The sequence below is a fragment of the Bos taurus genome, chromosome 19, assembly GCF_002263795.3.
Source record: "Bos taurus isolate L1 Dominette 01449 registration number 42190680 breed Hereford chromosome 19, ARS-UCD2.0, whole genome shotgun sequence".
Classification (NCBI taxonomy): domain Eukaryota; kingdom Metazoa; phylum Chordata; class Mammalia; order Artiodactyla; family Bovidae; genus Bos; species Bos taurus.
The window spans coordinates 47,037,641-47,295,676 of NC_037346.1; the positions used below are offsets into that span (position 1 = coordinate 47,037,641).

The window sequence follows — 258,036 nt, forward strand, 5'->3', positions numbered from 1 at the left end:
ACAGAGGGAAGGGGCTCTCTTCTGCTTGGTAGAGAAGTTCCTCAGCCGTGTGGCTTCCCGGCCTAGGGTGGGCAAGGTAGAAGCATCTCGCTAATTTTGTGTATGAGGAAACCAAAGCCCAGATAGATTTGGTGACAGCTAGGAAGTAGAGGGAGCTTCCCAGGTGGCTCAGTGGTGAAGAACCCACCTGCCAGTGCTGAAGATGCAGGAGACACGGGTTTGATCCCTGAGTCAGAAAAATCCCCTAGAGGAGGGCACGCCTGGTGAGCTACAGTCCATGGCATCGCAAAGAGTTGGGCAAGATTGAGTGCTGAGCCATAGGTAGAGGACTGAAGGGGAGGGACTGCCGGCTTGAAAATTTTAAGAGGCAGTTTCTCTGAGTGCCGTCCTTGGGCAGAGTGCACCAGAGGTGAAGGCTGCACCCGGGCTCCCAGCCAGAGGCATATGTTGCTCTAATCTGGGGCTCCCCACACCCCGCCTGCTGCCTGCTTTACTGGGTCCTCCTGGTCCCTCAGGACCGGCCCTTAGAATGGAGACTCAGATGGCCTGGGCAGCAGCCCTGCCCTCTGCCGTCCTGAGCTAGAACTGAAGTTAGGTGGGAAGATGGGGCCATGGTTTCACAGAAGATTCCTGCCTCAGGTTCCCAAGCCCTCTCCTCATGTCATCTCGCTTTATAGATGAAGGAGTGAAAAATCCTGTCTCACTCCACCTCAGCCTTTGCTTGCTTGCACGCGTGCTTGTGTATGTGTGTGTGTGTCAGATGCAGGTCTTTTGTCCGGGAGTGAGCAGGACTGGGCAGGGACAGCCAGGGAGCCTGTGTAGCTGGTTCCAGGTCTTCAACAGCAGTGTTTTCCAAAATTTTTTCATGGCAGCATCTCAGCCCAATGCACATTTCAGAGACTAGAATTGTTAGCTTATGTGCAGTGCACTGATATTTACTCTTTTACTTCATCTTAAAAATGTTGGTCACTGGGACTTCCCTGCTGGTCCAGTGATTGAGACTCCGTGCTTCCAACCCAGGGGCACGGGTTCAATCCCTAGCTGGGGCACTGAAATCCCACATGCCCCCATGGTGCAGTTAAAAAAAAAGTGTTGGTCATCGGCCACTGGTGCCCCCGTCCACTTCTTGCTGCATCAGTGGAAGGTCTGGTGAGCCTCTGGAAGCTGGAATGCAGACAGTGAGTCAGCTGGATGCAGCCGCCTGCATCTGGGGCTCGATTCCACCAGGGGAGGGTCTGTCTCCGGCCAGGGTCCTTGAGGATCACACACGACTGTGGGCAGGACCCTGGACTCAGAGGGTCAAGTTCTGAGACTAGAGAAAGCCTAATGCTGCCTGTCCTTCGTGAGTTAGGAATTGGGAGTCGGGACCTCCCTCTTGAAATTTCAAGTGACTTCTTGAACAGAGGGATGCAGAAGCTGCCAGCCCAGCCAGAGCTATGGACCAGAACAGGCCTCGACTCCTGGCTTGCCCAGCCCTCAGTGCGAGGACAGGCTAAGAGGTCCCTGTAGAGCAGACAGGGTGAGGCGACATCATTCCCTGCCTGCCCTGGCCCCAGCTGGGTGGGCGGCAGAAGGAAGGTTCTGGGAGCTGCATCCCACCCAATTGCAGCTGGTTCTGCCCCTCAGCTCTGTTGCCCTCTTTGCCTCGGGTCAGCCTCTGCCCCTCTCTCAACTGCCATTGGCCAACTTGTTTCTGACCTGCTGAAGCCCAAGTAGAAATAGGAGCCAGTGAAGATCCCCCTACTCTGAGCTTGCTCTGGGGCCCTGCTGATAGCTGTGGGCATCGCTCTGGTGACTGCTCCAACTGGGAGGCCACATCCAAACTCTGGATGCACGCTGGACACACAGGGAGAAGGTCTGCACATCCTGCTTCCTGATAGGAAGAGTCCTGAAGTAACTATCTCCTGTTCCCTGGGGACGACAAAGCTTCCCTTCAAAGGAAGTCTTCTTATCCCCTCCTTGGGCTGAAAGTGAGTGGATACAAACCCATCGGTCCTTCTGGGAGTGGGGAGCCCTGCTGGGTTTCCTCCAACAAGAAGACAGTAAGGGAGAGAACCTGGGGAAGGTGGGCAGACTTGTTTTTGGTTATATTTTTGGCCCTGATGGGTAGACCAGTCAGGAGAAGACAGCCAGCCATCAGATTCCCCAGTAATGTGGATGTGGGAGAAATAGTTATCTCAGGTTAACTGTTGCAAGATCACACAACCTGGAAGAGGTGGAGCCAACCCTTGAAACTTGGGTCCATCTGAACCCCAAGCCTGCCTCTTCTTTCCGTCGCAGGTCCTCAGTGCTGCGGACAAGTGGGGGACTGCAAGGGCAGACTGCCTGAGTGGAGAGTCAAGGGCAGGAGTCCAGAGGGAGGGCGGAGGGGATGGGATCCACCCAGACCAGCCCACGCTTGGCCAGACTTTTCTCCTGGCTAAGAAACGTGCGGGTGCCCCTTGGGTTTCATACCCTCTTGTCTAGTTGCCACAGGTAAGGACTGACCTCGTCTTTCCCTTACTTAACCTTCTCCTGTCCTACCTGGCCATCCAGTTGCACTCTCCCTGCCTTGTGTTCCTCTTCCCTAAGCTTTCGTTGTAGGCCCGGCTGCCAGAGCGTCCACAGGCTCTGCTCCCCTGGGCACCCTCTGGCTGGAGAGGCTACTGAGCTCCAGAGCCAGGGAGGAGGAGACTGATGCAAGAGGAGCCCTAAGCACGGTGAGTAATGATACAAAAACTTGTACATCAAGGGGCCCCCGAGACTCAGAAGGGAAGTGACCTGCTGGAGGGCACATGGATAGTGGATGGCTGAGCTGGAATTCCAGTTCAACTCTGTCCCCTATCCCATCTTCCACTTCTTATGGACATGAGTTCATTAGTCAGCAGAAGTAAGCAGAGAGCTGCTTCTACCTGGCTTACTTTACACTTCAGAACACCATTTTTGTGTACAGTTAAACATGGAGATGTTGAGAGCAGGAGGGGAGGTTGTATTGTTCCCTCAGGCAAAGGAAAACACCCAGTGTTGCAGTCCTGATGAAACTGACCTGTGCAGACCTTATGGTCGGTAGGGTGGGGTGGAGAGGCCGGCAGAGCGCAGGGTAGGAAGTCTGGGAGACACCTGATGTCCACATGACAAAGGATGATGAGAAGCAGGGAGGGAACACAAGATAGGAATTGTTGCCCTGTTTACCAATAGGAATTGTAACCTCAGTGAGAGCTTCAGTAACTCACTGCATGTCACAAACGGGGGTATGGGAAGTCAAGATTCTAACTCGGGTCTCTCTGGAGTCTGTGCATCTTCCTCTAAACTGGTTCTGATGAAATCAGCAGACCCACAGCTCCTTTGCTGGCTCACAATGTCAGAGCCACTTCTCAGTATAGACTCCATTACAGTGAATATCTTGGCAAAAATCCCCTGGACTGGCTAAGTCCCCAGCACCTAGCCTGATGTCTGACACATAGTAGGCCCTCAATAAATGGCTGTTTGAGCTTTAACAGGAATGGAGGAGGCAGCAGGCACAGAGGACACTGACCCTTCTTTGGAAGTAGATGAGGTTCTGATGAGGGGCTCCCCAGGAAAGCCCCAACCTCCTCGCAGCACCCAGTACTCCTGCAGACTGTGACCACCTTCCACTGACAACTGACCCTGCACATGATCTTTAAGCCGCAGGGGACTGGGCTGGACTCTCCACAGGGAGAATCGCCCAGATGTCACCGGCTCCCTGCCCTGCGAGCTCAAGATCTAAGACAGATGGTGGCCGCAGATGTGACCTGGACATTCCGCAGAATACAACGCGTTACCCCTGGCCCACTGGATAGAGCGGGAGGCCTCACCCTTGGCAGAGACTACGGCTTTAGACACTGAAACAAACAGCTGTCCCTGCTAGCGGAGCACACTTCCGTGCTCCTTAGCCCTTTCGTGGCAGCTTCTCTGCCTGGAATGTGGCAAAAATTGTGTCATCTTCCCCACTGAACAAAACCTCCTCTAGGATCGTGACTCTGCTCCTCTTTGTTCCCCCAGCGCTAGCCACTAGGGCTTTTGAAAGCCTGAAGGAAGAAACGAGAGCATCTCCTGTGGACGGGGTGCTCAGGGCACTGTGCTGGCCAGTGGTGGACTTTCTGGACTCAAATGACTCACTGTCAGCTTGTCACTTTCTGCCCTGCTGATGGGAGGAATGCCCAAACCACTTGGGCTGGTGGGGAAGGGATATCCAACCCTGTTTCAGAACCTGGAGGGCGCCTTGGGAGCCCTGCCTGAGTTCCCTTCCAGAAGCCAGGGGGCTCCCTGGAGAACTGTGGCTGGCACATCTAGAGATAGGCAAGCAGATAAGAAGCCTGTGAGACGACTTTGAGAAGAAGCATCCTGTGTTTTGACTGCTCAGACAGGAACAGAGAGAGGGCAGCTTAGCTGAAGCTGGCTGATTCTGAACCTCCTTGAAAATGAAGTGAGAAAGGGGAGGTCACACGAATGATCTCTGAGGCAGCTCAGTGTGGTCAGAACTCTGGGATCCCAGTGAAGAAAGTCACCAGCAGGGACTTAGCTCTGTCAAGCAGCTAGCTGTGGGGTGCCGAGGACTTTGCTAGCTTGACTGCTAACCATTTTTTAGGGCCAAAGGGTGGATAGTGGACTCATTCTAGGGGACTCTAGGGGATTTTATGGGGGCTCACTTTGGGGTCCTGCAGCCTCTGGATTGATACTTGGTAAGAATCTCAGCCCAGCAGAGATGGAAAGCACCAAGTGAGCAGCTCTGGCCCCATACCCTCCTTTCAGCGATGGGGAAAGATTTACCCAAGGCAAGGGTAGTAAAAAAGGAGAAAACAACATTGAATTTGTTATTTCCAAAAACAGCACTGAGGTGGACAGCACAGGAAACAATAAAATTTATATTACCGTTTCATAGTGTTTTTATTTGATCACTCGTGGTGGCAGAACGTGAATCTTCTTTGCATTAGGATCTAAATGTCTCCGTCCAGCTCTGAGCCCAGACGTCCCAAGTAACTTTTCTAAGGTCGCTCAGGAAAGGAGAGATGGACGTGGTCCTGGACTCTCTAACACCCTCTCAGTCCAGTGTTGTGCGCTGCGGTGACCTGTTGCATAATACGGAATAACTGTGGTTTGTCTTCTCTTTTATGAAATTTCCATTTGATCCTCTGAGATCCGCCAGCAGTCCGGTTGCTGGTGAGAGCGATGCTGTCTTCTGGGACGTCCAGGGACAGATTTCCCCTGGCTTTCTGGATACAGCCCCCATCTAGCAAAATCATGACACCCCTTTGCGACAGGGACGCTGACATGGGGTTCACACAAATGCTAAAACAAGACTTGCAAATGTTGGCGCTCCGCACCAGGCACGGGGGCCCTGCCTTCCCCTCCCCCATCTTTGCCCGGGTGGCTGAGCCCTGGGCTCCGCCCCTTCCCAACCCGGCCGGAGGAGGGGTGGGTCCTGCTCCGCGTGGAGGTAGCGGCCGCTGGAGACGCTGGCAGAAAGAGGCGGGACGCAGGGGGCGCCAGTGGCCCGGGTCTGGCCGCCTGGGTCAGCCGCGCGCCCCCGCCCCGCCACGCGGTGAAGTTTGCGGAAAGTTTTGCACAGCCAGCCGGGGAGTTGTGACGCAGCGTCTGGGGCTCCAAGCCCGGACCGAGAAGCGAGGGAAGGCGAGGCTGGGAGAGAGGGAAGCGGAGAGCGAGAGGAAAAGAGTGCACGCCGGGGTCCTCCTCGACCCCCCGGATCCTCCTCTCCCGCTTCCCCCTCTCCCTCCCGGGCCCCGCGCCCGCCCGCTCTTCCTCCCCTTCCCCTCCCACGCTGCCCGCTTCCCTTCCCCGCTGCCCCTCCAGCCCTCCTCCCCGGGTCTGCGCTCCTCCCTCCGCCCTCCCTCCTCCCGGCCTGCCTCCTTCCCTCCTCCTCCTCCCCTCCTCTCCCCGGGAGGCATCACTTCGTCCCGGCCCGGAGGAAGACGCGAGCCCCTCGCGGGCGGTCACCACAGCCCAGCACCCCTGCAGCCACCGCGCGCCGCGCCCGCGCTCCCTCGGTCCCCGCATCCCCCGCGCGCCACGCCGCGGGCATGGGGCCCGGCCGGCCGGCCCTCGCGCCCTGGCCTCATCACCTGCTGCGCTGCGCCTTGCTCTTCGGGGGTCTGCACTTCGGCCGCCCGGCCGCCGCCGCCGCCGCCGCCCTCCCGGGTAAGGCGCTTCCAACTTGGTCAACTTCGGGGGCCGGGCGCGGGGAGCGCCGGGGAGCGGGTCTCTCTCGACTTTTTCCTCCTTTCCCCCCGCCCCCCGCCTTTGCAGGACGTGTGTGTGTGTGTATGTGTGTGGCTGGGTTTTAAAAAATCGTCTCCGCTTTTCTGAAAGCGGGGCAGAGGGTGGCGGGGAGGACAGGGGTGAGGAAGGAGGAGCGCGCCTGGAGGTGGGGGAGGACCTGAGTGGAACCAGATGTGGCGGGCGGCGGGGGAGGGGAGCCCGGGGGTCTCGAGCTGCCTCGGAGGAAGAGGGCGGGCCCCGGGAGGACCCCCGCGCCCGCCCTCTAGGACCACCCGGCGCCTGCCCTGCGCTGGGCCCAGGGACCTGCAGGGCGCGTCTGGGGAAACCAGCGGAGACTCCAGGCCGGGCTCCTTGCTTTGCTTCGGGACCAAAGCGTTATTGTTGTTTTTGAATTATTCGTTAGGGCTTGGTTGCCCTTCCTGGCACCTCGGGGGTGTTGGTATTTTCTTTTCCACACTTGGTCTTCAAAGGACAGCCCGTGGCGGGCGGCATCCGCATCAATTGAACGGAGCTCTGTGGGGCAGTTTTGTGTCATCAGAAGGATGTAGCAGGCTTCGGCAAGGGTGTGTGTGTTTGTGTGTGTGTAGTGAAGAGAGTGTTGTGTGGGCGGCTCTGACCCAACTGGCACCCCTCCAGAGTGGACAGATCTTGGACGGCCAAAGAGCTGCTAACGATGCACAAACCCGACCAGCAGAAAACAAAAACCCAAAGCTGTGTCTTCTCTTCCTGCTGCTCTTTCAAAGGGTGACAGTGAAGTGTGGGGACAGACAGACCCACTCAGCGGTAATCCCAGGGGGAAAGGGGAAGATCTGCTTGCGGGGGTGGAGGGGGGGGCGGTGGCGGGGGGTACGCAGGAGTCAGAGCTGGAACTACCCGGGAGTGTGGTTATTACAGCCCAGGTGCTGGGCCTATGGAAAAGGCTTGGTCTTGTTTTATGTTTAATTTAGGGATGAGGCTGAGTGAAAGGGGACAGTCAGTGCAACGTGTGTAGTTTTGTGCAAAGCCCAGACAGCCCCCTGGAGGATCCGGGACCTCTAGCCATGGCCAGTGCTTGCTGAGTTTGCCTGCCCGCCCGTAGGGGACCGAGACACTTATCTGCCCAGATTGTGCCCAGCCACTGCGTGAGGTGGGGGCTGGGGTGACGCATATTCATGCCGAGCAGACCCCGCCTGCTGAATTCCAGACCCACCTGGAACTGAATATCAGACAAACAGAATCCAAGCAGTAACTCCCCACCCGCTGCAGGTCAAGGCACCCAGGCTGCCCCCTGCCTTGCCTTGCTGCTCTCCTGCATGCAGTTTCGCCCCCTGTGAAGGCAGGCCCGGTGGGAGGGGTGGAGGAGCCATTCCCAGAGCCCCAGAGCACATTGTAAAGCCAGGCAGGCCCTGGGAGGGTTGTGGCCAGAGTGCTGACTCAGCCTTTTCCCCTGTGGCGCCTTTGACAGAGTGAGCTGGAAATGCCTGGGTAGAGGCTGGGTCTGGGGAACCGCCTGGAGTGGCCCTCTGCCTCTGGGTCTCCTCCTGGCCCCACTTTGCCCTTCCTCAGGCTGTGTCCGTGGGTTTGAAGCCCCCATAGCCGTGGAGGGGCCTGTCCCTAGTGGCACTGCATTGGTCACTCTCGAAGAAGCTTAGGTGTGAGCAGGGGTGGATGGAGGGGACATGGGGTGGGGATGGCCTGGTCCCCAAAGCAGCAGTTGAGCAAGACGTTGCAGGTCCTTCCCTGCTGTGTTCCCTCGGCCTAGAATACTCCTCTTTCAGCAAATTCCTTCTTCATCCCCCTCTACCTGACGAATTAGGTGGTCCCTGGGAAGAATTTACCAGCACCAGGATCCGAATGGCCCCAGGAAATGCTTGTGGGAGATAGGATTTGGTTTGGCAGGCCAGCCCTGCTGGGTGAAACTTACCCTGGGGGCAGGGTGCTTCCTGACCACCAGGAGAGGAGAGGATGGGACACCGCAGAGCCCCTTGGTGTGGGATGGCAGAATCCATCTTTTCTCCACCATCCCCTGTGGAGTACCCAGAGGAGTACCCACACAGCTTGTGGCTGGAAGACTCTCTGTTAATTGCAGTACTGATGCATTTTTGTAGCTTTTACTGCTCAGTGCTGAGCCAAATACTTGGGGAGGAAGGAAGGTACAGAGGAGTCTAAGTTGCATCCTCAGAGAAAGAAAATTTTGTTGGTGGCACAAGAAACTGTGAGGCAAGGGGTCACCAAGGCCCCCAGGAGGGAGGCAGGGAGGAGAGCAGAGCAGGGAGACCGGGAAGGCAAGCTGGGCTGTGCTGGAGAGGCTGTGGAAGCTGGCCTGGCTGGGGTGGAGAGATCCTGAGTAGGGTGGGGGAGAAGCTCGACTGAAGAGGAAACTGGCCAGGTTTCCAAGAGGCCAGAGTGGGGGAACGACTTGCTGGCTGGCGGTGGGGAGCCCTGGAGAACCCCTGGGAGTTTCTGAGCAGAGGAATGAGGTGCGGATTAGAAAGAGGGCTGCTGGGAGCCCCGGGGATCAGGTATCCAGGTGCAGGAGCCAGGATACCTTGGGAAATCTTTCCATGGGGACAGACTCTGCTGTCTAAAGGACAGGGAGGGAGGCATTCCTTTGGAAAGGCATCAGGTACTTGCTGCTACTGCCGGAGTCAGCCAGACAGATCGCCTGCACTTCCGGCCCAGGTCCTGGTGAGTCATGGAGTTCAGAGCCTTCTTACTGCCCCCATCCGCCCATCCGCCTACAGAAGTCAGTCTTCCTTGCTCCCCCGACCTTCTGTGAGCTGCCAGGGCTGAGACAGTGCCCAGCTGAGCTGTGGTTAGTGCTGAGATCTGGCCCTCCCCTGGGGTGACGTGAACAAGGTGAGGGCGTAGGCAGAGGCGGCCAGGGTCTTGGTCCCCATCGCACACAGGAGAGAAATCTCAGCTTTCTGAGGCCTGCAGGGTGTGGTTGATTTGGGCCGATGAGAGGATTTCAGAAGCCCCATGAAGTTCTCAGAAGAGCATTCACTTGCATTCACCACTAATTTCAGCATTGAATAGGAGCCCCATTGCCCCTTCAGCAGGGTTAAGTGGTTTCGCAGTGGCTACCATTCTTCAAGCGCGGGGCGCGGGGCTGCACGCGTGCTGTCCGGGCAAGGGCTCTTCCAAGTCTCATAACCTCTCACATGTTGGCTGTCAACAGCTGAAAGATGTTAGGTTGTTTGCACAAGACCCTACCTCCTCGCCGCTAGAAGGTGGTCAAAGTGAGATTCAAACCCAGGTGTGGCTACTCAGCCTCGGCACTTCAGTACCAGACCTCGCTGAGAATCTGTTAAGATTAACACTGTGAAATAGGTATGTTAGGAAAGGCTGGAAAATTCTGTGGTAGAGGGTACCCCCCCACCCAGAGCTCCAAGTCCTCTGGAACGTGCTCTGCACATGTCCTCCAGAGGGGAGTCCCCGGAAGGGGTGGCGGGCATCCTCTGTTCTCCCCCAGCTGTCTGGTGTCTCCCCCCGTCCCCTGGACCCCAGACGCAGGGCTGGGCCCCCCTTGGTGTCCTCAGGGGGTCTGAGGTGCCTGCTCCCAAGGGACTGAAGGGGTCCGGTGGAGCAAGAGCCCCACTACCCCGAGGTCAGGGGTTCATGTTCATTCAGCCAGTCTGTCAAAGGATGTTTACTGAGCCTGGGCGGTGCTGCAAGCAGGAATGACCTCCGCCTTTTCTTGTGAGCCCACCTTCCCTGCACCCCCAGTGGGGGTCCCTGGGCTTGGAGGGCCTGGGCATTGCCAACAGGAAGTGTCCTTCCTGTTTAGTCCGTTATGAGAGGGGGGTGGGGGGCCACCAGTTTCCCATAACTGGATCCTATAAAGCTGGGTGGGGTGGGCCATTGAGCGGTGACGCAGCTCTTGGACCTCACCCTGGGCCCTGCAGATCCCAGTTACTCCTCAGCAGGAGCTGTGTCGTCAACAGGCAGGATGAAGGCTGCACAGTGGCCTCAGCCAGCTCCAGCTCCTCAGAGGACAGGCTGGGCTGGGACCCCACCCTCGGCCCCACATGGAACTCCGGTGGCCAGTTAGGTGCCTTCCTGCCCTTCCCCCTCTTTGGATCCTCTGTCCCCTCTTCTGAGCCCCTTGACCATGTATACCCCTCCCATCCTGCCTGCCTGGCTGGGCCCATGCTCTCTGTCTCTCCTCAGCCCTGCCCTCCCCCAACTTGAGTTCCCCACCCCTAAAAAAGCCCTGATTGTGTTGCTAGATGGTGGCTAGGAACCCTCAGCTTCTTCTCAGGCCCCCACGCATTACCCCTGCTCTCCTCCTGCCTCCTTGAACCTTTGCCCCCCAACCTTATCCCCTGCCATCTTCAGGCCTTTGCACATACCCTTCCCTCTGCCTGGCATGCCCTCCCCTTCTTCTGGCCTGACTGCCACTGCCCTTCCTTCAAGACTCAGGAGTCTCAGAAGGACCCAAAGGGGTCCTGGTCACTGCTTCTTGGGCTCGCCTGGGCTAAGGAGACAAGCTCACAGAGGGTAAACACAGGGATAAACACCAGAATGGAGGGGTGGCCTTTTTTCCTTGGAGGTCATCTCTAGAAGGACACGGTGAGAAGCTGCTGTAGTGGGCTTGGAGCTCCTACAGGGAAAAACAGGAAGCCCATTGCCCAGACTCTCCCGACATCCTCAGAAAGTGTGTGGAATGGAGGGCAGACACAGCTCACCACAAGGTAGACTGAGGCAGGAGATGGGTGGCTGGGAGCACCCCGCCCTGCTTCCTCTTAGAGGTAAATCAGCACAGCTGTGTGAACTCGGGCAGAGGCTCCCGTTTCTTCATCTGTAAAAATAAAATAATAGTCCCTCATAGGGGTGTCATAAGACATGACATAATAGATGTATGAAATACATGAAACAATGCTGGACAGTCACGTCTCAGCAAATAATATTAAATTAGTGCTGTTTTTTATTATGGGGAGAGAAAACATGAAAAAATACAATCCTCAACAAAGTTCTAAATACCTGCAGCCACTTTTTTAATCAAAGTAGCTCTTTGATTATCCATTATTGCTTGGTGACACTTTGCTAACTACCGTTAAGTGCCTAAAAGTAACCATACTTTTTATGAAAGTAAATTTAAATCCTAAAGAAAAAAAAAATACCCATCCTCAGTTGTCTTTACCCCTTAAGCCACTCAATTTACTCCCCTCCTGCTGCTTCTCTTTATAATGAAACTTCTTCAGCTAAAATTACCTTGGAGCCAAGTTCCTGGGACTCTGCCCTTTCAGCTAATGGTCATTCCCCCTCATCTAGCCTTCCCCCTAAGAAGCTGCCTCCCAGGGGTTCTAGTAATTAGGCTTCCTAATTACTAAATCCCTGCCCCTGCTCTGGCCTCACCTTGTAGCATGCGTGCTGCCGATAGCCTGTTTTATAATACATGCTGTGTGGAAAATGGTCAGCCCTACAGGGGTAAAGTTTTAAAGATTTGAGGTCCTCACTTCCCTTGACCCGCAGCCTAACAGTAGTCACTGTCGGTAGTTGAGGTGACCCTCCCTTTTTTCTGCGTACACACAGACAAATACTCTTTTTACACAAACAGGACCATGTTTTATGCTGTACAATACATTAAATTGTATTTTGTAATATTCGTGGCCTTTCCATGACAGGCTTCAGAGCTGTGTCATTCTTAACGGTGCTCAGTAGTCCATTGGAAGGATGTACTGTCTTTTTTGGGTTTTTTGCTGCTTCCCTGTTGATGGACACTGTTTGGAAGTTCTCTCTCGCTCTGACCTCTGCGATGTGGTTTGCATCCGGGGTCTCCGCCTCCAGCCTCAGTCCAGAGTCCCCATCGTTGCCAGACTTATGATCAAAAGGGCCGCTTTTATCGCCAGTCTCAACTTTCTGAACTGAGAATTTGAGGCCTTCCACGGTCAGGGTCTAGCCTGTCTCTTCAAACCCTTGAGCAAGTCGCGTTCAGATGCCCTGAGTCCTGCCTGTGAAGCCCCTGCTTCTCTCTCCGCCGCCAGGAGGGCGTGGCTCCGCAGGTGTGGCTCCGAGTCTCCGCTCTGACCTGCAGCTTTAGCCTTCTAAAAGGAGCGTTTCTCCCGTCTCCTTTCGCAATTCATCGCTGCCGCCGGCCAGGTGGAGACTCTTCCCTCTTCTTCGCCGACTGGAAGAACCTCCAGAGCAAGGCTTTGTCAACCCGGCACAGCCTCCCACCTTGGACACAGTTGCTGCTGCTAAGTCACTTCAGTCGTGTCCGACTCTGTGCGACCCCCATAGACGGCAGCCCACCAGGCTCCCCCATCCCTGGGAGTCTCCAGGCAAGAACACTGGAGTGGGTTGCCATTTCCTTCTCCAATGCATGAAAGTGAAAAGTGAAAGTGAAGTCGCTCAGTCGTGCCAGACCCTCAGCAACCCCATGGACTGCAGCCTTCCAGGCTCCTGTGTCCATGGGATTTTCCAGGCAAGAGTACTGGAGTGGGGTGCCATTGCCTTCTCCTTGGACACGGTATCCTTTAGTAAATATTAATTGAATCAAACAAAGCGGACAGGTGTTCCAAAGAGCTCCCCTCACAGGTTTTATTTAGTGTAATTGGCGTATAAGATTGTATTAAATTTAAGGTGTACACATAATGATTTGATGTTTGTGTATATTGCAAAATGGGGCTTCCCAGGTCGTGTGGTGATAAAGAATCCACCTGCTAATACAAGAGACTCCGAGATGTGGGTTCCATCCCTGGGTGGAGAAGATCTCCTGGAGTAGGAAATGGCAACCCCCTCTGGTATTCTTGCGGAAAATTTCGTGGACAGAGGAGCCTGGCTGGGCTACAGTCCATGGGATTGCAGAGAGTCAAACTCACTGAGCAACTCAGTACACACATTGGAAAATGATCTCCACATACGTTTAGTTATCATACTGTCCATCCCCTCACATGATGGTAAATTTATTCCTGTGATGAGACTTGTGTTTGTAGTAGTAGAAAGGCAATGAAGAGAGTTGCCCTTCCAGAGTTACAATCGTGAAAAACATATGGCATTGAATTAAACAGAAAAAGAGTCCAGTAGACTGGAGTAAATTTCAAACATAGATCTAGACTGTTACAAGAACTAACGTGGGACATGCCAGAAACAACACACTGATATGAAAAGGAATCCGTGCTTGTAAATGGTATGGGACAACTGGATTATAATTTTAAAATTTTAGTTTCAATTTCTAGCTGATTGCAGCTGAGACAATTCAGCTGGCGAGTTTGTCATGTAGAAAGTGCAAAGATCACTAGAAATTAACTTTCAAAAATACATAATTAAGCTAGTGAAAACAGAAAACCTAATCATGGCACATCTGTGAGGAAACTTATCTGTATGACTGGGGCATGTAAATTAGTTCAGTTTTTCTGGATTCAGTCTTTCAGACAAGATGTAAGAAACTAGATAAGTAACACTTCATATCCTTTGACCTCGTAATTCCGCTTGGGGATTTGTAAGTCATTAACCGCAAAAAGGAAAAAAAAAATGTTCATAGAAAGACTGTTTGTAGTAGCAAACCAAATTGGAAACCATCTAGAAGCCCAATAGCAAAAGCGTAGCTAATCAAACCAAGATATCTTAACACAATGGACAACTTATGTAGTTCTAAACAACAAATACAGAACTAATGCCAGTATGTGGAAATATATCTAAGAAGGAAACTTCTCATGACCACAAAACAAGCTTACAAAATAATTTGTAATTACTCTGGTAGTAATTAAGTGAAGATACATGGCTGATCCCTGACAAGCAGTTTCTCATTCATTCGGTTAGCTGTTGTTTTTGTTTTCTGAGCGCTGATAATGTGCTACGTGTAGTATTTGATGCTGAGGACACCGAGGCAGGCATGGCTCCTGCCTTCCTGAAGCTTACATTTTAAGAGCAGCACCCCACCCCCAGCGGAGAGCAATGTTCCAGAAGCAAATTGCACTGATTTCATTTTAGGTGCAATTTTAAGTTTGTTAGAAGAAAGATGGAAGCAATAGACTGCTCAGAAATATCAGACACAGGGTCAGGAACCTGTCTGACCACAAAGAGAACAGCCCTGAGTCAGAGCAGCCTGGTCAAGTAGGAATTCAACAGGAAATGGCCTTGTAGTCAGTCTTGGTCCCCAAGGAAAGGGTTTGCTAACTTCACAGATGCTTAACCTCATTTCTGAGGATCTGAGGAGATAAGTAAGAGTGGTTTAGAAGCACTGTTTTACAGTAGCCAAAACAAAAATGCACCTTGAAAGAAATATGGATAATTATAGAGTAGAAACACACAATGAAATATAATGCAGTAGTAAACTGGCAGACCTCAATGCATGCATCAACGTGAGTGATTCTTAGAGACAAAATGTTGAGTGGGAAAAAAAACCTCAGAGGACTACATTGGTATTACACTCGGTCTCAAACGACTAGAAGAGTTGCGGGGAAAATGCAGTGAGCATTCGTATACTCTCCACCTGGAAGCACCAATGGTTAACGTTTGGCCACATTTGCTTTATCTCACTCTGTGTGTGTGTGTGTGTGTGTGTGTGTGTGTGTGTGTGTGTGTGTGTGTGTGTGTGTGTGTGTGTGTGTGTGCGTGCTCTGAAGCTTTGCGTTACTGATGGCATTTCACATCAGTATTTCATCATGTATCAACTAAAAACAAAGACATTCTATAAAACCGTAATCACATCGAAGAAAGATAACAGATGCAACAGTTCTTTTTTTCTAATATGCAGTTTGTGTTTGAATTTCTCCAGTTGTCCCCACGATATCAGCTGTTGTTTAAGTCTAGGACTTAACTTGATGTCGTGTCTCTCAGTCTCTTTTAATCTAAAATGGTTGGTCTTTTTTTCTTTTATGACATTGCATATTTATTTATTTGGCTGTGCCAAGTCTTCATTGTGGCATGTGGGATCTAGTTCCTCAACCAGGGATCGAACCCAGGCCAGCTTCATTGGGAGCTTGGAGTCTTAGCCACTGGACCGCTAGGGAAGTCCCTATGACATTCCATTTTTGATGACTTCAGGTCAGTCGTTTGATAGAATGTTAGCAGTCATTTTATCTGATTGTCGAATCGTTAAATTCATGCTAAACATTTTTGGGAGGAAAAGCGCAGGTGTGGGACACAAATGAGTTCTTTCCATTGTGTCACATTACGTTAGTTTGTTCCCTTATTGGTGTTGCTGACTTTGATCGCTTGGTTCAGATGGTGTCTACCAGATTTGTCCACTAAAAAGGTACCTTTTCTCCTTTTATTTGGTAGATAATTTAAGACACTAAACGATATTCTTTAAAAAGCAAAGTTGCTCCTAGCAGCGCTATTCATAATAGCCCCAAACTGAAAACTCCCCAGACGCCCATCAACAATGGAATGGTTCAGGTGTGGTGGCTCCACACAGTTCTAGCATACAGCACTGAGAATACAACACGTGTGACAGTGTGGAGGAAGCGCACAAAACTACTGAACCAGAAGCAAGGCATCCATGCCGAATGATCCCTTGTATATGAAGTGCAAAGAAGAGGGTAACACTGCCTGCAGTCAGACAGCGGTTACCCCTAGTGGAAGAAGCTGTAACCAGAAGGTGTCGCAGATAACATTTAGAAGAAAAACGGGAGATATCTGGAACATTTGTGGCAAGAAGCTCATATAAACCAATGAGAAAAATGCAGGAACCTCCACTAGTTTTTTTCTAATTATCATTGAATTTATTTGTTTTGGCTATACTGCGTCTTCATTGCGGAGCATGGGCTCTAGAGTGATGCAAGGGCTTAGTTGCCCTTTAGTATGTGGGATCTTAGTTCCTGGACCAGGGATTGAACCCATGTCCCCTGCATTGCCAAGTGGATTCTTAGCTACTGCACCACCAGGGATGTTCCTCCACTAGTTTTAAGGCATTTAAGATGAGCCAATAAAGGCTGCGAACAGAGTTCACAAAGAAGAAATACTGATGTCCAATATGCTTTGGAAAATGTTTTAAATCACTAGCAATAAAAAAAAAAGATACCCTTCTCAGAGCACCATCAAAGTACCAACAAAGAGTGATGTAACAATACATTCAATATAATATTATTTATAATTGAGGAGAATCTGCTTACAAATTGAAGACTAGTAATAGCTAGAGAATGAGTAAATGAAATGTATGCTGTCATGGAATAGCATACAGCCGTTAAAATGGTTTTTACAAAATTAAAAGACACATTACAGTCCTTTTTCTAAAATGTTAAGTGCAAAACAAGACTCAGAAGCATTTGTTTGGGAGTGTAGTATATATCAATAAATGAACATAACTTGTATTTGAAGTAAGTAGGCAACATAAAATTGGTAAAGATCACACCAAAATTTAGCGGAAGTCATATGTATCAGAAAACTAAGATCATGGCATCTGTTCCCATCACTTCATGGGAAATAGATGGGGAAACAGTGTCAGACTTTATTTTTGGGGGCTCCAAAATCACTGCAGATGGTGACTGAAGCCATAAAATTAAAAGACACTTACTCCTTGGAAGGAAAGTTATGACCAACTTTACTTTGCCAACACAGGTCCGTCTAGTCAAGCCTATGGTTTTTCTAGTGGTCATGTATGGATGTGAGAGTTGGACTGTGAAGAAAGCTGAGCACCGAATTGATGCTTTTGAACTGTGGTGTTGGAGAAGACTCCTGAGAGTCCCTTGGACTGTAAGGAGATCCAACCAGTCCATTCTAAAGGAGATCAGTCCTGGGTGTTCTTTGGAAGGACTGATGCTAAAGCTGAAACTCCAGTACTTTGGCCACCTCATGCGAAGAGTTGACTCTTTGGAAAAGACCCTGATGCTGGGATGGATTGGGGGCAGGAGGAGAAGGGAACGACAGAGGATGAGATGGTTGGATGGCATCACTGACTCAATGGACATGAGTTTGAGTGAACTCCGGGAGTTGGTGATGGACAGGGAGGCCTGGTGTGCTGCGATTCATGGGGTCACAAAGAGTCGGAGGCAATTGAGCAACTGAACTGAACTGAAGGGAGCCTTGTCAGGTGGGTCCAGCACAGCGGGGCCCGCCTGGCTGCAGAAGGGAAGAGTGGACACTGGGTGGGGGGTGGGTGGCCCCCAGGACTGAGACCCAGCTGGCTGGGACCTTGCTTAGTTTCCCAAGCCACTCCCCGCCTGCCCCTCTTGGTTTTTTGTTTTTTTTTTTAATGACGAGTTGGAGCTGGGCTTCACCTGCTGGCTGGCAAGAAGGCTGGTGTAGGAGGGTCACCCTCTGAGATGGGTTCCTGAAGGTGCACTCAGGATGCTCAGTAGCAAGAGCTGGACAATGGATGAGGCACCAGACTCGAGCTCTTTGCATTAACAGACCCTCAAATGCAAACCCCTTGTTCTTGGTGCTCATCAACCAAGTGTTTACTCAAGGGACAGCCGGAGAGAAGGCAAACTCAATAATACATCTACTAAGTGGTGGTCCTTACGGACAAGATTGGAGTGCATATCAGATAAGTGCCAGTCAAGGGACAGGCTTTTGGAAGGCTTCCTCCTTTTTGAAATCTTTATGTGTAACAAATGAGAGAAATGGAAACCAGGTTAATACTCACTGAGCAGGTCTAATCTGCCAGGGTCAGTATTAGGCAATTGTACATGCCCCATATTTTTAATCCTCACATTGCTCCATTTCATGGATAAGGGAATTGAGCCAGCAAGGCTGTGAGCCAGATCACGCATCTCGTGAGTGGCAGAGTCCCCGTCTGTTTGGTTTCCTGCGTGGTCTTGTTTTATTTTTGTAAACAAGTAAGTATGCGTTATAATATAATGGACATTAGGCAAGACAGAGAGAGAACTTTGCAATACTTACATTTACTCATGAACTTCTTTCTCTCACCCTGTTCCTCCCACCCAATTTCTTATTTTGTATTTTCCATGCTTTGCTCTTAAAGTTTTTCATTCTTGGTGTACTATATAAATACAGGAAAGTGAACACCGTAAATGTTCAGCTCAATGAATTTTCACAAGTTTACAAAACCCTTGGGGGTCAGACTGGGTTCCCTTCACCGGAAGGCTTCACCCTCTTAGGCACCCACACTTTTCTGTTGCCCTCTCACTTCCTCAACAGCCAAGGATTGGATCCAGCAAATAAATAACATTGCCAGTATTACCAGTGCTTTCAATGCGTTTACACATTTTTCTATAACTTCATTAGATATGTATATTTCTTCTTGATGAACTGCCTGTTCAGACATATTCTTTATCATCTCATCTCTTCAGGTCTTAGGGGCTTAAAATTACTGGGTCTCTATATTTTTTCTCATTGGCTTATATGAACTTCTTGCTGTGTTTGTTAGAAATATCTTTCCCCTGTTGGTTGTTCATTTAAGTTTTTTATTTTGGGGGGAATTCTCTGATGGTTCAGTGGTTAGGGCTCCAGGCTTTCGCTGCCAAGGGCCTGAGTTTAACCCCTGGTCTGGTAAATAGAGTCCCATAAGCCATGTAGTACATACAGTGTGTGTATATGTATGTGTGTGTGTGTGCGTGTATGTGTGTGTCTGTGTATCTTTTTTAACCTCCCCCCCCCACACACACACTTGTTTTTTTTTTTCAGTAAAGTTTACAAAACCCTTGGGGGTCAGACTGGGTTCCCTTCACCGGAAGGCTTCACCCTCTTAGGCACCCACACTTTTCTGTTGCCCTCTCACTTCCTCAGGACCCTCAGCAGCTCATCTGAACTTGTGGGCAGCTTCAGTTAGCAAACTTGAATAAAGCTGCAGAAGGACAATGTTATGTATATATTTTTTCAGGATCAGAATACATTTTGGTGATTATAAACAAATAGTACACAATTCAAAAGTTGAAAAAGTTTCAAAAAAAGGTTACGTAAAATTTCACAGCTAGGAAACAGCCACTATGCTGTCGAACTGTCTCCTCGCCTCTCCTCTCCTCTCTCTGTATAAAACTTGACATAAAGGTTTCAGTGTTGGCTTGTAACATTTTTTGGCTTGTAACATTTTTTCATAGGCCAATGTGTCATCAGTGTGTTTCCACCCAGTGCTTCCATTGACTGTGTAAGATTCCATTATACAGATGTACCATAACTAGCCCATGTTAGACATTCAGGTCATATCTCTTTTTATTTGGAAAATACAAAGAGAAGAAAATAAAAATCACCAGCTGTCCCGTATGTCAGTAATAACCACTGTTAACACTTAGGCATGTACAGTGGTTCTGAGATTCTGGTGAGCCTCAGAATCACCTGGGAGTCTTATTTACAATGCAGATATTCCTTCTTTCTGAGCTTCTAATTCAGCAGGCCGGCTGTAGGGCTGGGGCTTTCCAGGTGGTGCTAGTGGTAAAGAACCTGCCTGCCAAAGCAGAAGAACTTGGGTTCGGTCCCTGGGTCCAGAAGGTCCCCTGGAGGACGGCACAGCAATCCACTTTAGTATTCTTGCCTGGAGAATCCCATGGGCAGAGGAGCCTGGCGGGCTACAATCCATAGGATCGCAGAGAGTCAGGAGTGAAGTGACTTAGCATGCGCGCACACCTTAGGGCTGGGCATTTGCTCTGTAAACAAGCATGCCTGGAGATTTGGACTCCCACGTTTAATAAAAAGCATGCACAAAGGTCTTTTCAGACTTTACTTGATTTAAAAGTAAATAGAAACAAGGTCATATTATACATTGAATTTTTAAAAATCGGTTCCAGTGTGAACGTCTGTACGTGTCAGAATACTCCTGCAAGTTGATTAGTGTTGTCTGCGTAGTTTCGCATTGCATGAATGTATTTCATTTGGCTGTGTCAACGCCATGTTGTTGGACATTAATTTCCACCCAGTCATTGTTATCGGTAATGCTATGTAGCAAAATCTTTGCATAGATTCTTTTTTAAAATGTATTTCTTTTTAATTGGAGGATAATTGCTTTAGAGTGTAGTGCTGATTCATACCTCACCATGAATAAACTGCAAGCATACCTATGTCCCCTCCCTCTGTGCCCCTACCCTCTCCCACCGTCTAGGTGCTCGCAGAGCACTGGGCTGAGCTCCCTGCATCATACGGCAGATTCCCACCGACTATCTAATTTACATATGCTAATGTGTATGTTTCAGTGCTACTGGTCTCTCACTTCATCCCACCCTCTCCTTGCCCTGCTGTGTCCACAAGTCTGTTCTGTGTCTGCATCTCGATTCCTGTCCTGCAGATGGATTCATCAGTACATTTTTCTAGATTACATGTATATGCATTAGTATACAGTATTTGTTTTCCTCCTTCTGACTTACTTCATTTTGTTTAAGATCCTCTATTTTTATTTATTTAATTTTTTAATAAAAAATAATAAATTTTTTATTTAATTTATGTATTTAATACGCTCTATCCACCTCACTAGAACGGGCTCAAATTCACTTTTTATGGCTGAGTAATATTCCACTGTATATAGGTACCACAGTTTCTTTATCCATTCATCTGCTGATGGACATCTAGGTGACTTTCAAGTCCTTGCTGTTGTAGATAGTGCTTCTGTGAACATGGGGCACGTGTTGTCTTTTTGAATTGTGATTTTCTCAGGATGTATACCCAGTAGTGGCACTGTTGGGTCATATGGTAGTTTTTTCCCCTAGTTTTTAAATAAATTTCCATACTGTTCTCCATAGTGGTTGTATCAGTGTACAGTCCCACCAGTGGTGCCCGAGGGTTCACTTTTCTTCACATCCCCTCCAGCATTTATAGTTTGTAGATTTTTTGATGATGGCCATTCTCACAAGTGCAGATGACACCACCCTTACGGCAGAAAACAAAGAGGAACTAAAGAGCTTCTTGATGAAAATGCAAAAGCTGGCTTAAAACTCAGCGTTCAAAAAGCTAAGACCATGGCATCCAGTTCCATCACTTCATGGCAAATAGATGGGGAAACAATGGAAACAGTGACAGACTTTATTTTCTTGGGCTCCAAAATCACTGCAGATGGGGACTGCAGCCACGAAATTAAAAGATGCTTACTCCTTGGAAGAAAAGCTATGGTAAACCTAGACAGCATATTGAAAAGCAGAGACATTACTTTGCCAACAAAGGTCCGTTTAGTCAAAGCTGTGGTTTTTCCAGTAGTCATGTGTGGATGTGAGTGTGGACCATAAAGAAGGCTGAGCGCCGAAGAATTAATGCTTTCAAACTGTGGTGTTTGAGAAGACTCTTGAGAATCCCTTGGACTGCAAGGAGATTAAACCAGTCAGTCCTAAAGGAAATCAATCTTGAATATTCATTGGAAGGACTGATGCTGAAGCTGAAGCTAGAATACTTTGGCCACTTGGTTCGAAGAGCTGACTCATTGGGGGAAAACCGTCTGATGCTGGGAAGGATTGAGGGCAGGAGAAGGGACCGCCAGGATGAGATGGTTGGATGGCGTCACTGACTCAATGGACATGGGTTTGAGCAAGTTCTGTGAGATGGTGAAGGGCAGGGATGCCTGGTGTGCTGCAGTCCATGAAGTTGCAGAGTCGGACATGATTGAGCGACTGAACAACAATAATTCTGACTAGTATGAGGTGATACTTCATTGTAATTTTGATTTGCATTTTCATAATAACAAATGCTGTTGAACATTTTTTCATGTGTTTATTAGCCATCCGTATTTGCATAGATTCTTAATTATTTCTTTAAGTTGAATTCCTAAGAAGTGAACTCTGGGTCAAGTGTCTGTATTTTTGAAGACTGGACCGTCTTCTCCAGAAGTGTTTGCCTCCAGGGCTACTGCCACCATGAGTTCACTTGTGTGGGACAGTGAGGTGAGTCAGTTACTCTGCCCCTCGTCTCAGCGAGTCCTGCCAGCCGTCCAGTGGGCAGCACCAGCATAGCTCCTGGCACATTCCAGGTGCTCAGTACTTGGTCTGTGCAGTAAACAGGAGTATGGGCACTGAAGGATGAAGAGGTCGAATGACTAGTTCAGGAGCAGGAATTCAAACCCAGTGATGACCCCAGAGGCTGAGCTGTCTTAACCATGCTGTTGATTTTTCATTAATATCAGAGAGGGAGGGAATGTGATGGTTGTGGGAGGAGTACTCTTAAAACTATGCTCCTAAAATTACACTGACAGAATCAGAAAAAGGGAGCGAAAGGGTGGGGAGGGAGACGGATTTGGAGGGCCCTCACAGACATTCCTCTGTTGGTCAAGTCTGTTCTGCCATTGGAGGTCTGGGTGCTGTCACGGTGGTCACGTGTGTACATATGGTGGTCTTGTGTACATATATGACCCTTCGTAGCTTCCAGGGCAAAGCAAGTCAAATCCCCAAACACTGAGCACCGAGTTGAGTTCTGTGGGAAGTGCAGAGAGGTTCGGTTCCTTCAAAGATCTTAAGAAGATCTCCACTGTGTCTCTCTTCCCTCAGTTTTATTTACTTTAGAAACATTATAATAATAGAAAGTTATGCATAATTCCAACCTCCTGGCAACGTAGAAAAATACTTCTTTTGCCATCAGGCCCCAATTCCAAAGTTCACAAGAACATGTTTCTTTGCACTTTCAGGGCTGTGTAAAGACACTCGTAGGACACTTATGTGCCTTTCCATGAGAAAAAAGAGGTCGGGGAATGTGTTCCGTGAGTGTTGACTGCCATACGTGTTGTTCCCCTGATTAGCTGAAATGGTACTGTCACACAACAGATAATTTCATGTTTCCCTTATTGTCTTCTATTCATTGTCCACACGTGATCTTTTAAAATTATTATTACTTACTTATTTTGGCTGCCCTGGGTCTCCATTGCTGCACTCCGGCTTCTCTAGGTGCGGGGCACAGGCTTCTCACTGCAGCGGCTTCTCTTTTCGTGGTGCACAGGTTCTAGGGCACGTGGGCATCAGTAGTTGTGGCACATGGGCTTAGTTGCCCTGCAGCATGTGGGATCTTCCTGGACCAGGGATCAAACTGGTGTCCCCTGCGTTGGCAGGTGGATTCTTAACCACTGGACCACTAGAGAAGTCCAAGATCTTCTGTTAAAGGAGGATGTAAATTCAGAGGATGTTAAACCTTTGCCTGTGGGACACAGGGCAGCTTGCCTTTCTACTTCCCCTGGTCCAGCTCATTCAACATACATGTATTGAGCATCTGTTGTATGCCCTGAACAAATGGGATGGATGGATAAGACACAGCTCCTGCTCTGCAGGAGCCATTTAGTGGGAAATAGAGACCCTGAAAGAATCATGTCAATATCTGCATATATCTCTCCCTGGAGGTCTCCCCAGAAGCCTATGGAGAGGCAGGGAAGGTGTTTTTGAATTCAATCCACAGGTAAGAAAACCGAATCCCCTCAGGTCATTTACATTGTAATAGCAGAATCAGAGCCAGAACTCCTAGATTCTCAGCCTGTGCTGCCCCAACCTTTTCCTCTCATTCTTTTTTTAAAAATTATTTATTTATTCATTCATTTATGTGTCTGTGCTGGGTCTTAGTTACCACATGGGGGATCTTTAGTTGAGGCATGTGGGATCTAGTTCCCTAACCAGGAATGGAACCTGGGCCCCCCTGCATTGGGAGCTCAGAGTCTTAGCCACTGGACCACCAGGGAAGTCCCTCTCCTCCCATCCTTGGAGCCCCACCGCCATATGAGTGCCTGAGTCCCAGTGAGAGTCCCATGCAGACTCTGTCCACTGCCACGCCAAGTAGTGGGGGCCCTGCACCACCTCCTTCCACACTCCCTTCCAGCTGCGTTTTGTGACCTCATTTTCCCTTTACGGCTGCATGTGGATTCGATTTCTGCAGCACCAGAATGAGGTGGGGAGAGCAGCCCGCCCCACGCTGCCCCGACCTCCCCAGAAATCCCCCCTCTTCTCCCATCGCATTGTTCAGTCTCTTCTCCTTGCATCTCCCTTGCAGGCGCACCTGAGGAGGGTCCCCCAAACTCAGAGGTCAGAAATGAACAATAGTTGCCAGGGACCCACCCATGGGAACTTGGGGAGGATTCTGCATCTGGACTGTGGATTTATTTTTCTTTTAATTCTTCTGAAGAGCAGCTTAAGCACTCGAGTCCTTGGCTTTATTTATTCTTATCATTTCCTCTTATCCAGATTGCAGCATCTGCTGAGGCCTGGTTCCCAGGCTCTCTGCTGTGAAACAGATTCTGGAGCTCACGGCCCCCACCCGGGCAGAGGCTCCTCAATGTCAAAAAACAGTAATGGCCTTCCATTACCAAGGGCTAAAGGTACCGAACATCTTTATGCATCCTCTTGCTTAATCTTCCCCGAAACTCATGGGTTGGGTGATATTGGTGTCTTCCCTACAGTGAGGCTTGCAGCTGGCCCCAGAAGGGATTGGGACCTGGGTGGGTCCAGATTCCAGAGCCACCCTCCTAAGCCCTTCTCCGGGCTTCTGGAGGCAGTGTGGGGGAAGGAAGCTTCCATGGGTCTGTCACTGCAGAAGTCAGCGAGTGTTTACTCTTTGGGATACAGTTTTAGGGAGATCCTGAATGTTCCCGAGCAAAAAGATTCTGAGTTCATTTAACTTCTGTGTTGAGAAGCTGGAACTGGTATGTTTGTTAAGGATATGCGGGTTAGAGCAGGCACAAGCCACCCACGTGGATTGGGGTCCGTTGGCAGGTATTTCCACATCCACTGAACTCCCACTGTGGGGAAGTGAAAACCCTGGGGTTGCTGAGGTTGAAGGGACCAACACAGAGGAAGAAAAAACCAACTGCTGCTGCTAAGTCACTTCAGCCGTGTCCGACTCTGTGCAACCCCATAGACGGCAGCCCACCAGGCTCCCCTGTCCCTGGGATTCTCCAGGCAAGAACGCTGGAGTGGGTTGCCATTTCCTTCTCCAATGCATAAAAGTGAAAAGTGAAAGTGAAGTCATTCAGTTGTGTCCGACTCTTTGCAACCCCACGGATTGCAGCCCACCAGGCTCCTCCGCCCATGGGATTTTCCAGGCAAGAGTACTGGAGTGGGGTGCCATTGCCTTCTCCGAAAAAACCAACACAGAGGAGGAAAAAACCAACAATTTGTTGGTTTTTGATCTCAGAAACAGGGTGAGGGGCAGGGGGTTGGTGGCGCAGTGGACCAAGGGAAGGGCATCCCTCAGACACAGGGAGCCGAGATGGAGAGCAGGTAGGAGGCACCTGGTACTTACAAGGTGGTGTGGGTGGAGGTCACAGTTTTTTCAAGGGCTCAACTCTAAGTGGTTATTTTAAAAACAGCCCCCTGGAACTTCCCTGGTGGTCCAGTGGTTAAGACTCCGCGCTGCCAATGCAAGGGGCACAGGTTTGATCCCTGGTCAGGGAACTAGATCCCACATGCTTCGTGGTGTGGCACAGCCACAAGATAAATAAAAAATAAAAGGTACCCCTCAAAAGCAAAGCAGGAACTTACGGTGGGAATCCCAAATACAGGCCCTTATCTAAATGTCCAGACTCTGGGTGTGAGCAGGCTTGTCATGCTGTAAAAGGCCAAGGCAGCTTCTCAAAAGGGTTGTTTTTCTCATCACAGCTTTTTAAAACAGAGTGCCATGGCTTGCTCTGAGAACCAAACAAGTCCTCCTTGAATACTGCCATGTCAGAAAGTCACGGGACTGCCAGTGAGTAGAGCAAAAGCTTGTCATGAAACGTGTCACGATTTCTCAGAATCATATCGTGGTGTGTTTCAGACACATCTTGGTAAAGGAATGCTGCCTGTCGCAGGGACATTGTGGTTGCGGGGCAGTGGAGCCTAATTTACCCCTTCCCAACACATTTCTTTTTTTTTCCAGTTTTGAACTAGGTACAGCCCTCTGGTCATTTTTAATAGAGACCAGAATATTGAAGAATGTTTCTCCACTCTCCTTAAAACAGTAGTTCAAAAGTGATCACATGTGGCCATTCCCATTCCACTTCAGTGTTGGGGTAGGGGTGCACATGGGGGTGATGTGGCAAACCGGTGAGCCCCGTCTCAGATGGGCAGGAGCCCCAGAATCTGTAACTGGCTTCCTGCAGGTACACTGACTCAACATGGACAGGCCTCCCAATGTTTCTGAGAGATGCTGAAGATTCAGATTTTTATGTGAAATCTCTCCCGTTTTCAATGTTGGCTCACTTTGCTTTCACATATGGTGAAGGCTGTGTGTGATTTGCCTGTGGGGAGAAGGAAATGGCAACCCACTCCAGTATTCTTGCCTGGAAAATCCCATGGATGGTGGAACCTGGTAGGCTACAGTCCATGGGGTCTCAGAGTCAGACACAACTGAGCAACTTCACTTTCACTTATCAATTTAAAGTACTTGGAGTAGTGGTTTGGTGCTCAGCTCTGGAACTGACCAGTCTCCCTGGTCTCTCATCTCTGGTCTGCCCCTTACTAGCTGTGTTATCAAGAGGGTTGATCTCTGAGGTCTTTAATACCTCAGTTTTCTTATCTGTCAAATGGAGATAAGAATTTTACCTGCTTCTGAGCAGTGCTGTGAGGATTAAGGAGAAAGCCTGGGAAGCCAGTGCCTGGTACCTAGCAAGCTCATGGTAAACAGTCACTTATATCATTATTTGTGGTCTCTTTCCGTAAGGGCTGGGCGACCATGTGTCGCTTGCCTGGGACAGCCATGACTCAAGCTTGTGGTCGTGCTATAATGATTACTGCCTCCCCTTTTCATTCTCAATATGAGACAGTAAACTCTATGGTCAACTTATATAAGCAAATACTGGCTGATACTCTTCAAGGCTTGCATAAAGTTTTATCTCAATGGAAATGTCATGGTTCCAATTGTTTGAATGTTGGACAAATCACTTAACCTTTCTGTGTTTCTGTTTCCACATTCTAAGGGATTGACACGATGATTACTAAGACTTTCTGGTTCATATTCATTCTATCATTTGGCAAACATTTACCATGAGGCCAGACTATGCCAGGCAAATGCCCAGGACATGGAGAGGCCAGGATACAGCTGGGCCCCCAAGGGGCACTTAGCCAATGACAAAGTTATTGTGTTGTGTGAATGGGGGTGGGGATCCTACCCCTTTTTTCTATATTTGAAAAACTTAGCTAGAAATGATTCATAAAATATTTCTTGTGAATCCAAAGTTTATATTTGAAATCTCAATTTCTCGCGAACAAATAATTACATTTCAGCTTAATTCTACAGACGTTTCTTTTATTGTTGTTTGAAAAAAATTTTCACCATGGGAAATGCAGAAAGGCCTAAAGGAGATTCTTTCTTTCTTTCTGCGGACTCTGCAGCAAGCGGATACTGTGCCTGCATGGGCAGTCCTCCCACTCTTTGGGACCCCATGGACTGTAGCCCACCAGGCTCCTCTGTTCATGGAATTTTCCAGACAAGAATACTGGAGTGGGTTGCCCTTTCCTTCTTCAGGGACTCTTCTCTGGCCCCCCCACCCCCCCACCCCAGGTACATGCCTGTATCTCCTGCATTCATTGGCAGGGGGCAGGTGGATTCTTAACCACTGCACTGCCCTGCGGTGGGTGGGGGGGTTCTAATATTTTACCCTTAAGTTACTGCCCGCACCCCCACACTTCTGCAGCCACTTTGTTGACAGTTAAAACAATTTTTCTTGGTTTTTTTTTGTTTGTTTTTTTTTCTGGCCAGCTGTGGCTTGAGGGATCTTAGTTTGCAGACCAGGGATTGATTTCACCCTAACACCGGCCCTAACCCTGCTATATTAGCTCGGAGTCCTGACCACTGGACTGCCAGGGAATTCCCAAAACGAAGTTTTCAAAAAGTTGCTCTCTCTCAGTCTGTCAGGATATCTGTTCATAACTCCTCTCCTTATTAGCCTACTCCTCCTCAGTCAACCAGGTAGGAAGCGTCTGATCTGGTCCTGCCGCTGGGGCTCACGCTCCTGTCCGTGATTTTATAAAATAATCTGCTGACGACTCCCACAGATAAATAAGCCAAGTGTGGCCCCTCATGGGCCTTCGGGCCCGCGTCCACAAGTAGGTGGGCACTGCTGTCCGGGCTGTGATCGCGGAGAGGGGCCGGAGATTGCTGGGCCTCGGCTGGAGACGCCCTCGCCCACGCGCGCTCCGTCCAGGCGCAAATGCGCAGCTGGGCCCGGCTCCAACCCCGGGTCCTGAATCCTGCCCTTCGCTGGCCAGTCAGTGAGGTTGGATTGTGCTGGCCCAGAAAGCCACTTCCTGCCGCGACCGGAGCCGGCCGTTGTTGTGAAAGTTGCCCCCCGGGGGAGGAAGTGGCTTTGGGCTGTTTATTTTGGCTGCGGTCAAGCAGACGGCGCCGCCGGGGGCCGCGGACCCGGGGTTCGCAGAGCTGGGCTGGGGAGCCGGGCGGACCTCGGAGCCGTGGCGGGGTGGGGGTGCGTGTTGGGGAGGTCAGCGCCCAAACGTCCGGGACGCGCGGCGGGGATGGGGACGCGGGCATGGGTCGGGGCTGCATCACGGAGGGAGGGCGCCTGGCCTTGGTGGGGGTGCACTGCGGGGGCCGGAGGGCGCCTCGTAGAGCCCGGGTTTAGGGAAGGAGGGGTTCAGCGGCCGGAGATCCGGAACTCCGAGGGCGGGCGGGTCCCAGCATCTCAGGTCCTGGAGGCGGGTGTGAGGGAAGACGGGGTCAGGTGGCCCACCCCTGGGATGCTCTGGTGAGGAAGAGACGTGGGGACCGGGCACGGGAGCCAGGCCCCGGGAGCTGCCCGTGAGCAGAGGGTGCCCGGTCCTCCCAAGAGGTTATGGGCGAAATTAGGCTCGGCAACCCCCGCCCCTCCTAGCCTTCCTACAAGACGGGGCCTGGGAAGGGATAAGCCGAAGAGATCCTGATGCTTCAGTCGGAGAAGACAAAACCCCAGCAGGGAATGAAATCAAACATCTCTAAATCGCCGGGGAGTGGGGGTGGAGGTGGGGTAGGGGGTGGGGAGGTTAGGGCGGGTGAGGATTTGCGTCCCAGAGAACCCCGGGGGGGCGGGGGAGGGGGGCAGCCCCACTCAGCCGGCGCCGCGGGCGGGGGTGGGGGGCACCCAGGCAGAGCCATGGGAGGGTGAAAGTTGCCTTTACGAAATTTACCTGAATTCCCATTCCCTCTTCACTGTGTACCTTTGTGGTGCATTTATTAGGTGACAAACCCATCTATTAACCCATCCTCTGCCAGAGTGCTTTAACATCTTGGTAGAACCCAGCGTGGCCCTTCGGAGTGGCTCAGCTGTAAGGAATCCGCCTGCAGTGCAGGAACCGTGGGTGCTGGGGGTTCAATCCCTGGGTGGGGAGGATCCCCTGGAGGAGGAAATGGCAACCCACTGCAGTATTCTTGCCTGGAGAATCCCACGGACAGAGGAGCTTGGTGGACTACAGTCCATGGGGTGGCAGAGAGTTGGACACAACTGAAGTGACCTAGCGCACATGCAAAGCAGTGTATCACATTGTGGAACACAGACATTTTAAGGGAAGAGAAGAGTGTGTCTAGAAATGAATGCTAGTTCCCCCTTGGGTGGGGGAACTGAGAGACATTGCATGACACTGCGCTCATGCACACTCACACACAAACACATGTGCGCGTGTCAGCAGAGCCTGGGGTGGTGGGAGTGCTGCTGTATGTGTTTAGCTTTGTCACAGGCTCTGTAGCAGTGGAAGGCCAGCACTTTGGCCTGGCTGGAGTGGAGGAGCTGGGCGGGAGGACAGAGAGTGTGAAAAGCCTGGAGGGTAGATGGTGCGTGGGGAGAAGTCCACACTAATCCCAGGATTTGGGTGGGGCTGTTGCACTGTTGGGCCGGGTAGTGGGCCTCAAAGTCACATGACTCTCCTGCTCTCCATGGAAGGAATGCATTGCCTCCCGCCACCCTCAGGTCCAGTGTGTGAGCCGGGACATGGACATGGCCTCTAGTAGAGGGTGGTGCAGGGTGGGGTGCTGGGGTCCTCAGGGCTAGCCCCTCAGCAGGGCGGGGCGGGCAGCTTGTGCTGATTCAGACATTTCCAGGCCTGGCCTCAGGGCCCAGCGGCTCATTGAAACCAGCTGCTCCTTCTGGCGGGCGGCCCTGCGGGCGGGCGGCCCCTGGCTCTCCCTGGGATGACCCCTGGCCTTTGCGTGGCCTGGGGAGGGGTGCCGATGGGGGAGAAAGGGGTGCCGACGGGCGAGAGAGGGGTGAGGCTCAGTGGCTGGAAGCGCCCCCTGCTGTGTCCTCTGGAACCAAATCTGGTCAGCTTCCCCCGGCCCGCTGCCTGGTCCCTGGTCCCCAGCTCTCTAGGAGCTGAGCCAGGCTGGTCGCTGGGTCCCCAGTCTTTACTCCTCCATGCCCCAACTTGGAACCTTCTCCGTGTCCTTGTCTCTGCTTGTGCCATTCAGGGTTTTGTTTGACATAACCTCTCATTCAGTAGATATTTCTGGAGAGCCTGCTGCGTGCCAGGCCTTGTGCTAGAATGAACTTCCCCTCCGCTTCCTTCAGCATGATGTCTTCAGCTTGTAATGGGGAGCAGCCGTCTTATCCGAGGTCAGACCTCTGGCTGCCTCCACTGCTGGGCTGAGTCCCGGAGGCTGTCGGGACAGCTGGGAGGCTAGCTCCTGAGAGAGAGACAGTGTGAGCCTCTGTGCTTGGCCTCAGGACCAGCCCATTGTGTAAACTTTGCAGCAGACGGGAAAGGAAAGGAGGCCACGGTGACCCTCACCCAGGAGGGAGGAGATGGAGTTACTCAGTGTAGGGCAAGTAGCTTTGAAACCCAGTTACCTCTGAGCACAGGAGTAAACTTCCAGGGTGATGCCCTGGATGTCTGAGAAGCAGAGACTCCACACCAGAAAGATTCCATCAGTTACCTGGAAAATCATTTCTATCCACTTTAATTGATGCTTTTGAACTGTGGTGCTGGAGAAGACTCTTGAGTGTCCCCTGGACAGCATGGAGATCAAACCAGTCAATCCTAAAGGAAATCAACCGTGGATATTCATTGGAAGGACTTATCCTGAAGCTCCAATACTTTGGCCAGCTAATGCGAAGAGCTGACTCATTGGAAAAGACCCTGATGCTGGGAAGGATTGAAGGCAGGAGGAGAAGGGGATAACAGAGGATGAGATGGTTGGATGGCATCACTAACTCAATGGACAAGAGTTTGAACTCCGGGAGATAGTGAAGGACAGGGAAGATTGGCCTGCTGTAGTCATGGGGTTGCAGAGAGTCAAACACGACTTAGCAACCGAACAACAAGAACCACCCAAACCATGCAGTATGAATTAGACCTGATGGTTTTGCACACGTTGTTATATTGCCTGTAACTTTTTCATGACTAGGTTTGTGAGTTCTGCCTTTCCAGGTTCACTGTAAACATCTTGAGGGCAGAAACCATATCCTTAATTTCCCTGTAGTACCTTGTTCAGTGCTTCACAAAAACTTGTCATTGTCACAAATGAGAAAACCTCTGGAGGAGCAGCCAGAAAGGTGGTCAGGAGAATGGGGTGGGTCCAGCCTCCAAGCACCTCCTGTGACGTGGCCCATGCAGCCACCGGCCCAAACAACCCATCACTGGTCGGACGATCAGAGGGGACCCAGGCACCAGGCCTCCAGGGAAGTCAGGAGCATGGACTGGTGTTCCAGACTGGGAGAAAGGCTCTGTCTCCAGGACCTAGGGCTGTGTGTTTATCAGAATTCTTTGGTTACAAGGACAAAATCCTGATGCAAACCAGCTCAGCGAAAAAAGAAAAGAGAGAGAAATGTAGCTGCAAATGATCCTGAATGATGCATGGAACAGAGGAAGAGCTGTAAGAACTCAGGGACGGGCTGGACATTCTGCACCCTGAGCACTCGCTCCCCCTCCTTCCATCTCTCAGCTTTGTATCTCTTCCCATAGTATCCCTTCCTTGCCTACAGCAGAAAGCTCTTTTCCTCGTGGTAGGAAACGTGGCAGCCCCAGTTTAGAGAGGGGACTTCAGTGTTCTGAGAGGGGCTCTGGTTGGCCCTGTTTAAGTGCCAGTCACTGTGGCCTGGGAATGGACATGATTATTGGCCAGTAGTGAGCCTCATGGGCTTCCCTGGTAAATCAGCTGGTAAAGAATCCGCCTGCAACGCAGGAGACCCCGGTTTGACTCCCGGGTCAGGAAGATCCCCTGGAGAAGGGATAGGCTGCCCACTCCAGTATTCTTAGGCTTCCCTGATGGTTCAGACAGTAAAGAATCCTCCTGCTATGCAAGAAACTTGGGTTCAATCTCTGGGTCAGGAAGATCCCCTAAAGGAGGTCATGGCAACTCACTCCAGTATTTTTGCCTTGGAAAATCCCCATGGACAGGGGAGCCCAGCAGACTACAGTCCATGAGGTCACAAAGAGTCGGACACGACTGAAGCGACTTAGCATAGCACAGCACAATGAGCCTGGTGCCCACTCAGCCAGAGATACAGGAAAATTCTTTATAAATAAGAAGGGGAAGAGGACGGGAAGTTTGCTGGGCAGACAAAACAAAGACCAGAGACTGTGGGTGGCTCCACAAAGTCAGGGATTCTGTTACCCTCTCCATATCTTCCGCACAGAGCCTGGCCCCTACCAGCCCATATGGCGACAGAGGCTGGGTTGTATCTGTGTGACTCAGTCCTGGACCCTCAGTGCCTGGCACCCTGCCCGGCACCCGTGAGATTCTCAGGGAATACTTGTTGAACAAATAAATGCATGATGTACAGATGGCCGTCAATGCATGGTTACCTGCCTGGCTTCATTCATTTGTTCACTCCCTGAACAAGTGCACTGTGACCCACACCTGGGTGCCTGGTGTGGTGGTGTTGGTGTGACCATCCAGATACGGGGGGTCATCCTTGTCCTCACTGAGGACCCTACAAGGTCCCAGTGAGGGCCACTTCCACTCCCTGCACAGCCACCCGAGGCTCCCAGGTGAGTGGAGCAGGGCTAGAGGGCTGGGTAAGGGTGGAGGGGACCTTCTTGGGTGGGAGAGCCTTCTCATGATGAGGGGCATCAGGTCTTCGCTTTGAGCTCCTCCTGCCACCTCCCGTGTGCCTGCAGAGAGCAGAGCTCGAATGACGGTACAGAGTCAGTTTCCAAAATGCCTGGTTTCCTTCCCATCCCTTGAGCATCTTTAACTTGGCCAAGCCTGGGCCTCATCTCTGCTTCCATTGACCCCTGGAGAAACAGCTTTCTTTCTGGGGGGACCCAGACCCACCCCTCAACTCTGGGTGGAAAATGCTCTCCCCAGAGGCCCCCAGCCCCCTCCTTAGCAAAGCCCCAGGGTTCCACTGCTGAGAATTCCCCTCGGCCTCCCTGCTGCTCCCAAATTCCTTTTCCTTTTCTCATTTGCTGCCAAGGCAGTTCTGTGACCTGCATCCCTCACCCTCTGTCTCCTCCAGATCCTCAGTGACTTCAGAGTCCGAAGGCCCAGCTCCCTCTGCTGCTCCCAGACACCTGGACTTGAAGGGCTTGTTTGCCCTTGTCTCCTGCTGTGTCCAGACCCACTGTCTCTAGCTGGGACAGTACGGTGTGTCTCCTCGTGTTCCTGGCATTGCCTGGGATATATGCAGAGAGAGATGGGTCATTGAACCCAGGACCTTGGACGGCAGAGGGAGGAGGGACTTGCAGCAGGGAACCGGGTGACAAAGGAGGACGCTGAGGCCTTGACAGGTGCTGTGCTTGGGCGTCCTGCTCTCTCCCCCTCTGGGCCTCAGTTTCCTCATCCAGTGCTGGGAAGGTGGCGTCTCCTGACCACGTGGGCCTCTTTTGGAGCCTTCACTTGCCCTTGTTACCACTGCACGCCTGCGAAGTTGATGTACCGTGCCTGGGTTTTCTGGCTGGGGAGGAAGGGAAGACACTGGTCCCCGGGCTGCTATAGGCTCCTGTGATGTTTTGGGCTGTGTGTCCAGCCCCGTCTCTAAGGTCACCTACGAAAGCAAGTACTACTTTCTCCCTTTTCCGGCCCCGGACCCTTTCCCTCCTCCTGCCGAGGGTTACTTTCTGTTGCTGATGGTCCTCGCTGGAGTGGAGTTTCTGAGAAACAAATGCCCAATTCAGTCAAACGCTCGGGCAGGCCTGGATGGAGTCCTGGGCCAGTTTATGGTTCCTGGAGAGGAGCTGGAAGGGAAGGAGCAGGTTAGGGCGGGGGGCAACAGGGACGTCTTTGCTGTGGTGGTCATGCTTGTTGGCCCCTCAGGAAGTCACCTGTGTCTTGTCTAAAGAGGACCCCATCCCGGTGTCATCAAAGAATAGAGTGACCGGTGTCCCTCCCCACCAGCCTTCCCACTTTGGAGTTCCTTTATTTCTTAATTCTAACAAATCTTTTAAAAAAATGTTTTATTATTTATTTATTTGGCTGTACCAGGTCTTAGTTGCATCTCGCAGGATCTTTGATCTTCATTACAGCATGAGAACTCTTAGTTACAGCATGTGGGGTCTAGTTCCCTGACCAGGGATCAAACCTGGGCCCCTTGCAATGGGAACGTGGAGTTTTAGCCACTAGACCACCAGGGAAGCTGCCCACTGTGGAGTTTCAGCATGCAGTGACAGGAGCTGTGGTGCTCTGTTTTAGTGAAATTGATTTGGCAGCTGGGACGAGGAGCAGAAAGTTAGGTTGGTTGTGATTGTTATCTGCTGCTGCTGCTAGGTCGCTTCAGTCATGTATGACTCTGTGCGACCCCATAGACAGCAGCCCACCAGGCTTCTCCGTCCATGGGATTTTCCAGGCAAGAGTACTGGAGTGGGGTGCCATTGCCTTCTCTGGATTGTTATCTAGGCATGGAATCCATTCATTCATTCTTCATTTGTTCATTTGTTATTTTATTAAGCAGTACCATCTGTTGAGTGGAGTTACAGGTACTGAGGATACAGTGTGAAGAGGAAGTCTTGGAAATTTCTGAACAAGAGGGGAGACAGAAAGTAAACAAAACCATGTTAGTTCATGAGCTCTGGTTCTGGAAATGGAAGGTTAGCTTTTATCAGTCTGGTTCTCTGGCTAAAAGCCCTTATCGGTTAATGATAAAACATAAAATACAGTGGTTCACGAGCAGTCAAAACCAGGCAGAGCCAAGGAGGAAACAGTCCTTGAGAGAAAAGATGAAGTGAGTGGTTCATTTAAGCAGCTTTTTGGCTTCCCTGGTGGCTCAGACGGTAAGGAATTTGCCTGCAATGCAGAAGACCAGGGTTCAGTCCCTGGGTGTGTAAGATCCCCTGGAGAAGAGAATGGGGGCCCGCTCCAGTATTCTTGCCTGGAGAATTCCATGGAGAGAGGAGCCTGGTGGGCTACAGTCCATGGAGTCACAAAGAGTTGGAAATGACTAAGTAACTAACACTTTTCACTTTCCTCCTGAGAACACTATCCAGTTTGAGGAGCTGCAACAGAATGGGACAGCTTTACTGGTCAGAGTGTGGGGCTTCCAGAAAAGCTAAAAATCAAGAGGGAAAATCCTAGAAAGGCAAGAGATGTCCTCATTCAAATTCTCCTCAGATACTTGGCAGCTCGAAACTGCATAGGCAGAGTGACGCTTTAGGGAACCCAGCGAGAAACAGCAGTGGGGAAGAAGAGATTTCAGTTGCTGCCTAATGCTGAGAAAACAAGAGTTTGGAGTTCAAGTTCCACTGAGTTCGAGGAGCTTGGTAATTGCCTAAGGTTTTCTTTTGAAATGATAGAAGGGCCTCACCTTATGATTAAACCCAAGGTTAAGGGCCACACCTTAAGACTAAACTAAAAACCGGAACAGCCCCACCCTAGCAAACCTAAGCCCCTGCAGAATCAGGATGATCTACCACTAATTTAACTGCCTGCCACAACAAAACTCCACATTCTTTTAAGGAAGATAATGCGTCCAGACGCCCTATAACGTGTCATCCACAAGTCCAATATGCAATAATAATAATAAAAAAGAAACATGCTCCTGGTAACATTATCCACTATGTCCAGTATGTAATAAAAGTTACTATACATGCAAACAGCAGGAATAATCAACAGAAAAAATAGTCAGCAGACCCAGACTCACAGATAGCCCAGATGTTGGGAAAATGTCAGATAACAATAAATGATGGGGAGATAATTATGCTCGAGAGTAACTCTGACTACTTTAGATATGGAAATCGGAGAGGGCCTCTCTAAAGATGTGCCTTTTTTAATACCAATCTCAGGCCAATTAAATCAGTCTCTGGAGTGGTACCTGGGCACCTGCATTTTTTATTTTTTGGTGCACTGTGTGGCATGCAGGAGCATGTGGGATCTTAGTTCCCTGACCAGAGATTGAAGCCATGCCTGCTGCATGGGGAATGCAGAGTCTTAACCAGTGGACCACCAGGGAAGTCCCCAAGATGTGACTTTTTTTTTTCTGAAATGCAAAATGCCAGGCAGAGGAGACAGTGCAAAGGCCCTGAGGCAGGAAAGAGTTAGGCCTGTTCAAGGAAGGGCAAGGAGGTCCCTGTGACTTGAACAAGGGGGAGCAGTTTGATCTGAGATTAGACTGATCGGCAGGACCAGAATATGTGGGATCTGATGGCTCATAGCAAGGAGTTTGAATTTCATTTATAGAATGATGAATCACCTTTGAAGGCGGGAGAGAGACTAACATGACATGTTGCTTTTTCTTTTGCTATAAGAGAAGCTGTCATTTCAAATATTTAACCGCCAATTACATTTCGTTTGCTTTAGCTGTGTATACATGTCTTTTACTCATTTTCTACTATATTGGTGCCATTTTACTCCTAATTTATTATATATTTTTTTTGTAGAAGCTGTTTTCATTTTAGGGAATAAACTATTTGCCTCTAGTAAGTTACATGTATTTTTGTCACTTGAATTCTGATTGTTTTTATGGCATTTTTTGTGCCATGAAAAAAATCATGTTACTGAACTTACCACTGTTTTCTTTATGACTTTCAACACACTGATATTATTATTATTATTTTTGAAAATATTTATTTGACTGCTCCAGGGCATAGTTGCAGCATGTGGCATCTAGTTCCCTGACCAGAGATTGAACATGGGCCCCCTGCATTGCGAGCACAGAAAACTCCAATATTATTTAAAAAAAAAATTTTTTTTAGGACTTATTTATCTTTAAAATATCATGCTGCGTGGCCATGATGAATGGCTTACAGAGGGAGGATCAGGCCTGCATGATGGAGCAGAAAGGTCTTGGGGTTTGGATTCAGAAGATGGAGGGCCAGATTTCAGTCTCAAGACTCTGGTCAAACTGTTACACTACCCATAGTCAAATTCTTTGGCTATAGTATGGAATCATCAGGAACATTTATGGTGCTCTTATTATGTGCTGGATCCTGTTCCAACACTTGACATGTATTATCTCATTTAACCTTTACAATAGTTTCATGAAGAGGAAGCTGAACAGTGCACCCAACTCACGCATTAAATGGCATAGCTGGGATCTGAACCCTGGCAGTCAGACTCATGCTTTTGAGGCGTGAAAATTGTCCTGCAGAGCCGGTGGCTAGTGGATGCAGAAGTGCTTTGGAGCCTGGGAGGTGCTGTGTGTGTGGTGTTGTACTCAGTGGCAGCTAGGGCACAAAACGTGAGGTCACAGAGACCTGGGTTTGCTTCCTGGCTGTGTGATACCACGACTGGGTCGCTTTGTGGCTCAAATGCATGTCCGCTTCTTCCTTTCTCTCTCTCAAAACCTTAGAGATATAATAAAAGCTTTGAGATATAATTCACATATCATAAAACTCACGCATTTAAAATATGCATTTAACTGGGTCTTAGTATGTTCACAGAATTGTGCAGCTATCATGACAATCTAATTTTATTTTTTAAATGATTGGGTTTATTTATTTGTCTGCGCTGGGTCTTAGTTGAGCAAGAGGGATCTTCAGTCTGTGCTGTGGCATGCGAACTCTTAGTTGCAGCCTGCGGGATCTAGTTCCCTTGACCAGGGATCAAACCTGGGCCCCCTGCACTGGGAGCGCAGAGTCTAAGCCGCTGGACCACCAGGGAAGTCCCATGCCAGTTTGATTTTAGAACATTTTCATTCCCCCTAAAGAGACCCTGTGCTTTTTCTTAGCCACTCCCCATTCCCATTACCCAGCCTAGCCCCAGGGAACCACTGATCTACCTCCTATAAATTTAAGTCTTGATTTCTTCATCAGTGTTTGGCAGGGGGCAGGTTGGATTTCAGTGTCTTCCATAGAGTGTCTGCTTAGCGAGGTGATGGGTGAGAAGATGCGAGACTGGGGAAGGCAGAGAGCTAAGTGCTGTCTAAAATCTCAGGAGTGAGATGGTTATGGGATGTGAATGGTTGGGTTTGCTGGGGGTGGCCTGGCCAGTGGTTTGGGAAGATTCTAAATGAGAGGAAAAGATGGAGCCAGTGAATGTGAGGAGCAGCGGGGAAGAGTGAGACAAAGCAATTTCAGGGTGGAGAACTCTGGTGGAAAAACAATGCCATGTAACAGAGGTTTTGATAAAGGCCGCAGTGCGGTGTCTGATGTAAACACCTTCCCCCTCCTCCTGAGATCTTCATAAAAGGAAACAGCCCCCAACTTGCCCTGTGGAGTTTGGTTTGCTTTGGGGGAGACAGGACGGAAGGCTGAGTCCTCCTCCAGGTGCTGTGGGACCAGGGCAGAGGCTGGCCATGTGGGCTCTGCCTTGACTGGGCACAGGGGGCCAGCCGTGCCTCTCACCACCCCATGCACAGGGCCAGTCGTGAGGATGGAGTGATTTATCATAGGAAGAAGGCCCACAGCCCACTACCAGCGTCAGTGTCTGCAGGCAGCCTGGCCGTCGGCAGCAGCCAGGAGACCCCTGTGATGGCCTCGTGTCCTGCTTTCCTTCCAGAGCCCAACGTCTTCGTCATCTTCAGCCATGGACTGCAGGGCTGCCTGGAGGCCCAGGGTGGGCAAGTCCGAGTCTCTCCAGCCTGCAATGCCAGCCTTCCTGCCCAGCGCTGGAAGTGGGTCTCCCGAAACCGGCTCTTCAACCTGGGCACCATGCAGTGCCTGGGCACGGGCTGGCCGGGCACCAACACCACCGCCTCCCTGGGCATGTACGAGTGTGACCGCGAGGCACTGAGTCTTCGCTGGAACTGTCGCACCCTGGGCGACCAGCTGTCCTTGCTCCTGGGGGGCCGTGTCGGCAACACATCCAAGGCTGGCAGCCCCGAGCGCGGTGACCAGACCCGCAGCGGCCAGTGGCGCATCTATGGCAGCGATGAGGACCTGTGTGCGCGGCCCTACTATGGTGAGAGGCTACCCCTGGTGTCAGGGGCCTGGAGCCACGAGGGACAGATGCGGGGGAGACAAAACCTTGGCCTCCACAGGCCTCTGGCAGTCAGCTCTTTCATCGTCATGGGAAGCATTTGGGGATCATGGAGAAAATGAACTTCAGAGCATTTATTTGCCTTAAAAAACTTACAAAACCTGATACACTCTTGTAAAGACTTCAGTCAGTTCAAAAGTGTATAACGTACAACTGAAAGAGAAACCCCTTTTCTCCCAGGCCCACTCTTCAAGGGGACCCCAGGGTCACCGTCCACAGGTGTCTCCATCCCCCTTTTGCACGGGTGAATGGGGACTGGAGTCACCCTGTGAGAAGCCTTTCCTGGTGGGCAGCTCCATCCTGGAGGCCCTTTCCCAGGATACCTCCTAGAGTGCCCAGATGGAACTTGGCATGTGAGGCAGCTGAATTTTGGACAGGTGTTAGGGGCCCTAGGGGACCCCCTTTCCCAGCCCGATGGGATGAGCAGCGGGACCTCTCCCAGGCTCCTGGGCTGACCCAAGGGCAGAGGCAGCCTTCCGGCCACTGTCTGGCATCGCTGCCCCCTCCCTCTCTCTGCTGACCCCTGCCCACCCCGGCTCCCGAGGCCGTAGGGGATTTTCCCTGAGGGATGAGCGGGCTGGGCAGCCTCTGGGGTCCAGATGCCAAGGGCCTGGCTCCCCTCTCCTGCAGAGGTCTACACCATCCAGGGCAACTCCCACGGGAAGCCGTGCACCATCCCCTTCAAATATGACAACCAGTGGTTCCATGGCTGCACCAGCACTGGCCGCGAGGATGGGCACCTGTGGTGCGCCACCACCCAGGACTACGGCAAGGACGAGCGCTGGGGCTTCTGCCCCATCAAGGGTGAGGGCCAGTGGGTGGGGTGGCAGGAGGTCGGCCCTGGGGTGGGGAGTGCAGCAGGTGTGGGCGGTGGAACTTTCCAGACTCGAGCGAGAAGTGCCCCCACCCCCCACCTCCATAGGGTCTCTGCATATTCCTTGAGGGACCTCCCCTTGGACCCCGCAGAGCGGGCTGGGGCGGGACCCACACCTGGCTGTCATGGTGGCAGGTAACGACTGCGAGACCTTCTGGGACAAGGACCAGCTGACCGACAGCTGCTATCAGTTCAACTTCCAGTCCACGCTGTCCTGGAGGGAGGCCTGGGCCAGCTGCGAGCAGCAGGGGGCAGACCTGCTGAGCATCACGGAGATCCACGAGCAGACCTACATCAATGGTGAGGCGGGGGTAGGGGGCAGTGGGCAGGACCCCAAGACCTGTCCCCACCTTGAAGGGTGGCCCTGAGCCCTTTCTGCTGCTGCTGGAGGGCAGGATGCAGTTGGTGGGGCAGCGAGTGGAGGACTGGGGTTAGGATGACCCCCCCCACCTCACTGTCGCCCTCTTGTGGTCAGGGCTCCTCACTGGCTACAGCTCCACACTGTGGATTGGCCTTAACGACCTGGACACCAGTGGAGGCTGGCAGTGGTCAGACAACTCGCCTCTCAAGTACCTCAACTGGGAGAGTGGTGAGGCGCCGGGTTTGGGGTGCAGGGCGGCCTGGGGATCCCACAGGCACTTGGTCTCCTAGGTACTCCTTCCCTGGTACCCTACTCTAGACCAGCAGATTTCCACCCACTCCAGATTGGGTGCCAGTGGTCCGTGCAGCACGTTGTCTGAATTAGGAATGATGCCCTTTCCTGGTGGCACTTGGCCTGGAAGGTGGACTGGATTTCAACCCCATGCAACCCTTCAGCTACGGGCACTGGGGCCCTCAGCAGGCCTGGCCAGGGAGGGTGGGCATGGTTGGCCCAGGCAGAAGGTCGTGGACCACGTGAGCCCCGGGGAGGAGGCAAGAGAGCCGAAGCGCAGCGCTGGGCATCTGAGCGGGCTCAGGCTTCCAGGGAAGCATGAGGCTCGGGGGAGGGCTCCCGGGCCAGGGGGTGAGTTCCTCTCCCCTGGGGCGCTGGCGCCCTGCGCTCCCCACAGATCAGCCGGACAACCCGAGCGAGGAGAACTGCGGGGTGATCCGCACGGAGTCGTCCGGCGGCTGGCAGAACCGCGACTGCAGCATCGCGCTGCCCTACGTCTGCAAGAAGAAGCCCAACGCCACGGCCTCCGAGCCCCCACCTCCCGGTGAGTGGGGTGGACGTGGGTGGTGGGGGGCTCCTCAGGCCACAGCCACTGCCCACCCACCCTCACAGCACAAGGGGCTCGGATCCTCCCTCTTCTTAAATGGTTCTGCTGAAATCTGAACAAATTGAAATGTGCTATTCATTCATTCTGGGACATTTGTTGGGAACTGTATTAAATGCTTCACGACCCATCCTGTCCTCCTGGTTGTCGCAGTCTGCCGCAGGTGATGGACATGTCAACCCACAAACGGAATATCCCGAGTTGTTGTAAAAAATAGAATATATATTAGAGAGCTTTGAGAAGAAATTGATCAAGCTCTTGAGAGCTAAGGAGGGTTTCCAGGAGGTGACATTGCATTTGGGCCTTTCAAGTGAAGTATAAGTTTAAAAAGCCATAAAGAGGTGTGGGGAAAGGGCATGACTGGCAGAGGGAAGGGCAGGTGCAAAGGCATGGAGGCCTGGAAGGTCACAGCAGCTCTAAGGTCGGCGAGGATTGCACCCTGAAGGTTAGAGTACAGATGGCCACTACTTAAAAGTGTGGTCCCGGGATGTCCCTGGTGGTCCAGTGGTTAAGAATCCACCTTCCAATTCAGGGGATGTGGGTTCAATCCCTGGTCTGGGAACTAAGATCCCGTATGCTGCAGAGCAGCTAGTGTGTTACATCCACAGCTAGACAGAAGCCAGAATGCTGCAACTGAGACCCAACACAGCCATAAATAAATAAATATTAAAAAAAAAAAAAAAAAGCGTGGTCCCTGTCCCAGCTGCCACCATGAAGGCTGTGGTGCTGCGCATCACCCAGGCCAGCATCACAGTTGGAGGAGAGCAGATAGGCGCCATCAGATGGGTCATCGGCGTGTTGCTGGGTATTTCCCTGGAACTGGGGCATGTGGTCCGGAAGATCTTAAACCTGTGTGTGTTTGAGGATGAAAGTGGGAAGCACTGGTCGAAGAGCATGATGGACAAGCAATAGGATGTGCTGTGCCAGTCCTCTCTGCAGTGCGTCCTCAAGGGCAACAAGCCCGACTTCCACCTGGCCATGCCCACAGGGCAGGCTGAGGCCTTTTACAAGGGCTTCCTGGAGCCGCTGTACAAGGCGGAGAGGCCAGAGCTCATCAAAGGTGGCAAGTTCAGCGCCTGCCTGGAAGTCCACATTCAGAACGACGGGCCTGTGACCATGGAACTGGAATCTCCGGCCCCTGGTGCTGTCGCCTCTGATCCAGAACACCTGTCGAAGCTTGAAAAGCAACAACAGAGGACAGAAAAAGCCAGAGCCAAAGGGCCTTCCGGATCAAGCAAGAAGAGAAGTGCTCCCTGCAAGGAAGACCACAAAGCCGGCAGCGGGGCAGAGGGGGACATGTCCTCTGAGCGGGAGCCCGTAGGTGGGCCAGGCACAGTGCATTATCATTGAGCAGAACTGGATCCTGAAAAATTCATGAAAGATGCTAGACACCTACACTACTTTAAGAATTTGGAACCGAATCCTGAAAAGGAAGATGGAAATAAAAAACTGGGAACCTACAAAAACAAAAAACCACCAAAGGAGTGCTACCGTTTTCTGCTGCTGCTGTGGTTTAACAGAGGAGATGGGTGCTGCCAGCATGGACAAGGCGCCCCACCCAAAGGGCAGCAAGGGACACACCCAAGGGTTCCCTCGGGGAGCCGTGGTGGTTCCCCTGATTCTCTGCTTGCTTTTGGAACAGGCTGACCCAACATCACTTGTCATCGAATCCTCCTTTTACACTATGGTGTATTTCTAAGTGTCTGTGATGGGTCCCAAATGCATTCACGCTGTCCATGTTTTTCCAGAACAGTCGTCCATAATAATATATTATGTGAGAACGTAAAAAAAAGTGTGGTCCCTGGACCAACAGCACCTTCCCAAGTGATGTTGTAAGTGCTTATTAGAAATGCAGACTCTCAGGTGCCTCGCCCCTCCTCCCCCCAATTACTTGAACTAGAACCTGCATTTCACAAGATCTTAGTGACTGGTGTGGAGTTTGAGAAGTACTGGCTTAGAGGGCACGGGGACATGAACAGTTCAGAAAGGCAGGTTGCAGCCAGTCCCTAAAGGATTTTGGCTTCCCGATGAAATTCAGGTGGGGCCAGGTAGGCTGTGGGAGCCTTTGCAGGCTTTTAAGGCAGGGAGTGTCTTGCTCACATTTGTGATTCACCGAGGTAGCTTTAGGGGCAGGGCGCTGAGTTGGGGTGTGGCCTTCATCCAGCAGCTTAGTCTCAGAGGTGCCGATTGAGGGTAGGTAAACTCATATCCCCTGCAGGGTTGCTGAAAGGCTGGAGACCTGGCCTGGCTCAGAGGAGCATCTCCATGGGCTGGAGTGGCTCCTGCAGGAGTCCAGTCCCCATGGGTGAAGAGGGGATTTATATAAAGAAATACAGCAAGACAAAACAAAAATTCACAAAACTCAGAAAGTGGAGAACTTACAGAGCAGACTTTTGCTTCTGACCATTAAAGTGTTGCCAAAGGTTGATTTGGGGCCATTGGCCACTGTTCTTTCCCTTCATCCCCTAGGGGATCAGGAGCAAAGGTTTAAAACATTGGTGCCCACATCAAGGGCACCTCACCTCCCCCTGGGGGTGGACACGGGGGAGCCTGGGGCAGGCAAAGAAAGGAGGGTCACAGGGCTGGTGTGGGCAGGCCTTGCCCACATGGTCCCCTTTGGGCCTGGCCCCTCACCGAGTCCTCTGTACCCTGGATCTGCCCAGCATGGCTGCTGTGGGGAGCCCTCCCCTGGGGCCTCATGAACTTGCAAATATGTCTCTAGCCTTGGATTTCCTCTTTCATCCCAGCCCACATCTCTCTGCGTGAGGCATATTTTCTTTTTTCCTTTTGGCTGCACTGCATGGCACGTGGGACCTTAGTTTTCCAGTCTGGGATGGCATCCGCGCCCCCTGCAGTGGAGGCACAGGCTCTTAACCACTGGACCATCAGGGAAGTCCCAGGGTGTTATTTTCTAAGCAGTTTCTTGGGTGGGTCCTGCCTTCCAGCACTTATCACTCGAAGCATGTCATTTCAGAGGCAGGCACCATTGGGCCCTGAAGCATCCACGTTTCCTGAGCTTCCTCCCTCCCACTAAACTCTTCTGTCCAGGTGGCAGCCTCGGGTCTTAGCCCAGCTGCTGACAAGAGATGATTGACAGGTCTTGAGCCACTGAGGGAGCCCGCTTAGGCTCTCAGCCCTCCCCACTTTGCCGGGTCTGCCAGAGACAGTATGGCCAGTCCTTGGAGCATCTCCCAGGGTGGAGTGTATCCCAGTGGGATGATGCTTCAAGTGGGTACATGTTTTCTTGCCCAGCCAGGCAGAATCCTGCCCGAACCCAATGTTGTAGGTGGTTTGATGAAGTCCTGTTTTCTCTTGCCAAGGCCCAAGTGAGAGCTTGTTTGCATCAGGTGCCCTGGGACCCCAATCCCTAGAGGGTGAACTTGAAATGCACGGAGATGGGGGTGAGGAGGGGCCTAAGACCGGTCGGTTTCTCAGCCCTAGGGTTCAGGGAGAGGAAAAGGGGTGGTGGAGGGAATGAGAGGAAGAATTTCAACCAGCAGATGCCTGCCGGGCAGCAGTGACTTCATGAGCTGCTGACTTGGGAGGGGGGTGCATTTCCCACCTGCTTCATCCTGGACTGATGTGGCCTGCTCCATAGGTGTTCTTTTCTTTCTTCTTTTTTTTTTTTTAATATTTATTTGGCTGCGCCGGATCTTAGTTGTGACAGGTGGGACCTTCAATCTTTGTTGTGGCATATGGTTTTTTTTTTTTTTTTAGTTGCAGCACGCAGGATCTTTAGCTGTGGCATGCAAACTCTTAGTTGCAACAGGTGGGATCTAGTTCCCTGACCAGGGAATGAACCCAGGCTCCCCTGCACTGGGAGCATGGAGTCTCAGCCACCAGACCACCAGGGAAGTCCCCAGAGATGTCCTTTGAGACAGTGTCGGCTGTGTCATTTATGAAGTGAGGTGGACATGAGCTAAGCTGGAATCTTACAGCAGGAAGCCCCATTTTACAGAGGAGGAAACTGAGGTTCCTGGGGCAGTTCTGTTCTGAGTCCCCATCCATCTTTCCCTCTGAGAGCCCCAGCTGGAGGGGCCATCCTATCTTGAGTGGAATCTGCCACCATCTCCCAGGGCTCCAGCTGCCCTGAGGGTTTTGTCTTTTCAACATCCTTCAGTATTCAGACCTGGCTTGGTGGGAAGAGTGGATCTAAGACACATTTGGGGAGGAGGTGGACTTCAAGGCCCTGTCTGCGTTGACACCCAGGGGGTCTGAGCCCATGCTGGGCGTCTCGGCCCCTGAACAGCGGCCTCTCTGGTCTCCGCAGATGTGTGGGCCAACGTGAAGGTGGAGTGTGAGCCCAGCTGGCAGCCCTTCCAGGGCCACTGCTACCGCCTGCAGGCTGAGAAGCGCAGCTGGCAGGAGTCCAAGAAGATGTGTCTGCGGGGTGGGGGCGACTTGCTCAGCATCCACAGCATGGCGGAGCTGGAGTTCATCACCAAGCAGATCAAGCAGGGTGAGGGGCTGCCTCCCCAACGCCCGTCCTGGGGGCTCAGGCACTGTCCTCGCCTCCCCTGCCAGTGGAGAAGGCCGACCTCCTGATGTCCCCTCTCCCCTGCCGCACCCCCCCAGAGGTGGAGGAGCTGTGGATTGGTCTCAACGACCTGAAACTGCAGATGAATTTTGAGTGGTCCGACGGGAGCCTCGTGAGCTTCACCCATTGGCACCCCTTTGAGCCCAACAACTTCCGAGACAGCCTGGAGGACTGTGTCACCATCTGGGGGCCGGTAAGAACCTCTCTCCTCACAGGGCCCCCAGACCCCGCCTCCCGGTGCCACCGCAGCTGAGGGGTGTACAGTTATTGGCTCCTGCTTGTGACCCCACCCCCTTGCCTCTCGGAATCCCTCCTCCCCATTTGTCTCCTTCCCGTCCGCGTGGAGAGATTGCCAGGGTTTGACTCTCCTCTCCACTTCCAACTAGCTGGGTCATCTTGGGCAAGTTACTTAATGTCTCTGTGCCTCGGTTTCCTTAGCTGAGTTTCCTTAGCCTCAGTTTTCCCAGCTGTCAGTGGAACTCTAAAGGTGCCATCCTCAGAGGGTCTTCATGAGGATTAAAGGAGTTCAATGAAACCTTTGGACGTTTGTCTCCCGGCGATCATCTTGATCTCCTGCGGGCTGCACTTCCCCGCCAGCAGGTGGCGTCAGAACCCACATTATGGGGACAAGCTCCCCAGGCAGGGCTGCTCCCTGCCAGCCCTACCCCAGGGCAGGGTCCTGTCCTCTCAAGAAATGGTGGCGTTGTGACTGTCTGCCATGGCTGTGGTTCAGACAGTGTGGGCGGATGAAGGAATTGATACAGGGTTTCAAGCAGAGGTAAGTCTGTTCCTTAAAAGACAAAACCGTAGGACAGACTACCGACCTCAGAGACGGAGAGGACATTCTGCCTTGAGATACAGCCAACAGTGCCAGGGACCCCAGAGGCGTCTGGCTTAGAGGATGCTGTTTTAGGAAATGGCTACTTACTCCAGTATCCTTGCCTGAGAAATCCCGTGGACAGAGGAGCCTGGCGGGCTATAGTCCATGCGGTCACAAAAAGTCCGATACAATTGAGAACGCGTGCTTTTATTGAGCATCTGCTAAATACTGCACATTTTCCTGGGGGCTGAGACACACAGACACCTCTGCCCTCCGGATGGCACTCGAGGCAGGCAAAAACTGCTGGCTGGATGCACTCAGCACAGAAGCACCAAAGCTGTTAGGAGGGGCTGAACTAAGTTCCTCTTCAGCTCCATCAACGAGGGGAGGGTCTGGGCACACAGTCTCTGCTTGCCCTGGATCTGCGAGTACTGACTGGACACCTTGCCAAACTGGGAATCTCATCTGTCTTAGCCAGCTTGTCCTTGGTGTTTATGACGTGAGCTAATTTAAATGAGCACCTTTTCTATTTTGACAGTGCTTGTCAAAGTTTGGAGGCATCTGCACAGCTACTCTGTGCTCACATCAGCCTAGTGAGGCTTATGGCACTAATCCTGCACGCCCCCACCCATTTTCCACCATGGAGCACAGAGAGGTCAAGCTTCTTGCTTGGAGTCACACAGCAAGTCAGAGGCAGGGCCAGGTTTGGGAGGTTTGGGGGAGAGAGACTGACACTGCCCCTCACCCTGTGTCCCTAGGAAGGTCGCTGGAACGACAGTCCCTGTAACCAGTCCCTGCCGTCCATTTGCAAGAAGGCAGGCCAGCTGAGCCAGGGGGCTGCCGAGGAGGACCACGGCTGCCGGAAGGTGAGGGTGCTTCTGGAGCTGCCCCGGATGGGGCCAGCCAGAGGGGCTCCCGGGGGCAGGAGGGCAGGAGGAATCCGCAGCCTCCTGTGGTATCCTTCCTTTTTCCTGCCCTCCAAACTGCTCCATCCAGAAGGAGTGATACAGGATGAGGTGGGGTGGGGGTAGAAAGCTGTTGGGAGGAAGTGGAGCTCCCCACTCCACCCCAGCCCTGAGCCCCCTCTCCATGGAAAGCTGCAGAGAACTCGGAGGTGGGGGTAGGCGGGCCCCCCACTCCCACCCCCAAGTCTGGTCCAGTCATCACCTGTGTGGAGGCTGCTGGGGACCACCTAGGTCTCCTCTGTGTACCCTCGCTCTCCCCCAGCCCCCGCTTTCCCACCCATCTTTGCTGGCACGCACACCAGCCACAGACACAGTGTGTGCTTGTCTTTCTCCTGGGGTGGGGGTGGGGGAACCAGGCCACTCTGGTCACCCTCCCTGTGAATGAGTCGGGGAGACAGGGTGTGAGTGAGGGTGAGGGCGAGGGATTGACCCGTTTCCCTCCTTCAGTCCCACGCCTACCCCCCTCCCTGCCCCGACAGGCAGGGATGTGAGCAGTGTGGAGCGTGTGGGCAGGCTGCTCATAAAGGCCACTTTGTGGTGTCTGGGCCCCTGGCGGCTCCCTCTGCCGAAGCCACGTTCCCCCTGCCGGCCCCTCACTGCCAGTCTGGTTCCTCACTCTATCTTCCTTTGGATCAAGCCGCCTTATCACACCCACCCACCTGCACCCCGAACTCTCCCCTAGGGGAGAGCAGGAAATGCCTGCAGGCATGAGCTCTAGTGGGGAGGAAGGGAGAGCACACGGGACCGGGCTGAAGAGTGTGGGGGCCAGCGTGGTTAGGGGCTGGCCGGGGCTCTGACCAGGCTGGGTGAAGCAGAGGGGCTACTACTAACTGTCCCATGCCAGGGCCGGCCTGGAGTGGGTGGGGGATTGTTGAGCTGCCATGGTTAACACCCCAAGAGAGCCAGGGGTCTTAGCACAGTCCTGCTGGAATATGGGGGTCTGTGCCTCTCCCCCCATACACACATATACATACACATGTAAACACACCTATATGAAAAGGAAGAGAAAGTGTTAGTTACTCAGTCACGTCCAACACTTTGTGACCCATGAACTGTAGCCTGCCAGGCTCCTCTGTCCATGGAATTCTCCAGGCAAGAATACTGGAGTGGATTGCCATTCCTTTCTCCAGGGAATCTTCCCAACCTAGGAATTGATCCCAGGTCTCCTTCATTGCAGGCAGATTCTTTATTGTCCGAGCCACCAGGGAAGCCCCCCAAACACACACATATACATACATACATATACATACATACATAAACACACATATCCACACACACACACACACACACACACACACACTTCCCTGATGGCTCGGTGGTAAAGAATCCGCCTGCCAATGCAAGAGATGTGGGTTCGATCCCTGAGTTGGGAAGATCCCCTGGACTAGGAAATGGCAACCTACTCCAGTATTCTTGCCTGGAAAATCCCATGGATAGAGGAGCCTGGTGGGCTACAGTCCATAGGTTCGCAAAGAGTCGGGCATGACTCAGAGACTAAACATCAATGACACATACACACGTACACACACATACTCATATACACATACATGCGCATATGCATAAATACGACTAAACACATACACCTACACATACATAAACACACATATACACACACCAGCTTGTTCTGAACTGGCTCCTGCCCAGGGGGCTGCCCCACTCTCCCCACCTCACCTCTCTCCCGGGCTCCAGCCCCCGCCCCCGCCCCAGGTATCCCCCTCAAAGGCCTGCTGGAGGCGAAGACCCTGGTAGGCACCTGGGGTCATTTTAGGAGGAGCAGGGCTGTGGCGGGGATGGATGCAGTCTCTGTGGCGTGGGTTCAGGCCTGGGCTCCACCTGTACAGTCTGTATAAAATCAAGCCATGTAATGTCTCAGAGCCTCAGGTCCTTGTCTGCAGGGGCGGAGAGGCCCTCAGGGCGACCCAAGGGGCCATGGGTTGGTGGGGTAAAGCCTCCCTGGTCTCCTGGGGTGGGTTGGGGGGGCTGTTGCGAGCCAGCCGTGAAGGACGGGCGGTCTACTGTAACTTTGCTGCCCCTCACTGAGGGCTTGTTCTCCGCCCCCACCGCCCTCAGGCGGGCACTGCCTCCATTCCATTACTCCAGCTTCTCCAGGCCCCTGAGAATCAACCAGCCCCCTCCACTTGCTGGCCGCTCTCCCAGCTTTTCAGCTCTCATTTCCCAGCCAGCTGGCAGTTTTCCCAATACGTCTCTTGGTTCAAATACCCGGGAGAGGAGTCCAGTGGGCCACTCATCTTTCTTGGCCAGGCCACAGGCCGGGTGACTGGCTGCCTCCCTTGGGCCACGCTTCCACTCTGGACCTGGCAGCTGTGGGTGATGGTAGGCGGGGCAGTGTGGCGTGGCACAGTGCAGACAGCACAGGAAGAGCCAGCTCTGGTGTCAAACCAGCCCCCTCAGTCCTGTGCTCAAGCCTGCAGAAAATTCAGTGGTGCCACTGCTGGCATCCCCACCCCAGGATTTATCAGTGAGAGAGAAGAAGCCCTCCCCCAGACACCCCCTTTTCTGCCCACTCTCTTGAGCCAGGGTTGGACGTGGCACAGCCCCTCCTGCTACTGGCTGGGAGAGGACCAGGTGACCTACAGTGAGGCCCGGCGCCTGTGCACCGACCACGGCTCTCAGCTGGTCACCATCACCAACAGGTATGAGAGGGGGACCAGCCCACCCCTATGTCCTGGTCGAATGCGGTCCCTCCACCAGAAGGGCCAGCAGCCTGCCATCAAGTCCAGAGGGACTTGAGCATTGAGTCCCTCTGAGCTTCAACTATCTCCAGGGCCTTTTTCTAATATTATCATAAGAATGACTCTTGTTTATTAGGCGACCCCAGCATGGGGCAGTTCCTGGGCCGGGGCAGAAACAGGCTTCTATGTGGGCTGGATGCCCCAAAGAGGCCTTGAAAAGTGAAAGTTAGTCTCACAGTCTTGTCCGACTCTTTGCCATCCCGTGGACTGTAGCCCGCCAGGCTCCTCTGTGCTTGGCATTCTCCAGGCAAGAGTTGGCTCGTGTCTGATTTTTCTCTCAGCAAGGCGTGGAGATGCAGACAGCAGCGGGGGTCAGCTGTGTCAGCTGCAGCTTCCCCAGGGGTCCCCACTTCCCTGAGCAAGTTTCCGATCGGCTGCAGCACCCAGGCTCCCTGAGCAGGCCGTCTGGCCTGGGGCCCCCGGAGCTGTGGGGGTTGAGCTGCCTGCCTTGACCAGCCTCTCTCCCGCAGGTTCGAGCAGGCCTTTGTCAGCAGCCTCATCTACAACTGGGATGGCGAGTACTTCTGGACGGCCCTGCAGGACCTCAACTTCACCGGTTCCTTCCGCTGGCTCAGCGGGGACGAGGTCATGTACACCCACTGGAACCGGGACCAGCCTGGTGAGCCCCTCACTCAGCCCCCTTCTCAGCGGTGCCTTGGTGAAGCCGGGAGGGCCATGGTGGATCACCCCTGCCATGACCGAGACCTAGGGCTTCATAGGAGACAGCATTCATAGAGTGTGGTAATATGGATAGAAGGATGGCCTCCAGAGCTGAAATGCCTGGCTCAGGTCCTGACTTTGCAGTTTATTAGCTGTCCATCTTTGAGCCTCAGTTTCCTCATCTGTCCAATGGGGATAATGGTTCTTTCCTCACGGGGCTGACATGCGGCTTGCATGGGTTAATATATGTAAAGCCCTTGGAATAGTGGGCATAGAACAAGTGCTTCCTATTATGCTATTTCACATTTATTATCTTAAAAAAAATTTTTTTTATAAATCTTTTATTTTTTTATTTTTTTGGCTGTGCTGGGTCTTCCTCGCGGGCTCAGTGGTTGCAGTACACATTCCCGACAGCATGTGGAATCTTAGTTCTCCAACCAGGGACCGATCCCATATCCCTTTGGAAGGAAGATTCTTAACCGTGAATCCACTGTTATCTTTTTTAAGGAAGTCCCCTGTTATCTTTTTTAAGCCTTTTCAAAGATGGAGTAGATGATGAAACAGGCTCTGAGAGGTTAAGCAACTTGCCTAAGATCTCACAGGAGCCAACACAGAGTGAGGCTTCTGCCTCCATTTCCTTCCTGCTCTCTCCAGCCCTGCCACCCCCAACCCCACAGCACATGTCCCTGCAGAGATGGCCAAGCTGGCTCCCCATGCGGGGGCCATGGAGGTGCCCCTCGGGGATGTGGGGCAGGGCTCAGTGTGTGGGTCCCCTCCTCCCTCCTCCAGGGTACAGCCGTGGGGGCTGCGTGGCCCTGGCCACAGGCAGTGCCATGGGGCTGTGGGAGGTGAAGAACTGCACATCGTTCCGGGCTCGCTACATCTGCCGCCAGAGCCTGGGCACGCCCGTGACGCCTGAGCTGCCTGGGCTAGACCCCACGCCCAGCCTCACCGGCGCCTGTCCGCAGGGCTGGGGCTCAGATCCCAAACTCCGGCACTGCTATAAGGTAGGCAGCCTGTGGGCCTCGGGGTGGGGGGAGAGAAACAAGAGCAAAGAGACAGCATCCCTGGTGGGGTGGGTGGTCCCGATGGGACCCAGCCATGATCCGAGCAGGTGGGCCCTAGAGAAACTTCTCCCCTTAGGTCCTTTCTGTTGAAACTCTTGTCAGTGTCCTCTGAGGCCTGGTGCACAGCAGGTGCTCAGTAAACAATTGAAGAATTGAAAAACCCACAGAGACCATCAGTTTTAGAGACGCTCAGATGGGGCCAGGCTGGCAGCTCTTTAGAATTGCCCCGGGAGCGTGATTTATATGTGACCCCTTATATGTGGAATCTAAAATGTGACAGAGATGAACCTTTCTATGACATAGAAACAAAATCACAGATGTAGAGAAGAGACTGGTGGTTGCCAAGGGAAGGGGGTTGGCAGAGAAATGGAGTAGGAGGTTTGGGTTAGCAGATATAAGCTTTTATATATATAATAAGTAAAGAACAAGATCCTACTGTATAGCACAGAACTATATTCAATATTCTGTGATAAATCATAATGGAAAAGAATATTAAAAAAGAATCTGTATATATTTATGGGCTTCCCAGGTAACACTAGTGGTAAAGAACCTGCCTGCCACTGCAGGAAACATAATGAGACTCGAGTTCAATCCCTGGGTCAGGAAGATCCCCTGGAGGAGGGCATGGCAACCTACTCCAGTATTCTTGCCTGGAGAATCCCATGGACAGAGGAGCCTGGTGGGCTACAGTCCATAGAGTTGCAAAGAATAGGACATGACAAGCGATTTAGCCCGCACACATATATATATATTTATAATTGAATCACATTGCTGTACAGCAGTAATTAACATAACATTGTAAATCAATGTTTTAAACCAAAGTACAGAAGTACTTCGGTTTAAAAAAATTTAAAAATCTTCCAGGCTGTCACTATAGAGATGGGGATTCAGTGGGCTGTGGTGGGGCCTGGTGATCTGTGTTTTTAAACCTGGCTGGGTTTGGGAGCCACTGAGGTAGTCCAGGGTCTTTTATTATAGAAAGATACTGAAATCCAGGGAGCAGAGGGACTTGCCCACAGCAAACTGTGGCTCTGCTGGGATAAGAGCCCTGATTGCCCCACTCGTCACTGGGACCATCTCTGGGAGGTGCCTGTGCCAGTTTTCCTCCCCAGGGGCTTCCTCTCTGATGAGCAGGGCTGTCTTAACTAGCCTCGACACCCTGTCCACTGAAGCCCCAGCCCCCTCTCCACACAAGTCATGGAGGGCAAGTGTCCCGTGGGGAGGTGGGCCGGGGGACAGCTTGGACTCTGCCCCTGCAGGTGTTCAGCTCGGAGCGGCTGCAGGATAAGAAGACCTGGGTCCAGGCCCAGGGGGCCTGCCAGGAGCTGGGGGCCCAGCTGCTGAGCCTGGCCAGCTACGAAGAGGAGCACTTTGTGGCCAACATGCTCAACAAGATCTTCGGGTACTGAGCTTAAGGCGCTGGCCCATGTGCACGTGTGTGGGGCTCTTGGTTTTGCTGGACACAGGGCAGTGGGCAGGGGGAAGGGGACCCCAGCGAGGTTTGCCCGAGGCTTGGAATGACCTGTGTGTCTGCTGCTAGTGCCAGGCCTGCCCTGTCCCCACTTAAGTAACCCTGGTCTCGCTGGAGTCGGAGATCCTGTGTTGCTCATGTGAGCCAACAGCACCCTCTCGGACTCTCAGATCACACAAACCTAACCCTAACCCTTAGGGGCTTCCCTGGTGGCTCAGCAGTAAAGAATCCACCTTCAGTGCAGTAGACACAGGAGATGCAGGTTCAATCCCTGGATCGGAAAGATTCCCCTGGAGAAGAGAATGGCAACTCACTCCAGTATTCTTGCATGGGAAATCCCAAGGACAGAGGATCCTGGTGGACTATAGTCCATGGGGTCACAAAGAATCAGACGCGACTGACTGAGCACACATACAACCCTAATCTTTACCATCTTTCCTTCTCCTTGGCAAAATCTATAAGCTTATCCAAGTGAGTGCCCCTTCCTGTAACCCTACACCATCCCATAATAACCCACACTTCTCAATAAACAGCTTTTCCTGAGAGACAGGACGAGAAAGGCTGCAAAAGTGAGCATTTACCCATGGGGGTTCCCCCCAGAACCCTGTCTCTGTCTCGTGGGTTCCTATGACACACAACCCCATCATCCCTTAGCCTTGGGAAACATCCAAATGGATCCAGGTTTCCAGATCTTAATTCCAGGGACGTCTCCTCCCAGCAAACAGCACAATGACATTATTTGACTAGTGATTATTAGAGCCCATGTTGATCGCTTCTCGCTGTGTGCCAGAGGCTGCAGTAAACATTGAACCCACATTCAATGCTCTCCTCAACCCTACAAAGTAGACATTATCCCTTGTGGGCTGATCAAGAGGTTGGGTTATTTGCCCACGGTCACAGAGCTAGCTGGTCCAGGGATGACCTAGGACTGGAGTCGAGGTGTGTTTGAGTCCATGGCCCCAGGTCTATGCACTGCCCCTGTCTATTTCCTAAAGTGGAAGTCTGCAGACTTGCTGGAGGGGCACACCCTACCCAAAGGGCAGCAGTGGAAGGGGCCAGGCCACATCTGCCCTCAGTTAGTGAGCGGGGTGCCCGGCCCAGCTGGCCCAGTTCTCTCTGGGGAGAAGACATTTTACGGTGGGCTCAACAGTGTTTTCAGTGTGAACCCCAGATGGAGAGGCTCCAGGCCCCCGGGACTGCCCGAGTCACAACTGCAAGGATTCCCCTACAACTCTGACCCTCCCCATGCCTTCTGTCTCCACCCCTGGGTTGTGCTGAAGTGAATCAGAGCCCGAGATCCACGAGCAGCACTGGTTCTGGATCGGCCTGAACCGCCGAGACCCCGGAGCCGGGCAGAGCTGGCGCTGGAGTGATGGACTTGGGGTAAGGGGGCCTGGAGGAAGCGGGGCGGATGGACGGGATGTGGGCGTGGCCTTTTGGAGTGGGCGTGGCCTTTCGAAGGTGCACGAGGTTCAGTAGAGGCAGGGCCTATGGCAAGGAGAGGGTGGTGGGGGTGCCTAGCCCAGGTTGGGGCGCGGGGGGGGGGGGTCGCAGCTTATGCCAGGCCTCTCGTTGGTCTGCTCTGGGGTTGTGGGTAGCCTGTGCCTGAGGCCCCTCTCCCCCTCTGACGTCACCAGTTCTCTTACCACAATTTCGACCGGAGCCGGCACGACGATGATGACATCCGCAGCTGCACGGTGCTCGACTTGGCCTCCCTGCAGTGGGTGGCTATGCAGTGCGAGACGCAGCTGGACTGGATCTGCAAGATCCCTCGAGGTTGGTGGGGCGGCGCTGCCGGACCGGGCAAGGGATGACGGGCAGCAGGGCCCGGGGTCCAAGGAAGGGTCTCCCTTCTCTGCAGCGTGTCTGTCCCTGTTGTCCCCGTAGGCACGGACGTGCGGGAGCCTGACGTCAGCCCGCAAGGTGAGGCTTCCTGTCCATCCCACACCCCGTGGCAGCCGGCCAGGGAAGGGCTTGACCAGGACAGAAGGGAAGGGGGTTAAGGGTTTGAGCCGAGGGAAAAGGGGATCGGGGCACATTACTGGTCCAGGTCAGATGGGCTCGCAGGCCCGCCTGCCCTGGCTGCCCTGAACCCGCCTTGTCCTCCTTGGGCGGGGTGGGCAGGCAGCCGAAGCCTGGACTCCACCCACATGCTGCCCCTGCAGGCCGGCGGGAATGGCTGCGTTTCCAGGAGGCTGAGTATAAGTTCTTCGAGCACCACTCCACGTGGGCGCAGGCGCAGCGCATCTGCACGTGGTTCCAGGCTGAACTGGTCTCAGTGCACAGCCAGGCCGAGCTGGACTTCCTGGGGCACAACCTGCAGAAGGTGGGCATGCCAGCAAGCAGGGAGGGCAGCCCGGGAGCCAGGGAAAAGGCCCTGCCAATCCTCACCTGCCTGCCCGGCTTCCCCAGTTCTCTCGGGGCCAGGAGCAGCACTGGTGGATCGGCCTGCACACCTCAGAGAGCGACGGGCGCTTCAGGTGGGAGTCCTGGCCGGGCGGTGGGTGTGGCTGGGCAGCGGGGCGCATGCGTGGATGGCTAGCAGGGACTCGGGCTGGAAATGAGAGGCAGCATCGCACACAAGAGACAAGATTTGGTTTTGAATCCGGTTCTGCCCCTTGCGGGCTGTGTGGCCTTGAGCAAGTGACTTAACCTTTCTGGGCCTCTCTTGGTTTTCTCACCAGAAAATGAAACAACGAGGCCTGCCTGGTAGGGTTGTCCTTAGGACTAAAAATAAGGTGTCTGAATCCTTGGTGCTGCATCCAGCTCATTGTTCACTCACTCGGTCGTGTCTGACTCTTTGGGACCCATAGACGGCAGCCCACCAGGCTCCCCCGTCCCTGGGATCCTCCAGGCAAGAACACTGGAGTGGGCTGCCATTTCCTTCTCCAATGCATGAAAGTGAAAAGTGAAAGTGAAGTCGCTCAGTCGTGTCCGACTCTTCACGACCCCATGGACTGCAGCCTACCAGGCTCCTCTGTCCATGGGCACTAAATAACAGCAATTCGTATTATGCTGGGGTCACTCATGAAAAAGGTCCACTGAAGACGTGGGCAAGAACACATGATGGTCCAGAGGGGCCTCTTCATGCTCAGGGCTCACCTACCAGAAAGACCAGAGAGCACATGAGTGTCTGAGCACAGCGTTGCCACTGGACTCCTGCTCTGGGATCCTTAGACTTCTTTTCTAGTTAGAGAAATGGAAGGCACTGGGTCCTTGGACTCCTGCTGCACTGAGCTCAGTAGCCTCGCTCTTCAGTCTGTGGCCCTGAGCCCCTAGACTTGGGCCCTGGTCTCTGCCCCCTCGCTTCTGCATTCAGGGGAGGTCTAACCTGGTGCCCTGTACTGGGATCACTCCTGCTTGTGCCATTGCAGGTGGACAGATGGTTCCATTATAAACTTCATCTCCTGGGCCCCCGGCAAACCTCGGCCCATCGGCAAGGACAAGAAGTGCGTGTACATGATGGCCAGCCGAGGTGAGGGCAGGGTAGGGCAGAGAGGGTGCAGAAGCCGAGGGGAGGGTTGGTGTTCAGGGCAGCGAGGTGAGCCCAGGCAGGGGCCCTCAGTCTCTTCTCATTCTCTCTGTTCGCCCAACCCAAAAAGGATTGGATCCAGAGAGGGGCAGGCCGGTGCCTGTCCAGCAGCCGCAGAGCACTTGAGTTCAGAGCTGGACACAGGACCCGAGCCCCAGCCCCGCCTCCTCTCAGGGCGTGAGGCCAGGTGCTGGCAGCCCAGCCCCACACTCAGAGTGACTGCTCTTCACTTTTCACAGAGGACTGGGGGGACCAGAGGTGCACAACAGCCTTGCCTTACATCTGCAAGCGGCGCAACAGCACCAGAGAGCAGCAGCCCCCAGACCTGCCGCCCACAGGGGGCTGCCCCTCTGGCTGGAGCCAGTTCCTGAACAAGGTAGGGAGTAGGGAGGGGGCCTGAGGGGAAGGCTGAGCTTCAGGAGTCCTGGCCCTCTGGCAACCTCAGAGTCATGGCCTCTGGCCTGAACCTACCACCCTCTCCCCTGCTCAGCCCCAGGACCAGGGCTAGACCCCTCGGACACTAACTCAGCGTAGTGACACCTTCCAGTTCATAAAGTAATAACGTTGCCCATATCGTTTGGTGAGTTTTCTAGATCCTTGGTCACCAAACATCTTGATAATGAACTCTTATTAAAAACAAAATGTTGAACATACAAAATATATATGTGTGCCTTACATATGTGTGCAAAAGTAAATATATGTATTTACTTCCATATTGGGACTTCCCTGGTGGCTCAGACGGTAAAAGCATCTGCCTACAATGAGGGAGACCCGGGTCCAATCCCTGGGATGGGAAGATCTCCTGGAGAAGGAAATGGCACCCCACTCCAGTATTCTTGCCTGGAAAATCCCATGGATGGAGAAGCCTGGTAGGCTGTAGTCCATGGGGTCGCAAAGAGTCGGACACGACTGAGCGACTTCACTTTCACTTTCCATATTAATGTGACTGATGTCATATATAATAAAATATGTACAAGAACAAAACAATCTAAAGCCTGAGCTAAAGATTTTAAATGGACGTGAGTCTGAGTGAACTCCGGGGGTTGGTGATGGACAGGGAGGCCTGGCGAGCTGTGATTCATGGGGTTGCAAAGAGTCGGACACGACTGAGCGACTGAACTGAACTGAAATGAAAGATTTTAAAACAGTATTTTTAAGTTTTCAAAAATTTTCCTTTTAATGGTATGAAAAACATTTTGTGCTCAGTCTTCAATTGATCAATTATAATAATTATTACTATTTTAAATAATTTTGATAAGAGCAAAGTGATCACATATGCTTCATTATTTTTATTTATTAATTTTTAATTTCTTTATTTTTGGCTGCACTGGGTCCTCCTTTGCAGGACCTTTGCAGGCTTTCTCTAATTGTGGCGAGTTGGGGCTATTCTTCGTTGTAGTCCACGGGCTTAGTTACTCTGTGGCATGTGGGATATTCCCCGACCAGGGATAGAACCTGTGTCCCCTACGTTGGCAGGCAGATTCTTAACCACTGGACCACCAGGGAAGTCCCTATACTTTATTAAAAAATCTAGGTCTGACACTGATTCAGACTTCACAGGTCTTGTTTGGAGTTCAAATTATTTTAGAACATGGATTGAATGGTTGTTGTAGATGAAAAGATTGCCTTACAAAGACAAATAGATGAAGAAAGTTCATCCATCATTGGCTGGGCTTTCTAAGTCCTTCTCTCCATTTTTCAGTCCTTCTGCCAGTTAAATGCCAATTAAATTTTTCAGTCCTTCTGCGATTTTTGTTTAAAAACTAGCTCATCAATTTTTGCATTTAAATGAATCTGCCTTATAAACTACTGAGAAGAACTGATTGAGAGGGTTTAAAAAAAGTCTCTGGAAGATTTTTTAAAAAACAACATTTAGAAGATTCTCTTTCCAACCATTTTGAGTGTACAGCTAGGAGAGTTTGAGGCAATCAAGAGAATCAGGATGGATGTGCCTCTAAACATGTTTTCAAAATGTTCCTTCTAGAGTGTGAGTTTCTTTCCAAGAGTGGTTAGTGACCCATGGGCTGATTCATCCAACCTGATTAGACCTTCATTGTTTTTATCTAGCGGCTGAAAGAGCTTATCCCAGGAAGCAAAGTGTGCTATTTCCTTGTGGTTTTCCCTGGCATCCTTAGTATGAGCTTTGAATCATGCCTTCTTTGCCGGACACTGTAAGACTGCTTAACTGAGTTGTGAGGATTAGATTAGTTAACACTAGATAACATAATCCATAAATCTTTGTCATGCGCTGGAGTGCAGCCAGCTCATAGTGTCATGGAGCTCTCACTGTCTTCAGATTATTCAAGCAAATAATACACCTTTTCTGCCTTAAAGAAAACAAAAAGAGTAAGATGTATTATTTATATTTTGAAACAAAAAAAACTAAAACTCATCTATACTCTCCAGAGATAACCACTATCCATATTTGTCACTCCACTTTCTGACTTTTCCCCCGTAATTGAGATCATACTAAATAGCACAATTTTGTAGCCAACCTTTTTTTCCTCAGTGTTGTATTTTGAGTATTTCTCCATGTCATTGAATTGCTCCAAAAGCTTATTCTTATGGCTTCTTCCACCTAATCTAAAACAATATATTTCATATATGTAACCGGTCCCTTTCTTAATTTGTCAGCATCATTGTAATGATACCAATAATTCTGTTGAAGGCCTTTGAAGTATATGAAGCCAAGAACCAGACAGACCTTGTCCCCAGGCATGGCCCAGGGGTTGCTGTCATAGGTAGTGCAGCATTTGGTGGCCCAGAGAAATCTTCCCACTTTAAAATTCCTCAGGGGTGGGCAAGTGTATGTGAATTTGCCATGCCAGGTCGGGAGGGTATCAGAGCCTTGGTCAAGGAGACCCAGATGTCCTGGTTCTCCTGTTTTTCTCTCCCAACCCCCAAAGCCTCCCCAGGGCCTGGCGCTGAGGGGTCGGAGTTCCTGGGTGTGGGGGCCAGGGAGGTGGAGCTGGGTGTCACGCCTCCCCCCTCCGCCCCACAGTGTTTCAGAATCCAAGGCCAGGACCCCCAGGACCGGGTGAAGTGGTCAGAGGCACAGTTCTCCTGTGAACAGCAAGAGGCCCAACTGGTCACCATTGCAAACCCCTTAGAGCAAGGTAGGGTCAGCCCAGGGGGAGGCCCCAGAATCCTCTGATACCGTCCCCCTAGACGGCTAGAGCAGAATGAGGAGGGGGCTGCTGCCCTGTGGCTCATCACGGTCTCTTCTGGGGGACTGTAGCGTTCATCACAGCCAGCCTGCCCAATGTGACCTTTGACCTTTGGATTGGCCTCCATGCCTCGAAGAGGGACTTCCAGTGGGTGGAGCAGGAGCCTCTGCAGTACGCCAACTGGGCCCCTGGGGAGCCCTCTGGCCCTAGCCCTGCTCCCAGCGGCAACATACCGGTGAGGAAGCCCCTGCCCCATGCTCTCCTCTTCACCCGCTAACCCGCCCTGGCCCGCAGCACGTGTCTTCACACCTGGGGACCCCCTTGCAACCTCTTTGCTCATAGTACAGACTTTTGGGGGTGGTGGCACAAGGCAGGCAGCTCTTGGGGCTCCCCTGAGCGGCTCCTTCCCCCCAGACCAGCTGTGCCGTGGTCCTGCATAGCCCCTCAACCCACTTCACTGGCCGCTGGGATGACCGGAGCTGTGCAGAGGAGACCCATGGCTTCATCTGCCAGAAGGCCACGGGTAGGTATCACCCGGGAGCCTGGAAACCTCAGCCCAGGGCTGGATGCTGTGGGCCGAGCCAGGAGGAATGAGGCATGGTCCCTGATCTCAGGGGACCACTCTGCTTGGGAAGCAGATGGGCAGAAAGGCCAGGCACCGATCAGAGGGACAGGCAGTGAGCATCCAGGGGTTGCAGGAGGAAGGTTTGGGATTTGGAGGGCTACCCAGGAAGAACTAAGACATTGGGCATGCATTGTGGCAGGGACCCCGTGGTTCAACATCTGAGGCTTCTGCAGCTCTGAGCAGGGGTCCCTCTGCCCTGGGTTCCTGGTCAGGCTCAAGGTTCCTCATCCCTTTACTAGTAAGAACATATTATTAATAACAACAGTGACCGACGGTTACCATGCCCAAAGGAGAGTTGGTCTCTGCCTGCTGTTCCCCCTCGGCCTCATGCCTGGGGATGGGGTGAGGGGAGCAGAGCCCGGCCTGAGTCCTGCCCCCTTCCCTGTAGACCCCTCCCTGAGCCCATCCCCAGCAGCGTCGCCCCCTGCCCCGGGCGCTGAGCTCTCCTACCTCAACGGCACCTTCCGGCTGCTGCAGAAGCCGCTGCGCTGGCACGACGCCCTGTTGCTGTGTGAGAGCCGAAATGCCAGCCTGGCGCACGTGCTTGACCCCTACACCCAGGCCTTCCTCACTCAGGCCGCCCGAGGGCTGCGCACGCCACTCTGGATTGGGCTGGCCAGTGAGGAGGTAGGCACTGGGCTGGGGCCCCCTACCCCCAGTTCCCTCCCTGTCTCCTCCTAACCCCCTGCCTTCCGTGGCCACCCCCCTCCATCCGGCCCTGGCTGGTCCCCTTGCTCCCGTCCTGATGGCCCCCTGTGCCCAGGGCTCCCGGCGGTACTCTTGGGTCTCGGAGGAGCCGCTGAGCTACGTGAGCTGGCAGGACGGGGAGCCCCAGCACCCCGGGGGCTGCGCCTACGTGGACACGGATGGTGCCTGGCGCACCACCAGCTGTGACACCAAGTTGCAGGGTGCTGTGTGTGGAGTTCACGGCGGTGAGTGCCCACCCGCTGGGGCAAGGGCTGGCCAGGGAGAAGCCGACCCTAGGAGGACCCTGGGCCACTTCCTCAATCCTGCATTTCCCCCCTCACAGGGCCCCCTCCTCCGCGACGAATAAGCTACCACGGGAGCTGTCCCCAGGGGCTGGCGGACTCGGCATGGATTCCCTTCCGAGAGCACTGCTACTCCTTCCATATGGAGCTGCTGCTGGGCCACAAGGAGGCGCTGCAGCGCTGCCAGAGAGGTGGGCTGGGGAGGGGGCGAGCGCCCCCACCTGGGCGTTTCGGGTGGCGACCCCTCTCGAGGACGCTCAGAGACCCCACGAATATAGTCCCCGTGCTGCACTCTGCTTGTCGGCTGCACTCACCTCTCAGTGCCCCTCAGGGTCCAATCCACACAGACCACCTGGGACGGGACATGGATGTAAATGTAGCCCCCCGTTACACGCACGTCTCCATGCCATCCTCTATTCAGGTTGCCAGGGAAGAGGGCGGGGCCTCTCCGGGGGCTCTGCTACCCCCCAGGAGACTCGCCTGCCCTGACGTCGGCCTCCTTTGTGTCCAGCGGGCGGCGCGGTCCTGTCCATCCTGGATGAGATGGAGAACGTGTTTGTCTGGGAGCATCTGCAGAGCTCTGAGGGCCAGAGTCGGGGCGCCTGGCTGGGCATGAACTTCAACCCCAAAGGTGGGCCTCCTGGGTATAGGGTCAGGAGGGGCAGGCCTCGGGCTACAGCGGGAGGCCCTCCGCTGGGGCTTGGCTGGTGGTGAAGGGTGGCGGGGTGGGCGGTGAGGGCCTGTGGGAGGGGGGTGAGGATCTGTGGGATGTGGGGGTTTTCTAGAACAGGCCTCTTCTCTCCCAGCTGCTTCTGCTCCATTTCGCTGCCCCCCCATCCCCAACAATGCACCCCCCCATGCCACCTTTCCCACAGGGGGCACCCTGGTCTGGCAGGACAACACAGCTGTGAACTACTCCAACTGGGGGCCCCCGGGCCTGGGCCCCAGCATGCTGAGCCACAACAGCTGCTACTGGATCCAGAGCAGCAGCGGGCTGTGGCGCCCGGGGGCCTGCACCAACATCAGCATGGGCGTCGTCTGTAAGCTCCCTCGAGGTGCGGGAGACATTGGTGCTGGGGGGCGGGGGGGCCCGGGCCGCTGCTCATTCTGCAGGCCACACAGTGGATGGGAGGCCTGGGGTCACCGGGACCCTCCTCTGGGATCAATTGGTCTGTACCAAGGACTGGCCCTTCCTGAAAATTGCCAGAGTAGACAGCCATTGGTAGACAGTAACCATTTTGTAGTGGTTAAAGGCAGGGATATGGGGTTCGAGCCCAGGCCAAACCGTTTGCCAACTCTGTGACCTTGGGTAAATTGCTCAAGCTCTCTGGCCTCGGTTTATTCATGTAAAATGGGGTAATAAAAGTACCTATGGGCTTTGAAGGTGGCTCAGTGGCAAAGAATCTCCCTGCCAACGCAGGAGATGCGGGTTCAGTCCCTGGGTTGGGAAGATCCCCTGCAGGAGGAAATGGCAACCCCCTCCAGTATTCTTGCCTGGGAAATCCCATGGCCAGAGGAGCCTGGCAGGCTACAGTCCAAGGGGTTGCAGAAGAGTCGGACACGACTCTGCGGCTAAACAACAACAGTAATAAGAGTACCTATGAGAGAAGTAAATGAGCCAATGAAGTGTCTGGCACTGCAGGAAATGTTCTTGCATGTTTGCTTATTATTACTGTATTGTTACTACCACTGTTGTTAACTGGTCCCTCCTCCCCTACAGCTGAGGCGAGCAGCTTCTCCCCATCAGGTGAGTGGCAGGCAGGACTAGCCCTCTCCCCCCGGGTCCTGGTCATTCTGGGCAGCGGGCGGGCATGGCGGGGCTTCTGACCAAGGGTCCTTCCGGCCACAGCAGCCCTCCCGGAGAACCCCGCGGCCCTGGTGGTGGTGCTGATGGCGGTGCTCCTGCTCCTGGCTCTGCTGACGGCTGCCCTGATTCTCTACCGGCGGCGACAGAGCGTCGAGCGTGGGGCCTTCGAGGGTGCCCGCTACAGCCGCAGCTCCTCCGGCCCCAGCGAGGCCACCGAGAAGAACATCCTGGTGTCCGACATGGAAATGAACGAGCAGCAGGAGTAGAGCCGAGGGCGTGGGCGGGGCCGAGGGCGTGGGCGGGGCCGGGGGAGCTGGGCGCCCCACCAGCTGCGGTCCAGTCGGCCTATGGGGGGAGGTGGCGCCCTGGGGAGCGCTGTGGGGAGCTGAGGCTGGCAGGGCCTGGGCTGGTGGGGTCCTTCCCTCCCATGAGGGCTGGGCTGAGGCCTGGCTGAGTGCAGCATGGCGTTTCCTTTTGGGGGGGCCCTAAGGTCTTGTCACCCGGGCCTGTACCCCCATGGTCACCGGAGGCAGGACAGGAGCCTCTTTCTCCCTGCCCCCACCCCCCAGGCCTGTCCCCCAACCCTGGGACCCCCTCTTCTCGCTGCAAAGTCTGAGGAGCCTCCCTGAGCCCTCAGCCGGCCTCTGTCGCTTCTCCCCTACCCTGGCAGCTCAGCTCCTCGTCCCACATCCTCCCTGCCCCCCACCCGCTGTCCGCCCGCCCTGCATCCTGCCTGCTCTCCCAGCCCTTCCTTCTGAGCCAGGGCCCTGGGGTCTGGGGAGCCCTCTCTTGCTGTTGGTGGGGGTCACAGGGTGAGCATTTGTCAATTGTGTGCCTGCTGGGGTGGCCGTAGGGCATGACGGGAGGGTTCTGGGCTGGGACTGAGGACCGGAGCATCACTGTGGTATCAGCTGGGCTGGAGACAGGTCCGGGGAGAGACACCCTGACCTCCTGGGGATGACCGGGCTGGGCTGGGGTGTCATCTCCTGCCGGTCAGAGGAGGGCTCTGTCCCTGTAAAGTCCCCTGTGGGGACCAAAGTAAGTTCCCTAAGGTTTTCAGGTCCTGGCTGTAGTTTGGAGAGAGAGAAGGTGGTTGGCCAGGGTCAGTGGGAGCTGGGGTGCGCCCTCTAAGGGGGGCCCAGAGGAGCAGCACCTGAACCCCCTGGAGTGGCCCCTGTGTGGGGGAGACGACCCACCCAGAACCTTTCCAAGAGGCCGGAGCCCCAGTTAGAATCACCAGTCCTGGCGCCATGGCCCAGGGCAATGTGAGCACAGACTCCAAGACACGGTCCTTTTTGTAGTTCTTAATTTTTTTTAATGTGCCATTATTGTTTTAAAAAGAAAAAGATAAAAGAAAAGCAAACAAATAAAACACCTTTCAGAGGCTTGAGAGAGAAGGGTCCCCACTTTGTTTTGTTGGGAGTCTTGTCCTTCATACTGCTTCAAAGATACATGTTATTTTGGGGGGCTTGCATCTGTTTTGCTTCTGTCTTGGGGCCACGGGACCCCAGCCTTCTCTCTGCTCCTGGGGATACGTGTGAGAGTAAGCATTCAGGAGCCAAAGGACAGTGGCGTGAGCTTGGGCAACTTGGCTCCCCTTTCAAAGTGTAAAACAGGAGAACAGGATGCACCTCCCGAGCTCCTTTAAGGAGGTTGAGGATTAAGTGAGATCACCTGGGCAAAGCAATCTGCACAGGGCCTTGGCGCTCGAGCTGTAATTGTCCCATAAACGTCAGCTGGTACTGCTTGTCTCTGGGCTGTGGCTCCCAGGCCAGCGTGTGAGGTACCCCTGCCAGACCGCGGTGGGGGCCCCACACCACCATGCTTCCAAGACAGACCTGCATTTGAGCTGCAAGACAGTGAGTACACATTTGTCCCTGGGTAGTGTGGGCTCTGAAACTGCCCTGAGGCAGGGGAGGGGGTCACAGGACCCCGCCCACCACCATCACCTCCATTCAGGATGTTTGAGCTGGAGTTAGAGCCGCAAACAGAGAAGACCTTGACAGCCAAGGATGGTCAACTGTTCCAGGTCGCGCTGGGTGCAGTGAGAAGGCTTGAAGCAGGCCGAGGGGCCGGGAGCTGCTTTGGGCTGGGTGGTTGGGGTGGGTCTCTCCAGTGGCAGTGAGGCTGGAACCTGAAGGAGGTGGGTGGGAGGTGGTGCAAGCATCCGGGCCAGGTCCTGGGCTGGGGAACGCTAGGGGGAGGGGGCTGGGTCCTGCCGCGGGGCCCCTGGGGCTTCAGATGACCAGTGAGGAGGCCAGGCTGGCTGGAGCGTGGTGGGGCCTGGTTGCCTGAGGCTTGAAGGCAGGCCTAGAAAGCCTGAATGTGGATGTCAGGTCCAGCAGGAAGTCAGTGGGAATGGCTAGTCTGACCTTTGCAGCCGGAGCTTTGGATCATTTTGTCTGTGGCAACTGGCGAGGTTGTGTGCACATGCATGTTTGGCCTTGGTGATTTTTAAACGCAAGTTTCTTGTTTTCTAAATCGGTAATCCTGTCACGTGGTTCAAAGCCTAAGCCCATATGATAGGAAAAGATACTGAGAAAGTGACTCCAGCACAGTGGGGTAGACGAGGTGCCATGTCTGAATCTGGGAGCGCCTTTTCGGAGCCTTGGAAACCCAAGGCCCTCTTCCTATTCTCCTCTCTCTGTAGCAGCAGCAGGACACACAGAGGGGCCTGGTCACTTCAGGGAGGGAGCCCCAATCCTGTGGGTGTGTGTGGGGGTCCTTAATGATTAATCCACTTCAGCCTGAAGTGATTAGCCCTCCACAGTGGGGAACAGCTCCCTTTGTGAGTTGAGTGCCCGGCCATTAGCCACAACTCACAGATGGCTAGGGCAGGCTGAGCCCAAGCCCCTTGGGGAGTTGGCTGCTGACCCTTGCCCTGAGAGATAGGAAGAGCCTAGGGGTGAAGGCAGGGACACAGGCTCCCAGGTGGGGTTTGGGGGTGGGAGAAGCAGCTGAAGGAGTGAGGACCCAAATGCCCCAAGGCTACCTGGGGCCAGTGGCTGCTGTGTGTCCAGAGGTTTAAGTCAGCAGTCCTCAACCTTTCTGACACCAGGGACAGATTTCATGGGAGACAATTTTTTCAAGGACCGGGAGGAGAGGGATGGTTTTTTGGGTAATTCGAGCGCCTTACATTTATTGCGCACTTTATTTCTAATCTAATGCTGCCGCTGATCTGACAGGAGATACCAGTCCATGGCCCGGAGGTTGGGGACCCCTGGTTTAAATCACTCCAGAAATACTTGTTCCCCACTCTTCTCTCTTTTCCTCAGGTGGCTTTAGTCTTTGCCAGAGCCTGAATCCCCACCCAGAAGCATTTCAGACAGCTTCACATGCACCTGGGGGCTCCCCATAGACCTTGTTCTGCTTGGGGGCTCCTGCCTGCCCAGGGGAGGGCTGGGGGACTCCGGGTGGCTCTCTGTGGGCAGGAGGAAGGCTTGGGACTGGGGTCATCTGCCTCTGGCCCCCGGCCAATGCTGGTTCTGGTAGGGTGCGTGGGAGAAACTCCTTTCTTTCTGCTCATTTCCATGCAATAGGCCTTCAGCCTTTCTACATTCCATCTATGATGCCCTGAGACCCAGCCCCTGGTGCCTGGGCACAGGGCACTGAATCCAGGCTCCAAGCCCAGCCGGCACTGGTGGGGCGAAAACCGGCTCAGCTCTGGCCACCTGGCCTCCGGGACGGCTCGCTGAATCCATGAATGAACGGGCCGCTCTCCAGAGAGTGGTGTCAGGCCTTCTCACAACCTCTTCTTGTCAGATCAGAGATGGCTTGCTCCCAGGTGTCCTGGCGGAGCTGGCCTGGCCCAGCGGGCAGCACTGCGAGGCCGCAGGGGTGAGGAGCCGGCCAGCCGCACCACATGGCTCTCCTGGAACAGAGCTGGCCGGGCCCTGCCAAGCTGCCTGGAGCACTAGGGCAGGAGTCTGTGGCAGGGACAAGGTCAAGAACTGCATCTGGAGGGAGAGGCAGTTCCCGAGAAAGGCGAGCAGGAAGCGGGAGGAAAGGGAAGGGCGGTGGAGGGAACATGGAGCGGCCTTGAGTGAGACTGGCGTGAGATCAAAGTGCTCAGATGTTCAGGTCTCTGTCTCAGGGGTCAGTGGGGCCAGGAGGCCCAGTGAAGGCTGACTTTAGTCTCGACTCCCCACTGAATCGGCCCCGTTGGATCTGCAGGTGGCAATCCTTGTCCAGCAAAGCAGCCAGGGAGGCCAGCCCTGGAGAAAGGAAAGGGACAAAGCAGCATGCATGCATTTCCCCCTTGAAATGGATTTGTTGCTCGCAGTCAAAGCAGAAAATGGACTAGCTTCTGATAGTGGCTGATGGCAGAACTGTAGCCATTCCAGGGAAACCCTGGTCGGTTCAGGTTTTCTAGTCAGCTTTTTTTTTTCTTTCCTGCCGGGCATCTCTTAAGTTCTGAGGTCCTGTGGTGTGTCCGGGGGTCTGGCCCTCCTCGGTCATTGCACAGCCCTGCCGGCTTACTCAGGGAGGCCTATCTATCTCTCTCTGGGACCTGAGAAACTTTTGGATGGTGTCTTTTCCTACTCTGGGGCTGCAGGGAACTCGGGGACATTGCCTCAGACGGGCCATTCCTCCATGATGATGGCAATGATCAAGATACTTATTATTTACTAGGTATGGCCCTGTTCTAACTGCTTACCATGAATAAACTCATTTTATCCTCTCAACATATCATCAGCTGGTTGTGACTGTGCCCCTTGACAGACGAGGAAACAGAGGCACCGAGAGGGGAAGGACTTGGCTGATCACTTCTCCACCCTCCCTGCTCTATAAAAAGGTTGGGGGATGGGATACAGGAGAGAACCCCCCCTCCCCCGCCATGATCTTACAGTCAGACTCTGAGGCTCAAGAACTCTGTCTCAACCTGAGACATCTGTGCTGAGTTTCAGAAGCCTGTTTTGAGTGTAAGGGCTAAAAGTGACCTCTCTCCTTTCCTTTTTCTCTGGCCTCCATTCCTGAGGCAGCGGGGGAGGGACACCTGATTAGCCTGGGCTGGGGTTGGGCATGGCACTCAATGCGCAGAATTGCATAGGATGGGGACTTCCCCGGTGGTCTAGTGCTGAAGACTGTGGGGCCCGAGTTTGACCTCTGTTTGGGGAACTAAGATCATGCATGCAGCACTCTGCGGCCAAAAAAAGGAGAATTGCTTAGGATGTGTAGAAATGAAGTGGGGGCTTGGTTCATATATGAGACATTTGCACTATTATGGATATTTCATTACTTTTATTTTATTGGAGTACAGTTGCTTTACAATGTTGTTCGTTTCCATTGTATAGCAAACTGAATCAGCTATTCGTATACATATATCCTGTATTCCTTGGATTTCCTTCCCATTTATGTCACTGAGTAGAGTTCCCTGCACTATATACAGTCAGTTGTCATTAGTGTTCTATTTTGTACAAAGTAGTGTATATAAATCACTGAGGATGGGTGACTGCAGTCTCGAAATTAAAAGAAGCTTACTCCTTGGAAGAAAAACCTGTGACAAACCTAGACAACATATTAAAAAGCAGAGACATCTCTTTGCTGACAAAGGTCCATAGAGTCAAAGCCATGGTTTTTTCCAGTAGTTATGTACAGATGTGAGAGTTGGACCATAAAGAAGACTGAGCACTGAAGAACTGATGCTTTCAAATTGTGCTTCGTTGGAAGGACTGACGCTGAAACTCCAAACTTTGGCCACCTGATGTGAGGAGCCGACTGATTGAAAAGACCCTGATGCTGGGAATGACTGAAGGCAGGAGGAGAAGGGGGAGACAGAGGATGAGATGGTTGGATGGCATCACCAACTCAATGGACATGAGTTTGGGCTAACTCCGGGAGACTGAAGGACAGGGAAGCTTACATGCTGCAGTGTCCTCTGCATTGGCAGGCGGATTCTTAACCACTGGACCTCCAGTGAAGTCCAGAGATTAGCATTTGAATCAATAAACCGTAAAGAAGATCACTCTCCCCAGGGTGGGAGGGTGGGCATTGTCCAATCCATTGAGGGCCTGAATAGAACAAAAAGGGAGAGAAAGGACAGCTTTTCTGTTGAGCTAGGACACTCATCTTCTGCTCTCAGACATCAACACTTCTGGTTCTCAGGCCTTCAGACGCCAACCAGGGTTCACACTCTTGCCACCCCCACCCCCACCCCCACGTTCCCAGGCCCAAGTTTGAATTGGAACCGCACCACCGGCTTCCCTAGGTCCTTAGCTTGCCGATGGCAGACGGTGGGACTTCTCAGCCTCCATAATCCTGTGAGCCAATCCCTCATACTAAATCTCTTTCTATATATCCTATTAGCTCTTTTTCTCTAGAGAACCCTAGTGCACATTCCTTCCCATGTAACATGAGGTTACTCGTATCTGCCTCACAGGCGTATTGTGAGGATTAAAGATAAATGTAAAACGCTTACCCTCAGGCCCAGCTCCTAGGACGTGCTCTGTAAGCACGACCTGTGGGCTCCTGTTACCTCAGTATGATGTTTTCTACACATGTCCTGCTGCCCCAGTGAGAACTGAGCTCCAAGGAGGTGGGTGCTGTGCATTTTCCCCCTGTGTCTTCACAACCTACGCGTGGTTGAAAAAAGTGAAAGTTGAGTCCAATTCCACAACTCCATTGGCTGTAGCCCGCCAGACTCCTGTCCATGGAATTCTCTGGACAAGAATACTGGAGTGGGTAGCTATTCCCTCTCCAGGGGATCTTCCCAACCCAAGGGTCTAACCCAGGTCTCCTGCAATGTGGATTCTTTACCCTGTGAGCCACCAGCGAAGCACAAGTTGATAGTTGGTAAAAGCTGCCTAAAGAGCCAAAGGCATAGAAAGACCCTGTGTCCTGTCCAATGTGCCTCAGCCTCGAGTAGATTCTGCCAATATTTAGCCAGTTATAGGGGAGGGAGATAGCCCTTTTCATCATTCTTTTAAGTATTTTTTGAAAATTTATTTATATGGCTGTACCAGGTCTTAGTTGGAGCACCCAGTATTTTTTTGCAGCATGTGGGATTTACTTCTCTGGCCAGATCAAACCTGGGCTGGCTGTATTGGGAGTGTGGATTCTTAACTGCTGGGCCACTAGGGAAGTCCCCATCATTGTCTTTTTTTTTTTTTTTAATCACAAATAATGCATTTAATTGTTAAGCTTCTTGCAGTACTCATGGGTCAGCAAGATCCACTGGAGGAGGGATAGGCTACCCATTCCAGTATTCTTGGGCTTCCCTTGTGGCTCAGCTAGTAAAGAATCTGCCTACAATGCAGGAGACCTGGGTTCCATCCCTGGGTTGAGAAGATCTCTTGGAGAAGGGAAAGGCTACCCACTCCAGTATTCTGGCCTGGAGAATTCCATGGACAGAGGAGCCTGGCGGGCTACAGTCCATGGGATTGCAAAGAGCTGGATACGACTGAGTGACTCACACACACATAATAGAAACTGACAAATCCACATTGTTGTTTAGTCACTAAGTTGTGTCCGGTTCTTTGACATCCCATGGACTGTAGCCTGCCAGGCTCCTCTGTCCGTGGGGTTTCCCAGGAAAGAATACTGGACCCATCGTTGTCTTTTAATAAAGGAGACTTGGTACTTTGGCATGTTGGGCCATGAGAAGCCCCATCGGCAGACCCCTGGGCTGCAGTGACGATGAATTAATGGTGCGGTCTATTATGTTGCACCTCTCGCCACCCAGACCTCACAGGAGGCACTCCTGCTTTTGTCTGTAAATCCTTCAGATAGTTTCCCCAAACCCAACACCGGCTGATGTAAACCTATAACGGTCTCAGGGTAGCTGCCTCAAACCCTGCTACATCTTCCTGTGGGTTTGGCCTGCCAGAATATTTACCCAGCCACCTCAAATTCCATTAAGTTCTCTGTAAACCTTATTTTAAAATATGCATTGTCCCTTAGGTATTTCTCAGTATTGGCTCCTGGACAAATCCTTTATCTTCAGTTGACCTTACAATTCAGTTAAAAATAAAGACCCATTCTCTCATAGAATGATCAGGGCTTGGAGCTCCACTGGTGAATGGAGAAACTTGAGGTTATAGGAATTTTATATACATTATGGAGATATTTTCAACCTGAGTGGCTCTTCTAGGGACTATGCACATTTAAAGATGTCCTTTTGTTTGGTTCTTGGATCTACGCAGCCTGGTGGAATTTGTTTGCAGTCCTGGAGTCACTTTGCCTAACTGTGGAACATATCAGACAAGATTTTGACATCTAGCTTTTCCTAAACCCTACTGACACTGTAATTTATTGAGGGGACCCTTTGGCAGCAACATCTTCAGTGGTCACTATTGTTCTGAGGAGGGCAGGTCTTGAAGGCGTTTTGAGAAGCATCTCTTCCCCTTTTACCTTTTCCTCTCTCTTACCCTTTCTCTGCCCCTTCTTCCGTTGTTTAGAAAGTCTGTTGAGGCATATTTTACAATTATATCCGAGTTCGCCTGTGTTAAGCGCACAGTTCAATAAGCTTCAGTAAATGCATCCAGTTGTGTGAACATGACCACAGACCAGCTTTCAGAAGCCCCTCATCACCCCGCAAAGTCCCCTCGAGCTCGTGTGCAGTCCCTCTCCGCTCCCTCCCCAACCCCCAGCAAGCACTGCTCTGTTTCTCTGGTTTGCCTTTCTAGAAATTGCATGTAAATAGGATCATACAGTATGTAGTCTTTCGTGACTGACTTCTTTCATTTGCTGTAACGTTTTTGCAGGTATCAGTAGTTCATTCCCTCCATCTTTATTTTTTGACTTGGCTTTGTCTCTGTCTCATATACCCACACCTACCTCTTCTTTTCTTACTAAATTCTCTGCCTTGTTTTTCATCCTAAGTCTTGATCTGGTCTTTGGATGATAAGATGCAAGTAGGAGAGAAGTGTGGAGTAAATGTACCAAACCCTCCTAAGTGGGTACCTACAGGGGCAGCCAGCCAGCCTCTGGGGGCCCAGGCGGTGTCATCCCATGTGGCAGTGATGGTGGGGGGCAAGGAGAGGTGAGACGTGGGGGGGAAGTGGGGGGTGTGGGAGGTGTACTCCTCAGAGTTTCAGGCCCTGAGCCTTTGTCCAAGGGGACTGGAATGAGCACAACACAAAACTGGGTGAACAACGTCAGTTTACTGATTCCACTCGGTGGAGTGAGACCTGAAGGGGTGCCCTCCACAGAGGGACCTCAGGCCATGGGGCCCACTAGGGCCAATGGGTCCCCTTGGACTTCTGGGTGGAAGGGCAGCAGCTGGGCAGCTGGCGGGGGCTCAGCAAGCCCAAGTCTGGGACTGAGCGGGTCGCTGTTGCTGTCTGTGGATGCTCGAGCCAGACCCCAAAAAGAGAGTGGCAGAAGGTGAAAAAGATAACTGGGAACATCGGTTTCGGTTTCAGTGGCGAGGAGGAAGGGAGGCTTGTGGGCATGGAGGAAGGGTGGCCAAGAGGAGAGGCTTCTGCCTGGCCAGCTCCAGGCCAGCTCCCTTGCTAGACAACTCGGCTGTTGCCTTCACAAACTGCTGCCACTCCCATCTCCCAGCTCGGAACCTGGAAAGCAAGAGGAAGCTCAGGCTGCGGACTCTGTCGTGGAGGAGGATGGCATCATTGCCCTTCCTGCCCAGCTCCCCCAAGCCCCTGCCCCAGCACCAGTGACCAGACACACAGACAATACACAACAGACACACACACACCACACATGCTACAGTGCCTGGAACAGTGTGAGGAACAGAGACCCCGCAGTCTTTCAGGGATCAAATTGGCTGGACACAGAGGGTCATATGATGGGGGGGCACAGGGGCAGTGAGAAGCAGTGGAGTCAGAGGAGGAGGCCAGGTGGGGTGCTTTCTTTATTCTTGAGAAAGATTCTCATTCTCAATATTTATTTTCTCATTGGCTGCAGTGAGCGCTCCCTATTTGGAAGCACATTCTGACTGGTGAAGGGCAAGGGAACAAGAGTAATCGCCTCCCTCCATCCCTACCTGGACGCTCTCAGCTTCTTCCTCCACCACAACGCAGCCCCAGCTCCAAGAGCTGCCCACCTTCTTTCACCTTCCTCTTTCCTCCAAATCTAGTTGCCTTGACTTGTACATTTAGAGTAGGGGGCAGGTGCTCTGGCCCAGCCTTGGCTGAAGGCCTTCTTGGCCGCTCCTCTCCACACCTGTATTGATGGCTGCTGGAGGCATGATTCCCCTCCCTAGACTTGGACTTGGCTGTGGTGACCATTATTCGTGCCAGCCAAGAAGCAGCTGTCAGGGGGGCTGTGTGACAATTTGTTAGACCCAGGCACACCCACCCAGGGCCTCTCCCCAGCAGCCCTTACCTCGGTGCCACCTGTGGCATCTTGTGCACAGCCTCGGTTCCCAGAAGCCCAGGACAGGGTGCCCAGTGAGAAGGCTGGCATGAACCACAGAGGCTGGCATCTTTGTGTCACCTGCTGTGCCCTGATGTGTTGCCTTTTCCCTCCCTGTTTACCTGCATGGGGCTAGGGCAACGGGTCACAGCCGTGACTCAGCTGTAGCAACCCATCTTCACAGAGCGCTGCCAACCAGGTGAGTCCTGCCAGGCTGCCGGGGACCAGAGAAGCCACGGCCCCAGGGGGAGGGCGCGAGGCGTGTGGATCCGCCTTTGGCTGCCCTGGCTCTTGTCCTGATCAGAGCTCGGGCGGGAAGCCAGGCCCCGGCGGCGTCTGAGCAGCGTGCCAAGACGGTCCCTCTGCGCGGGGCTGCCCCTGCCGGCGCCTGGGGTGTGCGCAGGGCTGGGACAGGCGGAAAGGGCCTGGACCCGTTTCCAGAGGGGGAAATCTGAGGCTCCCACATTAGGACTCTACCGGGAGGGGGTGGATCCTAGAGCTAGTCCCAGCTTCCTGAAGAGAGGCGGTTGGTGACACGGTGCGGGGCTGGGGGCGGGAACCATCTGCCTCGGAGCAACACAGGAGGCAGGGTTCCCTCGGTGGAGGCTCCTTTTTAAGCACCACCCCGGGGGCGCTCTTCTCCCGTCCTCTAGAGATGGCACTCAACCCGGGGGCCCCAGGCCTGGAGCCGCGGTGCCCTTCCGCATCCCCAAGCCGGGGTGTGGAGGGAGGCTCTGCATCCTGCTCCGGGCCGCCCCCCGCGGCAGGGCGGCAGCGGGCCCCGCTGGGCACTAGGGGTCGCCCCTGCCCAGCCAGACCGGCCCGGGCGCGCCCGCCGCTGCAGGTTTCCCCGAACCGGGAAGAGCGCGGGCGCCTCCGGGGCGGGGGCTGGGGACGGGCGCGGCCAGGCGCGGCGCCGAGACCCTGCCCGGAGCCTCGGGCCACCGAGCCTTCCCGGCCGACGCGCGGGGTGCCCTCTCTGGACGGAGCCGGGGCTCTCGGCAAAGGCCGGGCGCAGACGGGGTGCGTGCGCCCGCACACAAAGGTCTTTCCTAGCTCTCACCGTTCCCTGCCTGGCCTCCCTTCCCGGCGGCCCGAGGCGGAGCAGCTGCTCGGGGTCGACCCAGGCGACGACGCCAGGGGACCGGCCGCCCACCGAGAGGCCCCGCGACCTTGCGAGGGCGCGAGGGGCCTCTGGGCCCTCGCCCGGCTCGGCTGGACCCCCGCGGTGGCGCCCGGGGACTGGGACCCTGCGAGTTCCTTTTGTGAACAGAGAGCCCTGTAGAGCCCTCCCCACTCTGAAAATGATCTGCCGGCTTCTCGGGACTGCGTGCCCTGAATAATAGATGGGTGCTCTAGGGTCGTCATCTGGGCCCCACCCTGTGGAGCTTTGAGCTGGTTCAGCCTCTGCGGGCCGGTCGGTTGCGGGGGGCGGGGTGTGGGTCCCCAAAGCATTACCATGACCACTGACTGTATCACGGTCACCAGGGGCCCACCCCCCAGTGCCTGAATCGGTGTCTCTGGGAGGGGCCCAGGAATCTGTATTTTTCTAAGTTCCGCAGGTGATTCTGATGGCAAAGCCTGAGTGGAAATAGCTGTTTTAAACCTTTTAAGGCAGGCAGTTGTGACATTTCTCTCCAGAACAGCCTCTGGGGAGGGAACTGTCACCTCTGGCACCCCGTTCCTTAGTTCACTGTAACGTTTATCCTCCCAGCTGATGAGGAAAGTTCTTCCCACATCTGACCACCAGCCTGCCTGCTTTAATTGAGCACGTTTTCTTGAGTCAGGTTTTCTATGGGATAATAAGCCTGCTTTGGAGACAGCTGGCCTGGCTTCTTGGCCCTTTCCCGACACTTGTTTTCCTTGTTCAACTTCTGAATCCAGCAGGCCCGCTGGCTTGGGCGGAAGAGTGAGAAAATCCAGTAACTCCAATACTAACTTGTGAGTGATGGCTATGTGAATACATAGCCCTTTATGTAATGGCTCCACAGCGCCCTTCCGGGGTTTAGAAGAAAACCCAAGAGGCTCCTCCGAGTGCTGGATGCTGGAGAATCCCAGTAAAGGGAAAGAAAAAAAAAACCTGCAGCAGGTCATCCTAAGTCCGAGGAAGACTGATCCTCCCTTTGCCCGCCTTTGCTTTCGCTTTCAGCATGAGTTCAAACTCATCTCTTCTGCATCCAGCACACTTGGACTGCCTTGCTGACTGCTGCAGCTAGGGTTTCCCCAGCTTTGTGGGGTTATTTTTGCCTCTGGGGGCAGGGGGCGGTTGTTACTTCCTTCCATAGGATTAGGTTCAACACAGCCACAGAAAGACAGCAAATTGCCAAACACCCTCAACATGGCAGGACCGATCCCCAACACCTACTTTCATTTTCTTCCAGCCTGGGCTGTGGGTAGTTTCTTGACAACTATGGGAAAGAAGACAATGAAAAATGAACCGTTTTTTTCCAAAGCAATTGTGAACAGATGTCTAATCCCCTAGTCGCGGGAATATTCTAGGAATCCCTGACATCACCTTAAAGGGGCAGAGAAGGAGGCGTGAAGGTGTGAGGGCAGTGTGGATATTCAGCACCTGTGGGGCGTAGGCGCCTCCTAAAGACAGCGTCAGCGATAGCGCAGGTCACCTTCGCCTGTTTGGGCTGTCTAAATTTGGCAGTGTGAACAGACCTGCGACCTCTCAGCAATTGATCTGAGCAGCAGAACCCCATCCTGACAGTCCAGAGTCACATTTCCAGGCAGTGGGGGTGAAAGCCGTGCTAATTGGCCACTTGCCTCACCACTGGCTTTTAAACAATCGGTTGTATTCTCCACCCGGCAGGAAGCAGCAGGCCCATCAAGGCTCTGGGCTCCCTCTTTGTTCTGACTTTATGGCATTTTATGCCACAATGAGAAACACTGTGTACTCCGTGGGAGGCCATTGTGCCAGGCTGCAAGGATGTGGGCTCTGGGGCTTGTGCCCTTCCCCCCCCCAGCGGGAGGAGGGCCTTTGTGACAGGCTGGGGGACAAAACAAGGGGTGCTGGACACTGTTACTGGGGCAACTGCCTGGTCAGTGTAGCCCCTGGGTCCCTCTCCGCAGAAGGCCAGGGGGAAGGGCAGAAGGTTGGAATTTCTTCTAGAGGAGCAGTCCTGGTTACCTGGTAAATTATACATCGGGCGGTGCTAGCAACGGCCTCCGTGTTCCCCAGGCTGCTAGGACGACCTCATCCTGCCTCTAGATTCTGTGCCCGGAGATGGTGGCTATCTAATGATGGCCACCAGGGGGCGCCAACTTGGTGAGTAGGCAAGCTTTCCCAACAGTCCGCCAAGTCTGGGCCTTGCATAATTTTGGGTAGATATGGTCTTCTGAGGCAAGGGTTTTCCGTTTTGTAGAGATGGTGTGAATGGGGAGAGCCTAGGGAAAATCCATGGAGCCTCACACGGATAGGCCAGTGGGATTTCAGAGCGACTTCAACACCCTCCCCTCCCCTTCCAAGTGAACTGTGAAAGTAGCTCCCCTGTGGCAGAAGACAGGTGGGTACTTGGGCCAGGAGGGCATCGTGGAAGCCATGGGGTCCCGTCTGCGCTCTGCCTTTCAGTGCGCACACACACATGGGCAGGCAGGGAGAGCAATTTCGGGTACAGGGTCATTTCATTGAGAGGGGATGGAGAGTGTGGCACAGACAAAACCCACAGCCAGGAGGAAGCCCAGGTTAGGGAACCCCGGAGGGAGCAGTCCCTGAATACTGGAGTGTGCCACATGGGCGCTGAAAGGGAGAAGGCGGAGGGAAGGCATGTCCATTTAGCTTCACCCTGCAGAACAGTCCTGTGTCCCCATGAGATTAAAGGGTGAACCAAATAGGTCAGGTGAGGCTGGTGGGGCCCCATGTTCTCTGGAGATGCTCCCATTGTAAACAGCTGAAGAGAGGAAAGGCCAGTTTCCCGCTAGGCATTTGCAGAGCATAATAGTCACTGCTCCCTTCAGCCCATAGCTCACTCTCTGTGCCCACTTAAATCTGGCCCCCCACCTCCAGTGCTCCCCCCATGGGCCCCCTAACCCTGTCCCAGTGCAGCAGCCGCCCAGCTGGGCTTCTTCCCCCTTCAGCCCACCCTCCACATGGCCGCTCCCACTCCCTCTCAGAAACAGAGCTCTCCTGACCTGTCAACCCCAGGCTACATAGCCTCCCAGAGCTGCACCCAACCCTGTCACATCCTCCTTACTTCCCACCAGCTCTGGCCACACTCAGTGCCTTGACTTTCCCAAACACACAAGTCTTTTCCTTCCTGAGCCTTTGTGTTCCCTTCTGCTTGGGTGCCCTTCCCTCCCCACCAGCACTGGTCTGAGACTCAGTTCCAGCATCACCTCCTCAGCTGATCGGTTGACAGGAGCAATAACAGAAGCAGCTTTGCCACCAGGCTCCCAAAGCAGTGGGAAGACGGATGGCAAAGAGTACAAGCTAACTGGATTCAAAGCAAAGCCCTCTGAAACGTTGGCTTGTGTCCCTCCTGCCTGGAGGGTCTGTCCTGCAGAAGGTATGGAAGAAGCGGGGGTAGGAGGGGCACGAACAGCGGCCCCTTCCTGTCCTTTAACTCTGCCTTCTTCCACATCCAGCTCCATCTCCTGAAATAACACAAGGCACTTTTTATTTTTTTGGATACTCTTGGTTACCCATCTGTTTCTTTAGACTCTGAATCCCTTTTAGGCAAAGTGTGTCTTGATCATCTTCATATTTCCCAGGATCTAGTTTAGAACCCAGGGGCTTCTCCGATGCCTCAGTGGTTAGAGAATCTACCTGCAATGTAGGCGACACGGGTTCAACCCCTGAGTCAGGAAGATCCCCTGGAGGAGGGAGTATTCGTGCCTGGAAAATCCCATGGACAGAGGAGCCTGGGGGTCTACAGTCCATAGGGTCACAAAGAGTTGGACATGACTGAGCAGACCGAGCACAGTTTAGAACCTAGCACATGGTAGACATGTAGAAAACCTCTGAATACTCAAATATACCTTGAACTTGAAAGTGTTCCTTTACCTAGAATGCTTTTTTTTCTCCATAAATTTATATTATCACTTTCTCCAAATTTCTCCAATTTTTTCAATACTTGCCTCTGGAAGAAGCAAGTATTGTTCACTTTTTCATTGCTTGAGCATCAGGAGGTTACTGAGTACCTAGTATGTGCCAGGCATTTTCAAGGCACTGGAGGAGCATGGTGTACAAAAGAGGTAAGTGTTCCTTATTCCAACTTGCCAATGACCATATCCTCCCCCTGACCCACCCCTGCAACCCTTAGCAGACCACATCCTTTTCCGGCAGTAATTTAGCAAGTTTGTAACCACTCAGCGCTCCTGGCATCCATAGTGTCTGGGACTTGGTCAGCAGTCAAACATGATTCATTGTGTGTCCAGCTTCAGGAAAAGGATAGATGTAGAAGGTTTAACTTTGCCTTAAAAAGGCTCACAGCCTCACTGGGGAGCCAAATTATTTGTTTATAAGATCACTGAAAACCCCAGGAAGCCACTGTCAGGGAAGATCTTGGGTTTTTTATTTCACAGCCTTTGGGAATTCACTGGATCTGTTAGTTCTCTTGATCAAGGGCTGCTGCTGCTGCTGCTGTTAAGTCGCTTCAGTCGTGTCCAACTCTGTGCGACCCCATAGACAGCAACCCACCAGGCTCTGCTGTTCCTGAGATTCTCCAGGCAAGAACACTGGAGTGGGTTGCCATTTCCTTCTCCAATTCAGGAAAGTGAAAAGTGAAAGTGAAGTCGCTCAGTTGTGTCTGACTCTTTGCAACCCCATGAACTGCAGCCTACCAGGCTCCTCCGTCCATGGGATTTTCCAGGCAAGAGTACCGGAGTGGGTTGCCATTGCCTTCTCTGGATCAAGGGCTACTTTTTTTTATTATTTCCTGGTTTTCCCTATATGTGAGTCTCACCTTCCCACCTGACTATTAACTCCTCCAAGAAAGGGACATCATGTCTGATAGCCACTTTCCCAGGTCCCCATCTCAGCACCTGATATGCAGGTGTGAATGAGTGATCACCACCATGGACAGGCCTTCACCACTGTGTCTTACTGAGACACACCCAGGAGCCTGTTATGAATGGCTTTTCAGGTTCTGCTCAGTAAAGAAGAGGGGAGGAGGTGTTCCTTCCCATCATAGTGACTCTCTCTTGCTAAACATCACCCTTAGAATCTTCTGCAAGAAAATACTGAGACTCAAATCCAGAAGAGAATCAATTTGACAAAAGCCACTTGTTATGGCAACCCACTCCAGTATTCTTGCCTGGAGAATCTCATGGACAGAGGAGCCTGGCAGGCCACAGTCCGTGGGGTCACAAAGAGTCAGACATGACTGAGCAACTGAGCACATTCACACCTGTTTTCCTACTTCCATTCGGGTACCTCTTAACTAGTTCTTAGTACTGTTTACTGCTTGGTGGTTTATATGGGTGAGAACTACTGGGCTGGCCAAAAAGTTTGTTTGGGTCTTTCTGCAAGATGGTACAAAAACTTCAAAGGACTTTTTGGCCCACCCAATATTTCGGGGGAATCTCAAATTACAAGTAAGCTTGTGATGAGAGAAGTGATGCCCTGTCCTTCCTGCTTCCTTCCCTGCTGGCTCCCAGCTTGCTCCCCACATTACCTGCTCCTTCTCTGGGATAGTTTTACCAGAACATTCTCTAGAGTCAATGCTTTAAGGGCGTGGGTTTTTCATCCAGTGGGTTGTACTCTCTGTTGCCTTCCTGTGTGCGCCTTACAGTTCCAGAGGCTAACGTCTCTTGCCTGTGTTTGTTGATGGTATGGCCATCTGTAACCTTTATTGAACCCTGGGTGCTTTGAAGTTCAATGTGCAATAAAAAGTTCATTAAATAAGATGTGGAATCGTGAAAATAAGGTTACAGAAATGTTAACAAAGGATCATTTCCTGCTTCCTGTTATACTTAAAAAAAAAAAAATGTATGTCTCTAAGGAATTTATGTCACCATTAAAACTACGGAAGAGTAAAAGGAAGGACAGGCCTGGGTCAGAGAGAGGGTGAGATGCCTGAGGAGATGTCTTGGCGAAGACGCAGCCTGTTGTCTTAATTGAGAGCTTAGGGTCTAAGGGGAGAATGGAAGCCAGAAAGATATAGAGACAGGTCTCAAATTCTTATGATGAATGGTTTGAACCCAACATTTCTAGTGGCGTGTGTGTGCACTCAGTCGTGTCCAACTCTGCAATCCCATGGACTGTAGCCCACCAAGCTCCTCTGTCCATGAGATTTCCCAGGCAAGAATACTAGAATGGATTGCCATTTCCTCCTCCTAGGGGATCTTTCCCACCCAGGGATCAAACCCACATCTCCTGCATTGGCAGGTGGATTCTCTGCCACTGAGCCACCAGGGAAGCCCATTTCTAGCAGGGATGGCTCCAAATGGATTGCCACGGCCTCCAGTGGTGCAGGGACTGGGGCTGTGTAGGGAGCACTTGGAGTCATTGGGTTTCACCTTCAGACAGTGACTGGTGCTGGCAGGTGCCTCTTGTCCACTTGAGGTAGAAAAGTAGAGACAGAGAGACATGGAGAGCCAAGATGGTGAAGAGAAAGAGGTGCGTGGGATGCGTAGCAGAGCATCACTATAGCTGCCTCACGGTTCCACTGGCGGCTGGTCCACAGCTACACTGGCTTGCTTTCCAATGGTGACCTTTTTTTTTTTTTTTGCCATGTGGCACTGTATGTGGGATCTTAGTTCCTCGACCAGGGATCAAACCTGTATCCCCTGCATTGGAAGCATGGAGTCTTAACCACTGGACCACCAGGGATGTCCCTTCTGAACTTGTGAACTCTGTGAACCTGTGAATTCAGTCCCTTCTGAATCTGTGGTGACCTTCTAAAGTGAGCAGAAGGTCAAATTTCGAGGCTCAGGGGGTGTCCTGGAAACCCCAAACACTAAAAGCATATCCGTGCCTGGCGTGGCCTTCGGGTCAGGAAGGCACCCCTGTCCTGACAGTGCTCTTCCCTGGCCCAGCCACCGGGCGCATTTGACAGTCCCCTGGGGCTCAGGGTTCTGACTCGATAATGGCCAAGGGTGTCTGTACGTTTCAGAGGTTGCCCTGTTCTCCCACATTCTGATCTGAGTAGTGGATCTAGGCTTCTCCCCCGACACCACACAGTCTGCTAGAGGGCCCTGGTTCTTTTATTAAAGGAAGGGCAGCCACAGATGATCGTTCCTGGTAAATACGCTTCTCTAATGACAGATGGGACCCCATCAGCACCTTTGTTTCTTGGCATATACACACACACAGATGCTGGGATGACATACCCTGGGAGCCGAAGCAAAATAAACAGCTCCCTTGGCTGGGGGCAGGGAAGGTTCCTATTTCTCATGGACCCTCCTTGCTTGGGCAGTGGACATCCACGTGTGATGCACACCCAGCCCCCACAGCCTTGCTGGCCTCTATTTTGGGGGCCAAATATCCCTAGAGACCCACTTGCTTATACAACCATTAATGACCATTTAATTACCACTCATATTTAATAGGAAACAATTACGTGACCTGGTGGTTCAGATGGTAAAGAATCTGCCTGCAATGCAAGGGACCCAGGTTCGATTCCTGGGTCAGGAAGATCCCCTGGAAGAGGGAATGGCTATTCATCTATTCATGTTGGTATTTTTGCCTGGGGAATCCCATGGACAGAGGAGCCTGGTGGGCTACAGTCCCTGGGGTTGCAAACAGTCAGACACGACTGAGCAACTAACACTCACACTTGACTGTCACTTTTCAGCCAGAGGGCCACTGTGCCTATAGCTGGCAGCCATTAGTCTTGGTGCCAATGATGACGGTGCCATATCCCACCAGCTGAACACAGATACACATCTCCTAAAGCACACAGCAAGGTCAGTGACGCTGCTGCTGACGGCCCAGGCGGGGCCCCACTCACCCTCTCTCTTGTGGCCCGGTCGTGGTTGAGTCTCATGAGTTCTGCAAACCTCTGTTCATAGAGATGAAGCAGCAACACCAGGTACAAGCCTGAATTCATTAGCTCATTTTGTACCTACAGGTGGACAAGAAAGCCTTTAAGTTCATCTATAAAATATTCATGGGCTCAATCATAGGGTGGAGGATCCTAGGCCAAGAGGGGACAAGAAATAGGAATGGGAGCCCAAGCCCCAAGGCAAGGCCTGCTCTGGAGGGGGACCGGACAACAGAGCAGAAGGGGACCCGGGGTGGAGGCATCCTGGAATCCTTGACTGCCTAGTGGAGGATGCCTGAAGAAGCTCCTGGCCTGGTCCTGGGCTGTGGACACTCACTGAGTAGTTACCTGCCATGGCCTTGAGCTGAGTGTTGGGAGAACACAGGGTCAAAGGTCTCAGCTCCCTGCTGGGACCCCATTCTGTGATGTGGGAGAGAGTGTGCCTCATTCAAAGACGGCTCCCGTATCAGTGGGATGTGTCAAGGGCCACTAAGGAGTCGTGAATGGGAAGAAAGAGGCTGGTGGCATATGACCTGGGAGACAGTGTCTCTGATGGTCCTAAAAGGATGGGAGGGACTTTGGGAGGTGGCTCTGAGGGCCATTCAGGGCCTTTTAGACAGAGGCCCTGAATGGCCGCACACACATGAGGGGGCGGAGTGTTTGTTGGGCAAAATTCTCTACTCGTGTAGCTGGAGTATATGGGGAAGGTGCTGGCTTTGAATTTTTAAAAAGTCTTGCCGTGGGCTGGGGAGATGGTGCGGTGAGACCACATTAGGCAGAATGGAGGCAACTGGATGTCATGTTGTGTGTACACGTGTAGCCGCTGGCCGCTGAGAAGGGGAGTCAACCGGATAAGACTGTATGACTCAGGAAGGCAGACAGGTCTGTTGGAGAATCTGGGACACATGTCCATGGTGGGAACATTTGATGTTCCTAGATCCCTTATTTGCTCAGGGAAAGGGCCTCAGGCCTTAGTTCTCTAACTTTCTCCCTTCACAACTGGGCTTAGTGATGGTCGCACCTAGGGGCTCCCTGACTCCCCACCCTCCCTGGCTGCCCTATTGTCATCTAAGCCCCAGAGAGCATGTGCCCGGTGGGGCCTCGGAGGCCCAGTGGGGCCTCAGATGCCACGTGAACCTCAAGGCCTCTGCGCGTGCTCTTTCTCACATGGTTTGTTGGCTTGCTTTTGTGCGTCTGTTTCTGTTGAAAATCTTTATTTAGCCGTGCAGGGTCTCAGTTGCAGCACTCGGAACCTTTGCTCTTTAGTTAGGGCATGTGGGATCTTCAGCTGCAGCATGCAAACTCTTAGTGGCAGGAGGTGGGATCTAGTTTCCCAGCAGGGATTGGAGCCAGACCCCCTGCACTGGGAGCATGGGGTCTCAGCCTCTGCACCACCAGGGAAGTCCCTTCATGTCTCTGCTGTGAAAACTCCTCTGCCAATTTCCACCTTTCCAAGGCTGTGTCCATGACTTTCTTTACAGCCGTCACAAGGTCGCCTCCTTGCAGAAGGCTTCCCGATGAAACGCATTTGTTCCAGGCGTTCCTCCCTGAGTCCTAAGCCTTCGTCTTTGCTGTGTATGCCGCGTCGTGCACTGGCTGATATCTTTGCTTTTTCTCGGTGGGTGGGTGGTGGTGTATTTCTCACTGGTGCTGACAACACTGGGAGGTTCCTCTAGGGAAGATCTGACCATTCGAGTGACCGTGGTTCCTCTGTCCTTGGCTCCTTTGGCAATCTGTCTTGCGGAGCCTCGCCCCGTGGACCTGCCTCGACCTTCAGTAAATTCTCAGATTTGTGATGACTCCTCCCCGTCTGCCGCTTTATTCCCCCATCTGTCCTTGGGTCAGATCTCCAGGGTGGGAGGATCGGGGATGGGCCAGACGATGCTCAGGAAACCCCAGGGGACTAGAAGCCCCGGCAGAGGGCACGGCCCTTGACATCACCCTTGGGAAAGGTTGAAACCGTGACTGCTTTCCCAGGAGAACTGAAGCTCGGCCTTGACACAGTAGCATCTCAGTGCCGCCTCCTTCCTTTCCCCCGGAGGCCCGAGGGGCTTCACACGCCCGGTGTCCTATTCCCATCCCATGGAGGGCAGCGCAGGAAGCCGGCACAGAGCACACCCCTTCCAGGATGGATCGGCTGCCAGAAAAGGTGCTCAAGCTGAGCAAAGATCCTTGCGCTCTTCCCTTCTGCATCGGGGCCAGCTCTGAATCTTGGTGACCACTGGCCTCAAGGTCACTGCTTGAGCCCCCTCCTGCCCTACAGACCTGCCTTCAAAGACTCCAGCCAACAGTCCTTAGTGGTTAGCCTATTTTTAGCCTTTCTCTTCTGACCTTGGCCTAGAACAGGCAGAGAGGAGATGGCTCGTTTCTCTTTTTTCTGTGTTAAAGGCTTCCTCCCACCTTCCCCAGGAGCCGGTGCTTCCTTTGCCATCTGTCTCAGGAGCCACCACCTCTGGGAAGCCTTCCCGGACTACCTACCACACAGACCAAGCCTTGTCCCTTGTTGACTTTTCCTCATGGGGGGCCTCCCATGAGCTGTCGATGGCTGTCTCCTGAGTGCTTGCTTCACCAGGAAGCCTTTCTGCTCCCAGACACTCCGATGCATAACGGCAAGTCAATCAGATAGAAAATGGCTTGGAACTATCAGGCCTGTCAAAGCGTGCAGGGAAATCATTTACTTTTTATGACTCCATAAGACCCGGAGGCATGCAGATGGGAAAATATCCACTAATGTTTTCTGCAGATCATTTGAAAAGTCACTTCCAGCAGATTGTGTCTCTTCCCTGGTCTGTGGGAGGGAACCTGTCACTTGGTGCCATAAATCTCGCTGGCCCAGCTCCTTTATGTGCCCTTTGCAGAGCCTGTGATGCTGGACAAAAGGGGCCGGGTGGGCCAGTCGGCGCAGACATTTCATAGTCAGCGTGGAGTCATCCTTTTTACCCTAAGCCACAAGTGGGAGGCGTTTGTTATCAGAGAGTTCCATCCGTCGTGTTTGGTCGGTAAGGGCAGGATGAGCTAATTTTTGGAGCGTTATTTATTGGAGTTGCTCCCGACCTGACCCTCCACGGCCCGTGTGCATCACACTTTGCTGCCCACGTGCAACAGCAGAGATGGGGGTGGGGAGGCACGTGAAGCAGTGGGCAGGAGCTCAGGGGGGCACTCTGCCCACCTACCAGATGTTTTCCTTCCTTTTCTCCTGCCCTTTTATTTTGTTCAAATCCATTTCAGCAGAGAGATTTGTTATGGATGGAAATTCTCAATGTAATCTGCTCAAAGAAAGAGAGCCTGGCTAAGAGTTCTAGCAAGTCTTCAAATATGTTCCAAGGATGCTCCCAGGTGTGAGGGGGATTAGGTGGCTACGTGTGTCCAGGGACATCTGTCCACAGCCGAGAGGGAGCACGGTCAGCGGCCGAGAGGGAGCACGGTCAGCGGCCGAGAGGGAGCACAGTCAGGCCTGTGCTTCCAAACAATGATAGCCAGAGGCCCGCTGAGCCCCTCCTGTGTGGCAGGGGCCAGGATGGCAGGGGCACTTCTTCATCACACAGGGAGCCGGGAACCCCAGAATGGGCAGCCTGGGGCCACCATGCCCTGTGACATTGGGCAAAGACTTTTAACTGTGCATGGAGAAGGGGACTCCATTTATCAGTGGGGAGAATTATAGCCTCTGCTCTGCCTCATTTCCTCAATGCGTGATGACAAAATGAGCTAATATGAGTGGACGTGGTATTTCGCAAAACAGAAAACATCCTGCAAGAGACAAGAACTAAAGCTAGGACTGGGGGCAAGGACCACATGTGCCTTGCCTGCCCCTTTGCTCCTAGTGCCTGGCCCATGCCTGGAATATTATTGCTCAATAAATACATGCATGGATCAAAGAATGAGGGGGAAAGTGTATAATTTTGGGTTAGTGATGACTTTTGACTCTTGTGGTCCCAACTTTAACACGTGTCAGAATTACTGAAAGGGCCTTTTAAATGCAGTTCCTGGACACCCCCTTTTCCCAAATGCTGATTCACTAGGTCTGGGCAGGGCCCAAGAACGTGCATTTCTAGCAAATTCCCAGATGATGCTGTGGGCCCTGGTTTGGCAACCACCCATCTCAAAGAGCTGCTCTCAGCTAAGGATCAACAGTTGGTAGCCAGGAAGCAGAATCTGGTCTGTGGATGTGTCCTGGTTGAAAGGAAGGAGGGTAGGAAAGAAGGAAGGATGTGACCACCTTCTGCTGGAAGGAGTATTCACTGCCTTGCCATAGTCGCCACCGCTCCCAGTGGATGGCACTTGGGAGATTCTGAGCAGCTGTTAATCTGCCTGGTCTCTATGGCATTTGAGTGTACAATCTCTGACCTCAGTTTTTCTTAAACTTCTTTTCTCCTGGTCCATTTTGCAACCTGGACTGTTCCTTGGAGCTCTATCTGTTGCCATCCAGGAGCTCTTCCTTCCGCTCAGAAACCCAATCAACCAATCCATCAATCAATTGTGAGTCCCACCTCCAGGTTCAAGAGCGTGCGTGCGCACACATACACACACGACAATATGGAGTTGCTTCACGGGCAACACTGCAGGGAGGTGGGCAGTGGGTGTGGAATGCCTGCTGGGCTTAATTTCCAGGCATCTTTGAGTAAGGGCGGGAGCAAGTTGATGCCAACCCTGGCAGGCCAATAAATGGACTGCCTGATGCCCACAGCCCAAGGTGCTTAGTTCAGGTCCTGGTCTCCCCTCCGCCCCTCCAGCTGCTTTAGCTTCATGGGGCCACCCCCCAGACAGCCTTTAGGAGTTCCTAATCCAGCCACCTGGAGCCTGGTAACAAGCCCTGACCCTATGGGGACCACCCAATGTCCAAAAAAAGGAGGGAAAATCAGATTTCAGTGCCCTGTTAGAGGTCACGGTTAGCATTCCTGCTGGCTCTACTCAGGTGCATTGAACCAAAGCCGGGAAACACACACTAATCCAAGCCCCTCAGAGAATACTGACAGTGCTGGCTGGGCACCTACTGGGCAAGTCCACAGTCTGTGGTCAGATGCTAAGTGAGGTATCTTAGAGGGCTTTGTCCTCAAAAGCCTGTGTGTGGAAGGCTCACTCTTTCTCCTCTCTGGTCTTTTCTTGGCTGTGCTGGGTCTTAGTGGGGGCACATGGGATCTCTGATCTTCAATGAAGCGTGTGAGATCTAGTTCCCTGACCAGGGATCGAAGCTGGGATTCCCTGCATTGAGAGCACCAAGTCTTAGCTACGACCACCAGGGAAGTCCCCGTCACTGTCTTTGTGCTAAATGACAGTTACTCCTATCTTCATCCGTGGAGAGTTTCTGAACTTGTGGAAGTCACACCTCCCTAGTGCCTCCAGTTTAACTCGGACTGTTAGCAAACAGACACTACTAAATTCACCACCAGCCATCGGAACAGTCGGAACTGCCGTAAAAGAGGGAGCTCTCGGCTGCTTTCCATCCGCAGATAAATATTGCACATTGGTTCTTGCGACCTTTGTTCTCCCACCAGGGTAGGTCTGTCAATCTAGTTTCTCCCTGTGATTATAATTGAAGGGCATTTTCAAAAGGCTTTGATGGCCTGTCAAGTTCTCCTCGAAACTAATTTAAACTCTTTTCTGCTTCCATGTCGTGTAATTAGTGTGCTGCGTATTTTCCATCTTCCCCTCCAGCTCCATTTTTCACCCTGCTCTGCGGCCGAGAGGCTGATCTCTATGGGTTGCGTTTACTTGGCCCCCTTGTGCTTGGGCTCCCCATTGTGTTCAGGTCCTAGGAGGAGACCAGAGGGCAGGAGGAGAGAGGCTGGGGTAGTTATCTCCCGGTTCCCTCTCTGCGGGGCAGTGGGGTGGCCATGGCAGCTTTCCCCTACTCACAGGCTGGTGGTGACTCTCTCCTGGAGCCATAACCCAGGATTTAAAAAGGTAACTATAGGACTGCCCAAACTCAGGGGAACCATTTCGACTCTGTTGTGCTTTTTGCACAAAAAAGGTCTGGCTATAGGCCAGGGCTTCCCTGGTGGCTCAGCGGTCAAGAATCTACCTGCAGTCCAGGAGACACAGGAGACGTGGGTTATCAGGTTCAATTCCTGGGTCGGGAAGATCTGGAGGAGGGCATGGCAACCCACTCCAGTATCCCTGCCTGGAGAATCCTACGGACAGAGGAGCCTGGTGGGCTGTGGTCCACAGGGTCCGAGAGAATCAGACACAAATGAAGCGACTTGGCACACACACATTGACAGGCCAATGATCTGAAAGCCAAAGTGACTCCTCTGAAGAGTGACATTTCAGTTGCTAACAATGATTTTATGGTTTTTATATTATGCCCTTTACAGTTGTGGTTATTAATCATTTTTTCCCCTAATTGCGTGATGAGGGAGGTCAGTCTTGAATTATAATGGTAACGATGGGACGTTTTCATTTGAGAGAAATATCTATTGACTGCTTATTGTTTGCCAGGCATCGTCCAGATCAGCACTACCCAATAGAAATACCGTGTGAGCCACCAATGCAGACAACACATGTAACCTGAAAATTTCTAGGAGCCACAATAAAGAAGTATAGAAAGAAACTGGTGAAATTATTAATAATTTTAATAATGTATTTTATTTGATCTGATATGTTTTAAATATCACTTATACTGTAGTACGGGCTTCCCTGGTGGCTCAGTCGGTAAAGAATCTGCCTGCAATGCAAGAGACTTGCGTTCGATTCCTGGGTCAGGAAGATCCCCTGGGGAAGAGAAGGGCAACCCATTCTAGCATTCTTGCCTGGAGAATCCCATGGACAAAGGAACCTGGCAGGCTACAGTCCATGGTGTTGCAAAGAGTCAGACACAAATGAGCAACTAACTATTTATTTTAAACTATAATATAAAGTTATTTATGTGATTTTTTTTTTTAAGAGTGAAAGTGAAGCTGCTCAGTCATGTCCAACTCTTTGTGGTCCCATGGACTGTAGTCTACCAGGCTTCTCTGTCTATGGGATTTCCACTCTTAGTTTCGGACTGAGCCTTTGAAATTTGGTGTGTAACACAGCACATCTGGACTGGAAGTAACCACTTGTTTGTGAGCTAGCTGTGTCTGTGGCTTCCATGTTGGGCAGCATAGCTCTAAACAGAAGTGTTTGCCTGAGACATGGGCAATGAACTATTATTTCGGGCATAAACCACCTTCCCATCTAAAGTTAACTCTTTCACAGTACTAGAATTGCAATCCAATGGCCCAGGGGAGTTAATTCACGAGGTGTTTTGTTTTGTTTTGTTTTTAAACACACAATAGGGAAATTCCATGGTTGTCCAGTGCTTAGAACTAATTGCTTTCACTGCCGAGGACACAGGTTCAATCCCTGGTTGGGTGCAGCCAAAAAAAAAAAGCACAGAGTAAACAGGTAAACAGGTGCTTACATGTTTTTAAACCCTGAGCAAAGCTGTTCCTCATTACCCCCCAAGATTACTCAATATATAAATTGGGGACTATTTCTCCAAGACCCTGATTTTTTTTCTCTTGTGGCTATTCAACTTCAATTGTTTCAGCAAATTTGGGTGTGGAGCTTGCCAGACTTTTCCTATCTCTATATGTCTAGTCAGCTACTTCAGGTTCCTACTTTGTCCCTGACAGTAGTGGGACCTCAGCAGTGGGACTAAGTCTTCTAATCCTCCAGTGGTCCGATTTGGGAACAGACTTTCTCAGAGAAGCGAGCTGAATTGGGAGCCTTGCACAGGACCTCTGCACCCCACCTCCACTATTATTCCTGGTATCAGAGAAAGAGCTCCTTCCTGCCTTATACCTCTACCCATGTGGACCCAGCATGGGTAGGAGGTTCTCTTACCCGGGACTGCTGGTGCTTCTGGTAGAACTCGGTCACATTGAAATCATCCAGGTTGACCAGTAGGCTTTGCTTACACATCTCACAGGTCTTTACAGCACCAAGATCTGCTCCTTAAAATGAAAGAATTTTGTTACACGTAACCCTTTTGGTGTTGACATTTTGAGAGCGAATTTGTATGTGTTAGGAATTCTGAGTTTTGGTGGCCTTTTTATAGTGGGTCATCTTCTGTAGAAAATGACCTTGAACCTGAGAGCTGAAATTTTCTTTGTCATTGTTTTCATTATTATGCAAACTTCCCATGAGTGAAATTCCCGTGACTTTTAAATAACAGGTCTTGCTCTCTGTTTAAATATAAACACATAGGTTCATAAACTTGGAATTACTACATGGAGGCTGAGAGTCTGTGACACACGTGTTTGCCAGAAGAGTGAACATTGGGTCTATGTTACTGATGTTTTTCCTGGTAGATCTAACACAAGCCCAAGCAAATAAATTAGTAAGGACCAAATTGATGGCAGAAGCTATCCTCGACCTATGGCTTAAAAATCTGCCTTATCTTCTGCCTATGTAACTCCCCGATTGAGAAAGTGAGGGACCCCAGGCCCACATGTGGGCTGTGGTATAGCGATATCTGGGTCGAACACTTGAGCCTGAGCTCAGCCTCATTTGGGAAAAGACACAGGAGAAGGCTTCCTTTGTTCCTGGTTTGTTGTTGTTGATTTTTTGTTTTGTTTTTTAATATAGTTATTTATTTGACTGTGCCAGGTCTTACTTGTGGCCTGTGGGACCTTTAGTTGTGGCATGAGAACTCTTAGTTGTGGTGCATGGGATCTAGTTCCCTGACCAGGGATTGAACCTGGGCCCTCTTGCACTGGGAGTACAGTCTTAGCCACTGGACCACCAGGGAGGTCCTCCTGTTTAGTTTTGTTTGATGCGAATTCTAGATCAGCACGTTTCCCCCCCTTTATCCTATTCCTCAGTGCAAAGTGGAAGATGCAGATCTGTGGTTGTTATATCTAAGCAAGTGTGATGCCGTCTGTCCTTTCCCCTGGTGTAGGTGCTGCATTTTGGTTAATGATGTACTGGTGTTTGTTTAATGCTTTAGAAAACAGAGGACTGGGAATTCCCTGGTGGTCCAGTGGTTAGGACTCTATGCTTCCAATGCAGAGGGCCCAGGTTTGATCCCTGGTTGGGAAACTAAGGTCCCACAAGCCACCAGGCACGCCAAAAAAAAAAAAAGAATACAGAAGACTAATCAGTTACTTGAATTTATTTGGTAAAGATAGAGTTTGTACAGTTTTACAATCCAGTTCTACTTTTCCCCAGTGGGGATACAAACAGGTAGTAAATTATAGAGACTTTCAAAAGACAAGGATGAACACTGATCCCTCATCTGCATTTTGATGACTTGATTTTTTTTTTTTTAACAACATTCTGTAATACTTAAGGCTATGGATCATCCCATGTGTCCTCCAGTCTAATCCTGCCTAGCACACCCAGGCCAGAATTGGCATTTACAAGCATTTAGCAGCACTTTCATCACATATCTCATGAGTAACTTTTTCTGTTCTAGATGTTTAATTGGCCCAAATTTCTAGCAAGATAAAGCATTGCACGGCAGGGTCATTAGCTGCTGAGATCCACTTGTTCTTTGCTCTCTGAAGGGCTAGGTTCTCTGCTCACTGTGCAAAGATGCCTTTAAGCAACTCGGGCTGCAGTTGCTACTACTCTCCTCCAGATGTGGAGAAAGGGCCTTGAGGAGAGAAGAGTTAACTGGTTCATCCCGAGTGTTCATTCCCTGATTAAATGGTGTGCTGTGCTTGTTGAGGGGGGGGGCTGGCCACAACCCATGGGGACAGGGTCAAGGTCAAGGTCTCCTGGGTCGTCTAGCACAATGACAACCAAGGAGGACAGCATGGAGGAGAGAAACAGCCTCTGGCTCTAGGGTAAAAAGTTTGCAGAGATGGGGACTCTGAAAGACATAGCAGGTCTTTTCAAAGTAAACTCTTCTTTGCATTGGCGTCCCCCCTTTTTTTTGTTATTCAAGTTGCTCTTGTTCATAAATATTTTAAAGAAACTTCTTGTTCCCTGCCAAGAAAACTACAGCCGACCTACTGACGTGGCTATATTTAGGTTATAACCTCCCCAGGGCGTTGAGAATGGGGACTTCACACCCAGTTACAAGCTCTGTTAGAGACAGAGCTGCCAAAATGAGCACAATGGGAATCTCTTTATCTAATGTAGGGCTAGAAAAATTACATTGGTAGGCTTTTCCTTCCCCTGTTCCAGAAAGGCAGCTTGGCTCAGTTTCTGGGTGTCAAGCCTCTCCACACCTTCTCTCACAAGTCAAAGGAAGCAGGTCTTGCTGGGGGTCTACCAGCTGTCCTGACTGCTGGGTGCTTGCTGAAGTCCAAGCATGGGCCTGTTTGTGGTTCCCTCTTTCCCAAGAGGTAATCTTAGCATCTCTGCTCAGGCCTCAAGCAGGAGTAGAATTTAATAGCACATTCCAGGATTCATCCCTGAGCCTTGAAAAAAAAAAAAAACAAAACAAAACCAAAACCAACTCATTTACCTCCCATAATTTGAAAGCAGCGTTTAGTCCTGATCCTGTCTGTCATGGGCCTCCCAGCAGGAGCCCTGGGCCAGTGCCCCGCTGTTCTCTGTTGTCGGGGCTCGCGGGTCCCACACGGCGGCGTCTCGTGTTAATTACATATCGCGGCACGTATGTCCTTCCGCCTTCCCCACCTACCTGATGTTATTTTCACTTTCAGCCATTTTTTCAGGCACTCCTGATGAACAAACTGCAGGCTTCCCACACAGCCGCATGGCTCCAGGAGAGGGTTGGTGGGGGAACCCCCGGCTATCTGACAGATGCGACACAAGTCTCCCTCCTCCTCGGAATCCTCCTCCAGGAGACTAAAAGGAAAACAAGCGCTCGTCACCAGGAGTCTGCACGTCGGCAGTTTCCACAAATACTAGTTTCCACAAATACTAGCTCCCAGAGCGTCCTTGGGGCCGGGGGAGGGGGGTGGGGGAGGTGGAGGGAGCCTGGAAGGAGGAAGGTTGAGGGAACCTGATCTCCACCGCTGCGCCTTCCTGGGGCTCACCCACTGCTCCCTCCGACCCTGCTGCATGGTCACTGATAATAAGTGCATGGATTCTTGTCAGGCTTCTTTGCAGTTACCAATGGGTGCGAGCTCACCAGGAGAACCCAGCGCTCCTATCGCACAGCTAGAGATTGGGAAAGGACTCCAGAGGGAAGCTGAGCCAGAGGCTAGGAGCCCCTCTCCACACCTCGGCCACTGTGGGGTTTAGCTGGTGTGGTGTGTTAGTGAGTGTTGGGGGGAGGTGAGCGTGGGGGGATTTGTGGTCAGCAGGCCTGGGTTTGAGGCTTCCTTGAGTTTGATGACATGCTGCTTAAGCTTCCCGGGTCTCTGTTTCCTCAAGTGTAAAGCCATGAGGATAATCTGACAACTGCTACCTACTTACAAGGGTGGTAAGGGCAGCCTGGGTGCAGGTGATGGTGATAAGGTGCATCTGAAGCCTGTCGAGCGTTGGCAGGTGCTACTCAGTAGATGCTGGTTGGGATGAATGATGAACCAGTGAACTTGGACCTGAGCTCACCATTACCCTTGCCAGTGAATTATGCCGACATTCCAGAATATAAGATGCTAGTATGTGATGAAGATGGAATTAGTGAAAGTGTAAGCAAACATATTTGTATCTCATAAACAGTAAGTCAGGAATAGCTGGTAGATATTTCTGTAGGGAGGGTTTTGAGAGGCCTAAGGCTATTTTTTTGTGCTTTAGAATCTTCATGGGCCTGGGGACTGTCCGGTCAAGGAAAGGAAAATTGGCTGGAGACTAAAATCAACAGAGAGGAAGAAATAGCCATTGCTCTGGATATAGGAGAGTATGCTCAGTTTCTTAAGAGAATTTTCTCCCCAAGAAAGGGAAGTTCAATGAAAAAGAACAGAATTGCACTGTCTTGTGATAGTCACCAACAAAAGAAGAAATATGCCATGTTTATCAAAAAAAGACTCCCCCAGATAATCTATAGATTCAATGCAATTCCAATGAAAATCCCAACAAGCTGATGCTTAAATGTTTGTATAGTGAAAGATTCTTATGGAACAAAATGGAGAGGGAGGCTTTGCTCTGATAAATTTATAAAGCCGCAGTCACTGAGATGATGTTCTTTAGGGAAAAACAAAAAGGCCAAAAGGACAGAACAGAGAGCCCTGAGACAAGCTTACACACTTATGTTATATGGCAGATGCGGCTCTGCAGGGGGAAGATCCTGGGTGTTCAAAATGCATACCTCACACCACACATTTAATGTCACACTTGAGTCCAAAATTCATTTCACATTAAGTCCTAAGTGTGCAAAGCAAAACTGTAGAGATTTTGGAAAAGAGTAGGTAGAATGTCGCAATGACCCCAGGTTACAAAGGATTTCTTAATTAAGACAGCAAGATACAAATCACAGTCCAAACAGAAGATGGATACAATTGACTACGTTAAAATTAAGAATTTACTTTCCTTAAGAAAACATCAAGAAAGAGGAGATACCAACTCTCAATACAAATTGAGAAAAGATATGTCTAAGATATAACTGTCAAAGGATCAGATTAGTTGCCAGAATATATAATGGGTTCTTTTATATATATATATATATATATATATATATATATATATATGAAGGATTCTTAACATAAAAGAAAAATATTCTAAAAGAAAAATAGGCAGAAGACATAGGTAAGCATTTTGTAAAAGAAGAAAGACAAATGGCTGTTTAACATTTAAAAGAGTCAAGAGGGACTTCCCTGGTGGTCCAGTACTTGACTCATCTCGCAGGGGGCACAGGCTCAGTCCCTGGTGGGGAAGATCCCCTGGAGGAAGAAATGGCAGGCCACTCCAGTATTATTGTCTGGAGAATCCCATGGACAGAGGAGCCTGGAAGGCTTCAGTCCATGGAGATGCAAAGAGTCAGACGCAACTGAAGTGACTTAGCACGCACTGTGCTAAGTGTAACTCATCGAGGCAGTACACATCGTGCATATCATTGTACACGTCGTTGAGACAGTATTTTAACTTGCACAGTGGAAGCTGTGCTACCCACCAGCCCAGCAAGTCCACTCTTACATATATATCCCGGAGGACCCTTCACATGTATGCCAGGCGACGTTCACAAGACTGATCGTGCATCATCGTGCACAGAAAACGGTAGAGGACGCAAACGTCCATTGACTTGTAGTAATTCCTAGGACGAAGTAGTCTGTAGTGGTGAACGCAAATGCATTAAACCCGAAAATATCAACCAGGATGCATCTGCCTAATGATATAAGTGGGAAAAGCAAGTCACAGAAGAACAGCTATTCCATTTCTATGGAGTTCAAAAATAATAGAAACATTTCTACAGGTTCAAAAATATACACAGTGTGTTGTTTAGGAGTGCATATACTCATATGGTGAAGCCATAAGGCAAAAAACTTCCAACAGCAAGATAAAAAGCAAAGGAATTATAAATTCAATGTAAGAATGCTTTCCAGGGGCAAACAGTCAGACATGACTGAGCACTTCACACACACACACACACACACACACACACACACACACACACACGGGGTGTTAGGAGGGAGAAGATGAAGGGAGGACATGAGGAAGTAGGGTGGGTGAGGGGCTCACAAGCTCCAGTGAGTTTCTGTCTGCTGGAAGGTGGTCATACAGATGCCTAGGTTTTGTTCTAATTCTCTGCTGCTGCTAAGTCCCTTCAGTCGTGTCCGACTCTGTGTGACCCCACAGACGGCAGCCCATCAGGCTCCCCCGTCTCTGGGATTCTCCAGGCAAGAACACTGGAGTGGGTTGCCATTTCCTTCTCCAGTGCATGAAAGTGAAAAGTGAAAGGGAAGTCGCTCAGTCGTATCCAACTCTTCGAGACCCCATGGACTGCAGCCCACCAGACTCCTCCGTCCATGGGATTTTCCAGGCAAGAGTACTGGAGTGGGGTGCCATTGCCTTCTCTAATTCTCTAGATGTGTGCAAATGTTATATACTTATTTGTATGTATCTAACTAGTCAAGGGAAAAGTTTAAAGAGTGTAAGAGGCATTGAGAAACGGGCTTGAAATCTTAAAATAAGGCATATTATAAAATATGACCATGTTTACTAAAAATTGCATTTATATGCAAAGACCAAAGACTGGAAACAAAGTTTTTCACAATGCTTTTCTCTGGATTATAGGGTTATTGGTTATTCTTTTAAGTCTGTATTTTTAATATTTTCCAAAATGAATGCTTTTCAAATAATTAGAACAGCATAAGGTTTATTATATACAGAAAAAGAGAGTGTCTGATAAACACAGTGCACAAATAACAGCTGTTTAATACATTACTACCCCTAGACGTAGATGCATTTTTAACAGAAGTCATTTTTCACCCAAAGGTGTTGCTTTGGGATGATGGAAATCCAGACCCCTGACAAGTGGGTTTAAAAATGTGTTTGGGGGTAGGTGAGGATGGATTGGTGCTGAGACCTTTTGGCCCTTAACCCTGGGTCAGTCTTTTGGTAGTTTGATATGAAAACAAAAAAAAAGTGCCACTGACAAGGAAGGTAACTTCATCCCCGCAGTTGGAGAAGAGCTATAGGAGTATGTGTGCATTCTAAGTCTTAAGTCTTATCTTTTCCTCCTTTTTGCACTCAAATTCACTGCCATGGAATTTTCTCACTTGCAAATGAATACTAATAAGTTAATGGCCCAGTGAGCCATACTAACACACGAGAAAGAGGGCTTGCCTTCAAAGAACCACTTTCCAGATCAGTAAGCCAACATCAAGGCATGGTAACCCCTAGGAGGAGTGAAATGGTCGAATCCTGACATGATGCTTAATGATGGCTTTAAAAAGTATCACATTTCATAGTTGTGAAATATCCCCAAATCATCTCACAAGAAAGGAGATATCAAAGAAAAGAGCAATTCAAAAAAGATCTGATTTCTCTCTTTCTCATGCATGAGAAACAGCACAGAAAATGGAAGCAGTGGTCACCCCAGCGTGGCCCTTCAGAGAACTGAGGTAACTATGGTAACTGTTTGAGACTGGCCTTGTAGTTTGGAAGATTCAAATTCTAGAACTGTTGGTTGGATTTGCCCAGAGTCCCATGGGGGAGAGCTGGTGAACTTCAAGTGCTGAGTGGCTCCTTCTCTGGGGAGATAGCAACCTTTTCGTAAAAATCTCTAATTGCTGGGGGTGAGCGGGTGGGTAAGGGAAAGCCATGTATAACAGTCAAAAACGCTTGGGATTCCCTGGCTGTCCAGTGGTTAGGACTTGGTGCTTCCACTGCAGGCGGCATGGGCTCAATTCCTGGTCAGGAAAGTAAGTTACTGCAAGATATGCAATGCAGCCGAAAGACGTGCTATCTGGCAAACTTGCCTTTCTTACAGTTATAGCATGCAAGGGAAAAAAACACTTTGGGAATACTGAAGACATTGGGCTGGAACACAGAATGTTTCTTTGTAAAGATATATATTTTAAAAGCAACAAAATAGACAATTTTCTTGAAAGAAGCATCATTAAAATGTCAAGGAAGGGCTTACCTGTGATTTAAAATCCCATGAACACTGAAATCAGATTGATTATATTCTTTGTAGCGAAAGATGGAGAAGCTCTATACAGTCAACAAAAACAACACCGGGAGCTGACTGTGGCTCAGATCATGAACTCCTTATTGCCAAATTCAGACTTAAATTGAAGAAAGTAGGGAAAACCACTAAACCATTCAGGTATGACCTAAATCAAATCCCTTATGATTATACAGTGGAAGTGAGAAATAGATTTAAGGGCCTAGATCTGATAGATAGAGTGCCTGATGAACTATGGACTGAGGTTCGTGACATTGTACAGGAGACAGGGATCAAGACCATCCCCATGGAAAAGAAATGCAAAAAAGCAAAATGGCTGTCTGGGGAGGCCTTACAAATAGCTGTGAAAAGAAGAGAAGCGAAAAGCAAAGGAGAAAAGGAAAGATATAAGCATCTGAATGCAGAGTTCCAAAGAATAGCAAGAAGAGACAAGAAAGCCTTCCTCAGCGATCAATGCAAAGAAATAGAGGAAAACAACAGAATGGGAAAGACTAGAGATCTCTTCAAGAAAATCAGAGATACCAAAGGAATATTTCATGCAAAGATGGGCTCGATAAAGGACAGAAACGGTATGGACCTAACAGAAGCAGAAGATATTAAGAAGAGGTGGCAAGAATACACAGAAGAACTGTACAAAAAAGATCTTCATGACCCAGATAATCACAACGATGTGATCACTCACCTAGAGAAGTGAAGTGGGCCTTAGGAAGTATCACTACGAACAAAGCTAGTGGAGGTGATGGAATTCCAGTTGAGCTATTTCAAATCCTGAAAGATGATGCTGTGAAAGTGCTGCACTCAATATGCCAGCAAATTTGGAAAACTCAGCAGTGGCCACAGGACTGGAAAAGGTCACTTTTCATTCCAATCCCAAAGAAAGGCAATGCCAAAGAATGCTCAAACTACTGCACAATTGCACTCATCTCACATGCTAGTAAAGTAATGCTCAAAATTCTCCAAGCCAGGCTTCAGCAATACGTGAACCATGAAATTCCAGATGTTCAAGCTGGTTTTAGAAAAGGCAGTGGAACCAGAGACCAAATTGCCAACATCCGCTGGATCACTGAAAAAGCAAGAGAGTTCCAGAAAAACATCTATTTCTGCTTTATTGACTATGCCAAAGCCTTTGACTGTGTGGATCACAATAGACTGTGGAAAATTCTGAAAGAGATGGGAATACCAGACCACTTGACCTGCCTCTTGAGAAACCTATATGCAGGTCAGGAAGCAACAGTTAGAACTGGACATGGAACAACAGACTGGTTCCAAATAGGAAAAGGAGTATGTCAAGGCTGTATATTGTCACCCTGCTTATTTAACTTATATGCAGAGTACATCATGAGAAACGCTGGGCTGGAGGAAGCACAAGCTGGAATCAAGATTGCCGGGAGAAATATCAATAACCTCAGATATGCAGATGACACCACCCTTATGGCAGAAAGTGAAGAGGAACTCAAAAGCCTCTTGATGAAGGTGAAAGTGGAGAGTGAAAAAGTTGGCTTAAAACTCAACATTCAGAAAACGAAGATCATGGCATCTGGTCCCATCACTTCACGGCAAATAGATGTGGAAACAGTGGGAACAGTGGCTGACTTTATTTTTCTGGGCTCCAAAATCACTGCAGATGGTGACTGCAGCCATGAAATTAAAAGACGCTTACTCCCTGGAAGGAAAGTTATGACCAACCTAGATAGCATGTTGAAAAGTAGAGACATTACTTTGCCAACAAAGGTCCGTCTAGTCAAGGCCGTGGTTTTTCCAGTGGTCATGTATGGATGTGAGAGTTGGACTGTTTAGAAGGCTGAGTGCCAAAAAATTGATGCTTTTGAACTGTGGTGTTGGAGAAGACTCTTGAGAGTCCCTTGGACTGCAAGGAGATCCAACCAGTCCATTTTGAAGGAGACCAGCCCTGGGATTTCTTTGGAAGGAATGATGCTCAAGCTGAAACTCCAGTACTTTGGCCACCTCATGCGAAGAGTTGACTCATTGGAAAAGACTCTGATGCTGGGTGGGATTGGGGGTAGGGGGAGAAGGGGACGACAGAGGATGAGATGGCTGGATGGCATCACTGACTCGATGGACGTGAGTCTGAGTGAACTCCGGGAGTTGGTGATGGACAGGGAGGCCTGACGTGCTGCGATTCATGGAGTCGCAAAGAGTCGGACACAACTGAGTGACTAAACTGAACTCAACCTTTTTAGGAAAGCACTGCTTTTTGGCATTAGAGAAATGGAATTTTAAAAATATAGATGCATATTCATACATTTATGAAAACCCCTCACCTTTCTTGTATTTTCTTGAGTTTCTCAGGATCCGTCTTCATTTTAGGGGCTCCCTTTGCTTTGGTAAAGCCAGAGAACTCCATTCCGCTTCCATTCTCATTTTGGTTTGGGAACTCAGACCCAGCAAAGAATGTAAAAGGTCTGTTTTCTTGCAGAGACCGCGCCACGTGCAAGTGGCCTTGTACATTCATTCCTGATGGGGAGGAGCTGGAAGACTCCATCAAGGACAGGTTGCCCTGAGGATTCGGCAAGAGACCGTCTGTATATAAGGGAGCCTCCTGAGCCGGGCTTGTTGAAGTAACATCTTCTGCTCCCCTGACATCAAGGTCATGTGCACTGTCTACTGGAAGGTAACTGCAGTTTTCAGCACCAGCAAGTAGATTCCTGTTTCTAATGGGGGACAGTGGTTGATGACCGCTAAACCTGGAACTTCCCTCCGAGTCTGAACTGGGAACTAAGGTAGATGATGGGGGCAGGTCTGCCAGAGTATCATCTCTCAGAGTGAAATGTGTGACTGATCCAGGCATGTTATGGGACAAATTCACTGATGATCTTGGAGCCATTGGTCTACCAGCAAGGAAAGAATCAAGAGGGTTACTAGACTCACTTAAATAGGCCTGACAGTCTCTTTCATAAGCATGGGTTCCAGGCCTCTCTTCCATAGAGATACCATCACGGGATTCATTTTCAGCATTGATGTCATCCTCCAGGCTGGGTTCGGATTGGGTGTCCCATGAATGAGAGGCCTTTTTCTCACTTTCACAGTCACTGCTGTCTTTTCCTTTAATAGATCCCCCATCAGAGAGCCCAGGGTCTTGGGACATCCTTTGCCCGACAGAAGATTGCTCTGTCACTGGCTCCATCGCATTGCTAATTCTTAAGGAGCCATGGCTGGCCTCACTTCTCCTTATAGAATTCGCTCTGCAGTGTGCAGGATTTTCTTCAGAGTTTTTATTTTTGGCCTGAGTGGCCAGTGTCCCAAGGAATCTACTTCTCTTATGACTGGAAGGAGAACGGGGCGGGTGCATGCCAGCCATCAAAAGTTCTTCCTCCATGTGGGTTTCCTCTTCTGTGTCATCATGTTCACCTCCAGGGTTTGAGGATAAAATGGAATAGAAGTCTTTGTCTCTGAACCGAAACGTGGTCCTTCTCGGCCCTCCCAGGGTGCTGGCTACAAGTGGTGGCCCCAAGGACTCATCCAACTCTTGGGGACTGTGTGTTCCTTGGAAGGCCTGGGGCAGGGCTGAGTGTGGCGTGCTCTGGGAGTGCGTGCCTGTGTCTCCTTTTCTGGCTCGTTCAGTGCGGGAGTTTTCCATCACCATTATTACTTGTGAAGATGGGACCAAGTTTCTTCTCTCTTGAGTGGGCCTCTTCAGCTTGGTGTCACTTGCCCATGCTGGATGTTCTTGTTGAACTATTGGATCTGCATTGAGAAAAGACAAGCTTAATCATTTTACTGTAGGTGCTCGTGGATGCAAGACCTCTTAATACCAAGTGGGAGGGTCCTATAAGGCAACCAACAAGCCCTGGAGAGGAAAACGGACGTGGTTAAAGTGGCTGGAGGTACTGAAAGTGTCCAGGAGAGTCCGCCTCAGTTTAAAAGTAAAGTGTGAGTCAATCAGTCGCGTCTGACTCTTCGCGATCCCGTGGACTGTAGCCCACCAGGCTCCTCTGTCCATGGCCTCACTTTACCACCTACAAATTCTGTTTTGCATACTTGTGGAGCTCAGGTTGGTCCTGGGGCAGCAGAGTGACCCTGAGGATACAGATCTTTTCTGCAGAAGCTCTTGGAAGACTGTCCAGCCCCCACATCAGTCAGGGCTGATGATGAGTAAAACCTCTCATTCAATATGAATATGATTTTCATATTCATACCTGTATTTGTTGAGAAGGAAAACCAGCGGTCCAGGAATGATTATTACAGAAACTACCAGCGCTGACCCATCCCAATTCATTCAACATACATTCATACTCCTGCTTCACACGCAGCTTCACAGAACCTTAAGAAATGCATGGTCCACTGTGGCAGATTGGAGGAAGGCTCTAGAAACTGGTGTCCCATTAAATTGATGATTGTGGTTACGTTTACTATTCCCTGCAGATAAAAATCATAACTCTCTCATGAAATCATGATCTCCCCTTTGTCACTAGCCCCTAATCAGTTTGTGACCTCTGGCTATGATAGAATTCCTCTCCATTGTCTCCTGAATCTGAAGTATAGGGAGGTGTAGAAAGAGTCGGGTGAGTGCCCAAATGGGTGGAATCCTCTGAGGGTGAAATGGTTTCATTTACAAGGTAAATGGTTAAAATTTACCTTGTAAAATTAGTGAATAAGCACAATTTATTGAGGGCAGCATGCTAACTGTGCTATATACATTAGGAAGTCCCATAACTTGCCAAGATCCTATTTCCAGTAAATGATGGAGTGAACATTTGAATTCAGGTCTGCCTGATGCTGCAGTTTGTCTCCATAACCACTACCCTGTGTTGCTCCTGAAGAAACAATTTCCTTGTGAAAATAAGAATCTACTTCATTCATCACGTGTGAACTGCTGAGCATTTTTACCCTCGTAGTGTGGATAGAACACTGGACCTACTTCTCCGATTCCACTTACCTGTGTTCCCTCCTGCCATCAGCCCTCCTCCCACCCCACCCTCCCCTCCCCTGTTCCCCTCCCTGCTGTCTTGCAGGGTCTGGTGAGGCGCTATTTCCTTATCCTTCTAAAGCAATTCACCCTGTAGGGTGGCCAGGACTCCACAGCTTTAGGAAGGCCTGTGCGGTAACAGCTCAGGCAGGCAAAATGCAAATCCTCTGAGTGTGCAGCTTAGCTAAAGGCCAACTCCATACAGTCTTGCTTTAATGGAGCTCCCAGGGAGCACCAGTCCTGGTCCCTCTGTAAGCCTCTTTTCACTGTGAACCGCATGGGACACTCGGGGACACAGTGAGAATCTTTACTCATTGGCTCTTCTGGAAATCAGTTAAGCTTTCCTATCAGGCTCCCCCTGGGTTTTATAAACCCCAGTAAGAGACGAAGCAGTGATTCTAGGATGCTCTGGTATGTGGCTGTGGATATAAAGGAGTGGAGCTGTGTTTCCACCCAGGCTGGGCTGATGGCTTTTTAAAGAACAAATGCTTCTGCGAAGTGATCTGAGTTCTCCTGATATATGTATCTGTTGTTGTGCTTGTGTTCAGTCGAGTCTGACTCTTCATGACCCCTGGACTATAGCCCACCAGGCTCCTCTGTCCATGGGATTTCCTAGGCAAGAATACTGGAATGGGTTGCCATTTCCTCCTCCAGGGGATCTTCCCAACCCAGGGATCGAACTCACATCTCTTGTGTCTCCTGCATCAGCAAGCAGATTCTTTACCACTGTGCCACCATATGTGTGTATGTATAAATATATACATATACATATATATATATATATTACATGTACACACTGCTATTTTTATTTATTTTTGGCTGCACTGGGTCTTCACTGCTGCATGTGGGCCTTCTCTGGATGTGGCAAGCAGGGGCTACTCTCTAATTGCGGGACGTGGACTTCTCATTGTGGTGGCTTCTCTTGTTCCAGAGCATAGGCTCTAGGGCTTGTGGGCTCAGTAGTTGTGGCACATGGGCTTAGTTGCTCAGTGCCGTATGGAATCTTTCTGGACCAGGAATCAAACCTGTGTCCCCTGTGTTGGCAAGTGGATTTTTATCCACTGTCCCACCAGCCAAGTCCATATATATGGTGGGTTTTTTTTTGTATATATATATATATATATTTTTTTTTTTTTGAGAAAAAGGTAGTACGGTGGATTCAGAAGTATAGTCTTCAGTTGGTTACTTTTCATTTTGAATGTGACTGGAGAAGGAAATGGCAACCCACTCCAGTATTCTTGCCTGGATAATCCCATGGACAAAGGAGCCTGGCGGGCTACAGTCCATGGGGTAGCAAAGAGGCGGACACGAACTGAAGTGACTGAGCACAAGGGCCTCAGAGATTAGCTAGCAAGTGCTGAGACCTGAATCTTCTGGTTGTGAACACACAGAGCAGCTCCTCTGCCCTGAGTCTGTTTAGTTCAGGCTCCGGGAGATGCCCCCACCCCCCCACCCCCAATAGGCTATCAGCTAGCTAGCTAGATAACAAGAATCTGCTTGAGTGGCTTCTGAAACCCAGAAACTGGAAACAGCAGGAGCCACATCTTATTTCACGGAAGCCACTGACACTGGCCTCTGGGGCAGGAGGGAGCTGCAGGCTAAGTGCTGCCCTGCAGAGCGTGCAGATTCCAGAAACGCCAGGGAGTGCGTCTCCACCCTTCCTCACCATCCCAGCAGCCTTCCTCTTTAAAAATTCAGTCCCTGTGTGTTTCCCCTAAAGGTGGCAGACTGTGCTATTCTATGTTTATGCTGGTTTAACCCTTTTTCTTGTGTCTATCAAATAGGGAGCAGATTTCATAGCTCCAGGCCTGGGATGACCCCTAGACTGCCTATGTCCAGGGATGTAGTCTTCGCAGCTCAGGCCTTGCAGATGCTGCTGAGGCCTCTCTGAGGCCCTGCATGGGCTCCAGCTGTGAGCGGAAAGCCTGCTGTTTCCAGGAGCCCAACTAGGTGCGACTGTACGTTGTAGGTGCAACGAGATGAAACCAGAAAAAGCACCTCTCTGCCCGAAGGCTGTGGCTTTGTTCTAGACTTCTACATGTGCTTGACCAACAGTTTTCATCTGTTTTGACAGCCATAAACTTTTAACTGTTTTCCTCTGGTTAATAAAAGTAGTTGATATTTATTGTAGAAAACTTGGGAGACACACAAGAGGATGAAGAAGAAGTGAAAATCACCAAGTATCTGAAACTCAGAGGAACATCGCTGCTGTTCTGGAATTCAGAGGTGGGTTGCAAACTCAAGACCCCGGGCTACTTTTATTCTGCAGTTGCCTGTTTGAACACTGAGTTACTTGCCTTCAGGCGGAGTGTGTCTGGTGGACTGCAAGCATCCTAGCCGGTGTTAGGTACCTCTGCCCTTCCCACCTGTTCCCTGAAGACATTTGAATTTACAACCCAGGGCTTGCTTATCTAGAAATACTATTTTTAAAAACAAAATTGGGTATTTGGGCATATACACTTTTATGTCCTGCTTTCTTTCCCTAAACATTTTTATTGTGAGCATTATCTCCTGCCATTAATTGTTCTTTAAGAACATGATAATGATTCTACTCTAAGGGTACATTATACAAACCCTTCCCCCTGTTGTTGGGTATGTAGATTGTTTCCAGATTTTTGCTGCCACAAATCACACCATGATAGACATCCTCGCTCATACCTCCTAGACTGCAGATCTTATTTTCTTAGAATAGATTCACAGGAGTGGAATTGCAAGCTCTCTAAAGACAAGGACACAGGTTGCCAAATTCCAGTTTGGCCCAAGTGACCCTCCAGGTAGGATACGAAAGCATCTCTCCTAACTGTGGTGGTTCCTGGGAGTGTAGCTGCGGGCTTGGCATAGCACCTGAGTATCTGTACCTGGAAAATCTTAGTAGTTTCACTATCAGTATTGAGCAGTATTTTTTATATAATTTTGTTTACTCTATTTATTTATTTTTATATTTGTGCTGGGTATTCCCTGCTGTGTGGGCTTTTGTCTAGCTGGGGTGAGCAGGGGCAACTCTCTAGTGGGCGGTGCGTGGGCGTTTGTTGCAGAGCACGTGCTCCAGGGTGCACAGGCTTCAGTAACTGGGGCACACTGGCTCAGTTGCTCTGCAGCCTGTGGGATCCTCCTGGATCAGGGATCAAACCCATGTCTTCCGCATTGGCAGGTGAATTTTTCACCATTGAACCACCAGAGAAGTCGTTGAGCATTATTCTAAAAAAAGACCTTAGCCCATTTGGTAGGCCAAATTTCTCTCTTGTAAATTTACATTTACTACTGAGTGAGCTTGAACTTTTTACCCCCCTCCCCAGACTTTATTAACCACCTGTATTATTTCTTCTGTGAAACTGTCTGCAGTGCCTCTTCCCCGGTTTTCCTATTAGGTATTCATGTTTTCCTTATTGATTTGTAAGCGCTTTCAATATATTAGCTCTCTGTCACATTTGCTTTGGATCTCTTGCTGACACAATTCAAACATCTGGCTCCTACTCCAACTTATGCAAACTACTTTATTATATTTATTCATTTATTTTTTTGCAAACTGCTTTGGAATGTGAAAAAAAAAAAAAAAAGGACCAGAGGCAAGATAAGGAGTCAGGGGTATAATAGAAGATCAGGACAAATTCTCAGTGAATCTCAGGATAATGGAAAGTATCTTCTGGGCACACGTGGAGGATTAGATGAGACTCGTGGGTCAAGGAATGTTTGATACACGGGGAACCTCACCTTCCAAACAGCAGTCTAGAGTTCACTGAGGACTGTCGGGGAGATGGCAGGAGAAACTAGTGGTAGTTGAGTTCCCGCAATATTCAAGTGCTGCTGAGAATAGCACTTCCTTTCGTTATTCTAGCAAGGTAGATTTCATTATCCTTATTTTAAAACATGGGCACTGTAACCCAGACTGGCTTCTTGACCACCCCAGGCTGCACCACTGGGAGGATGGAGGGCTGGGATTAGCAGTGAGCTCTGCCCTTCCTGCCAGGAGGCATTAGATCACTGGGGGCCTCTGGACATTGAGCTGTTACAGAGTCACATGTGCTCCAATCTCCCCTAACTTCAAGCCATCCGAGTACATGTTCTATATTTACTTGTGTCCACCACAGTACATATCATACTTTTAAGTAAAGGCTCCTGCGTTCAGTGGGTGGTGCGGAAAGGTGATGCTCAGTGGCTCCTCCAAGGGGACGAAACAGGTGCTTGGCTGGCAAGGTGAGCTGTCAAGCGTCCCTTTCCTTGACCCCCAAGGGGGCTCCTTAGGACCTACTCCTCCTTTCCTTTGCCACCGCAGGAGAGGACAGCGTGGTTAGCCGAGCAGCGTGGCTCGGGCCTTGGGATGAATGCTCAGGACCAAAAGAGGAGGTGTCGGCCAAACCAGTGTTTTGAAATAAAGCCTATATCTGCCTCTATGTTATTTCTTACACGCTAAGATCTTGACACCTTGGATCAGAAGGGAGAAAATCTCTGGGGGAGGTGAGTTGTCTGCCATCCACAGACCTCTATCCTGCCCTCCTGGGAGGTAGGTGGGGAATTGCGGCGGGGTGAGACATCCTCAGAGCTGGAAACTGCTTCTCTACCCACCCCCTCCCCCACCCACCCCCATACCTACCACCCACCACCAAAATACCCTCTCCAGAAGCCTAACGGTGGGCATCCACTCAAAACCTTACATGGTCTTGCTTATGGAGTAATGGCAGAGAAAATGAAAACTCTCCCCGCCCTGCCTTTGCCTGCCAGCCTCCCTCAGAGAAGGAAACTGGATCCAATAGTTTGTTTTTAAAACCTTTTAAGTATTTCATTATAAAGTACACTCTCTTCACACAAAAAGCACACGGAATTCACCATGTAATAGTGTAAATCAGTCTCTGAGGTCAGAGATGTATGAGCATCCTCACCTATTCCCCTGAGGGCAGGTACCTTCCCAGGCCGCTGCAGTTTCTGTCTGCTTCTGTCCCCAGACAATCGTGGGCTCTGCGTCTCTGGGCTGACTGTCAGTCTCCCCAGGTTTGGCCTCCTCTTCCTTGATAAAATCTGTGGTGCCTCGGCTGCTGAAAAGTGCAAAATCTTTTCAATAATTTTGTATAGGAAAACATCTTTGTAGAAAGACTGCTCAGAGGGCCTGTGGTGGGGAAGGCGGTTAGGGGAATAAAAAAAAAAAAAAAAAACAGGAGGTGAGGGAGAAGCTGGATTTGAAACCTGGCTCTATGATCTTGTAACCACATGGGCTTGGACAGATCACTTCCGGAAGCCTCAGTTTTCCCCACCTGTGACATGGGAATAATAATACCTACTTCACAAGACTGTGATCACCATTCATGAACACCCCCTGACACCTGCCATGTGGATTCTGAAGGGGGTCCTTCCTTTTGCTAAGAAGTTTCTAGCTTCCAGTTCATAGATATTGGGATGGGCCTGCTGGTGAAACCATCGAGAGCCTTTATCTTTGGGACACACAAAGCCCAGCTCCCCATGTCCTCATCCAAACTTGAATCACAGTCTGTTCTGCACCTAGATATTCATATCCTCAGGTTGCTTATTAGCAACTAATATGGCCTTCCAGAAAGAGTCCAAGCATCTGGGGACCTTTTTTTTTTTTTTTGCCTGTGTGTTATCCACCACTGGGTGGCGGGGAGGGAGAGGGTGTTGATACATTCCCAGGAAGACAGTAACTGAAGTGCCAATTCTAACTGAGTTCCCGGTAATATGTTTTTTTTTTTAAGTCACATTTTGAATTAGGTTGCTAATTGGTATGAATAATCTCAAGTTTCCTCTTCACATGTATTAAGTCTCAGTGCATATGAGCTTGGGAAAAGAGTTTTGTTGTTTTCCACGCATCTCTACAAGTTCTCAAGTTCACAGGCAGTTAGATGGTGAATTTCTAGATGAAATGCTTCCAGGAGAATTTGCCTGGCTCATCTCCTCTTGGACAGTTCAGAACTTTCACAAATAGCCAGCAGCCAAGGGGGAGGGAGGGTAAAGCTGGGAAGGGTCTCTGAGTCGTATGCGCGAGAACAGCCTTCCTTGGCACATGAAGACAACTGGATTTATGTCCCACGGTGTAAGTTGTGGTTATGTGGGTCTTTTAAAATCAGATTGAGGAAAGGAATGGAAGTTCTCCTTGGCTGCCCGTGAAGCCTGGTTTAAAACAATGATTAGCTACAGCTTACTTTCCCTGACAGGCCCTCGTCAGGGAACTTGCTAGAAGGGGGAGCTGCTGGTGGCGTGGGTTCCAGCTGAGGGCACGTCGGTGGAGCCCAGAGAGACTGTGGGCATGATCAGAAAGAGAATTCTCCAGAAAATGAGAATACATTCTTTGGAGGGTGTAGGATGGTGATTAGATAGGATCTCACTAAGTTGGGAGAGAGGAGGGTGAGAGAGAGGGATGGAGGGCTTAACAGTAAGGGATCCTGCCCTCCTACCCCAGGAGCTGCATTCCTCTGGCCCATAGGCTTCTCTCCATCACTTGGGGCCTTATTCCTCTGCAGCTCTCAGAAGTCATCAACTGCCCCCTGCCTAGCACCTGACAGATGGGTGCGGCTGGGCAGGGAAGCAGCAGGATCATTCTTTACTGAAGAGGAAACAGGAGGAGGACCAGGGAAGGGGCAGGCTTGGGGCACAGGCCAAGTCCAGTGGATATTCAGGACCTGGCTCAAAGGTCCTTTTTATGAGGATTTTACTTTGATTTCCAGCCGAATATTCAGATTTCCTTCACACCCCAGGCAGCAGCCCTCCTGCTCCCCCACTCCATCCACACCCCTACGCCCCCTGTCTCCCAGAGGGCCTTTTTCCTCCAGCCTGCACTAGCTTGCTCCAGCCAGCAGGTCCCTGGAGGCCTGTTTCCTGTGTTGGCCAGAACTTTCAGGGTCCTTAGGGCATTTAGTATTTAAATATTCCAAGATTGCCTCAGAATTGTGTCTTTTCTCTCCAACTAGACTGTAAGCTCCTTAAGGATGAGGACCCTGTCTTAGCCAGCCTGTGTGTTTTCTCAAACTCTCTTGCAGGACAAGTAATAATCACTTAGTATGGTTTATAGGGCTTGAGAAGATGCATTCAGCTGAAAACTATGGGTAATTCCAAAAGTAGAACCATTTTTTCCCTTGTGCTGAACACCCAAGATAACAGATTAGTCTGTTTTGTTCAAAAGAGTACTTTCTTCAAAGCATCAGCTCTCTTAAGTGATTTCCAGAATGATTTCCATAACCATGTCTCCTCTAATTGAGTTATCAGCAAACTAAAGTAATAAAACTGAAAAAACTAGAGATTGTTTGACCAGGTCTGGCAGTGAAGAAAACACTGCTGGTAATGAAGCCAGATTCTTCTGACTTTGGGCATTTGTATCTCAGTATCTGCAACTGTAAAATGGGAATATTCGCATCCTTTTGAGTTATCGTGAGGTTTAGCAATAATGTAGGTAAATGGTCTAACTCAGTGTCTGGTGCTTATTACCTGCTAAAAATGGTAACTGCTGCTTCTGCCATAAACAGTGATAATAATAGTACCAATAATAATTGGAAATCTGAAGTCACTCCCCTGAGAGAACCAAATTTGACCAGAAACATATTATTATGCAAGCTTTATGGGTTGAGAATAACTTATTCAGCACCCTTTACTCCTGTGTAATTCTTGCTCTCTTCTTTAATCCTATTATAAAATTCAAAAGACAAATAGCAACTCTTTTTATTGTAATTTGTTCAACAAATGCCTTTTCTCTGTAATAATCCAAGGGCTCACAAAGCTGAGTAAGACATTTTGGCCTAAAGATTATAATCTAACTTGGCTGCACCACTGACTTCTTCCCTGTGATATCCTTTAGGTTCTATGGAAGGCAAAGTCTTATGAACTGCTCCTTCTTTTCCATCTGCACCTGCAGTTACAAGTGAAGTGACCTAAGCTGCCAGCAGCGCAGGAGATCCGGGTTCAAGCTGCGGGCTGGGAAGATCCCTGGAGAAGGGACTGGCTACCCACTCCAGTATTCTTGCCTGGAAAGTTCCATGGACAGAGGAGCCTGGCAGGCTACAGTCCATGGGATCACAAAGAGTTGGACAGGCTAGCAGCACACAAAGTGCCTAGTTTGTATGTATCAGCACATGGATTCCAGTTCCTAATCACCTTCCTCACATCCAAAGTGAACAAAAGTTCAGGTCATGGGGGCCTTCCTAAGATGATCTTCATGATAGCATGCTACATATACTAATTTTTAGGAAGACTAAATTATACTGACACTAAAAGGTGAAATATAACTTCCTCTCCAGGTAGTAAGACAGAGCCTTTGCCTTACAGAGGATGGAGCAAGTTGTGTTCAGAAGTTTTGTTGCCAGGCAACCCATCACCCTGAAGTTTGACAGTGAATTTTGGGAAGACTGTGGCTTGCTTTGGGCACCATAAAACCCATTCCTTCTAGTATCTGGGCAAAGGGATGCCTCCAGTAGCAAAGAAATCAAACAGCTGTTTATATAGGAGGCGTCTGCCTCAATTGTCTTGACATTGCTGGGGCACCAATTGTTTGACTGAAGAGTTCTTAATTTGACCAGCAAAAGAAAAAAAAAAAAAAGTAGAAATCTTATATTTATACAAGACCCTGACGACTGGAGATTAGTTCAGGATGGTGGAGAAGAAGGGTGTGCACTCACCTCCTCCTGTGAAAGCACTGAAATCACAACTATTGAACAATCATTGACTGGAAGATGCTGGCACACACACAAAAAAGATACACCACATCCAAAGTCAAAGGAGAAGCCACAGTGAGATGGTAGGAGGGGTGCAGTCATGATAAAATCAAGGCCCAGTCTGGATGGGCGACCCAGACACGGGTGAACACTAGTGTCTCAGAAGGTCTCCCACTGTTGTGAAGGTTCTGAGCCCCATGTCAGGCTTTCCAGCCTGCGGATCTAGCAAAGGGACTAGGAATCCCCAGGAAATCTCTCTGTAAAAGTTAGCAGGATCTGATTACAGGACCAGGGGAAACAGAGTCTCCACTCTTGGAGGGCACACACAAAATTTTGTGTACACCAGGACTCAGAGAAGAAGCAGTGTGACCCCACAGGAGACTGAACCATACCCACCTGCTAGTGTTGGAGGGTCTTCTGCAGAGGCATGGGTTGGCAATGGCTCACCACAGGGACAAAGGCACTGGCCACAGCAGTCATAGGAAGTACCCTTTGGCATGAGCCGTCCTGGAGATCACCATTGGCTCTACCATATAGTGTGCAGATTCCAGGGATGGGTTGCCTCAGATCAAAAAACTAACAGGGAGGGAACACAGACTTACCCATCAGCAGACAAGCAGATTAAAGTTTTACTGAGCACAGCCCTGCCCTCCAGAGCAAGACTGAGTTCTACACACCACCAGTTCCTCAGATCAGGAAGCTTGCACAAGCCTCTTAGATAGCCTTGTCTACCAGAAGCAAGAAGAACTATAATCCTGCAGCCTCCAGAATGAAAATCACAGAAATGGAAAGGCAGAAGATTATGTCCCAGATGAAGGAACAAGATAAAACCCCAGAAAAACAATAAAGTGGAGATAGGCAACCTTTCAGAAAAAGAATTCAGGACAATGACAATGAAGATGATCTGGAATCTTGGGAAAAATAATGGAGTCAAATATTGAGAAGATGCAAGAAACATTTAATAAAGACCTGGAAGAACTAAAGAAGAAACAAATAGATGAACAATGCACTAGAAGGAATCAATAGCAGGATAACTGAGGGAAAGAAAGAATGGTGGAAGTCAACACTGCAGAACAGAGTAAAGAGAAAATGAAATGAAGACAGCCTAAGAGACCTCTGGGATAACATTAAAAACACCAACATTTTCATTATAGGGGCCCTAGAAGGACAAGAGAGAAAGGATCTGAGAAGATATTTGAAGACATAATAGCTGAAAACTTCACTAACATGAGAAAGGAAATAGAACTTCAGTCAAGTCCAGGAAACTCAGAGAGTCCCAGGCAGGATAAACTGAAGCAGGAACACACTGAAACACATACTAATCAAACTGACAAAAATTAAAGACAAAGATAAGATGTTAAAAGTAACAAGGGAAAATGATAAATAACATACAAGGGTTAACCCAGAAGGTTAACAGCTGATTTCTCAGCAGAAACTCTGTAAGCTAGAAGGGAATGGCATGATACATTTAAAGCCATGAAACAGAAGAAACTACAAGAATACTCTACCCAGTGAGGTGCTCATTCAGATTTGATGGAGAAGTCAAAAGCTTTAAAAGTTAACAATTTAGCACCTTCAAGTCAACCTTACAACAAATACTGGAGAAACTTCTCTAGGCAGGAAACACAAGAGAAGGAAAAGACCTACAAAAACAACCCCCCTGCCCCCACCAAGGCCCCTGACAACTGAGAACCTCGTCCTTTTAGTGGCCCATGTTAATTCCATGCACCTGATCATCCTTTAACTCCTCACATCACTGTATACGCAGACACAGCTCTGGATAGACAAAGTGAAAAAGAAAGGTGGAGAGGGAAATACAATTCCTGAACCTGTACCCCTCCCCCACACTATCTCCACTTTAATGCCCAGTGCCTAGGATTGTGCCTGAGAGATGCCTTTTGAAAAGGTTTTATTGCTTTTTTTGGATCATGGGCAGAATTACAGCTTAACCACAAGAGCCGATGTTGCCCTGGTAGAATAGGCAGCCTTCTGTACAGTCAGAAATAATAGGCCGTGTCTGTCTGCTGGTCTGAGTGTGCTGGGAAATGTGTGTTGTCTCACATCCCCAGAGGAGATCTTAATGAAAGCTTAATTATGGACCATAAATGTGTTTTATTTAGGGACCCAGGAGGTGGGATTTTTTTGATTTGGAGAGATGTAGGGCCTAATAAGTAGTCAGGAAAGAAAACATAAACAGTGACCGAGGCCTTTCATTTGTCCCTCCGAGGTGTGGTCCTGAGCCGGCTCTCACATCCAGCGAGGACATCCCCCACCCGGTCCTGTCCCTGATGCCTCCCTCTCAGGGCCAGCTCTGAGGGCATGGTCACACCTCCAGGACTACCGTCGGACACGGAGGGGCCAGCTGGGTTTCTGGCGGTTATGATCCAAACTGTGCCAGACACAGGCATGAAGAAATCAAATGAGTCTCGAGAGAGAGAGAGACTGAGAAAGGAAGGATGGGATTTTATTCGTCGCTCACTCCTTCGAGTGCTAGGAGAAGGCTGAGTGAAGTGGCTGCAGCTGTCTGGTCTTCCTGTGCCCCCGACGCACCACACTGGCCAGCCGTGGTCCCCCCTCTCGTCCACCTGCCCTCCGGAAGCTTGAGGTTCCCCCCTTCTCTTCGGCTCCACTGTGCTGTGCGCCCCGCCCTGCCGAGGGCCACTTACCACACCAGGTAAATTTTACTGGGCCGTCGGGGGCTGGGCAGGCACAGCACAGGGGTCTCAGTGGGCCTGGGGCTGGAGATGGGGAAGTAGCACAGGGTGGCTGGAGACTCGGGCACAGGGCCCGGGGAGGAAGGAGAGGGGCTCAGGAAGGGGGGAAAAGGGGCTGGAGGGACGTGTGGTGGGGTGACCTGGCCCGCCGCTGGGGAGGCGCGTGGCAGTAGTGGCAGGAGGAGGCAGCAGTAATTGGTACTGGGCTGCGGGACAGGGGAGAAAGCAAAGACGGAGCAGTAAGGGGAATATTCAACACAGAACAGTGGGTGCTCACTGCTGTCACCTGCACGAAAGAAAAAGAGCGGTCAGGAGGTAACACTTGCCCGGGGGAAAGGACATTCAAAAGGCTGAGAATGAATCAAAACTCAAAAATCATTCTTGAGGGGTGGATGGCATCTCCGAGTGCCCGGCTCCTGCCCGGGAGGCGCCTGGCTCGGGTCTCAGAGGCGCTGAAGAGTTAAGCAGGGCAGTGATATCACCACCACTCCCCTTCCCCGCCAGTGGTCTCCGGCGTCCTCGACAGATGCAGGAAAGTTCTTCCCCACTAAGTTCCCATGTGGAAGCTCCCGGGCCCTTCTCCTCTCCCACAGCCAGTCTAATTAGCTGTTCTGGCCGCAACATATGGTGGTCCACGGGGTCTCACTTAGGTAAGCCTCTCTCCCCTGATCTTCCAGCTGCCCACCCCGGTTGGGAGGTTGTGGTCATGCCCTAATCTGGCCTTTCTGTTGCAGAGGGGAGGCTTGGGGGAAAAGAGAAAGGACCAGAGAGATCCTGGTGGGAGAGATCACGGGCAGGGAGAGGGAGCAAGCAGGAAGAAGCAGGTGGACAGGAGGGAGGGGTCCAGGTGAAGTTAATGATTTGTTTGCTAACCTCACACTCAATCTGCCATCCTTGCTGGAGGCAGAATATGGGCGTCTGATGGAGTCACGATTCAGAGAGACCCCCCTCAGGCAGGACATATCTCTCTGCTCTGGTGCTCACCAAGCTGGGTCACCTTGGATTGACGGCTTACCGCCTCAGAACCTGTTTCCTTGCCTGCAAAATGAGAGAGGTGTTCTCTCTAGCCCTGTTCCTGCCAGGGTGGTCCTGAGACCACAGCAGTGTGGCTGTCACCTGGCAGCTGCCTAGAAATGCAGACTTCCTGCCCACTCAAACCTACCGAATCATAACCGGCAGTTTATTGAGGTTCCCAGGTATTTCTGGAGAATTTTAAAGTTTGAGAAGCAAGGCAATGAGACAGTGGCCCAACGTATGATGAGAATCACCTATAGAGCTTGTTAAAAAACCAGGCCCCTTCATTGGAGAGACAGGCTCTGAGTCAGGACAGGCCTCAGGTGTGTGTGCTTTATTAAGGACCTCCCTGGCGATTCTTAGCAACAGAGGAGTTCGGGAAATGCTGCGGTTGAACTTGGTTCCAGAGCTAAGACGCCATTGTTGGAGCCATTACCTATAATGGAGGGCTCTAATCCTTAAGTTCTTGAAAGCGCTATAGGAGCTTACCCACCCATTTTCAAAGGCCTCTCGGCTCCCAGAGTGGCTCCTACTTCTTGGAACCTTTCTCTGTAGTTGTCTTTCCCTTCCTTCCTCAACTGTTCTTGCACCATCTCTCTCATTACTCCGTCCACTCTCTCAGGGAAGACACTCTTGTGGTTTCAGCCACCTCTTACTCACTGCCGGCCCTTGGCTTCTTCCTGGTGGCCGGGAGTCCTCTGCTGAGCAGCAGACCTGGGTAAGCAGGTGCTTCCTGGCATCTCCTGGCCTGACTAGGATGTTCCTGAAGACAGCAGCCACAGAATAAGCCTTGCCTTCTCCTTGATTTCTCAGCCTTGGCAAAGGCAGCTGCCGTTGGCCTAGTTTTCTGGGCCAGAAACCAAGATCTCTTGGATTCCTCCTTTTTCCTTTTCCCCATTCCTGACCCTTACCAAATTCTGCCAGGTTTACCTCCTTAAACATCCCTCTGGCCCAGACCCTCTCCCTCTGCTTTTGCTCCAGGTCAAGCCCTTTTCAGGTCTCTCTGGGGCCACTGCGGTTGTGGGTAGTCTGGTCTTTTGGCTTCTGTCTGCCTTCACCCTCCTTGCCAACCCCCTTCCCTGGGCACGGTCAGCTGCTAACAATGCTGATCTGGTAGAGCCCTTTCCCTGTTCAGCCCGCTGCTCCAGCACCTCCAGCATGACACTCAGGGCCCTCTGGAGCCGGGTCCTTGCTTACCTGGAGGGCATCAACTTTACACTTCCTAACTTGTAGCCTGATCCTGACCCAGAGCTTCTCATACTCAACCTGTGCACACCAATCTCCCAGAGAGCCTGTTACATGCGGGTTCTGAGTCAGTAAGGCAGGGCTGGGGTTCTCGCATTTTTAACAAGTTCTCAGGTGATGCCCCTGTTCCTTGTCTGGAGATACTGTGAGCCCCTAGACTCATTGTAGTTTCTCCATGTCTGTCTGTCTGTCCTCTCTCTCTCCCCTCCCTCATCCTCTCTTCCACACCTTTGTGTCTTCAGCACCTCTGCTGGGTGCACCTTTCCTGCTTTAATCTCCTGTGCTCATTCGCTCAGTCCTGTCTGCCTCTGCGACCTCATGGACTGTAGGTCGCCAGGTTCCTCTGTCTATGGAATTTTCCAGGCAAGAATACTGGAGTGGGTTTCCCTTTCCTTCTCCAGGGGATCTTCCTGACCCAGGGATTGAACCTGTGTCTCCTGCACTGGCAGGCGGGTTCTTTACCCCTAGCCACCTGGGAAGCCACCTTCCTCCTCTATTGCTAAGTCGCTTCAGTCATGTCCGACTCTGTGCAACCCCATAGATGGCATGTGCTCTGAGATGGTGGGGGAGAGTTGAATGTGTTGCTAATATCCCATAGGTCCTGGAGGTATAGATGGATGACTTTATTGATAATCAAAGAGTTAAACATTTTAAATGATCAAGTTATGACCTGTCACATCTCAAACTAAAATATCTTTGGTTGAGCTATTCTTTTACAGAGATGCTAACCTGGGAGCGGCCTATGGTGTTGGGAGCAGGCTTCATAAGTAGAGGGGGTCTTTGGGATTAACCTTTACCTAACCTTTACCTAAAGCCCAGTCTATACCCAGGATTTTACTCCTCACGTCTACCTTGTGGTGTTGGTAACAACTCCATTTTACTGATGAGAAAACTGAGATTGAAGAAGTTGCCAGTTTATATTTATAGGGTGAAGTAGACCAGAAATCTGAACCAGGACTTCAAATTCCAGGCTCTGTGATACCTGCGCCCCTCATTTAGGAGCATTACCATACATGGACTGAGAATTCGGATTCAGTCTATAAATATAGGAGTATTTGCTTATGTCAGTTGTTTTCTAACTTGGGCAGACAGCTTGGAAAGTTGTTGGATGCCGCTGGACTTGCCTGGAAACCCATTCATCTTGGCCTCTCAGGGAATCTTCAACAGAACTGACTTGCCAGGTAAGTTATGAAGATTTGGGATTTGCCCTCAAATTTCTCTTCCTGGCTGCTCTTCAAGTGAATATTTCCCAATCCAACAGAGACCACAGTTGTCTTAGAGGTGTACCTTTTAAAATATGAGTTTGCTGCTTTTTCTTAGTTTTAGTCTCCATCATAAGCCCACTCTTAGGCTGACTAGGTCTTGCTACTCCTACAAATCTGTATCTGGTAATGACTAACACTGAACTCAATAAGAAGTGAGGAGAATATCAGAACATTTGGCTCTGTTTTAAAGGGCAAGATTTTGGAAGCAGGCTCACCGGACTCCATCCAGATCACTTTTCCTGGCACATAACGAGAGGGACTGTGCCGGGGCTCCGGGTGAGAGGAGAGGGCAGAAGAGGGCTTTTACTTCCTATGAGCCTGGCACTGGGGGTCAGGAGCGTCTTAGGACTCTGGGTGTCATACCCCCACAGCACAATGGCCTTTGGATGGCTCTACATGTCCTGGAAAGGAGAGGCGGCTCCTGTCCAAGTCAGGATGGGGCTGGGAGGTTTTCTGGGAACAGGCAGGAGTCCAGGAGCCGGTGGCCCCTACAGCTCAGTGCACTCAATAGGCCTGCTGTCTGCTCTGCTTCCCACTGGTTCATACAGGTCGATGGAAGGACTCAGATCCTGGGTACAGACTGGGCCTTTGGTAAAGGTTAATCCCCACGCCTCCTCCCCCTGCTTCTGAAAGAAGAATATGTTAACTGGGCCAGGCTTATTTCTCACTCCACATCCATGTTCACCTTGATTGTGAAATAGGATTTCTGAATCGATTGCATGTCAGACCCAGCTGAGTCTTGACTTGCCGCCTGAGTTTTTCATGTCTTTTTGGAGGGAAAGCAAATCTCTGGCTTGGTGAATGCTTTCTGATTGTTCATCTTTTTCCATTTGGTGTTATGCTTTGAAAATTCAGGGTGTAGTAAAAGTGTCTGTGCCTGTGTTTGTGTTAGGTGTTTAAAAGTACAACTCTGATTTTTGGTAAGGGAAAGAAGACTGAGGAGGGGGGAGGAGTTAACATAAAGACAAAACAAAATTTCTAGTCCATTCTCCTTACTGAATAAAGCTCTTGTGTGCAGGATACCTTAGTGAAGTGAAAGTGAAAGTCACTCAGTCGTGTTTGACTCTTTGTGACCCCATGGACTATACAGTCCATGGAATTCTCCAGGCCAGAATACTGGAATGGGTAACCTTTCCCTTCTCCAAGGGAGCTTCCCAACCCAGAGATCGAACCCAGGTCTCCCACATTGCAGGCAGATTCTTTACCAGCTGAGCCACAAGGGAAGCCCAAGAATACTGGAATGGGTAGCCCATCCCTTCTCCAGCAGATCTTCCCGACCCAGGAATCAAACCGGGGTCTCCTGCATTGCAGGCAGATTCTTTACCAACTGAGCTATCATGTATGAGCTATAGTGCTGGAGGCTGTTCTAATGGTTGAGAATGTTTTATCACTGAATCCTCCCAGCTATGCTAGCAGGTAGGATCTGTTCTGACTCCCAGGCTCTGCCATTTTACAGATGAGGAAACTGAGGCACAGAGAAGTTACTTCCCAAAGGGACACAGCAAATGAGAAACAGGGCCCAGATGCTAATCCAAGCATTTTGTTGCTAAAGCACTTGCCCACAACTGCATGGAGATAGGGGAAAAGGCGAATCATAAGCCAACTCATTTAGAAACAGTTCCATGGAATATATGAATTAATTTAAAATGCACGAATTCCTCCTAACAGAGTGTGAAGTACAATGAAAATCTGAGACCTTCTTGGTTATAAATCTATTAGTAGCGGGTACCAGTGGTTCCTCTCTTGTAAATAGCCGTTTTAGGGGTTCCAGATGATAATTCACATATAAGGATTATAACGGAATGTCACTACATAGGTTTGCATGTAAGTCAAGCCACATTCCCCAGCTGAATTATTTTATCCAGGAAAAGTGTGGCATAACACAGTATGGAATGTTAGCCTATTGAGCAAAGGAATTCCACTGTCTTAATGGAATTAGTTTTGCGTAGAACTCAGGTCTGACATGGCAAGTTTTGGTAACTCACTGCAATCTTTGGGTGGCCCCCAAAATGCTTTAGAAACTTATTTCCCCACAGAGGTGAAGGAAAGCAGGAGCTTGTGAATTTACCCACTGAATTGGATGGCTGTGTCCTAGACACTTTAGGTCCCCACGCCTCTCTTTCTACTACAGCAGGGTATTTATCAGAATGTTCTGAGTTCTCACCACCACTGGACTCAACTTTGCCTGAATAAACTCAGCTTAAGTTATTGCCTTGTCCATGGGCTCTCATTTCCCTGGACTGATAAGGGAATTCTGTGGGTGAGACTACACATGTAAAATGAGTGGATCCCAACACACCAAGACCCTACCTTTAGTTTACCTGATTAACCCCATTTGCTATAGTAACTAACATCAATCAGCAGGGTTTTTATGCTCACTGGATGGCTGGGCCACAGTGGTCCTGTGGTTGCATAGAGCTCGGTCCATGGTTGCATAGAGCTCGGACACAGCCTAGAGCTATAATGTGATAATAAAGCTGGTGTTTTAAAATTTATTTATTGTATTATTATTTTTAAGCTGGTGGATTTTCTTTTTTTAATCAAGGTGGTTTTTAAAGGCTTTTACTCCAAGTGTTGCTTGCTTAGTCACTCATAGTGTCCAGCTCTTTGCGACCCTTGGGACTGTAGTCCTCCAGGCTCCTCTCTCTGTGGGACTTCTCAGGTAAGAATACTGGATTGGGTTGCCCTTTGTTTCTCCAGGGGATCTTCTGACCCAAGGATCGAACCCATGTCTCCTCCATGGCAGGCAGATTCTCTACCTGCTGAGCCATTGGGGAAGTAACATCTCTTATTTGGTGAAATAATTATCCTTCTGCCAACTTGGCTCTCTTGTCTATACCTTGGTGCTTTCCGGTCTAGTAATTCCTCAAATTTGAGGTTTTATAGAATGGAAAGTGAGTTAATTTTCCTTTCCTGTAAGTGTAGTAAGTTCCATATGGAGTTCGCTCAGTTGGAAGAACATCTGTGTTAATCAAACAAACCAAACGTGGAATGGGCCTGAACTGTCCATTTGAATGATTTATCTCTGCAAAGGACAAAACACAGCATGCAAATGGCTACCCGGTTTTAGCAAGAAGGCTAAAAATTATAACGAGTGACTACAGTTCCATTATTTAAATTCAGTTTTTAAAAAGATATCCTCAGTTCGATCCATGACAGCATGTATTTGAGATATTTGAGGAGTGATCTTATCTGCCCTATTTCCTTCTTAAACAGTTGAATTAAAAACCTAATTCCTACTAAAACACTTCAAAATGAGCAGCTGTTAACTAGGAAGAAACATGAGGTCACTTCTAAGCATGAGATAGGTTTTCCATTCTCAGAGAAGGAAATGTGGGCAAATTTTAATGATGGAGCCTAAGACAGTCATAGGCAAGAAGAACATCAGTGAGCATGTGACCGAACTTCTTCCACACACTTACATTACAATGGAGAAGCCTGCTCACACGTCTGTTTTCAGCCAATGGAAAGGTAGGAAAGATGCTCTGGGTTATACAGCATCAACCAATATCTGTGGTTACAGCACCAGGAGCGGTAATAGTGCCCACTGATGCTGGCGGGTCGCTCCCCATCACCCTCAGCCAGAACGAGAATTTTTGCTTGCCCCAGGCGGTGGTGAATCCAGAGGAGCTGGTGAAGAGACTCTTAATTGGGTGGGGTGTTAAGCCATGTTTATCCTCCCTTCACCCGTTCATTGTACCTTTTGCTTTAAAAGCACCAAAGGTAAAAGAAAATTTGGCCAATTAACTAGGAAAAGGAGTTGGGGCTTTGCCTGAAAGGATATCATTTCAGAAGTCAATTTTTTTCTCCACCTTCATTAAAGCTATGAAATATGCCTAGTTAATCTGAGAGTCGCCATTGTCTAAAAATGCATCCAGACTTAACTGGATGGATGGTTGCAGAACAGGAGCTATTTAGGATTAGGAAATCGTTGTGCTTTTAAACAAATTGCATGCTATTTACGAATTCTTGGGCAGTTAATCTGGATCGTTTCCATTCCATTGCAAGCAGAAGATGGGCCTTTTTGCCTGGCTATCCCAACTTCCACATCAGTTCCTCAGAGGAATCAAGTTTGTCCTACAGATGTTGGCTCTAATGGAGATGAGCCTGAGGGACTCTAAACTTCCGGCTGCATTTATCCCCTCTCTGGATACTATTAAGTCGCTCCTGCCTGAAGCAGAGGACGGGTCTTTGCTTCAAAGGCAGCTAAAGAGTGAATTATTTACCAAGTTGCACAAAGGGGAGGATTTATCAAGGCCCCCCTTGTTTCCCCCCAGAGAGGACAACCACAGAACTAGAAGACTTTATTACTCTCTTTCTTGGCAGTAAATTATGCCATTCAGATGCATTTGAAAGCTTCCCTTCATGCTCTGGATTGAGTCATAAAACTTGATACCTGGGGCCAAATGTCTTTATCCTCCTAGAAGGATGACGAAGGTGAAAGGGCAGCCATTCTAAGCCAGTGCCACACAAAGGCAGTGAGTAGGCAGAATGCGCGGGCAGTGGAGACCCTTACTCTGCCTACTTCACACCTCTTCAACCTGATGTTCTCCAAAATGAATCTGATCACTAGCGGAAGATCATCAAACCCTCCAAAACCTGAATGAGCCACATGAAAAACACTGGTCTGTCATCAGACCACCTATCTGATTGTTGTCCTTGGTGTGATGCTAGGCTTAAAAAAGCTTGTGAATTTCAAAACAAAACAGAAAACCGTCACTCACCTTTTAGATTTTGTGAATTTCGATAAACCCGCCACTCACCTTTTAGATTTTGTGAATTTCAATAAACCTGCCACTCACCTGGAGGGGGTTTGCTGGGGCCCGCTTTCTCTAATTTCTTGGGAGTCATGGTACTCTTATGTTTCTGCTTGACTGAGGTTTGGTCAATTGCCGGAAGTCTAGAATCGGTCTTACAAGCAGAACTTGTGGCAGATAATCTTGGTTCGGCTTGAGCATCCTCATCAGCAGAACTCTACCGAAAATGAAAGGTCAGATCTGAGTATCAGTGATCAATAGGTCCTCTTTGCTGGGCAGAGGAAAAAGAGACAAGCCAAATGCAGCAACCTCTCAGCAGAGACATCGGAGTGTCCTGCCTGCTCAATGTGCCCTTTTCGCCAGTCAGATTTTCATGGACTGGGTGTAGCAATTTAGAAATAATAGCAAAGTTAATGAGTCTATTTGGTATGACATTATGAAAAGAATGAATTCCTGACCCTTAAGTAATTGGATGACCAATAAACAGCTCATGTTAAAAGCTGCATATGAAAGCATCCATGCATTTAAACTTCTTGATATTTGTTATTTGAACTACTCCAGCGTGGGTGAGGAAGAACCATTCCTTATGTTAATCATATAGTTGACAATGAAAAGGAAATTTAGAGACGAGTGTTGGGACTGAATAAATGAGACCTCAGTTTAATACTCTCAATTATCGGGTGCAACATAAGATAGATTAATCTTTTAAGAAAGACCCTACTTGTCAGTCTTCTGTAAAGAAGTCAGTATAAATCTATGCATGGACAAATCATGACTCACGTGGTGTCAGAATATCTTAACACAGCCTTACAGACGCAATGAAATCTGCCTGCAGTGCAGGAGACCTGAGTTTGATCTCTGGGTTGGGAAGATCCCCTGGAGAAGGGAATGGCTACCCACACCAGTATTCTTGCCTGAGAATTCCATGGACAGAAGAGCCTGGTGGGCTGTAGTCCAAGGGGTGGCAAAAGAATTGGACACAACTGAGCAATTATCATACTTGGCCACACTTAGAGTGAAAAAAAATACATAATTAGGAGAAACTTGGTCTTGAAGGTGATTTAAGTCCTGCCTTACGGTCTTAGGTCCTGGTGTTCATATGATTTGATAGGTGATATGCTCCATGGCAAATAAAACCAAAGGATTGCCTCCCCTCCTCCCAGGGAAAGGGTCACTAAATACTCCTGCATTGCACAACGGTCTGTACTGGCAAGTCCTCTGAAAATGTATTCCTCTGTCGACACAGAGTGCTAAATTAACGCCCCCATGCCTCTTCAGTGGTGGCAATTTGTATTGATCTTGCTCCCTGTTCTCGCTGACAGTTGTGGCATTTTCATTTCAAGCCACCTGACTCAGGAAAATACTCTGAATAGCTTTGAATTATTGGGTGCAACGTAAGACAAACTCAGCTCTCAAAAAAGTCCCCTCCCTGTCAGTCTTCTACAGGGAAATCAGTACAAATCTACAGGTGGACAGATCATTCTTCTCTGGATTATAAATCATGTTTGGTAACTTAGAGCCTGGCGACAGCCTTCCAACAAATAATTATTGTTTCTCTCTGCATTTTCAGAAAACAGACCACCCTCAGATAAAGGGACGAGAAGAAGGAAAGGACATAATGAGTTGCTTGTTCTCCCTTTTCCCTTGTGAATCTGGAATTTAATAGAAATCCTTGATAATGATTCTGAAATGTCAAAGATGAAACATGAGGTCATTTCTGGGCATGAGATACGCTTCCCATTCTCAGAGAAGGAAATGTGGGCAAATTTTAATGATAGTGCCTAAGACGGTCATAGGCAAGAAGAACATCAGTGAGCATGTGACCAAACTTCCACACACTTACATTAGTGAATGGAGAAGCCTGCTCACACATCTATTTTCAGCCAATGGAAAGGTAGGAAAGATGCTCTGGGCTAAGACGACCAGTATCCATGGTTACAGCATCAAGAGCAGTTAATAGTGCCCACTGCTGCTGGTGGGTCTCTCCCCATCATCCTCAGCCAGAACGAGAATTTTTGCTTGCCCCAGGCGGTGGTGAGTCCAGAGGAGTTGGTGAAGAGACTCTTAATTGGGTGGGGTGTTAAGCCATGTTTATCCTTCCTTCCCCCATTCATTTGTACCTCTTGCTTTAACAGCACCAAACGTGAAAGAAAGTTTGGCCAGTTAAACCATGCCTAAAAGAGTTGGACACAACTTAGCAACTAAGCAACAAACAACAACAAAATTATGTTTGGAATCATGCATTTGCCTTTCAAATACATCTTTCTCTGGTTCCTGGTTCTATCAACCTGACTTCCAGTTGTGAATCCCTCTTTTTTTCTTTTTAACTTTTTATTTTATATTGGAATATAGCTGATAGTGTCAGGTGGACAGCAAAGGAACTCAGTCATACATATTACGAGTATGATAATCACTCTTGGGTCCAGAAATTACAGCTGAAAGTGAGTGTTTTGTCAGCTGGAAACTAAAACCACAATGGAAAGAACTAGAATACTTATAAATGCAGTGCTGAGTCTTTTCCTGCTTGCTTCATTGACTAATCTTAAGCCAATCACTTCAACATTTTGTGTTTTCATTTGTGTCTTGTCATGTACTCAGCCATTCTCATGCATCCTCTCTCGGGCAAGCCCATTATATTATCCAAGGAGGATGAGCCTTGGGTGAAAGAAGTTGTAGTAACTCATTCTGGCAATAAAATGTAAGACTAATATATAAGACTCTGTAGCCCAGCATGCTGGGAGTGAATCCTCACTGTCACACATAGTGACTGCGTGACATAGGGTTAGTTTTAGTTCATCTCTTTGCCTCTCAGGCTTTCTCATGTGTGAACAATAGTCCCTTCCTTTTGGTGGTTCTGTGAGGATGAAATGAGTTAAGATATGTTTGTTGCACTTAGAACACTGAGGAAGTGCCCTGTAAGCGTTGGCTTTTGCAATTAGCCATTCATGTTAAGCCGTTTAAACAATTAACTAGCTAACTACTGAACATTAACTGCTTGCTGTTGAAACCAAAACCGTAAGCCCCTCTGAGAAATTCTAATGGGTTTTCACATATTTCAAAGAGCAATGGACAGCAAGGTGTGGCAAGTCCTATACCAGACTCTTGATTTCTTCCAAAGGCTGTATAATTTATGATTGTGACATAAATAGCCAGCTGACATTTATCTAGCCTTAAGAAAAATATGGTACAATTTCCCTTTCAGACAATAAAGCTCTAATGGAAAATATTTAACGTTGAAAGATTATCAGATGATAATAATTAAATTATACTGATTTAAAGCTGATTTTAAAAGTGTCTCCTCCTCTTGCAATTTTAAAGAGCAATTACAATTTTCATTTCTTCTCCCTTGTATTCCTATGTTGAAATGTCACACGGAGGTGGAGGCAACAGCACATTGCTATTCCTTTAAGAGGAAGAAAACTAGCTCTGTCTTTCAAAATCAAAGCCTGAAACATGAAACACAAACAAACAAACAAAACTGAAAAGCCTAGACTATATAATACATGTGTAGACATTAGATTCTTGGTAGTTTGAAAAGAGTCCTAAGAAAACCATGTTAATTAAAGAAACTATTGTTGAAATTAATTTGTATATAGGGTATTATGATTTTTGTAATTAACATTTTTCAAAGATTCCCCAGCTTGCTCTTTGGGCATCGTCCATAATAAAGTTGAGATATTACCTTAGTCAGAGCTAGAATCTCTCAAAAGTTCAGAAAGGGGCTTCCCTGGTGATCCAGTGGCTAAGATTCCATGCTCCCAATGCCGGGGGCCAGGGTTCAATCCCTGGTCAGAGAACTAGACTTTACATGCTGCAACTAAGAGTTTGCATGCTGCAAGTAAGACCCATCACAGCCAAATAAATAATATAAAAAATTCTAAATCAAACCAATTTAAAAAAAAAGAAAGAAAGAAAAGTTCAGAGAAAAACTCATACAGGAAAAAGGAGGAATTTACCTTAGGGTATGGAAGTGGCACTGAGCACTGAAGTAGGACTTTGAAACATTATAATGGTTCTGGTTAGACCTTCTGGAAGGTGGAGACCCAAGAGTTGGGAAGTGGGATACATTTTCTCAGGGATGTGAGAGTGACTAGATCTCTAGACAAGGACCTACTGATGTTGAGTCTGAAACAGCAAGGTGACACTGAACAGAGATGATCAGAAGGGCAAGGAGACAGAAGTCATCAGGAACAGAAAGGATCAAGTCATTTTCCAGCTCTTGCCTGATGGCTCATTTCCAAGACCTAAGGAGCTGGTTCTCAACTGGTATGCCACCTCCCTCCTTCCCTCCCATTGCTGAATTCTGATTGATGTGTGCAAATCCCATTGTAGCCAGTGTCATGTGATGGATGAGCTGAGTGGATCTTATGACCTAGTGTAGAGATCAGGACATGACTTGCTGTGAATAAGAAAACAGGCAAAGAACAGTGTCAGGCTGGTGCCAGAGAAAGGCAGTGTGCTCGTTACATTTGAAATAAAGCATTCTCATGAGATTGTGAAAGAGAAGGATCAAGGTCGTGAAACTCGACACTCAAACAGTAAGGACACAGGAAGGGTGGCCAGGGGACTGTGGGTGCAAACGTGTGTCTTCCGAGCGTTGTCCCCAAAGTCCACATTCCTACTGTGCCTCAAACATAAAAACTGCCTTTGAAAATTGAGGGCAGCTTGTATAAATATAGCACTGGCCAAGAAGTTCATTCCGGTTTTTCTATTACATCATATGGGAAACCCCAAATGAACTTTTTGGCCAACCCAATAGCATTCTGGACAGGATGCGTACCTTTATGAATTAAAGAAATATAAAGTTAGCAGGTTCTATGCAGTCTCATAAAGCTGGCTAAATGTTTTCTCTTCTAGGGGGAAAAAAAAAAAAAAAACTGTCAGGGCAGCAATCCCTGGGTTGGGAAGATCCCCTGGAGAAGGGAATAGCAACTCACTTCAGTATTCTTGCCTGGAAAATCCCATGGACAGAGGATCCCGGTGGGCTACAGTCCATGGGGTCATAAGAGTCGGACACGACTTAACAGCTAAACCACCATCAAGGGCAGCAAAGTGCTTCCCGTGTGCAGGACGATTTTGAAATTGCTTACCAGGACTGTAAACTTGAACAACAGTAAAGAATAGATTAGTAATTTTGGGGGGGGTGGGATTTGAACTTGGGTATCACTCACCTAAATCCCACTGCTTCTTCACCCCGTTTGTGTCTCCCACCTGAAGACGTGGCTGCCAGGTGGGGTTGGATGAGATCAGACTCAGCAGGAGAAGCTTTTGGGAGTCAGCTGGGCTGTCATGTACATGAATTTCATGAGCCATTGTCTTCACCAACAACAGCTATAGAGAATATGCTCCTGTCTGCCATCTTTTCTGATTCTCATGCTAGCAATTTAGAATGATCCTGTCTGAGACACTGACCTGAGAGCAACAGTGGCCTTAGGGGTTAACGTCTTCATAATCTTTGATCACCTTTGGGGCTGCTCTCTGAAGGAGAGGCATTGTTGGTCTTTAGTAGAACCTGCTTCTTGTTTACGAGACATCCCCCTGGGGAAGGGCCTCTGGGTGAAAGCTTTGCAAGCTACTGAAATGGCAAACGTGACCTGTTTTATGACACTTGCTAGTATTTCTTAAACGCAGCTGAATCCCTCATGGGAAATGAAATCATGGTTGGTTTACATGGGTGGTAACCATACATGTTCATGCTTGGGGGACAAACGAATGTAGTGTTCTTTGAGATGGAGTTCTGTGTGGTGGGCAGTGAGTGAGAAAGTGGCATGTGGCCAGGAAATTGTTGGATTTAAAAAATTTGAACATTCCAATATAGTGTTCTGTAGCACACTGAGACTGCCCTCTGTGAGAGGAGCATCTGAAGAATGTGAAAGATGGCGCTTAAGTGGAGGTCATCCATGAAAAATACCTCCTACTCGAAACAATAAGTCATAAAACATTTAATTGAAAAACATCGTATGTACCTACTGTGTCTTCAGCCCCCACATACAAATAAGGCATTTGCAGTGTGTGTGTGTGCTCAGTCATGTCCAGCCCTTTGCAACTCCATGGACTGCCAGGCTCTTCGGCCCATGGGATTTCCCAGGCAAGAATACTGGAGTAGGTTGCCATTTCCTCCTCCAGGGGATCTTCCCAACCCAGGGATTGAACCTGTATCTCTTCCATCTCTTGCATTGGCAGGTGGATTCTTTGCCACTGCTCCATCTGGAAAGCCCATGCTTGCAATGGGAGAGGCACAGTACTAGCTGTACTAGCAAAACAATGTTTAGTTAAGTGATAAATTGGGTGGTACCGATTCTAAATTTCAGAGGCCTGCACAGCAAAAAAAGAAAAAAAGAACACGAGAAGTTAAGGGATGCTTCATGGAGGAGGTGGTATTTTCTAGGTGGTATTTGCTATGAAAGACTGATAGGAACTGGCTTTGGCTGGAGTCAGCACAGGAGCCAAGGTGTGGATGGAGTGACATGCGTGGTGTGATTCTCAGTGAGGCACGTGGCCAGAACAGAGGGCGTGGGGAACAGAGGTAAGAAATATAGCCGGCTGGCACAGTCCCCCACACATCGTGGGGGTCTCTGAGATTCAAGCAAAGGATGGAGAATCAATGCATTGGAGAATAGGGTCCAACTGAAGGTTTCTGAGTTGAAAGCTGTCATTTTAATGTGGTATTTGTGGTATTTAAGATTAGCTTGTATGTTTCTTTCAGGGAGAAAAAAATGAAGCATCCAGCCAATTTGCCAGTGAAATGATGTTTTTGTAGTTTCAATGGCTTATTTTCATAAAATGTAAGTCTTTCCTTTATTGCAAGAAAAATGCATGTTCATAATGGAAAACTAAAGACAAAGAGAGAAATTTTGAAGCATTCAAAGCTCCATTAACCTTGGAATAAAAACTGAAAATCGCTTGGTCTGTGTTGTTTCAGACCCCTTTTTAATGACTCTGTTGGAGACTGCTAGCTTTCCACTGAAATCTCTGCTCAAGTGATGAGAGCTGCAGCTGGGATGTGCCACCCACCTCAAACTCAATGACTCAGTTTCCCCTGCAACGAGGTGTTGCCCTGGGAGGAAAGACTCCCTAATGGGGTGGAAGTGGGAGTGATGTGTGCAGCCTACTTCAGAGATCATCTCTGGCCCTGCACCTCAGCTGGAAAGGCAACAGCTTTGAAAGTCATGTGTTAATCAGAAACATCACAGGCCTGAATCCCTGTGAGTCCTAGTGGAGGAGAGATGCCTTCTGATCTGGTTCAGCCAACCTGGGCCATCATAGGTGTAAGAGATAAACCTCTGTCTTGATTGAGTCATCACATTTTTGGTCCCTTTGTTATAGCAGCTAACATTATCCTACACATATGTTTATGTATCTGCATAAATGTTTCTTCTCACAGCCATAGAATTGAACCATACTTTACATTGTCACTTAACAATACATTGCATCCATAGATACCTTTCTACAATTTTTTCAACCTTATTTTTAAAAATTTCAAATCTATGGAGAAGTTGAAAGAACAATAGAAATAACATCCATTACCCTTCACCTTGCCAATTTGTTTTCTCTCTCTCTCTATATATATATATATATATATAATTAATATATATATTCTTTTTCTGAACAATTTAAAAGTGACTGGACTTCATGATACTCTTACCCCTAAATACTTCAACATGCATCTCCTTTCAAAATAGCCATTCTCCTACAAAGCCACAATACTGTTATCCTACCCAAGAGAATTTAATAGTTCCATAACATCACCTAATATGTAGAGCATCTTCAAACCAAACTGTCACCAAAATGTTTGTTCCGATCTACCATCCAATGAAGATCCACCAGTTGCATGCGCACTTGTTACGTCTCTTTAATTCTCGGCCCTTTTTGTCTTTTCATGATTTTTTCTGTTTGAAAAGTCTCAGCCTCGTAGAAGGTTGTGTGTTTTGGATTTGTAAGCTTTCTCATAATAAAATTGGGGGTTAATCATTTTGGGTAAGAATATTGCATAGGTGGTGATATCCATTTTTGTAACATCACCTCAGCACAAAACAACACTATTTGGTCTCTAGGGTAAGGAGCTGACTGCTAGATTTCTGACTGCTAGATTTTTTTTTTAATATTATTTTTTAATATAAAAGTGAATTTTTCCCTTTTGTAATTAGTAGGTAATCTATCAGATGATTCTTTGACACTAAATAGCCTATTAATTACACATTTTATTCAATAATTTTAGCATCTTTTGATGTGCTTTGACTGAATTGATAACTACATCAAAGTAGCAAAATGATGATTTTTCTATCATTTCTTCTACAATTACTGGCTGGTATTCTTCTCTAAAGAAGAACTTTCCTTTCCTCCCTTCTTGTTTGTTTACTTGTTTGTTATCATCATTGTGGTCTCACGGGCATATTTTATTTAATTATCTCATCACATTTTTTGAGGCTCAAATTATACTAGCAGTGGTGAATGGGAATTCATTCTAGTCTGCTGTTGACTTGAATCTCTGAGCACTTCTTCGCTTTCGGGTACAGTAAAATTTCATAGCCTAACTGTGGACTTTACCTGGCTCAGACCTAGAATCAGTTGTTTTCCCAGTAAGCTCTGGTTCCTTCTAGTTTAGAAAGCTTTTTAGAAATCAATATCTGCTTGCTATGTGCATTCATTGCAAACAGAGGGACAGTGTTCCTAAGTCTTTTCGGTGAAATTAATTAGAAATATGTATTTTAAAAATTATGAGCTCGCAGAAATATTTAAAGTTAAAATTAAATATTTTATGGGGTTTTCCCTTCCTTTTATTTTCTCTCTCATATTTAAAATCTTTATTCCTCAGTCATATTAAAACATTTATTAATTTTTTACTCTGCAATACACAGGAAATAATTTCAGAATCACAATACAAATGTTACTCTAACAAACCACTAAGTAAAGTTTATTCTTTCTTAACAGTTCTCTTTGTCTTTACAATATATTCACATTGTACGGCTCTGTCGTAATTATTTCTGTTGATCATTTAGGTTGCTTCCAACTTTTTCTGTGGTAAATGATGCTATGATGAATATTCTTATGTATTCATGCACATCATCAATTATTTCTTTATTCCTGAAGTGGGAATTTATATTGGTAGATTAACAGTATCACAAAGATTTACAAATTTTTGTTCCCAAACTGTATTAACTGTATTAATGAAATGCTGTATTAATTTACATTTCCAGATGTACCTGCCAGATTCTACAAATATTCTCCAACTACATATTATCGTTTAGAAAGAATCTTTGTTATCTTGGGAAAATATTGTAATTTGTAACTTGTATGTAATTTTAATTTAATTATTGAATAGGTTCATTTATTTAGCTCATCTGTTTAGAATCTATATTCCACCTATTTCTAAAAAGGGTCTGAAATGACTTAAAAGCTAAACTGAAAAGAGTGTAAAAAAATGGGAAAAGGCAAAACTAATTTATGGTGAAAACATGCAGAATAGTGGTTGCCTCTGAGGGATGGGGCAGGAATTGACTGGAAAGGGGCATGGGATAATGGAAATTCAGTGGGGGTCAGGTTATATGGTTACAAGCATTTATCAAAACTCATGAAATACTACTCTTAAAATCTGTATAAGTCACTGCAGGTAATTTTTACCTCTAAAATTTAAAAAATGGGAAAAAATAGAACAAATCAAATCACAAAAACCGTAAACAAATATTCAACTCTGGCTAATGATGTATGTACGTGTTAGTCGTTCAGTCGTGTCTGACTCTTTATGACCCCATGGACTGTAGCCCACCAGTCTCCTCTGTCCATGGAACTCTCCAGGCAAGAATACTGGAGTGGGCTGCCATTCCTTTTTCCAGAACGATGTATTGGGTTGGCCAAAAAGTTCGTTTGGGTTTTTCCATAACATCTTACGCTCAAGTTTTTTTCAGGGGGAAGTAGGTAGAGTACTGATGTTTGCAACTTACTTTGAAATGCACCAAAACACACGATGTCTCAACGGATGGATAAGGGGCTAGATACGTGATAAAACAAGTACAGCAAAGTGTCAGCACTGTGGTATCGAGGTGGTGGGGATGTGGATATTCATAGTACAGTTCTGTCAGCTTTTCTGTGTGTTTAGAAGCTCTTGGTAAAATACTGGAGGGAGATGGAGCAGCACTAGAGATGTAGAAGTGCAGGTGTTTTCAGGGCTGCTGGGATAAATGAGGTACTTTTGGGGAATGCTGCTGGTCTTCGATTGTATGGTTCATCATAGACATTCGTTTCTTTAGATTAAAAAGTCTTAGCCGGGACTTCTTTGGTGGTCCGGTGGTTAAGAATCCACCTTCCAAGGCAAGGGACACAGGTTCGATCCCCGGTCTGGGAAGATCCCACAGGCCACAGAGCAACTAAGTCCCCACCCTGCAACTACGGAAGCCCACGAGCCACAACTAGAGAACATGGATGCCGCAATGAAGGGTCCCTCACGACGCAACAAAGATCAGTAAGTTAGGCCCAGCACAGCCAGATAAATAAATAAATATTAAAAAAACAATCTTTCTCTTCATGATATCATCAAGTAACAATGAGAGATCAGTGATCAACTCAGTAAAGTCAATGTAAGATAAATTTTAAAAGAAATTTCTTATCTCACACTTGGTGCTTTAGGATGAGCATACAGTTACACAAACAGGGACCTCCAATGGAAAAGGCAACATAGCTACTTCTGTTGGGAATATGAGAATAAGGACTCAAAGACTGCCCTGACAGAGCTGACAGGGACTTCCCTGGTGGTCCGGTGGTTATGACTCTACATGTCTATGGCAGGGGGCATGAGTTCGATCCCTGGTTGGTGAACTAAGATCTTACATGCTGTGTGGTGCAGCCAGGAGAAAAAAAAAAAGAACGAAGGGCCAGGCTGGGAACTTTAGCACTGGGCCTGTTGATGGGCAGCCAGAGTGAAGTGGGTTACATTGTGAATAGGAAGTGCATCTTATTTTATGCATTTGAAAATATTATTGTGAGAAGAAGATGCAAAGAAGTCATCGTTGTTGCCTAAGAAGCCTGTGACAGAAAACCAGGATTAACTCCCAGGTGTAGAGTGAGAAGAGAAGCAAGCCTGGAAGAATCCCAGGACTGGAGAAGGGAGGAGCAGAAGCCAGGAGAGAATCAGGAGACTGTGGCTTCGTAGAAGCTCAGGGACACAGCATTTCAAGAAGTGTGGAGTGGCCAGATGAGTCAGAGCTGCCGAGAGGTCGAGCACAGTGAGGACCACAGGAGCCCTTCTGCACCACAGAAGTGGAAGGCATATGATCAAGAGCCATTTCTGTGGAATGATGTGCATGGCAGCCAGGTTGGAGTGGGTTGCGTTGTGAGTAAGAGGTGGGGAAACAGAGTCAATCAGAGTAAATGATTCTCCTAAGAACCTTGACTGTGAGGGAGAAGAAATAAGTGGAGGGGATGTGGACTCAAGGAAGGTCTGTTCTGCTCAAGTTTTAGACAGGAAGCTTGGTTAGTTGCTCAGTTGTGTCTGACTCTTTGTGACCCCCTGGACTGTAGCCCTCCAGGCTCCTCTGTTCATGGGATTTCCCAGGCAAGAATTCTGGAGTGGGTTGCCATTTCCTCCTCCAGAGGATCGTCCTGACCCAGGGATCCAACCCAGATCTCCCACACTGCAGGCAGATTCTTTACCATATGAGCCATCAGGGAAGCCCTGAGAGATTAGGTCATTATTAAACACAGATGGGAAGGCTCTGGTACAGAGGTGGGAGGTGTAGGAATGGAAGGGACTATGGATGGAGTGAGGAGAGAGCTAGGAGGTGGGCTCCTGAGCAGAGGTGGGGAGGTTGATGACTGGATGGCAATGAGGGGAGGGCGGTGCAGTTTTCAGTGGCTTGGGTGCAGACCCAGAGACCATGGATGAGCAGGATTTTGTCAGAGAGGTATGGAAACAAAACAAAGGGCAAGGCAACGTAAAGAGGATCAAACACAGAACACAGTCTGCTTGGGAAGGGAAGTTTACCTAGAGGGGGCAATAAGAGGGCAAAGGGAGAGGAACCAGTGAACCAGAGGTTCCCCGTGGGAAGAAGTGTCACAGTAGAAGTGATTGAGCAGAAGAGCAGGAAGGCTGGTGGTGATCAGTAATTTTTAGAGATGGAGAACTTTTATCTGGTGATGCCGATTAGGATGTGGCATTGGGGAGGGTAGCAGGGAGGGATGGAGGGGGACCTTTAAGATGCTTGGGGAACTGAGGAGGCAGGGTGTGGCTGGATCACCCAGGTAGATGCTGAACTCATCTAGGCCAGGGGTCCCCAACCTCTGGACCACAGACAGGTACCTCCTGTCAGATCAGCAGTGGCATCAGGTTAGAAATAAAGAGCACAATAAACGTGATGTGCTTGAATCATCCCCAAACCATCCCCCGGCCCCTGGTCTGTGGAAAAGTGGTCTTCCACGAAACCGGTCCCTGGTGCCAAAAAGGTTGGAGACTGCTGATCCATGCTTTCGACCAGAGTTCAGGAGATGGGGTGGAGAGGAAGGGAGCCACGCCCGGTCCTCACTGAAGAGGGGAGAGTGGCCAGGAGACAACAAGGATGAAGGCAGGAGGGAATGGTGGAATAAAGAGCACAAGCCCCAGCGGATGGCATGTCCAACAGAGCCAGGGGAGCGGTCGTCTGAGAGCAGCATCAGGGAGCAAGAAGGGTGCCCTCCTGATCCTGAGGAAGGGCTGTGGGGGGATGTGAGCACCACCACGCCCTCCCCCAGGGGGTGCTCTGATGCACATTTCCTGTGCTGCGGGGAAACTGGCCCGCTGACCTGCTCCCCAGGGTGCCTCTCCTTGACTCCAGCTGTCCCTTCCGCCTGTAACCTCTGCCCTACCTTGGCTCCCCACCCCCCACTCCCAGCTCCCCAGTACCTGCCCTAATATCCAACTGAAAATCAGCATCTCCAGGAAGGTTTCCCAGGTTTCCCTTGCCTTCTTATCACACTCATCAGATACTATCTTGATCTGCAGGCATTCATGTGATGTCTTATTTTACCAACACTATGAACTACCCGAGGGCGGGAGCGAGGCAGTTTATTCATCACTATCGCCCCATACCACCCAACACGGTGTCTTGGACACCAGTGATTTATAATTCTGTAAAAAGAAAGCAATGTAACAGTAAAACAAAAGGAGGTTTTATGATGAAATGTGGTAATTACAAATTATACTTAATGTAGGTATGCCTCTGAATAATCACATCTCGCAACTGAAAATTTAAAAAATTTTGATGTCTGAATTTTAATAGGTTTTTAACAAGTTTTTTGGTTTTAAAAAGCAGTGGAATCTTTTTTTTTTTTTAAGTAGGGGATTTTAATAAGAGGTTACAAATGGAAACACACAGCACTACATAAAATGTGAAAAGAGCCACTTTATTATAATCTTCGCTCATGCAATTTCTGAGCTGCTCAGTCCAATTAACACGGGGAACTCTTGGGGTCAGAGGTCAGCAAGGCTCAGTACTGTGGATTTCACTGAGCGGGGATAACCAATTGGTGTTTGTCTGACCTGGCCGCATGGCAGAGTCGTCCTGTGGAAGGATTGACTCTAGGCTATCCTGCTTATCTGTTGAAAAGGCAGGACGATGCTCTGGAAGCAGCTGCAGTTTGAACTGACAGTTGCCCCATTTTCCTGCCATGCCCTATTTTAATATTACCTAGTGGAGCTCAGGCAAAGCACAGAAACAAAGAAGAAATGAGGTCCTGCTGGTTTTGCCCAGATGTAGTTATTCGCCTGCACCATTGCTGCTCTGAAAGGTCTGTGGGCCCTGGGTGTGTCCACAGAGGGGCCTGCGCTCCAGGTCTTCCAATTACTCTGTAATCTGATCACAGCCTTAGCATGAAAGGTTCCCTTGGTATCTCTAATTTTCTTGAAGAGATTTCTAGTCGTTCCCATTCTGTTGTTTTCCTCTATTTCTTTGCATTGATCGCTGAGGAAGGCTTTCTTACCTCTTCTTGCTATTCTTTGGAACTAGGTAGCAAGAATCCACAGAAGAACTATACAAAAAAGATCTTCATGACCCAGATAACCATGATGGTGTGATCACTCACCTAGAGCCAGACATCCTGGAATGCAAAGTCAAGTGGGTCCTAGGAAGCATCACTATAAACAAAGCTAGTGGAGGTGATGGAATTCCAGTTGATCTATTTCAAATCCTAAAAGATGATGCTGTGAAAGTGCTGCATTCAATATGCCAGCAAATTTGGAAAACTCAGCCACAGGACTGGGAAAGTTCAATTTTCATTCGAATCCCAAAGAAAGGCAATGCCAAAGAATGTTCAAACTACTGCACAATTGCATTCATCTCACACACTAGCAAAGTAACACTCAAAATTCTCTAAGCCAGGCTTCAACAGTGTGTGAACCATGAACTTCCAGATGTTCAAGCTGGATTTAGAAAAGGCAGAGGAACCAGAGACCAAATTGCCAACTTCTGTTGGATCATCAAAAAAGCAAGAGAGTTCCAGAAAAATGTCTACTTCTGCTTTATTGACTATGCCAAAGCCTTTGACTGTGTGGATCACAACAAACTGTGGAAAATTCTTAAGAGATGGAGATAGCAGACCACCTGACCTACCTCTTGAGAAACCTGTATGCAGGTCAAGAAGCAGCAGTTAGAACTGGACATGGAACAACTGACTGGTTCCAAATAGGAAAAGGAGATTGTCAAGGCTGTATATTGTCACCCTACTTATTTCGCTTATATGCAGAGTACATCGTGCGAAATGCCAGTCTGGATGAAGCACAAGCTGGAATCAAGATTGTTGGGAGAAATATCAGTAACCTCAGATATGCAGATGACACTACCCTGGTGGCAGAAAGCGAGGAAGAACTAAAGAACCTCTTGATGAAAGTGAAAGAGGAGAGTGAAAAAGTTGGTTTAAAACTCATCATTCAGAAAACTAAGATCATGGCATCCAGTCCCATCACTTCATGGCAAACAGATGGGGAAACAGTGGAAACAGTGGCGGACTTTATTTTTTGGCTCTGAAGTCACTGCAGATGGAGACTGCAGCCATCAAATTAAAAGACGCTTGCTCTTCGGGAGAAAAGTTATGACCAACCTAGAAGCTTATTAAAAAGCAGAGACATTACTTTGTCAACAAAGGTCCGTCTAGTCAAAGCTATGGTTTTTCCAGTGGTCATGTATGAATGTGAGAGTTGGACTATGAAGAAAGCTGAGCGCTGAAGAATTGATGCTTTTGAACTGTGGTGTTGGAGAAGACTCTTGAGAGTCCCTTGGACTGCAAGGAGATCCAACCAGTCCATCCTAAAGGAGATCAGTCCTGAATATTCATTGGAAGGACTGATGCTAAAGCTGAAATTCCAATACTTTGGCCCCCTGATGAGAAAAACTGACTCATTTGAAAAGACCCTGATGCTGGGAAAGATTGAAGGCAGGAGGAGAAGGGGAAGACAGAATAAGATGGTTGGATGTCATCACCGACTCAATGGACATGAGTTTGAGTAAGCTCCAGGAGTTGGTGATGGACAGGGAAGCCTGGCGTGCTACAGTCTACTGGGTTGCAAAGAGTCGGAGACAACTGAGTGATTGAACTGAACCGAACTGATCGCAAAGAAAACCTCTGGTTCAGCCTGGTGAGTTACCTGGTGGAATGTTCAGTTACACCAAGATGACCTCTTATAAAATACGAGTGAGTCCTGGGTCAACTTTGGGCTAGTCTGAGTTTCCTCTGTCCACGGAGAACTGCTTGTGTGTTTGTGTGTGTGTGTGTCAGCAGGAAAGAAAGATGCTTTCATCTGAAAAGCCGGCAGTCTGAAGCAATGGTGGGCTCATGTCCAGAGGTCAGCTCCAAAGATTCTGCTCAGTCATGAGTCTGTTTTTTTTTAACTTTTTAATTTTGTATTGGAATATAGCTGATTACCGTTGTGGTAATTTCAAGTGCACAGCAAAGGGACTCAGCCATACACACACTAGTATCCATTCTCCCGCAAGGGGCTTCCCAGGTGGCTCAGCAGTAAAGAATCTGCCTGCCAATGCAGGAGCTTTGGGTTTCATCCCCGGGTTGGGAAGACCCCCTGGAGAAGGGCATGGAAACCCACTCTAGTACTCTTGCCTGGCTAAGCCCATGGACAGAGGAGCCTGGTGGGCCACAGTCCTTCGGGTCACAAAGAGTCAGACACAACTGAGCACACAGAGCGGCAGCAGCACACTCTCCTCCAAACCTCCCTCCTATCCTGGCTGCCCCATAAAACCGAGCAGACTTCCCTGTGCTGAATGGTAGGAGAGAGCTTCTTATGTCTCTGTGTTCTTGCCCACCTGGGATAAAAGGAACCTACCGAGAGCTTTAAAGGTGCCACCCATCCCTTGGTGGTGGGAGAGCCTGGTGAGCCAGGCTCTCTGTAGCTGGTTAGTCTGGTCATCAGCAGTGAGGTTATTTCCAGATGGCTGATGGCAGTTTCAATCTTCAGAGCCAGACTGGCCCTTGTTCACTGCCTGTCTTACCAAACCACCCTCCTCTGGATGATTTCAAGCCAGGCTGGGGATTGCTCACCACCCTGGTAACAGTACTCGCTTTCTTCTCTTGCTCAGGGGAGGAGTCCTGCTCCGGCTGCATCACTATGACTTCAACATGAGCATATTCCTAAAATGGTCTTGCGACTGTCAGTCTTCAAGCATTCATGGAGCGCTTAGCATGTGGTGGGCACTGGAAATGGAGTAACCACCAGGGCCTGCTCCTGAGTAACCCCCAGACTGAGGAGGAGACAGACACGTGTCCTAAGGTGTGCTTGAGCCTGGAGAGTGGTATGGGGACACAGTGAAGGAACGAAAACAAAACCACTGGACCCCCCAGTAGCTGCTCGGAAGCTCTTCCCAAAGGAAGTGCTTGCAGAGTTGAGGGTCAGGCCACCAATGGCCTTGAGGGCCATCAGGGCCATCAAACACTTTGCTAAGGTGTTTGAACTTGATCCTAAGACAATGGGGAACAACTAGAGAACTTTTAAGAAATATATTTATTTATTTGGCTGCACTGGGTCTTAGTAGCGGCACACGGGACCTTTAGTTGCGGCATGTAGGACCTAGTTCCTTGACCAGGGATGGAACCTGGGCCCCCTGCATTGGGAACTCAGAGTCTTAGCCACTGGCCCACCAGGGAAGTCCCCACTAAAGAACTTTTAATAGCAGAGCGACACAATCTAATTTGCTTTTAGAAGGATCATTCTTACTGCTGCCTAGGACACTGGCCAGAAGGGTTGAGGTGAAGGTGAAATGGCCAGGAAAATGGCTCCTACAGTAATCCAGGCAAAAAGAAAAAAGGAAGATAGAGCTGTGTAAACGGAGGCGCTGGTAGACAGATCTCAAGACAGAGGAAGGTAAGACTCTCCAGCTCTGGTGTCTGACAGCTGTCAAATGTGAGAAGGAGAGGGTGGAGGAGTCTGAGGATCTCCAGAATTCTCCTGGGCAGAAAGAAGTTCAGGCAAAACAAACTCAAGCGAAGATTCTCACAGGTGTGCACCCGGCAAACCGTGGGCTGCGCATTCCATCACCCTGACGTCCACGTCGGGTTCTAGATGTGGGGCGGAGGTGTGTAGTCACTCAGGGGCACCTTGAGGGCGAGGAATCTGCGCTAGAGTCAAGGGGGCGGTGGAGACAACACCTGGCCAGGTGTTAGGGATGACTCACAGCCTCCCAGGGTGGGGCAGTTGGAACGTGTGTGTGTGTGTGTGTGTGTGTGTGTGTGTGTGTGTGTGTGTGTGTGTGTGTGTGTTGTGTGTGTGTGACCCGCCTCAGCCACACACAGCCCCCAGGCAGGATGGGAGGCCCAGCCCATGGGGAGTCTGGCAACACACAAGAAGAAGTTAGAGAAAATCAAAAGAATGAGTCACAGAACACATATGCCATGTGCTAAGCTGGCTGCTTCCGTGACACCACCAAGGGTGTCGGTAGGTTGACACTGACAGATTAATGGGAGAACAAACAACTCCCTGAGAGCCGTTTGAAAGAGGAGAGGCTCAAGGTTTTCACAGGCAGGAGAGGCTGAAGAGAAAGGTAGTGAAAGGAGGCGTGCAAATATACCCAGGTCGGAGGAAAACCCAAATGCAAAGCAAGCCAGCTGACTCATCATCCGAGAGCGAACGTTTGCAAGGAGCTGTCATGGGCAAAGCGCTGTAGTTTGGATTACGCAGGGCTGATTTCTGGGAAACAAAACCCCTTCCTGGCCCATGAGATCTTGTCTTATCTTTTGGACTTACTGTAATCTGGAGCACTTTCCTAGTGGTTCAGTGGTAAAGAACCTGCCTGCAATGCAGGAGACGCAGGTTTGAACCTTGGATTGGGAAGATCCCCTGGAGAAGGAAATGGGAACCCACTCCAGTGTTTTTGCCTGGAAGTCCCACAGACAGAGGAGCCGGGCAGGCTATAGTCCATGGGGTCAGACACAATTTAGCAACTAAACAACAACATAATCTGGAGCAGTGCTCTTCCACAGGATTTCTGCAACAGTGTTAATGTCCTGTATGGCAGCCCTGGACCACGAGTGGCTACTGAGCCTGGAACTGCATTTACAATTTTATTTTAATTAATTTATATAGCCTCACGTGGCTTATGTCCACTGTATTAAACAGCACAGTTTTATGTTTTTGCTTCCTTCATGTATGAACACACATTCTGACTTTTTAAGCCACTGCAGATTACTCGAAGAGGCTTTACTTTTCATTTCAACCTCTCAAGTTTGTATGGATGATCATGAACAAAACAATTAAAAATGTTTGTGTTGGGGAGCCGCCTCCACACTTGAGTTTCCCTTGCCTTCTGGAAGGTTCAGGTGATCTCGTGGAGGTAAACATCGTGCTGAGCCAGGCCTGGGGCGGAGCCAGCTGTTGCTGGAGTCAGGTTCTCCGCCTCCTTCCAGTGTCACGTTGGGTCCTTGTGGCGTGGGATCTAGACATCGGGCTGCTCAGTTGCTGATGCTGGGAGGAGGATAATCCTATTCCTGTTAGCAAGGGGTGCTCTTGAAAAACTGAGGGCTGGTCGCCTTCTTTGCCGATCCTGTAAATATTGCGTGCGTCCTCAATCCTTGACATTTGTGCTTTCGGAAGTTCCCATCTGGCAGGGATGCAGGGTCTTAAAAGATGAGAAGGGTCCACGATGACTTTCTCCACTGAAGGTTCCTGCCACCCAGTCAATTTCACCATTTTCTGTGGGGAGACTGGGGCTCCTGACCCTTCTCTGTGAAGTCTTGAGAGGCTTAGGGTTAATATCCTGGTGTCCCTGTCATCACAGCAGGCTCCTCTGGGCCATCAGTGTCCTGGGGACACTGTTTCCTGTTTATACTGAGAGACTGCTTTGCCTTTTATATTCTTTTTTTTTTTTTTGATGTGGATCATTTTAAAAGTCTTTATTGAATTTGTTACAATATTGTTTCTGTTTTACGGCTTGGCTTTTTGGTGGCAAGAAATGTGGAATCTTAGCTCTGCTCCCAGGGACGGAACCTGCACCCCCTGCATGGAAGCACAGTCTTAGCCACTGGACCACCATGGAAGTCCCTGCTTTGCCCTTTAATCTACTAAATCATCCAAGGTCTCGTTGGTTCTGCGGAGCTGCTGTTTATTTCCCTGTTAAATTCTAATTTGATTAAACAGCTCAGAAGGTTGTAGGTAACTTTGCAAAGGGACTAAAATTAAGTTGCTACATTAGGTTGGCTTTTAGACATGTGGCCTGGGACCAGGCTGAGGGGAAAGAAGGCACTCCAGAAGCCTCAGGAGCTGCTCCTCCATACGTAAGTATTGGAGCATCATTTGCAGAAATAGCTGGACACCAAGGCAATTTATAATGAATCTAATGTTCGTATGACACTTGAGAGGCTCACTCATTCTTACAGTGATCCCATGAGATAATAGCATAATAATAAGGATCTCCTTGATGGGAAATTGAAGTGCTTAGAAGTAAAGTGCTTTGTCTGAATTTGCACTGTAATGAGGGGCAGAGCTGGCCCTCGATGGTAAGTGTTCTTTGTACTGTGTCACATCACTAACTTAAATGCATTTAGGAGAAGCCACTTTATTTATTTATTTTGGTAATTTTTAAAAATTGAAGTGTAGTTGATTTACAGTGTTGCATTAATTTCGGCTGCACAGCAAAGCGGTTCAGTTATACAGACGTTCTTTTTTTATATTCTTTTCCATTATGGTTTATCACAGTATATTGAATAGAGTTCACTGTTTTATACAGCAGGACCTTGTTGCTTATCCATTCTATTTATAATGGTTTACATCTGCTAACCCCGACCTCCCACTCCATCCCTCCCCCAAACCTCTTCCCGTTGGCAACCACAAGTCTGTTCTTTATGTACGTGAGTCTTTTTCTGTTTCATAGATAAATTCATTTGTGTCATATTTTAGATCTCACATATAAATGATATCATATGGTATTTGCCTTTCTCTTTCTGACTTTATTTAGTATAATAGTCTCTAATTGTATCCATATTGCTGCAAATGGCATTATTTTATTTTGTTAATGGCTGAGTAGTATTCCATCATATATATGTGCCACATCATTTTTATCCATTCATCTGTTGATGGATATTTAGGTTATTTCCATATCGTGGCTATTGTGAATAGTGGTGCTATGAGCATAGGTGTGCATGTGTATTTTTGAGTTTCAATTTTGTCTGGGTAAATGCCCAGGAGGGGGATTGCTGGATCATATGGTTATTCTATTTTTAGTTTTCTAGGGAACCTCCACAGTGTTTTCTATAGTGGCTACACCAACTTCCATTCCCACCAACAGTGCAGAAGGGGTCCCTTTTCTAGAAGGTGCTGCTTTAAAGACCAGCTCAGCACAGGCTTGCCGAAGATTGCTTTATCTTCGATTTAGACTGAGCACCAAGCCTCAGGAGTAAGGAGATTGGGCCATAAAGGAAGGGTTACCATGTTAGCTGCACATTTGGGGATCTGCCCACCCCCCAGGCAGGTGCTTGGAAATGATTTCTTGATACTGTAGCTATTCAGTTCAGTTTAGTTCAGTTGCTCAGTCGTGTCCGACTCTTTGCAACCCCACGAATTGCAGCACGCCAGGCCTCCCTGTCCGTCACCAACTCCCAGAGTTCACTCAAACTCAAGTCCTATAGCTATTACTTAATGGCAAATGCCTCACTTATTCCAGGCCCATCAGCATTGTGATGGCCTGAGACTGAGTTAAGGAATGAACGAGTAATGGAAATTGTAATACAAGTGTCAAAATGAGGTGGTGGCATGCCTTACCTCATGATTGTACAGTTGGAAAAATTCCCATGGATTAAGCCATCCACTCTCACACAACCCACTGAATCAGGGAATGAACTTTCCTTCTCCAATCTGAGGTGAAACCTCCCTTCGAGTTTGCAGCCATAGCCACCTTCACAAGGATATTACTCAGGGGAGTGTTCTCCTAAGGAAGAGGACTTGGATTGGGTTCACGCTATCTCATTGGACTGTATCTTTCTCCTGCCCCTTTCTTTGCTTTTTTCTCTTTTAAAAATATTTGTTACATTCTTTTTCTCTTTAAAAAATATTTGTTATATTCTAATTAAAAAATAATTTTATTTATTTATTTTTGGCTGTGCTGGGTCTTCGTTGCTGCTCGGGCTTTTCTCCAGTTGCGGCGAGCGGGGGCCACTCTTCGTTGCAGTGCACGGGCTTCTCACTGAGGCGGCTTCTCTTCTTGCGGATAACAGGCTCTAGGCACGTGTACTTCTAGCTGCAGCTCCAGGGCCTCTAGAGCTCAGGCTCAATGGCTGTGGCGCACGGGCTTAGTTGCTTTGCGGCATGTGGAATCTTCCTGGATCAGGGATTGAACCCGCATCTCCTGCATTGGCAGGTGGATTCTTTACCACTGAGCCATCAGGGAAGCCAGCTTCATCTGTATTTACAGCCACTCCCCCTGGGCTTGCATGACCGCCTGAGCTCCGCCTCCTGTCAGATCAGCAGCGGCATTAGACTCTCATGGGAGCATGAACCCTACAGTGAAATGCACATGCGGGGATCTAGGTTATGTGGAGAAGGAAATGGCAACCCACTCCAGTATTCTTGCCTAGAGAATCCTGTGGACAGAGGAGCCTGGCGGGCTGCTGTCCATAGGGTCGCACAGAGTTGGACATGACTGAAGCAACTTAGCACGCATGCATGCATTGGAGAAGGAAATGGCAACCCACTCCAGTATTCTTGCCTGGAGAATCCCAGGGACAGAGGAGCCTGGTGGGCTGCCATCTATGGGGTCGCACAGAGTTGGACACAACTGAAGCGACTTAGCAGCAGCAGCAGGAGGTTATACACTCCTGATCAGAATCTAATGCTTGATGGTTTGAGGTGGAGCTGAGGTGGTGATGCTAGCTACTGCTGTAAATACAGATTATTGTTAACAGAGAGGTTTGACTGCACAGAGACCATAGTAAATCCCACCGATTCTGCATTATGGTGAGTTGTATAATTATTTACTATACATCATAATGTAATAATAATAGAAATAAAGTACATAATAAACGTAATATGCCTGACTCATCCCCCCAAACCATCCCCTTCCCCTGAGTCCGTGGAAAAATTGTCTTCCACAAAACTGGTCGCTGGTGCCAGAAAGCTTGGGGACTGCTAACATAAGGGTTCTCTGGCTTCACTTGTACCAGGCAGAAGTCAAAAGATGGAGTGAGGAGTGATTAGCATTATAAGCACACAAGCCAGATGGCTGTTGAGAAGGATGCCTTGAGTTACATCTCCCCTCACCTTGCCCTGCCTGCACTTTTGATCCAGAGGCAACCCCCTCCAAGATCCTCCAAGGAATGTCTGTAATACAGGGAGTGAAGCAGAGGTGAAATTCACTGTGGAAAACTCGAATTTTGTCACTTTTTTTTTTTAACCTTGTAAATCAACCCTTTAATTTTCCTTTAATTAAATACTACTTTGTAGGATAAAATGTTCCCACATTTATTGCCAATCCAATGTTTTGTGATGAATGATTTAGAGAATCTATCTTGGTACTTAGGTCCTTATGTGTGTGTGTGTTCAGTCATGTCCAACTCTTTGCGACCCCATGGACTGTAGTCTGCCAGGCTCCTCTGTCCGTGGAATTCTCCAGGCAAGGAACACTGGAGTGGGTTGCCATTTCCTTCTTCACATAAGTCCTTAGCTTATTAATAAATAGGGTTATGACTGCCCTCATTATTTATAATATGAATAAATTCAATAAAAATTGATATAACTTTATAGGTTTGTAAGAAATATTAATTGGGTTAACCACTATTATTTTTTCTGCTTTAAAAAAAATACTTTTTATTTTGTTTTGGGGTATAGCCAATTAACAAATAATGTGATAGCTTCAGGTGAACAGCAAAGGGACTCAGTTATACATATATATGTATCCATTCCCTTACAAGTTCAGTTCAGTTCAGTTGTTCAGTCGTGTCCAACTCTTTGTGACTCCATGAACCACACCACGCCAGACCTCCCTGTCCATCACCAACTCCCGGAGTCCACCCAAACCCATGTCCATCGAGTTGGTGATGCCATCTAACCATCTCATCCTCTGTCATGCCCTTCTCCTCCCACCTTCAATCTTTCCCAGTATCAGGGTCTTTTCAAATGAGTCAGCTCTTTGCATCAGGTGGCCAAAGTTGGAGTTTCAGCTTCAACATCAGTCCTTCCATGAACACTCAGGACTGATCTCCTTTAGGATGGACTGGTTGGATCTCCTCACAGTCCAAGGGACTCTCAAGAGTCTTCTTCATCACCACAGTTCAAAAGCATCAATTCTCCGGTGCTCAGCTTTCTTTATGGTCCAACTCTCACATCCATACATGACCACTGGAAAAACCATAGCCTTGACTAGACGGACCTTTGTTGGCAAAGTAATGTCTCTGCTTTTGAATATGCTGTCTAGGTTGGTCATAACTTTCCTTCCAAGGAGTAAACATCTTTTAATTTCATGGCTGCAGTCACCATCTGCAGTGATTTTGGAGCCCAGAAAAATAGTCAGCCACTATTTCCACTGTTTCCCCATCTATTTCCCATGAAGTGATGGGACCAGATGCCATGATCTTCGTTTTCTGAATGTTGAGCTTTAAGCCAACATTTTCACTCTCCTCTTTCACTTTCATCAAGAGGCTCTTTAGTTCTTCACTTTCTACCATAAGGGTGGTGTCATCTGCATATCTGAGGTTATTGATATTTCTCCCGGCAATCTTGATTCCAGCTTGTGCTTCCTTCAGCCCAGCGTATCTCATGATATACTCTGCACATAAGTTAAATAAGTAGGGTGACAATATACAGCCTTGACGTACTCCTTTTCCTATTTGGAACCAGTCTGTTGTTCCATGTCCAGTTCTAAACTCCCCTCCTATTCAGGTGCCACATAAAGTTGAGCAGAGTTCCATGTGCTTTACAGTAGGTCCTTGTTGATTATCCATTTTACATGTAGTAGTGTTTTGTCGCTCTTCCTGATAGAGAAGGTGCAGCCTGGAAGGCACTTGTACGACAGTGAAAATTGAAAATGTCAGTTGCATCTGACTCTTGGCAACCCCATGGACTGTAGCCCATCAGGCTCCTCTGTCCATGAAGTTCTCCAAGCAAGAATACTGCAGTGGGTAACCACTGCCTTCTCCAGGAGATCTTCCCAACCCAGGGATAGAACCTGGGTCTCCTGAAATGCAGACAGATTCTTTACTGTCTGAGCCATCAGGGCAGCCCTGGCACTTGTACAATCAATACCCAAGCCCTTGGGACAGCATCATCTGGAAAAAATCGGGAGTATTCAGTCATGTTTTGAGTTCTCTGGCATACCGAGGTGCCGTGACACAAAGCCAACATGAAAAATCCTGTCCTTGGGCTTTAGAAATTGCCAGTTTTATGCATTTCACCACATATTTTTGTCTTTATTTCATAATTACTTTTATATGTACAACTGTGTCCTTTTTTAGATGTGGTCTGAGTGTTTTGCAATGCTGTCTTAAAGCAGCAGTCCCCAATCTTTTTGGCACCAGGGACCAGTTTCGTGGAAGACAATTTTCCCACAAATCGGGGGCGGGGGGATGGTTTCAGGACGATTCAAGCACATTACACTTATTGTGCACTGATTTCTATTATTATTACATCAGCTTCACCTCAGATCATTAGGGATTAGATCCCGGAGGTTGGGGATGCCTGCCTCAAAGAATGAGTAATTTTTACAGCATGAAACTTCAAGTCCTAGAATATCCCAAATGCATGAGTGTTGCCATGCAAAATGGCCAAGACTCTGCACGTGAGACTTTGCATGAAAATAGAAGAAGAACCCAGCTGCCTATTTGTTTAGTAATTCCAGTCTAGGAAGATTGCTACATGCTACTGTTTGAAATTACGTTACTTTTTTTTTTTTTTCATCTGTCCTTGATTTTTGTTTCTAAGTGCAAAACTGGGAGAATTTATCTTAATGCTAAAAATGTGTTGGTCTAGCCAAACTAGATTTAAGTTTTGGATTAATCTCACTCCATAAGTTTAATCAGCACCAGGCATTTTATTTGGTCCTTGACTAACAGGAAAAGATGGTCTTCCCTGGTGGCTCAAGTGGAAATGAATGTGCCCGCCAATGAAGATGTGGGTTTGATCCCAGGTCGGGAAGATCCCCTGGAGTAGGAAATGGCAACCCACACCAGCATTCTTGCCTGGGAAATCCCTTGGACAGAGGAGCCTGATGGGCTACCATCCATGGGGTCACAAAAGAGTCAGACACAACTTAATGACTAAACAATAACAACCAGCAGGAAAAGATGCAGGCGGCGTGTTCTTCTCAGAGCTGCCAATATTGTGAGGTAGTTTCTTTCACCTTCGGGCTTCAGGTGGAATGTTTTATTGTGCAATTTTATGTTCCTTAATAGGGAGTATAGGTCTCTCCCAGGGATATATCCATAATCATCAATCACTGATGTTTTTAAGGTGCCCTTTGAACATTAAATAACTGCTATGTGAATGTCCTAGATTAGAGAAGAAATCCCAACAAGAACTTGATTGATATCAGGTATCCAGGATCTATCTCAGGGATCCACACTACTGATAGAAAAGAGAGTCTATCCTCCAGAGTATATTTTAGGCATAAAATATTAAATAAGAATTCATAAAAGGCATATACTCATCTTAAATCAATTCTCCATACAAACAACCGGTATTGAATGCAGCCTGCGGTATTCAGTGCTTACATAGGATAAGTAAAACCTTACACAGATAAGATCTTAAACATGAAATATGATCATACAGCTCAGTGGTTCAGAGCCACCCTCTCAGGGGTCAGACTGCCTAGAAAGGAATCTGTGTGTGTGTGTATGTGTGTGTTAGTTGCTCAGTTGTGTCTGACTCTCTGTGACCCCATAGACTAGCTCATCAGGCTCTTCTGTCCATGGAATTCTCCAGGCAAAGATAGTGGAGTGGGTTGCCATTTCCTTTTCCAGGGGAAGAAGGATCTTTCTGACCTGAAGATCTGGGGGATCTTCCTGACTCAGGGGTCAAACCCAGGTCTCCTGCATTGCAGGTGGATTCTTTACTGTTTGAGCCACCAGGGCATACTGGCTGTGAAATCTTAGGTAAACTTCCTTAATTTTTCTTTTTTTTTCTTTTTTTTTTTTTACAAGGGTGATGCCGATGCTACAGTCTGGGGACAACTTGAGAACCACCTCGCTCCATCCAAACACCAGCTGCATAGCTTCATCAGCAGGGGGTGTTTATTGTACCTATGTCTGGGCCCTAGAGGATCGTGTTTAAACAGTCTGTGGGTTGTAGGTGGGGCAGGAGAGAGAAACCTGAGCTCCTCTTAATTCTAATGCCTCCTGGTCAGGAACATCCATTCTCCTTGAGTGAACTCTCTGCTGAAATCCCAAAGGGTGCCCTAAAACCAGCGAGGCTCCTCAGAAAGCCTGTCACTCAGGCCCCATCCTCAATACATTGGAATCAGAATCTGCATTTTAACAAGAATCCCTGGCAAACCCATCACAGTAAAGTCTGAGAAGCACTGCTTAAGCTCCAGCCTAAATGGAACATCTCAGAGAGGGCATCTTCTAGCACCTCTGCCAGGGCAGGTCTCCAGAGCTCTCATGATGGAGAGAGAAATACAGAGGTACCACCACTCAGCCCCTTCCATTAGCCAGTGAAGAGGGTAGCCAAGTAAGAAAGTCACTCACATTGACTGATTGCCAGCTGAGTCAGTGCAGAAGCAACATGTGAAAACAGATGTGAGCATCTACGTCTGTGTGTCTATTTATGTTTTACAAATGGGTTCATCTGTACCGTTTTTCTAGATTCTACATATATGTGTAGAATATTTGTTTTCCTCTTTCTGACTTAACTTCACTCTGTATGACAGACTCTAGGTCCATCCACATCTCCGCAAGTGGCACAATTTTATTCCTTGTTATGGCTGAGTAATAGTTCACTGTATATATGTGCCACATCTTTATCCACTCCTCTGTTGATAGACATTTAGGCTGCTTCCGTGTCCTGGCTACTGTAAACAGTGCTGCTGTGAACACTGGGGTGCATGGATCTTTTGGCAGAAATAGAGGCACAGATGTAGAGAACAAACTCATGGATACCAAGGTGGGAAAAGGGGGTGTGGGATGACTTGGGAGATTAGGATTGAAAATATACACTATTGGTATTATGTATAAAATAGATAACTAATGAGAACCTGCTATATAGCAAAAGGAACTCTACTCAGTGCTCTGTGGTGACCTAATTGGGAAGGAAATCCAAAAAGGATGGGATATATATACATATGACTGATCCACTTTGCTGTACAGCAGGAAATAATACAACACTGTAGAACAACTCTGTTCCAATGAAAATTTAAAAAGAAAAAAGTGTATAACTCTCCCCAGTGACTTCCCTCTACCTGGGAGAAGAGAAGCCCAAGGGCAGGACAGACTCTGCCTAACCTAGGATTAGCGTGGTCCTTGATGGGGTGGCGACCAGTACTCAGAGGTGTGGAATATACTTATTATCATGCATAGATTATAGACTTTGTATTCCGGCTCAGTTTTCTCATCTATAAAATGAGGCTATAACCTGCAAAGAGATTTATGAGAATTAAATAAATGAATAGGTAAAAGCGCCTAGCATGGTACTGGAACATTGTAATCACTCAAGTGATGGTAACTATTACTACTGTTGTTATCATTTTCATGTTGCTGTTATGTTGGAGTGGTCTAGAGGCTAAGTCGTGTCCGACTCTTTGCAACCCCGTGGACTGTAGCCCACCAGGCTCCTCTGTCTATGTGATTTTCCAGGCAAGAATACTGGAGTGGGTTGCCATTTCCTTCCCCAGGGGATCTTCCCCACCCAGGGATTGGACCTGGGTCTCCTGCTTTGCAGGCAGATTCCTGATCTTATTTTATTTATTTATATTTATTTTTGGCTGCACCGGGTCTTTGTCGCAGTACGCAGGCTTCTCACTGCGGTGGCTTCTCTTGTGGCCGTAAGCTCTGGGTGCTCAGGCTTCAGGAGTTGCAGCACGAGGGCTGGGGGTTCTGGCACGCAGGTTTTGTTGCCCCGAGGCATGTGGAGTCTTCCCACACCAGGGATCGAACCCGTATCCCCTGCTTTGGCAAGTGGATTCTTTACCACTGGACCACCAGGAAAGTTCCTATATTGGTCTCATTATTTATTAGTATCATCCAGACAAAAATACTTGAACAATTTCTAGTTATTACATGATGCAATTATTACTGCATTTTACTCTATTTGAAATAAAATCTATACTAAGCAATGCAATGGGTAAGATCATAAGCCTGCATATATATGTCTCTATATAGACAGATCAAGTAGGCATAGATCTAGGTATATAGATACAGTATGATACTGCACTTTAGAAGGCCCAGTGCTTCCAACTCTTAAACAGTCGCAGCATTTCTGATTTGGATGGTACCTCTCCACTGGACCCTTTATGTATAGGAAAGAAGAGTGAGACTCAACAGGGTAAAGAGGGAGGGTCACACAGCAGAGGAGGAGCAGGCATGGTGGGGCTGGTAGCCAGGATGAGAGTTTCTCCCGCTGTCTCTCCCCGCCCTGCCCTTTGAAATTCTTAAACATCATGCACACAGACACACATACACACACACACACACACCCTCTGCAGCAAAAAAAGTGTCTCCCAGAGTTCGAAGTACCTGTTTGGAAGACGACCCGCTTGAAAACCGGGATCTCTCAAAATTTGTCTCTTGCCCCCAAAATTGATCTCGTTTCTTCTCATTTGGGTCTCTTTTGTATTCCTGTCGTCTTAGACAAGCCTGCAGAATAACAACAAAAATGTTTCTTTGGCTTAGGTCTACAACTGGCTCTGATAACCTTATGCTTGGAATTCCTATTATGAGGAACATGCAATACAGACGTCCATATCTAAGTGTTCACCAATACCTCTTATCAGGTGTAAAGATACCCAGGCATCATTTCCTCCTCTCTTTGCCCCAAATGCCAGGTCAAGAATATTAGCTGCTGCCTTAACAAATTCAAACAACAGAGGCATTTTGTCAAGTACTTACCCCAAAGCTGCCTTTTAGAGCTGCCTTCTAGCTCTTTCTAGTACACTGTATTTACTTCTCTTTCTGTTCTCAGCCTCCCTTTTTTAAAAAACTGAAGTATGGTTAATTTACAATGGTGTGTTAGTTTCAGGTATACAGCAAAGTGATTCAGGTATACACACACACACACACACACATATTCTTTAGATTCTTTTCCATTATAGGTTATTACAAGATATTGAATATGGTTCCCTGTGCTATACAACAGGTCCTTGTTGTTTATTTTACATATAGTAGTGTGTATCTGTTGAAGAAGGCAATGGCACCCCACTCCAGTACTCTTGCCTGGAAAATCCCACGGACGGAGGAGCCTGGTAAGCTGCAGTCCATGGGGTCACTAAGAGTCGGACACGGCTGAGCGACTTCACTTTCACTCTTCACTTTCATGCACTGGAGAAGGAAATGGCAACCCACTCCAGTGTTCTTGCCTGGAGAATCCCAGGGACAGGGGAGCGTGGTGAGCTGCCGTCTATGGGGTCGCACAGAGTCGGACACGACTGAAGCGACTTAGCAGCAGTAGCAGCAGCAGTGTGTATCTGTTAATCCCCAAACTCCTAATTTATCCCTCCCCTCGTTCTTATTCTCTTCATTCTCCTCATGCTCACCTCCATTGCTCTATATCCCCTTGGGTCAGATTCCAAGTTACAGGGTAAGAATTCTGTAGATTTCCAGCTACAGGATAAGAATTTTCACACATGAGAACTTTAGCACATCGCTGTTCCTTCCACTTGGAATACCTTTTGCAGCACGCTCTCTTGGCAAACCCTGCTTATCTGCTAAGAACCAGCTCACAGGGCATCTCATCCCTGTAGTTTCTACCCTGACTCAGGGTATATTCTTCCCCAGCCCTATTAATTGCTCCTGTATACATACGTGACTTGAATTATGCAACTTTTCCACTATTGTATTTAGTTGTTTTATTTTTTGAGCCTGTTTCTACTGCTGATCAGCAAGAAATCCTGAGGGTAAAGACCATGTCTTTTGAATTCTCCAGCATCTAGCACTTAATGTTAGCTAAATTTCCTTTTTGTTTTGGAGGGAACTATCTATTCCCAAATGCAAAAATAAATAAAACAACCAAAGAATTGTTCCATTTTTAAAAACAAAATTTAGTACCAAAATATTTCTCTTCCAGTATTAGGACTGAACAAAATCCAAGGCCATTGTGTTCTATGGGCACGTCAATGGATTTTTTGTGTTTTTTTGAGGTATAGTTGATGTACAATGCTGTGTTAGTTTCAGTGTACAACAGAGTAATTCAGATATATGAATCACTTTTTTCAGATTCTTTTCCCATACAGGTTATTACAAAATCCTGAGTATAGGTCCCTGTATATAGTAGGTACTTGTTGATTATCTATTTTATATGTAGTAGTGTGTATATCGGAGAAGGCAATACTCCACTCCAGTACTCTTGCCTGGAAAATCCCATGGACAGAGGAGCCTAGTAGGCTGCAGTCCATGGGGTCGCTAAGAGTCGGACATGACTGAGCGACTTCACTTTCACTTTTCACTTTCATGCACTGGAGAAGGAAATGGCAACCCACTCCAGTGTTCTTGCCTGGAGAATCCCAGGGACGGCGGAGCCTGGTGGACTGCCGTCTATGGGATCACACAGAGTCGGACACGACTGAAGTGACTTATTAGCAGCAGCAGTGTGTATATATTAATTCCAACTCCTAATTTATCCCTCCCTTGCTTCCCCTTTGGTAGCCATAAATTTGCTTTCTATGTCTGTGGATCTATTTCTGTTATGTATATAAGTTCATTTGTGTCTTTTTTTTTAAGATTCTACACATGAGTGATGTTCAAAGATATTTATCTTTATCTGGCTTTTCAATTTTTATTTATTTTTGCATAGTGCTTTTGGTGTATCTAAGGCCACTTTTCATAACCCAAGGAAACAAAGGCTTTCTCCTATTTTTTTCCTAAAAGTTTTATAGTTTTACATACAGATCTATAATCTGGAATTAACTTTATATATGACATGAAGGGCTTCCCTAGTGGCTCAGTTGGTAAAGAATCTGCTTTCAGCCCAGGAGACTGGGTTTAATCCCTGGGTCTGGAAGATCCCCTGGACAAGAAAATGGCAACCCACTCCAGTATTCTTGCCTGGAAAATCCTATGGACAGAGGAACCTGGCGGGCTACAGTCTGTGGGGTTGCAAGAGTGAGACAAAATTTAGTGCTAAACCACCACCATGATGTGAAATATGCATGCTAAGTGACTTCAGTCGTGTCTGACTCTTTTCAATCCTATGGACTGTAGCCCACTAGGCTTCTCTATCCATGGGATTCTCCAGGCAAGAATACTAGAGTGGGTTGCTGTGCCCTTCTCCAGGGGACCTTCTGCAACTCAGGGATGGAACCTGCATCTCCTGCATTGGCAGGTGGGTTCTTTACCAGTAGTGCCACCTGGGAAGCCCTATATGAAGTATGGACCCCGATTTATTTCTCTTCTCTTCTCATCTCTTCCTCCTTCCCTTCCTCCCTTTGTATATGGTTTCCCTTCCAATTGTTTCATCATCACTTTTTAAAAATAATTTTACTTATTTATTTTTGGTTGTGCTGGGTCTTCGTTGCTGTGCTGGCTTTCTCTAGTTGCAGCGAGCGGGGACACTCTCTAGTTGTGGTGTGCAGGCTTCTCATTGCAGTGGCTTCTATTGTTGCAGAGCATGGGCTCCAGGGCTCGAGGGTTCCTGGGCTCTGGAGCACAGGCTCAACAGTTGTGGTGTACCGTTTTAGCTGCTCCATGGCACGTGGCATCTTCCCTGATCAGGGATCAAACCCATGTCCCCTGTACTGGCAGGTGGATTCTTTACCATTGAGCTGCCAGGGAAGCCCTCAACTGACATTTTAAATACTGCAAAATAGCAACACTTCTTGCAGAATTTCTATAGGTCCAATAACTGAACTCACCTTTGTCCTGCCAGAGCCGAATTATCCACTGCTATAGTAAAGAAATGCAGCATAAAGACAATCTTATTTCTAAACGAGGCTTGACATCTCCCTTTTCCTGCCTGGGTAAAGAAAGGAAAGATTCCTTCCACATCTTTTTCCCTCTGTTAGAAAATGCATCTCCTTCCTTGAAGGACTTGCCAGAATTTCATGGCCAAGGGGAAAGCCAGTATTCTGCCACAAGGTTAAGAGTAGAAATGACCTGATATTAACAAAACATTTACCACTTGGACTTGGGAACAGAGAATCAGTTACACCGTGCTTCACAACTGATTGGCAGGTGAAGCACTGGTTTCAGAGTTCATCTACAGCGGCCAGGTGGCACCTGCAGCAAGGTGAATCCTGGATACTTATAAGAAAGGTATCATTTTACCCCTCCTTGCTTGGAAAGGGAGAACACTCCAAAATGGAGGAATTTTTCCCCTTGTTTTTGTTCAGTCTCCAAGTTGTGTCCAACTGTTTGCGACCCCATGAACTGCAGCACGCCAGGCTTCCCTGTCCTTCACTATCTCTAAGAGTATGCTCAAACTCTTGTCCATTGAGTTGGTGATACCATCCAAACATCTCATCCTCTGTCTCTCCTTCTCCTCCTGCCCTCAATCTTTCCCAGCATCAACGTCTCTTCCAGTGAGTTGGCTTTTTGCATCATGTGGCCAAAATATTGGAGCTTCAGCATCAGTTCTTTTCAGTGAATATTCAGAGTTGATTTCCTTTTGGATTGACTGATTTGATCCCCTTGTTGTCCAAGAGACTCTCAAGAGTCTTCTCCAGCACCATAGTTCAAAAGCATCAACTCTTCAGCACTCAGCCTTCTTTATGGTCCAACTCTCACATCTGTACATGACTACTGGAAAAACCATAGCTTTGACTATTTGGACCTTTGTTGGCAAAGTGATGTCTCTGCTTTTTAATATACTGTCTAGGTTTGTCATAGCTTTTCTTCCAAGGAGCAAGCATCTTTTAATTTTGTGGATGCAGGCACCATCTGCAGTGATTTTGGAGCCCAAGAATATAAAATCTGTCACTGTTTCCACTATTTCCCCATCTATTTGCCATGAAGTGATGGGACTGGGTGCCATGATCTTAGTTTTCTGAATGTTGTGTTTGAAGCCAGACTTTTCACTTTCCTCTTTCACCCTCATCAAAAGGCTCTTTAGTTCCTCTTTACTTTCTGCCGTTAGAATGGTATTTTCTGCTTATCTAAGGTTGTTGATATTTCTCTCAGCAATCTTGATTTCAGCCCTTGGTTTGTTATTTTCAAAAATGATGCCATATATTCAATAAATAGCTAAGCCTTTTAAATAATTCTGAACAGTGTTTGTTTTAATAAATAATTTAAATAAGAACACCACCACCCCCAATACTGAATAGTAACTATAATAAGTTAAACAGACACCAAATGATAGAATAAACCAAGCTAAAACTAAAAAGAGTCAGCTGGAGAGGTCAGTAAAGTCCAACTAAATATGGGCCTCTTTTTCCCTATTTCTTTACGATGAGTGGTGGAGCTCCTGTTGGGGGCAGGGGAGCCCCAGCCTGTAGTATTGTTTCCTGGAGCCTCAGAGGTCTCTGTTACCCTAAAGGCTGGGGAAGGAAATGCTGATGGGCTGAAAGTGGAGGAGCCCGTATTAGCAACTGCATGCAGGACCGAGGCAGATTTTGTGGGATGAACAGAATTCTTGTGGGCTGAGTGTTTTTTGAAACTTCTCTCCAAGAATGCCTGCGACTTAAACATTTCTTTACTAAAAGGGGAGGAGGAATAGAATGATTTGCAATGTTGAGAAAAAAATGTTTTTCCCCTCTAGTTCTCCCCCTCCCTCCACCTTCTCTCATAGAGGAGCAGAAGAAACCAGTGGCAAGGTAGGTACTTTCTAATTTTAATCTTGAAACAGCCAAGCAATCTTTCCATGTAAATCAAACACTAGTCCTCTCCAAGTTACAGTTTTGCTAAGAAGGGGACATGGGGACAGAGCTAAGTTTGGACTTCCAGTCCTAGAAACAGCAAGAATCTGGCCATACCCCCCAGCCCTACCCAGGGACCAGTTTTCTTGTTATTTGTACATGTGAATGATCTTTTGTTGTTGTTTTCTGATGTTGATGCGGTTTCTGCTTGGAGGGTCCTGAAGGGATAGGGGCTGAGGAGTGTGAAATTCCCAGGATGGGGAGAAGGAAAAGATTTGTAATTCATCGTCACCAGGGGCTCCCCTTATCCTGGGACTTTATTTCTCTTTCAGTTTCATGTGTCTGGAGCTAGAGTGCTATAAATAAGTTTCTGTTCTTGTGGCAAGAACTGGCTGAGTCTTGAAGTGGAGGCTCCAGGTAACGCCTTGTTTCTTCTTTCTGGGGAGAATCGGGGCTTCTTCCTTCGCTCCTCTTTGGTGTCGCACCCGCTGGACCCCCAAGCCCATCCTTCTGACTGTAACACGTGCTCAGGTTGCCTTCTGTGCAGAAGGTACCACTGTGGGGCCGGAAAACAAACGTGCCTGTGTGCCTGTGGGGGACGATGTGGGCTTTGTGATTCACTGTAACTCAGTATTGGTAAACACAATGGGACCCAGCTCTGCCACTTTCTAGCACTGTGACCTTGGGCAAGCTCCATAGATTCTTGCTTCTCTCATCTTTGGGATGGAGGTGTCTCTGTGCTGCAAGACTGCAGGGAGAGCCTGAGGGACTGTTGGTAAGATGCTTAGCAAGCAGAGTGATTGGCTCGCTGTAGCATTCAGTAAAACTTAGCATCATCACCATCTACCACCACCATCACCATCATCGTCACCACTACCATCTTCATCGTAGTCTTAATCAACTTCTAATTGTTTCCAATCCCACGTCTGGGTGTACTCCTTTTTTCTAAAGTCTGCTCTTGCCAAATAATGTGACTCCAATCTTGGCTGTGGAAGAAGAAAGACTCTTCTTGCAGACCTGACGTTCATCCTTGTTTATCTGCCCCAGAAGCAGAGGTCGGCTTGCTAAGCCCACCCATCCCCTCAGCAGCCAACTGAGGAACTCCCACTCCCAGTCATGCAGGCTACCTCTGTAAACCACTTGCTTCAGAATTACAGCTTTCTGAACCCACAGGGATGCTCAAAGTTTCTTTTGTCCCTTTTATTACCAGCCCCTTACCAGCCCCATTCTTCTAGTCATCATCTGGGCTCCTGGTACCTTAAGAAGCCACACATCCCAGGAACTCTTCCAGCTTCACGGTTCTGGTCTAAAAAGCATTGTAATGATGACCCAACTCTACATCTTCATCAGCAAGGTTATTGTTACTCGAACCCCACAAGCATTTTGAGAAGTGGGACTTACTTCGGCCTTCAGTTGCTTTTAATTGTTCTTATGATCCATCACGGGCTACCCTGGTGGCTCAGTGGTAAAGAATCTGCCTGCCAATGCAGGAGACTCTGGTTTGATCCCTGGGTTGGGAAGATGCCCTGGAGAAGGGGATGGCTACTCACTTCAGTATTCTTGCCTGGAGAATCCCATGGCCAGAGGAGTCTGGTGGGCTATAGTCCATGGGGTCACAGAGTCAGACACAACTGAGTGACTCCATAACAACAATGATCCAACATGCCTAACTCAGAGTTTGGGCTTTTAATTATCACTGGGGACATTATCAAAGTTCATCAGTTTTAAGAGGTTGAGAAATCAAAGGTATAAAAAACAGTTTGATATGCTATTCCCCTCCAGTGAGTTTTTTTGTTTGTTCTATGAAGAGTAGAGGAATGCACATGTCACATATCCCTCCCCGTGACTCCTGCAGGAGAAAAAGTTGAATTATCTCTGTTCCCTCAACCCCCCGAGTGGATAGTCCCCAGACTCGTGCCACCTGGTGCAGTGACCCATCACATCCTTAAACAAGTTTATATCATCATATTAGGTTTTGATCTGTACTTGAAAGAATCCGAATGAAAAATAAGCAACATGAAGTGAAACCCATTTGAACCCATTTGATAGAGTCTAGAAAATCATCCTGAAATGCCAGGTGTAATCTTTCTTTTTAGCTTTCAGTGGATGTTAACGGCTAAATTTTGCCACAAGCTACATAAACACATTTGACCAAAAGAAGGGGAAATAAAAAGCTAAACAGCATGAACACCCTTGAAGAAACAGAGCCAAATTCTGAGATGGTGTATAATTACGTACTAGCTACCAGATTCTGAAATAGCATGTAATATGCCAAATAGATGTTTATTTCCTCTTGGTTTTTCAAAAGTGTCCCACCCAACCACTGAGAGGCACAGCATCAGAATAACTCAGGGTGGGTTTACCCTTCCTCTCCTGCTGCTAGCAGACAGACCTGTAAAGGCACTGCTAATTTGGTGCATACCAGCCTGAAGAGTATTTTAGGCAGTTGCAGGAATAGTGTGTATAGCAGGTTTCTAAGGGCTTCAATTTGAGCCAGTTCATTAAAGGCAAGTCCAGCACAGGAAGGCGTATGTGGCAAAGGTCTATGATTTGGGAGTCACATCTGGTTATTAGGCCTTACACTATTGTACACCCTGAAATGGGGAGTCCCTTGCACATCACTGGGGTCCGAGTAAAAGCTGGGGTTTCCACAAGTAACTGGCCAAGCTCACTGATGCCCCAGGGTTTCAGTATCTACCCAGTGCAAAGTCTATCTTAGTAAATTATCTAAATACACACAGGTTGTATATGGACCAAGTTATTGAGGGGGTCATTAAACTCATGCAACTGATTTTTTTTTTTCCATGTGGACCATTTTTAAAGTCTTTATTGAATTTGTTACAGTATTGCTTCTGTTTTATGTTGTGTGTGTGTGTGTGTGTTTAAGAGGTTTTTTTTTTTTTTTTGCCTGCAAGGCATGTAGGATCTTAGCTCCTCGACCAAGAATTGAATCCGCAGCCCCTCTGTTGGAAGGCGAAGTCTTGACCACTGGACCACCAGGGAAGTCCCATGCAACTGATTCTTAAATCCCTACTTTAAATCTTTTCTGGAAGAAGGCGAGGGACAGAGTCAATAATATAACTCATCACTATTCCCATCAAAGTAGTTTCTGTGGGTTGCTATATACTTAATTCGACAATCCTCAGAACATATTAAGGACAATCAAATTTATTTTTGTAGACCTTGTGGTGAGTGGTTTTGAAAATGCTCAATGAAGGTGGATTTGACTTTGAAGATTAGTTACAAGTCAGCTGGACCTGTGTCTGATAAACATCGTTGGTGGTCAAGTTCGCTAATGCTGGCTTTCATCAATGACAAGGCATTCAATTCAACATAGGAAAGTGACTCTGTCCTTCCCTGAAGAAGTTGTGGTCCAGTTTGATAGAAAGACATACAAAAGACAATTCCAATACAATTTCATCAACAATGAAAAAGAAGTATGAAAAGGGTGCTTTGGTATTGGAGTGATAGAAATGTTCTAAAACCAGATGATGGTGATGATAGCAAACTGGGTAAATTTAAACTTAAAACAGGTGAATTTTATGATATGTAAATTACACTTAAATAAGGTTTTGCTTTGTTTTGAAGAGGGTGCTATGGGAATAGAGAGGGTCCCATGGGAATACAGAGGGCCCCTCTAGTTCTAAGTTAAAACTATGGTCTTCACCACTCTTGCTGAGAGAATAAGGACCAGGGAAGGGAGGTTAGAGAAGTGGTGGAGGATTGGGCTGTTCTTGCTGTGGTTCTTGGGTTTGGGACCTGCCTCTGTGTGAGGGGAAAACGATGGAATTGCATACTCAGTTCTCATTTTCCATACATTTCAATCTGGAAGGTGGCAAGGCTGCAGGCAGGGAGACCAGATATGAGGATATTTTAATAAACTTGGAGATAAACCATGGAGGTTGGAACCAGGGCAATGGCCACAGGATGAGAAGGGAGGCACAAGTTCATGAGCTTTTAGGTAAACTCAGCAGGACTTGGTAACTGGCAGGGGTGGGGGTGGGGGGATTGTGCGTGGTGACAAAGAGAAAGGAGTCAGGGAAGGCTTGGGCCACCATCTTCAGAGAGGGGGTGCACAAGAGGATGATCGGGGATGGACCATGCAGAATCCACCATGGACGTGCTGAATTCAGTGTGCCTTTCCAACTCCTAGATGGAACCATCCAGCAAGCAAGTGTGTATGGGATTCTGACACTTTGAGAAGACTCAGGATTACAGATCATGAGTGTCTGACTCTCTTTGCAACCCCATGGACTGTAGCCCTCCAGGCTCCTCTGTCCATGGGATTTCCCAGGCAAGAATTCTGGAGTGGGTTGCCATTTCCTTCTCTAGGAGGATTTCCCGACCCAGGGATTGACCCCATGTCTCCTCCATTAGCAGGCAGGTTCTTTACCACTGAGCCACCTGGGAAGCCCCATCAGTGTATGAGTGGTAGTTAAACACATAGGAAGGGTTGAGATGGGCCATAGAACCTGTGAATTAGGAGAAAACTGGGCTGATGGAAACCTAGGGGAATTAACACGTGATGGGTAGAGTGAGGAATGTGAGTGAAACAGGAGGAAAACCAGGAGAACGTGATGTCAGGAAGCCAGAGAAGTAATGTTTCAAGAAAGAAAGAGTAATGGCCCCAAATGCAGATAAAGCTTCAGAAAACAAAGAGTTAAAAGTTATCTTAGGAGACTAACAGGCCAGTAGGTAATGGGATGCACTCGAGGGAGCAGGGAGTGGAGACAAAAGTCTAGCTGACTGTTTGGGGACATATGGAGACTAGAAAGTGCAGGGGTTGCGGCTAGAAAAGGACTCATGGTCCACAGACAGCTTTGTTCTTTTGTTCTCAGTGTGAGAGAGTTGAACGTGTTTGTGGGCTGAGACAGTAAGAAGAGAAGGAATTCCAAGGATGCAGATGAGAGGTCCACGGATGGAGAGGGGCTGGGAACACAGGGGCGTGGACCAAGCTCTCAGGTCCGGCCCCAGCAGTGAGAGTGTCCTTCTCCCCTTGAGCCTTGAGGGCTAGACAGGCATGCATCCCGGAATGGAAGGGGAAGAGCTGAGTGGGGTCCCACCTGTCGGCCTCAAGTTCTTTGGTTTCGTGTGTGTGCAAAACAGGGAGAGATGGTCCTTGTTGAAAGTACAGGAATGGGAGGTTTGAAAAAAATAAAGTTTAAACCGTGATAATGGAGGGAACTGATGGACAGAGAAAATATTGGAGTTATCCTTCATCCCTCTTTCCCTCACTCTTCCTCCCTATCAGCAAGATGTCTGTGCGGCTTCTGTTGATATTTCCTGGGTCAGGCTGCTTCTCACCACCCCCACTGTCACCATGCTGGTCTCGCCTAAATTTTTATCAGTTTCCTTACAAGTTTCTCTGCAGCTTCTCTTGCCCTTTTCAGTCCTTTTCCCACACAACAGCCAGAGTGATCTTTTTTTTTTTTTTTCCCCCTAAATTCATTTATTTCTGGCTGCTCTGGGTCTTCATTGCTGCGCACAAGCTTTCTCTAGTTGCGGCGAGTGGGGAGGTTCTCTCTAGTTGTGATGTGCAGGCTTTTCGTTGCAGTGTGTTCTTTTGTTGTGAAACACAGACTCTAGGCACGTGGGCTCGGTAATTGTGGCTCACGGGCTCCAGAACGCAAGCTTGACAGCTGTGGTGCCTGGGCTCAGTTACCCTGAGGCACGTGGGATCCTCCCACACCAGGGATGAAACTGGTGTCTCCTGCATTGCAAGGCAGATTCTTAACCACTGGACCATCAGGGAAGCCCCTGAAGTGATCTTTTTAAAAAGGTAAATCAGGTCATACCACTCTCCTGCTTTAAATTGTTTAATAATTCTCACTGGGATAAGAGTAAGCGCCAAAGACCAAGCTTTGCCCTGAGAGACTCGATGTGATCTGGTCCCATCCACATCCTCCCTTAGTGTTTCAGCCAAGCTGACCTTCTTTTGTTTGCACCATTAGTTCCCGCCACAGGGCCTTTGCACCTGCTTCCTTGCTGCTCAGGATGCTCTGACCAGCTCTTTCCCATCATTTTACCTCCAGGATCAAATGTTATTTCCTCAAAGAAGATGCCTTGCCTATGTAAAAGAGCATCACCCAACCCCCTTTACCTCTGTTTTACTGGCCTCATTAAATTTATCATATATATTATATTGTCTCACATATTAATTTACTTGTGTGTGTAGCTTGTTTCTCAGTCATAGAATAAGAACTCGGGGAGAGAAGGGACTTTGTTCAGAATGTTGTTGTTGTTCACTCGCTCAGTCATGTCCAACTCTTTTCTGCCCCATGGACTGTAGCCAGCCATGTCCCTCTGTCCACAGGATTTCCCAAGCAAGAATACTGGAGTGGGTTGCCATTTTCTTCTCCAGGGGATCATCCCAACCCAGGGATCGAATCCAAGTCTCCTGCATTAGCACGTGGACTCTTTACCACTTGAGCCACCAGGGAAGCCCCGTTCAGGACACAGTAGGCACTTAATAATAATAATTATTTATAAAAACAGTGTTGAAAGTGTCCTTATTAACAAGCACAGTGTTGAAAGCCCAAGTGAGATTAGAAAATAAAGCTGCAAGTGACTCCAAGCTGCGCGGTTGTGCGGTTTTCTTCAGGAGAGACCATCACATAATAAGATTGATCTTCTTACGTGCCTGTTCCGAAGACAGTTTCAAGCAAGTGTGTCCAAACCTGGGCTCTGTGGCAGAGACATCTTTGTGGAAAGCAGAGGGCCTCCCAGTGTGACCAGTTCGGATGTTTACGTTCTTATTATCTTATAGAAATCCCCTCAATTCTACAGCCTTGGAGGTGGATTGACAAGAGTAGGAGGCAATTGCTGACTTCATTTCCAGGCCCAGAGCTGAACTGTATTATACAGGTGAAATCAGGTTACTGAGATCGGTCTGGTTGCCTTGGTGACATGGGAGGTTGGGTTATATTTGAAATTGCCAAGAAGGGGAAAAGCCTGATGGTGACAGGTCTCTGTTCTCCTTCGGGAAGGAGCACGTTTCGATCCTCAGCTGAAGCTAAGGATGTGCCTCCTTGGTTGCTGAGGGTGACCTCCAGCCAGTGGGCTGAGTGACACTTTCTAACTGCTCCCAGAATCCCACAAGCCAGTCTGGTAGGTTTGTCCCACGCCAGCTCTGGGTAATTACATCATGACTTCTCAGGCTCCCTGTCTGTTTTGTTTTTGCATGTAAACACTGTAACTAGGGTGACGAAGAGTTAGCTTGTTGTAGAATGTGTTAACCACCTTTCTTCTGGCTGCAGGACAATGGAAGGGTGTGTTGTTTGATAAATGGTAGGGTGACCCGGTTAACTCCTTAATGTCTTTTTTTTCTTGATTGCTGGTTTATCCAATTTAAGCCCTGATATCATTTGTTGATAAGGTTTGTGTGCCAAGCCCTGGGCTAAATACTTTAAAAATGTTATTTCATTTCCATGAGGATATAATGGGGGGGGGGGGGGGGCGGGCACAATTATCCCCATTGTACAGATGAGGAAACAGACTCTGAGAAGTAGCTTTTCATTGGTCACACAGCTGTTAAGTATGGGTTTTTGAGATTTTTTTTTTTTACAGATTTTTTTTGTTGTTGTTGTTATGGACCATTTTTAAAGTCTTTACTGAATTTGTTACAATATTGCTTCTGGTTTTTTTAAATATATTTTTAATTAGAGGATAACTGTTTTACAATGTTGTGCTGGTTTCTGCTGTACAACAGGCTGAATCAGCCGTAAGCATACATATATCGCTGCCCCCCACCACCCTCTTGAACCTCCCTCCTACCTCCTCATCCCCATTTCTCTAGGTTGTCCCAGAGCACCAGGTTGAGCTCCTTGTGATCTACAGGCAACTTCCCACGGGCTATCTATTTCACACGTGGCAGTGTGTATGTTTCCGTGCTCTGCTCTCAATTCGTCCCACCCTCTCCTTCCTCGCCTGTGTCCACAAGTCTGTTTTGTATGTCTGTGTCTCATTGCTGCCCTGCAGATAGGCTCATCAGTACCATTGTTCTAGATTCCACGTATATGCATTAATATACTGCTTCTGTTTTACTTTTTTTTTTTTGGCTTTGAAACATGTGGGATTTTAGTTCCCAGAGCAGGGATCAAACCTGCACCCCCTGCATTAGAAGGCGAAGTCTTAACTACTGGACTGCCAGGGAAGTCCCAAGCGTGGGGTTTGGCTTTTGGAAACCTGTTACTGCTTCTCATATACCAGTACCGTTTCCCCGATTCTCTCCTCATACTGCTGGTGGAAGAGAATTCTCACTTCCTGCTATTACCTGGTATTCTGAGTCCACCTTGTGCTGCATGTCCCGCAGATATTGAACATCACTGACGAACTTCTGCCTGTCCTTTGCTTCGTGTAACATGATTCTTAATCCCCGACCTGTGTATAGAAGATGAATAAATGTGCTGTGATATAACCCTTTGTTGCTTTGCCATTTGGGGACTTCTCTTAGTATAATTGCTTTTATTCTCTTATTAATCTCATGTCCATTGTTGGAAGGGCACAGATGCTCCTTTCAGACTCAGAGGACTCTTTGTCTGGGTGTCGATGCCCTTACAGCCCTCTTGTTCCAGACATAAATAATGTAGCCACTTTCATCAGCTGGCTTCAGCCAGCCTGTCCTGGTTACTCAGAGGGAGTTAGACCGGCAGAAGCAGTTTGACCACATGACAAAAAAGAACCTAGCTCGATTAGCAATGACCGAAGCTCTGAGCCCCGTGGTCACATAAACGCATGGACTCTACAATGATCACACCCCTATTCCAATTCAGGCACTCCGCTGGGCATGGGGGTCAGGTGGTCTGGATGATGACATGGCCCTGGGCTTTGTGTTTCTCAATCTAGGGTGGAAGCCAGCACTGAATATGGTAGTCCCCCAGCCCCTCAGACTCCACATGGCTTTCTCACAAACTGCTCCTCCTCCCAAGTTTTCTGGAGGGAACGTTGGCATCAACCAGCTGGCTGCCCGAGCAAGTAACCTGGGTGGCTTCCTTCACCCTGCCCCCTCCTAGCCCAACCATATGAAAACCAAGTCCTAATGGTTTTCATCCCTGAGTATCCCTGGGATCCATCATGATTAGAGCACAGGCACTAGTGTGAGACTCTCTGGGTTCAAACCCCAAGTCTTAGAACTTGACAGTGGACCCTGATGCTGATAAGTGCGACGGAGCAGAAACACGGGGTCTCTGAGAAACTGTCATTGGGGGAGGGGGAGGCAAGGTTTTCCTTAGGGAAGGATACTGGCTTTGCTAAGGAGTGAGCTGGGCTGGAAATGGGACAGAAAGGATCTGGGACAGAAAGGACAAAAAGTACAGAGGTTTCAGGGCAGGAAGGGGATGGGGCAGCTGGAACACAGGGAGGCCAGGAAAGCCACGGAAGGGCTGTGGGCCCAGCTCACAAGGAGCCTTGGAGGTTGGATTCAGAGTCATATAAAGCCCCTGGAAGGTTCCATTCAGGGGGAGGACATGATTAGATCTGCATTTTTAAAGTTCCCTTCAGGGGATTCCCTGGTGGTCTGGGGGTGAAGACTTCATGTTCTCACTGCTAGGGGCCCAGATTCAATCCCTGGTCGGGGAAGTAAGATCCTATAAGCTGTAGCCAAAACCAAAACAAAGCCAAAGGTCCCTCCAGCTGTAGGATAGAGACTGGATGGAGGGTGGGGGAGGAGGTAGAGGAAGAATGGAAGTGGACAGGCCACTGGGGACATGTTAGAGGAATCTACGTAAGATGGTGCCCAGACTTGGGTCACAACTGGAGGGGAAGAGGAGGAGGAGCTCATAGCTACTGTTTATGGAGCCTCTGGAAGTGCTAAGCAGTGTTTGACACATTTAAACATACTAACTCACACAATCTTCACCATTGCAGCAAAAATTAGATCTCTTTTGCAGACGAGGAAACTGAGGCACAAAGGGATTAAGTAACTTGTCTAGGGTTACAGAGCTGGTAAGCCCAAGAGTTGGGGTTTGAACCCAGGGAGTCTCATGCCAGTGCCCACGCTCTAATCATGATCAGTTCAAGGGACACTGAGGAGGGAAAAATCATCAGGTCTTGGTGATAATAAAAATGACATGATAATAAAAAAGATGGAGGTATAAAGGCAGCAGGCTGCCCAGGTTACTGGCTTGGGCAGCCAGATGGTTGATGCCAATCCTCCCTTCAGAAAACTTGGAATGAGGAGCAGGTTTGTGAGAAAATAATGGAGATTTTGAGGGGGCCGGGGACAGCAAATGGAGATGTCAAGTAAGCAGTTAGATATACTGCTCTGGAGCTGACTAGAGAAGGGAAGACTGGGGCGTTGCTGGCATTTTGGTAACAGCTGCAGTGGAAGGCAGGGTGGGTATTGAAAAGAGAATGATCACCCAGGACAAAATTCTGAGGACCACTGGATTTTAAGAACAGGAAAGGCAGCAGAAGAGAAACTCTGGGAAGAAGCCAGAGAGGCAGGAGGAAAACCGAGAATCAGGTGGGCGCAGTTTCACAGATGCTGAGAAGTGCGTGTTTCAAGGAGGAGATTATTAATAACCTTGGTGAGAGCCTTTTAGTGGAGTGACGGGGCCGAAGACAGATTGCACTGAGTTGCGTAAATGTGAGGTAAGGAAGTGCAGACGATGCTTTCAAGAAGTTTGTCTCTGACTGGTGTGGTCTAAATTTATGACAAAAACATTGAATTAGTTAATGGCATAGTTCATAGTGAGTCTACTGGCTTTCATTTATAAGGTCATCAGGGGCCTATTAACCAGTGAAGCTCTTTTACTTATTTCTTTCTATCTATCTATCTATCTATCTATATATATATATTTTTTAACTGAGATATAATTGACATATGGGCTTCCTTGGTAGCTCAGTGGTAAGGAACCTGCCTGCCAATGCAGGAGACACACACAGGTTTGATCCCTGGGTTGGGAAGATACCCTGGAGAAGGAAATGGTGACCCATTCCAGTATTCTTGCCTGGGAAATCCCATGGACAGAGGAGCCTGACATAACTAAGCACTACCTCATTGACATATAACATCATATTAGTTTCAGGAGTACATTGGTATTTGTATGTATTGTGAAAGGAACACCACCATGAGTCTAGTTAATATCTGTCAGCCCACATCATTACAATTATTTTTTGTTCTTGTGATGAGAACTTCTAAGATCTATTCTGTTAGCAATGTTCACATATACTGTGTTATTAACTATAGTTACTATGTTGTACATTGCATCCTTAGTATTTATTTAATAACAGAAAGTATGTACTCTCTAGCTCCTTTGCCATTTCACTCTCTTCCTACTCCATGCCTCTGGCAACCACCAAGCTGTTCTCTGTATGCTCTCTGTATCCATGAGTTTGGTGATTTCATTTTTTAGATTCCACATATGAGAGAGATCATGGTATTTTGTCTCTCTCTGACTTATTTCACTTAGCCCTTAAGGTCAATCATGTAGTCACAAATGCCAAGGTTTCCTCCTTTTTTACAGATGAATAATATTCCATTATGTGTGTGTGTGTGTGTGTGTGTGTGAGAGAGAGAGAGAGAGAGAGTGTGTGTGTGTGTCCATGAGTATGTGCATGCTCAGTCATGTCCAACTCTTTGTGACCCCATGGACAAGCTCCGCCAGGCCCCTCTGTCCATGGAATTTTCCAGGCAAGAATCCTTTAGTGGGTTGCCATTTCCTTCTCCAGGGGATCTTTATAGATACACCACATTTTCTTTATCCATTCGTCCATTGATAAGACATTTCAGTTGCTTCCATGTCTAGGTTATTGTAAATAATGCTGCAATGAACCTAGGGGTGCATATATTAATATCTTTTTGAGTTAGTGTTTTCATTTCCTTTGGATTAAATACCCAGGACTGAAATTGCTGTGTCAAATGTAGTTCTATTTTTAATTTTTTGGAGGAACCTCCATACTGTTTTCCATAATGGCTGCACCAATTTACATTCCCATGAACAGTGCACATGGGTTTTTCTTCTCATCTTTGCCAACACTTGTCATCAACATTTGTTGTTTCTTTCTTTTTGATAAAAGCCATTCAAACACATGTGAAGTGGTATCTCGTTGTGGTTTTGATTTGCATTTCCCTGATTAGTGATGTTGAACACCTTTTCATGCACCTGTTGGCCACCTGTATGTCTTCTTTGGGAAAAAGTCTATTCAGATCAGCTCATTTTAAAAACCAGGTTGTTTATCTGCTATTGAGTTGTATGAGTTATTTATATATTTTGTATATTAACCCCTTATTAGATATATGATTTGCAAATATTTTCTCCCATTCTGTGGGTTTGCTTTTTCATTTTGTTGATGGTTTTCTTTGCTGTGCAGAAGCCTTTTAGTTTGATGGAGGCCCACTTGTTGATTTTTGCTTTTGTTGCCACATTTAAAAAATCCATTGCAAGGACCAATATTGAAGAATTTACTATCTTACTTCTTTTAGGAGTTTTATGGTTTGGGGTCTTACGTTCAAATTTTTAATCCATTTTGAGTTGATGTCTGTGTGTGGTGTAAGACAGTGGTCCAGTTTCATTCTTTTGCATGTGCCTGTCCAGTTTTCCCAACATTGTTCATTGAAGAGGCTATCTTTTCCCCTCTGTATATTCTTGGTTCCTTTGTCATAAATTGACCACATATACATGGGTTTATTTCTCTATTCTGTTCCATTCATCTATATGTCTATTTTTCTTCCAGTATCATACTGTTTTCATTACTATAGCACTGTAATATAGTTTGAAATCAAGACGAGTGATGCCTCCAGCTTGGTTCTTCTTTCCTACATGTGTTTTTTAATGACAGTCATGTGACAGATGCTGCTGGAGGCTCTGGGGAAACAGCAAGATAAGGCAGAGGACATTCTTGACCTCAGGTGTCTGTATTCTATGGCTCTCCTTCCTTGTTTGGTTTATTTTTCCAGTTGTTCAGGTATTGGCAGAATCAGGTTGCCTCTGACTCATGGTGACCCAGTGTCTGGTCTGGTCTCTATGAAATCTTGCAAGATTTATCATTGAGCCCCAAACAATATCGTCTAGGAACTTGTATTGGCCCCTTGGGGCATATTTTCTCTCATTTATAGCAAGTTGATCTTTGTGAGTCAGAATCCAAAACTACAATCTGATAGGTAGTTCCACAGATGACACACAAAGCCTAAATTTTGTCTCTGAGAATTTTAATAGTCATTTATGGAAGTCTAATTTAAGAGACTACTTTTAACTTTTCATATGAATTTGTACCTGCATAGAATAAACTTATGTTCCCACGCTTTTCAGAAAACAATGGTGTTAAAACTGGCAGAAAGATGAATCCCTGCTGCTACTGATGGAAAGAAAAGCCTGTCTGAATATTAATCAGGCAGAGAACATAAGGATTCACAATGAAAATATGTTAATGGTCACTAAAAGAGTGTATCCCAGAATCCACTTGGATGATACATTTTGGTTACAAAATTAACCTGGAAAAACCAGCTAATCTCTCCTGGCTTTAATGCCGTGTTATTTTAAGGAGGCTTCTCAGTCAAGAGACATGAAATAATTTTGTCTAAAGAGGTGGGAAATAGCATTATCTGAATTACTCCATGCTAGGTTACCTCTGACTTCACAATCACCTACCAAATAATGGACTTTAAAATTGCCTACAAGTCTCTTTGTCCTCCCATAAACTCTCTATGACTGGACTCTACTATAAAATCAATATTTGGAAGCATCGTGGTGCCACATTTAATCTCTTACTTAAATACATCAATACTTTGTGAGATTAAACAAATACTCTAGGCCCCAAAGAAACAGATTATTAGAGCTAGATCAAGGAGATGATGGGTAGGTCACCACAGTTTAGGTGAACATCCTCCACATTTCTGAAGTGGCGCTTGAACTTCATACTGGACTTCGGGTTTGGAAAACTGAGCAGGAGGAACCAGAAATGGAAATCACTATATGGAAATAAATCCACATGAGATCATGCTTCATGTGTGGATCTCAGCTTTGTGGGCCTACTCAACCAGATGGCCATTTGAAGCCCCAATTTTTTTCTTAGCAAATACAGGCAGGTGGAGGGGAGGAGAGTGATAATAACATGTGGGCAGGGAGCATGTTTCTAAAACAGCATTCTGTATTCTCTGCTGTTTCTCACCTTTGAACTGCTTCTCAATTCAATATCCACTCATGGTTATGCACACTTCTGTTTTAAGTCTCTGGTGATAATGTGCCAGTTTGGGGCTTTAGAAATCCACAGGAGAAGCCATATTAAGTCAGGAGAGGGAGCAGGAAATGAGAAGAGAGGAGGAGGAGGCATGTGGGAGAGGAAGTCCTACTTGGCTGAAAGCGAGAGTGAACAATTCTTCTTGGCCTCAAAATTCTACACGTCTGTGAAAGTTCAGGGAGGAATATTCTAAGAACTTTGTGACATATGCCTTCCTCTCTAGTGTCAATTTCCAGTGAATTCAGACTTAATTTCCCTGACTAAGGAGAAACAAAGTCTGACTGCCGAATATATTTCTTCCAGTGCTCTAAAAAAATCACATGTGCTGTCTTTCTGTTCTATGGTCACGTTTCACAAAAAAGAATTGATGGGAAGGGAGTTCTTTTTATTATTAATAATAATCAAGCCATTTCACTGTTTTCTTATGATGTTCTCATATTATGCTGCTTCTGCTATGTCACTTCAGCCGTGTTGGACTCTGTGTGATCCCATAGACGGCAGCCCACTAGGCTCCCCCATCCCTGGGATTCTCCAGGCAAGAACACTGGAGTGGGTTGCCATTTCCTTCGCCAATGCATGAAAGTGAAAAGTGAAAGTGAAGTCGTTCAGTCGTGTCCGACTCTTAGCGACCCCATGGACTGCAGCCCACCAGGCTCCTCCATCCATGGGATTTTCCAGGCAAGAGTACTGGAGTAGGGTGCCGTTGCCTTCTCCATCTCATATTATAAGTGTCATCAAAATGAATATGTTATTGCTTCACTCACAAAGAAAAATGTCAATGTAAGCCCCTCTTTCAAGTTAAGGTTCCTCTGAACCAAAACCTAAATGGCTGTATTTATATTTATACTTGATCATCAGGTTTATGGGCTTCCTTGGTGGCTCAGATATTAAAGAATCTGCCTGGAATGTGGGAGACCTGGGTTCAATCACTAGGATGGGAAGATCCCCTGGAGGAGGGCATGGCAACCCACTCCAGTATTCTTGCCTGGAGAATCCTCATGGACAGAGGAGCCTGGCGCGCTACAGACTACGGGGTAGCAAAGGGTTGGGCAGGACTGAGTGACTAAGCACTGCACATCAGGTTTATAAATCTCCCACCTTTCCATAACTCGGTGCTGGGAAGAAGGATTGTAGACGCTTTATTCATCTTCTTTACACAATTAATTTGTAATAACAAAGATTACAAAATTTAAAATTTAACTTTCAAAAATCTTAAAAATTCGAAAAATCTGTAAAAAAAAAAAATCTTAACTTACAAAAATATTTTGAGTATAGGCGACAAATATGAGTGATTTAGGCTCACTCTTCCTAACATTCCACTACTGAGAGAATAATACTATGACCGAAGAAAAAGACGGGGAACTGAGAGGGGCGAGGGTAGATGGTTTGACTCTTCCATCCGATTTGCCTAGGAGATCGGGGGCGGGGTTGGGGTGAAGTACTGTAAATGGCTTATGAGAAAAGTTCTTTGGCGTTGACTTCCCTTTATCAATCAAACCGTGAAAGAGCCGGACGGTCATACACTGACCATCAAGCCCAGAAAAGACAGACTCAACGTGTAACTGGGAAACTCTGGGGCTGGGCGGGGATGTCACAGGCTGGACCAGCAATTCGATGCTCTCAACAATACTAATAATTTCTCACTGAGGGGCCGGAAGGGCCGTGAACCGTATACTTCTCTTGGAGTATGGGGGGGAAGTTATGTGGATGCAAGGGGCCTGCCAGAGTGCAAATACAGGACCCCCACACCGTGTCTGAGGTAGAAAAATGCGGGGGGTGTGGCCAGCTGAGAGGGAGTGACCAAGTCCTTAGGATTTAGGCGGGATTCCGCACCCCCCTCCCCCTCAACCCCGTCCCAGAATCGGAGTCGTCTCAAGGAAAAGTGATCTCCCATCTTTTTCCCCCACATCCTCGGAGGACCAGGGGCCGCGCGGTCGCGGGGGCGGCCGGGCCGGCCGTTACCTTGCGGGTCAGTCCTCTCCCCCTGGAAGGGGCTAAAGGGGCCGAGGGGCGGGGCAGGCGGGCCGGTCCAGGGCGGAGGAGCCGCCCATCAATCGCGCGGGGCTGTCCCGGTGCTCTTCTTCCTCCTCGCTCTTCTCTCCCGCCTCTACCGGCCCCTCTTCCTCCTCCTCCCCGGAGGCAGCTTTTGGCGGCGGCGGCCGGGCTTGCTAGGGGCGGAGGCGGTGGGGGCGGCTGCCTAGCGTCCTCCCGTTTCCTTGGCAACCCGGCCCCCGCCCTCCTCTCGCGGCCGTGGAGGGGGGGGGGCGGGGCTGCGGCCGTGGAGGTCCTGAACCCGGACTTGGGAGCCCGGCCGGTTGCCGTGGGAACTAGTCGGGATGCTATCCGGAAGGCCAAGCGGCGATGGCGGCAAGCGAAGAAGAGGTGCTGAAGGAGTCGGATTGGCTTTGTCTTGATGTCCAAAGCCCAGATCTAGATATTGAGGCCTTCGCTCCTGCCCGGATTAGTGCTGAAGAATGAAAACCAGAGGGGAAAGTATTTTTAATCGAATAAAATAATATTAAAGGCAACACAACGGTAGAGGGAAAGACAGTGCAGCCCTGCAGTCTGAGCTGCGCAGGGGATCTCTGAAATGTCTGCGCCAACATAAAAAGGAAGAAATAAATGACTAAGGGGGTCACCCCATCAATGGTAGATCAGAGACAGGAGTCCGGTTTTCTCTTGGTTGTCAGTAATCTTGGCTGCTTTTCCCAAGGCTCTTGGAGGTTTAGACTAGTGCCCGCAGATTTGCAAAGAAGGCGCCTGAGCCTGTGCTAGATACGCCCTCTGCCAGGTTTATTTTTGTCTGTGGTTTTCGTAGGCAAAGATGACTCTCTTCCATTTATTGTGCATATTTAGACACCTGATAACTTGGCAACTAATGTCAAGTTCTGGCATTTTTGATTGGGTAGAGAATAGGGAAAAGGGAGAATAGAAATACTTGGACTATTCATCCGTGCTCAGAATCCTCAGGTGTCCGTGCTTTGGGTGTCTTCTCAGTAATCCCCTAAATCCAGTTGACCTCCATGTCTCCTGCAGCATCACACACCTTTCTTTCTTTTATCACCACCACCCTAGTTTGGGGCTCTGTGACCTTTTAACTAATCTTCCCAGGTGGCTCAGTGGTAAAGAATCCACCTGCCAGTGCAGGAGATGCTGGAGATGTGGGTTCAATCCCTGGGTCAGGAAGATCCCCTGGAGAAGGGAATGGTAACCCACTCCAGTATTTTTGCCTGAAAAATGCCACGGACAGAGAGCCTGGTGGGCTACAGTTCATTTGGTAGTAAAGAGTCAGACAGGACTGAGCACCTGAGCACGCACGCACAACCTTTTAACTGGGTTATTAGATGGGCCTCCTAACCACACCCTGCATCCCTGTCTTCCACACCCTATGCCCACCATTTCCATTGTTCTAAAACCAGCACAGATCCAGTGTCATTGAGCCACACGTTAGGAAGCTCTCAAAATACCTTACTCCCTGGGGAATGAAATCCCTTCCCCAGGGCTTACCTTCTTGCTTTTCCTCATTCAGCGCTTCTTCAATCATACTTCCACCAGAAGCAACTGTGTGTTACACACTGAACATTACTCCCTGCCTTCATACCAACTCCTAAGGCACATCCTGAGCCTGGCAGAGCCCAGATCAAATATATTGAGTTGGCCAAAAATTATGTTTGGGTTTTCCATACTTTTATGAAAAATTTGAATGAAATATTAAGCCAACCCAATATTTACGTGAAGTCTTTATTTTGGGCACTTTGTCATCCAGCTTTCATTGGTTCTTCAGCAATCCCTAATACCTGTCCATCTCTTGTGGCATTGTTGTCGTTCAGTTGCTCAGTTGTGTCCAACTCTTTGGGACCCCATGGGCTGCAGCACACCAGGCTTTCCTGTCCTTCACCATCTCTCAGAGCTTGCTCAAACTCATGTCCATTGAGTTGGTGATGCCATCTCATCCTCTGTCATCCCCTTTTCCTCCTGCCTTCAATCTTTCCCAACATCAGAGTCTTTTTCAATGAGTCGGCTCTTCACATTAGGTGGCCAAAGTACTGGAGCTTCAGCTTCAGCATCAGTCTTCAAAATGAATATTCAGTGTTGATTCCTTTAGTATTGACTGGTTTGATCTTGCTGTCCAAGGGACTCTCAAGAGTCTTCTCCAACACCACAGTGCAAAAGCATAAATTTTTCTGCGCTCAGCCTCCTTTATGGTCCAACTCTCACATACATACATGACTAGCTGGAAAAATCATAGCTTTGACTGTACAGACCTCTGTCAGCAAAGTAATGTCTCTGCTTTTTAATATGCTGTCTAGGTTGGTCATAGCTTTTCTTCCAAGGAGCAAGCATCTTTTAATTTCATGGCTGCAGTCACCATTTGCAGTGATTTTGGAGCCCAAGAAAATAAAGTTTCTCACTGTCTCCATTTCCCCCATTTATTTGCCATGAAGTGATGGGACCAGATGCCATGATCTTAGTGTTCTGAATGTTGAGTTTTAAGCCAGATTTTTCACTTTCCTCTTTCACCTTCATTAAGAGGCTCTTTAGTTCTTCTTCTCTTTCTTTTTATTTTTTAAAATTTATTTATTTTTTATTGAAGGATAATTGCTTTACAGAATTATGCTGTTTTCTGTCAAACATCAACATGAATCAGCCATAGGTATTCATATACCCCCTCCCTTTTTAACCTCCCTCCCAATCCCACCCCTCTAGGTTGATATAGAGCCCCTGTTTGAGTTTCCTGGCCATACAGCGAATTCCCGTTGGCTATTTTACATATGGTAATATAAGTTTCCATGTTACTCTGTCCATACATCTCACTCTCTCCTCCCCTCTCCCCATGTCTATAAGTCTATTCTATATGTCTGTTTCTCCACTGTTGCCCTATAAATAAATTCTTCAGTACCATTTTTCTAGATTCCATATATATGCGTTAGAATACGATATTTATCTTTCTGACTTACTTCACTCTATAATAGGTTCTAGGTTCATCCACCTCGTTAGAACTGACTCAAATGCATTCCTTTTTATTCCATTGTATATTATTCCATTGTGATATGTACCACAACTGAGTGATATTCCATTGTGTATATGTACCACAACTTCTTTATCCATTCATCTGTTGATGGACATCAGGTTGTTCCCATGTCCTAGCTATTGTAAATAGTGCTGCAATGAACAATGGGATACATGTGTCTCTTTCAATTTTGGTTTCAAAATGGATTAGGATTGGATTAGGATTGCTGGGTCATATGGTGGTTTTATTCCTAGTTTTTAAAGGAATCTCCATACCATCTTCCATAGTGGCTGTATCAATTTACATTCCCACTCCTCTTTTCTTTCTGCCATAAAGATGGTGTCATCTGCAAATCTGAGTTTATTGATATTTCTCCCAGCAGTCTTGATTCCAGCTTGTGCTTCATCCAGGCTGGTATTTTGCATGATGTACTCTGCATATAAGTTGTAGGGTGTAATGTAAATAAATAGGGTGACAATGTAGAGCCTTGATGTACTCCTTTCCCAATTTGGAACCAGTCCGTTGTTCCATGTCCAGTTCTAATTTTGCTTCTTGACCTGCATGCAGGTTTCTCAGGAGGCAGATAAGGTGGTCTGGTATTCCCATCTCTCGAAGAATTTTCCATAGTTTGTTGTGATCCACACAGTCAAAGTCTTTAGTGTAGCCAGTGAAGCAGAAGTAGCTTTTCTGGAATTTCAGTAGCCCAATCCATATTCTGTTCTTGTTGTCAGCTAGCCATTAAGTAATCCTTATTAAAGTATTAACTGATAATTGAAGCATTAACTTAGAAGTACTAACCCACGACCTCTCCCCACAGTTTGTGCTTTTTGAAAGGAGGTGCTTAAAGATGCAAAAATCTTTAAGACACACTGGACTGAAACTGTAATAGTGAAATGATGGGTAGAGAGTTTGTTCTGCTGGAGCGAGGACATCCCCCTCAAATAAAAATGATTATAATGATTAACACTGGAGGAAGTTGAAATCCAGATGAGATAGTCAAAGAGAAGTGACCTGCCTTAGGACACATGGCAAGTGGCTCAAAAGCAGGGCTTCCCATTCCTGATTCCCTGATGATACCTACTAGTAAGAAAAGCACCTTGGTACATATCAGACCCACATTTTTCTTCCAGTTCAACATCTGTATAAAACAATAGTTTCTACCTCAAAAGATTTCTATGGGGATTTGAGAGACAGGACAAGTGAAACACTTAACATCTTACTTGATATACAGTAAGCACTCAATTGGGCTTCCCCACTGGCTCAGGAGGTAAAGAATCTGCCCGCAATGCAGGAGACACAAAAGACATGGGTTCAATCCCTGGATTGGGAAGATCCCCCAGAGGAGGACATGGCAATCCACTCCAGTATTCTTGCCTGGGAAATCCCATGGACAAAGGAGACTCGAGGGCTATAGTCCATGGGGTCGCAAAGAGTTGGGTATGACTGAGCACTAGCATGCACTTAAGCACTCAATAATCAGTAGCTTTACTTTTTGAGGCATATTTTAAGATTTTATTTACTGCATATGCATGTCAGCCATACATTTTTGAACATTTGTAAATCTTCAAAAGGTTTGGAGATGTCACTTCATGTCTCAGTTTTAAACTCTTCTACATTTCAAGTGTTTATGAAAATTAACTTCTGTGGAAAGAATCATGGTGTCTTTGCAAGAGGGAAAGAGTTCCAGAGGTCAGCTTGTAAAAACTTTTATCAAGCAACTCCTATTACAGTGTTTAATGGGTAAATTTGAGCTTTGTTGTTGTTCAGTCACTAAGTCATGTCCGACTATCTGCAACCGTGAACCGCAACATGTCATGCATCCCTGTCCTTCACTATCTCCCAGAGTTGCTCATGTAAATTACTAATAAGACTAGTTCTAGCCTTAAAGAGCAAAATGCAAAGAACGTGAAATGTTACATTGAGGAAGAAGCACAATTCCTGGTTGGGGAAAGGATCCTGCTCTTCATTGCTCTCTGCATGGTGTCCCTGATGGATGATAAACAAATGAAGGGAAAAAACCAACTTAAGTAGATAGTAGATTCAAATGACTGAGATATTTGGTGTTTGCAAATAAGTATCAAGAAGTTCTTTAGATTAATTTAAGGGTTCTGCAAAGGGCAACTTCAAGTATAAAATTTCAGAAGTAGACTGTGTATTAGGTTTTAGAAATCACATTTTTTGAGGGAAATATTGAACTCAGTACAAAGAGTAAGCTGTCTAGGGCTGTAGCCTGCTTTCTAAGCCCCTGAGGGTTAGGTGCCTCATGGAGACCTGGCCCAGCTACTTGATCTGGAACAACCCATACTTTCTTTGTTCACCTAGTATTTCCTCTTCCTAAGAACGAGTCTAACTAGGTCACTTTGTCACTGTCTAATCAGGAGCTCCCCTGATGGACATAGTGCTTCATGCCAAGTGGTCCTACAAGGAGATGGGCTCCCTCATACGCAATATGGTCATTTTTTACCTTGGTCCTCACTGTGACCCATGGGTTTCTGTTTTTCAGAAACAGGTGGCTGAGGCCACCCAGGTGATGTTGCCTTCATTCAATGCATAGAAGGTTGTTTACAGATAGAATCTCTAGGAGGGGCTTTTCTGAGAAGGGGACTGTGGGCACAGTGGTCTTTTAAAGCTTCATGGGTTCTCCTCCAGAACCCTACTGGGATTCATCTGATTAATTAAAAAATATTTGTTGTTGCTCTTCAGTCCCTAAGTCATATCCAACTCTTTGCAACCCCATGGACTGCAGCATGCCAGGCTTCCCTGTCCTTCACCATCTCCTGGAGTTTGCTCAGATTCATGCCCATTGAGTCGGTGATGCCATCCAACCATCTTATCCTCTGTTATCCCCTTCTCCTCCCTTCACTCTTTCCCAGCATCAGGGTCTTTTCAAATGAGTCAGTTCTTTGCATCAGGTGGCCAAAATATTGGAGTTTCAGCTTCAGCATCAGTCCTTCCAATGAATATTCAGGGTTGATTTCCTTTAGATTTGCCTGGTTTGATTTCTTTGCTGTCCAAGGAACTCGCAAGAGTCTTCTCCAGCTCCACAATTCAAAAGAATCAATTCTTTGATGCTAAGTGTAATTTACAATGTTGTGTTAATTTCAAGTGCACAGCAAAGTGCTTCAGTTATATATATATATATTTTTCAGCTTCTTTTCCATTATAGGTTATTATAAGTTATGGATATAGTTCCCTGTGCTATACAGTAGATCTTTGTTGTTTACCTATTTTACATATAGTAGTGTATAGATGTTATTTCCAAACTTCTAATTTATCTCTCCCCATCTCCCCATTATCCCCTTGGTAACCGTAACTGGCTAGTGGAGTATTGAATACGCCATGGACTATTGTGACTTTCTGCATTCATCCCATAGAGATATTTGGCCAGACTGTGGATATGGAATGTTACCATCTCTTGATGTCACTCATTAAAAGCAGTCCTTTATCAATGTCATTAAGATGGCTAGAGAACTTGGTAGGTTGTTTTGAGGTGTATCTTCTGGGCTATGTATGCATTTAAAAAATTTTTTACTTATTATTTATTTATTCGGCCATGCCGGGTCTTAGTTGCAGCATGCAGTTTCTTTAGTTGTGGTGGGATCTAGTTCCCCAACCAGGGATCAAACTCAGGCCCCTGCAGTGGGAACACTGAGTCTTAGCTACTGGACCATCAGGGAAGACCTGGGGCTAGGTATACATTTTGGTGGAAGTCACTGAAGATCCAGGATTGAGTTGCTTGGGTTCCTAAGATCAGAAATGTCATTTTAGTTAATTCAGGGCTGATCTTTATAGGAACTGTGCTATGTGCTATGCTTAGTTGCTCAGTCGTGTCCGACTCTTTGTGACACCATGGACTGTAGCCCACGAGGCTCCTCTGTCCTTTGGGATTCTGTAGGCAAGAATATTGGAGTGGGTTGCCATGCCTCCTCCAGGGGATCATCCCTACCCAGGGATCAAACCCAGGTCTCCCGCATTGCAGGCAGATTCTATACCATCTGAGCCACCAGGGAAGAATTATTGGGATCTAATTCCTAATAATTCTACTCAGTGGAGACTAAATGAACTCCACCTGACTGAGCTGATGTTTTAGCCCAGAGACTAAAGCTGGCAGCTGACCATCCATGGTCACATATCCAGAGTCCTCCCTCTTGGTGGAAAGGCATCCCTGGGAGATCAAATTAAAGACCCGAAGGTGTGTTTGGTGAAGGTTGAATTAGATCAGAGGGAGCTGAGTGTCCTCAGGGATATCTCTAGCAGCTGAGGAGGCCCTGTGGAATAACCTTCCTTCCCTCCAGAGAGGTTTCAGTCTGGATAACTGATTTGAACTGTTCAAAGCTTTGGGAGGTTTTTTACCCCATCTTTGTTTCAGTTAACTGCCTTTTTGCTCAACTTTTCTGAACCATTTCTCTTCCACTTACACCACTGACAGCATGGCTTGGACTTGACAAGTCCTGGGTGGCCTTTGCTGTATGATATGTGGTAAACAGGGCTTTCCTGGTGGCTCAGCAGTGAAGGATCTGCCTGCCAATTCAGGAGGCATGGGTTCGATCCCTGGGTCAAGAAGATCCCCTGGAGAAGGAATTGGCAACCCACTCCAATATTCTTGCCTGGAGAATTCTATGGACAGAGGAGCCTGGCGGGCTATAGTCCATGGAGTCACAAAAGAGTCAGACACGACTTAGTGACTGAGCAAAAAGACGTAGTAAACACCTCTTCACACCTCGAGATCCACATAGTTACAATGGGAATAGCCCGAGCCTCCGCACTAGCTTGGTGTTACTATTAATGAAACGTCAAGTGCAAAGTTTCTGGTCTTGAACCTGTCACATGATAATTCTTCAACAAATGGTAGCTGTCATGATTATTTGCATAATATAAATTTAATTCTCCTTGCTGAGGATACATCAAGGTACATACATCATGCATGAGTTTATAAAACATCTCTAAAGTAGTTATTTCTTGAAAATGTTCACCTTATGTTGCTAATATCATGGTGGTTAAGTTTAGATTGATTTTTTTTCTGAATTTCAGAGAGTGACATTTTATGACCTTATACCTAATTGTGAGGTTGTATCCAGTTTGAGACTTGCAGTCATCCATGAACTATCTGAAATTTAGTAATGCTTATTGGGCTTTCATAGGTCAAATATTTGAGATCTGATTCTCTTGCAGGATAAAGTAGACTCTACTGGACATTGGCAAACTCTACAATTTTAAAATTAAAATTTTTAATTAAAAAAAAGCATGTCCTTTGGGGGAATCCCTTAGAATTTCCCTCATTTCTAATTGTAGTGGGTCTGTTGTACTGTTTTACAAAGAGAGGGCAAACTCATTAAAGTTTGTTGGGATAGTTCTCAAAAGTTCAAACAGGCTTTGATTTCTTTATCCACTTTGGAAGCTTCAGACTTTTCAAAAACCCTTCATTATGGCAATTGATGCAGTTGATGTGATTATAAGAACTTTGAGAACAGAAAACATACGGCTTTTCTGAATTTCTGAGAAATTATTGCCAAAGGAAAGAATTTGACTTCTGTCCAGAAAGAATATCTGATTTGTTTGGATTTGGGATAAACTCAAGCCATATATGTTTGGCCAAGAGTTTAATTTGTGGACTGATCACCAAGCTCTAAGCAAGACTCAGGTTTCAGAAAGCTATGACAACATCAGGGATCTCATGTGATTATTAAATATGCTCTGGATAGATGAATATTCAGGCCAAACACAACAACAAAAAATCCTTCTCATCAACAGGGCACTGAGCAACTCCTGGACCTTCAATAAGTCGATGTTACTTGGTGATGTTTTATTTGGATAGCAGGAGAGGGGGGGAACAGAGCAGCACAGAAGACAGCTCCCTAGAGGAGCAGGGGCAGCAGTGATGTGGGGGAGCGAGCCCCCCTTCTAATCATGTGTTTCCTGATCCTGGCAGTCATGGAGATTTTGCCCTCTGCACTCACAAGGAGGTATCTGGGGATCCCCCAGTGACTGTGCCATGGGCTTCAAGGTGGCTCATGGTAAAGAATCCACCTGTCAATGCAGGAAACAGGTTCTATCCCTGGGTCGGGAAGCTGCCCTGGAGAAGGAAATGGCAACCCAGTCCAGTATTCTTGCCTGGGAAATCACATGGACAGAGGAGCCTGGCGGGCTAAAGTCCATCAAGTCACAAAAGAGTCGGACATGACTGAGTGGCTAAACAGTACCAACAACAGAGGACCATGCCACACGCAGGAGCATTCATCCCTGACGTGGAATCTGCTTCTTCCTTCCTCCGCTGGGTCTTAGTTGTGGCATTGTGTGCATGCTAAGTCCCTTCAGTCATGTCCTGCTTTGTGCAACCCTATGGACTGTAGCCCTCAAGACTCCTCTGACCATGGGGTTTCCCAGGCAAGAATACTGAAGTGAGTTGCCATTTCTTCATCTGCGGGATCTTCCCAATCCAGGAATCAAACCCATGTCTATTACATCTCCCGCATTGGCAGGTGGGTTCCTTACCACTAGCGCCACCTGGGAAGCCCCTTAGTTGTGGCATGTGGGGTCTGTTAATAGTTCCCTGCTGCTACTGCTAAGTCACTTCAGTCGTGTCCTACTCTCTGCAACCCCATAGATGGCAGCCCACTAGGCTCCCCCATCCCTGGGATTCTCCAGGCAAGAACACTGGAGTGGGTTGCCATTTCCTTCTCCAATGCATGAAAGTGAAAAGTGAAAGTGAAGTCACTCAGTCGTGCCCAACCCTCAGCGACCCCATGGACTGCAGCCTTCCAGGCTCCTCCGTCCATGGGATTTTCCAGGCAAGAGTATTGGAGTGGGGTGCCATTGCCTTCTCCGAATAGTTCCCTGACTAGGGATCAAATCTGGGCCCTCTGCATTGGGAGTCTTAGCCACTGGATCACCAGGGTAGCCCCTGACATGGATATTTCTAATGTCTGCACTTCTCTTAGGAAGCTTTTATTTTTAAAATTTTTGTTTATTTTATTTTTTTGCTATGCTGCAGGGCTTACAGGATCTTTGTTCCCAAACCAGGGATTGAACCCAGGGCCATGCAGTGAAAGCACCAGGTCCTAGCCACTGGACAGCCAGGGAATTCCCAGTACTCTTTATGATTTGCTCTCTGTTCTACCTGGGGCTTCCTTGGTGGCTCAGAAGGTAAAGAATCTGCCTGCAGTGCAGGAGACCCAGGTTTGATCCCTGGGTCAGGAAGATCCCCTGGAGAAGGGAATGGCTACTCACTCCAGGATTCTTGCCTGGAGAATCCCATGGACAGAGGAGCTTGGAGGGCTACAGTCCATGGAGTCACAAAGAGTCGGACACGACTGAGTGACTAAGCCCAGCAGAGCACAAGCATCAGATCAGTGGCTAACTAATTTTTTTCTTTTTAACCCTTTGTGACCCCTCATTGCCTTCACCCCCACTAAGGACTGATGCTCCCCCCTCCAACTTGGGGGAGGCCCTCTCAGGGTGTCACAGGCAGCAGGAACAGCTTCATGGCCTAGATAGGTGCTAGGTGGGGACAACAAGGGGGAGGAAGAGACACTTAGAGTCAAGATGGGGGACTGCTGCTGGTGTTCAAAGCTGTGCATTCCAAACCAGTGAATCTAGAACATTCTGTCGACTCACTTAACAAATCTTTGACTGATAGGTGTCAGGGACAAATCAATAAATACATGCTATTAGCACCAGGAGAGGAATAGGGTACCGTGACAGAGGATATTGTGGTGGTGAAGGGGAGAGCAGGAACCTATTGAGACAAAGTAGGCAAAGATGGTCTCTGCGGGTGAGATCCGAAGGATGAAGAGGAGCCAGCTCTCGGCGGGCGGAGAAGGGGCGCAGGTGAGACAAACAACGTTGGGAGAGTCTTGGGGTAAAAGAGAGCTCATGGGATTCAAGGATCTGAGAGGAATCCAGCATGACCGGAAAACTGTTGTGAGGGAAGGCTGGCGAGGTTGCAAGATTTGGTGGTAGATTTTATTCCAAGTACAATGGAAAGCCATGGGTGGGAACTTTCTGGTGGTACAGTGGTTAAAACTCTGTGCTGTCAGTACAGGGGGCCTGGGTTTGATCCTTGGTCAGGGAACTAGATCCCACATGCTGCAACTAAGACCCAGAGCAGCCAAAAAACAGAAAGCCATGGGTGGTTTTAAAGCATGTTGTGTGTGCATGCGTGTGTGTGTATGTGTGTGGACGTGTCATATCACATGGAGACCTGTGAGGAGGTTCCTCACCAGAACTGGGAGATGGGACCACTTGATCCCTCTTCCAGCCATTAAGGAAACTTCAAAATGTCATTCAAGTACGTTCCTGGCGAGTGGCACTAAGACAAGATGATTAGAGACGAATAGTCAAAGCCCTTTCTCCTACTTCCAGGATATTGACAAGACCAGAGGTCCCATATTGCGTAGCATATCTGGTTTGTAACTTGCAGCCTCTCATTCCAGTGTGCTTCATTGCACTGTCCCAGTGACGCCTTTCTGTCCCACACTGAGGCCCGCTCCTTTTCCTCCCTGTCTCTTTTTTCCTGTCTCGCTGTCCTCCTCCTCTCATTCCTCAGCACCCCTCTGCCCTCCTTGTCCCATTCACCCCCGCCACTTCTCCCCCTGCCGTTCTCATTAAGAGTAACTTGCCAAACCGCAGCTCTTAGATTCCTATTTTCTCCCAAACATTTCTTGGCTGGTCATCTCAGTCCCTGGTTCTCGCCTCTCTTTCCAGGCTGGAGCCTTCTCTGGTTCCCCGTCACCTCTCCCCTCTCTCAGTCAGCCCAACCCTGAGGTCACTCAGTTTTAAACACGTCAACAGGAGGAAGTGCTCTTGCTCTCACCCTGTAAAAAGAATATGTGAAGAGCTGAACCGTGGTGACATCAGTCCACGGGCACCAAGACCACGGAAGGCAGTTCTTGAAAACCAGACGGGACAGGAGGTATCACTGGGCGGCCTCCCTTCTTGGCTCACGGCACCCTCTGAGTCAGGATAATGAGAGAACATTCTTGAAACATGACTTAACCACGCTCAGTCCTCACACAAATTCCTGGTTGTGTGTGGAATACGCTCCACCAGCAAGCCTGAGCACAGACGTGTGGGGTGGGCTTGTCAGCACGCTTCTCAGAGCTGCTACCTTTACAAAGCCACCTCCGAGCCAGTTAGTATGTGTTCAATTGTTAAAACTTAAAAAAAAAAGCCAGAGACACAGTGGGGTTTTTTATGGATGCATTTTCAGAGTTTTGTATTGTGGTAACGGGTTTCTGTCTTAGGGGCTGGGAAGAGGGGTGCCCTTAACATCACAAATTAGCAGGAAGACATTATGGGAAAGTCTTTCAGAGATAGAAAAAAAAAAAGAAAACAAGATATTGTCCATTTCCAAAATCAAGCAGAGGGAGAGAGAATCCCAACTGGGGTCAGTTTGTCCTTTAATTCACTTATACCTGGAGTGTGTGTGTGTGTGTGTGTTTAACACAGGCGGCTTATCTGAGTGGATTTTAAGAAATTAATTTAACTGAAAAATAATTAAATTACAAAGGGAGGAAAAAGCGTTTGGTTGGCATCGTACGAGGTCAGAGGCCGTTGCTAATGCAATATTTCATCAATTGGCTCATTGCTATTCTTGCATTGATGTGATTTCATTTCTCAAATAGCTCTTATCGTGGCAGGCTTGCATTTAGGATACATTGTACAGATGCCTTATAATCATTTCAGTGTGTTTACTTAAAATTTTAAAAGCAATTAAACAATTTAAAATATATTCATGTATGTGTTTGTGTGTGTTTGTGTGTACACACATCCACAGAGAGATTTTATAAATGTTCAGACTAGGGTTCTAAGTGAACACTGGGGCAAGTGTTACATTTATACACTGTAGGGCCCTTCATGCATTTCAAAGAGCTTCATGCAGGCGAATGTTAAGCTTGTTTCATACCCATTGAATCTACCATTATCTTCCTTAATACACTGAAGAAGCCAGAGAACAAAGAGTCTCCCTGTATCCCTTATCCAAGGCCACACAACGGTTACTGGAACCGTGAGCTTCCTGAGTGCCAGTCACTTGCTTGCTGCACATCACAAGTGCTGGAAAATGGTGATGAGTCAGTTTGTTAAAAAGTATAATAATCTACTGGGGAAGGGGTGAGAGAGGGGAGGGTTTTGAGATACTCTGCTTTTTATTTTGATATAAAAGATACTCTGCTTTTTATTTATTTTGATGCAAAACAAATTATAATAATGGTTTTTCCTCATTAAAAAAAAACAAACAACCTACAGAGATTGGGTGTGAAACAGTAACTTGCGTCCATGGGAAAGGGCCAAGCAACCTTCTGGCAGCATCTGAATAGATACGTGTGTATCTAGGTGGTGGTATCTTCATGCCCCGACCTGTCCCACGCCTCTGCCCCTTCATCTTTGTTGAAGAATGTTGTGTTCAGAGTTGAGAAAAACAGTTTGATGCAGGGTTTTGGAACCCAGTTCCACCAGCAGGATGATAGACCCTCCTGGGATCCTCCCACCTCAGGAGGCAGGGAAGTACAGTCATGTATTCATTCATCAAACGCTTATTAAGCACTTAAGTGCCAAGTCCTGGGGACATAGAGGAATAAGATGCAGTCTTTGTGCTTGTGGGGGAGGAAGGAAGGTAAACAAGGATGGAGCAAACCCTACAAGAGAGGAGGGTGTGGGCCTGGGAGACCCGGACGGGGAGATGGAAAGAGGGAAGGTTCTCACGGTGAAGAATGAAGTGCCTCCAAGCCGCTCTGGAGGCCCCACTCAGCACTGCCTGCTGGCGCGTCAGTTCCCCTCGGGTGGAAGCATTTCTCACAGTGCCAGGCGCTGGCTCCATCTGAGCCAGATGACGTTGGCCGTCAGCTCTCCCCGCCTTCCGTCTCTGTCTGTTTCCTCCCTCCCCCACTTTCTTTTTGCTCCCAGTCTTATCAAATTCTATTCAGGGCAGCCACACATGGCCCATCATTTACAGAATCAAACCGATCTGAAAAGTATTCACATTAAGGTATGAATGACTAATATGGGGGACACCTGGGAACACCTGCATTTACCGGCTTCAAAGCCTTAAGCTTTGGCTGGCTGTGGAAAAACCATTTTCCTTAGCATGCTGGAGTGCTACAGGCACCTCTGAATTCACATGGTCTGGATAGTTGCCGACTCTTTCTGCACTTAGAGCTGGCCTTGTTTCCATTCAGTCTTATGTTTTTCCCTCCCGGCCCTCTATTGTGGCTGCATGATAAGGCAAGGGTGGGGGCCCGATTACTACTAATCTGAGACGTTTTGGCTGGAAATCCCACAAGGCTGCAGAAACAACGGCTTTGAAACGTTTGAGACACCAGTGATGGAAAACAAAGTGGCTATAAGTAGGACCTTCAGATGCTGCCCCCTCCAAATGCACTCACTCATTTAGTTCATTCTTCTTTCTTTCTTTTTAAAATTATTTTATTTGGCTGTGCTGGGTCTTGGTTGCGGCACTTAGAACCTCTTAGTTGCAGAGTGTGGGATCTAGTTCCCTGACCAGGGCTGGAACCCAGGCCCCCTCAGGGGGAGCGTAGAATCTAGTCACTGGACCACCAGGGAGGTCCCTAGTTCATTCTTTATCATTTGCATTTTTCCAGCTTCAGGACAGAACTGGCATTAAGTGAATGCATGAATGAGGAAAACATTGTGGGCTGGTAAATATAGTGAAATTATATTCCTAATGTTGGGTGGGAGGAAGGAGGATGTGACCTCCTCTACATCATTCTCCCTCGAAGTTTTCCACTAGGATTCTCCCAAGGGCCCTACTTGACTGTATAACAGTGTCCTATTGCCATAGAGGCCTGCTTTTGATTTTGTGCATCCTCATCCAGATGAAGTTGTGTAGTTTCAGTCAATTCTATTAAAAATTGTCCCTTTGTCAGCTCTGTACTCTGTGACAACCTAGAGGGGTGGGAGGGGCAGGGGGTGAGAGGGAGGCTCAGGAAGGGAGGGGGTGTATGTCTACTTAAAGCTGATTCATATTGTTGTACAGTAGAAACCAACACAACATTATAAAGCAATTATCCTCCAATTAAAAAAAAAAAAATCAACTCCTTGTAGGGGCCTGGGCAGTAAAGACTAGGCATCAAATGTCTTTTCAGACTCTAACTTAGTTCATTCTGAGGAGCTGACTTCTTTTCAACACTATAAACTTCAACAGAAGTTTCAGAAAGTAGACATGTCTCATTGGAACGATCTAATAGCAACGAAATGGGAGAAAGCCTAAGGAATTTAAAATTCTCTAGTAACCATATTTGGAAAGGTAAAAGCAAACTGGGAAATTTAATTTTAATAATATACATTTAAGAATATATATACATATATATATATAAAACTTGCCATGCCCTACGGCACGTGGGATATCACTTCCCCCACCAGGAACTGAGCCCACACTCCCTGCAAGGGAAGCTTGGAATCTTAACCACTGGACCGCCAGGGAAGTCCCTACTAATATATATTTTTAAACTCACTATATTAAAATATTATTTCCACATGGGATTAACATAAAAATTATTAATGAGATATTTTACTTTTTAGGTGCTAAAGTTACATCATATGTTTTTCAACTCCAGGGCATCTCCACTGGGACTCATCACATCCTAGGTATTTGTGCATCGGGTGTGGCTGGCAGTTACCTTTTAAATACTGTGACACGCTTAGTATCTTTTTGTTTGTTTTACTGAATACTGTTGATTTACAGTGTTGCATTACTTTCTGGTGTATAGCAAAGTAATTCAGATCTATAGCTCCCTATCCATCTGTATATTTTTCAGATTCTTTTCCATTATAGGTTATTACAAGATGCTGAAAAAAGTTCCCTATGCTATACAGCATCCTTATTGGTTATCTATTTTATATACAGTAGTGTATATCTGTTAATCTCAGATTCCTAATTTATCTCTTCCCACCACCCTCCCACCCCGATTTCCCCATTGGTAACCATAAATTTGTTTTCTATGTCTGTGAGACTGTTTCTGTTTTGGAAATAAGTTCATTTGTATCACTTTTTATGTTGCACATGTGACATCATATGACATTTGTCTTTGACTTCACGATGATAATCTGTAAGTTCATTCATGTTGCTGCAAATGACAATATTTCATTCTTTTTATGGCTAAGTAATATTCCATCATATATATGTACCACATCTTATCCATTCATCTGCTGATGGACATTTAGGTTGCTTATATGTCTTAGCACTATGTATATAGGGCTGCAATGAATATTGGGGTGCATGTATCATTTTGAATTAAAATTTTCATCTTTTCTGGATATATGCCCAGGTGTGGGATTGCTGGATCATATTAGTAGTTTTATTTTTAGTTTTTTAAGGAACCTCCATACTGTTCTCTATAGTGGTTAAATCTTGGTATCTTTAAATGGCAGCAATTTAGATACTTTCCCCAGGGTAAAAATACTTACAATGTGAGAATCAGTGGGCCTTGAACAAGTGATGCCTGAATATGGTTGTGGAAAGTTAATTTAAGGTAGTGGGTGTCAGAACTGGGGCTTCTAGTCTGGGCCTCTTTTAGTGACTTATTGAAAAAAATATTTTAAAAGTGTGAAATGTATAGCCTTTACAAGCAATCTGAAATAAAGGAGAAATTAACAGAGCAAATGGCTATTCTCCTGGCATCCACTCCTGAAGTGAAGTGTTAGTTGCTCAGTCATGCCCGACTCTTGGCAACCTCATGGACTGCAGCCACCAGTCTCCTCTGTCCATGGGATTTTCCAGGCAAGAACACTGGAGTGGGTGGCCATTTCCTTCTCCAGGGGATCTTCCTGACTCAGGGATCAAACCCTGGTCTCCTGCACTGCAGGCAGATTCTTTACCGACTGAGCTATGAGGGAAGCCCTGAGACCACAAAATTTGAGAAGGAACCTTGGAGATCATATTGATTCACATCTCTCCTTGGAAACAATGTTGCACTGCTTCCCTGTCTGTACCTCAGAATCACAGAGGGAAATGTTGGGAAAATACTGATTCCTGGACCTCCAGCTCAGAGAATCAGATTCAGGTGGTCGGGGGTCAGGTGTAGGGCATCAGTAGGCTTTAAAATCCTCCCAAGTGATTCTAATGTATGGCCTGGCCTCTGAGTGCAGAAACATCCCCTTCATTTTATAGGTGAAGAAACAGAGCTAATGATTAAGCAACTCACCTCAAGTCCCACAGGTTGTTAGGGGTAGAGTAGGGTCCAGAACTCAGGAATTCTCCTCTTGCTTATCTCATACCCAGCGAAACACTTCAGTAATACCTCCATCACACATCTTTTCCCTGCTTGGTCTCAGAATTTCTCACTCTGAATTGAGATACATTACCCAGATCAACCTAGATTAGACAGAAACTTTTAGTAAAGACTCTGAGCTCTTATTTCCCAGAAAATCTCTAAATCAATGATGACTTTAAAGTGATTCTCATCTGGGTTGTTGTTGCTCAGTCGATCAATTGTGTCCGACTGTTCTGTGACCCCATGGACTGTAGCCCACCAGGCTCCTCTATCCATGGAATTTTCTAGGCAAGAATACTGGAGTGGGTTGCCATTTCCTTCTCCAGGGGATCTTTCCAACCCAGGGATTGAACCCAAATCTCCTGCATTGGCAGGCAGATTCTTTACCACTGAGCCACCAGGGAAGCCCTCTCATCTGGGGCAGTGGCCCTAAATGCCTCTCATTTTAGGCTCAGTCATGATCTGGAAACTATATACTGAATATTGGGTTTTATTGGAAAGGATAGGGAAGAACCCTGAAGAAGCTAACACCTGAATCTGATCCAGCTCATCCTCATTGACTCACAGCTAGAGCTAGTGGTTCATCCAGAGGGTCTTCATAGTCAGAATACCAAGCAGGAAGTGTGCATGCGCAAAGTGGGCTTGGGGGAGGGGTTGGAGGGACGCTTGAGCTGGGGCAGGGGCTGGGGGGAATGCTTGAGCCCCTGGGTGGAGAACAGCCAAGGCCTGTCTCCTGTCCCCCTGCACCCAGGGCACAGCGACGGGGGTCCTGTGTTGCCAGAACTGCTGCTGGTCTGGTTACTCCAGAAGACAGAAATGTAGGTCTGTGTTTGTTTCTGTTCTAGTGAAATACCCTGATTTATGAATGCTGGCAAACAATCCAATTTTTAGAAAAACGCAGGGTCAAGTAAAGCCCACTCATGAGGTTTCTTCTACCTAGAAGTGTTCCACGTGCAAACTTTTAGTTAAAGCTAAGACTTCTTCATGCTCAATATTGAGTTGTATGGGTTTTCAAAATGGTGATCTCCTGGCTTCGTGTTTGCTTTTTGCCCTGACTCTGTGAAGCTGATGAAAGCAGGCGGCAGTACCAGAGGGGAAAAATGGGAGAGAAGTCGTACTGTTACTGAAAGTGGGGTCCGGCTGCTCACCGCCCTGAAGTCAAGATAGAGACCAGGCTGGTGGAAAAGAAAGGTTGCTTTATTTCTGAGGCTGGCAAGGGGTGGGGGAGCAAGATGGGCAGTGGTGGTGACTCCTGTAGGCAGAGGGAGGGGGCTATACATGGAAACAGCACTGGGTCAGCTCTGACAGTTATCTTGAAATTGGTCATGCAGTGGTCTGATGAGCGTCATTTTGATTGTTTTAAGTACAGTTAGTCTTCAGTTCCCGGAGAAGGCAATGACACCCCACTCCAGTACTCTTGCCTGGAAAATCCCATGGATGGAGGAGCCTGGAAGGCTGCAGTCCATGGGGTCGCTGAGGGTCGGGCACGACTGAGTGACTTCACTTTCACTTTTCACTTTCATGCGTTGGAGAAGAAAATGGCAACCCACTCCAGTGTTCTTGCCTGGAGAATCCCAGGGTCGGGGGAGCCTGGTGGGCTTCCGTCTATGGGGTCGCACAGAGTCGGACACGACTGAAGCGACTTAGCAGCAGCAGCAGCAGTCTTCAGTTCCAGGGATGTTTTGTTCCATTTCCTTGAGGCCAGTTCTGGGAATGTTGGCAGCATCTGTCATGGCTACAGTCTGGTCATCATGTAGTTAACTTCTTCTACCTGGTTGGGGTTTTGGTATTTATAATACGGCTCAAAGGATGAGGCTCAGAATATTATCCGTAGCCCTTGAGGAGGAACTAAAGGTACCTGACTTTGCTTAATGACTAAGCTATTATTTTGTCCTCTTTGACTGCTTTCGTTTGCTTCTGTATTTTCTGATATCTCTGATTAAACTTATTCTCTGGCTAAAGTTTTTCTGGCTTCCCTTGGCTCAGCAGTAGAGAATCCTCCTACCAATGCAGGAGATTTGGGTTCAATCCCTGGGTTGGGAAGATCCCCTGGAGAAGGAAATGACAACCCACTCCAGTATTCTTGCCTAGAGAATTCCATGGATAGAGGAGCCTGGTGGGCTACAGTCCAGGGGGTCGCAGAGAGTTGGATATGACTGAGCACACATCCACAGTATATATATATCAACGCTACTCTCTCAATTCATCCCACCTTCTCCTTTCCACTTACCCTCACCCCAGGTCCACAAGTCTGTTTCTGAGTTTCTTTTAAAATTTTACTCATTTTCTCACTGTCCACATTATTTTTTGGCGTTTGGCACCTGTGACAGGTCATGCATTTTCAGTACAAAATTGAAAGTGAAGATCATTACAGTGCCTCAGTTCTGGCACTATTTATTTTTAACTTCTTTTTTAACATATAACAAATCAAACTATTATTAGCATTGCCATGGATAGGCTAGTTGTTCTATATAGGGGTATATAAGCAAAAAATGTTTTCATTTACTGTGAAATGAAATGGAAATTTCCCTTGAAGTAAGTCCTGGGGCACCTCTTTTTTTTAATATATAATCTTTTTTTTAATCTGATTTTATTTATTTTTTAACTGAAGGATAATTGCTTTACAGAATTTTGTTTTCTGCCAAATATCAACATGAATCAGAAATAGGTATATATGTGTCCCCTACCTCTTGAACCTCCCTCCTCATCCCACCTGTCCAGGTTATTACGGAGCCCCTGTTTGAGTTCCCCGAGACAAACAGCAAATTCTGGGGCAACCTCTTAGCCAATGAAATGATAATCCAAATAAAAATTAGAATTACTCTTACCCACATTCTTTATTTCAAGAAAAAAGCAGCCTGGCTAAGTCATCAGTGCGACTTCGAGAGCCCTTGATTTCAAATAATCTAAGGTATTAATAAACGTAAAGCCTTTTTCGTTAACAATGTAAGAATTGATGCTAAATTACCCTTTCATCCAAAGTACATTGTAAAAATAAGTGTAAGTTGTTTGTGAGGCACGTTGGAGATGAACATAAAATATGCATGGCATTTGTGTCTTGGCTATTCTCCCTACACATAACCTTGAATTTCACCATGATTTTTTTTTTTTAATGTAAAAGGCTTAAAATTAGAATCTGTACTTGTGAGTACCTGTTTCAAGTATATGTCTGTGAACAGTTTCCCCTGTCCTCAGATAAACAGAGATGGGTAACTAACTGTTTCTGACAAAAGCTGTAGGGAACAAGATTAAACAAGAATTAGAGCGATTATATTTTCTTATCTAAAACCTTCAAGTCTTTGGAAAACTGCTTGGTTTCTATTTTGAGTCACGCTGCCCACATATCTTAACAACAGAATTTTTGCATAGTTTTGCTCTTCCTCTTTTTCTCTCTGTTTGGGTGTATTTATTATTTCATATGTGATGATGCAAAGCTCATTAAAAGGTCCATTTATATTCTTGTTATCTGCATGGGGATCTAGCCATTTCTGTCTTACTGTTTATAGAACCCACACTGTAATATTCAGATTTGCTGGCAATGGGCCCTTTCTAGCACCGTATACATTCCATTCCTCTCTGTGACTCTATTTATGGGAGCTCCTGTGATTTATCCAAGACTAATAAAGACAGTGTAAAATGATGGTCTGTGGGTTTATCCATCCGTGGAATTTTAGCACTTTCAGAAGGAGGTTTGTCTTATATTCTTTTTCCCCCCAATTTAATTAAAACAACAACCAAAAAAAAGCGTCCGTCCAAGTGAGTGACAGTTGGCAGATCCACATTATTCAGCTGGAGGGACTCCAGCGTTTCTGATGCTTGGAGATGGACAAGTAATTACCTCCTGTCTGTGACTATTTTCTACCAGGCTAAGCCCAATGTTTATTGTAAACTATCTGCCATTAAAAGCTGTAATAGCAAGCCTTATGTTCCCACACCATAAATTTGACTGCACTGTTTTTTTATTTACCTTCGTGTTTTATTACATTCTTTGAAATGTTTCATTCTAAAGAAAGATAACAGAAGAATGAAACTTGAACAAATTCCAAGTTCACACTTGAAAAAGAGATATGCTTAGCATACATGTATATATATGCATATTTCTGCCTATGCCTGGACAGCCCTGATGGCCACTTTCTGGATATTGGCAGCTCCCATGTAACTATTAGATGGCAGTTGCTATTAGTCCATCATTTCTTCAATGGTCCAGAAAACAGCCTAAAAATTAAAGTGTAACCAGACCATATGGGCCCAGGGCATCAGCTCCCACACTTTTTATTCTCAGGACCCCCTTTATACTCTTAAACTGTTTTTGAAGACCCCAATGAGGTTTTGTTTGTATGGATTACACCTATCAATGTTTATTGTATAAGAAATGTGAACAGAGACCATTTAAACATATTTTTTAATAAGGATATGTATTTGTTTTAAAATAACTTAAAAATCTGTTACATGTAATATTAATGACATTTCAAAAGAAAAATTCTATTTTCTTTAAAAAATATATATAGTGCAAAGAGAGGGATTGTTTTTAGATTTTGTGTGATTTAATAGAAAAAAAGACTCATATCTGCTACTTCATTCAACTCGTTGTGATATTAATATGTTGCTTTGGTTAAAGTATGTGAAAAAAAATCTGGCCCTACTCATATAGGTAGTTGGAAAAGAGTATTTTAACAGCCTTTTCAAACAATCGTGAATATTCTTCTTTGACTACCAACCCAGACTCCACAGGTTGTAGCTTCTTAAAGGTTAGTTGCAATGAGGAATTGGAAATCCTATGAGTGGACATTTATCTTTTAAAAAACTAACAGACTTTTAGAGCAGTTTTAGCTTTACAAAAAATTGAGCAAGGTGTACAGAGTTTCCATAAACTTTCCCCCTCTCAGTTTCTTCTATTATTTATGTCTTACATTAGTGTGGTATGTTTGTTAAAATTGGTGAACCGGGGGACTTCCCTGGGTGTCCAGTGGTTAAGACTTCACCTTCCAACATAGGGGTGTGATCCCTGATCGGGGAGCAAGGCTCCTACATGTCTCAAGTCTAAAAAACCAAAACATAAAACAGAAGCAATATTGAAACAAATTCAGTAAAGCCTTTAATAATAGTCCACATACTTTGGCCACCTGATGTGAAGGACCAACTCATTGGAAAGGATCCTGATGCAAAAGATTGAGGGCAGAAGGAGAAGGGTGACAGAGGATGAGATGGTTGGATGGTATTGCCAATTCAATGGACATGAGTTTGAGCAAACTCTGGGAGATAGTGAAGGACAGGGAAGCCTGGTGTGCTACAGTCTATGGAGTCACAAAGAGCTGAACATGATTTAACCACTGAAAAACAACATAAAAATTGATGAGCCAATATTGGTACGTTATAATTAGCTAAAGTCCATGGCGTACAACAGAGTTCACTCTCTGTGGCACATAGTTCTATGGGTTCTGATAAATGCATGTCATGTGCCCACCATGACAGTGTCATACAAAATAGTTTCACTGACCTAAAAACCATGTTCTCTACCTACTTACCCCTTGTCTTCTTCCCCCAGACTCTGGTAACCATTGATCGATTTATGACCTCTATATTATCACCTTTTCCAGAATATCTTACAGTTGGAGTCATACCATATATACCCCTTTCCGACTGCCTTCTTTCACTAAAGCAATGTGAGCTCACAGGCGGCTGTGATGACCGGCATGCTAAGTGCACCCGAGAGGAGCTACCCCACGTCCCAGGTCAGGGGCAGAAGCTGGGAGGACCCCATGCCCGAAGGGCAGCGGCCAAGAGGAGTTACCCCACGCCTGAAGCCAGGGGTGGTGGCTGGGAGGACCAACCCCACGTTCAAGGAGCCGTGGCTGCGCAGGCGCAGGAGGGCCTAGAGGAGCTATCCCACGTTGAAGGTCAGGAAGGGGGGCGGTGAGGAGATACCCCTCGTCCAAGGGAAGGAGCAGCGGCTGCGCTTTGCTGGAACAGCCGTGAAGAGATACCCCACGCCCAAGGTAAGAGAAACCCAAGTAAGACGGTAGATGCTGCAAGAGGGCATCAGAGGGCAGACACACTGAAACTATACTCACAGAAAACTAGTCAATCTAATCACACTAGGACCACAGCCTTGTCTAACTCAATGAAACTAAGCCATGCCCATGGGGCAACCCAAGATGGGCAGGTCATGGTGGAGAGATCTGACAGAATGTGGTCCACTGGAGAAGGGAATGGCAAACCACTTCAGTATTCTTGCCTTGAGAACCCCATGAACAGTATGAAAAGCCAAAATGATAGGATACTGAAAGAGAAACTCCCCAGGTCAGTAGGCGCCCAATATGCTACTGGAGATCAGTGGAGTAATAACTCTAGAAAGAATGAAGGGATGGAGCCAAAGCAAAAACAATACCCAGCTGTGGATGTGACTGGTGATAGACGCAAGGTCCAATGCTGTAAAGAGCAATATTGCATAGGAACCTGGAATGTCAGGTCCATGAATCAAGGCAAATTGGAAGTGGTCAAACAAGAGATGGCAAGAGTGAATGCCAACATTCTAGGAATCAGCAAACTGAAATGGACTGGAATGGGTGAATTTAATTCCGATGACCATTATATCTACTACTGCGGGCAGGAATCCCTCAGAAGAAATGGAGTAGCCATCATGGTCAACAAAAGAGTCTGAAATGCAGTACTTGGATGCAGTCTCAAAAATGACAGAATGATCTCTGTTCATTTCCAAGGCAAACCATTCAATATCACAGTAATCCAAGTCTATGCCCCAACCAGTAACACTGAAGAAGCTGAAGTTGTACGGTTCTATGAAGACCTACAAGACCTTTTAGAACTAACACCCCAAAAAGATGTCCTTTTCATTATAGGGGACTGGAATGCAAAAGTAGGAAGTCAAGAAACACCTGAAGTAACAGGCAAATTTGGCCTTGGAATATACAATGAAGCAGGGCAAAGACTAATAGAGTTTTGCCAAGAAAATGCACTGGTCATAACAAACACCCTCTTCCAACAACACAAGAGAAGACTCTATACATGGACATCACCAGATGGTCAACACCGAAATCAGATTGATTATATTCTTTGTAGCCAAAGATGGAGAAGCTCTATACAGTCAGCAAAAACAAGACCAGGAGCTGACTGTGGCTCAGACCATGAACTCCTTATTGCCAAATTCAGACTTAAATTGAAGAAAGTAGGGAAAAACCACTAGACCATTCAGGTATGACCTAAATCAAATCCCTTATGATTATACAGTGGAAGTGAGAAATAGATTTAAGGGCCTAGATCTGATAGATAGAGTGCCTGATGAACTATGGACTGAGGTTCGTGACATTGTACAGGAGACAAGGATCAAGACCATCCCCATGGAAAAGAAATGCAAAAAAGCAAAATGGCTGTCTGGGGAGGTCTTACAAATAGCTGTGAAAAGAAGAGAAGCGAAAAGCAAAGGAGAAAAGGAAAGATATAAACATCTGAATGCAGAGTTCCAAAGAATAGCAAGAAGAGATAAGAAAGCCTTCTTCAGCGATCAATGCAAAGAAATAGAGGAAAACAACAGAATGGGAAAGACTAGAGATCTCTTCAAGAAAATCAGAGATACCAAAGGAACATTTCATGCAAAGATGGGCTCGATAAAGGACAGAAATGGTATGGACCTAACAGAAGCAGAAGATATTAAGAAGAGGTGGCAAGAATACACAGAAGAACTGTACAAAAAAGATCTTCACAACCCAGATAATCACGATGGTGTGATCACTGACCTAGAGCCAGACATCCTGGAATGTGAAGTCAAGTGGGCCTTAGAAGGCATCACTATGAACAAAGCTAGTGGAGGTGATGGAATTCCAGTTGAGCTATTTCAAATCCTGAAAGATGATGCTGTGAAAGTGCTGCGCTCAATATGCCAGCAAATTTGGAAAACTCAGCAGTGGCCACAGGACTGGAAAAGGTCTGTTTTCATTCCAATCCCAAAGAAAGGCAATGCCAAAGAGTGCTCAAACTACCGCACAATTGCACTCATCTCACATGCTAGTAAAGTAATGCTCAAAATTCTCCAAGCCAGGCTTCAGCAATATGTGAACCGTGAACTTCCTGATGTTCAAGCTGGTTTTAGAAAAGGCAGAGGAACCAGAGATCAAATTGCCAACATCTGCTGGATCATGGAAAAAGCAAGAGAGTTCCAGAAAAACATCTATTTCTGCTTTATTGACTATGCCAAAGCCTTTGACTGTGTGGATCACAATACACTGTGGGAAATTCTGAAGAGATGGGAATACCAGACCACCTGATCTGCCTCTTGAGAAATTTGTATGCAGGTCAGGAAGCAACAGTTAGAACTGGACATGGAACAACAGACTGGTTCCAAATAGGAAAAGGAGTTCATCAAGGCTGTATATTGTCACCCTGTTTATTTAACTTATATGCAGAGTACATCATGAGAAACGCTAGACTGGAAGAAACACAAGCTGGAATCAAGATTGCCGGGAGAAATATCAATAACCTCAGATATGCAGATGACACCACCCTTATAGCAGAAAGTGAAAAGGAACTGAAAAGCCTCTTGATGAAGGTGAAAGTGGAGAGTGAAAAAGTTGGCTTAAAGCTCAACATTCATAAAACGAAGATCATGGCATCCGGTCCATCACTTCATGGGAAATAGATGGGGAAACAGTGGAAACAGTGTCAGACTTTATTTTTCTGGGCTCCAAAATCACTACAGATGGTGACTGCAGCCATGAAATTAAAAGACGCTTACTCCTTGGAAGGAAAGTTATGGCCAACCTAGATAGCATATTCAAAAGCAGAGACATTACTTTGCCAACAAAGTTCGTCTAGTCAAGGCTATGGTTTTTCCTGTAGTCATGTATGGATGTGAGAGTTGGACTGTGAAGAAGGCTGAGCGCTGAAGAATTGATGCTTTTGAACTGTGGTGTTGGAGAAGACTCTTGAAAGTCTCTTGGACTGCAAGGAGATCCAACCAGTCCATTCTGAAGGAGATCAACTCTGGGATTTCTTTGGAAGGAATGATGCTGAAGCTGAAACTCTGTACTCTGGGCACCTCATGTGAAGAGTTGACTCATTGGAAAAGATTCTGATGCTGGGAGGGATTGGGGCAGGGGGAGAAGGGGACGACAGAGGATGAGATGGCTGGATGGCATTACTGACTCGATGGACATGAGTCTCAGTAAACTCCGGGATTTGGTGTTGGACAGGGAGGCCTGGCTGAGCAACTAATCTGATCTGATCTGATTCTTTTATGCCTTTTCATGCCTTGAGAGCTCATTTTGTTTTGTAGCTGGGTAAAATTCCATGATCAGTGTATTACAATTTGTTACCCATTCAGCTTTTGAGGACATCTTGGGTGCTTTCAGTTTTGGGAAATTATAACAAAGCTACTACTCATCTGTGTGTGAGTTTTTGCAACTCAATTTGGGTAGATGCTGAGGAATGTGATAGCTGGGTGTCCGGTGGTTGTGGTTAGTTGCTAAGTCATATTCAACTCTTGTGATCCCATGGACTATAGCCTGCCAGGCTCCTTTTTTTCCATGAGATTTCCCAAGCAAGAAGACTGGAGTGGGTTGCCATTTCCTTCTCTGGGGGATCTTCCCAACCCAGGGATCGAACCCAGCTCTCTTGCATTGCAGGCAAGCTCCTGCATTGCAGGCAGATTCTTTACCAAATGAGCCACCAGGGTTTTCTGGTAAGACTGTTTATTTAAAGTTTGTAAGAAACTGCCAGACTATCTTCCAAAGTGGTTATACCATTTTGCGTTCCTAGCAGCAGTGAATGAGTTTTCCTATTGTTTATATTCCTGCCAACATTAGGTGTTATCAGTTGTTGTCTTTTTTTTTTAAATTTTAGCCATCTAATAGGTATACAGTAGTATCTCATCGTTTTGCGTTGCTAATGGCGTCTGATGCTGAGCATCTTTCCATGTGCTCATTGCTATCTGTGTATTTTCTTTGAGTTGTCTGTTGAGATCTTTTACTCATTTTTTTTTAATTGGGTTGTTTATTGAGTTTTAAGAGTTCTTTGTATATTTTGGATACTGCTCTTTAATCAAATATGCATTTTATAAGTATTTTCTCCTAGTTGCTTGTCTTTCTGTTCTCTAAAATCAGTGGACTGTTCATACTGGTACAGTTTGGTGCCACTCTCTTGATTTATACTAAGATACCAGCAATTTCACCCACCATTGTTTAACATCGGTGCAAATTTTAACACAGGGAAAAGGCACATAGCATCTTAATAATCTCTAGAATTATAAAGATAGTTTTAATTCTGTGAGCACCCTAGGAAGGATCTCACAGATCCCCGGGGCCCACGGACTACATTTTGAGAGCCACTGGCCTACAGCAAACAAATACAACCCATACTATTTAGTTCAAGCTTTGGAAAGACCAAATAGAAATCTGTTTCCCAAATGTGGAATGTTCACTTCATTTTCTGCAAAAATGATTTAGAAAGCACAAAAGAAATTTTATGCACTGAAGCCAGTGTTCTAATCCATTGGGCAGAGTCAATTTTGTTTAGATTTGTTTTTTTCTCCCAGTGGCTCTTGGCAGGATATAATTCTTATTTTTCAAGAAATATACTGTGTGTATGTATAAATGTATTACCTAAAGTCTGTGAGCCAATGAATGTCTCTTTAATAACCAAAAAACTGATAGATGATGCCCAGTAATGGGCTTATAATGTATTTGTATGCATAGACAGTATATGGTGTCCTCAACTTTTTCCTTTCTTTTCTCACTCCTCCGCTCATGTTTAAGCATAGAAATGGGGAAAGAACTCTAGTTTTGCAACCAGCAGACCTGGATTTGAATCTTGGCTACGTAATCTTATTTAACTTCTCGGAGTCTTTTGTTCTCCATCTGTAAAAGGGAAATGATATCATTGCCAAGACTGTGAAGATTATATTGAGTTGGCCAAAAAGTTCGTTCAGGTTCTCCCATTACGTGAAAACCCAAACCAACTCTTTGGCCAACCCAATATAAGACAGTATATATAAAGCCTCTAGAACCTCAGAGGTATCACTCAAATAACCAACATCATCACCAAAAGTCATCCCTTCCATTTTTAACAGATTCACAGTCTATGATTTTCTGGCTCAAATTATTATGCCTTAGTGTGAGTTTTCTGGAGAAAATACTAATGAGACTTGGTGTATCTCTCCAGGAATACTGTTTTCACAGGGACCAAAACCAGAGAAATAAACCCACTGTTGTCAACCCCCAGCAGGGGGACTAAATATGGGAATGACTATGAGAAGCAGCCAGAACAGAACGTAAGGATGGAACCAGAGGAGGTGTGATGAGGTAGCTGAGACCTATTCCAAACGCAAAGGTCTGGTAGTAGTCAAAAGTTAAGGCTAGCACAGGGAACTCAGCTCAGTGCTCTGTAGTAACCTGGAGGGGTGGAATGGGAGGGCAGGAAGGAGGTTTACGAGGGAGGGCATAATGTATACTTGTGGCTGATCTATGATGCTGTCCAGCAGAAACTAACACAACATTGTAAAGCAATCATATTCCAAAAAAAAGTTAAGGGTGGGACTTCCCTGGGGGTCCAGTGGTTAAGAATCCACCTTGCAATGCAGGGGACACAGATTTGATTTCTCATCTGGGAAATAAGATCCCACATACTGCTGGGCAACCAAGGCCTCAGGCTGCAACCACTAAGCCCTCAAGGCCCAGCAAAGATCGTGCATAATGCAACTAGACACAGCTAAGCAAACTCTGTGTGTGTGTGTGCGCGCGCGTGCATGCGCTCAGTCGTGTCTATTTGCGACCCTATGGACTGGAGCCCACCAGGCTCCTCTGTCCATGGAATTTTCCAGGCAAGAATACTGGAGTGAGTTGCTGTTTCCTTCTCCAGAGGATCTTCTTGACCCAAGGACTGAACCCATGTCTCTTATATCTGCTACATTGGCAGACAGATTCTTCACCACTAGCACCACCTGGGGAACCCCAAATAAAGTTAGGGGTGAAGGCAAATCATGAGGTGTGTTCTAGAAACAGTGGAAGGGGAAAATCAGTAGTGAGCCATCAGGGGCATGCCATGGGGGTATACATGCCCACACAGAATTCCCATGGGCAAGGTTTATTGCATCTCCCTTTGTCTACAAACACCTCAGTGCTGCTTCTGGCAAGCATGACAGATCAAGAAACAGCTGAACAAGGAGGTATTTTTAGGACAGAGGAGACCTTGACACCCTGGAAATTCAGAGTCTGGGCTCTGAAGCTGTGCTTCCTGTGCTTTGAGTCCTGGTTCCTCTGTCTGCTCTTGTGTGACTGAGGGCAATCACACAAGGCAGGCCCACTTCCATCTTCTCTGTAGAAATGGAGTAGGTGTTGTCATTAGGACGTTGCTTCATGCGAAGCATCCAGAACAGTATCTGACGTGAGGCAATGGCTCAACACACCCCAGCTTTTGTCACCTGTCTGCCTCCATGTTGCTCACTCCTCTGACCAGCACTGGGTACAGCTGTGTGAAATTTCTGCGTGTTTATCTGCGGGCTCCCCTGGTGGCTCAGTGGGAAAGAACCTGCCTGCCGATGCAGGAGATGCAGGTTCGATGCCTGGATTGGGAAGATCCCCTGGCAATCCACTCCAATATTCGTGCCTGGGAAATCCTATGGACAGAGGAGTCTGGCTGGCAGTCCCCAGCCTTTTTGGCACCAGGACCATTTTCGTGGAAGACAGTTTTTCCATGGCCCAGGGTTGGGGTGGGGAGATGGTTTCAGGATGACTCAAGCACATTAAGTTTATAGTGCCTTTTATTTCTGTTCTAATGTCACTGCTGATCTGACAGGAGGTGTCAGCCCTTGGAGCAGAGGTTGGGGACCCCTGAGCTGCGATGCTATTGGTGGTGTGATGCATTTCACATTAGGCTCCCATCTCTGTTTCCAGATTCATGCAGGGCCAGCGTACCAGTAAATATACCCACAGCATGATGTTATTTATGGGGACTCCAGACCCTCCACCAATGACTGCAGCTTCAGGCCATTGAGTTTTAAAAGCTTTTGACTCTGAGTGATTTTTATTGTGTTACTCTTCAGATACAAAGTGTGATCATTGTAGGAAACTTAGAACGTAAGGAAATGTAAATCACCCATAATCCCATTGGGAGTTAACACTGGGATTTTTTTTTTTAATTAATTTTTATTGAGTAGAGTTAACTTTACAATGTTGTTTTAGTATCTGCTGTACAGCAAAGTGAATCAGCTGTATATTTACATATATCCCGTCCTTTTTGGACTTCCTTCCCATTTATGTTGGGATTTTGTTTCCATGAATTTCCTTCTAATCATGTTTGCACCCATATGGAGAAAGTTAAGTTCTGTCAATCATAAAGTGCAAATACTGATGGAGAAGGTATAAATCAAGTCTTTATCAATTAATAAGCTATTTTTAAAGATGAAGTATAATTGCTTTACCGTGTTGTGTTATTTCTGATGTATGATGAAGTAAGTCTGCTGTATGGATAAATATATCTCCTCCCTCTTGGACCTCCCTCCCACCTCGCCTGAGAAGTACATTTTCAGTCAAATCAGTTCTAACTGTTGAGGTTTTTAAGTAATAAGAGTCTCTGATGCATTTAAGTCCACACCAGGTAGGGAATGAGGCAGTTCAGTCACAATGCAGTTATTCATTCAATAAACATTTATTACTTACCTGCTATGTGGCTTGGCACTACTGAGCCCTGGTAATAGAGAAATGAGAAACAAGCAAACAGCCAACTAAACAGTCGACTCCATTGTTTATTGCAGTGTTGTTTTTAGTAGGAAAAAATGACATTTATTACCAATGCTAAATGTTCATCAGTAAGTTATGGCACAGCCTTCCAATAGAGTTGTAAAAAGATTAGAGTAACAGGGAAGGTGGAGTAGATATACTTCTCCCTGTTCTTTCCACTGAGTGAACCTGAAAACCCTGTACATTATATAGAAAATGAAAGAAGACTCTGAAATGTGGAGAAAAGGCAGAGTGGCTAGGGATGTCAGGACCTGAGGAGCAGCACAGCTGTCTCTCGGATGTTTTTGCCTCATATACCTCAAACCTGCAGCTGACGAAGCCTGCAACCTGGAAATGCCAACAGGAGCAGACGAGAAAACCCAAACAATAGCCTGCTGTCTCTTCCCAAAGGATTGGAAAAGGAACAGCCTAGGAAGACAGAAGACTTCTCAACAATGCTATGGGCTATGTTCAGATGTTGAAACCCTAACCCCCGATGTGTTAATGTTTGGAGATGAGGTCTTTGGGAGATAATTAGGGTTAGATGAAGTCATGAAGGTGGGGCCCTTGTGATGGGATTAGTGGTTTTATAAGAAGTGTGAGTGAGAGATCACTTGCTTTCTGCCATGTATGGACAGAGTAAGAGACGGCAACACAGGGAGAGAGCCCTCATGAGATATTGACCTTGTTGGCCTTTGACCTTAGACTTTCAGCCTCCAGAACTGTGGGGAAATAAATTTTCGTTACGTCACCCAGGCTATGGTATATCTTTTGCTATAACAGCCCAAGCCCAAGGGCTTCCCAGGTGGTGGTGGTGGTAAAGAACCCACCTGCCAATGCAGGAGATGTAAGAGATGCAGGTTCAATCCCTGGGTTGAGAAGATCCCGTGGAGGAGGGCATGGCAACCCACTCTAGTATTCTTGCCTGGAATGTCCCCATGGACAGAGGAGCCTGGTGGGCTACAGTGCATAGAGTCGGACATGACTGAAGTGACTTAGAACCCAAGCAGATTAAAACAGAGTTTGATCCTGAGAAGTGGGATGCTGCTGTAACAACTACTTGTATATGCAGAAGCAGCTTTGGAAATGGGTAGTGAGTAAAGCCTGGAGAAGGGCATGGCAACCCACTCCAGTATGCTCGCCCGGAAAATCCCATGGACAGAGGGGCCTGGTGGCCTACAGTCAGTCCATAGGGTCATACAGAGTTGGACATGACTGAAGTGACTTAGCATGCATGCATGCGTGCAATGGGTAAAGGCTGGAAGAGTTTTGAGGTGCATGCTAGAAAAATAGATGTTAAAAGTTATTTTGGTGAGGGACTTCCCTGGATGTCCAGTGGTTAGGACTCTGCAGTCTCACTGCTGAGGGCAGGTTCAATCCCTAGTCAGGGAACTAAAATCCCACCACCACATGGTATGGCCTAAAAACAACAAAAGAAGTGATTTTGGTGAGATCTTGGACAGAAATGAGAAACAGGAGTTTGAACGTTGGAGGAAAGGTGATCCTTGTTAAAATTTGGCAAAGAGCTTAGCTGAAATGTGTTCTAGTGTTTTTGGAAAGGTAGAATTGTGAATGATAAAATTAGATACTTTGCTGAGATTACTGAAAGAGAAGTTTGGTTCCTCCTGAATTCTTGAAGTAAAACGTGGAAGAGGAGCGATGAATTGAAGAAGGAATTAAGAAAAAGGAACCAGAACTTGAAGATTCAGAAAATTTTCAACCTATCCATATTGTTAAAAAAAAAAAAAAGAAATGAGACAGAGGACTTCACAGGTGGTCAAGTGGTTAAGAATCCACCTTCCAATACAGGGGACATAGATTCAATCCCTGTTTAGGGAATAAAATCCCACAGGCTGCAGGGCAACTGAACCCATGCGCCACAACTAGAGAGCCCATACATGGAAATGAACAGAGGCCAGAAATAGAGATGGGATTCTACCAGCAAAGACCCAGCCAATTTGAATTAAAGGGGTCATAAAGAAAAGAGGTGAAATGAAGGAAGCCGCAGAAGTGGAATTGCTGTCTTAGGGGATCCAGGAGGCAGAGCATGGAACCAGAGAAGATTATTCTCAAGCCTTAAAATCCAGTGGAATTTGCCTTGCTAGGTTTTAGCTTTGCTTGAGACCCATCACCCTTTCCTTCTTTCCTGTTTCTCTCCTTTGGAATGGAAATAATCTATCCCAAGCCTTTGAGCATCTACAAAACACCTACAACAGTTAAGATTATACTTGATGGGGAAAGACTGAAGCTTTTCCTCTAAGACTGAGGCCAGCCAAGGAGGTCCACTGTCACCATTCTTACTGAACGTAGTGCTGGAAGGTCGAATCAGTATAAAAAAGAAAGAATATGAAATGCATATAAGTTGAGAAGGAAGGACTACAAAGTTTCCTATTTGCAGATGGCATGACCACATTAAAAATCCCAAAGAATCTGCCTCCCCCACCCAACAAAAAACAACAAAACCAACCAAACAAAACCCTTGTGGAACTAAGTGAGCTCAAGGGTGTGTAATATAAGATCAAAATCCAAAAATCAATTATATTTCTGTATACTACCAATGAACATGTGGATACAAAAATTAAAAATACTATACTATAAACAATCATTCCCCAAAAAAATGCCTAGGTATAAATTTAACAAAACAAGAATAGGACTTGTATGTTGTAAATTCTACAATATGAGGAAAGATATCAAAGAATATCTAAATAAATGGAGAGATATTCCTTTTTCATGAATTGGAAGACTCAACATAGTAAAGATATCAATTCTGCCTAGATGGATATAAAATTTTAATTCCTATCAAAATTCCAGCACGACTTTTTATAGATATCGACAAGAATTTTCTAAGCTTCATAGGGAAAATCAAAACAAAAAGCTAAAACAATTTTGAAAAAGAATAAACTGGAAGTAATCAGTCTACTGGGCTCCCTTGATGGCTCAGTGGTAAAGAATCCACCTGCCAATTCAAGAGACGAGGATTGGGTCCTTGGGTTGAAAAGATCCCCTGGAGAAGGAAATGGCAAACCACTGCAGAATTCTTTCCTGGGAGATCCCATGGAGAGGAGCCTGATGGACTACAGTCGATGGGGCCACAAAAGAGCTGAACATGACTTAGTGACTAAACAACAAATCAGTCTACTAGATTTCAGGACTTACTCTATAGCCGTAGTCATTGCAGCTGCATAGTATTGGCAAAGAGACACTTTAGACATATTAATGGAACAAAAAAGAAAATCTAGAAACAGGCTCACACGAATATGCCCCAATGATTTTTGACAAACATGTAAAACCAATTCAAAGGAGGCAAACCTCAAAAAATCTTGCTGAAGCAATTAGATATCTATAGGCAAAAACAAATTTAAAAAAGCTCATTTGCTACAAAAAAGAAAACTCAAAAAGGGTCATAAACTTAACTATGAAATGTAAAATTGTAAGACAATTAGAAAAAAAAAAGAAAATCTTTGCAACCTGGGTCTAGGAAAAGTCTTAGACCTGACACCAAAAAAATAATGTCCATAAAAAGAAAAACTGATCAATGAGACTTCATCAAATTTAAATTTTTGTTCTGCACAAGATTCTGTGAAGACAAAAAAAATAGCTCTGGACATGTTTCTCCAGAGGAAATATTTGCAAGCCACATATATGCTACCCAGAATATCTAGAATATATAAAGAATTTTCAAAACTCAGCAAGAAAATAGGCAAAAAGCCAATTAGAAGATGGCCAAAAGGCATGGAGATGCTATTAAAGATGGCAAAAAAACACATGAAAAGATGTTCAGTATTATTTGTCGTTGTTCAGTCGCCTAACAGTGTCTGACTCTGTGCAGCTCCATGGACTGCAACATGCCAGACCTCTCTGTCCCTCATCATTTCCCAAAGTTTGCCCAAGTTCATGTCCATTGCATCAATGATGCCATCCAGCCATCTCATCCTCTGAAGCCCTCTTCTTCTGCCCTCATTTTTTCCCCAGCATCAGGGACTTTTCCAAAGAGTTGGCTGTTCACATCAGGTAACCAAAATACTAGAGCTTCAGCTTCAGCATCAGTCCTTCCAGTGAGTATTTAGGGTTGATTTCCCTTCAGATTGACTGGTTTGATTTCCTTGCTGTCTAAGGGACTCTCAGGAGTCTTCCTCAGCACCACAGTTGGAACGCATCAATTCTTTGGCGCTCTGCCTTCTTTATGGTCCGGCTCTCACAACCGTACCTGACCACTGGGAAGACCATAGCCCTAATTATATGGACCTTTGTCAGCAGAGTAATGTCTCTGCTTCTCAACACACTGTCTAGGTTTGTCGTTGCTTTCCTGCCAAGAAGCAATCGTCTTCTGATTTCATGGCTGCAGTCACCATCCACGGTGATTTTAGAGCCCAAGAAGAGGAAATCTGTCACTACTTCCACATTTTCCCCTTCTATTTGCCAGTAATGGGGCCGGATGCTATGATCTTAGGTTTTTTAATATTTAGTTTTAAGCCAGCTCTTTTACTCTCCTCCTTCACCCTCATCAAGAGGCTCTTTAGTTCTTCTTTGCTTTTGCCATTACAGTGATATCATCCACATATCTGAGGTTGTTTATGTTTCTCCCACTTGTCTTGATTCCAGCTTGTAACTCATCCAGCCTGGCATTTCTCATGCTGTGCTCAGTGTATAGGTTAAATAGGGTGACAGCAGACAGCCCTGGTGTACTCCTTTCTCAGTCCTGAACCAGTCAGTTGTTCCATACAGGGTTCTGACTGTTACTTCTTGACCTGCCTACAGGTTTCTCAGGAGACAGGTAAGATGATGTCTGGTATTCCTATCTCTTTAAGAGCTTTCCACAGTTTGTTATGATCCACACAGTCAAAAGCTTTAGCACAGTCAATGAAACAGAAGTGGATGTTTTTCTGGCATTCGCTTGCTGTCTCTATGATTCACCAGATGTTGGTAATTTAATCTCTGGTTCCTCTGCTTTTTCTAGACCCAGCTTGGACGTCTGGAAGTTCTTGGTTTATATAATGCTGAAGCCTAGCATGTAATATTTTAAGTATGATCTTACTAGCATGAGAGATGAGTGCAATTGTCTGATGGTTTGAACATTCTTTAGCACTACCCTTCTTGGGAACTGGGATGAGGATTGACCTTTTCCAGTCCTGTGACCACTGCTGGGTCTTCCAAATTTGCTGACATATTGAGTGCAGCACTTTGACAGCACCATCCTTTAGGGTTTTGAGTAGCTCTACTGGAATTCCATTGCATCCACCAGCTTTATTGACAGCAGTGCTTCCTAAGGCTCACTTAACTTCACACCCCAGAGTGGCTCTGGGTGACAGATCACACCATCATAGTTATCTGGTTCATTAAGATCTTTTTACAATTCTTCTGTGTCTTCTTTCCATCTCTTCTGAGTTGACTAGGTCTCTACCATTTCTGTCCTTTATTGTGCTCATCTTTGGGCGAAATGTTCCCTTGATATTTCCAATTTTCCTGAAGAGATCTCTTGTCTTTCCCCTTCTGCTGTTTTCCTCTAGTTTTATGCGCTGTTCATTGAAGAAGGCCTTCTTGTCTCTCCTTTGGAACTCTGCGTTTAGCTGGATGTACCTTTCCCTTTTGCCCTTGCTTTTCGCTTCTCTTTCTTCAGCTATTTGTAAAGCCTCCTCAGATAACCACTTTGCCATCTTTTCTTTGTCTTTGGAATGGTTTTGTCCGCTGCCTCCTGTACAATATTTTGGACCCCTGTCCCTAGTTCTTCAGGCACACTGTTTACTGTATTTAATCCCTTGAACCATTCGTCACCTTAAGTCACACCTGGCTGACCTAGTGGTTTTCCCCCACTTTCTTTAGTTTAAGCCTGAATTTTGCTGTGAGAAGCTGATGATCTGAGCCACAGTCAGCTCCAGGTCTTGTTTTTGCTGACTGTATTCAGCTTCTCCATCTTCAGTACAAAGAATGCAATCAATTTGATTTCAGTATTGACCATTTGGTGATGTCCATGTGTAAAGTCATCTCTTGTGTTGTTGAAAATGGGTGTTTGCTATGACCAGTGCGTTCTCTTGGCAGAATTCAGTTAGCCTCTGCCCAGCCTCATTTTGTTCTCCAAGGCCAAAGTTGCCTGTTACTCCAGGTCTCTCTTGACTTCCTACTTTTGCATCCCAATCCCCAGTAATGAATAGAACGTCTTTTATTGGTGTTAGTTCTAGGAGGTCTTCTAGGTCTTCGTAGAACTGATCAGCTTCTTTGGCATTGGTAGTAGGGGCATAGACTTGAATTTCTGTGATGTTGAACAGCATGTCTTGAAAAACAAACTGAGATCATTCTGTCATTTTTGAGGTTGTACCCAAGTACTGCATTTTGGACTCTTGTTGATTATGAGGGCTACTCCATTTCTTCTATAGGACCCTTGCCCACAGTAGTAGATATAATGGTCTTCTGAATTAAATTCGCCCATTCCTGTCCATGTCCATTTTAGTTCACTGATTCCTAGGATGTTGAAGTTTATTCTTACCATCTCCTGCTTGACCATGTCCAATTTTCCTTGATTCACGGACCTAGCATTCCAGGTTCCTATGCAATACTGTTCTCTGTAGCACTGGATTTTACTTTCACCACCAGACACATCCACAACTGAGCAGCATTTCCGTTTTGGCCCAGCTGCTTCATGCCTTCTGGGGCTATTATTGTCTTCCACTCTTCCCCAGTAGCATATTGGAAATCTTCTGACCTGGGGGACATCTTTCAGTGTCATATCTTTTTATCTTTTTATACAGTTCATGAGGTTCTCACAGCAAGTATACTGGGGTGGTTTGCCATTCCCTCCTCCCTATTTGCCATTAGGGAAATCCAAACTGAAACCACAATGAGATACTGCTACTTGCCTGTCAGAAAAGCTAAAATAAGAAATAACTACAATATCAAATGCCAGCAGTGATGCAGAGAAACTGGCTCACTCATATATTGCTGGCATGCAGTTAAAATGCTACAGCCACTCTGGAAGACAGTTCAACAATGTCTTAAACTGAACACATAATGACTAGGCAACCCAGAAATTACAATCTTGGACATTTGTTTCAGAAAAATGAAAACATACATTCAGTTCACATAAAAACCTATACACAAATGTTAATTGCAGCTTTATCCATAGTAGCCCCAGACTAGAAACAGCCTAGATGTCTTTCAACGGGTAAGTGGTTAAATGGTGGTCCATCCAAAATAATATTCAACAATGTAAACGAATGAATTATTCACACAACAACCTTTTCATGACTCTTCAGAGAATTATGCCAAATGAATAAAGGAAATCCCAAGAGATGATATACTATGTGATTCCATTTACAAGACACTGGTTGGTTGGTTTGGGTTCTTTTTTGTTGTTTTTAATAAATTTATTTCTAATTTGTGGATAATTGTTTTACAGTATTGTGTTAGCTTCTGCCATACATCAACATGGATCAGCCATAGGTATATATATGTTCCCTCCCTCATGAACCTCCGTCCCTCTTCCTACCCCATCCCACCTTTCTGTGTTGTTACAGAGCACCGGGTTTGAGCTCCCTGCATGCATGATACTCTTGAAATGATAAAATTATAGAAATAGATTAGTGGTTGCCAGGGGTTAGGAGTATGTCAAGGCTCCATATTGTCACCCTGCTTATTTAACTTATATGAAGAGTACATCATGCAAAATGCCGGGCTGGATGAAGCACAAGCTGGAATCAAGATTGCCGGGAGAAATATCAATACCCTCAGGTACACAGATGACACCACCCTTATGGCAGAAAGCAAGGAGGAACTAAAGAACCTCTTGATGAAAGTGAAAGAGGAGAGGGAAAAAGCTGGCTTAAAACTCAACATTCAAAAAACAAAGATCATGGCATCTGGTCCCATCACTTCATGGCAAATAGATGGGGAAACAATGGAAACAGTGAGAGACTTTATTTTCTTGGTCTCCAAAATCACTGCAGATGGTGACTGCAGCCATGAAATTAGAAGATGCTTGCTCCTTGGAAGAAAAGCTATGACCAACCTAGATAGCGTATTAAAAAGCAGAGACATTACTTTGCTGACAGAAGTCTCTCTTGTCAAAGCTATGGTTTTTCCAGGAGTCATGTATGGATGTGAGAGGTGGACTACAAAGAAAGCTGAGCGCCGTAGAATTGATGCTTTTGAACTGTGGTGTTGGAGAAAACTCTTGAGAGTCCCTTGGACTGCAAGGAGATCAAACCAGTCAATCCTAAAGGAAATCAGTCCTGAGTGTTCATTGGAAGGACTGATGCTGAGGCTGAAACTCCAATACTTTGGCCACCTGATGCAAAGAACTAATTAGAAAAGACCCTGATGCTGGGAAAGATTGAAGGTGGGAGGAGAAGGGGATGACAGAGGATGAGATGGTTGGATGGCATCACCAACTCAATGGACATGAGTTTGAGCAAGCTCCTGGGAGTTGGTGATGGAAGCCTGGCATGCTGCAGTCCATGGGGTTGCAAAGAGTAGGGCATGACTGAGCAACTGAACTGAACTGAAGAGTTAAGGAGTGGATGGAGTGGAAGAGAAGTGGGTGTACTTATAAAAAGGCAGCCTGGGAACTCTTGGTGGAGAAGATGTTCTGAATCGTGATAGTATCAGTGTCAATATTCTGGTTGATAGTCCTACAGTTTCATAAGACTTATCATTGGTGGAAACTTGGTAAAGGACATACAGGACTTCTCAGTTATTTCTTACAACTGCATGTGAATCTGCAATGATCTCAAAATAAGACATTTAATTAAGAGAGGTAATATTTTTGCCACTTGAGATATGACAAATGTCCTATCCAAGTCCATCAAACCCTACTTGAAGCCCCCTCAGAATGACTGTTCAACTGCTCTTCAGTGATTTTCTCTGTCTAGAGCATTCCAGTCAATGCTTCCTGCAACCCTATGAAGTGCCATTATCCCTAGCTCTCTGATGAGGAAGCTGAGGTCAGTGAGGTCCCCTGACACACCCCAGACCACACATGTACAGACCCTGTATTCTCAGACTCTAAAGCCCATGCTGTAAAGCACCCTCAAGATGTAGAAGATCACATTTTAATTCAAGTGGGGAAAAGGGTGGAGAAGAGAAATAAAATGCCTCAGGCTTTCAGAGAACTCAGATCAGATAGGAGTAAGTCCAATTATAGGTCTCCACCCACCCATCCTACTTTGATGGCCCTGCCCAAAAGCCACTCCCTCCAGGAGGCCTTTCTGGAATTTCCAACCCAGGGACATCTTGCCCCCTCCTCTGAGACTCCCAGAATTTCTGATTCAGTGCCTTCCCCATGGCTTCCCAGTCAGCCTCAAGGAGATGTGTCTATTGGAGATGACAAATGTCTGTATCTGTGGAAAACACGCATCTTATGTGGCAATGCTAGAGTCCAGAGGAGCCAGTTGCAGGGCAGGGGAGTGGGCACAGCAAGGTGAATCCTCCCAGACAGAAGCTCAAGATTGTGGGTCCAGGACTTCCCTGGTGGTCTAGTGGCTAAGACTCCACACTCCCAATCAATACAGGGGACTCAGGTTTGAACTCTGGTTAGGGAACTAGAATTCCACATGCCACAACTAAGAGTTTGCGTGCTGCAACTGAGCCCAGCATAGCCAAATACATAAATATTTTTTAAAAAAAGACTGTGGGTCCCCAGAACTATGGTTTCTCATCCCCAGAGCTCAAGAGTGGAGGGTAGGGAGAGGAGAGTAGAGAGGTTTTTAGGGGCCAACTACATACTCGAATCACCTGGAGGGAAGGTGGGTTTAAAAATACTGACCTAGCGTCACTCTTAGAGATACGGAATTCAGCTTATCTATAGCAATTGTACACCTGTGCTTCCACCATCGTGGACGGTGGGGGCTGGTCCACCAGCTCTCTGCTATCTAGTAGCTCTCATACCCAGCCCTGTATGAAATCGTGGCTGCATTACCATCAACAAGAAAGTCATTGCTTAGAGGGGCTTCCCTGGTGGTCTAGTGGCTAAGACTTCTTTGTGCTTCCACTGCAGGGGATGCAGTTTCGATCCCTGGTCAGGGAACTAAGATCCCACATGCGGGGCAGTGTGGACAAAAAAAAGTCATTGTTTAGAGATACATACTGAAGGGTTTACAGATGGGACATCTTACAAAGAGCAATGAATTCCATGCTAACAGATTTGGTTTCTATCTTGAAGGCAAAGGGTCTCTATGGGAAGAAGTCAAGTAGAGGTGGCTGTAAGATCAGATTTGTAATCTTGGAAGACCATTGGGATTTATCCCAGTTAAGACAACTCCTTGTCCTTTATAGCAAAAGAAAGTCCTGAATCACAGATTGCATTCTGTTGTCACATCTCTTTAGCTACTCTAAATCTGAAATGCTTCCTCAGTGCTTTCATTGTCTCTCATGAACTTGACTTTTTTGAAGGATCTGTTACTGTTGCAGGATGTCTCCAGAGCTGGGTTTGTCTGATGGTTCATCATGACGATATTCACATTATGCATTTTGACAGAAATACCCCAGAAGTAATGCTATGTCCTTCTTAGTGCCTGATATCAGATGATGTGTGCCTTAACTGTGCTGCTAATTTAGATCACCCGGTTAGGGTGGTGTCTGTCAAGAATTTTCATTAGAAAGTTCTTATTTTTCCTTTTGTAATTTGTAAATTCCCTCTCTCTTTTGGAGAGAGATTTTGAGACAATTGTGAATAAGCTGTCATTTCTCAAGTGTCTCAGTTCAGTTCAGTTGCTCAGTCGTATCTGACTCTTTGTGACCCCGTGAATTGCAGCACACCAGGCCTCCCTGTCCATCACCAACTGCCCTTTAGTAAAAATCAGTGATTCTTGCTTGCATCAGTTATTACTATGATGGTTGCCAAGTGGCAGTTTTCTACTTTCATCATTTGATCCATGCTTACTGGTTACTTTTCTTCTGTAAGGCAGAAATTTCGCTTCTCCTCCATTTATTTATTTAAATATATATACACACACAGATTCATGTGTTCTTATTTAATGAATCCCTTGACTTTTTTTTTTTTTTTTTAACAACTCTCAAGAACACTTTGTTGTTGTTGTTTTCTTTTTTTGTCTCCTTTCCACCTTTTGGTGCTTTTTCCTATTGGAATACAATTGATTTACAATATTGTGTTAGTTTCAGGTATACAGTTATACACACACATGTATTCTTTTTCAGATTCTTTTCTCTTATAAGTTATTATGAAATATTGATTATAGTTCCCTGTGTTATATAGTAGGTCCTATTGGTTATCTGTTTTATATACAGTAGTATGATATATGCTAATCCCAAATGCCTAATTTATCCCTCCCCATCTTTCTCCTTCGGTAACCATAAATTTGTTTTCTATGTCTTTGGGTCTATTTTTGTTTTCAGTTCAGTTGCTCAGTCATATCTGACTCTCTGCAACCCCATGAACCACAGCACGCCAGGCCTCCCTGTCCATCACCAACTCCCGGAGTTCACCCAAACCCGTGTCCATTGAGTCAGTGATACCATCCAGCCATCTCATCCTCTGTCGTCCCCTTCTCCTCCTGCCCTCATTTTTGTTTTATATACAAGTTAATTTGTATCTTTTTTTTTTTTTAGATTCCACATATAAGCAATAGCATCTGATATTTGTCTTTCTCATCTGACTTACTTCCCTTAGTACGATTATCTCTGGGTCCATCCATATTTCATTTGCAATGAAATATTGCAAATGGCAATATTTCATTCTTTTTCTATGGCTGAGTAATATTCCTTGTGTGTGTGTGTGTATTACATCTTCTTTATCTGTTAATCTGTCGTGGACTTTAGGCTGCTTCCATGTCTTGGCTCTTGGAAACAGTGCTGCAATGAACATTGGGGTGCGTGCATCTTTGTCAATTACGGTTTTCTCTGGATATATGCCCAGGAATGGGATTGTAGGATCATATGGTATCTCTGTTTTTAGTTTTTTAAGGAATCTCCATACTGCTCATCATAGTGTCTGCACCAATTTACATTCCTACCAACAGTGTAGGAGTGAATCCCTTGACTTTTAGGCCTTGTGCATCATGTTTGAGGTATTTCTCTTGTAAGCAGCACATGGCTAGACTTTTTTTTTCCCCACACTGACTTTATAACCTTTAAGCAGTGAGTTTTATTCCTTTATATGAGTTGTGAAAATAGTATAAATGGATTTATTTCTGTAAAAAAAGATGTAGATCTACACATACTGATGTAGAAAAATGTCTAAAATGTTTTTAGGAAAAAAGCAAGTTGCAGAAAAGTATGTACAGTTTGAGACCATCTGTTGGGGGAAAACATATTTGTATATATATTTCCATAGTCATGAACATTTCTGGAAGGTTACACAAGAAGGAAGTTAACATTGGTTACTTCTAAGTACCTGGACTGGATGTGGGGCATGGGGTCTGTTCATAGTTCAGTCTATTAGTTAAATTTTAGCTTTGTGATCAGGTGTTCTTTTCTTTCTTTCTTTTTTAAAAAAGATATTTATCTGGCTGCTCCAGCTCTTAGCTGCAGATCTTCACTGTGGAATGCAGGTGGGTGTGTGTGTGTGTGTGTGTGGGTGTGTATGTGTGTGGGTGTGTGTGGGTGTGGGTGTGTGTGTTGCAGCATGTGGAATCTTTTAGTTGTGGCATGTGGGATCTAGCTCCATGACCAGGGATCAAGCCTGTGGCCCCTTCAATGGAAGTGCAGAGTTTTAACCACTGGACCATCAGGGAGGTCCCTTTTCTAATTAAAAGGCCCACTGTTTGCCACTAGAAGCTCACAACATAGGACAGTGACTGAGCAACACTTCACTGTGCATTTTGGAGGCAGTTAGAGGAAAGCCCTGGTGGGCGCTGTAAGAGCCAGGCCAGATGAGGGGCAGGGGAGGCCCCTGCAGAAGACAACATCTGAGTGCAGTTCTGAAGTGGGGCGTCTTGGCTTCATGGAAAGTTTGTAGGCACTGGAATCAAGCAGGCCTGATCTGAGTTCCTGTTTAGCTACTCATTAGCTGCACGCCTTTCACCAAATTCTGCATGTCCCAGGGGATCATTGGGAGGATTAGAAATCATAAAATGTGCATCCAACACCAAAATAGTGCCCATTTTTCAACATTTCATGTACTTTTGAAGAACGCATAGGTGTTAAGCAAGGGAAAAGCGTGCTCAAGAGGGAAAGGCCATCATTCGGAGGGATAGCATGTGGTTTACCAGGCCCAAGCTTTGGGTGCTGGCCTGGGGGAGTTGGGGGTGACATGGGGACAGCTTAGGAAGAGCCTTAAATTCTATGCTAAGGAGTCTGATTTGTATTTTGAGGGCAAGGGGCATCTATTGAAGGATTTTTTTTTTTTGGCTGTGCTGGGTCTTAGTTGTCACATGTGGGATCTCTTAGCTGCAGCATGTGGGATCTAGTTCCTTGATTAGGGATGGAACCTGGACCCCTTGCATTGGAAGCATGAAGTCTTAGCCCCTGGACCACCAGGGCAGTCCCTATTAAAGGATTTTAAGTGGAAATGGTTCTAAGACCAGATTTGTAATTTCCAAAGGTCATTGGCAACAGATTGAAGGGAGAGGGGCTGAAAGTCCAGTGAGGCTGCTGCAGTAATCCCGAAGGTGGGTGGAGACATGAACGAAAGTGCTTGGCTATGAGGGAGGTGGACTCATGAAGACCTTACTACCTATTGGACACGAGAGTGGAGAAGAAGGAAGAAGTCCAAGTAACTTTGTCTTAAGCATGGTCTGTGTGGCGGTGCATGCAGGTAGATAGGTGGAAGAGTAGATCTGGAGGAAAGAAGAGTCTGCTAATTGCTGCTAAGTAGCTTCAGTCGTGTCCGACTCTGTGCGACCCCATGACGGCAGCCCATCAGGCTCTCCCGTCCCTGGGATTTTCCAGGCAAGAACACTGGAGCAGGTTGCCATTTCCTTCTCCAATGCATGAAAGTGAAAAGTGAAAGTGAAGTCGCTCAGTTGTGTCCGACTCTTAGCGACTCCATGGACTGCAGCCTACTAGGCTCCTCCATCCATGGGATTTTCCAGGCAAGAGTAGTGGAGTGGGGTGCCATTGCCTTCTCCTAGCTTTAGGCATATTGAGTTTAAGGTATCTCTGGTATGTATAATCACTGGATATGTGAGGCCAGAACTCAGAAGGGAAAGTCTGTGCTGGAATTAAACCCTACTCTGTTAATACAAGAGAGGATAGATGGCCAGAAAGGCAATGATTATTTTGAGTAAGGATCAAGCATAACAGGGTAATGACTTGGTCACAATTACTTGGTCTTAAGGTTATTTTTTTTTTTAACTGTACTTAAAAAAAATTTGTTTGGCTGCACTGGGTCTCAGTTGTGGCATGCAAACCCTTGGTTGTGGCATGTGGGATATAGTTCCCTGACCAGGGGTCAGACCTGGGTCCCCTGTACTGGGAATGCAGAGTCTTAGCTACTGGATCACCAGGGAAGTCCTGGTCTTAAGGTTTTAAATAGAGGTTGATTAAAAGTGTCAGTATCAACAACCATCAAGGCCTAAGGGAGTATGAGAGGCTTAATGATGACACCAGGAGGCTAGTGCTATTAAAATAACCAAATAATATTAGATGTCCCCAGCAAAAGCCTCAATTGTTTGTGCTTCCAAGGGGAGCTATTAATACAACAAGTGTTGAAACACCTTTGGCAAGTGGTAGACTTCACTTGAATCTGACAATTACGTTATTTCTTCAGATTAGAGATCTAAAGATACAGATTGGAGAGTAGGTAATAAAGCCTATTAAATTAGATGAATTCTAAGCAAAACATTTGAAAGCCTATGTCCAAAACTTTGAGTGTGGTTCACTGTGGTTCATCAAACCAGTCAATCCTAAAGGAAATCAACTCTGAATATTCACTGGAAGGACTGATGCTGAAGCTCCAATGTTTTGGCCACCTGATGCGAAGAGCTGACTCATTGCAAAAGACCCTGATGCTGGGAAAGGTTGGGGGAAGGAGGAGAAGTGGATGACAGAGGATGAGATAGTTGGATGGCATCACCAACTCAGTGGACACGAATTTGAGCTAACTCTGGGAGATGGTGAAGGACAGGGAAGCCCAGCATGCTGCAGTCCATGGAGTTACAAAGAGTCAGACATGACTTAGTGACTGAACAACACTGTGATTCATAGCAACATCCATACGAGTATAACTAGGAAAAATCAGAGTTGCATTAAATAAAAATGAGAATTCCAGAATATTGGCTTCACAGCAGGCACCCTATGTAACTGATAGGGTAACCTGCTGTGAGGGAAGCCTCCCATGGAGGCTTTCAACCTGGGTCCCTAGATGAGGGTCTTCACAGTTGACAGAGCCCTACAGATGGTTTGCAGCATGTTATGTGAATGTGTATAAGTGTACATTTTCTGGGAAGAGAGGCCTCCAAACCACTATTATAGAAATTAATCCTTTTCTTTCTCTGGCGTCCCTCTTCTTTTATTGATTTCCTATTATTTTCTTTTTTGTTCATGCCTGGGGCTTAACAGACCACAAAAGGAATCTGCTTACCCCACGGTCTAGCCCGGTTTATCCACATATGGTTGAAATGACTGCTGACTCTTGGTCTAGAACAGCTATTTCAAGCATCCCACCTTGTTTTCTATAAAAATATATACTAGAACCTCCTCTGAATTATTTTGTTTTATCTAACAAAATCTTGCATGGAGACCAGTTTAGAAAACTGATTTTTTTTTTTTTTTTTTAAAAAGCTCTGTATGTACCCAAGTAGGGAAGTCTGGTCCCACCCACCAGGCCATCCCATAGATGTATATTTGAGGTATATTTTAAAACCACTGGTGTAATGGGAATCTAGAAAAAATGGTATAGATGTACCTGTTTGCAGGGCAGGAATAGAGATGCAGACAGAGAAGGAACCTGTGGACACAGTGGGGAAAGGGGAGGGTGGGATGAATTAGGAGAGAAGTGCTGACACACACACACACACACTACCATGTGTAAGCTGCTGTGTAACACAGGGAGCTCAGCTTGGTGCTCTGTGATCTAGAGGGTGCGATGGGGGAGTGGGAAGGAGGGGATATATGTATAGTTATAGCTGATTCACTGTGTTGTATTGCAGAAACTGACACAACATTGTACGACAATTATATGCCAATAAAAAATAAAACCACCAGGGTATTGGGGTGGAGATCAACTCCATCAGAGTCCCTATAGGAAGCAGGATCACCCACGGTGCCAAGAAGCACAGATAAGAATATTTCTGATCTGCTAGGCTTAAAAGATTATCCCGATGGGGTGGCTCTTAAGGAGGGAAAGGAAGCCAGCCCTGGCCTGTCCTGGTTAGTTGAGCTGTCGAGGGTAATGTGAGTGAAACTGATATTGCAAGCCTGATATCTTCATCAGTTCCATCAGCTCAATTTCATGCCTACAAGACACACCCCAGGTTGCAGCTAAATTTCTCTGCAGAGAGTGGGGTATTGTAAGAGCCTTCGAGTAGGAGAGTTTAGAGGGCTACATGCAAATCCATCTTTAATCTGGAAAAAAAAAAAACACTTCTACCCCCCTGGACTTTGGTGCCCACATTGTAAACCTAGCTCCTGTGCTTCCCCATCCAGTTTTTAAAATTTTTTCTTTCTCTCTTCGTTCATTTTTGACTGTGCTGGGTCTCTGTTGCTGTGCACAGGCTTTTCACTAGTTGTGATGTGCCAGGGCTACTCTCTAGTTTCGGTGCTTGGGCTTCTCATTGCAGTGGCTTCTCTCGTTGCAGAGCACAGGCTGTATGTAGGGCGTGGGGGCTCAATAGTTGCAGCACATGGGCATAATTGCCCTTCAGCATGCAGGATCTTCCTAAGGATTGAACCCACATCCTCTGTATTGGCAGGCAGATTCTTTACCACTGGACCACCAGGGAAGTCCCCACATCCAATTCTTTGATAGAATCCATTACACCTTGACCGCAGTTTTCTAACTATCTGGGCTCAACTCTGAAGCTGCCTTCATTTAACGCTTTTATCCCCCTCCCTCCTCTATCCAGATATTTTTTTTTCAAGGTATATTTATTTGGCTGCACTGTGTCTTAGTTGCAACAGGTGAGTTCCTTAGTTGTGGCACACGGACTCTTAGTTGGAGCATGTGGCATCTTGTTCCCTGACCAGGGATCAAACCTGGGCCCCCTACGTTGAGAGCACAGCATCCTAACCACTGTGCCACCGGGGATTTTATCCCTTGTCCAACTTGCCCTCGTTCCTGCCACAGCCTCTCCCCATTTCCTCCCTGTAGGAGCAGAAACGGCAGAGAGAATCACCTGGAGAGGCCATCGCTTTATTCCAGTGATGACACCGCTGCCCAGCGATTTCTTTGTAACTCTTCTCTTAAAGCCCGTGTCATGTTATTTTTAAATATCTTCAGTGACTATATTTCAGAGATTGATGTTTCAAATGGCCAGACATTATTCAAGTTCATGCACCACAGCAAAGACTGGGACTGCTCTTTGGGTCACCAAAGTAATAAGATTTTGTTTTTCTCTCATAATTTGCAATCTGGGCTCCAAAAGATATTCCGCTGGACTCTAATTGTGAGGACAGGGGCTGTGTTTGTTCTGCTCATTACTTTATGCTCAGCTTAGAAGACTGTAGGTGCTTATATAATACTTGCTGAATGAATGAGTAGGACTTCCAAAACTGTCTGGAGCAGAAGCAGCATCCTTTGAACAAGTACATGATCTCGTGATGTCAGCCATCCTAGGACCCCACTGGCTGAGCACAGAAATCCTGATTCGTGTGTTCTCCCCTTATTCTCTCTGCTCACATGGAGATATACTGCCGACGAGTTGTGAGCCCAGAGAGTCAGTAACAATTAAATCAGGAATGTAAACCTTGGGATCGTCTACATGTTGAAGCCACGTGTACAGATGTTGTTCCCAAGGGAACCGCTGCCGAGGCTGCTGGTCAGTACCACGTGTCTAAGCCTTTCCATGATAAATCGTTATTACCAGAAATCTTTACAGAATGTTTTCAAGTACAGCTCAGTGCTTTAGATAGATTTGTTTTTCTCTTCATGTGGTGGAATCACATCTGGACATTAGTTAGATGTATTTCATCTAAAAATAGCATTTATCCAATTTACTGTCACTTGAGAGAAACCTTTTTTTTCCTTCATTCTTTTTAAAGGCAGACTCCACTGATAATTCTCTGCAGGCTAACGTGGCTCGCTGCCATTTCATAGAGTTAAAAATAATAAAGGTATCAGGTTGTGTGTGTGTGTGAGTGGATAAATGGAAGTACAACAAAGTAATGGTTTTTATAAATGGAAAAAATATGACCACTGCCTTCTTATGGCCCTTCATTTTTTTTTTTTTCCTTTAAAGTTATCACTTATCTTCCTGGTTATGTGGTTAAGCCCTAAACTCAGCAGCGGGATGAACATCAGACTCTCCTGAGTAATTACACCGAGGCCATAGGACATGACTTGGGGGATTTTTGTCTTAGGCTGTCTTCTTATCAGTGATCATTTCATCTCGTCAATCAACCATTTGGGTTTTAGAAAGAAGGGTGGAGAGAAATGAGAAAGGAGTCCAGAATAAGAGATAAAGGGAAAAAAGAGGAGCAGGGGTTCAAGCACCAAGCTCCTGGAGCCCTCTGGAACACTTTGCACATATTTGAAGGCAGAAACTGGAATTAAATGTGACTAAAGAAAAATCCACATGCTGCTCCTTCCACCTAAGGTGCTGACCTCAAGTAAATCAGAGTGGGTTCAGGAAGAGACTGTATGGAAGGAAGCACTGACTAGTCAGCCCCAATTTCACCTCTGTCAAGGCCATTGGTGGTTCTGGAAGCATATATCTTCAGGGACAGTTCTTGGACCTTTCTTGCCGTGAGACATTTGTCCTATCTCCCTAAAGAGAACTCTGGCTGTTGCGCTATTTCTCTAAAGACATTTTCTTATCCACCCCCCCCCCCGCCCCTCGTTTACCAATGAAATCATTATCGTCATCAGTGTGATAGGATGATTTCTGTTTTTCTTTTCTTTTGTTCTGATGTGAATCATTTTTAAAGTCTTCATTGAATTTGTTATGGGACTTCCCTGGTGGCTCAGTGTTAAAGAATCCACCTGCCAATGCAAGAGACGTGTGTTCGATTCCTGGGTTGGGAAGATCCCCTGGAGAAGGAAATGGCAACCCACTCCAGTCTTCTTGCCTGGGAAATCCCATGGACAAAGGAACCTGTTGGGCTATTAGTCCACTGGATAGCAAAAGAATCTGACCCAACTTAGCAACTAAATAACAACTGAATTTGTTACAGTGTTGTTTCTGTTTTATGTTTTGGTTTTTTGGCCATGAAGCATATGGGATTTTAGCCTCACGGGATTGAACCTGCACCCTCTGCCTTGGAAGGTGAAGTCTTAACCACTGGACAGTCAGCAAAGTCCCTGTTTTCCTTTTCAATGCACCTTCCGGCCAGAGTTCATGGATCTGACCCGTCACTGTTCTGAGATGTTGTCCCTTGCCTGTCAGAGTGGCTTCTCTGGCCCTCCGTCAGTAGGCCCTGAGTTTGGAGTTCCTTTCCATACAACAGGGAAGGGTTTGACTGACTCTGTCCACATCCTTTCCCCTTCTCATTTGTGACCTCCCCTGGGTGGAGGTGTGAGATGGGAGGTGTTAGCACCACAGCCTGAGCTGTGGACTTGAGCCACATTGGCTGAGCTAAGTGGCAGTTCACTCCAGGACCTTGACACTGATGGTACCGTGCAAGCCTGCAAATGATTTGCCCGCTGGGACAGGCTTAAACACATCTGCTCGATTTTCTTCCAATGCATGAACACAGGGGCCTTCTAATTCCTAAGCATATCCAGACTATAAAAACTTCTGCAGCAGCAACCCTGAGATTGGAACTGTCGAGCCGTTTTCATTTCATGAAGTATTTTTATAGATTTTTTTTGCTTCAGATACATCTTGGCATAAATGAAACAACAGACTTAACATTTTAAGAGGAGACTCTCATTTGCCTTCAGTTAGTTGCAACCTTCATTTCTCAGCTATAAAAATTTAACAGATATGTGAGTATCACGGGTGGAATGAAATTAATTTTTACCACCCACAATAGTTCATTAGTGAAATAAGGAAAGTATTTAATGGATTTGTGCTTGGTGCACCTAAAATTATTTCACCGTAATGAAAGGTCTTGAAAGACTAAGAAAAAGTATGATGACAATTAAATTGCCTATCTGAACAGTATTACTGTAGAGAAGGAAAACAGACTCTTAAAATAGCTCATTGTAGAGTTGAAAAAGATGGAGAAATCCATAAAGGAAGCATAAAGATGTTGCAAATGGAAGGAGAATCTTTAAAAAAAAAAAAAAAAAAAAAACCAACATGATTCTTGTTCTTTCTTTGCATGAAGTCCCAGATTTTCAGGATCTTCCATTTCATTTTTGGGGGGGTATGACTTGTTAGATTCCTAAGCAAGCTCTCTTTTTCTGCTTTAAAAGGTAAACCTTCATTTTTCCCAAATGTACAAAAAACCATAAAAAAAAAAAAAACCCCAAACCAAATGTACAGTAAAACTTTGTAGTTTTCATGTTTGGAAACCTACTAATTAACAGTTTGACACTCCTGGGACTTCCTTGCTGGTACAGAGGCTAAGATTCTGAATTCCCAATGCAGGGAGGGGGCTGGAGTTCGATCCCTGGTCAGGGAACTAGATCCTACATGCAGCAACTGAAGACCCAGTGCAGCCGAATAAATACTAAAAAAAAAAAAAAAAAAAAAGAATTTGACACTTCTCATGGGAAAAAGGCCAACAGGGCAGAAAGACAATGGGAGGGAGTATTTAATAAACAAACTTGCCTTCAGCCCTTGAATAGTGTCCTCTCCTATATAATGTCAGAGGTGAAAGGGATCTTAGCAGCCATTTAGTCCAACATCCTTTTTTACAGATAAAGAAGTGAAAGCATAGAAAAGGCAAGCGATTTGCTCAAGGGCACACAGTTAGTGGTCGAACAAGTAGAGAATTCAGTTCAGAGCCTTCTATCATGGTAGATCAAGACTTGCTAGCACTTCAGCACGAATCCATTGTTATACCTATTGAAAGAAAGTTAGAGTTGTTCAGTTGTGTACGACTCTGTGACCTTCACGGACCATACAGTTCATGGAGTTCTCCAGGCCAGAATACTGGAGTGGGTAGCCATTCCCTTCTCCAGGAGATCTTCCCAACACAGGAATCGAACCCAGGTCTCCTGCATTGCAGGTGGATTCTTTATCAGCTATCAGATCAGATCAGTCACTCAGTCGTGTCCAACTCTTTGCAACCCCGTGAATCGTAGCACGCCAGGCCTCCCTGTCCCTCACCAACTCCCAGAGTTCACTCAGACTCACGTCCATAGAGTCAGTGATGCCATCCAGCCATCTCATCCTCTGTCGTCCCCTTCTCCTCCTGCCCCCAATCCCTCCCAGCATCAGAGTCTTTTCCAATGAGTCAACTCTTCGCATGAGGTGCCCAGAGTACAGAGTTTCAGCTTTAGCATCATTCCTTCCAAAGAAATCCCAGGGGTGATCTCCTTCAGAATGGACTGGTTGGATCTCCGTGCAGTCCAAGGGACTCTCAAGAGTCTTCTCCAACACCACAGTTCAAAAGCATCAATTCTTCAGCGCTCAGCCTTCTTCACAGTCCAACTCTCACATCCATACATGACCACAGGAAAAACCATAGCCTTGACTAGACGAAACTTTGTTGGCAAAGTAATGACTCTGCTTTTGAATATGCTATCTAGGTTGGTCATAACTTTCCTTCCAAGGAGTAAGCGTCTTTGAATTTCATGACTGCAGTCACCATCTGTAGTGATTTTGGAGCCCAGAAAAATAAAGTCTGACACTGTTTCCACTGTTTCCCCATCTATTTCCCATGAAGTGATGGGACCAGATGCCATGATCTTCATTTTCTGAATGTTGAGCTTTAAGCCAACTTTTTCACTCTCCACTTTCACTTGCATCAAGAGGCTTTTGAGTTCCTCTTCACTTTCTGCCATAAGGGTGGTGTCATCTGCATATCTGAGGTTATTGATATTTCTCCTGGCAATCTTGATTCCAGCTTGTGTTTCTTCCAGTCCAGTGTTTCTCATGCTGTACTCTGCATATAAGTTAAATAAACAGGGTAACAATATACACCCCTAGGAAAGCCCTATTATACTATCAGCTTTTATTTATGCATTTAATTGAAAGAAATAAAATTCCTTTGAAATGTCCTCTAATGCAGACTTTTCACAGATCCTGGTTTTTTTTTTTTTATTTAAAAAATTGTATAATTCCTTTACAATGTGTTAGTTTCTGCTGTAAAACAAAGTGAATCAGCTGTAATTACACATATACCCCCTCCCTCACCACCTCAGATCCCATTTCAATACGAAGTCCGTAATGCTCCATCCCAAGATCAGATGAATGGAGTCAGAAGGTTTTCCTGCAAATCCTGTCCCAAGCCAGTGGGTAATATGCATCCTTTGGTTTGTTAGGTCAAAGAATGGTGACCTTCCTCAGACTTTGGGAATCCTGTTGGCTCCATGAAGCTTGTTTGTTGGCATCTTACCTCCCTCTGCTCCTCTTAAAAAGAAAAAAACTTAAAAGTTTATTTATTTGGTTGTGCTGGGTCTTAGTTGTGGCATGCAAGATCTTCCATCTTCATTGTGGGTTGCGAGATTTTTGTTGTTGTGGCATGCAGAATCTTTAGCTGCGGCATGTGGGATCCGGTTCCCTGACCAGGGATCAAACCTGAGTTCCCTGCGTTAGGAGCATGGAGTCTTGGCCACTGGACCACCAGGGAAGTCCCCCTCTGCTCATCTTAACTCTAGAAGAAGAAAAAAGCAAGGAACAAACCCCAGATGTCTTCCTTGTTGTCTGATGACATTGCACCAAAGCCACACTTTTACCTTTCTGGTTTTCTAGCTACTTGTGTTTTTATCATTTGAACTTAAAATAATTTAAATGACAGATAGGTGTCTTCTGGAAGGTCAAGAGAAGGTGGGTGTGAAATCTAGAATTCATTGTGTGTCTTGTCATTTTGTTCTAATAATTCAGTGCTTAACTGTGCGGGGCATTTGATGTGTAAAGGCCAAGAACGTAAAAAAAAAAAAGATATGAGGGTCCCCATACTCAAAGAATTGTTAGTCTGGGGGAACTAAAATAAAAACTAGAAATTATAGGTGGGTTGAAAGTGAAAAAGTGAAAGTGTTGGTCGCTCAATCATGTCTGACTCTGCGATCACATGGACTGTAGCCCACCAGGCTCCTCTGTCCATGGGATTCTCCAGGCAAAAATACTGGAGTGGGTCATCATTCCCTTCTCCAGGGGATCTTCCTGACCAACGGATCAAATCCGCATCTCTTGCTTTGGCAAGCAGATTCTTTACTGTCTGAGCCAGCAGAGTGGGTTATCTATAATAAAATAACCACTACAGCTGGCTCTGGCTAACTTCATAGAATGAATCACATTAGTCTCTTCTTTCTGCCCATCTGTGGAGTCTCCCTTCCCTCATCACCCAGAGGGAGAGAGGGCCTAACAGGATTGGAAGTAGGGCAAGGCAAGTGAGGTGCTTGCCTTGGGCACATCATTTAAGGGGGCACCAAAAATCCAGCTAAGTCAAGATTTTAAATAGTGTATTAAAATTAATGCAAAAACCCCATGAACAAAATATCAATATTTAAATAGAGGACAAGTTCTACTGATTTTTCCTTTTTTGCCTCAGGCTGTAATATAGTTTGGTATGACATTTGGAGTTAATATCCAGAAATAAAGCAGAATGTGTGTGTATGTGAGAGAGAGAAGAAAGAGGGAGGGGGGGAGAGAGAGAGAGAGAGAGAGAGAGATGAATCATAAAGTGAGAAGAAATCTTAATGCCCCAAATTTAGTTCTGTCAAGTTTATAGGTGAGGAAACTGAGAAGCTGAAGTTTCACCTTAAGCCAATCACAGATATTTATTTTTTAAACTTTTTACTTTATATTGGGGTATAGCCGATTAAGAATGTTGTAATAGTTTCAGGAGAACAGCAAAGGGGACTCAGCCACACATATACATGTATCCGTTCTCCCCCAAACTTCCTTCCCATCTAGGCTGCCACATAACATTGAGCAGAGCTCCCTGTTCTGTACGTAGGTCCTTGTTGGCTATCCATTTAAAATCTATCAGTGTTTACATGTCCATCCCAAACCCTCTAATTATCCCTCCCTCACATCATTCCCCCTGCAACTGTAAGTTCCTTCTCTAAGTCTATGGGTCTCTTTCTGTTTTGTAAGTTCATTTGTATCATTTCTTTTTAGATTCCACATAGAAAGGATGTTATACAATATTTCTCCTTCTTTGTCTGACTTACTTCACTCCATATAACAATCTCTAGATCCATCTGTATTGCTGCAAATGGCATTATTTCATTCTTTTTTATGGCTGTATAATATTCCACCGGATATGTGTACCACATCTTCTTTATCCATTCCACTGTTAATGGACTTAGGTTGCTTCCATATCTCGGCTATTGAAAACAATGCTGCAATGAACACTGGGCTGCATGTATCCTTTTGGATCATGTTTTTCTCCATATATAAATACCTAGGAGTGGACTGCATGGTCATATGGTAGCTCTATTTTTAGTTTTTTAAGGAACCTTCGGTACTGTTCTCCATAGTGGCTGTACCAGTTTACGTTCCCACCAACAGGGTAGGAGGGTTCCCTTCTCTCCACAACTCTCCAGCATTTATTGTCTGAATCAAAGATATCTTTTTAAAAATAATTTTTAATTGGAATATGGTTGGTTTACAATATTGTATTAGTTTCAGGTGTATAGCAAAGTGAATCAGTTATACATACTCATTTTTTTAAGATTCTTTTCCCATATAACAGATACCTTTATTTTTTTTTAACAGATACCTTTAAAAACACCAGAGTTTGGGACTCTTATACTTACACTTACACAGTAATGGTTTCCAAAGCAGAGAAACCTGGCTCCCCCCAAAGGAGGCAAGCTCAATAAATTGGTCAATCAGGGCATTTTAATGGGCTATAGACATAGAACTTTTAAAATAGCTAAAGGCCGCAGAGCACATGGAGAGTCTCTTTGTATCCTTTGCATGTGAGGATTCCAGGAAAATAAGGCATGGCCTGAAGGCCCAGCCACTGCCTGAGTTTGGATGGCAGTGCTTGCAAGGGGTTGAGGGGTAGGAGGGGTCTTGGTTTCAGGCTCAACTGATATTCCCTGTGCCCTGGCTAGGAGACCCACCTGACTTTGGCCACTGGGGCAAATACTCTTGCCCATGTACCCCTGCCTTCTTCTTTGCTCTGCTCAAAGGGGACTTTGCTGGCGTGGCTTTTCCTCACATTGGCGTGGGTTGACCTTCAGGACTGGATATGTGCTTTGCTTCTGATTCAGCTCCATGAATGATTTTGGCCAACTCACTGGAGTTGTGACAGTACGGGTTGGGGCCAAAGTGTCAGAGTAAGTATCCTTTTGCTGCACTTTGTCCTCAGTGAGTAGAGGTTCCCTGGTGACCTTGCAGGAAGGAGTGGATGGTGGAGGGAAGGAAGGTTTGGGTGTTCCAGGGCCATGGCCCAATTCTGGACGAGTGATACAGTCCTCAACCTACAAATAACCATCAACATTTTTAGCATACAGTCCAGTTACGTGGTGATGACGAAAATTCCTGTTCTTCTTGCTCCTTCCCATCCAAGTCTCCAGGGAAACACTCTATCCTGTGCACATGTGAGGGTTCTGACACCAAGAGTTCTGAAAAACTGATCAACTTGTCCTGGGTGGCTTGGGACTTTCCCGCTTTTAGCATCAAATACGCCAAAGTCCCAGGTGACCCCTCAGTCCCAGGCAAACCAGCACAGTTGGTCAGCTTCAGTGACCTGCAGCCAGTGGTCACTGGGCCACATGGTGATCTCAAGAGTCATTAGAGAGCTAGCGCATTTGGCCTTTTTTAAAGAATAGGATGGAACCCCAAGTTAGAGGAGTAAAGGGGCAGCTGAACTTGCTTTTCAAGTTTGGGCATGGGAACTCTAGTAAAACTAGTCCTTCAGCCTCTGATAAGAATCAGCTGCTTTTGGCCAGGATCAGTGCTGAGTGCTACACTTCCAAAGCAGTGAGAGTTTATTACTACCCTCATGGAACTTGGGCTGCGGGCCAGAGGTGTCTTGTGAGGACTCTTGGGTAATCGGCAAGCAGTGACGCCAGCGGTACATTTGATCCCTTGTCACCATCAGAATCAGGGCAGAGGAAATGAAGGCAGGAGCTGCAGGACCCAAATCTCCAGGGACAGGCTTTCCAGCAGGATACACCCGCCTGTACCGTCAACCTCAAAGCATCTCCACAGGCACCAGGCTCAGCCTGACCTTGGCCAAGCCTCTCTCCAGGGACAGGGCTGATGGCGCTGTGTGAGCCCCTCAGCACCTGAGTGGTATGTAGCAGTCTCACACCTGGATGTTTCAGAGGCAGCTGAGGACAGGAAGGCAAAAGAAGGAATGGAGGCAGGATCATCAGAGTTACTGTTTCCTCTTTGGTACGTCTGTGCCTGCACACACTCTCCAGTCTGATCAAAAACCATGGAGAACTCTTATGGTTGGAATCAGAAGTGTGAAGTCCCAAATGAAACCAGAAATGAGAGCAGAGTAAGTGTCTGTGTAGCAAAAGAGGTGAGGGTGCCAAGCAGATCAGGAAGATTTTCGGTATTCAGGGTCTTCCCTGGGGCATGTTCAAGGCATCAGTTAACTCAGGATATCTTAAAGGCATCACCGAACCTCCAGTGATAACTTCCATCACACTGGAATACACAAAGGCTGCAGAGGTTCCAAAGAGATCACATGCGATGGGACAACAGAGTGTGGTTATGAAATGAGTAGTAGGAAAGCATGGGAAAGAATTAGGTAGAAAGATTGGGAGAAGTAACAGATGAGGGGTGGACAAAGGCTCTGATCAGGGAGCTGGAAGAGGTTTAAAGAACCTGTGTTGAAGCAGATAATAGTCTTGTCTTCTTTTTAAAAAATGTTCATTGGAGTAGAGTTGATTTTCAATGTTGATTTGTTTCTGGTGCACCACAAAGTGCATCAGTTACACATATACATATACTCACTCTTTTCAAGATTCTTTTCCCACGTAGGTCATTACAGAGTATTGAGTAGAGTTACTTGTGCTCTACAGTAAGCTCTTTTAGATATCTATTTTATATATAGTAGTATGTATATATCAATCCCAATCTCCCAGTTTATCTTCCACTCTTTTACCCCCTGCCCTGGTAACCATAAGTTTGTTTTCTACACTCACGATTCTATTTTGGTTTTGTAAATATGTTCATTTGTACCATTTTTCTGCTGCTGCTAAGTCGCTTCAGTCGTGTCCGACTCTGTGCGACCCCATAGACGGCAGCCCACCAGGCTCCCCGTCCCTGGGATTCTCCAGGCAAGAACACTGGAGTGGGTTGCCATTTCCTTCTCCAATGCATGAAAGTGAAAAGTGAAAGTGAAGTCGCTCAGTGGTGTCCGACTCTTCGCGACCCCATGAACTGTAACCTACCAGGCTCCTCCTCCCATGTCTTGGTTATGGTAAACAGTGCTACAATCACAATGGAGTGCGTGTATCTTTTCAAATTACGGTTTTCTCTGGATGTATGCCCAGGAGTGGGATTGCTGGATCATATAGTAGCTCTATTTTTGGTTTTTTAAGGAATCTCTGTACTGTTCTTCATAGTGGCTGTACCTATTTACATTCCCAACAACAATGTAGAAGGGTTCCTTTTCCACGCTCTCTTTGAATTTGTTGTTTGCAGACTTCTTGATGAGAGCCATTCTGAGTGCTATGTGGTGATACCTCGTTGTACTTTTGTTTTGCATTTCTCTATTAGTCTTGATGAACAGCTTTTCATGTGCTTTTTGGCCACCTATATGTCTTTTTTGGAGAAATGTCTACTTAGATGTTTTGCCCATTTTTTAATGAATTAAAAAAATATTTATTTGACTACATCAGGTCTTAGTTGTGGCACATGAGATCTTTGTTGTGGTACATGGACTTTCTAATTGTGGCACATCAGCCTAGTTGCCCCAAGGCATGTGGGATCTTAGTTCCCAGACCAGGGATGGAACCCAAGTCCCCTTCACTGCAAGGTGGATTCTTAACCACTGGACCATCAGGGAAGTCCCCCACCCATTTTCTTTTCTTTTCTTTTTTAATTAAGCTTCATGAGCTGTTTGTATATTTTGGAGATTAATCCCTTATCGGTCACTTCATTTGCAAATATTTTCTCCCATTTTGTGGGCTGTCTTTTTGTTTTATTTGTGGCATCCATTCTGTAAAACAAATGCCACTGATATTTTTTGATAGGGATTGCACTGAATCTGTATATTGCTTTGGGCAGTATTGTTATTTTCACCATATTGATTCTTCCCATCTAAGAGCAGGATATATCTCTCAGGTTGTATCATCTTTGATTTCTTTCATCAGTATCTTATAGGTTTATTCTTAGGTATTTTATTCTTTTTGATGTGACGGAAAATGGGATTGTTTCCTTAATTTCTCTTTCTGATCTTTCATTGTTGGTGTATAGAAATGCAAGAGATGTCTGTGTATTGATTTTGTATTCTGCAACTTCACCATATTCGCTGATGAGCTCTAGTAGTTTTCTGGTGGCATCTTTAGGATTTTCTGCACACAGTATCGTGTCATCTGCAAACAGGGACAGTCTTACTTCTTTTCCAATTTAGATTCCTTTGATTTCTTTTTCTTCTTGGGTTGCCATGGCTAGAACTTCCAAAACTATGTTGAATAAAAGTAGTGAGAGTAGATATCCTTGTCTGTTCCTGATCTTAGAGGAAATGCTTTCAAGTTTTCACTGCTGAGAATGATGTTTGCTATAGATTTGTTGTATATGGCCCTTATTGTGTTGAACCTTATAGGTTCCCTCTATACCCACTTTCTATAGAGTTTTTACCATAAATGGGTGTTGAATTTTGTCAAAAGCTTTTTCTGCATCTATTGAGATGATCATATGGTTTTTATTCTTCAGTTTGTTAATGTGGTGTATCAAATTGATTGATGTATTATATTGAAGAATCATCGTATCCCTGGGATAAATTCCACTGGATCATGATGTATGATGCTTTTAATGTGTTGTTGGATTTTGTTTGCTAGTCTTTTGTTAAGGATCTTTGTGTCTATGTTCATCAGTGATATTTGCCTGTAATTTTCTTTTTTTGTGATATCTTTGGTTTTGGTACCAGGATGATGGTGGCTTTGTAGAATGAACTTGGGAGTGTTCTTGCCTCTGCAGTTTTTTGGAAGAGTTTCAGAAGGATAGGTATTAACTCTAAATGTTTGATAGAATTCCCCTGTGAAGCTATCTGGTACTGGATTTTTGTTTGTTGGAAGTTTTTTTTAATCACAGATTCAATTTCAGTACTTGTGCTTGGCCTGTTTTTATTTTCTATTTCCTCCTGGTTCAGTTTTGGAAGGGGGTACTTTTTTAAGAATTTGTGCATTTCTTCTAGGTTGTCCATTTTATTGGCATATACTTGCTTGAAGTAGTCTCTTATGATCTTTTGTTTCTGTGGCGTCAGTTTAACTTCTTTTTCTTTTCTAATTTTATGGATTTGAGTCCTCTCCCTTTTATTCTTGATGAGTCTGGATAAAGGTTTATCAATTTTGTCTTTTCAAAGAATCAGCTTTTAGTTTCTTTGATCTTTTCTATTGTTTTCTCCATCTCCTTCATTTGCTTCTGCTCTGATCTTTATGATTTCTTTCCTTCTACTAACTTTGGGTTTTGTTTGTCTCTCTACAGCTGCTTAGGTATAAAGCTAGATTGTTTGAGATTTTTCTTTCTTCCCAATATAAGATTGTATTGCCATAAACTTCCCTCTTAGAACTGCTTTTGCTGTGTCCCAGTGGTTTTGGATTGTCATGTTTTTGTTGTCATTTGTCTCTAGGTTTTTTTTTTTTAATTTCCTTTTTATCTTCAGTGATCCATTGATCATTTAGTAACATATTGTTTAGTCTCCATGAAAAGTAAAAGTGTTAGTCACTCAGTCATGTCCTACTCTTTGTGACCCCATGGACTGTAGCCGCCAGGCTCCTCTGTCCATGGGATTCTCCAGGCAAGAATACTGGAGTGGGAAGCCAGTCCCTTCTCCAGGGGATCTTCCTGACCCAGGGATTGAACCCAGGTCTTCTACACTGTAGGCCGATTCTTTACCATATGAGCCACCAGAGAAGCCTCTGTGTTTTGTGTCCCCCTCCACCCTCCACCATAGTTGATTTCTAATCTCAGCATTGTGGTCAGAAAACATGCTTGATATGATTTCAATTTTCTTTAACTTACTGAGGCTTGATTTGTGCCCCAAGATGTGATCCTGGAGAATGTTTCATATGTACTTGAGAAGAAAAGTGTATTCTGCTTTCAGATGGAATGTTTTATCAATATCAAGTAAGTAAGCAGAAAGTGAAGAGGAACTGAAAAGCCTCTTGATGAAAGTGAAAGTGGAGAGTGAAAAAGTTGGCTTAAAGCTCAACATTCAGAAAACGAAGATCATGGCATCCGGTCCCATCACTTCATGGGAAATAGATGGGGAAACAGTGGAAACAGTGTCAGACTTTATTTTTCTGGGCTCCAAAATCACTACAGATGGTGACTGCAGCCATGAAATTAAAAGACGCTTACTCCTTGGAAGGAAAGTTATGGCCAACCTAGATAGCATATTCAAAAGCAGAGACATTACTTTGCCAACAAAGGTTCGTCTAGTTAAGGCTATGGTTTTTCCTGTGGTCATGTATGGATGTGAGAGTTGGACTGTGAAGAAGGCTGAGCGCTGAAGAATTGATGCTTTTGAACTGTGGTGTTGGAGAAGACTCTTGAGAGTCCCTTGGACTGCAAGGAGATCCAACCAGTCCATTCTGAAGGAGATCACCCCTGGGATTTCTTTGGAAGGAATGATGCTAAAGCTGAAACTCCAGTACTTTGGCCACCTCATGCAAAGAGTTGACTCATTGGAAAAGACTCTGATGCTGGGAGGGATTGAGGGCAGGAGGAGAAGGGGACGACAGAGGATGAGATGGCTGGATGGCATCACTGACTCGATGGACATAAGTGTGAGTGAACTCCGGGAGTTGGTGATGGACAGGGAGGCCTGGCATGCTGCGATTCATGGGGTCACAAAGAGTTGGACACGACTGAGCGACTGATCTGATCTGATCTGGTCTAATCTGTCAACTAAGGCTTGTGTTTCCTTATTTTCTGTCTGGATGATCTGTCCATTGGTGGAAGTGAGGTGTTAAAGTCTCCCACTATTATTGTGTTTCTGTCCATTTCCCCTTTTAAGATGTTAGCATTTGGCTTAACCAGATATCGCTTTGGTTAGCATTTGAGGTACTCCTTTACTGGGTGCATATATACTTGTAATTGTTATATCTTCTTCTTGGATTGATCCATTGATCATGCAGTGTCCTTCCTTGTCTCTTGTAACAGTCTTTGTTTTAGTCTATTTTGTCTGATATGAGTATTGCTATTCCAGCTTTCTTTTGGTTTCCATTTGCATGGAATACCTTTTTCTATTCCACTTTCAGTCTGTATGTGTCCCTAATCTGAATTGGGTCCCTTATAGACAACATATATATGGGGTCTTGTTTTTGTATTCATTCAGCCAATCTGTGTTTTTGGTTGGAAGATTTAATCCATTTACATTTAAGGTAATTATTGATATATATGTTCCTATTGACATTTTCTTCATTGCTTTGGGTTTGTTTTTGTAGGTCTTATTTCTTCCGTTCTTTTTTTCTGTTCTCTTGTGGTTTGATGACCATCTTTACTGCTGTGTTTCAGTTGCTTTTCCTTTTTTGTGTGTGTATCTCTAGTAGTTTTTTGGTTTGCGTTTCCTATAAGGTTTTAATATAGCAATAACCAGGCATCCCTGGTGGCTCAGATTGTAAAGAATCTGCCTGCAATGTGGGGTACCCAGGTTCAATCCTTGGGTCAGGAAGATCCCCTGGAGAAGGGAATGGCAACTCCAGTATTCTTGCCTGGAGAACCTATGGAGCCTGGCAGGCTATAGTTCATGGGGTTGAAAACAGTCAGACACACTGAGCAACTAACACTTTCTACACACACAAAGGTTAAGTTGCTGGTCTCAATTTCAAATGCAGTTCCCATTTTCTGTACTTGTACTCTTCTCCTCCCACCCCCACATCCCACCCCACCCCACCCCTCTAGATCATCACAGAGCAATGAGCTGAGCTCCCTGTGCTATGCAGCAGCTTCCCACTAGCTAGCTATTTTACACATGGTGGTGTACAAATGTTATTGTTACTCTCTCAGTCCATCCCACCTTCCCCTTCCCACCCTGTGTTCACAAGTCCATTCTCTATGATTGCATCTCTATTCCTGCCCTGCTAATAGGTTCATCTGTGTCATTTTTCTAGATTCTATATATGTAGCATTAATATACCATATGTTTTTCATTATGTGACTTTACTCTGTGTGACAGACACTAGGTCCATTTACATCACTACAGATGAGCCAATTTTGTTTCTTTTTATGGCTGAGCAGTATTCCATTATATATATGTACCACATCTTCTTCATCCATCCATCCGTCAACAGACATTTAGGTTGCTTCTATGTCCTGGCTATTGTCTGGTTCTTTCCATGAATACAACTTTCTTTAAAATTAGTCCATAGAAATCAGAATATAAACCATGTAAATCAGAATGACCATTGTGGATAAACAAGGTCTTTGTAGTATATTTGTAGTACTGAAAAGGCTGGTTGTACATTAGGGACAGCTGATCTTCACCCCACACCTAGAAGGGAGGGTTTATTATTACTTGCAGCAAGAAAGGAGAACACTGGGGATGTTTCTCAAAGCAGTGTCTCTCCAAGTAGCAAACTGGGGAAAGTCTTAACTGTGGGTTCATGCACATTTGTGAAGGGGCTTGAAAGGTAGGCAGAGTCCAAGTTTTAGTTGATTGACGGGGACAGGCCGACCTTTAGTGCCAGGGAGGTGCTGACTGCCGGCTGAAGCATTTGTTGATGACATTTCTTCACTCCTCAGTTAATGCATGTATTCCTTTTGGCTTTGGTTCCTATTATTTAATTCCGCAGCTTCTATTCTTTTTCTGTCTTCCTGTATTAAAGGGACTAAGTGCCCACATGCCCTTTCACCCTGCACACAGCCCTGCCTTTCCTTTCCCCACCACCTCACTCCCCCACCACCTCCCGAAGCTGCTGCTGGTCCCCATCCTCTCTGAGGCTTGATTGCTCAACTTTTTCTCCGTGTCCATGAGATCATATAGCCATCACCCTCTTTCTTGAACTTGTTTGAGTAGGTTTCTGTTCTTGCAATCAAAGGTCTGTCTTGAGCCCTTATCTCTTCCTTCCTCTGTTGTAGGTACCCTGAGGGGTTGCTCAGCCTCCCTGGTGTCCTCCAGGACATGAAAGACCTCCAGGCCTGCATGCTCGGAAGATTCAGAATATTTAGAGATCGGCAGATGGTTGGTTGAATTTCTTTTACCTTTTGGGGGAATGAAATGTTCTTGACTTGTGGACAAAGCTCTTAGGCTCCATTTAAGCACCTTGTTAAGACCATTGGATGAATGTTGTTGTGCAAAACAAGGATCCACATGGAGACTGCCACTGAGGCCTGCCTAGGCGGTAGGCTTAGCTGGATAGAAAGTGGTCAGGGGTTTCTTTAACTTTATTTAAGAATGAAAAACACAAAATTGGGAAGGAAAGTGGACTTCATCTCCCTAAATGGAATGACAGTAGAACAGAAAAACCTTTTTCTATCTCCAGAAGGGAATTGTGGCAGGAGAATAGGAGCTTTACGGGGAATTACTGGTATTACCAAAGGCTTTTCAAAATAGACTTGAAATGAATAGCTGTGCGCTCATTTTATTACTGCCTTGTGAGTTTACATTTTGTTTTTGTGCGGTGTTTTTCTCCCCCTTATGAGACGGTTGCTAGGGCTTGTGAGCAAATAACCTTTATTGTGTTGAATTTGGGACTGAACATAATTATCTCATAATTTGGGTTCAGAGTGCCATTTTTGACAGTTGTATTATGCGCTTTTAGAGGAAAATTGAGGCCACATGCGGTAAGCTGCTTCCTATTCAGTTGCCCTTCAAGTTATGGTGTCTCAGCTTTCCCTTCCCCCATTACTCGGCAGCACTGCAGCCTCGGGACCAGATGCTGCCGGAGGCAATCATATGATCCAGTGTGGGTACCACCACACTCCAGCACCATCTCCTCTGAAAAGACCCTGCCCCTGTCAGTGCCTTTTCCCGGATGACTCTGTGGACATGCATCTCTAGGGATGCTCCTATCAGGAAAGTTGTGAGTCAACAGAAGTTTTGTCAATTGCATCAATGTTCCTAGCAACCTCCTTGACCATTTCAGAGATGCTTCATCTTCATTTCTGACTTCGTCTGTCTTGTGGGTGGCACTTTTTCCCTAACCTGTCCTACAGCATTTCTATAAAGGAGGGTAATGCACTGTGAACAAGCTCTGAAATGTACCAGGAGAGCACACTGCTTACAGAAATCCTTAAATAACCGTCTTTTTTTTTTTTTTCCTGTTCCTTCCTATTGCCTAGCAGACATTTGGGTTCACCTAGAAGCAGGTCGCGAGAAAAGAGTTAAAGGGCAGATGGTTTATTAGAGAAGGCACGCCAGGAAACACCAGTTGTTGTTGTTGTTCGTTCGCTCCTTTGGGTTCGATTGTTTGTTGCTGCAGCATGCCAGGGTTCCCTGTCCTTCACTGTTTCCCAGAGTTTGTTCAGATCCGTGTCCATTGAGTCGGTGATGCCATCCAACACCAGGAGGAGAGGGAGAGTAGATACAGGCAAGGGGAGGAAGTCAATATGAGGTGCATCTTGGAGCTGGTTCCTACTTAGGCAAGGTAGTGGGCCTCGATCCTTCCAGGGATCTCTAGGAAGCAGTGTAAAGACACCCCTCAGATCTGTGCCATGTGAGGGTGAGGAACTAGGGTTATTTATATCAGACTCCTTCAGTCACTGGTGGAGGGCTGCTTCTGGGGGAGAGAGTGGATGATATTTAATCAGTTCCTAGCACTCTACCTTCTACCCAGGCAGGGCTGTCGAAATCCAAGACAGCTCTTGGATGGTAAATGCTGGCAAATGGAAGCCAGGCCAAATGTAAGTGGCTGTGGGCAGGACACCAGCGCATCTGCTACATTCAGCTTCTCCGTCATGCCTGGGAGTTACTACACCCACTCTTCTTCATCGTTAAGTGTCTTCTAGCTGAATTCTCTGCAAATCAGAAAAAGGTTCTTAGAAACTTATTATTAGGAAAGTGAAGTTTTCCTTCAAAATATTTTCTTTATATAGAAACACTAGGAAATGGAACCAGTGGCCACAGCCAAGGCTTAACATCAAGCCTTTTCAAAATGCTCCATCCATCACTTGCAGTGGATATTTTTTTATTGGGGTATAGTTGCTTTACAATGTTGTATTAGTTTCTGCTGTACAGCAAAGTGAATCAGCTATATATATTTATATCCACTCTTTTTTTGGATTTCCTTCGCATTAAGGTCACCACAGAGCACTGAGTAGAGTTCCCTATGCTATATTCAGTTGTTGTTTAGTTGCTAAGTCACGTCCAACTCTTTTGCAACCCCATGGACTGTGGCCCACCAGGCTTCTCGGTCCATGGGATTTCCCAGGTAAGAATACTGGAGTGGGTTGCCATTTCCTTCTCCATGGGATCTTCTTGACCCAGGGATTGAACCTGTGTCTCCTGCCTTGGCAGGCAGATTGTTTCCTGCTGAGCCACCAGGGAAGCTGTGCTATACAGTAGGTTCTCGTTAATTATCTGTTATACAAAGTAATGTGTACATGTCAATCCCAATCTCCCAGTTCATCCCACCCCTTTCCCCTCCTTGGTATCCATATGTTTGTTTTCTATGTATCTTAGACAATTTTTGAAAGTGTGTGCGTATCTCTGGGTACCTCATGAACCATGGTGTGGCAGGCAGACCATCTATAACTTGCCCAAGTAGGCAGGGCTCCAACAGAGGTATGGGATGCTGTCCTTTGCAGCTGGTACTTACAAAACACCGACAACTGAAGAGAGTGATTAAACCCAGGCATCCTAGTATCTATATCTTGGAGGCCCTGGAGCCTCACGTTCCCAGTGAGTCCTGCTTTGTCTTTATCCGTAATGGCTCTCTGGCAGCTGAACAAACCATGCCTTGGGTGGTTTCCTACTATTTTGAGGGTTGAAGAGTCTACGTTCCTAACATAGCATCAGATGAGGATCTTGGTGCTGAGAATTAAGCTCGTGGAGTCTCTATTGCACAGAGATACTACACATGAGTGGAGCTGAACTTCCCTCACAGGCATACTGATGGACTGGCATTTGGCAAAATGGACTGCAGGTCAGTTCTGCATCAGATCTGCCTAAGTGGCAGCCTGTATCAGATCCAGGGACCATTTCTATGCTGACTCCTCATTCTAGTCCCTGATGTGTAATTTGTGAGGTTTCAGAGCTAGAAAAAAACTTTAAAGATCATCCAGCCAACCTGTTTTGCTGATAAGGACCCTGCATTCCAGCATGGTTGAGTCACTAAACCCAAAGTCAAACAGGGAGTCAAGAGCTGGGCTGAAGGGAGAGAAAGCCAGTCTCTTCTCACTTCCCATGCAGTTAATAAAGCAGCAGAGGTTCTCAGTGGATTCAGGAGAAGTAAACGTTTGGGGCCACATTTATTTCTAGTATACCTGCTCAGGACAGTGCAAGGCTGTCTGGGAAGCTGAAGACTGAGACTCTCATGGCTCTCACACTGAGCTCTTTGCTTCCCAGCTCCCTTCCCTTACTTCCACTCCCCATTCATTCTCCATCCTATTTTCACTTCTTTTGTTTGTTTTTGGTGCCACAACCCAGGAACTATTTTCTCTCTCTTCTTATAGCTCATGTCCTTCATCCCAACTCCCTAATTCCCTTCCTCCACCATTTCTCTGTTCCCACTCTATCAGGTTCTTCCTCTTCTGTACTACTGTATTTCTCTTTCTCATATTTATCTATCACGTCTCTTAGCTGCCCTTTCCTAGGCTCCCTGGCTCTCCCCCTCTGCCATCTTGGATCCTGGAAGCATACTTGGTTATGGTGGTAGGCAGCTTCTGTGATAGCCAATGATCCCCAGCTGGTCTCCATGCCCTCATGGAATCTCTTTCCTCTTGGTACAGGATGGACCTTGTATTAAATAACTCAGTTCTAATGAATAAAATATGACCAAAATGATGGGACATCATTTGTAAGCTTAGGTTTAAAGAGGCTGTGGCTTCCATCTTTGACTATGAGGAAGCCAGCTGCCATGTTGTAAACTGTCCTACTGAGAGGCCCACGGAACAAGGAACTGAAATCTCCAGCTAACAGCCAGCGAGGATCTCAGGTCGGCTTACCATCACATGAGTGATCTTCCTCTTGTGGAGCCTGGAGACAACTGCAGCCCCTCTGATACCTTGATGGTAGCCTGTGAGAGACCCCCAAGTCTGAGGCCCCCTGTTGAGATGCTCTTGGATTCCTGACCCACAGAAACTGTAACATGATAAATTAAAAAAAAAATTTTAAGTACTGTCAATTTACAATGTTGAAATCTCTGCACCCCTTTGAGAGCCTACCAGGCTCTTCTGTCCATAGGATTCTCCAGGCAAGAAAACTGGAGTGGGTTGCCATGCCCTCCTCCAGGGGATCTTCCTGATCCAGGGATCGAACCCATGTCTCTTACGTCTCCTGTACTGGCAGGTGAGTACTTTACCACTAGCACCACTTGGGAAGCCCCTTTGGGTTACTACAAAATATTGAGTAGAGTTCCCTATGATATGTAGTAGGTCCTTGTTGATTATTTTAATAATAGTGAAGTGTTTGTTTTCAGCTGCTAAGTTTGGGGGGCAGTTGGTTATGCTGCAAAACTAAAAATGCACAGTTGTCCTTTACAGACCTCCCCTCAGAAGTGCCTGTGCTCTCTGAGCAAGTTGCTGTGCTGGCTGGGCCTCAGTCTCCCCATCTGTGAGGCCTGGGGCTTAGAGGCTAGTGAGTGTCCCAAGTCTCCTGTCCACAAGGCTATGTAGCCTGTGAAGTTGCAACAAGCCCTGTCTATTCAACTGTTCAGCATAGGAAGCCTGGTTAAACCTGCACGTCTTTGTACGTTAAGCTCCACATCTTTATATTTGCCTCAGATTTTTCATCCTAGTATCTGAGGTCTGTTTCTAATTTCTGACAGAATCGCAGTGGCCCATTGTGTGCCTCGCTCGGCCTGACACACCAGTTGCATTTTGGAGTCACGGCTATTGTCTTTTTCACCGCTAATCTCTTGTTTTGCAAAATCCCCATAGAACCTGTGAACAGAGAGAGTTGCCCTGGTGCCTGATCCAGGCACTCTGTGGCCCCCAAACAGGGTTGGATGATAGACAGACAGACAGCCTGTCTGCCACCCGAGGCATCTTTTCTTGCTTAAAAACTTGCTCCCCAGATTGCAGACTCCTTTCCAATGCTAGCAAAGACTGGAACATATTAAATAAGAGCAGAGCTGAAATTGGATGGAATGTCTCAGCCACTTAGATTCAGACCTCTTTCTGGGGAGCACGTGAGAAGGGGCTGGATGCGTGAATAACGTAGAAGATGTCTTCCATACCTGTCTCATACCATTCAAGCCTTAAGCAATGGTAACACAGTTTTTCTTAAACACGGCCTATAGCCCAGGATCCATCACTTATATATGGTGTCCATGGCAACCAGGCAATGGTATGGGATCCCTTCTCACTGGGGAATTCCTTTTATGGCGCATTTCCGAAACCAGCATGGCCAGTACACGAGTCTGCAGTTTCCCAGTTGCTTAGCAACCAGCTCCTATGCTCTAGTCACTAGGAACAGCAGACAGTTAAAAAACTGTTTGTCATCAGAATCATATGTTACATTCTCTCTACTTTGTCTCTTTAGAATCAAATAATTAGTGTGTGATAAGGATGCAGGAAAGGGCACCCACTCCCTGCAGTTAATGCCTCCACTGCTCCTGGCGGGCTGCTGCAGGCAGAGGGAGGGAGGAAAATGTTAGCATGCTTTTGGTTGGTAATTAAGCAGTGCAAGCCATCTGCACATTGAAAGCTCTACATTTTTCACATCTCGTGGGGGCATCGAGTAAGTACAGGGCCAGCAATCTGTGTACTTCATTCCCTCCCCAAAGCAGAAAAGCCAGGCTTCACCCACAGGTGTTCACTGGACCACTGCTCCTTGGCTGACATTCCTGGGAGGGCTGAGTTGGTTTGTTGGGTTTTTGGTAGAAAGGCAAGGAAGGAGGCCATGTGACCCCCTTGAGTGACAGCCTTGGTTTTCAACCAGGGGTGATTTTGCCCCCCCTCTCTTTCAGGTGACATTTGGCAAGATCTGCAGACATTTTTGGTTGTCAGAACTGGTGGGGGAGGGGGTTGTTATTGCTAACTAGCGGGTAGAGACCAGGGATGTTGCTAACCAATCTATGATGTTTAGGCAGAGGACAGTCCCCAACAACAAATTAGTAGCCTACCCACAATGCCAGTGTGCCGAGGTTGAGAAACCTCAACATTTAGAGAAATCAGAAGATCTATCCGCCTTGTTAAAAACCAACACAATAGCCGACTAGACAAGACAACTTGGCAAAATGTTGACAAGGTAAAGATGGGACTGATGAAAATCCATTGAGTAGACAATTCCAGGGACTTCTCTGGTGGTTCAGTGGTTAAGACTTCACCTTCCAATGCAGGGGGCAAGGGTTCGATCCCTGGTCAGGGAGCTAAGACCCCACATGCCTCATGGCCACTAAACCAAAACATAAAACAGAAGCAATATTGTAACAAATTCCATAAAAACTTTTGAAAAATAGACAATTCCAACTGGAATTTCTGTATGCATGGGACTCCTCTGCCCCTGCCAGCACTCACTTGGCATGTGTAGAGCAAAGTCCGCCAGGAGTTTGTGGCAATGGAGGAACCTCTGAGGTTGCCTCCCTGTAGGAAAGAGAGAGAAAAGGGATGCAGCTTTGGCATTAGACAGATTGGGTTTCACATAACGAGTCCCTTGACTATGCACTGGGGCCTCTTAGTAAAAGACCTAAGAAGACTGTCTTCTCAACTCCAAAATGGGTTTTGTGAGAGCTACGTGTCAGAACATGTGAAAGCCCTGACCCCCATCCTGCTCTATTTCCCTTTGTGTCTCAGCCCCAGGACCCCAATTGTTCTTTCTTGTACTTTGAACTTTTGAGGAATATGAACAAATGTGCTGATCTTACAATGACTGAGGTCATTTTATTTAGCAATGAGTCAAGGACAGAAGCATCATTTGGAGGACTGTTGGCTGGTTGGGTGTGTGTGCACGCACATGCCTGCTCAGTCATGTCCAAGTCTATGACCCCATGGGCTGTAGCCCACCAGGCTCCTCTGTTCATGGGGATTTTCCAGGCAAGAATACAGGAGTGGGTTGCCATTTCCTTCTCCAAGGGATTGTCCCAACTCAACACAGGATCAAACCTGTGTCTCTTGCTTTGGCAGGCAGAGTCTTTACCACTGCACCGCCTGGGAAATCCAGTGTTACCATTAAGAGTGTTACATTGCCTCCATCTTACTGGTTCTGTGACCCTGCAGAGTTATTTAACCTATATGAGCAATTTCTTGTCTATGAAATGGGGATAATTATTACCTCTTGTGTTATTATAAAGATTAAAGATGATGTATAAAGTGCCTAGCCTGGTATCCAATAAAAGGTAGGCACTTGATAATATGACAATATACATATCATGCAGGTACCTTACCTTATTTTTTTTAAGATTGGCATGTGTAATTCTAACCCAAGATCTTTCCAACTGATGCTGAGAATTAAGCTAATGCTGTGTGTTAGGAAGACACAACTGGCCTCTCTGTTTCATCTATGACAATCAGATTTCACTCAGTCATATATGGTAGTTCCAGTGGGCACAATATTATGTCAGCAGTTTGGAGGCTATTTCTATTTTCAGTCTGTGCTACCTCTCTGGGGGGGGCGGTGGGTAACGAATGCCATACATTTAGTAACCATTTTTTTACTTGCTTGAAATCCTGAGACTGTCTCAGGATAATTCCTAGTTCTAATAAGTGTATTTTGGTCTGTGTTCCTATTACCTGAACCTTTAGCAATTTTCTAGACTGTAGCACATCCCCTGTACCCTCCACCCTGTCCTGAAACAGAAGCCTGTCCAGTCTCTGGGCCACCTGAAATGCCTCGTCACCTTTCTCAAAATTGCATCAACCCAAGCTACACATTTCTTACAAAGGTAATATTCTCTGTTTTTGTTCCTTATTCTTCCTAATAATTTCACAAAACACGTAGGCCTCTGTGGGCCCAGAGTCTTTGCTGCACACGCTTGCAATGAATCCCAAGTCCTTTTTCTGGGTCACAATAGCTGGTTCGTAGTGGCAGTGCCATCTTCTATAGTTTGTACTCTCCCTCCCTATCATGCCCTTATTCTCAGCAAAGTTTGTCTGCTAAGATTTTGCCCACTCAGCCAGCCTCATTTAATCTCACCCCCGTTGGTTTCTTGTTCAACACCCAACAGAGACAGTCTCAAATCTCTAAACACTTAGAAATTCCACTGCTTATTCCAGATGGTTGAGTGATCCCACCTAATTTTGCCCAATCGACTCAAGGAGTACAGCCCTCACATGTCACTGCTAAGATTTTTCTCTTCCATAGGGGGATAATCAAATGATAAATTTAGAGGTTGCTTGCTCATCTTTTCCAAGCAGAATGATAGACTCTCACCTGGAAGCTGCAACAACCAGGAATGGCAGAAGGATATTTCTCAGACATGCATGAGCCCAGCTCCCCAGAATGCAGCAAACAGGAGCCTCATTTCTGAACAAGTAACAGAAGCCAGATCCACAGTCACCCCATGGCTGTGAGTGGGGAAAGCTTGAGGTTTCCCAGGAGGACCAGAAGCACTCAAAAAATGTGGCAACCAGAGCAGTGGCTAAGAAAGAGTCCAGGCAGGTTGGGGGCATCAGGCAGCTGAGTGCTGACACCACGTTTGGGATCCAGGATGACAGGAGACTTAAAACAGGGTACTATCAGAGCTCTGAAACAAGGCAAGGTTTTATCAGGGGATGAATCTGAGTTCCAGGAATGAGAGTAGTACAACTGAACCGAGCTAAGACAGAGACTTAAAACAATAAAGTACAGGGGTTAACAGAGAGGGAGGGAAGGGGTTGATGGCTTCTCTGGGGGCAAAGAATCTTCTCTGTATTCCTGTAACACTAGTACAGGTTCCTAGAAGATCCGTCAGTTGATCAGTTAGCAGGTAATGTTGACCTATGTACTCTGTGGGCATCATGCTTTGCATAAAGTTCCAGCAGAATGCTAACCTCATGAGGTGCCCAAGAAAAACATTCTACAATCACTAAGTCTGGGATTTTTGCAAACTGCAAGTGCCTCGTGGAAATCTACAGTGTATATAAGCACTTTAGAAGCTCAAACTTCTATGTTATAGAAATCTGTGTGTTTTATTCAACGTTTCTCCAACAGTTAACAACAGGATTCTTTTGTTACATGAAAATGATGAGCATCCTGTGGACATATTGTGAAAGACATTGTTCTAGAGAATTCCTAACCTGGTGTTCCCAGGCCCTTCACAACCCGGGCCCACCCTTGTTTCCCAACTTTACCTTCCTTTATTTTCCTACATTCCAACCACATTGAACTCTTTCCCCTTGTACCCGCCCCTGTTTCACATTTCCTTCTTTACTGTTACAGCAAGTGATTCACATCTACCCCCAAAAAAGGAAAAAATGCTGAGCCTTTCTCACTTTGGCACCCCCCCCCCCATTTCTAGTTATCCTTTAAGGATCAACTCAAAAGAGACACTCTGCCCCAGCCTCCCTGTTTCTATAAATGCTCCATTTTCTCCTCTGATTCTTTGTGTCACTGTATCTGTTACTTTTAGAGCACTCAGTACTTTTTGATTTGTATGGCCATTTACGCCTTTCTTATTAGAAGACAATCCATGACGGATTCATTTTTATATTCCTAGCCAAGAATACAGCTCACTTGTAGGATTGTTCAAGGGAACAGAAAGTAAGAAGCTATGAACAACAACAACAAATGATGTCCAAGGCAGAAGTAAGTTTCTCAATGCTCAGGCTAGAGATGGCAGCTCCTCTGGCTCACCTATTGTCAACTTAGGCTCACCTTTGTGAACAGACTCATCTATCATCCTGTGATGCCCCTGAGGCCCAGATCGCCTCGTTCCCCCAGAATGCTTTTCAACACAGTGCTCTGGAGAGTCCTAATCAACAGGTCAGGGTTGGCATGACAGAGAAATCTAATTGTCATCACTGGTTTGGACTTTTCCATGAAGTGAAAGTTAGAGTTTAGCAGGCTGAACATTGAGGTGGTAATAATTTGGATCAAGGACTGTCCATAACAGAAAAGAGCAATTAGCAAAACTATTCATTATACTTTCATGTTGATGTCTCATCTCAAGGCTAATTATTTGTATAATTAACGTGTTACCAAATGCAAATAATTGATGAGCCTGATCTCTTAGAATGGAACACGAGTCTTGTGAAATGTAAATAGCTGTGAATTACTAACAGTTTCCTTTACATCGCCTAATAGGGCAACGCCTGTAAAATTAAACCATTTTAGTGTAATCCCATGTATGCTAACAGACTGACAAAGTAAAACAATACGATGCGTGCTTAAAGGCATTGAAAAAGCACAGGTTTTTAAATTCTCACTCTACTACTTTCTAGCTGTGACCTTGGGCAAGTTACTTAATCTCTGTTTACTCATGTTATTTATAAATCTCAGTTTCCGCATTTATGAAATGGGTGTAACAGTGGCCCCTAGTTCACAGGATTGTTGAGAATTAAATGAGGGTTGACTCATTTGTAAAGACTGCACAAAAAATGAGAGCCATTGTTTTCATTATTATACTTCGTGTTGCTTGGATTTTATACAGAAAGAAATATTGGATACATGTATATGTGTAGCTGAATCCCTTCACTGGAACTATCACAACATTGTTAATTGGCTATACTGCAATACAAAATAAAAAATTCAAAACAAAAAAAATTCGAGGGAAAGGGAATGTATACAGATGTCCCTGCTACAACACCATCTATGTGTTCCTGTAAAGTTCCTATGGTCTACAGCATAGCCCATTGAAAAGAACTGGACTACCTGGGATAAAAAAAAAATAAGGTTGGGAAGACCACTCAAAAAACCAGTACAATTTTGTAACCCAAGCACTAACAAAAACAATGTCAGTACTAACAAAATAGTAGCCCTACTAAACCTTAGCTTGAACATTGCACACTGCATTCCTTGAATTCAGGGACTGCTGGTGCTTCTTTTGAGATAAAAGTCCTGGAGAACATTCATTTCTAAGAGGGATCAGTTTAATCAAAATTAAACATGTGATTTAAGGAGTAGTGTTGTAGTTTAAAGGGAAATGTCTTCACAGATTCATCGTCTGTACCCCGACTTCTCATAGAAAGCATAACATGATGATAACAGGGATTCTTAAAGTCACTGAATCAGTTACTTTTTGCAGCTAAAAAAATTCAGCTTTTCTTAGAGGTAGTTGCTATAAGAAAGAGTGCCTCTGTGTCTCTGGTTGCTTCAAAATATTAACATGCTAAGAAAAATAATTGCATAGGAAACAACATGACTTCCGTGTTATATCAATTCCCTATTTACCTATGGCAGGTAAGGTAATTCACATGTAAAACACATGTTGTAGCAGTACAGTTTGCATTGCCTATCTCCTACCAGTTGCTGTGACAGGAGCTAAGTATAATCATATGATTTAATCTGCACATTTTTAATCTAAGGTGGTGGGTATCCCTCTCTCTGATAAGGCTCAGGGACATTAACTTGCCTGAGATCACAAATTCTTAAGTAGCAAAGCCAGAATTCCTCTTTGGAATCGAACTGATTCCCAAATTCACATTCTTTATGACATTATACCCTTAAGAGCAGATGGAACAGGAAAGCAGACAGATACCCCTGGCTGTGTGATGAATAAAAGCCTGATTCCTAACCACAAGTCACTAACATTTAATCACATTTAATTCTCACAACACCCCTCCTACTTAGATATTCTTATCACCATTTTATAAATAAGAAAACTGAAGCTCCAAGGAGTTACAATTGGCTGATAGCCAAGCCAGGATTCAAAATTAGTCCTATCCAGTTCCTAAACTGGGGTGTTTCTCCCTATGTCCTATATATGTCTTTATGTTTAAAGACAGCATTCCTAAATATCTTAGTGTGTCTGCCTGCTAGTTTTCTAAAAAGCTGAGTTATACATCTCCACTTTCCCCTTCTCTCAGTCAGTGAATTTCACTGCATCATGTGCACACACGTACACCTGGAAATCCCCACAGGTGCAATTTATCAAGCATGCTTCATAGCACAACCATAAAATACTAGCCTCTTTCAGTGTTTATTTTTCTCTTTGTGCTATTTAAATTTGCCTTTTAAACAGCCTAGAAGAGAACCTATAACTAGAAAACGGTTACCTACTTAGGATTCGAGAAAAGCAGTTTGTTAAGCAGAACATCATTTATTGATTCTGTTAATGTATTTTTATTTTGTAATTCTTAAAAATAAAAAACTACTATTGCCTTCTTGGTTAAAGGGGTGACAGTGTATTTGATCAACAAATATAAGATTTCTTTGCCATAATAATGCTGTTCTTCATATGGAAATGTGATACCAATCTATTGATTGGAAAGCTAAGTGAAATTAGGAAAACCATGCATCAACAAAATGAGAAGTTAGAAGAAATAAATAAATCCTAGAGCTGAAAAATACAATGACCGAACTGAAGAATTCAACAGAGTCTCAAAAGCAGACTCAATTCTGCAGAAGAAAGAATCGGTGACCTAGAAGACAGGACACTTGAAAGGTGAAAGAATGAAAGAGTGAAAAAAGCCTATAGAACCTGTGGGATATAATCAGTGGAAGCAATATTTGCATTATGAGAATTCTAGAAAGACAAGAGAAAAATGAACAAAGTATGTTTAAGGCAGTAATGGCTGGACTTCCAGTGGTTGAGAATCCACCTGCCAATGCAGAGGATCGCTGATCTGGGAATGCTGCAGAGCAACCAAGCCCATGGGCCACAACTACTGAGCTTGTGCTCTAGAGCGTGTGAGCCACTGTTAAACTGCGTGCTGCAAGTACTGAAGTCCTCACACCTAGAGCCTGTGCTCCACAGCAAGAGGAGCCACCACAGTGAGAAGCCCACGTGACACACAGAGCCGCCCCCACTCACTGAAACTAGAGAAAGCCCACAAGCAACAAAGACCCAGCACAGCCAAAAATATATTTTTTTTTATTTTTAGAAGTTTTAATAATGGCTCAAAACTTCCCCAACTTTGGGAAAGAAATGGACATCTAGATCCATGAGGCCCAAAGGACCTCAAATAAGTTGACCTTAAATAGGGTGACACCAGGACACATCATCATTAAATTGTCAAAAGTCAAAGAAAGAACTTTGAATGCAGCAAAAGAAAAGAGAAGGTATCTCACAAGTTTATCAGTAGATTTCTCAACAGAAACTCTTTAGGCCAGAAGAGAATGGCATGATAAATTCAAAATATTCTGAATGTTTTTTGATACCAGTATGCTTTGATTTCTTTATCTTATTATCTTGTGTAACTTCTACAGGTTTCTCCCTTGTGGGTATCATGAGGCTTTTATAAAACAAGTTAAAATACCCTATTTTAAAGTGATAACCTCAATAGAATTCTCAGACTTTACACTTCTCATTCTCCAACCCCCTCCCCCCATCTTTTAGATTATGTTGTTGGTTTATGTACAATTTATAGTGACAGAAAAAAAAAATAAAACTTTCAACCGAGAATTCTATACCAGGCAAAGTTGTCCTTGAGAAATACAGGAGAAATAAAGCCTTTCCCAAACAAATGGTGAGGGAGTTCATCATTAGACCAGCCTTACCAGAAATGCTAAAGGGAGCTCTTTGAGTGGAAATAAAAGGATTCCACTCAACATCATAAAAACATAAGAAGGCAATGTAAAACTCACTGCTATTGGTAAATATATAGTCGAAGTTAGATTCTGTAATATGGTAACAGCAGTGTGTAATTCACTTACAACCCTAGTTTAAGAGTTAAAAAACGCTGCCACTTCCTCTGACCACACCAGTCCCAGTGGGTTGGTGCCCTGCCTGATGCCAGTCCACCCCCACCCCCTGGGCAGGTGAGTGCACTCTGGGGCAGCCTCAGCAGCAGATGCTGGTGGGAGGCCCCCACACAGAGGTGGGGGCAAAACCACAGCTGAGCCTCAGAGGCTGTGCAAGCAGAGCTGAGAGATCTCCTTGCAGCTGTAGGAACCATAGATTTACACCCCTGCTGTTGGCTTTGTCAAGTCAGTACCTGGGGAACATCCAAATGGGGGATGGGTCTGGCTTTAGCAGATGTGGGCTTTGTGAGCAAGTACACATAGGGATTGGACCAGGCCAGAATCTGAGCTTCCTCCGTAACTCCCAGAGCAGGTCCAGGTGCATGATTGCTGCAGTCCAGGGACCTGACTTCAGTGATCTGCACAGGTGGCCTGGTGAAAACAATGCCTGAGAGACATCAGGGCCAACTGCCAGCATACTCACAGTTAAGGTGGGGCTGAGAGCAGTTCCAGTGACAGTGCAATTTGTGAGCACAATGGGTGAAAAGTGACACAGCAGAATACACTCACAGGTGAACAGCTCAAGAGGAGGAAAACCCAGTGACCTCTCTCAGTGAGAGTGCTCCAATTCTGCCTACCTCACACTGAAATCAGCAACACAGCTTAGAAACAGATCTGGGGCTCCCTATTCCAACAACTTTCTTATCTCTTCTTGCTATTCTTTGGAACTCTGCATTCAGATGTTTATATCTTTCCTTTTCTCCTTTGCTTTTTGCTTCTCTTCTTTTCACAGCTATTTGTAAGGCCTCCCCAGACAGCCATTTTGCTTTTTGGCATTTCTTTTCTATGGGAATGGTCTTGATCCCTGTCTCCTGTACAATGTCATGAACCTCATTCCATAGTTAACATTTCATGCAAAGATGAGCTTGATAAAGGACAGAAATGGTATGGACCTAACAGAAGCAGAAGATATTAAGAAGAGATGGCAAGAATACACAAGAGAACTGTACAAAAAAGATCTTCACGACCCAGATAATCACGATGGTGTGATCACTGACCTAGAGCTAGACATCCTGGAATGTGAAGTCAAGTGGGCCTTAGAAAGCATCACTACGAACAAAGCTAGTGGAGGTGATGGAAATCCAGTTGAGCTATTTCAAATCCTGAAAGATGATGCTGAGAAAGTGCTGCGCTCAATATGCCAGCAAATTTGGAAAACTCAGCCGTGGCCACAGGACTGGAAAAGGTCAGTTTTCATTTCAATCCCAAAGAAAGGCAATGCCAAAGAATGCTCAAACTACTGCACAATTGCACTCATCTCACATGCTAGTAAAGTAATGCTCAAAATTCTCCAAGCCAGGCTTCAGCAATATGTGAACTGTGAACTTCCTGGTGTTCAAGCTGGTTTTAGAAAAGGCAGAGGAACCAGAGATCAAATTGCCAACATCCGCTGGATCATGGAAAAAGCAAGAGAGTTCCAGAAAAACATCTATTTCTGCTTTATTGACTATGCCAAAGCCTTTGACTGTGTGGATCACAATAAACTGTGGAAAATTCTGAAAGAGATAGGAATACCAGACCACCTAATCTGCCTCTTGAGAAATTTGTATGCAGGTCAGGAAGCAATAGTTAGAACTGGACATGGAACAACAGACTGGTTCCAAATAGGAAAAGGAGTTCGTCAAGGCTGTATATTGTCACCCTGTTTATTTAACTTATATGCAGAGTACATCATGAGAAACGCTGGACTGGAAGAAGCACAAGCTAAAATCAAGATTGCTGGGAGAAATACCAATAACCTCAGATGTGCAGATGACACCACCCTTATGGCAGAAAGTGAAGAGGAACTCAGAAGCCTCTTGATGAAGGTGAAAGTGGAGAGTGATAAAGTTGGCTTAAAGCTCAACATTCAGAAAACGAAGATCATGGCATCCCGTCCCACCACTTCATGGGAAATAGATGGGGAAACAGTGGAAACAGTGTCAGACTTTATTTTTCTGGGCTCCAAAATCACTACAGATGGTGACTGCAGCCATGAAATTAAAAGATGCTTACTCCTTGGAAGGAAAGTTATGGCCAACCTAGATAGCATATTCAAAAGCAGAGACATTACTTTGCCAACAAAGGTTCGTCTAGTCAAGGCTGTGGTCTTTCCTGTGGTCATGTATGGATGTGAGAGTTGGACTGTGAAGAAGGCTGAGCGCCAAAGAATTGATGCTTTTGAACTGTGGTGTTGGAGAAGACTCTTGAGAGTCCCTTGGACTGCAAGGAGATCCAACCAGTCCATTCTGAAGGAGATTAGCTCTGGGATTTCTTTGGAAGGAATGATGCTAAAGCTGAAACTCCAGTACTTTGGCCACCTTATGCGAAGAGTTGACTCATTGGAAAAGACTCTGATGCTGGGAGGGATTGGGGGCAGGAGGAGAAGGGGACTACAGAGGATGAGAATGCTGGATGGCATCACTGACTCAATGGACATGAGTCTCAGTGAACTCCGGGAGTTGGTGATGGACAGGGAGGCCTGGCGTGCTGCGATTCATGGGGTCGCAAAGAGTCGGACACGACTGAGCGACTGATCTGATCTGATTCCAACAACTAGGGAGCAAACCCTACCCCTGACAGGGCAGTAACAACCACAGATCAAGGGGGAGGCCCCATTCAACATGCAGTGCAGACTCAAGTCACCACAACATCAGTCATATCTCCTATCAAGGGATAATGTCCTGCATACATTCAGAAAAGAGGTGGAAGACACTTATACTATAAACAGCCCTTGCATCAAAAAGTATTAAAGTCATACAGGCTACACAGGGAAGTTCCCACATAAAAATAGCCCTCCAAATCAGTCTTGAGGGTCAGGCATTGGGAGGAAGAACTCCAAGAGCATTTGGCTTTGAAGGCTAGCAGAGACTGAGTGCAGGAGCTCCACATGGCTGGGAGAAACAGAGGTTCCACTCTTGGAGGGTGTATTCAAGACTCTGTGTGTAGTGGGACCCAACAGAAAGCAGTACCTCCATAGGAACTGGGGCTAGACCTAACTAGGGGTCTTGAAGGATCTTCTTTAGAGGCAGAGGTTGACTAGCTCACTTGGGGGCAAGGACACTGCTGGCAGAGACCCTAAGGAATATTGATCAGCATTAGCTCTCCAAATGGTCCCCATTTTGGCACCAAGACCAGGCCTCACCAACCATCTACAGGTTCCAGAGCTGGAATGCCTCAGGCCAAACAATGAGCAAGACAGGAACACAGCCCCACCCATTAGCAGACAGGCTGCCTTAAGTCATACTGAGCTCACAACTTCCTCAAAACACACCATATGACACAGCCCTGCCCACCAAAGGGATAAGACCCAGCTCCACCCACCAGAGGGCAGACAGCAGTTCCTTCCACCAGAAAGCCCCCATAAGCCCCTGGACCAGCCTCATCCACCATAGGGCAGACACCAGGCATAGCAATAATTATGATCCTCAGGCTGCAGACAGGTGACCACAAGCACAGAAAGTTAGATAAAATGAGATGACAGAGAAATTTGTTGCAAAGAAACAAGGTAAAAATGCACAAGAACAACTAAATCCAAGAGAAGATAGGCAATCTACCTGAAAAAAAAATTCAGAGTAATGCTAGTAAAGATGATTTTTAAAATCTCAGAAAAAGAATAGAGGCACATCTTCCCTAGTGGCTCAGTTGGTAAAGAATTTGTCTGTAATGCAGGAGACCATTTGCCAATGCAGGAGGCAGAGGTTCAGTCCCTGGGTCAGGAAGATACCCTGGAGAAGGAAATGGTGACCCACTCCAGTATTCTTGCCTGGGAAACCCCACGGACAGAGGAGCCTGATGGGCTACAGTCCATGGGCTCACAAGAGTTGGACCCAACTTAATGATGAAACCATCACCACAGATAAAGAAGATACAAGAAATGCTTAACAAGGAGCCAGAATATTTAGAACAAACAGAAATGAACAATAAAATAACTGAAATGAAAAATACACTACTACTTCTACTAGTACTACTACTACTATTAAGTCGCTTCAGTCATGTCCGACTCTGTGCGACTCCACAGACGGCAGCCCGCCAGGCTCCACTGTCCCTGGGATTCTCCAGGCAAGAACAATGGAGTGGGTTGCCATTTCCTTCTCCAATGCATGAAAGTGAAAATGAAGTCGCTCAGTCATATCCGACTCTTCGCAACCCCAGGGACTGCAGCCTACCAGGCTCTTCTGTCCATGGGATTTTCCAGGCAAGAGTACTGGAGTGGGGTGCCATTGCCTTCTCCAGAAAAATACACTGGAAGGAATCAAAAGCAAAATAAGTGAGGCAGAAGAACAAATAAGTGAGCTGAAAGATAGGATGGTAGAAATCACTGTCACAGAACAAAGAAAAAATAATGAAAAGAAATGAGACAGTCCCAGAGATTTCTGGGACAATATTAAATGCACCAACATTAACATTATAGGAATTGCAGAATGAGAAAAGAAAGAGAAAAGACCTTAGAAATATTTGAAGACATTATAGCTGAAAACTTCTCTAACATGAGAAAGGAAACACAAGAAGCACAGAGTTCCATATAGGATGAACTCAAAGGGTAACACACTGAGACACATATTAATCAAATTGACAAAAATTAAAGACAAAGAAAAAAAAATCAAAACCAACAAGGGAAAAGCAACAAATAGCATACAAGGAATTACTGTAGGGTTACCAGCTAATTTTTCAGAGGAAACTCTGCAGACCAGAAGGAAGTGTCACAATATGTTTCAAGTGATGAAAGGGGAAAATCTGCAAACAAGAATATTCTACCAGCAAGGCTGTCATTCCGATTCAATGGAAAATCAAAAGCTTTACAGACAAGCAAAAGCTGAAAGAATTCAGTACAACCAAGCCAGCTTTGGGCTTCTCTGATAGCTCAGTTGGTAAAGAATCCATCTGCAATGCAGGAAACCCTGATTCGATTCCTGGGTCAGGAAGATATGCTAGAGAATGGATAGGCTACTCACTCCAGGATTCTTGGGCTTCCCTTGTGGCTCAGCTGGTACAGAATCCACCTGCAGTGTAGGAGACCTGGGTTCGATTCCTCGGTTGGGAAGACCCCCTGGAAAAGGGAAAGGCTACCCACTCCAGTATTCTGGCCTGGAGAATTTCATGGACTGTATAGTCCATGGGTTGCAAAGAGTCGGACATAACTGAGAGACTTTCACTTCCACACAAGCTTTACAACAAATGCTAAAGAACTTCCCTAGGTGGGAAACAGACCAACAACTTAAAACAACCTTGTGTGTGTGTGTATGTGTGTGGACTGCTATATCAAAACCTCATTGAAACAGCAAACCAAAGGACTACAATACATGCATGAAAAAGAAAACACAATCGAAACACAACACTAAAGATAGTCATCAGATCACAACAGAACAAAAGAAGGGAAGAAAAAAGACCTATCAAAACAAAAAACAAAACCACAAAGCAATTAAGAAAGTGCCAATAAGAAAATATATATCAATAATTACCTTACCTGTAAATAGATTAACCAAAAAGAAATAGAAATTATAAAAACAGACTAATCACAAGTAATGAAATTGAAACTGTGATGAAAAAATTCCCAATAAACAAAAGTCCAGTACCAGCTGACTTCACAGAAAAATTCTATTAAACACTTAGGGAAGAGTTAATACCTATCCCACTGAAACTCTTACAAAAAATTGCAGAGGAAAGAAAACTCCCAAGCTCATTCTACCAGGCCACCATCACCCCATTATAGGAACCAAATATACTACCAAAAAAAAAAAAAAAACCACTATAAGGTCAATATCACTGATGAACAAAAATGCACAAATCTTCAACAAAAATACTAGCAAAGGGAATTTAACAACACATTAAAAGGATCATATACTATGAACCAGTGGAATTTATCCCAGGGATGCAAGGATTCTTCAGTATTTGTAAATCAATGCGATATATCATGTTAACTGAATAAAAACCATATGATCATCTCAATAGATGCAGAAAAAGCTTTTGACAAAATTCAATACCCATTTATGGAAAAACAACAACAACAAAAAAACACCTCTCTGGAAAGTGGGCATGGCGGGAACATGCCTCAACATAATAACAGCCATATATAACAAACCCACAGGAAACATCATTCTCAATGGTGAAAAACTGAAAGCATTTCCTCTATTGTCAGGAACAAGACAAGGATGTCCACTCTTACTTTTATTCAACACAGTTATGGAAATCCTAGCCACAGCAGTCTAGAGTAGAAAAAGAAATAAAAGGAATCCAAATTGGAAAAAAAACTGTTTGCACATGACCTAATACTACACATCAGATCAGATCAGATGAGATCAGTTGCTCAGTCGTGTCCGACTCT

General features: G+C 46.8%; 2 protein-coding genes, 1 non-coding gene and 1 pseudogene across 12 annotated transcripts; 3 read left to right on the plus strand and 1 right to left on the minus strand.

Moving 5' to 3' along the window:
* Positions 1–5,501: 5,501 nt before the first annotated feature.
* Positions 5,502–65,529, plus strand: MRC2 (mannose receptor C type 2). Of its 2 annotated transcripts, none has more exons than NM_001369911.1 (30): positions 5,502–6,156; positions 38,785–39,186; positions 39,895–40,068; positions 40,274–40,438; positions 40,614–40,727; positions 41,188–41,334; positions 45,665–45,853; positions 45,970–46,124; positions 47,510–47,617; positions 50,255–50,370; positions 50,940–51,088; positions 51,919–52,136; positions 53,456–53,598; positions 54,948–55,050; positions 55,305–55,443; positions 55,555–55,590; positions 55,833–55,993; positions 56,080–56,147; positions 57,042–57,142; positions 57,439–57,575; positions 60,201–60,315; positions 60,438–60,601; positions 60,781–60,889; positions 61,380–61,618; positions 61,755–61,923; positions 62,022–62,171; positions 62,492–62,611; positions 62,856–63,035; positions 63,701–63,727; positions 63,830–65,529. In NM_001369911.1, exons 1-30 carry the CDS (start codon positions 6,039–6,041, stop codon positions 64,051–64,053), a joined length of 4,440 nt encoding a protein of 1,479 aa, NP_001356840.1. In that variant the 5' UTR covers positions 5,502–6,038; the 3' UTR covers positions 64,054–65,529. The 2 variants fall into 2 exon arrangements, with proteins under 2 accessions (NP_001356840.1, NP_001179599.1); NM_001192670.2 differs by having other exon boundaries at positions 63,833–65,529.
* LOC104975106 (D-aminoacyl-tRNA deacylase 1-like) lies at positions 41,344–45,657 on the plus strand (annotated as a pseudogene).
* A 7,340-nt stretch (positions 65,530–72,869) lies between the features above and the next one.
* Positions 72,870–173,852, minus strand: MARCHF10 (membrane associated ring-CH-type finger 10). 9 transcript variants are annotated; one of them, XR_009491557.1, is made up of 11 exons: positions 173,575–173,852; positions 165,707–165,813; positions 152,165–152,284; positions 123,092–123,263; positions 108,281–108,430; positions 100,759–102,181; positions 93,587–93,753; positions 90,838–90,947; positions 82,999–83,112; positions 74,224–76,509; positions 72,870–73,299 (listed from the first exon to the last, which is right to left on the minus strand). XR_009491557.1 is itself a non-coding variant. In XM_015458885.3 (11 exons), the coding sequence occupies exons 2-11, from the start codon at positions 165,794–165,796 to the stop codon at positions 73,262–73,264; spliced, it is 2,427 nt and encodes an 808-aa protein (XP_015314371.2). In that variant the 5' UTR covers positions 165,797–165,813; positions 173,575–173,851; the 3' UTR covers positions 72,870–73,261. The 9 variants fall into 9 exon arrangements, 7 of the variants coding, with proteins under 7 accessions (XP_015314371.2, XP_005220969.1, XP_024836121.1 ...); XR_003030706.2 differs by having other exon boundaries at positions 108,281–108,433; positions 173,575–173,851; XM_015458885.3 differs by having other exon boundaries at positions 76,467–76,509; positions 173,575–173,851.
* Positions 91,962–92,034, plus strand: TRNAW-CCA (transfer RNA tryptophan (anticodon CCA)). The gene has a single exon. It is a non-coding gene; the product is annotated as a tRNA-Trp (tRNA).
* Positions 173,853–258,036: the final 84,184 nt, after the last annotated feature.

Bases quoted from the DNA above. Each gene is read 5' to 3' on its own strand.
- MARCHF10 (XM_005220912.5), bottom strand. From the start codon at position 165,796: ATGTTACACGAAGCAAAGGACAGGCAGAAGTTCGTCAGTGATGTTCAA. The intron at 152,285-165,706 runs GTAATAGCAGGA...GTTATTCTGCAG, and splicing joins AGGTGGACTCAGAATACCAG to GCTTGTCTAAGACGACAGGA. The intron at 83,113-90,837 runs GTAAGAGAACCT...GTCCACCTGTAG, and splicing joins AGAAGCACCAGCAGTCCCGG to GTACAAAATGAGCTAATGAA.
- MRC2 (NM_001369911.1), top strand. From the start codon at position 6,039: ATGGGGCCCGGCCGGCCGGCCCTCGCGCCCTGGCCTCATCACCTGCTG. The intron at 55,994-56,079 runs GTGGGCATGCCA...CGGCTTCCCCAG, and splicing joins TGGGGCACAACCTGCAGAAG to TTCTCTCGGGGCCAGGAGCA. The intron at 61,924-62,021 runs GTGAGTGCCCAC...CCCCCCTCACAG, and splicing joins TGTGTGTGGAGTTCACGGCG to GGCCCCCTCCTCCGCGACGA.